At 32.9% G+C, this 257765-nt stretch overlaps 2 protein-coding genes across 5 annotated transcripts; one reads left to right on the forward strand and one right to left on the reverse strand.

Annotated features, from left to right (window-relative positions):
• The first annotated feature begins 12084 nt into the window (after positions 1-12084).
• Positions 12085-188705, forward strand: LOC114334936 (uncharacterized). The gene is made up of 6 exons (XM_028285072.2): positions 12085-12273; positions 127276-127382; positions 127445-127561; positions 164506-164756; positions 175511-175781; positions 181610-188705. Exons 2-6 carry the CDS (start codon positions 127278-127280, stop codon positions 181784-181786), a joined length of 921 nt encoding a protein of 306 aa, XP_028140873.1. The 5' UTR covers positions 12085-12273; positions 127276-127277; the 3' UTR covers positions 181787-188705.
• Positions 188706-216559: 27854 nt separating this feature from the next.
• On the reverse strand, positions 216560-249794 carry LOC114334935 (odorant receptor 7a-like). Of its 4 annotated transcripts, none has more exons than XM_050655240.1 (9): positions 246871-249794; positions 246558-246786; positions 245070-246293; positions 237966-238191; positions 229260-229473; positions 225482-225581; positions 221608-221712; positions 217573-217728; positions 216560-216729 (listed from the first exon to the last, which is right to left on the reverse strand). In XM_050655240.1, exons 3-9 carry the CDS (start codon positions 245487-245489, stop codon positions 216679-216681), a joined length of 1272 nt encoding a protein of 423 aa, XP_050511197.1. In that variant the 5' UTR covers positions 245490-246293; positions 246558-246786; positions 246871-249794; the 3' UTR covers positions 216560-216678. The 4 variants fall into 4 exon arrangements, with proteins under 4 accessions (XP_050511197.1, XP_050511198.1, XP_050511196.1 ...); XM_050655241.1 differs by having other exon boundaries at positions 245070-245347; positions 245945-246293; positions 246558-249638; XM_050655239.1 differs by having other exon boundaries at positions 246558-249794.
• Between the last annotated feature and the right edge of the window lie 7971 nt (positions 249795-257765).

A 257765-nucleotide genomic window follows, 5' to 3' on the forward strand; every position in this document is an offset into this window, starting at 1 on the left:
CCTATTTAAGATTTTAAAGTAACCCCCCACCCCACCTCCGTGGGAGGGGGGGTCGTGTTTGGTACCATTCGATAGATTTTAAAAAAAAATTGATTAAGTGTATTTTGCAGTTTTTCGATCTAATGTTTATTTTGCGAAATATCGCGGGGTTTGTATTTAAAATTTTAAATTTACCCCCCACCCCTCTCCGTGGAGGGTCATGTTTGGTATCATTCGATAGATTTTTGAAAAATATGGTATTTTTAGTTTTTCGATCTAACGTTCATTTCGGTTTTGTGAAACTTTTTAACTCGACCATTTCCTTACGCTCCGCTCAAACCGTCAGATTTTTTTGAAATATACACTCTCTTGCATGTACTTAACTTACCTTATCTTAATCTGATAATTTCGAGTATTTTTAAGGATAGATTTTTTTTTCGGGCCCCCCTTAACGAACTCCCCTCTGTTCAGAGCCAATATATGGTAGAGGTAGAGGTACATCTGCAGGGCACCAGGTTTCTCCCCATATGATAATCTGACGCGTTCGAGTAACTGCAAAAACCTCCGCTTGGGCTCCCCTATCATTGGACCTGACATATATTTTATATTCTATTGAACTACTAAAAATTATAGATGAGCAGCCTATTGATGTTTTATTGATACTTCTTGAACGAAATTTACAGCTTAGGAATATTACCCAAAGAATGGTTAATGTCAATCTTTATTTGTCTCACCAAAAAGGAAACCTACCGCACCATTAGCTTGATGTCCCATGTGCTACAGTTGCTTCTAAAATTCATCCATAACTGAATAAGTATAATCACAAAAAGGGCATAGACATTAATGATATACAATTTTGATTTCGCAAAGGCCTAGGAATGCGTGAAGCTCTTTTTAGCTTACCATTGGTAACAGTTAAAAATCTTGCAAATAAATATTTTATGACGATGAATAATTCTATTTACCAATATTTTTACCAATAGAAATATATTATTATATTATGTGGTAATAGTACCTAACTCAGTAAATAGCCAACCACTCGTAGACTCGAAAATATTGGCGAGTTTATGTGACTCAGTTGCACTTTATTATACTCTGTTACCAGACTCATTTCTGGTTACAATGGTTATATACCCACGCTGGCGCTCGGGACCGGCTAGTGACTGAAAATTTTGAAGAAGCGACGGCATAAGCCCGCTGTGTATCAGTAGCGCTGTTACCAGATTTAAAATTGGTGACAGTACCTATAAAAAGTGTGCGTGCAGTTAACCATGGATGAGTGTCGCTTCTTAATCGATCAACTACTTGCAAAGTAATTCTCTTTGTATAATTTTGAAAAAAAAAATGAGATTAAAAATGAAAGACCTGTTTTAAACAATTTAAAAAAGGAATCAACAAAAGTAGTTCGATATTTTAAATTTAGTTGGTACAGTGAAAATCCTTGGGTATATTATGGTTGCAAGAAAAATATACTGTATATTCTGGTTTCTATAGAAAAATGGGTAGACCAGGTTCACGATTTAAATAGTGTTAGATATTTAAAAAAGAGACATGAAATTTCTCCGTTACCTACATGTAAAGATGTATACCCAATTTGGTTCAGTTTGGCAAAACAAAAATCAAAAGTTCTCTTAACCAAGCTTTTAAAGCAAATATTGCTAAACATAATGAGTTTGTTAAAAAATAAATAGGTATATCCTTAGCACACTTATAATAGATACTGTATGTTTTTGGGCCAAACAAGAACTAGCGTTTCGTGGTAATTTTGAGTGCGATGACTCTGACAATCCAGGCAATTACAGGGAATTGTTAACATTAATTGCCAAAAAAGATCAACAATTTTGTCAACATCTAGAAACATCTGTTTTTTCGAGAGTTTCAAGTGATATACAAAATGATATTATTGAAGCTACACTCACCGGCACAAAATTCCGCCACCCAAAATTTTTGATCAAGTTTGACAATTTATAACTTTATTATTTGTGCTCCGATTTTCAAGATTCTTACACCAGTTTGTAGGTACATGTATTGTTTGGTATTATTCCGTAACAAAAAATTTTGCTTGCATGTCATTGTACAGGGGTGAAAGGAAGCGTTGTAGCTTCTCCTAATTATAAAAAATTCTGTGGAAAAATGGAATAGCTGATTTTGTTTCATAGTCCTGTCATATTTTCCCGGAGGCATCACCAACATTTTGTTTTTTGAATTATCCGAATATCTTTTTTTTGTAAGAGCTGTACCATTTTTTGTAAATCAAAACACTGATTGACTCATACAATTGAGATTGGATTGATAAGATTAGAATGGCCCGCATGCAGCCCAGATCTTAATCATATTGAGCATTTATGGGATGAATGAAAAAAGCTATTTGCCGTCATCCTAGGCCTCCAGAAAATTTGGTACAGTTATGGCCCTGGTAGAGGAATATCGGGCTATTCCCCAGGCAAGGAAAACACATCTTTATTAGATGCTAAACACATTGCGAGCAGTCGTTGCTGCAAGAGGTGGACATAACCGCTATTGAATTGTTTTGTTTTGTTGTTAAATTTGTTTTGTTTTGTTAATTTTAGTGCGTTTGATATTTTTAATTAAATAAACCTTCAAAGCAATGTTTTTAATTACAGCTCTTACAAGAAAAGAGATATTCAGATAATTCAAAAAACAAGACCTTAGTGATACCTCCAGCATAATGCAAAATGAGTATGAAACAAAATCAGCCCTCCAATTTTTCCACAGAATTTTTTAAAGTTAGGGGAAAAAAAAGATTACACTCACCCCCCGTATAATGCCATCTAAGCAAAAATTTTTTGTTACCGGAATAATAGCAATTGACATCAATACATGTACCTACAAACTCGTGCAAGAATCTTTAAAATCGAATTACAAATAATAAAGTTATAGATTGTCAAACTTATCAAAAATTTTGGGTTGCGGAATTTTGTGCCGGTGAGTGTATATATACATTTAGCCATATCTTCATTTTTTTAAATAAGATTTTTTGCATCTGGTTTTGGTAACACTTCAGAAAAAGTCACGCGTCGCCACTGTACTAATATAAAGGTGCCTGGACGTTAATCAACATATACGTATCAATATAGACTACAATGACCTCAGGATTGAATCGAATTTATACTTTGAGCAGCGAGCAAAAGTAGGTATGTGTTAAAGACATCTATCAGAGCAAATTGAAATTGTCGTATTGTCGCCAATTCTTTTTAAACACCTACTCCAAAGAGATCCTAAAAAGGGATCTTAAGGGTGAAACAGCTAGAATAAAGGTAAATGGAGTTAACATTAACAATATTAAATATGCAGATGGCTGTCTCATTTTAGCCTAACATATTGAAGATCCTCAGAGACTGGCGACCAGAATAGAGGAGTATGGACAAGAATAGAGTCTAATAATGAACGTAAAGAAGACAAAATTTACGAGAATATCGAAAACAAAGAAATAACAAGGATCTTCTCAAACGGAATTAATGTCGAATTAGTAGACCAATATGTATATCTTGGAACAATGATAAACGATAAAACTCCGCCTCCGGTAAGTGCTGGGTGGATTGAGTAGCTCAGTAAATGCCGGTGCCGGTCCCAAGCCCGGATAAAGGAGGAGGGTTGAGGCGATGGGCTAGCAACTCGTCCCTTGTCAAAAGAAATAAATGCTACACATTTCGACAAAACGCCTCGGAATGCGGACGGATCAAAACAAAGACGACTAATGCAACGGAAAAGGAAAATGATATTGGCTACATGGAATGTGCAAGGACTTAAAAAGAAACAAGCAGAAGTATTCAAAGAATTAGCGGAAAGAAAAATAGATGTATGTGTTCTTACCGAAACCAAGAAAAAGGGAAAAGGAAATGAAGAGATAGGAGAGTATATACATATCTTCAGTGGAGTGAGCAAAGATAACAGAGCTAAGAGAGGAGTCTCTATTGCTATTCGAAAAAATCTTAAAAATAATATTAAATCGTGGACTGAAGTAAATGAACAACTGCTGATGCTGGAAATGACAAAGAATGGGCACAATATCGTAATTGTCGGAGTGTATGCCCCAAATGAAGATGCAGATCCAGAAAGTAAAGACGATTTCTACGACAAGATGAATGAAATAATCTCTCAAGTTAAATATAACTGTGAAATCTATGTACTAGGAGATTTAAACGGCAGAGTAGGTAGAGAAGAAAATAATAGAGTCGTAGGAAGATATGGGGAACAAATAACCAATGACAACGGAATTCGTCTTAGAGATTTTTGTGAAACAATGTCTCTCAAGATTATGAATGGATTTTTTCAACATCGAGACATCCACAAATTTACATGGATACAACCTACTAGGAATCTGCGCTCGATAATCGACTATGTAATTCAACGTCAAACTTCCCAGCTGAAAACCACTGACGTAAGGGTATACCGTGGATCAGAATGTGGATCCGATCATCGTTTACTTATGGCCAACGTGATAGTTAACTATCGCAAAAACAATAATACTCAGGTACAGAATATAGAAAAGGGACAAGAAGTAAGATCTCATAAATATAACCTAGAAAGCTTGAAAGAAGACTCAACGAAATTTCTATATAAATTACGACTGGCCATAAAATTACAAAATGTGGGACGAGAAAATATAACAGCGGAAGAATTATACCAGCAAATTAAAAAATACATTCATGAGGCTGCAAGTGAAGCTTTGGGGTATAAATACAAACATGAAATAAAAAATACAGAATGGTGGTCGGAGAATATGCAAACGTTAGTAAACAAGAAGAAAACTGCTTATCAGAAATGGATGTCAACAAGAAAGGAGGAAGATTACAAGAGATATGCAGCATTAAATCGAGATGTAAAAAGAGAAGTAGTGAAAAGTAAAAATGAGATGTGGGACCGAAAATGCGCAGAAGTGGATAGGTATATGGGTGGAACAAGAGTTGGGCAAGCGTGGAAGGTAATAAAGTCTCTCCAGAGGGAAGGAAAGGAAAAATCTAACATAAAGTTAATAGATCTTAAACAGTGGAAACACCATTATGAGATTTTACTGACAGAAGATAGATGTAAATTCCAAGAGATCGAAATGGAAGAATTAGCCGAACATACACAAATAGTTGAGATAACAACCGGAGAGTTAAGCGAAGCCCTCAAAAGATCTAAAAACGGTAAAGCAGCAGGACATGGAGACATCCCAATTGAGTTGGTAAAGTACGGACCAAACATATTACATGAGATGTTGGTTCAACTATTTAATAAATGCTTAAAAGGACAAAATATCCCTGATGATTGGAATGTTGGATACATCAGCTCAGTATTCAAGAAAGGGGATAAACGCATATGCTCTAATTATAGAGGAATAACTGTTACCAGCTCAGTAGGGAGGTTGTACGGTCGAATAATAAAGAAAAGAATAGAATCAGAATACGAAGACATGGAAGAACAAAGTGGATTTCGTGCAGGAAGATCGTGCACTGATAATATATTCGTTCTGCAGCAGGTAATAGAAAAACGGAAGGCAAGGAATCTATCTACCCACCTATTGTTTGTAGATTTGGAGAAGGCATACGATACGGTACCTTTGAAAAAACTGTTTCAAACATTGACGAAGGTAGGTCTCAGTAGAGAGTATGTGGATGCTATCGCAAATATATACAAAAATGCAAGAAGTGTCGTTAAAGAAGGAAACTTTATATCTGAATCATTCCCTATATCAAAGGGGCTTAAACAAGAATGTTGTCTGTCTCCGACTTTATTTAAAATATATATTCAATCATCGCTAGAGCAGTGGAGGAAACAAGTATCCGGAATGGGAATAGACATAGGCAGTGGTAAATGTCTAACAACTTTGTTTTTTGCAGATGATCAGGTAGTCGTAGCGAATGATGAGGAAGACATGGACTACATGTTTAGAAAACTAAAGAAAGAATATGAAAAATGGGGCCTTAATATGAATATGTCAAAGACAGAGTATCTTAAAATAGGGGATGATGAAGAAGATCCAGAGTTAGAAATTAGAACCACGAAAAGATGTAATGAATATAAATATCTCGGATCTATAATATCTAAAGAAGGCACTACCAAAAGAGACATCGAAAAGAGAACGCAGCAGGGCAAAAAAGCGGTAAACATTCTGAGCTCTCTACTGTGGTCTAAAGATATAAGGCAAGAAACGAAATTGACAATCTATCGTACCTTGGTGGAGCCTATTATGACTTCTGGGGCAGAAGTTTGGCAGATGACAAAAAAAGATAGGAAAAGAATAGAAGTAGTAGAAATGGATTATCTAAGGAGAGCGTGTGGTATATCTAAAAAAGATCACATCAGGAATGAAGATATTAGAAGGAGGACACATACTGTATATTCCAGTGTAGATAAAATTGAAACTAGACAACTAGTGTGGTATGGTCACGTGAAACGAATGAATGAAGATAGATGGCCAAAGAAAGCTTTAAATTACATACCACACCAAAGAAGAAGAAGGGGAAGACCTTCAGTTGCCTGGGAAGAAAATGTATGGCACATCATGAAAGATAGAGCCATCAAAGAAGGCGAATGGATGGACAGAAAACGATGGCGGTCGAAATGCGAGAAGCGGCAGAGGCTGTAGGAACCTCGCTGATAGATAGATAGATAAACGATAAACTCCACAAATGATTAATTCCATGAAATCAAAATTAGAATAGAAAAGGCTAGAGCAAATTTTAACAAAATGAGAAGAATGATCTGCACAGGAGATTTGAAGTTTTCTTGCACATCAATGAAAAAACTATATAGAATAATTCTGAAAATATCGTGGACAAAACACGTCCCACAAATAGGTCCTGAGAAAAATGAATAAGCAGAGGGATATATAGAATAATATCATGTCTGCGCGACCTAAGAGAATGGTATGGATGTAGGTGTAAGTACATCAAATAAACTTTTCAGAGCAGGCGTCTCTGAAGTCCGAATAGCTATTATGATTGTCAACCTCCGTCGCGGAGATGGTCCTTGAAGAAGAAGATGTATTAGTACTCTATAGTTTTTATTTATTGTCATGATTCTTCTTTGTTCTCGTTTTTTTAAAGACAGTTTCATGTTCAAGGATAAAATAATAATAGTATGATACAATTGATCCAAATAATGGCATAACCCAGACATCCAAAGTGAAAGTTATCCTCCAACGCCAAATTGTTCTATATGGTCCACATAATGTTCAGAAAAAAGTCACACCATTTTGAGCGTCGGATTTGGGTGGGGGGGGGGGGAGAGGGGGAGAAATCGGTAAATTCGTAGTTTTTTAGGTTTTTTGTCAATATTTCTATGCGTTTAGCATGAACAACCTTCTATACAAAAATGTTCTACATTAAATTTGAAATAAAATAGGCTTTATGCATAATTCTTCTAAAATGAACTGTTTTAAAGTTACGGAGGTAGTGTAGTATAATTGGTCCAAAAAAGGCCTAACTCATATATCCAAAGTAAAAGTTTTCCTTCAACACCAAATTGTTCTATATGGTCCACATATCGTTTAGTAAAAGTTACACCATTTTGAGCGTCCGGTTTGGGGGGGAGATGGGGGAGAAGTCGGTAAATTAGTAGTTTTTTTACGTTTTTCGTCAATATTTCTAAAACTATGCCTAAGCGTAAACAATGTTCTATACAAAAATAATCTACATAAAATTTATAACAAAAAAGGTCCGATATATAATTGTTATAAAATCAACGGTTCCAGAGTTACGGAGGGTGAAAAGTGGAGGTTTTCGATACTTTTTATATTATTTGAGCCATTAATGATGATTTTGGGTGGTGAGGTTGACGTATCTTCAAGGGCTTATCACTAACATACCATCGGCCACTGAAATAGGAAATTTTATTTACAAAACTCAATTCTGTTAAAGAAAATTTCTATAAATTGCCCAAAGAATATAAAAAGTATCGAGAACCTCCACTTTTCACCCTTCGTAAGTCTGGAACCGTTGATTTTATAACAATTATATATACGATCTTTTTTGTTTTAAATTCTATGTAGAATATTTTTCTACAGAACATTGTTTACGCTTACGCTAAAGTATAGTTTTAGAAATATTGACGAAAAACGTAAAAAACTACTAATTTACCGACTTTTCCCCCATCTCCCCCCCAAACGGGACGCTCAAAATGGTCACAGTATAAAGAGGGACAGTAGAACCACTCTCCGAAAAATTGGAAGTAAAATCTGTAGTCGCCCATGGCGACCGCGCAATGTTCTTAGTCGCTTTTGCCCCACTCTCGCAATGCTAGTCGCATAGAAACGTACCCTGGGGCAACATTCTTCTTTTTGTGTCAATTATTTAATAAAAAAAATAATTTTTGCTCATCCTGTATAAATAATTAGGTTATTGTTTATATTACTGAATAGAGAATTGAATATCCTTTCAAATGAGCTATCACACAACCCCTATTCTCATTTTAAAAAAATCATCGATTACGTCATCACGCCCAGATGGAAGACGTCACTAGTATGATATACATATATGCCAAAAAGTCATAATTTAAAAATAAAAATCGACCTGTCTCAGGATTTCTCTCCAAATTCACCCATTCTCGAGATAATGAATTTATTCCAACTCAAACGTCCTCACTGTATAATAAGTATAGAGACAGTGTTTTTATTATATTTTAGTTGCAGGTAATTTCTGTATACAGTGATGAGCGCGCTAATCGGCAGAATAGAGCAAAAGATGCAAAACATAATACATTGCGAAACAAAAAGAGATGAAACTAGTGGAGATAGAAATGATCGATATAAACGTATAAAATAACATTAAATTACATAGTTTCCCACCTTTAGACGTCTGTGACAAGACAATTTTATAAAATTCTACTGTCCCAGTGACAGTTGTCATAGTCATACTCCTCTAATACGTCTAAAGGTGGGAAACTATGTAATTTAATGTTATTTTAGACGACTATAACGATCATTTCCATCTCCACTAGTTTCATCTCTTTTTGTTTTGCAATGTATTATGTTTTCCATCTTTTGAGCTATTTTGCCGGTTATTAGCGCGCTCATCACTGTATAATATTTTAGTATATGTTAATTACATTTTTTTATTGTTATTTATAATGTACCAGTAATGTACTATATACCTATTCAATTTTACTCATGTTAAATAATTTATATAAACAATTAAACAATGTGTAATTGTAAGTCCTAGTGCAACTATATTTCTCTATAAGAGAAAATTCTCTACTCTATAAGTTGGATAATATTAAAAAAAAGTTACCTGTTACCTGAAAAAGTTATTATTATTATTATTGTTATTAAATTATATTTAGGGGCCCCTAAAATTGTGTAGTGCCTCGGGCCTGATTTGAAGTAAAATAGGCTCTGCATGAGCATACACCAGAGGAACGGTATTTTTTTATAGACTCATATAAAGTTAGCCTTAAGGCTCTATTAAGGTTCTATTGCATACCGTTTATTGCACAATCAGACGTCGATACAACAACGAACTTTATCAACTTTATAAGGAAACACCCCTGTCAGACTTCATTAGAATACAAAGATTGCAATGGACCAGACATGTAATAAGAATGGGAGAGAATAGGCTACCAAAAAGAGCACTGAATGCTAGAATGCAGGGAAAGAGACCGGTTGGAAAGCCAAGAAAGCGCTCGGAAGACACAGTAAACAGCGACGCACAAGCCCTTTTATGAGTCCGTGTATGGAGAAGAGCAGCCACAGACAAGCAAGGGTGGAGGCAAAAAATAAAGGAGGCCAAGGCTCAATTTGGGCTGTAGTGGCGTAGAAAAAGAAGAAGTCAAAATGATTCATATAGATAAAACTTCTGTTGAGATCTTAAAGTAATTGCTATCTTATTTGACTTGCACACTGGGTATGCTGTTTACTCTGTGGATGGGACAGCCGAGATCGCAAAAGCCATTAAAAATACGCGTTTGGTTCATCCTAAAAAAGTATACTTGCCACCCCTGCATATCAACTCAGGATTGAGGGAAAACTTTGTCAAAGGTTAGGCAAGAGTTTCTCGTCTTCAGGATTCTGTAGAAAAGCTTGTGGTTACTGCTTGCTATCTTCTTCCAGTTTATCTCCGAATTCTTTCTAATTATCTCTCTTTGCTGTTTTTACTAATATTTTTACCTCTTTATTTCATTTTTATAGTTATTGTAATTCTCGATTGTTTCATCTTTCACATATTGTTTCCGTGCTTTTTCTTCACTGTTACCTGCTTTTTTATTTCTTCGGACCCCCACGCTGTCCGTTTCTTTGTTTTTTTGTCTTTTTTACTTGTTCCACATTTCCACATACTTCTTTAGCTGCCTTCAGCAGTAGATCCTTACAATTTCAGACTTTTTACAGAACACATTTAATAATAAAAAACAGACAACGTGATGGTCCTAAGAAATAGAAAAACAAGTAGCAGTGAAGAAAAAAGTATGGAAACAATATCTGAAAGAAAAACGAGAATTACAATAACTATAAAAATGAAAGAAAAAAGTCAAAAATATTAGTACCTAACAGCAGCGAAGAGAGATAATATGTAAATGGAAAAAATTCGGAGACAAAAAAGTTTGTATGGCATTTTATAGTTATTAATGTACCAAGGGTATTATAAGGATAATAACGCTTGAGGTCAATGGTGTATATACCGAGGGCCTTTGGCCCGAGGGATATACGTTGACCGAAAGCGTTATTATCTATAATACCCGTGGTGCCTTCAATGTATAATGTCCGACTAAATTATTCTTTATATGCTAAAAACTTAAAAACTTAAAAATTAAGCACCCATAGTTTTACTTAGGTTGTTATTTGTCAACTTGACAGTATTTAACTAGTTATTTAAATTTAATGCCCAAGAAGCGTTATTTTTCCCCAGGGCATTATGGTAGAGGAGCCCAAGCGGTGATTTTTGCAGTTATTCGAGCGCGTCAGATTATTATCTACATGGGGAGAAACCTTGTACCCTGAAAATGTACCTCTGCCTTATGTTGGCTCTTAATGCAGGGGAGTTAGTTAAGGGGGCCGAAAAAAAATATATCCTTAGAAAAACTCGAAATTGTCAGATTAAGATAAGGTAAGCTAAGTCACGCAAAACACAATATTTTAAAAGTCTGACGATTTGAGCGGCGTAAGGAAATGGGTGAGTCCCAAAGTTTCACAAGAAAAAAGCAAATATTACGCGAAATGAATGACATATCGAAAAACTAAAAAATACGTACTTAATATTTTTCAAAAATCTCTCGAATGATACCAAAAACGACTTCCCACGGAGAGGGGTGGGGGGTAATTTTAATATTTTAAATACGAATCCCGTGATATTTTGCGAAATGAACATCAGATCGAAAAACTAAAAAATACACTTATTCAATATTTTTGAAAAATCTATCGAATGGCACCAAACACACGACCCCCACGGAGGTGGTGTGGGGGGTTACATTAAAAACTCAAATGGGAGCTTCCATTTTTTATTGCAGATTTGAATTCCTTATGAAAAAATAATTAACTTTTATTCGAGACATTTTTTCGAATTATGGATAGATCGCGCTATAATCTAAAAAACGATTGTTGGAAATGGAAAATTAAATAAAAAACGGAAAGTCCCTACTAAAATGGAAAACTTTACTCAACTTTTTTGGTTTTAGGACCTACTCTTCACAACCCAATAGGTCCCCAAAGCGCTCGAGTGACTGCACATTTAGCATACATTGCTCCCCTACCAACATATAATATGGAAAAAATTCGGAGACCAAAATTTTGTATGGCATTTTAATTTAATAAGCCCACTAAAATTATCTTTCTGCTTAGGTAACGGTCAATTTATTTTAATAATATCCTTTTGAATTTTGGTTGTTGTGGTCGTAAGATAAGAGCGCCAAAGACTTCCTAACCACCCGGTAGGCACCTTTTATCTTTTATCCTAAAAAAGTATAATTTTATGTAATTTTACCGATGTTTGCCGGTTTATACCCCACTTTTTCAACCTCGCCTGTCGATCAGCACGTTTTGAGTTTTTTATACCTCGCTGCTGATTTCGCGACATTCACACCGGCACCGATGAGTCATGCGCGAGCAATTGGCTCGCCACCAAAATTGTAGTGGAGGCTTTCGAGGGTAGCTGCAGTACAAGGGGAGCACTCGGGGGCTGCAGACTTCTCCGCAACCCTTGCGATTCTTCGATCAATGTGCCTCTCCTCTCCTCACTCATTTCACATAATTTCACAACTACAGGCAGAAAATTAGTTACAACCCAGACGGGCCCGTTCGATTTAAATTATATACGAATCAGACACTTTGTTGTTAAATTCTTTGCTCGTTTTTACGAGGTAAGAGATCATTTTTTTAAGAACTATGCATGCCATTCCATTATGTGCCTATTTGTTCAATGCAGATAACCGAATTACAATCAAGATATTTGCTGAATTATTAATTTTTTATTGTATTGTCTATATTGCAAAATTCATTACAATTTTTAATTTAACATTACATTATATTCATAATATTATCAGCATTTTTTTGTTGAATTAATTTCCTAACCATGAATAATATTATTTGCAATTTTAACGTTTTTTTCTGAGATTTAAAGTAAACGTGCAAAAGTACCATTTTTCTTATAATTACATGCCTTAATATCATTTTAATTGTGTGTCTATTTCTTGACATTTATATTAATTAATTTCCCATATTTTTTGTCACCTCTATGCATAGAAGATAATATTTTTATTATTTTGCATCCAATAATTTTTGAATTCTTTTTTATTTAATCAAAATACATTTTTTTATTCCTTAGAAGCTTTATTACAAATTGTTTAACGATTTTTCATTAATATCTTTATTTGAAATTAATTTTTAGCAGATTTTGCAAATCTTGTTTAATTTCAATCGTGTATGTCGTATTATACAGGGTGTAACAAAAATAGAGGTCATAAATTAAAGTACATATTCTGGGACCAAAAATAGTTCGAATTAACCTAACTTACCTTAGTACAAATATGCACATAAAAAAAGTTACAGCCCTTTGAAATTACAAAATGAAAATCGATTTTCTCGAATATATCGAAAACTATTAGAGATTTTTGATTGAAAGTAGGCATGTGGCATTCTTATGGCAGAAACATCTTAAAGAAAAATTATAGTGAAATTTGTGCACCCCCTAAAAATTTTATGGGGTTTTCTTCCCTTAAACCCCCCCAAAATTTTGTGTACATGCCAATTAATTTATTATTGTGGTACCATTAGTTGAATTAAATATTTTCAAAACTTTTTTGTCTCTTATTATTTTTTCGATAAGGCAGTTTTTATCGAGATGCGGCTTCTTTTTTAATACGTTTACATACAAAATTTATGGGGGTTTTGTGCCTTTAAACCCCCCAAATGTTTGTGTATGTTCCAATTAAACTATTACTGCGGTACCATTAGTTAAACACAGTCTTTTTAAAACTTTTTTGTCTCTTTGTATTTTTTAGATAAGGCACCTTTTATCGAGATGTGGCTTCTTTTTTAATATGGTTCAAAATATACCTAAAAATGTAAATCATAAATAAACTTTCATATTATTACAAGTGTCCATAATCGTACTTAACCATATACAAATATGTGGTGGATTTGACAAATATTCAAAATATCTCGATAAAAACTGATTTTTCGAAAAAGTACTAAGAGGCAAAAAAGTTTTTGAAACATTGTGTTTAACTAATGGTACTATAATAATAATTAAATTGGAACGTATACAAAAGTTTGGGGGGGTTTAAAGGAACAAAACCCCCATACAATTTTTGAGGGGTTTCTAAATTCCACTATAATTTTTTCTTAAGATACTACTGCCATGATAATGCCACATGTCCATTTTCAATAAAAAAGCTCTAATAGTTTTCGATATATTGGGAAAAATCCATTTTCATTTTGTAACTTAAAAGGGCTGTAACTTTTTTTATGTGCACATTTGTACTAAGGTAAGTTAGGTTCAATCGAACTATTTTGGGTCCCAGAATATGTGAAATAATTTATGACCTGTATTTTTGTTACACCCTGTATATATAAAAATAAATCACATATTATGCGGTCTGTTATTTTGAAAGAAAACTCTTTGTCTTTATTGCTCAATATTTCGCTAACTTATTGTTATTATCCGCAGAAAAAAAGCTACAATATGATTATTATAATTTTGAATAAAAATAAAAAGACTATATATTACAAATACATGACTTACAGATTTAGTTAGAATAAAAAGTCTTCATATATTTGCATGTTCCTAGAAAACATTTATCGTACATAATTCATGAGTAAAAAGATTCATTCATTTTGTTGTTTAAACAGAAAAATTACTTAGTTTAAATTATTTAGAATAACAGGTACACTATAATCTGTATATTTATATATTTTTTATTTTTTACATATTGCTTAACTGTCCCGTATCTGCTTTGTAATTTATTGTATCGTTTTGTTTGTTAATGTGACACATTTCTAAAAAAAATGTTTTTATCATTAAGTACTTGCTTTGTTGAAAAATCCTAACATTTGAATACCTAGTTAAAATGTGTGAGTCTTTAACGATGATGGTCAACTGCCACATACGTATTTTTATTTTTTGTACAGCCACTTCTGTGCTGTGTTATTCTTTGTGTAAGCCATTGTGAAGTTTGACCGACATAACAACAATGTTTTGACCACACGGGTCTCCCCCATTCTGCTTATGTAATTATTCCATTCTTTGTTTTATTAGTTTTCTAATTAGTTAGAACCCAGACGGGCCCGTTCGATTTAAAATTTATACGAATCTGAAACTTTGTTGTTAAATTCTTTGCTCGTTTGTACGAGGTAAAAGATCATTTTTTAAGAACTATCAATGCCATTTCATTATATGCCTATTTGTTCAATGAAGATAACTGGATTACATTCAAAATATTTTCTGAATTATTAATTTTTTATTGTATTGTCTACATTACAAACTCCATTACAAATTTTAATTTAACATTACACTATACTCATAATACTATCAGCATTTTTTTTTTGTTGAATAGTCCTAACCATAAATAATATTATTTGCAATTTTAACGTTTTTTTCTGAGATTTAAAGTTATCATGCAAAAGTACCATTTTTCTTATAATTGCATGCCTTAATATCATTTTAATTGTGTGTCTATTGTCATATTTTTTGTCACCTCTAATCATAGATATGCATAGATATTCTTAGGTACATATTTTGCATTAAATAATTGCATAAAAAATGCATCTTTTTATTCCTTAGAAGCTTTACTACAAATTGTTTAACGATTTTTCACTAATATCTCTATTTGAAATTAAGTTTTAAGAGTTTTTGCAAATTTTGTTTAATTTCAATTGTGTGTGTCGTATTATATCACATTGCGGTCTGTTATTTTGAAAGAAAACTCTTTGTCTTTATTGCTCAATATTTCGCTAACTTATTGTTATTATCCGCAGCAAAAAAGCAACAATATGATTATTATAATTTTGATTAAAAATAAAAAGACTATAATATATTACAAATACATGACTTACAGATTTAGTTAGAATAAAAAGTCTTCAGATATTTGCATGTTCCTAGAAAACATTTATCGTACATAATTCATGAGTAAAAATATTCATTCATTTTGTTGTTTAAACAGAAAAATTACGTAGTTTAAATTATTTAGAATATTAGGTACACTATAAATTGTATATTTATATATTTTTTAAATATTGCTTAACTGTCCCGTATCTGCTTTGTCATTTATTGTATCTTTTTCTTTGTTAATGTGACACATTTCTAAAAAAATGTTTTTATCATTACTTGCTTTGTTGAAAAATCCTAACATTTGAATACCTAGTTAAAATGTGTGAGTCTTTAACGATAATGGTCAACTGCCACATACGTATTTTTATTTTTTGTACAGTCACTTTTGTGCTGTGTTATTCTTTGTGTAAGCCATTGTGAAGTTTGACCGACATAACAACAATGTTTTGACCACACGGGTCTCCCCCATTTTGCTTATGTAATTATTCCATTCTTTGTTTTATTAGTTTTCTAATTAGTTAGAACCCAGATGGGCCGTTCGATTCTTTGTTGTTAAATTCTTTGCTCGTTTTTACGAGGTAAGAGATCATTTTTTAAGAACTATGCATGCCATTTCGTTATGTGCCTATTTGTTCAATGCAGATAACCGGATTACATTCAAAATATTTTCTGAATTATTAATTTTTTATTGTATTGTCTACATTACATACTTCATTACAATTTTTAATTTAACCCTACACTAAACTCATAATATTATCAGCATTTTTTTGTTGAATTAAATTCCTAACCATGAATAATATGATTTACAATTTTAACGTTGTTTTTCTGAGATTTAAAGTAAACGTGCAAAGGTTCCATTTTTCTTATAATTGCATGCCTTAATATCATTTTAATTGTGTGTCTATCTCTTGACATTTATATTAATTAATTTCCCATATTTTTTGTCACCTCTATGCATAGAAGATAATATTTATATTATTTTGCATCCAATAATTTTTTGAATTAACACTCTTTTCAAATACAGTTTCCTTTTGTTTTTTTTTATTTAATCAAAATGCATCTTTTTATTCCTTAGAAGCATTACAAATTGTTTAACGTTTTTTCCTTAATATCTCTATTTGAAATTAATTTTTAGTAGTTTTTGCAAATTTTGTTTAATTTCAATTGTGTGTGTCGTATTATATCACATTGCGGTCTGTTATTTTGAAAGAAAACTCTTTGTCTTTATTGCTCAATATTTCGCTAACTTATTGTTATTATCCGCAGCAAAAAAGCTACAATATGATTATTATAATTTTGATTAAAAATAAAAAGACTATAATATATTACAAATACATGACTTACAGATTTAGTTAGAATAAAAAGTCTTCAGATATTTGCATGTTCCTAGAAAACATTTATCGTACATAATTCATGAGTAAAATTATTCATTCATTTTGTTGTTTAAACAGAAAAATTACGTAGTTTAAATTATTTACAATATTAGGTACACTATAAATTGTATATTTATATATTTTTTATTTTTTAAATATTGCTTAACTGTCCCGTATCTGCTTTGTCATTTATTGTATCTTTTTCTTTGTTAATGTGACACATTTCTAAAAAAATGTTTTTATCATTACTTGCTTTGTTGAAAAATCCTAACATTTGAATACCTAGTTAAAATGTGTGAGTCTTTAACGATGATGGTCAACTGCCACATACGTATTTTTATTTTTTGTACAGTCACTTTTGTGCTGTGTTATTCTTTGTGTAAGCCATTGTGAAGTTTGACCGACATAACAACAATGTTTTGACCACACGGGTCTCCCCCATTTTGCTTATGTAATTATTCCATTCTTTGTTTTATTAGTTTTCTAATTAGTTAGAACCCAGATGGGCCGTTCGATTCTTTGTTGTTAAATTCTTTGCTCGTTTTTACGAGGTAAGAGATCATTTTTTAAGAACTATGCATGCCATTTCGTTATGTGCCTATTTGTTCAATGCAGATAACCGGATTACATTCAAAATATTTTCTGAATTATTAATTTTTTATTGTATTGTCTACATTACATACTTCATTACAATTTTTAATTTAACCCTACACTAAACTCATAATATTATCAGCATTTTTTTGTTGAATTAAATTCCTAACCATGAATAATATGATTTACAATTTTAACGTTGTTTTTCTGAGATTTAAAGTAAACGTGCAAAGGTTCCATTTTTCTTATAATTGCATGCCTTAATATCATTTTAATTGTGTGTCTATCTCTTGACATTTATATTAATTAATTTCCCATATTTTTTGTCACCTCTATGCATAGAAGATAATATTTATATTATTTTGCATCCAATAATTTTTTGAATTAACACTCTTTTCAAATACAGTTTCCTTTTGTTTTTTTTTATTTAATCAAAATGCATCTTTTTATTCCTTAGAAGCTTTATTACAAATTGTTTAACGTTTTTTCCTTAATATCTCTATTTGAAATTAATTTTTAGTAGTTTTTGCAAATTTTGTTTAATTTCAATTGTGTGTGTCGTATTATATCACATTGCGGTCTGTTATTTTGAAAGAAAACTCTTTGTCTTTATTGCTCAATATTTCGCTAACTTATTGTTATTATCCGCAGCAAAAAAGCTACAATATGATTATTATAATTTTGATTAAAAATAAAAAGACTATAATATATTACAAATACATGACTTACAGATTTAGTTAGAATAAAAAGTCTTCAGATATTTGCATGTTCCTAGAAAACATTTATCGTACATAATTCATGAGTAAAATTATTCATTCATTTTGTTGTTTAAACAGAAAAATTACGTAGTTTAAATTATTTAGAATATTAGGTACACTATAAATTGTATATTTATATATTTTTTATTTTTTAAATATTGCTTAACTGTCCCGTATCTGCTTTGTCATTTATTGTATCTTTTTCTTTGTTAATGTGACACATTTCTAAAAAAATGTTTTTATCATTACTTGCTTTGTTGAAAAATCCTAACATTTGAATACCTAGTTAAAATGTGTGAGTCTTTAACGATGATGGTCAACTGCCACATACGTATTTTTATTTTTTGTACAGTCACTTTTGTGCTGTGTTATTCTTTGTGTAAGCCATTGTGAAGCTTGACCGACATAACAACAATGTTTTGACCACACGGATCTCCCCCATTCTGCTTATGTAATTATTCCATTCTTTGTTTTATTAGTTTTCTAATTAGTTAGAACCCAGATGGGCCGTTCGATTCTTTGTTGTTAAATTCTTTGCTCGTTTTTACGAGGTAAGAGATCATTTTTTTTAAGAACTATGCATGCCATTTCGTTATGTGCCTATTTGTTCAATGCAGATAACTGGATAACATTCAAAATATTTTCTGAATTATTAATTTTTTATTGTATTGTCTACATTACAAACTCCATTACAATTTTTAATTTAACATTACACTATACTCATAATATTATCACCATTTTTTTGGTGAATTAAAGTCCTAACCATAAATAATATTATTTGCAATTTTAACGTTTTTTTTTTCTGAGATTTAAAGTAAACGTGCAAAAGTACCATTTTTCTTATAATTGCATGCCTTAATATTTTAATTGTGTTTCTATCTCTTGACATTTATATTAATTAATTTCCCATATTTTTGTCACTTCTATAGAAGATAATATTTTTATTATTTTGCATCTAATAATTTATTGAATTAACACTCTTTTCAAATAATACAGTTTCCTTTTGTTTTTTTTTATTTTATCAAAATGCAACTTTTTATTCCTTAGAAGCTTTATTACAAATTGTTTAACGATTTTTCATTAATATCTCTATTTGAAATTAATTTTTAGCAGTTTTTGCAAATCTTGTTTAATTTCAATTGTGTATGTCGTATTATATCACATATGCGGTCTGTTATTTTGAAAGAAAACTCTTTGTCTTTATTGCTCAATATTTCGCTAACTTATTGTTATTATCCGCAGAAAAAAGCTACAATATGATTATTATAATTTTGAATAAAAATAAAAAGACTATATATTACAAATACATGACTTACAGATTTAGTTAGAATAAAAAGTCTTCATATATTTGCATGTTCCTAGAAAACATTTATCGTACATAATTCATGAGTAAAAATATTCATTCATTTTGTTGTTTAAACAGAAAAATTACTTAGTTTAAATTATTTAGAATAACAGGTACACTATAAATTGTATATTTATATATTTTTTATTTTTTAAATATTGCTTAACTGTCCCGTATCTGCTTTGTCATTTATTGTATCTTTTTCTTTGTTAATGTGACACATTTCTAAAAAAATGTTTTTATCATTACTTGCTTTGTTGAAAAATCCTAACATTTGAATACCTAGTTAAAATGTGTGAGTCTTTAACGATGATGGTCAACTGCCACATACGTATTTTTATTTTTTGTACAGTCACTTTTGTGCTGTGTTATTCTTTGTGTAAGCCATTGTGAAGCTTGACCGACATAACAACAATGTTTTGACCACACGGATCTCCCCCATTCTGCTTATGTAATTATTCCATTCTTTGTTTTATTAGTTTTCTAATTAGTTAGAACCCAGATGGGCCGTTCGATTCTTTGTTGTTAAATTCTTTGCTCGTTTTTACGAGGTAAGAGATCATTTTTTTTAAGAACTATGCATGCCATTTCGTTATGTGCCTATTTGTTCAATGCAGATAACTGGATAACATTCAAAATATTTTCTGAATTATTAATTTTTTATTGTATTGTCTACATTACAAACTCCATTACAATTTTTAATTTAACATTACACTATACTCATAATATTATCACCATTTTTTTGGTGAATTAAAGTCCTAACCATAAATAATATTATTTGCAATTTTAACGTTTTTCTTTCTGAGATTTAAAGTAAACGTGCAAAAGTACCATTTTTCTTATAATTGCATGCCTTAATATTTTAATTGTGTTTCTATCTCTTGACATTTATATTAATTAATTTCCCATATTTTTGTCACTTCTATAGAAGATAATATTTTTATTATTTTGCATCTAATAATTTTTTGAATTAACACTCTTTTCAAATAATACAGTTTCCTTTTGTTTTTTTTTATTTTATCAAAATGCAACTTTTTATTCCTTAGAAGCTTTATTACAAATTGTTTAACGATTTTTCATTAATATCTCTATTTGAAATTAATTTTTAACAGTTTTTGCAAATCTTGTTTAATTTCAATTGTGTATGTCGCATTATATCACATATGCGGTCTGTTATTTTGAAAGAAAACTCTTTGTCTTTATTGCTCAATATTTCGCTAACTTATTGTTATTATCCGCAGAAAAAAAGCTACAATATGATTATTATAATTTTGAATAAAAATAAAAAGACTATATATTACAAATTCGTGACTTACAGATTTAGTTAGAATAAATAGTCTTCAGATATTTGCATGTTCCTAGAAAACATTTAACGAACATAATTCATGAGTAAAAAGATTTATTCATTTTGTTGTTTAAACAGAAAAATTACTTAGTTTAAATTAAGTATTTAGAATATTAGGTACACTATAATTTGTATATTTATATATTTGTTATATTTTAAATATTGCTTAACTGTCCCGTATCTGCTTTGTAATTTATTGTATCTTTTTCTTTGTTAATGTGACACATTTCTAAAAAAAATGTTTTTATCATTACTTGCTTTGTTGAAAAATCCTAAAATTTGAATACCTAGTTAAAATGTGTGAGTCTTTAACGATGATGGTCAACTGCCACATACGTATTTTTATTTTTTGTACAGTCACTTTTGTGCTGTGTTCTTCTTTGTGTAAGCCATTGTGAAGTTTGACCGCCAGAACAACAATGTTTTGACCCCACGGGTCTCCCCCATTTTTCTTATGTAATTATTCCATTCTTTGTTTTATTAGTTTTCTAATTAGCTAGAACCCAGATGGCCGTTCGATTTTCGATTTAAATTATATACGAATCAGAAACTTTGTTGTTAAATTCTTTGCTCGTTTTTACGAGGTAAGAGATCATTTTTTAAGAACTATGCATACTATTTCATTATGTGCCTATTTGTTCAATGCAGATAACCGGATTACGTATAATATTTTCTAAATTATGAATTTTTTATTGTATTGTCTACATTACAAACTCCATTACAATTTTTAATTTAACATTACACTATACTCATAATATTATCAGCATTTTTTGTTGCATTAAAGTCCTAACCATAAATAATATTATTTGCAATTTTAACGTTTTTTTTCTGAGATTTAAAGTAAACGTGCAAATGTACCATTTTTCTTATAATTGGATGCCTTAATATCATTTTAATTGTGTGTCTATTTCTTGACATTTAGGTATATTAATTAATTTCCCATATTTTTTGTCACCTCTATAGAAGATAATATTTTGATTATTTTGCATCCAATAATTTTTTGAATTAACACTCTTTTCAAATAATACAGTTTCCTTTTGTTTTTTTTTTATTTCATCAAAATGCATCTTTTTATTCCTTAGAAGCTTTATTACAAATTGTTTAACGATTTTTCATTAATATCTCTATTTGAAATTAATTTTTAGCGGTTTTTGCAAATTTTGTTTAATTTCAATTGTGTATGTCGCATTATATCACATATGCGGTCTGTTATTTTGAAAGAAAACTCTTTGTCTTTATCCGCAGAAAAAAGCTACAATATGATTATTATAATTTTGATTAAAAATAAAAAGTCTATAATATATTACAAATTCGTGACATACAGATTTAGTTAGAATAAAAAGTCTTCAGATATTTGCATGTTCATAGAAAACATTTATCGTACATAATTCATGAGTAAAAAGATTCATTCATTTTGTTGTTTAAACAGAAAAATTACTTAGTCTAAATTATTTAGAATATTAGGTACACTATAATTTGTATATTTATATATTTTTTATTTTTTAGATATTGCTTAACTGCCCCGTATCTGCTTTGTAATTTATTGTATCGTTTTCTTTGTTAATGTGACACATTTCTAAAAAAATGTTTTTATCATTACCTGCTTTGATGAAAAATCCTAACATTTGAATACCTAGTTAAAATGTGTGCAGTCTTTAACGATGATGGTCAACTGCCACATACGTATTTTTCTTTTTTGTACAGTCACTTTTGTGCTGTGTTATTCTTTGTTTAAGCCATTGTGAAGTTTGACCGACACAACAACAATGTTTTGACCACACGGGTCTCCCCCATTCTGCTTATGTAATTATTCCATTCTTTGTTTTATTAGTTTTCTAATTAGTTAGAACCCAGACCGGACCGTTCGATTTAAATGATATACGAATCAGAAACTTTATTGTTAAATTCTTTGCTCGTTTTACCAAGCAAGAGATCATTTTTTTACGAATTATGCATGCCATTTTAATATGCCTATGAAACACGGTTTTCTTCAATGCGGACAACGGGATTATACCTTTATAAAATATCTGAATTATTAATTTGTTATTCTATTCTCTACATTGAAAATTCCATTACAATTTTTAATTTAACATTACATTATACTAATAATATTAGCAAGAATTTTTTTGACGAATTAAATTCCTAACCATCAGTAATATTAAATGTAATTCTAACGGTTTTTCTGAGATTTAAAATATGCAAAAGTACCATTTTTCTTATAATTGCATGTCGTATTAATTTTGTTTTTGTTTTGTATATTCCTTCACATTTATGTTACTTAAATTACCATTATAATATATTTTTCTATGGATGCTATACAATGTGTAACTTGTAAGTTCTCTCACTACCTACATACATTCAAAACGAACAATTCCTCTAGCAGTGAGAAAAGTCGGCCATTGCATTGAGAAATATTTTTTCTCACGGGTTCTCCTACGGTTTATGTTACATATGATCGCCGTTTCCATGGTAACATGCACAATACAAACACAATTAATCTTGTCAAACAAAATGTGTTGAATCAAAATTTACCAGGAATTACCTTTTAAAACTGTTCAAGAATAATTGTTAATTAGAATTTTAAATAAATAACGTATATAAATTTTAAGAATATTAAATACCTACATGTATATGTATTTTATTTTAATTTATGCATATAATATACCTAAAAGCACCTAAATTATTTAATTTTGAATTTTGACTCTTGACAAAACCGCATCCATAGAAAAAGTACATTGTACAACACATGATAAAATGGCATATTTCTCCCTCGCTTGATTTGTGGCCCTCGCCTCGTGTCTCGGCTCGTGCCAACAAACTTCTGCGCTCCTGAGAAATATGTCTTTTTTCTCACTTGTACAATATACTATTATCACCTCTATGCATACATAATTTTATATTTTTTTGCATAAAAATTTTTTTGAATTGACACTATTTTAAATAGGTATATTTTCAAAAAAAACCAATACAGAAGTAAAAACTTCGAGATGTATTCTGGTATAAAATCGTTTATTTAAAAACTATAAAATGTCATCGATTGCAGAACGTTTTCGTTCTAAACAGAACATCTTCAGTGCCTAGAATGAAGTATTTCCACGTTAGATTAAAGCAAAAGGTTAAAAATGTGACTGTTAAAATGAAAAAAGTGTGGGAATACTTACATCCTGCCGAGTATTTTGAAACTAGCACACCGTAAATAGTGTTAACATCATCATATATGGTTTACATAATGTAATATGTTAAAATGTTATGACTACAAGTCGATGTTAATGGATAAAGTGGAACACATGCTAAAAGGGTGCCATGGTTCCCTGCTCGAAGATACTAGGTACTTGCCAATTCAATGGGCACAGACCAACTGAGAAATTATGAAGTGGATTTACAATTTGACAAGGGTGACATGACATGACAAGATAAAGCCAATTTTTGGTTAAAGTTTCATTTGATTTTGGATTTTTTAATAAAATGCGGAGGTTTGTCTGCAAAAATAATTTAAATTATTTGAATAATAAAATCTACTGTAAAGTTTAAATTAGCAACTCTCTATTCCAGAATAACTTATAGATTCATTAAATTTAATGCAGATATATTACGTGGTTTAAGTTGTGACGTCATCGGATGTGAAATGACGAGTTGAAAGTTAAGTTTGTGGAAACAAGGAAATACACTACATAGTAAGATAATTAGACTTGCATGGAAAAACAAAGCTAAACAAGCCGAGAAAACCAGAATTTAAGAGTGTTTTTATGTGATGAAATGTTGGTTGCCTAACAAGGCAAGCAGACAACAGGTTGAAGGTAAATGGTAGAATATTGCGAGAAAACAGTATATATACAAAAGGTGGCTATATGTTGTGTTAAATTTATTATTATACTATTGTAATGAATAATTATGTCTGTTAAAAGTTGGAAAATAGTTGTTAACAAAATTAAATAACTAAAGATTACTGTTAGTGAGGTAGATATATGTGTGAAGGATATGATTGTATATAGTATTGTGAAATGAATGAGAGTATGTAATAAAATAATAAAATTAAACTATGTGACATAAAGTCTAATTCATCTTTATGTAGTTTTGAAAGGACTGAATGAATTGGAAGTAATGTATCTTGATAGTCTACCAACGTGGAATAGTGAATAAAATAATTAGAATGAGAGCTACCAATATAGGTCAAATTGTGGGTTGGTGTCAGTATGCAAAGAAGAATCTAAATTGAATGAGTATATGAAATAGAAAAGTATGAGATTGATTTCTATTGGTGATAGTGGAGTAAATAGACTGAACTAAATGATATATATTTAAGTGCACAAACTTTATGAACGTATGTGATTGTAACTGAAATCAAACAAATGCAAAATGTGAAAAAATTTTTATTTTAAATTGGGATAAATGGATATTGGAAGTTGCCTGATATGAATGGAAATGAAAAGATAGATGAAAAAAGAAGAATAGTGAATGCAATAAAACTTATGAAAGAAGTTTGACTGAATGGGTCGTAATGGATATAGGTGTGCAGTATCCTATTGTTAAGTAAAGTCTAAGAATCTAAAAAGAAAGCAGTGACAGAATGTTACTAAGTAAGGAAAGTGATATATATGACAGACCAGAGTGATTGGATGTATGGTGTTTTTTATTATTGTAAGCGGAGATGAGAGAAAATGAGTAAGTAACATAACAGGCAACAGGATAAGTGAGTGTGAAGAACATTCCAAAGAGACAATAAACCAGACCGATTTAAGGATTAATAATAATAAGAGGCATTTAAATAAATTATGAAAGAAATGGTGAGATGAGATATAGAGGACCTGAAAAAGAGACAGAGACACAAGGTCAAACCAGAAATGACTAGGAGTGGAGAAAAATATGAAGGATAGGAAAATAGAAGAATCAAAACTGTGTGAGGGATGGGATAGTGGGGGAGGCAGCAATGAAGTTGAAAAGAAATGCAAGTTGAGATATGTGTTAATGGGTGATTAGTATGGAAAGAGAAGACTGTTATAAACTAGTGGGGTAGTGGAAAAAGAGGGGGAGGGGGAAATGGAGAATAGGAGTATAGGGTTAGGGGGGTGAGAGGAAAAATGAGAGAAAACTAGGGTTGGATTAAGGGAATAGTTGTCGATGGATAGGAGTGAAAGGACGATTTAAAGTTGTTTGACGATTAACGCAATTGGGGCTGGTCCTCATGTCTCTGGAAATCTCAAGGTCCTCGTACAAATCCAGGCGTAGATTGTTTCTGTCTTGGATGTTATGAATTAATTTAACACCATCAGGGATGTCGAGATGATGATTATTAACTTTCAAATGATGGGAAAAGGCTGATGTAGTGTCTCTTTTAGAATGTTCAGCAGATCTGGTTGAGAGTGATCTGTAAGTCCTGCCGATGTAAGAGGCATCACAATCAGAACAAGTCAGTCTATAAACACCACTACGATTCATATAGTGTATTGTATCCTTAGTATTTGTCAAAAAGTGGCCAAGGGTATTTCCAACTTTGAAAGAAATATGTATATTCTCAGAAGAGTTAGATACAATACGTTTAATCTTTTCAGATAGATGTGGGTTATGATATGGTAGTGACCTGTAAATAGCAGAAGAGGAAGATGACTGATGGAAAGCAGAATTTTGAAGCAATTTAGATTCTCTTTTACGGATGAGTTTATCTATTATAGAGGGATCGTAACCATTGTTGACAGCTATTTGTTTTATAATGTTGAGTTCTTTGTTGAAAGAATCTGTTGACATAGGTATAGAGAAAAGTCTGTGTATGAAGCTTCTGAAAGCTGCTAGTTTGTGTGATAGAGGATGATTAGAAGAAAAATGAATTACATGGTCAGTTTGGGTGGGTTTACGAAAGATACCAAAGTTGAATTGGTTGTTAAGTCTGGTAATAGATAAATCAAGGAAATTAATGGCCTGAGAAGATTCTAGTTCCATGGTAAATTTGATATTAGGGTGAATTGAGTTAATTTTAAGAAGTAGTTGTTGAGCTGAGTCATGATGTCCAGCGATGAAGACCAAACAGTCATCTACGTAACGAAACCAATGTAAAATTTCTGGATTTTTCATAATGTGATTGGACTCTAAATGATCCATAAAGACATCAGCTAGGAATGGGGATAAGCAACTGCCCATTGCTAAACCATCTGGTTATCCCCATTCCTAGCTGATGTCTTTATGGATCATTTAGAGTCCAATCACATTATGAAAAATCCAGAAATTTTACATTGGTTTCGTTACGTAGATGACTGTTTGGTCTTCATCGCTGGACATCATGACTCAGCTCAACAACTACTTCTTAAAATTAACTCAATTCACCCTAATATCAAATTTACCATGGAACTAGAATCTTCTCAGGCCATTAATTTCCTTGATTTATCTATTACCAGACTTAACAACCAATTCAACTTTGGTATCTTTCGTAAACCCACCCAAACTGACCATGTAATTCATTTTTCTTCTAATCATCCTCTATCACACAAACTAGCAGCTTTCAGAAGCTTCATACACAGACTTTTCTCTATACCTATGTCAACAGATTCTTTCAACAAAGAACTCAACATTATAAAACAAATAGCTGTCAACAATGGTTACGATCCCTCTATAATAGATAAACTCATCCGTAAAAGAGAATCTAAATTGCTTCAAAATTCTGCTTTCCATCAGTCATCTTCCTCTTCTGCTATTTACAGGTCACTACCATATCATAACCCACATCTATCTGAAAAGATTAAACGTATTGTATCTAACTCTTCTGAGAATATACATATTTCTTTCAAAGTTGGAAATACCCTTGGCCACTTTTTGACAAATACTAAGGATACAATACACTATATGAATCGTAGTGGTGTTTATAGACTGACTTGTTCTGATTGTGATGCCTCTTACATCGGCAGGACTTACAGATCACTCTCAACCAGATCTGCTGAACATTCTAAAAGAGACACTACATCAGCCTTTTCCCATCATTTGAAAGTTAATAATCATCATCTCGACATCCCTGATGGTGTTAAATTAATTCATAACATCCAAGACAGAAACAATCTACGCCTGGATTTGTACGAGGACCTTGAGATTTCCAGAGACATGAGGACCAGCCCCAATTGCGTTAATCGTCAAACAACTTTAAATCGTCCTTTCACTCCTATCCATCGACAACTATTCCCTTAATCCAACCCTAGTTTTCTCTCATTTTTCCTCTCACCCCCCTAACCCTATACTCCTATTCTCCATTTCCCCCTCCCCCTCTTTTTCCACTACCCCACTAGTTTATAACAGTCTTCTCTTTCCATACTAATCACCCATTAACACATATCTCAACTTGCATTTCTTTTCAACTTCATTGCTGCCTCCCCCACTATCCCATCCCTCACACAGTTTTGATTCTTCTATTTTCCTATCCTTCATATTTTTCTCCACTCCTAGTCATTTCTGGTTTGACCTTGTGTCTCTGTCTCTTTTTCAGGTCCTCTATATCTCATCTCACCATTTCTTTCATAATTTATTTAAATGCCTCTTATTATTATTAATCCTTAAATCGGTCTGGTTTATTGTCTCTTTGGAATGTTCTTCACACTCACTTATCCTGTTGCCTGTTATGTTACTTACTCATTTTCTCTCATCTCCGCTTACAATAATAAAAAACACCATACATCCAATCACTCTGGTCTGTCATATATATCACTTTCCTTACTTAGTAACATTCTGTCACTGCTTTCTTTTTAGATTCTTAGACTTTACTTAACAATAGGATACTGCACACCTATATCCATTACGACCCATTCAGTCAAACTTCTTTCATAAGTTTTATTGCATTCACTATTCTTCTTTTTTCATCTATCTTTTCATTTCCATTCATATCAGGCAACTTCCAATATCCATTTATCCCAATTTAAAATAAAAATTTTTTCACATTTTGCATTTGTTTGATTTCAGTTACAATCACATACGTTCATAAAGTTTGTGCACTTAAATATATATCATTTAGTTCAGTCTATTTACTCCACTATCACCAATAGAAATCAATCTCATACTTTTCTATTTCATATACTCATTCAATTTAGATTCTTCTTTGCATACTGACACCAACCCACAATTTGACCTATATTGGTAGCTCTCATTCTAATTATTTTATTCACTATTCCACGTTGGTAGACTATCAAGATACATTACTTCCAATTCATTCAGTCCTTTCAAAACTACATAAAGATGAATTAGACTTTATGTCACATAGTTTAATTTTATTATTTTATTACATACTCTCATTCATTTCACAATACTATATACAATCATATCCTTCACACATATATCTACCTCACTAACAGTAATCTTTAGTTATTTAATTTTGTTAACAACTATTTTCCAACTTTTAACAGACATAATTATTCATTACAATAGTATAATAATAAATTTAACACAACATATAGCCACCTTTTGTATATATACTGTTTTCTCGCAATATTCTACCATTTACCTTCAACCTGTTGTCTGCTTGCCTTGTTAGGCAACCAACATTTCATCACATAAAAACACTCTTAAATTCTGGTTTTCTCGGCTTGTTTAGCTTTGTTTTTCCATGCAAGTCTAATTATCTTACTATGTAGTGTATTTCCTTGTTTCCACAAACTTAACTTTCAACTCGTCATTTCACATCCGATGACGTCACAACTTAAACCACGTAATATATCTGCATTAAATTTAATGAATCTATAAGTTATTCTGGAATAGAGAGTTGCTAATTTAAACTTTACAGTAGATTTTATTATTCAAATAATTTAAATTATTTTTGCAGACAAACCTCCGCATTTTATTAAAAAATCCAAAATCAAATGAAACTTTAACCAAAAATTGGCTTTATCTTGTCATGTCATGTCACCCTTGTCAAATTGTAAATCCACTTCATAATTTCTCAGTTGGTCTGTGCCCATTGAATTGGCAAGTACCTAGTATCTTCGAGCAGGGAACCATGGCACCCTTTTAGCATGTGTTCCACTTTATCCATTAACATCGACTTGTAGTCATAACATTTTAACATATTACATTATGTAAACCATATATGATGATGTTAACACTATTTACGGTGTGCTAGTTTCAAAATACTCGGCAGGATGTAAGTATTCCCACACTTTTTTCATTTTAACAGTCACATTTTTAACCTTTTGCTTTAATCTAACGTGGAAATACTTCATTCTAGGCACTGAAGATGTTCTGTTTAGAACGAAAACGTTCTGCAATCGATGACATTTTATAGTTTTTAAATAAACGATTTTATACCAGAATACATCTCGAAGTTTTTACTTCTGTATTGGTTTTTTAAACTATGGTAGGTATACAGCCAACTATTGGGATTTTCCCATTGATTTTTTTATTTTTTTTAGGTATATTTTCCTTTGTGATCTTTTTTTATTTAATCCAAATGAAATTTTTTTTATTCCGTAGAAGCTTTGTTGCAAATTTTTTAACGACTTTTCATTAATATTATCTGTATTTGAAGCTAATTTTTAGCAGTTTTTGCGAATCTAGTTCAATTTCAAATATGTACAGATAGTCCGTCCGCTAAAACTTTTCCCACGCAGTACGATTCATTTTCAATCAAATTAATAGTCCGTTCTTTAACGGTAAAATATTGCAAAACCTCTAAATGTTAAAGAACCGCTTGGATTGACATGAAATTTGGCATACACATAGCTAACAAGTCAAAGAAAAAAAGTGATATTGTGCCGATATGTGCTTTTGCCCCGGGGGTGGTTTTCACCCCCTATTGGGGGTGAAAAATTATTCGTCCAAAGTAAGTCCGGAAATGGATAAACTGACTAATTCTAAGTAACTTTTGTTTTATAGAGTTTTTTCACTAAGTCGATATTTTTCTAGTTATTTGCCAGTGAACATGCTCATTTTTTTAACAAAATAACCACGTTTTTAGACGGTTTCTTGCAAATAACTCAAATAGTAAGTATTTTGTCGAAAAAACATTCTTAGCAAAATTATAGCCTGTAAAAATTTAAAAAAATGGTGTATACTTCACGTCTGTATAACTAGTAGAAGCAGAATAATAGCTAATTAAAAATAGGTTCATATTCGAAAAATTCCAAATGGAATATTTTAACCTGAAATAACTAAAAATAAAGCTCATTTCGGGGAAAACTTATTAAAACTTTTTTAAAGTGTTTAAAAAAAGCTTCATTTTTGTTTTATAAAACAATTTCTAGCATCAAAAGTAAACAAGTTACGCTCCAAATAAAATTAGTCTCTTTTTTTTTGGTAAAAAAATTGGGAAAATCACCCCCTAATTAGTATCTCAAATAAATTTAATCGTTACGACTTAACAAGTTTTTTGACTCGTGTATGTATTGTTTATATGATCTGTAAGTTTCATCGGTTTAAAGTCCTTATTTTTGAAATGGCTGTAGTTAAAAAGGGTTGAACGAGTCACTGATCACGAATGTATGCAAATTTAGAAACACCGAATCTCAATCAATTTTTGTCTAACAGAGAAACAAAAAAATACATGATATTCAGAAAAGCAATGCTATTTTTTTTGTTTTTCGAGATTTTTGGTATCTCTAACAATTTTTAAGTTATTTTGAAAAAAATCGTATTTTTCAAAATTAAAATTTTTAAAAATTTCACTTTAAAACCAAATTTTTTCAAAAATAAGCACTTTGAATCGATGAAACTTACAGATCATATAAACACAACATAAGTAAAATAATTTGTGGAGCGGTAACGATTTATTTCATTTAAGTTGCTAATTAGGGAGCGGTCATCCCGATTTTTTTTTGCCAAAACAAAAGGGACCAACTTTATTTTGAGCGTAACTTGCTTATATTTATTGATAAAAACTTTTCATAAAAACAGAAATAAAGCTCTTTTTAAACACTTTAAAACAGTTAAAATGGATTTTCCCCAAAAAGTGCTTAATTTTTTGGATATTTCACTTCGAAGTATTCTATTTGAAATTTGGTCAATATGAACCTATTTTTCATTGGCTATAACTCTGGTTTTACGAGGTCCAGAGACCTATGGCGTACACCATTTTTTTACTTTTTTACAGGCCATATTTTTGCTAAAAACGTTTTTTTCGACAAAACACTTACTTTTTGAGTTATTTGCGAAAAACCGTCTAAAAATGTAGTTATTTTGTTGAAAAATGAACATATTCACTCGCAAATAACTCGAAAAGTGTTGACTTGGCGAAAAAACTCTATAGAACAAAAGTTACTTAAAATTAGTCAATTTATCCATTTCCGGACTTATTTTGGACTTATATTTTTTCACCCCCAAGAGGGGGTGAAAGTCACCCCTAGGTTCTTTAAAATTTAGAGCAAAAACCGTGAAAGAATGGACTATAAGTCAGAACAGAAAGCGAAACGTACGCCGATGTGTGTAGTATATAGTATACAGTATACAAAATGTATATACACATCGACGTTCGTTTCAATTTAGGTTTTGACTTAATTTGATTGAAAATGAATCGTACCGCATGGGAAAAGTTATAGCGGACGGACTATACAGGGTGTAACAAAAATACAGGTCATAAATTAAATCACATATTTTAGGAACAAAAATAGTTCGAATAAACCTAACTTACCTTAGTACAAATATGCGCATAAAAAAAGTTATAGTCCTTTGAAGTTACAAAATGAAAATCGATTTTTTCGAATATATCGAAAACTATTAGAGATTTTTTATTGAAAATGGTCATGTTGCATTCTTATGGTAGGAGCATCTTAAGAAAAAATTATAGTGAAATTTGGACACCCCATAAAAATTTTATGGGGATTTGGTTCCCTTAAACCCCCCCAAACTTGTGTGTACGTCCCAATTAAATTACTATTGTGGTACCATTAGTTAAATTCAATATTTTTAAAACTTGTTTGCCTCTTAGTATTTTTTCGATAAGTTAGTTTTTATTGAATTGGGGCTTAATTTTAAATATGTTTTCATAAAAATTTTATGAGGGTTTTGTCCCTTTAAACCCCCCAAATGTTTGTGTACTTTCTAATTAAACTATTACTGCAGTATCATTACTTAAACACAGTGTTTTTAAAACTTTTTTGCCTCTTTGTATTTTTTCGAGAAGGCACCTTTTATCCAGATGTGGCTTCTTTTTTAATATGGTTCAAAAAATACCTAAAAATGTAAATCATAAATAAATGTTCATATTATTACCAAGTCTCCATAATCTTACTTAACCATATACAAATTCTGGTGGATTTGACAAATATTCAAAATATCTCGATAAAAACTGACTTTTCAAAAAAGTACTAAAAGGCAAAAAAAAATTTAAAAACATTGTGTTTAACTAATGGTACTACAATCATAATTTAATTGGAACGTACACAAAACTTTGGGGGGTTTAAAAGAACTAAACCCCCATAAAGTTTTTATGGGGTGTCCAAATTTCACTATAATTTTTTCTTTAGATGCTACTGCCATAAAAATGCCACATGTTCATTTTAAATAAACAATCTGTAATAGTTTTCGATATATTTAAAAAAATCGATTTTAATTTTGTAATTTCAAAGGGCTGTAACTTTTTTTATGTGCACATTTGCACTAAGGTAAGTTAGGTTGAATCGAACTATTTTTGGTCCCTGTATATCAGGTATATATACGGTGATATAAACCCATTGTCTTTATTGCTAATATTTCGGCAATTTTTTTCCGTATTCTCACATTCTCAGGAAATATAATAATTATAATTTCGAATAAAAATAAAAACTATTTACAAATTCATATAATAAATACTTGAGTAAACAGTCTTCAATAAATATTTGTATGTTCTTTCAAAACATTAGATATAATATCGTATATAATTATTCATAAAAACACAAAAAGCAAACATAAAATAAATATGTATAGGTAACATATTTAACACACAATAAAATTAGTCAATTTTATATACAATGTACCTTCCATTATAGAAAAATTAATTTAAAATAAATGTAAAATAGTACAGTAGATATGGGTCATTCGAGTCATTCCACGAATATACGACTCTTGGACTATCGCGACGACGAATGTTTTAGTGTACAACATAGGAAGTACGAAAGTAAATGGCTCTAATAATTATTTCAATACACAGCAATGTAATTTTCAATTTACTTTCATTCTTCTTATTTTACACAGCAAAATATTCGTTGTCGAGATAATCCAAGAGGGTCGTATATTCGTGGAATAGGGTATATTAGGTACTTAACTGCTGCCCCGTGTCTGCTTTGTAATTTTTTTGCATCTTTTTCTTCGTTAATGTAAAACATTTCCAAAAACAATCTTTTTTATAATTACTTACTTATTGTAAAACCCGAACATTTGAATAGCCAAAAAGGTTTTTAAATGATAGTCAATTGCGACACACGTATTTTTTTGTACAGTCACTTTTGTGCTAAGATATTCTTTGTTAAACCATTGTGAAGTTTGATCGAAATAGTGACTCTGACAATCCAGTATTTTTTCTCTGTATTCGAAACATAATTTCCAATTGGGCATTATTAGGCACTCTTGCCTACGGATAATATTACCATTCTCTGTCTCCATCATCTGTTCTTGTTTATTGCCTTCTTTTTCCAGTTTGTAATGTTCAATTTAATTTGTATCAATTTAATTATAATCAATTTTCCACCTCATCTACGGTCGGTTCTTTGCTTTTCTAGCTAGAGAGCTAGTCAGATTTTCTTGGGTTTTCTTCTTCCTCTTTTTAAGCAATTCTGTTTTGTTCATTGGCGGATTGATACCTCTATGGAAGGTTGTCACTCCATCTTTTGCGCAGTCTTCCGATACTTCTTCTACCAATTGGTGATTTATCTCTTGCTATTTTGACCACACAGATCTCCCCCATTACCAATTCTGCTTATATATGTAGTTATTCCATTCTGTTTTTCTATTAGTTTTCTAATTAGTTAGAAGCCAGAGGGGCCGTTAGATTTAAATTATATTAGTCCAGGCTGTATCGTCGCCTCCGTTAGGTAAATTATTCCGATTCGATTTTTTTGCACAAACTTACTCAAAAAGAGGTCCTTATAACAAATCCACAGGGTGCCAGGCGGTACCGTGGACGAAAAATTGTTTAAACAATTTTTTTAAAACAAATTCACATAAGCAATTTTTCCACTTCGGACAAATTTTTTTAGAACATTTGGGTCATTCGGAGCAAAAAAGGTGATTTTTCTCTAAAATGAATAGTTGTCGAGTTATACGCGATTTAAAATTTGAAAAATACGAAAATGACCATTTTCAAGGCTTAATAACTCGGTTAAAAATTATTATTATGAAAGTCAGAAAGTCACTAAATCAAAGTTTAAAGCCCCCCTCCCTACAAGATTCTGAAGAAATGTTTGTCATTATTTTATTACTAAGCTGTTATTTTAAATTATTAACAATGGGCGCTAAGAGCGTATTGAGGTGGCCGTCAATTTGAGTGCGAGTGAGATGCACCATTCCGACTGTCCAATGATGCATCTTACCCGCACTCACATTGACTGCCTCCTCAATAAACTCTTAGCGCTCATTGTTAATAATTAAAAATGACAGCTTAGTAATAAAATACTGACAAAAACTTCTTCATGATCTTGTAGGGGGGAGCGGGGCTTTAAACTTTGATTTGATGCCTTTCTGACTTTCATAATAATAATTTTTAACCAAGTTATTAAGCATTTAAAATGGTCATTTTCGCATTTTTCAAATTTTTAATCGCGTATAACTTGACAACTATCAATTGTAGAGCAAAATCACAAGAGAACTGTTTTGCTCCAAATGACCTAAGTGATCTAAAAAAATGTGTACGAAGTGAAACAATTGTTTTTGTGAATTTGTTTAAAAAAAATGTATAAACAATTTTTCGACCACGGTACCGCCTGGCACCCTACGGATTTGTTATAAGGACCTCTTTTTGAGTAAGTTTTTGCAAACAAATCGAATCGGAATAATTTACCTAAATAGTTTTTACGAGGTAAGAGATCATTTTTTTAAGAACTATGCATGCCATTTCACTATGTGCCTATTTGTTCAATGCGGATGGCCGGATTACATTCAAAATATTTTCTGAATTATTAATTTTTTATTGTATTTTCTATACTGCAAAATCCATTACAATTTTTAATTTAACATTACATTATCATCATCATCATCATCATTGGCTCGACAGCCTTTTCTGGGTCTTGGCCTGTTCCAGGATTCTTCTCCACTCTGATCTGTTTCGTGCTTTTTTTCTCCAGTTTTTTATTTTTAAGGTTTTTATATCATTTTCTATTTGTTCTAAATATCTCAGCTTCGGTCTTCCTCTTGTTCTTTTTCCTACTGGCATCTGTTTGAATATTTTGTTTGGTATTTAGCCTTCTTCCATTCTTTCTACATGTCCCATCCAACGCAGCCGTCCTATTTTAATGAATGTTATGATATCTGGATCCTGGTATATTTCGTATAGTTCAAAGTTGTACCTTCTTCGCCAAATTCCATTTTCTTTTGTGCCCTTATATATGTGTCGCAAGATTTTTCTTTCAAAGGTGGCTAGCAATGTTTCCTCTCTTTTAGTGAGTGTCCAGGTTTCTGAGCCGTATGTGAGTACCGGTCTTATTAGGGTTTTGTATACAGTCGAACCCGGTTATTGGAATAGCCTTCGTGCCAAGCAAAATTATTCCTATAACCGAGATATTCTAATAACCGATCATTTGTGGCTAGTAAAAACGTTTCAGGACCTAAAATTTCTATTCCTTAAACCGGGATATTCCTATAACCGGTATTCTAATAAGCGGGTTCGACTGTATTTGGCACTTTGTTTTCCTTGCGACGTTGTCTGATCTTAGTTGCCGAATTAAGCCATGATAACTTTTATTGGCAATAAATATTCGCCTCTTCACTTCCTCTGCTACGTTATTATCAGATGTGACTAGGGATCCCAAGTATGTACATTACATTATACCTACTCAAAATATTAGAAGCAATTTTTTTGTAAATTAAATTTCTAACCATCAGTAATCATTTCTTGTAATTCTAACGGTTTTTCTGATATTTAAATGATACGTGCAAAAGTACTATTTACCATTTATTTTTTTTTATAATTGCACGTCTTCGTGCCGTTTTAATCGTGTGTATAATATACATATCTCTTCACATTTATATTAATTCAATTACTTACCATATTATTTTGTATTGGCCATGTGCATACGCAATAATTTTATTTTTTTTTGCGCCCAATAATTGTTTCAACGCTCTTTTTAAATATATTTTCCTTTGATTTCTTTTTTTTTATCAAAATGCCGCTCTTTATTTCTAGAAACTTTATTCCAAATTGTTAAACGATTTTTCATTACTATCTTTATTTGAAGTTAATTTTTGCGGATTTAATTTCAACTATACATTTTGAAATAAAACTCTTTGTCCTTATTGCCCAATATTTCGATAATTTTTGTTCGCATCCTCCGAAGAATACTACAATATAATAATAATCACAAAATTGAATACTAATAAAAAAAAATTACAAAGTCATATGGCTTACAGATTTAGAGAAAAAAGTATTTTGCATGTTCCTTCAAAACATTAGATGTACATAATTAGTGATATAAAACACGAAAAGCAAACAAAAAAACAAGTAATACATTTAACACACAATAAAATTAGTCATATTTGTATACCTACATTAAAAATATACATAATGGTGAAAATGTTTAAACAAAAAATTAATTTTTAAAATATTTAGAATATTTCAGTAGAGATTGCTTAAATATCCGGTGTCTGCTTTGTAATTTATTGCATTTTTCCTTTATTAATGTGTCACATTTCCAAAAACAATATTCTTTTTCTAATTACTTACGTGTTTTAAACCCCTAACATTTGAATAGTCAAACCGTACCCAGTTTTTAAATGGTCAAACAGCCGTACATGTATTTTTATTTTTTGTACAGACATTATTTTTTGTGCTGTCTTATTCTTTGCTCGAACTATTGTGAAGTTTGACCGACATAACAACTGACAATTAGAACGACGCAATTTGTAAATAATGGTTTTTACATAGAGTTGGGTCTTGTCGTTTACTTTTGAAAACGGTGGTCTTTTTTCTAAAACGTTATATGTCATATGTAACTATTTTGTGATCATTTTTTTACGAATTATGCATGCCACTTGATTAGTGCCTATGAAACACGATTTTGTTTAATACGGATAACGGATAACCGGATTAATTAAGGCGGATCCACATCAATAAAAATTTATGTTGTACGTTGTTTTTGATGCAAATTTGTTCGTGTGCGCTGAAATTTTTGTTGATAAGGACTCTGCGCCGCATATAAAAACGCAAAAATATTTTCGTGACGAACAACGCACGTTATCCATCGTGATGTCGGTTTTTCAGTCGACTTCAAAGAAATTTGCGCCGCACAGCAATGTTAGTGTGGACTTGATTACCCACTTGTCGCTAAGTGGATTCGGAGGTACAACAGACGAACTAAATATTTACGTCGTAAAAATACTTGATCAGATTTAAATTTGTGCCGCAAATGTTTTTTTCTGTATTTTAAAATCCAACACATTTTTATTGATGTGAATCCGCCTTTTAGACAAGGCGGAAACGGCGGGTTCTTTGAAGAAAATATTCCCATGAGATGTTTTGGCATAATCACATTCGTGAGACATTCCAGAATAAGATTCAAGAAGTCGCCCACGCGAAAAGTGGCCCAAATTTTTTTTAATAAGTTTTTTTAATCAAATTGTAAAAATCAATAATTTTGGCCGAAACAATTTTTTTTAGGTTTTTTGGACCAATCTGGATAAAAAAGGTCTCTTGTAATTTTTCTCTAAAGTTAACCGTTTTCGAGGTAAAAGCATTTTAAAATTGAAATAAACTAAAAATGACGATTTTGAAGACTTAATCACTCGGTTAAAGGTTATTAATACGAAAGTCATAAAATAACGAAATCAAAGTTTAAAGCCCCCCCTACAAGATCCTGAAGAAATTTTTGTCATTATTTGACTAAGCTGTTATTTTTAAGTAAAAATAATGAGCGACATGCACGTATTAGGCGGCCGTCCCTGATGAGTGCGAAAGAGATGCCGTTCAGGCAGTCCAATGGCGCATCTCACTCGCACTCACATTTACAGCCGCGTCCATACGATCTTACCACTCATTATTAATAATTAAAAATAACAGCTTAGTAATAAATTAATGACACAAATTTCTTCAGGATCATGAAGGGGAGGCTTTAAATTTGATTTAGTCACTTTCTGACTTTCATAATGATCATTTTTAACCGAGGTATTAAGTCTCAAAAATGGCCATTTTCGCGTTTTTCAAATTTTAAATTGCTTATAACTCGAACACGATCAACTTTAGAGAAAAATTATAAGAAACCTTTTCTGTTCGGAATGGTCCGAAAAATCTAAAAAAAATTTCTCCGGGACGAAAATACTGATTTTTGCAATTTGATTAAAAAAAATTGGACCACTTTTTGCGTGGGCGACTTCTTGAACCTTATTCTGTGGTGTCTCACGAATGTGATTATGCAAAAAAATCTCATGGGAATATTTTTTCCAACGAACCCGCCGTTTTCGCCTTGTCTATTTACACATAAAATATTTTCTGAATTATTAATTTGTTACTGTATTCTCTGCATTGAAATTAATATTTTTAATTTAACATCATATTATACTCATAATATTAGAATCAATTTTTTTGTAAATTAAATTTCTAACTATCAGTAATCATTTCTTGTAATTCTAACGGTTTTTCCTCAGATTTAAAGTATACGGTATACGTGCAAAATTACAATTTTTCTTATAATTGCGTGACTTAATATCATTTTAATTGTGTGGTTACATTCCTTCACATTTATATTAATTAAATGACCACACTTTTGTCGGCTCTGTGCATACACAATATTTTTATTGTTTTTGCATCCAATAATTCTTTCAATTAACAATTTTTTTAAATATCTATAATATTTTACCTTAGAGTTCTTTTTATTTAATAAAAATGCATTTTTTTCTATTCCTTATAAGGTTTATTACAATTTTTTTACGATTTGTCATCTCTGATTGAAGTTAATTTTTAGCATTTTAGCGAATCTAGTAGAATATAATTATGTATCAGATATGCGATCTGTAATTTTAAAATAAAAGTCTTTGTCTTTATTGCTCAATATTTCGCTAATTTTTGTTAGCATTCTCAGGAGAAAACTACAATATAATAATTATAATTTTGAATAAAAATGAAAAGCCGATGTTGAGTTCAGAGAAATAAGGAAAAAAATATCCTGTTGGTGACACAACCCCTCCAGGCCGAAACCAAATTTTTTGAGTAGTATATATCTATAATAATAACCTATACGTTTCCTGCAGCCGATTTTGATGATATACATAGTTATAAACAAATAAAGATCAAAAAACGGTAAATTTTCGCTTTTTCGTCTATTACCAAAAAGTTTGAGTGTAAGAAGCTCATAAATCGTATAAATACTTCAATATGGCGATCGCTGAATATGTCTATCCTTATTGGTTGCTTAGAAAATTGCAAAATAAATCATAAATGTTGAGTTTTTATAAATATTCATAACTTATGTAAAAATTAACTTAAAACCTTCTTATTACACGGAATTCTGAGACTTCTGGTGCTTAAATTATACCCTAAATTTAAAAGCAATTGGTCAAATAGTTTAAAAATTATTTAATTTGTTTTTCCCAAATTAATTTTTTTTGCAACACTATAAGTCAGAAAATGATGAAGTTACAGTAATACTTTGGATGGTTTATGGAAGAAGAAGATTAAGAAGATTTACACTATTAATTTAATTAAAAAATGACAAAAAGTAATTCTAAATATTGCAAAATTATTTTGCAAGAACATGTGAATTAAAAAGTAGTGGGGCTAACTTCGTCCCTGATTGTCCTAGGACAATTGTTTTTTTTTTCTAAATGTGTATAAAAATTCAGTATTTCTAAATATGAAAAAATAATTTTTCTACGAGTAACGGTTAAAAAGTTATTCTAATTGTTTATAAGTAAGCAAAAAATAGACATGTTTTTGCAAAATAAGGTTATACTGTTTAAAATTACTTTTTGTCATTTTTTTAATCAAGTTAATAGTATAAATATGTTCTTCTTTCATAAACTGTCCGAAGTAGGTATTACTGTAACCTCATAATTTTCTGACTTATAGGGTTTCAAAAAAATTGAATTTGGGATAAACAAATTAAATAACTTTTAAACTATTTGACCAATTGCTTTGAAATTTAAAATATAATTTAAGCACAAGAAGTCTCAGCATTCCGTGTAATAAGAAGGTTCTAACTTAATTATTACATAAGTTATGAAAATTTATAAAATTTCAAAATTTATGACTTATTTTGCAATTTTCTAAGCAACAAATAAGGATAGACATATTTAGCGAACGCCATATTGAAGTTTTTTATATGATTTATGAGTTTCCTATTCTTAAATTTGTTTAGAATGCTTCACATTTTAGTAATAGACGAAAAAAGCGAAAATTTACCGTTTTTTATCTTCATTTGTTTATAACTATGAAACTATGTATATCATCAAAATCGTCTGCAGGAAACATAAATATAGGTTATTAATATAGATGTCCATACTACTCAAAAAATTTGGTTTCGGCCTGGAGGGGGATGTGTCACGAGAAAAATCTTATTTCTGTGGACTAGTTACAAATTCATGTGACTTACAGATTTAGAGTAAAAAGTCTTCTCTTCAATAAATAATTGATTAACTATGATTTACTCAGCAGCAATGTTGTCTTTTCCAGCAGCTTTTCCTCTTTTTAATTGTTTAATTGCATCTTTAATCTCTTCATGGGTGAATTCTTCGGTGTTCATAATCATTGGGTATCTGTTAGGTTCCTCTTTTATTTCGTTTGTTACGTTCCGTTATTCTGTTCTTCATATATTTCTTTAAAATACTCCATCCATCTAGTAAGAATTTGTTGTTCTGTTTTCAGTACGACACCATCTTTATCTTTTATTATTGTGGTACCATTTCGGCTTGTTCTTGTCAAGGTTTTTGGGATGTCATACCATACAATTTTTTTTAGGTACCACTTGTACTTGGTGTAAACATTTTCTGTGTACTAAGAGGGCTGAACAGTCTTTTTGGAAAATCAGCTTATTCAAAGCATCTAAGTATAATGGCTCTCATTCCTTTATAATTTTCTTCACTGTTGTTAGGTTTTCATATTGTGACAGTTCCGGAAATATTTAAATCCTTCCCTTTCTTTGAACTTGTACATTTACTTTGAAGTATAACTTCGAAGTATCTATAAAACTTTTGAACTTTTTACTATTACAGTAGAATCTTACTGATCCGGCATTATTAAAAACCATAGGGTGCTGGATTATTGGAATGTTCGGATTAAGTGACTGTACAGATAAATTCATAAGAAATAAAATAAAGCATTTCATAAAGAAAATAGGTATTATTTATACCTGTACAACTTATAAGTATATTTTTTAGGTTCATGTTCTACACGCTTTTTCATGACTGTAACATATCTCACATTTAACTAATTACATAGCCATAGCAAAGTTTAAAATAATCCTTAATTGAAGTTTGTTTCTGTGCAACTTGTAGTTCTCGTTTAAAAACAATTCCTCGCATTTCTTAAAGAATAATAATATCTATCTTTAGCAGATACACCATTTTATTCAGCCAGCGATATGGATTAATTTCGTTTGGGATGCTAATTAGTGGGTGATTTTACGATATTTTTACCAAAAAAAAAGGTACCAACTTTATTTTGAGCGTTACATACTTAATATTGATGCTAGAGACTAAAAATAAAAACAAAAATAAAGCTTTTTTAAAAAATAGTCCATTCTTTGACGGTTTTTGCGGTAAATTTTAAAGAACCGCTTGGATAGACTTGAAATTTGGCATACATATAGATAATATATCAAAGAAAAAAAGTGATATTGTGCCGATGTGTGCTTTTGCTCTGGGGGTGGGTACCACCCCTTCTCGGTGGTGGAAATATTTAACCTCAAAATAACCTCGGAAATTGATAGATACTTCAATTCTGAGTAAAAAATCTTATATACGACTTTTTCGGTAAATTGATATTTAGCAAGTTATTCACGATCGAAATTGATGATTTCCTACATGAAAAATGCACGTTTTTGAGTGGATTTTCAAAAATATTTCTGAAATTATGAATTTCTACGAAAAAGTCATTATAATCAAAAAGAAACCTATTACATTAGTGAATGGAGTAGTGTTCTTTAAAATATTATAGCAATAACACAACCTAAGTTACAGCCTACTTAAAATCGGGGTTTTTTCGAATTAACCTTGAATCAAACATTTTATCATTAAATAACGCAATAAATAAAGATATTTAGAAAAAAATTATGGAGACATCTATTAAATATTTTACTGATACCTTTAAAAGGTGCTATGATAAAAGTGATTTGGATAAAAAATGGCTGAGTTATTACAAAAATAAAACGAATATGTCGTTGAAAAATCAAAAGAATAATTACTTAAATTGGTGAATTTTCCACAACAATAAAAATTAACATTATTCCACGCACCATTAGGTTTATTTATAGCCTGACTACGCGTTCTGAGATTTTAACCAGTTTAAAGTGCTTAGGTTTGAAAAAAATTTCAATTTAGTATTAAATTATTCTTTGATATTTTATAAATGTTTTCCATTTTTCCAAAATTACTTGAAAACTAAAAGAAATCTGAAAAATATATATCAATACTAAAATGTAGTATTTGTTATATTAAAACGTATTCAGTTTTTTCAATGTCTCTATGGTAAACACTGAGTGAGAGATTTATATTTTAAGTTTGTACGTAAGTGTGAGAATAGGAACTTCGGAATAGAAATCAATGACCGAAGGGAATGGAACAACATCAGTAGCAAAATCAGGGGAACGATCTGGTATACAGACGGATCAAAAACCGATGAAGGCACTGGAGCCGGTATTTTTAGTGAAACAGAGAATGTAAGACTCAGTTTCTCACTAGGAACATACACAACTGTGTTTCAAGCGGAAATGTACCTAATTCTGCAGTGTGTCGCAATGAACAACTTGAGGGCCTATGAAAATAGACGGATCAATATACTCACAGACAGCCAAGCATCACTGAAGGCACTAATGAGCCCGAAAGTGACGTCAAGGCTGGTATGGGAATGCCGGCAAGAACTGGAAGAACTGGCCGAAAGAAATAGTGTAACTCTATTCTGGGTGCCAGGACACACCGGGATAGACGGTAATGAGAAAGCAGATGAGCTGGCAAGGAACGGTTCATCAACTTTATATTTTGGCCAGAACCTGCTCTAGGAGTACCTAAAACAATAATTAGGGGACAAGTCAGGGAATGGTTCAAAAACAAACACAAAGAATACTGGGGGAACGTACCTGGTCAGCGACACGGGAGGCCCTTAATAAGGGAACCCTCAAAACGGAGAGATGAGGAACTAATAAAATTACATAGGAGTCAGCTCTGCATAATTACAGGTCTTCTCACGGGTCACTGTGCCCTGAAAAGACACCTGAATAGAATTGGGCTGTACGAAGGGAACCTTAACTGCAGACTGTGCAATAGGGGAACTGAAACAGCATATCATGTACTGTACGAGTGTGAGGCTTTGGATCACAAAAGGCAGGCTATTTATGGACAACCAAAATTAAGTCCAGCAGAATATGCCACCCAACCCATGCTAGGGATGTACAATTTGGTACGTGGAACCAAGCTTGTGGATTGGGTGACATAAAAGGTAGGATGGTTGGCACAATAAGCTCATGAGGCTGCAGTGCTATCGGAGACATATGTCAGACCACCTCCAAAAAAAAAAAAAAAAGTGTGAGAAGCAGTTTTCTAAGCCCTTTGAATCGCATGCTTTAAAAATCAAAGACCTCCAGAAAGTCCAGCTTCTGAATACTTTTAGCACTTACAATTCCCCACAAAATAAGCTTTGGAACAATGAAATATCTTGAAAATTACAGAAGTTATCGTTAAAAACCATATTGAAACTTATGTCGAATACTTTTTAAGCGTTGATATAAGTATTTTATTTTTTTTCATGAAAAAGGCGCATCGTATGAAAAAAAAGAGAAGATATATTTTCTGTCATAAATTAAATAAGTAACTCAAAAATGCTTTTTAATTTGAAATACCTCAGTGGCGTACTATTTTTTTTTATTCAGACTAGTACCCGGATGCGGCCAATGGTGAATATAAAATTCTTAATAGTAAGTCTGTCAATAAATGCGTAATAACTACCTCTTAAAACCCACCAAATTTCATTTGCATATCTCAACCGGTTTTAGAGCAATCAATAAATCTTAACTTTTTAAGAGAAATCTCAACACCCCGTATCTTGGAACTTCATTAGCTCCGACTCTGGTTCTACTAGGTCTCCAAACTTCACACATACACAGATTTTTTCAGTTTTTCATAATCTACATTTGTGTTCGGAATATTTTTTCGATAAAATACTTACTTTTTGAGTTATTTGCTAAAAACCGTCTAACAACGTGGTTCTTTTGTTGAAAAATGAACATATTCACTCACAAGTAACTCGAAAAGTATTGACTTGTGAAAAAACTCTATAGAACAAAAGTTGCTTAAAATTAGTCAGTTTATCCATTTCCGGACTTATTTTGGACCTATATTTTTTCACCCCCGAGAAGGGTTGAAACTCACCTCCTCTGCAAAACAACACATCGGTACTATATAACTTTTTTCTTTGACTTATTAGCTATGTGAATGCCAAGTTTCATGTCAACCCACGCGGTTGTTAAAATTGACAGGTTTTGCAATATTTTACAGCGAGTGAATGATCTAATAAATGTCTTTGTAGGGGTAGTTTATAAGGGTTGAAAATATTAAATGCTTAATAAACTAAATTGCAAACATAAAATAAAGTTTAAATTACTACAAAATACATTACCTAATTTAAAGTTACAAATATTTTTATACAAATTCTGATTTAGAGGGTAGTTTTAAAGGGTTTAAAAATATTTATAAACTATAAAATACATTTTAATATGAGAAAAAATCAAATTCCTGTATTTAACATACTATTTAATATACCTACACATAATTTAGATTTAAAGATTTAAATAACGAAAAGACTAAGTTTTCACTCTAATGGCATATAAAACAACATAATGTTATTCTACATCCCACCAGAATGAAAACAATGGGAACCTTCTCTGGTTACACCTCCGAGGCTTCTACAATTTGCAAGCCATACGGATGCTGAGACTAAGGAAGATGAGGGAATTCTACAATTTACAATTCACGTCCCATCTGCTCAGCGCGGTAAAGTTCCAACGAGAATGGTTCCCTTCATACTCCACACAGAGTAAACGTAAATAAAAAATGAATAACCATTTTCAATTTCGTTGCAAAACGAAAAAACACAGCCGAACCATATTCTAGTCCAATCAGAGAGTGCTGCAAGCACCCCTACCGGTTTCGAAACTTATTAGTCTCTCATCAGGAGGCACATATGCTGCTCTCCCCGATCCAACCAAAACAGACCCCAGCGTGCAGTCCCGGATTGCAACGAACGAAATGGCATGGATGCCCTAGCAGCAACTGCTAGCAAAAAGACTAAGTTTTCACTCTAATGGCATATAAAACAACATAATGTTATTCTAAATCCCACCAGAATGAAAACAATGGGAACCTTCTCTGGTTACACCTCCGAGGCTTCTACAATTTGCAAGCCATACGGATGCTGAGACTAAGGAAGATGAGGGAATTCTACAATTTACAATTCACGTCCCATCTGCTCAGCGCGGTAAAGTTCCAACGAGAATGGTTCCCTTCATACTCCACACAGAGTAAATGTAAATAAAAAATGAATAACCATTTTCAATTTCGTTGCAAAACGAAAAAACACAGCCGAACCATATTCATTTTTTATGACTACGAAAATGGTTATTCATTTTTTATTTTTTATTTAAATAACGCTTATATTCGCTGTTTTTAATTTTTGGTAAAAAGGGTAGTTTTCACCCCTTAAAAATGAAAAGCACACATTGTAGTCATATCACTTTTGAAGAGGAGGACTCGATAAGCTTATTTGCAAAATTTCTTCTAAATCGGAGCGGTTCTTTAGAATTTAGAGGTCTAATATTTTACCGTTAAAGAACGTACTAAAATTTAAAAAAGTTGTGATGATTTTTTGTCTAAAAGTGCTTAATTTTAGGTTATTTCACGTTTAAATATTCGATTTGGAATTTGAACGAATAAGAATCTACTTTTCATTACCTACAACTCTGCTCCTCCTGGGTCTACAGACTTCGTATATACACCATTTTTTCACTTTTTTCAAGAATATTTTTTTCGATAAAATACTTACTTTTAAGTTATTTGCGAAGAACCGACTCAAAACGTGTTTTTTTTTTGTTGAAAAATGAACATATTCACTTACAAATAACTCTAAAAGTATTGACTTAGTTAAAAAAAACTCTATAGAACTAAAGTTGCCTAGAATTAATCAGTTTATCCAATTCCGAACTTATATTGAACGTATGTTTTTCACCCCCGAGAAGGGATGAAACTCACCCCCTGGGCAAAAGCACACGTCGGCACAATAGGTATCACTTTTTTTGTTTGACGTGTTAGCTTCAGTCGGAAAAATGAAAGAATACTCATGAATAACGATCACATCAATCACTTATTTTGTATTTGCTATTTTTTTCTATAAATAACAAACGTTTGTTATAGAAAAAGACAGCAAATACAAAATAAGTGATTGATGTGATCGTTCATCATTTTTCCGACTGTATGTGTATGCCAAATTTCATCGTAATCCGAGCGGTTCTTTAAAATTTACAGCAAAAACCATGAGTAAATAGACTATAAATTAGCTTGAGTTTTTATAAATATTGATTTATATTTAATGTTTATTAAAAACTTTTGATATACAATAATATGTTGTAGTAAAGAAAAGAGAGACGTTCTCACAAACAATTTATTTTACAACTGACGACCGGTTTCGCTGTCTACAATATTCACAGCATCTTCAGGTCACGGTAAAAGTAAAATTAAATGCTACAAATAACAAAAAACCAGAGTTAGTTAAGTGGTCTGGTTGAAATCAAAAGGGTAATGATCAAGCCAATATTAAAGTATATATATTTATGCATACATATAAATACTAACATGTACGTAAATATGATTTACAACCCTCACACTCACATACATGCACGCATTCAAATGTAGTGGCAACAAAAGTATGTTAAGTATAAGTATAAAATATACACTTACTTTCCGGTATAAGGGAAGAATATAGTAGTATTCAATATCATACTTTTTCTCTATATTATGCTAAAGGGAGAGACGGTAGAGGGACAGATTTGAATGTAATGCATTAACAAAACCAAAATAATTGGCAGGATCTTGAGGGGATTAGTAAGGAAACACGACATTAAAACGTGAAACCAAAAAAATTGTTAGTTATACAGAGTGGGCCAAATAAAAGGAGCCACCCCGATATTTGGCAGTATTTATTAGATTTTAAGAAAATAAAAAAACAGGTCAATTTTTGATCTAAGGGGGACACATTTTTACGATACAAACATCTGTCATTTGTCAACTCCCTTCCTTCCACTTCCCCCACCCCTTTTTTTAAATAGGGAATAGGGGTCGTGTGCTAGCTCATTTGAAAGGTTATTCAATTCTCTATTCAGTAATATCAACATCGACTTAAAAATGTATACAGGGTGTCCAAGAAAAATTATTTTGAATTAAATTAATTGACACAAAAAGAAGAATGTATGTAATTTAATTTAACTCAGAACACATTCTACTGCTGACAGAAAGCAGAAAAAAATGTTTTTTGATAAATAGACACTGCTTTTTGCTTAATTTTAATATTCAACCTTCCACCCATCTGCCTCTTGGTAGGTTGAATATTGAATTTAAGCAACAAACAGTATTTATTTATCAAATAAACATTGTTTTCTGTTTTTTATCAGCAGTAGAATGTATTCTGAGTTAAATAAATTACATACATTCTTCTTTTTGTGTCAATTAATTTAATTTAAAATAATTTTTGTTGGGCACCCTGTATAAATTTTTATGTCAATGTTGATATTACTGAATAGAGAATTGAATAACCTTTCAAATGAGCTAGCACACGCCCCTTATTCCCTATTTAAAAATAAGGGGTGGGGGAAGTGGAAGGGAGAAAGTTGACAAATGACAGATGTTTGTACCGTAAAAATGTGTCTCCCTTAGATCAAAAATTGACCTGTTTTTTTATTTTCTTAAAATCCAATAAATACTGCCAAATATCGGGGTGGCTCCTTTTATTTGGCCCACTCAGTATATAAAGTGATGTTATTTTTATATTTTTAATTAATAGTGCATATTTTAATTTAGTTGGGATTATTAGATGTTGTTCTGGATATTCAAGAACTAATAGATGTAAGATTGGTTGTGCAATTTTCCTAAACCAGAATTGGTCAGTTGTGTATTAGTTGTGGTGTGATTGTGAAAATATTTCAATTTGTTTTGTTGGAGATATTGAAATTAAATTGAACAATAGTAATTAAATAAAATTTGCTAAAATTTTTTAATATTAAAAGTGTCAAACAATAAAATCATTAATAAATAATTCAGAATTAAAGTCAAGTGTAAAGGTAACTGTACATGAAATTAAATTTATAGTAATATAAAGTTATGATTATTTGTGCAGCAGTGAGATTGTATGAGATATTACTTACTAAAAAAGTTAGAAAAAGTTAGAAAAGGCAAATATGAAAAAATCATTCATTTATGTTAATATCTGTTGAATGTAATAAATAGTTGAGTAGATTGAAAGTTAAATCTCAAAAGATCTTTGAAAAAGTTACCTGGTTGAGCTGAACCAGGTAACTTTTTTAAAGATCTTTTGAGATTAACTTTCAATCTACTCAACTATTTATTACATTCAACAGATATTAATATAACCATGTGTCCATACCATCTCAATTGGGCCTCTTCAATTTTTTTAATAATTGGTTGGACCTTAAGATGTTCTCTGACTGCCTCATTTCTAATCCTGTCTAACCTGGTTATACCCATTATTCTTCTAAGAAATTTCATTTCTATGCTCTGTATTTTCGATTTTAACTTATCAGTAAGCGTCCAACTTTCACTACCAAAAGTTAAAATCGGCACAAACACCGTCTTGTATATGGACACTTTGGCTTTTTGGGATACTTCTTTTTTTGACAGAAACGTACTTTTGATTGCGTGGTACATCCGAGCAGCACTTTCTATTCTGGAACTTATTTCAGTTTCTTCAGTTCCTCTGCTCTCTATTTGTACTCCCAAGTATTTGTAAGTATCGACTTGTTCAAGTGTATTTCCGTTAATTGTTATCTTCGTTTGTTTTCTACTTTTTCCACATACCATTACTTTCGTCTTCTCATTATTGATTCTTAGATTTCGTTTAATTAGTGCAGCGTTCCATACTTGTAAATTTCGATTGAGTGCTTCTTCATTTTTCCCAAATATCACTAGATCGTCTGCGTATGCACACTCTGAGATCCACACTGCTTCTAAATTTCTATGTCCGGCATATAACTTTACTGTTTCTACTCTAGTTTCTTTAATTATGTCATCCAAGACAATGTTAAACAGTATGGGGCCTAGGACTTCTCCTTGACGTAGACCTTCATTTACTATGAACTCTTCGGATTCCATATTATCGGTTCTGATTCTGTTCCTTGTATGTCTATATATACTCATAATGGCTTGCCTGAGTTTGATTTTCACACCTTTCTTTTTTAAACATATATGTCAATCACCTTCCTTGGAGTACTATCAAATGCCTTTTATCAAAAGTCTATTCAAAAGTCTATAAAGGCTTGGTATAACTCGGTGCTTGAGTTCCGTGCATTTTGTATTAATGTATTGATAGTAAAAATGTGATCTTGGATGCTTCTGCCTTTTCTAAATCCACTCTGTGATTGTTCCATTTTAGAATCAACTTCTTGTAAAAGACGTTTTTCTAGTATTCTCTCATATACTTTGGATGGGATGCTCAGTAGTGTTATGCCTCTGTAGTTGCTACATTCGCGTCTGTCACCTTTTTTGAAAATGGGTAGAATAACTCCCACTTCCCAATCTTTTGGTATTTGGCTCTCACTCCATGCCCTATTACACACTTTTGTTAGCAGTTCAATGCCCTTGTCGCCCATGTTTTTAAGCATTTCCGCTGTGATTTTATCAAATCCGGCCGCTTTACCTTTCTTAAGCTTTTGTATGATTTCCTTTGTTTCCGCTATAGTTATTTCGTCTTGAATTTGGTCTTCCTGCTCTACCTCTTCTGGTTCTTCTGTGATAATGTTCACATCGTTTTGGATATTCAGTAGATCCTCGAAATATTGCTTCCATCTCTCTAGGATGTGGTCATTGTCATGAAGTAAGTTTCCTTCTTTGTCCCTTATTTGCTTTGGTGTTTGTGAAGCCTTTTCGATTCTTAAATTTTTCAGGGTTTTAAAGAATAACTTTTCGTTAGAGTGGTAGTCTTCTTCCATCTTGTTTCCGAATTCTTCCCAACTTTTCCGTTTCGCTGCTAGTACCATATCTTTGACTTTGATTCTTTGCAGTTTGTATATTTGGTAGTTGTCTGCGGTTTCGTTCCTTAAATAATTTTTCCAAGCTATCTTCTTAGACTTCACTTCTGCTTTTATTTCATTGTTCCACCAGTTTGTACACTTTTTGCTTCTGTTATTTCTTGCTATCCCGCATACTTGTTTACCACCGTTTAGGAGTGATTCTTTCAGTATTTGCCAAGTTTGGTCTAAGTCACCGTCATGTTCAGCGTGCTCTGTTAGGTAGTTATTAACGTTGTTTTTAAACTTGTTTGCTGTCTCCTTGTCTGCTAGCTTATGTGACCTGATTACTTCTATAGTAGGTGTATCATGAGCTTTACTTGTTTTCTTGGTCTCTTTCGTTATTAATTCTGGTCGCACTCCCAAGCTGGTCCTGGCTACAACTAGATAGTGGTCACTATATAATTCAGCTCCTCGTTTTACTCTTACGTCCTTAATACTTAATAATTCAGCTCAACCAGGTAACTTTTTCAAAGATCTTTTGAGATTAACTTTCAATCTACTCAACTATTTATTACATTTAACAGATATTAACATAAATGAATGATTTTTTCATATTTGCCTTTTCTAACTTTTTCTAACTTTTTTAGTAAGTAATATCTCATACAATCTCATTGCTGCACAAATAATCATAACTTTATATTACTATAAATTTAATTTCATGTACAGTTACCTTTACACTTGACTTTAATTCTGAATTATTTATTAATGATTTTATTGTTTGACACTTTTAATATTAAAAAATTTTAGCAAATTTTACCTAATTACTATTGTTCAATTTAATTTCAATATCTCCAACAAAACAAATTAAAATATTTTCACAATCACACCACAACTAATACACAACTGACCAATTCTGGTTTAGGAAAATTGCACAACCAATCTTACATCTATTAGTTCTTGAATATCCAGAACAACATCTAATAATCCCAACTAAATTAAAATATACACTATTAATTAAAAATATAAAAATAACATCACTTTATATATAACTAACAATTTTTTTGGTTTCACGGTTTAATGTCGTGTTTCCTTACTAATCCCCTCAAGATCCTGCCAATTATTTTGGTTTTGTTAATGCATTACATTCAAATCTGTGCCTCTACCGTCTCTCCCTTTAGCATAATATAGATAAAAAGTATGATATTGAATACTACTATATTCTTCCCTTATACCGGAAAGTAAGTGTATATTTTATACTTATACTTAACATACTTTTGTTGCCACTACATTTGAATGCGTGCATGTATGTGAGTGTGAGGGTTGTAAACCATATTTACGTACATGTTAGTATTTATATGTATGCATAAATATATATACTTTAATATTGGCTTGATCATTACCCTTTTGATTTCAACCAGACCACTTAACTAACTCTGGTTTTTTGTTATTTGTAGCATTTAATTTTACTTTTACCGTGACCTGAAGATGCTGTGAATATTGTAGACAGCGAAACCGGTCGTCAGTTGTAAAATAAATTGTTTGTGAGAACGTCTCTCTTTTCTTTACTACAATAGTATGGACTCACACATGCAACCCATTCATTTTTTACAATAATATGTGTTTTTATTGGGTGGGCGGGCCCGCATCCCAACTGGAATCAGGCCCCTCTGATCTGTCGGTACCCACTGATGGTTTGGGAACATAATTATATCGTTCAACAAGTTGGCTATAATAGTTCACTATAAGATCTTTTTCATCATTAAAATACGAGTAGTAATTCGCTATTTTCCATTAAAAACCGTCTTTATTCTAGAGATTTTTAAAAATACATAAAACAACTGTCAGCTTTAGTTATTAACACAATTATTATTTATTTTACAAACGTAGAATTCGTCAAGCTATTGTTTTTTTATGAACTAATGTCAAAATCACAGCATTCTATATTTACTGAATAAGGTACTTCAAAACTATTTGGCACTGAGAAGTTTTATTTATTTAAGACTTTCGTGGCTAGATAAAATACCAAGTATTGCATATGGTTGAATGTTGAACTCGTATTGAAATGAGGATTTTAATAATAATACAATATGCACAGTGTTGTGTTTAAAAACCAAAGAGACTATTGTTATTAGAAAAATGGTAACATTATATTAAGCATCAAGCTTGAAATTTCCATATTGCAGATTATAGTTATAGTCGATTCGCTATCTGAGACACAACTGTGTACACTACAACTACAATCACAATAAAGATGCAATAGAAATAAACAAGCACTAGGAGTACTCCCAAATCATGATTTGGGAGTGCTCCTCGAACATTCAACGTGTCTTGGTTTGTTTATTTCTATGTAGTGAATTTTTATTGTGATTGTAGTGTAGACTGTAGACAGTTGTGTGTCAGATTAGCGAATTGACTATATTCCGGTTTTTATATAATTCGGATCATCTTAAGGCGCGTACACATCTGGCAAACGCACGTGGCCGAAGCCTTGCGACCAAACGCCTTCGGTAAATGTGTATAATATGTTACAGTTCAAGTTGATTCTCAGTTAGGAGTCAACTCCAACTGAAACGAGCAGTAAAAGTTGATTTTAAAAATTTAAATCAACTTTTACTAGTTAGAGTTGACTCTTCCTGGATCGATTCAGTAAAGTTGATTATACGAGAATCTCAAGTGCATTTTTGATGAGTGTGCGTTTCTTTGTCTTGACCGTTTTAACTACTTATTAGTAGAGTCTGTAAGGTCGTCCCCGTTAGGTTAATTATTCTGATTCGATTTTTTGCACAAACTTACTCAAAGAAATACATCCGTATAACAATCCTTATAACAAATACACAGGGTGTCACGCGGTACCGCGATCGAAAAATTGTTTAACCAATTTTTGTTAACCAAATTCACAAAAATAATTTTTATCTACTCTATCTCATATTATGTAAAGCAGCGGTTCTCAATCTGTGTTACATGTACCACTGGTGGGACATATCATTATTTGCGGTCCTGCCAAAGACAAACCATTTTCATTTCCAATAATGACACGAGCCGTCTCACCGTGCCTCGGAGAGCACGTTAAGCCGTCGGTCCCCTTCGGCTAGTGTACATCGACACTAGTTATTACTTGAAACAGGGTTAAAGATGTAATTGGCGCCGGAACTGTCCGAAAGGCAAAAATGCCATACGAAGCCGTCGGTCCCCTTCGGCTAGTGTACATCGACACTAGTTATTACTTGAAACAGGGTTAAAGATGTAATTGGCGCCGGAACTGTCCGAAAGGCAAAAATGCCATACGATATTATATATTATGAAAGTCAGAAACTAAACAAAATCAAAAATTAAAGCTACCTCTATAAGATCCTGAAGAAATTTTTGTCATTGTTTCATTAATAAGAGATATTATTTTTAATGATCAACAATGAGCGCTATGCGTAGATTGAGGCGGCCGTCAATGTGAGTACGAGTGAGATTCACCATTGGACGGCCGGAATGGTGCATCTCTTTAGTACTTACCATTGACGGCCGCCTAATACGCACTTAGCGCTCATTGTTAATAATTAAAGATAAAGCTTAGTAATAAAATACAGTCATCTCTGTCTATAACGATATATCTCTCTATAATCATACTGTACTAAATAACTTAGGTTAATTTTCTCTATTGCCCGAGTTATCGATAACTTTACGCTTTTTCGAAAACATCTTGACTGTTCACAGACCGAGATAAAACCGAAATTGAAACTTAGAAGTCGTCAATGGAGGACAACATCTGTGTGAGACATAGGCGTAGCCAGGATGATCCTAAAGCGTCGTTTAAACACAACGATAAGTCACAGCAACTAGTTGTGATGACAAGTTGAAACGCTGTTTAGACGCTGCGATTCAATGCGATACCACCTTCAACCCAACTCCAACTTTGATAAGTTGTGCGATGCACCGTTTACACACAATGATAAGTTGCAACAACTCGATTGACCTTGATAAGTTGTTTGATTTATCGCTGTGTTTAAACGACCCTTAAGGGGGGGGTTACAACTACCTGAAAGGGGGGGGTTACAACTACTGGAAGGTCTCTGAGGGCTATGGTGTTAAGCGTATAGAGCTCAAAGTACATCCCAATGGGGGGGGGGTTACAACCCCCAAACCCCCCCCTGGTTACGCCTATGGTGTGAGAACAGTTAAGGCACACCGCCCGAACGATAAAAGCGTGTAATTACTCAACTTTCGGCATATTGGATTGAAATTTGAACCACCAAATTTTTGCTAAATTGGAGCCACAAAATGAATCACTCACTAATCACTTTTTATCAAGTTACACCTACGCAAGAGCTTTTTCAGTTATTCCCTGTGTTTCAATTAAGTGTTATCTTTAATTGGTAAAATTCTCACGGTTTAGTTATCTTAGTTATTGCCAAACGCAAATGGTTATCAGTTGTTTCTTGAAAAGTAATGTCATCGAATATTGAAAAGTTATCAGAGAACAATATCGGTATAGAGAAAGAATTAATACATTGTCCTTATGACGAACCAAACAATGTTTAGTATTTTGATCGTTATAGAGGAATTATCGTTATATAGGGAATCGTTATAAAGAGAGACTACTGTAGTGACAAAAATTTCTGCTGGATCTTGTAGAGGGGGCTATAAACTTTGATTTGGTCACTTTCTGACTTTCATAATAATGGATTTTAACCGAGTCTTGAAAATGGCTATTTTCGCATTTTTCAAATTTTAAATCGCGTATAACTCGACAACAATCAATTTTAGAGAAAAATCACAAAATACCTTTCTTTACTCAGACTAACCCAAATGATCTAAACAAAAATTGTTCGAAGTGAAAAAATTATTTTTGTGAATTTGTCTAAAAAAATTGTTTAAACAATTTATCGATCAAGGTACTGCCTGGCACCCAGTAGATTTGTTATAAGGACCTCTTTTTGAGTAAGTTCGTGCAAAAAATTCGAATCGGAGTAATTTACCTAACGGGGGCGACAATACAGCCTAAACTAATTTGAACATATTCAGTAACATTTAATTTCTAGAATCGGCTGTTTGTGTGAATCAGAATCAACTTTTACTAAATGGCATTGGGAAGAGTATACTTTTCCTAGTTGGAGTCTACTTTTACTAGTAAATGTTGAATATAAATCTTCATTTTATATTTATAATCAACTTTTACTGAAACCAGCCGTTAGAGTTGACTCCAACTAGTTGGAGTCAACTCCAACTGGATAATCAACTTGAACTGTAACATATACAATAATAGCAAACGCTTGTGTTTGCCTTCGCTAGAGTTCGCTCACTGGGCGGTACATCAAAAGAAAATTGAAGCACGAATTGTTTTGGCTGTGTTTAGTGTGTACGCTTGAAAGTGAAAGTGTCAAACGTCGTCGCGATTTTGTTTTGATTCTCTAATTTGCAATCATGGATTGGACTAATCCTTCTAGTTTAACACTTATTGGTTTATATCGAGAGCGGGAAATTTTATGGAGTCCAGTGCATAAATATTACAAAAATAAAATAAAGAAAATGGATGCCTGGACCGACATCAGCAAAATTATCGAGTCACCAGTAGATAAATATCGTAGGGTTAACATTAACTTTTCTGTTGGCGGCATCGCTTCTCTAAACTTTGTACATATCTTCTTTCGCGATTTTTGGACCAATTTCATTTAATAACCATTCAAAATTAGTAGACCTCATTCTAAAAAAATTTTGAAGTGGCCGTATTACATTTCAGCTTTTAGATCATTAAATAAGTCTATCCCTCTGCTCTATACCGACTTCTGCTTTTGAACAATGATGCCCTCCAGCGCCGTTTTCGGCGTTTCTTGGGGAGGTCTTTCACTGCCCCAGCCTCCGCCTCATAAATAATAATATACGACGCACTTGCAATAATTATATCCTCATCCGATGTAATTTTTATAATTTACATCAAATCCAATAAATAACTGCTGCGCCATAAATCGCCAAAAATACCCGCGAAACGGAACAAATGACTGCAAACGAATTCGTTCGCTGTAATGTGGACGAAAGACCAAATTTTTCATCGAACGCCGAAAACATCGAATGAATTCGGTCACAATTTTGATTGGGGGGGGGGGGCAAGCATTATATACAATAATATATTATATATAATTTAATGATGAACATTGATGTATTTCTTATAAATTTCAGTCATTTTCAGGGTCAGGGGGGGCAAATGCCCCCCTGTCCGCCAGATGTGTACGCGCCTTTAAATGCGACACAGTGTATACTATATTAAATTTTCTTTGATGTAGAAAACATAATCATCAAAATACTTCCTGAAGCATACATAATACGTTGAATGAATTATTCTAATCAATATTATTTTGATTACGATATTACTTTAGCGTATTGGACATATTTTTTTATAAAGTTTTTAGCGTATTTCCCTCAGGGTCAGTGCAGTCCCTTAGATCACATTTAGCACTTTTATAATTATTCAATAATTTGTTAAAGCATTAATTATTGATCTTCCGATTCTCGGTAATAACGTAATCTTTCATTCTGCGTTTAAACTTTTCAAAAATATTTATTAGTTTTCTCAGGATTCGAAAAAAAAAATGAATGCATTTAAAAAGCATTGGAGACGAAATTTTGCGCCTACCCCCTTAATTCATCTTCTTCTTGCAGTACCGTCTCCTATCGGAGGTTGGCTACCATCACAGCAATCTTAACTTTGTTGGCTGCAGCTCTGATCAACTGTATTGAACTGAACCCATACAACTCCCTTAAATTTCGCAACCAGGAAATTCTCATACGTCCCACATTTCTCTTCCCCGAGATTTTTCCTTGGATTATGAGTCTTAGCAGAGAGTACTTTTCTCCTCTCATTATGTGGCCTAGATATTCCAGTTTTTCGTTTGTATGGTTTTTATGATTTCGCATTCCTTCCCCATCTTCAGCAAAACATCTTGATTTGTTACTCTTTCTGTCCATGTTATTTTCCACATTCTCCTGTAGCACCACATCTCGAATGCCTCAATGTTTTTGATGTTTATCTTTTTCAGTATCCAAGCTTCCATGCCATACAGCAGAACGGAGAAAACATAGCACCTTAACATTCTCGTTCTTAAGTTTATATTTATGTCCCGGCTGCATAGGAACTTTTTCATTTTGACAAACGATTGTCTCGCTATCTCTATTCGCCTCTTGATTTCTCTTGTCTGGTCATTAGTATCAGTGAACCAAACCCCTAAATATTTGTAGGACGTAACTCTTTCAACTGGCTGATTATTTATGGTTAAATTAACATTGGTGTATAGCTTCTTGTTACAATCATGAATTTAGTCTTTTTGATGTTCAGTTTTAGACCATACTTATTGGTATGAGTGTTTATGTTTTCCACCAAATACTGTAAATTTGTTAGGTTATCTGTTACTATTAGCGTGTCATCAGCGTATCGAATATAGTTAATTAACTCTCCGTTAATGTTCATACCAATGGTTTGCTCTAGGAGCGCTTCTTGACATATTGTTTCGCTATATATATTGAATAGTAGTGGAGAAAGCACACAACCCTGACGCACACCTCGACAAATCTCAATTTCTTCGGTTAACTCATTATCAACCTTGATTTTTGCTGTTTGTCCCCAGTACAACCTGGATATGATGTTAATGTCGCGACTGTCGATGTTTTTGCTTCTTAGGATTTAATACAGCTTCTGGTGTCTGACTTTATCGAAGGCCTTCTCAAAATCTATGAAACCTACGTAGAGGTCTTGGTTTACATCCAAATATCTTTGCATTAACACACTCAAACCAAACAAAACTTCCCATGTTCCCAATCCACTTCTGAATCCAAACTGTGTGGCGCTTATGTCCTCTTCTAATTTATTAAATATTCTTTTGTGAATTATTAAAAAAAAATACTTTTAGTGTGTGGCTCATCAATGCTATAGTTCTGTGGTCTGAACACTCTCTGGCGTTATTCGTCTTCGGAATTGTGACAAAAGTAGAGGAGAGCCATTTCTTTGGTATGATGCCTGTTCTATAAATTGTGTTAAAGAGGTTCACCATTATTTCAAGTGTGTCGTCGTCTATAAGTTTCAACAATTCTATCTATGCATTCCCTTAATGCCTTAATGCATAGGTATAAGTTATTATTTTTATTTATGGCTTTTATTTTTTTTATGGCTTTTTGTTGGTTCAACAATTTCATTGGAAGTTCTCCCCTCCCCAGGTAATGTCAAGATCCGCCACTGATATAAACACGTCTAATAAGGTTAAAGGCTGATTTACCATAAAACGGGACGTGGCCGGCACGGGGCATAGTACAATAGACGGTGCACGTCCCCGTTGTCCCCCTGCTCCGTTGTACGATGAACTAGCCAATGCTTCTTCACGTGCCCTCGTAAGACAGCGTGTCGTTCACGTCCTATCGTAAGATAAATCAGCCTTAATGGTGTTTTATTTCCCGTCTTTTTAAGGTTTAATTCTTACATATATATTTTTTTCTGTACTTGATTTCTCCAACGGTTTTTAAAAAGATCCATCTAGGTTTAATTTACAATTTACTTCCATTTCGCTGGAAGAGCAAAAATAAATGTTGTGAATAACTTCATCATCTTTTTGATTTAATTATCGTATTGATTTTTTCGCTTTGAAAAAGGAATTTCGTATTCTGCTGGCAATATTCTACTAGATGGTTTCATGTAATCGAATGAGCTATATTTAAATAGAAGTACTCCTATGAACTCTCAACGCTATATCAAATTATGATAGATGAGAATAAAATTTTCCAGCTAAAAGGATATAAATATACCATATTACAAAATGGCAAACCTACAGAGCTACCACCCTATTTGATGTGAGTTACAACATTACGGTAAAACTTAATAAATAAAGAAAAGATTAGCAAATATTAATGATAAATAGAAAACAGAAAACAGAGCAAATATAAAATGTTTAAAGTTTAAAGAATATGCGTAATATACACTGCGAAGCATAAGTAGGGATATAGAAAATTCTGCTTATTTTAGTAGTTAATTTTGCCGTGAACAGATTAACATACTCTAAAACTTATTTTAGAATCTTCTTCTTCTTCTTCTTTTTGTATAGACATGGCTCTGTCTGTTTTTTCAATGTGCCTCTAGTAAGTTGTCGTTCCATCGTTTTCGTGGTCTTCCCACTGATCGCCTTCCTATTGGGGAACCGTCTCTCGCTGTCCTGACTACCCTGTTTGTTGTCATTCGGCTCATGTGGTCATTCCATTCTATTCTTCTGTTTCTTACCCAGTTATTAATGTTATAGACCTTGCATCTCCGTCGTATATTTGTACTTCTAGCTCTGTCCCATAGAGTCTTACCATCGATTTTTCGAAGGGTTTTCATCTCCGCTGTTTCGAGCAATCCTTTTGTCCTCTCATGTGTCGGGTCGTGTTTCTGCCGCGTATGTCATTATTGGTCTGATGACTGTTTTGTAAATTCTGCCTTTCATTTCTTTTCCGATATTTTTATTTCTCTATATTGTGTCATTCAGGCAACCTGCTGCTCTGTTTGCTCTATTCACTTAATCTTCCACTTCTGTTTCGAACCTTCCGTAGTTAGATAGTGTGATGCCTAGGTATTTAAACTCCATCACTTGTTCTACCGGGTGTCCACTTATATTTTCCCCATTTTAACTGCCTATAACTTCTAAACGGCTCAAGATAGAAATATGCGGTTTTCGCTGAAATATTTTATTTTAGTAAAAGTCTTGTCTGAATGGATTTAATTTTTTATATCGCTTTCAAATACGAAAAGAAAAATGGTGGATTTTTGAAAAAAACGTAGTTGACTTTTTTTTAATGGAACACCCAGTATATTTTTTTGTAAATTGAAAGAAAGGTCATTCACCTATCCGGCGATATAAAGTTTTTGTAAATTGGTTGTAAAATCACTGAGTAATTAATTTTTAAAATAAGAGGTGCAACTCTCTAACTAAGCAAATTGATATTATGTTATGTGATTTTCACACTGCATCTCTCATTTTAAAAATTAATTACTCAGTCATTTGACAATCGATTTTGAAAATTTTTATATCCTTAGATAGGTAAATGATCGTTTTTTCAAGTTTTTAGGTAAACGGCCATCTTTCATATCGCTTTTAAATAAAAAATGGCGGATTTTTGAAAAAAAACGTTGTTAACTTTTTTTATTAAAACACCCAGTATATTTTTTTTAACTTGAAAAAATGGTCATTTACCTATCCAGCGATATAATTTTTTTTAAAATCGGTTGTCAAATAACTGAGCAATTAATTTTTAAAATGAGAGATGCAATGTGGAAACACCTAACATAATATCAATTTGCTTAGCTATGTTATTTAGGTATGTGATATCCACGTTGCACCTCTCATTTTAAAAATTAATTACTCAGTGATTTGACAACCGATTTTAAAAAACTTTATATCGCTGGATAGGTGAATGATCGTTCTTTTAATTTACAAAAAAATATACTGGATGTTCCATTAAAAAAAAGTCAACAAAGTTTTCAAAAATCCGCCATTTTTATTTTCGTGATTGAAAGCGATATAAAAAACTCAATCGATTCATACAAAACTTTTACTAAAATAAAACATTTCAGCGAAAACCTCATGTTTCTATCTTGAGCCGTTTAGAAGTTATACGTAGTTAAAATGGGGGAAAATATAAGTGGACACCCGGTATTATCTGACCTTCTAGCTCCAATTTACATCTTATCGGATCTGCTGTTATAACCATGCATTTTGTCTTTTGTGAGGAAGTCAACATGTTAAATTTTCTGGCGATTATGTTGAATTGGTGCAGCATACGTTGTAAATCATCTTCACTTTGAGAGATTAGTATTGCATCGTCCGCATAGCAGATTATTTTAAGTTGCTTTTCTCCCATTTGGTAGCCTTTTTTAGTTCTTACCTTTTTTTTATTATTTCATCCATGATCAGGTTGAACAATAAAGGACTCAAGGAATCCCCCTGTCTTATCCCATTGCCGGCTTTAATTGGGTCAGTTAATTCATCGTCCACTTTTACTTTCATTGTGTTGTTCTGGTATAACAAATGGATAACGTCCTTTAATGTGACCCTGTCAAATGCTTTCTTAAGGTACACGAAACATAAATATGCCGGTTTGTTGTATTCCAACGATTTCTCTTGAACTTGCCTCATTATAAATATAGCGTCAGTGCATGACCTTCCCGACGTAAAACCTTTTAGAATCTAGTTTATATAAAAAGTCCATCAATGACACTTACAATTATTTTACTACCATATTTACAGTAAATATGTCCTCCATCAATGCACTGCTCAGAATAGGATGAAATCCATGTCCAAAATGTGTAGATTTAATGTTCTTAGAAATATTCTAAATCCAATACCAAAAAATAAATTAAAAATTATTATCAAACGAGTGGGCACAAATCGATCAATATCAAATAAATTACACCTTTATAATAAATTTGCTTGAACTACTTTATTGGATATTTAAAATAACATAAAAGACTAACCTCTTAGCTTAATGTAGTTTAGTCTTAGTCTATTGTATGAATAGGTACTAACAATGGGTTTTCTCATTTTGTATATTTATAAATAAAAATTCTTAATGGGCTTTTAACGGCAGTAACTTCCTGAAATTGTATTTCAACCGAAAAGGATTTAACTAGTTATATTTTATGTACTCAGGAACATCTTAAAAACATAAAAAAAGCCTAGAAACGCCTAATTGTCTCAATAAATTTTTTTATTCATACTAATTTATTGTCGTCGAAGCAATGGCGGTCGCGATGGCGGTCGCTAATTCAATACATTTTCCCCATCTACAAAGGGCACAACGTCCCTAAAGAAGTTTTCAGTCCAAAAATTATTTCGTCGAAGCAATGACGGTTGCGATGACGTTTGCTAATTCAATACTTTTTCCCCATCTAAAAAGAGCACAAAGTGCCTAAAGAGGTTTTCACTTCAAAAATTTATTTTTGTCGAAGCAATGACGGTCGGGTTGACGGTCGCTAATTAAATACTTTTTCCCAATCTAAAAAGGGCAAAACGTCCCTAAAGAAGTTTTCACTTCAAAACAATATTTCGTCGAAGCAATGACGGTCGCGATGACGGTCGCTAATTCAATACTTTTTCGCCAGTTAAAAAGGACACAACGTTTCTACAGAAGTTTTCACTTCAAAAATTTATTTCGTCGAAGCAACGTCGGTCGCTAATTCAACACTGTTTCCCCATCTAAAAAGTGCACAAGGTCCCTAAAGAAGTTTTCACTCCAAAAATTTATTTCGTCGAAGCAATGAAGGTCGCTAATTTAAAACTTATACTCCATCTAAAAAGTGCACAACGTCCCTAAAGAACTTTTCACTTTAAAAATGTATTTCCCCGAAGCAACGACGGTCGCTAATTCAATACTTTTCCCCATCTAAAAAGTGCAAAAAGTCCTTAAAGAAGTGTTCACTTCAAAAATTTATTTCGTCGAAGCAATGACGGTCGCTAATTCAATACTTTTTCGCCATTTAAAAAGGGCACAACGTTTCTACAAAAGTTTCGAAAGTCCTTAAAGAAGTGTTCACTTCAAAAATTTATTTCGTCGAAGCAATGACGATCGCTAATTGAATACTTTTTCCCCATCTAAAAAGTGCACAACGTCCCTAAAGAAGTTTTCACTACATTATAATACTATACGTATAAAATTTATTTCGTCGAAGCGATGACGGTCGCGAAATCAATCCTTTTTCCCCATTCCAAAATTTATTTTACATTTATTTTATATTTAAATACTCCCACACAATTTATATATACATACACATAATAAATATACGTACAAAATTTATTTCGTCGAAGAGATGACGGTCGCGATGACGGTAGCGAAATAAATCCTTTTTCCCCATCCAGAAATAGGTTTTACATTTATTTTAAATTTAAATACTTCCATACAATTTATGTATACATACACATAATATAGATACGTACAAAATTTATTTCGCCGAAGAGATGACGGTCGCGAAATAAATCCTTTTTCCCCGTCCTAAAATAGGTTTTAAACTTATTTTAAATTTAAATACTTCTATACAATTTATATATACATAAACACAATATACCTGTATGTACAAAATTTATTTCGCCGAAGGGATGACGGTCGCGATGATGGTCGCCAAATCAATCCTTTTTGCCCATCCTAAAATAAGTTTCACATTTATTTTAAATTTAAATGCCTCTACACAATTCATATAATACATAATATATAGCATAAGCGATGACGGTCGTAATGACGGTCGCGATGACGGTCGCAGTGACGGTTGCGATGACGGTCACGATAACGGTGCGATTTGATTGCTTTTCCCCTATCCAAAAATCGCACAACGTCCCGAAGGATGATGGTCGCGATGACGATCGCGAATTCAATGCTTTTCCCCTATCCAAAAATCGGACAACCAACGCCCCTAAAGAAGTTTTCACTTCAAAAATTAAAATATTTAAAAATTTCGAAAAACATCGATTCTTTTGTACTTTCTTTGCTTATAACTTTAAAACGATTCATTTTGGAACAAAGTCGTAGGGAAATAAAATGAAGATAATTGAATTTTGTATGATAAACGATTGGTTAAAAATGTCTTAAATTATTACCCTTTCTGCAAAATAGCAATAAATACAAAATAAGGGCGCAAAATAGGCCTGTTTTTATTCAATGTTTTTCAACCACTTTGGTTGCACTTAAAACTTTCGTAATTCGCTTAGAAAATACTTACAACATACTTAAATATTTCACCAAATTTCATTAAAATCGACATGATAGATTTTGCAGAATAATTTTGCAATATACAGGGTGGTTCATCATATTCGCCTCGGTCTCTGTACGGAAAACCACTTGATATTTTAAAAAAATTTCTTCACAGAAATATACACGGCCTTTAATACTACAATCTAAAAATTATGTGAATTATACAGGGTGCTCCAAAAAAGAGTGGTATATCAAAGTTATATTTTTTCTTATGGAATGCCCTATATCTGATAACATTATTGAATTGTCCTTAAAAAATAAGCTATACTTTCATAAGGGTTCCCTATACCTAAATACAGGGTGTTTTGATTTATTTCGATTTATATAAAAATGTAAGGTTTTAGAAAAAAATAAATATCTACGAATCTAAGAAGCAGTAACAAATTATTTCTTGGATCTTAATAACAGACTATTTAGCATATTTAAACAGATGCTTATTGCAAAGAAATTTCTTACAGGGTGGTCAAAATATGAGATTGTTGTATTAACAAATTCAAGCTGTAATAACTTACTTATTTGAAATGGAACACACTGTATCTTACTAGTCTATCGCGTAGAAAATTTACTTAGCCTTCAATTTGTATTTGGGTTTCCTATACCTATCTTTTTATAGGGTGGTCAAAATATTAGATTGTTTTATTAACAAATTCAAGCTGTAATAACTTACTTATTTTAAATGAAACACCCTGTATCTTACTAGTCTGTCGCGTAGAAAATTTACTTAGCTTTCAATTCTTATTAGGGTTTCCTATACCTATCTCCCTTCATTTTTTAAATATTTAAAGATTTCCTAATTTGTAAGCTTTAAAAATTATAATTAAGTACATACCTATGTCGTGGTTATGTACAACACATCACCAACACCGGCAATATACTTAAATATCTTAGTCAAGATAGTTTCATTCATAAAATTCACATTTTTATCATTTAACCACACAGAGTGTTCTTATTTTAAATGACATACTCGATATTCTATTCTTTATAATGGAAGATATTTAAAATCTCTTAATTCCATGTAAATATTCTCAATACACATGTTATTCTGTAAATACCCATTTTTACATATTTTTGTACAATAGGCTCGTTTTCGTCAAAGTAGCCATTGCATTTAATTGTTTGTAATTGCGATTCAAAGATTCAAACAAAAAGTGGTGTTCTTAAATTTACTCAATAACCGTTGGGATAAGATATGGAAAATACTTATACGGAATGAAATATAATTTAAATACCTTCCAGAATACGGCATCTAATATAGAGTATTCAGTTTAATATAAACATATTATTCAATGTCACATGTAGGCCAAAATCAACTAAAATAATACAACACTCTGTGTGATTACATGATAACAATGAAAATTGTATTAATGACAGTATCTTGTCTAAGTATATTGCCGGTGTTGGTGATGTGTTGTACATAAACACGACATAGGTACTTAATTCTAATTTTTAAAGCTTACTAAATTAGGAAATCTTTAAATATTTAAAAAATGAAGGGAGATAGGTATAGGAAACCCTAATTAGAATTGAAAGCTAAGTAAATTTTCTACACGATAGACTAGTAAGATACAGGGTGTTCCATTTAAAATAAGTAAGTTATTACAGCTGGATTTTGTTAATCGAACAATCTAATATTTTGACCACCCTGTAAAAAGATAGGTATAGGAAACCCTAATTAGAATTGAAAGCTAAGTAAATTTTCTACACGATAGACTAGTAAGATACAGGGTGTTACATTTAAAATAAGTAACTTATTACAGCTTGAATTTGTTAATAGAACAATCTAATATTTTGACCACCCTGTAAAAAGATAGGTATAGGAAACCCTAATACAAATTGAAAGCTAAGTAAATTTTCTACGCGATAAACTAGTAAGATACAGGGTGTTCCATTTAAAATAAGTAAGTTATTACAGCTTGAATTTGTTAATATAACAATCTCATATTTTGACCACCCTGTAAGAAATTTTGTTGCATTAAGCATCTGTTTAAGTATGCTAAATAGTATGTTATTAAGATCCAAGAAATAATTTGTTACTGCTTCTTAGATTCGTAGATATTTATTTTTTTCTAAAACCTTACATTTTTATAAAAACCGAAATAAATCAAAACACCCTGTAGTTAGGTATAGGGAACCCTTATGAAAGTATAGCTTATTTTTTAAGATCAATTCAATAATACTATCAGATATAGGGCATTCTATAAGAAAAAATATAACTTTGATATACCACTCTTTTTTGGAACACCCTGTATAATTCACATTATTTTTATGTTGTAGTACTAAAGGCCCTGTATATTTATGTGAAGAAATTTTTTTTAAATATCAAGTGGTTTTCCGTACAGAGACCGAGGCGAATAAGATGAACCACCCTGTATATATATTTTAAAAAAAGTTCAAATTTTTTAAAAACTTTCTGAAGAAAAAGTAGACAATTTAGTAGTTTGCTAATTTTTACATATAAAGAGGTTCTCTACCTATCTAATACACGTTACAGAATTAAAATCGGATTATTTAAACGGCCTCAGCACTGTTTTAAAGTTATAAACAATTTTTTTGGCTTATAAACATATACAGTGAGGACGTTTGAGTTGGCGAGAAAATTCATTTTCTCGAGAATAGACGTCTCTGGAGATAAATCCCGAAACAGGTCGATTTTTATTTTTAAATTTTAATTTTTTTGTATATATATATATCATACTAGTCCTGTCATCCATCTTGGCGTGATAACGTAATCGATGATTTTTTAAATGAGGATAGATGCCGTGTGATAGCTCAATCGAAAGGCTATTCAATTTTGTATTCACTAATATAAATATTAACATAATTATTTATACACGGTTTGAATTAAAAAAAATTAATCAAATTAATTGCAATATTTAGATTTAGTCATCACACTCAGATGGATGACGTCACTAGTATAATATTTATGATAAAAAATTATAATTTAAAAATAAAAACCAATCTGTTTCGGGATTTATCTCCATAGTCGCCCATTCTCAAGAAAATGAATTTATTCCAACTCAAACGTCCTCACTGTATTTGTTTATAAGCCAAAACATTGTTTATAACTTTAAAACAGTGCTGAGACCGCTTAAATAATCCGATTTTAATTCTGTAAAGTGTATTAGATAGGCAGAGAACCTCTTTACATGTAAAAAAATTAGCAAACTTTTAAATGGTTTACTTTTTGTTCAGAAAGTTTTTACAAAATTTGAACATTTTTAAAAAAATTTAGATTGGAAAATTATTATCCAAAATCTATTAGATCGATTTTAATGAAATTTGGTGGACAGTTTAAGTATGTTGTAAGAATTTTCTAAGCGAATTATGAAGGTTCTAAGTGCAACCAAAGTGCTTGAAAAACATTGAATAAAAACAGTATTTTTGCCCCCTTATTTTCTATTTATTTCCGTTTTGCAGAAAGGGTAATAATTTAATACATTTTAAACTAGTATATTATACAAAACTCAATTATCTTTATTTTCTTTCCCTACGACTTTGTTCCAAAATGAATCGTTTTAAAGTTATCAGCAATGAAAGTAGAAAAAATCGATATTTTTCGAAATTTTTAAACATTTATATTTTTAAATCAATTATAATTATTGAAGTTGTCACCTAACTTTATCTGCAAAAATTCGAATGTCACCTCTCACATCCACCTCAAAATAGTTCCGCCCTGTTCTATTTTTGTTGTTATTCTTTTTTGCAAACTTCTTGAATCTAAACCTAAATTTTCCAACAACAGGAACATGATCTGATGATACGTCAGCACCGAGGCAACCCTTAACTGATAGGCATCCATTACGAAGTCTCTTGTTCACCATTATGTATTTTAGCAAATTTTATTCCGTATTACGTTTAGTGGTTGTGCTTGCGGGGAGACCCAGATATACAAGCGTCTTGGTAGTTTGAAGAATGTATTTAGTATAGCAAATTATTCTTCCTCCACAAACAGTTTAAATCTGTCTCCCCTTTCATCTCTGTCCTAGACCAAAATCACCTATAAATTCACCGCTTCTCCCTTTACCAATTTTTGCATTGAAGTCACCCATAATAATAGTTATATCTTCTTTTTTAAGTCGTAGGAAAATCTTACTGAAACTATATCTCCTCATTAAAATTGGCTTCACTTGACTTCTTTTTTAGAGCAGGTATAATTTTATTTCTAAGTAACATTTCATAATTATGATCGCTTGTTACATTTCCTTCTATAAAAACGGCTCAATTAATTGAGTACCCATTATATCCGATATACATTTAGCTTTTGTGGTCTTCATGAGTACGGTTTTCACGTATTCATTGTGGATTTGCATAATTCCAATACCTTTAATTTTGGCGATTTTGATTCACACAGTGTAAATATTACTTTGTCGGAAAAACATTTAAAGAAATTCTCGCCAGTTGCAAGTTTGTTCATGATTACCTCACAAAACGGCAAGAGCGGATCCAGGACCGATTTTCTGGGACCGGGGAGGCATGAAATTTTTTTGGGGAATACCGAGGACTGGGGATTATTTTTAATTAAGGTTAAAATGGTGAGTATTAAGGCACCTTTCACACACTTTTGAGTGCCATAAAAACATTCAAAATTTATAGAAGTATTTTAATTTGTCTAGTAACGAAAAACTAGCAAATTTTAATCTAAAAGTCGGCTTAGTGGCAATGTTAACTTTAGTATGTCAATAAGTGACATCATTGACACTAAAAACTCAGATGTACATAAAGAATTACGCAAAGTTGACGCAAGTGTAGCAATCTTGCAATCTTGGAATCCTTTCACGTTGAGATAGATGTTAGTGCTTCTATAGTAGTATAGTATAGTATTTATAGTATAGTTGTATGTAATATGCCAGATCTGAACTGGATAACGCTTTCATGGTGCTCCACCCATCTTGTTCTGCATAAACTTGTTAAATTTTGTCCGAGTTTCAGCTTTAAAACTTCATTTCTGTTGGCTGACATGTTAAAAAATTATATTACTGACTTCATTGTACCCACTGTGTTTCTAATGAACGATACATTAATAGAAGTTGAGAGGGAGTTGTTTACAATATGATTCAGGCGGCAAGGACATCTAAATAACTGCATTTGTTGCGACCTTGTTTATTTCTGTTACTGCACCGACTGCATCAGAGCGGTGATCAGAGCTCAATACGCTACAACTGTCAGTACAGATTCTTACACATTTTTTCGGATCCAAATGCAGTGCTTTCAACAAGATAAATACTATTTTCCCAAGGCTTCTCCTGTCAGGCGCTGTTCTTCCTTTCTTTCTTGATTTTCACTAATTATTTTTATGTTCTCATAATAGTCCAGGCTAATAAGGATTTTTTCAGGACACTCAAAGATCCAGGTAGCTGACTACTTTTTTAGTTATTGTAGACCTATAGGAAGAAAACCTACGTGTTTCCTGAGTAGAGTTCGCGTCCGTTTTTTATTTATTAACAATTTAATGCAAAATCGCGATTTTTTCGATTTTTTGCATCCTATTCAAAAGCAAAACAATTGACATAAAACTACAAAATTCAATTTTGTATAACATTGAATAACCTTCAAAATACCGATTTTTGAAAGTTAAAAAGTTAATTTGTTGCTTCACAAATTGCAAAATAAATGAAAATCGATATTTGTTAATAACTTTTACTAAATTTAACTTAGAATTTTAGGGTTTCACCCAAAGTTGGCCATTTTGGTACTTAACAAACCCTCATAATTTGAGACCGATCCATTAATTAGTTTAAAAGTTATTCTATTTGTTTATCCCAGAGACATTTATTTTTTCCATAACATAAGACAGAAAATAATAAACATTGGGCTATTCTGAGTATGCCAAACGAAAATAGAAGACTAATAGTATCAAAATGTATTAAAAAAAGATGAAAAAATTAATCAATATAATCAAAAATCCTAATGCCAAATTTTTGAAATTTTGTAGTTTATAAACATTTAGAAAAACTTGGCAAATATTGTCCGTAGGAACAATATTTTTATATATTCGGAAAGTTAGTATTTTAACACGAATTTTCATATAAAAAAATGTAGCCTGGGTTCATTAGGGACACAGTTAACCATTTGTTTTTTTTAATTCACAGCTAATTTGTTTATAATAATTAAGGAATTTCATTGATGCCATTATAAATAATGGGATTTGTATTTTTTGTTAAAAAATTTGCATAAACATTGTATCTTCACAGCACCCTCTACGATTTTTCAAAATTGAAGTTCAAACGGTTATTAGGGGGAACTTACGAATTCACCGAGTTAAAATACCAAAAAAGCAATTTCAAACTAATACAATTTTCTGTATCTCCGGATCAACTCAATGGATTTTCATCTTTCTTTTTTTAATTTGTATGTAATTTCTACGTACATTATAATATGCACTTTGTTTATAAATTTATTAATTAATAATCAGTCTAATTTCTTTAAACAATTATTGAAAAAACATTTTTTTACAAAAATCTATTTTTTTAATCTTAGTATCATTAATGATCATACAAAACGTTAAAATTCAATTTAATAAATAAATTATTTTTATTAGATAATTATTTATTGAAGATAATTTATTTATTAAAGTATAACTGAACCTTTTCTATGATTAATAATGATAGTCTGATTAAAAACATGGATTTTTGGGGAAAACTTATTTATTCAAAAATTGTTTAAACAAATTAGATTGTTTATTAATTAATAAATGTCAAATTTCAAATAGACAAATTACATATTTATAATGTACAGAAAAATTACATACAAATTAAAAAAAGAAAGATAAAAATATATTCAGTAGATCCCGAGATATAGAAAATATAGTAGATTTAAGTTGCCTTTTTTAATTTTCTTTCACTTGCCTTTTTCACTTCACTTGCCACGACTAGTCAGCAACTGAACAACATTTTTAAAAATCCGTGTAGAATACCAACTTTTCGAATATGTAAAATGATTTTTTCTACGGACAATATTTTTAATGTTGTTCTAAATGTTTATAAACTACAAAATTTCAAAAATTTGGCATTAGAATTTTTGACTATATTAGATATTTTTTTGTCTTTTTTAGTACATTTTGATAGTATCACTTTTCTACTTTCATTTGGCATACGCAGAATTGCCTTATCTTCATTATTTTCTGTCTTATGTTATTGCAAAATAAAGGTCTCGGGGATAAACAAATAGAATAACTTTTAAACTAATTAATGGATCGGTCTCAAATTTAAAGGGTTTGTTAAGTACCCCAATACACAACTTTGGGTGAAACCCTAAAGCTAGTTATTAACAAATAACGATTTTCACTTATTTTGCAGTTTGCGTAGCAACAAATTAACTTTTTAACTTTCAAAAATCGGAATTTTGAAGGTTTTTAAATGTTCTAAAAAATTAAATTTTGTAGTTTTATGTCAACTGATTAGCTTTTGAATGGGTTGCAAAAAATCGAATAAATCGCGATTTTTGCACTAAATTGTTAATCATTAAGAAACGGACGCGAACTTTAGGCAGGAAACAGGTGGGTTTTGTTTCTATAGGTCTACAATAACTAAAAAAGTAGTCAGCTACCTGGATCTTTGAGTGTCCCGAACATGGTCTATTTCAAGCTTATTACCCTCTAACATGGTCTCTAAGCGTCAATGAACTTGACAAAGTCTTTACGAGTGTTATTATTTGTGTATGTAAATCAAATTAAGAGAAAGCTGTTCCATGTGGGATACCTAGGTCGTTTCGTCAAATATGATAGAGCAATAATTTGCACTTTGAACCTGATTCATTATTTGTTCAATTATTTCTTCATCACAACATATTATTAATTGATTTTGAGTGGTGCTCTACTAATGTATGTTGCTCGGGCAGATGCTTTGAATAGGTGTTGTTTAAGAGTCTAATCTCCTGATTCGACTATAAACCTTAACAATTCCCTGAAATTGCCCTCATTGCTAGGTCCAGCATCTTCTTCTAGAAGCAGAAGGCCATGATCACGATGGCCTCTTAGTTAGAGGAATATTTTGTCAACCAAGAACACTACATGCTCTACTATTGGTCGTAGTCTTTCTCTGCTTTCTTGTATCTGTTTAGACCTCTGAGAGTTAATGACTGATATCTGGCCAGGGCCTATTTTACCACTAGGTCCGTGAGCCACCTGCCTCGGGCCCGTATTTTAACGGGTCCCGGAAATATCACCAAAAAATTTTTAATTACAATATCAAAATAGATTTTCAAAATTATTTTATTTTCCGAATAGGAAATGATAAATGATAACAATAAGAATTATAATTAAAGAATGTTTGATTGTTTAAATAGGTATACATTTTATTTATTGTTCATAAAAATTTAAATTTCTGGTGCAGTATTATTATTATTATTGTTAAATTATATTTAGGGCCCTAAAAAGTGTGTAGTGCCTCGGGCCTGATTTGAAGTAAAATAGGCTCTGCATCTGGCTAATGACTGAATTTTGCGGTTTGCGGGATATGTGTTTGAAACTAAAAACATTTAATATTTAAATTTATATTTTTTAAATTCTCGGGAGGTCCTTGATATACGGTCATCTTCATTCAATCCTTGCAACGGAATTTTGTAGCGTTCAAATGAATACTTATGTAATATCTAATAAGAAAAACAAATGCTTGAAAGAATCACAAAAATATGCCAATCAAATAGAGTAACAATAGACATGGAAATTTTATACGAATTCGAATAGAAACCTTGAAACAAAATTGCGAAGGAATAACCTAAATTTCAGACCGATCGCAATCGAGCTGCCATAACTCTTTCTATTAGTTCAGTAAATTCATTAAGTAAACAGACTTTATGCCTCATTTTCAGCGACGCCATCTCCGTCAATATAAGATTAACGAGAAACCATTATTTTGTAACAGTATACGAGTATTCATGCCTTTATTACGAAAATGTCTTTCCATTTACATTTTACTTTTTAAAATTACCTTTGTGCTTAGGTAAACTGATTAATAGTACCCTGCCGAATACAATTTTAATTAGTAAAATAAAAATTCCCAAAAGTGTTTTTGCGATTTTTAGGAAAAAACCCATGCTAAAAGATCAATACATAATGCATAATATAATAGTAACTTCTTACTCCAAACCCTTCGTGGGTTTTAGACGACTTGAGAACATGCCTCTATTCCTCTCTGTCTTGATGGTAGGCGAGCCCAAGCGGAGATTTTTGCAGTTACTCGAACGAATCAGATTATCACATGGGGAGAAATGTAAATGTACCTACTCCTACCACATATTGGCTCTTAATACAGGGGAGTTCGTTAAGGGGGGTCCGAAAAAAAATCTATCCTTAGAGAAACTCGAAATCGTCAGATTAAGATAAGGTAAGTTAAGTACATGCAAAAGAGTGTATATTTAAAAAATCTGACGATTTGAGCGAGTAAGGAAAAGGACGAGTCACAAAGTTTCGCAAAAAAAACGAATATTTCGCAAAATGAACGTCAGATCGAAAAACTAAAAAATACGTTTCGATACGTTGCGATATTTCGCGAAATCAACATCAGATCGAAAACCTGCAAAATACACGTATTCAATATTTTTGAAAAATCTATCGAATGACATCAATCACTACCCCCCACGGAGGTGCGGTGGGGGTTACTTTAAAATCTTAAATAGGAGCCCCCAATTTTTATTGCAGATTTGGATTCTTTACGTAAAAATAAGTAACTTTTATTCAAGACATTTTTTTCGAATTATGGATAGATAGCGCTATAATCGGGAAAAACGATTGTTGGAAATAGAAAATTAAATTCAATAATGGAAAGTCCCCACTAAAATGGAAAAATTAACCTAATTTTTTTGGTTTTAGGACCTACTCTTCACAACCCAATCGGTCCCCAAAGCGCTGGAGTAACTGCAAATTTAGCATACTTTCCTCCCCTACTATCAGCAATATCCATCCAATGCTCCACACCCGTAGCTTTAAGGTCTCCTGCTATAGTATCGCGTCACCGGAATCTAGAGCGTCCACGTGGTCTTTTCCATTTGGGGCTTCTTACCATACCAGCCATACTGTTCTTTCGTTAGAATGTCTTCTGGACAACAGGACAAGTTGGAGTCTTAGACTTTATTTCTGATATTATGTTAGCGCCTGGATATAGTTCTTCTAGCTCTTTGTTAGTTTTTATCCTATATTGTAATGCTACTCCTTGAAGCACAGACCCAAAGTTCTTTCCTTTACCAAACACGTAGTTGCTCTTCGTTTGTCTTTGTTATCGTCCAAGTTTCGCTACCGTATATCACTACGGATCGTGTGATTATTTCATTAGTTGTATTTCTGTATGTCTTGTTAATTGTTTCGAGTTTTTAAGGTTTTGAAGGGCTATTTGTTCTTCTTCTTAACGTGCCCTATCAAGTCCCCTTGACGTTGGCGATTAACATGGCGAAACTGTCTCTGTCTCGAGCTATTCTAAATAGGTGTTTTGCTTTCTTTATTCCTGTCCACTCCCGGATATTCTTCAACCAAGAGGCTTGCTTTCTACCAATTCCTCTGCGTCCCTTGATTTTACCCATCATAATAAGTTGAAGAATATTATACCGGTCTCCCCTTACTACGTGTCCAAAATAGGCCATCTTTCTATATTTGATGTTATCAAGCAGCTCACGGGTAGCATTTGCTCTCTTAAGGACTGCCACATTTGTTAGCATAGCCGTCCATGGTATTTTCAGAATACGTCTGTGCAGCCACATTTCAAAGGTCTCCAAACGGTTAATGGTGGATATTTTTAATGTCCATGCTTCGACACCATACAAGAGGACTGACCAAATGTAGCATTTAATCATGCGCTCTCGAAGTTGAAGTTGCAAATCATTACAGAAGAATGACCTCATTTTTAAAAATGTCGTGCGGGCTATCTCGATTCTACATTTTATCTCTTCTATAAAGCTATTTGTTCTCCACTCTCCTATAAAGCTATTTGTTACCCGCTTTTATCCTATTGTTTATTTATTCTGATCGGTGTATGAAGACGGATCGCAATTGTTCTTATTGTCTTCAGTTATTGTTGTTCCAAGATACTTAAATTCTCTGACGTTCTCAAAGTTAAAGTTATCGATGGTGTTGATCTGTCCGAGTCTATCTCTGTTTCGGTGATTGCAGCTCATATACATATAACTAGTTTTGTTTTCATTGATTAGTAGTCCCATCTTCTTTGATTTCTTCTCGAACCTTACGAAAGTCTCCTTCATCCTTAATTTTCTTCTTCTTTACTGGCTTTGCAACTCGGGGTGAGTCTTGCACTTGCATCCAAATCTTGCTCCATCTTCTACAATCTTGCGCTTCCATTTCGCATTGTTTTACCCCAATCCTAGATAAATCGGCTTAATGATCACCATTCCATCTTTTTTTGGGACGGCATACTGATCTTCTACCGTCTGGTCTTTCAAAAATACTATCTTCAACACAATCTTCCTCCTTACCACATGACCTGTCCATCTTATACGGTTAGCTTTTATATGTCTAACGATGTTTTCATTACCATACAGAGTCACCAGTTCGGCATTACGGCGCGTTCTCCACTCTCCTGTCAATTGATCTCTTTGAGAGCCAAACATCATTCTTTTCAATCTGGTGTTTCCAATTAGATCGTCTGCAAATGCCAACAGTAAGTTTGGTCCTTCTCGATGTAGAACTATAGTGGTTTTTTGGTTAAAGAGTTGTGTGAGTCATTGTTTATTTCAATTATATTCGAGTATTGTCCGACACTCACCTCACATGGTAACCCTTCCATAAACATTCGTATCACATTGACCAGCTCATACAGTTTTTCTTCTTAAGGTGCCTATCCGTTCCGGACGTTGGCGATCTCCATGGCTATCCTCATTTTGCTTGCTGCTATTAGGAATACTTTGTGACGATAATATAATTTTATCGTCTAGAGTACGCCAATCAATTAAGTAAAACAGGTTTTTATACCGTCTCGCACGATATAAAAAACTGAACGCAAAGCCTAGTTGATTATTCTTGGAGCGTTGATCGAAGAATAATAAACAACAACGAAGTATAAGAGATGAGTTATCCCGACAATTTTCCCCCGTCGTTTTGGTGCGTTGAAATAATCCGACGGTTTTTCCTTTTACCTATCCTATACGAGCACTTTAAACAGGCTTACGACTCAGCAGACCGAGATATGCTATATGAAGCAATGAGATCCTTAGGTATTTCAGGAAAGCTGGTTAAATTAGTGAGAATGACGCTCAACAATACAAAAAACAGGATAACAATGGAAGGAAATTTTTCAAAACAATACACAGTGAATAAAGGAGTGAAACAGGGTGACCCTCTATCCACAGACTTATTTAACTTGGTACTAGAGCACATAGTAAGAAGGATAAAAATTAGTACAAGCGGTACCATATTTAACAACAGACAGCAGTTTATAGCTTACGCTGATGATCTAGTCATCCTAACAAGAACAAAGGAACATCTCCAAAAAATATTCCAAAAATTCGAAGCGGAAGCAAAAAGGTATGGATTAAGAATCAACCAAGGAAAAACACAATACATGGTAATGAAAGAAATATAAATAAAGAGGATAACTATATAAAATTGAAAGGAGAAGGAGATGAATATAAAAAGGAAGTATCAGAATTCGAATACCTGGGAGTGACTGTAACCAATACTGGAAGGGAAGAAAAAGAAATAGATAAAAGATTATTGAAGGGAAGTCGAGTTGTGGGTGCCTTAAACACGGTATTAAAAGCAAAAAATGTATCAATAAACGCGAAAATCAGAATGTACCAAACGATAATACGGCCCACAGTGTTGTATGCGAGCGAAACGTGGGTAATGAATCAACAAGAGGAGAAGAAGATACAGAATGGGAAAGGAAGGTAATGAGAAAGATTTTTGGAGGTATACAGATTGCAGAGAAAACCTGGAGGAGACGAACAAATGAAGAAGTAATGAGGATGTATGGTAGACCAAAAATAACGACAAAAATACGAGCAAAAAATAGATGGCTGGGACATATTACTCGAATGCCAGAAAGTAGAAACGTCAAACGAATATTGAATGACAGAGCACTGGGAAAAAGGAGACGAGGTCGCCCAAGGAAGAGATGGTTAGAGGCCGCAGAGAGGGATTTAGAAGAAATCGGGGTGAAGGACTGGAGAAAGAGAGCAGAGGACCAAAAAGAATGGAGAAATATTATTCAGAATTTAGAAGCCGGAGGCCTATAAGGCCTGTTAGCGCTGTTTATATATCCTATACGAGCGGTGATCGTATTTTCTTACATGTATTTCCCTCTGGCAAGTTGAGCGAGATGTCCTCTCCTTATACGCCCATTTCATATTAATAAAAGTAATTCCTAATCCACGCGATCGTCAATATCATTTATACATGTACAAAATATCGTCACATCGACCCGAACCGAAAGTTCAATGCGTAGATTATAAATATATTTTATTAACGAAATTAACGAGTAATTAAGACTAATTATCTTATGTTTTGTAGGTTTTGATTCTAAATAAAAATATCTTAAAAAGCGAATCTTTTTCTACGACTATATTTTGTTACCAGGAGCATCAAATAGAACGGCAACGTTAGTCCGCTTGTATTAAGCCACTTTCTCGGGTTCCTGGTCATCTCTTACCAAATACTCTGCCCTGCCCAAGCAAGCAATAAATTTGATTCAGCCCGACCTGTGGGAGATGTCCACCCTATCGAAAAAGAACATTCGGGTGTAACAATTCATTGGGGCGAGGTGTTTTGACCCGAGTTTAAAACAGGGATCACCTCACCTCGCTCCAATGCCTCAGGCCATCCCTTTCTCCCCCATAGCACGCTGATGCGCGATGGGGGCACAACTAACGTAGCCAAATGCTCTTCACAATGGAATCCTGGGTAATAAGATTCCAATGTTGTGCGTGTGCACCAATCGAATTTCAAAACTAGGCCAGCGTGAAGCACTCTATGCCTTTATCTTCTATTTACTTATCCGCGGTACTAAAATTGCTTGCTTGGGCCCCAAGTCATTGTACCAAGCCCCACTGAGCTCGGTCCAATGACTTGGTGCTCAAGAATTTTATGATTTTTTTGGTGGCTTACGCCTTTTTTGTTTTTTTTTTGTGTTTTTTTGTCTGGCTTGCGCCTTTTCCTCTATTTTCTTACCTGGTCGTGATGTTGGACCTACGTTTGGGTTGTGTGTTTCTTCGGCACTTGGTGTTTCGAGCTACGAACTGACTACTACTTTCACTTTTACTTTTTATTTTACTTTGTCACTCTTTGTTTGCTTTATTCGATTCACTTTAACCCACTATTTGCTGTTTAGGACGTTTGTGCTTCCATCGGTGGAACGCGTCATACCCTAGCATCTCTCGCAGTATGTGACTTGGGTGGTGCTCCAGCTCCGCGAATTTGACCCTTACCTTATCTGTCATCATTTCGGTGACTCTCACCTGTTGAAGTTCTCTAAATAGGAATCTTTCTGCGACGTATCTTGGGACTCTAGCTGCTTCTCTTAAGCTGCTGTTGTGGACCGCTTGTATCTTCTTTTTGTGGGTGTTGCATACTTGTCCCCATGCGAGAGATGCGTATGTTAATACCGGTAATATTATGCTATTTATTATTCTTAACCTCGTTTTTAGTCTTTGTTTACTTTTTCTTCCTGTGAGTCCTCTTAAAGCTTCTCTCGCCATGTTTGCCTTCTGGACTGTGGCTTTTACGTGTTTTTGGAAGGTTAATCCTTTGTCCATGATGACTCCCAGGTATTTAGCTTCATTTTTCCACTCGATGGGGTTATTCAACACCGTCAGCTGTTCTTCTGGCTGTTGTCTTCCTTTCTTATATAGTGCCGCTTGCGTCTTTTCGGAGTTTATGGCTATCTTCCATTTTATACACCATTCCTCGATGTCTTCTAACGCTGTTTGCAGGTTGGTCACTGCGATGTCTACGTTTCTGTGTTTGGCCGCTATCGCTGTATCGTCGGCGTAGAGGCTCATTAGGGTACCTGGTGTTCTAGGTACGTCAGTGGTGTATATTGTGTACAGCAGAGGTGACAGGACCGCTCCCTGTGGCACTCCAGCCTCTCCCGGTTTCCGAGCTCGGACAGGACTTGTCCTATCCGAACCCTGAAACACCGGCCGCCTAAGTACGAGGTCAGCCTCGTCATCGCTCCGCTGTACACATAACCTCGCATTTTGTATATGAGCCCCTTGTGCCATACTCTGTCGAAAGCTTTGCTTACGTCCAGGAATGCTGCTCCAGTGTACTGCTTGTCGTTGAATCCAGCTGCTATGTACTCAGTTAATCTGAGTAGTTGTAGCTCGCTGGAGTGCTCTGGTCTGAATCCGAATTGAGCTTCTGGGATTATCTCTAATCTGCTTGTTTCCGCTTGCAGTCTGCTGATGATAATTCTTTCCAGTATCTTGCTGATCGCTGTCAGTAAGCTGATTGACCTGTAGTTCTGCGGGAATGTGTGGTTCTTGCCAGGTTTTGGGATCATGATGACATGGTCCTCTTTCCATCTGCTCGGGAATATTTTGTATCTTAATATCGCGTTCACTATGTTTGTAAAGTACACTATAGCTCTTATAGGCAAATACTTTAGGGCTCTATTTGCTATTTCATCTAGACCAGGCGCTTTTCTCGGTGAACTATTTCTTATATGTTCGTTGATTTCTTCCGGTGATGTTGGGGGAATGATGTCTTCTGGGTCCTCTGGTCTTTCTTCTTGCTCTTCGACTTCTTCCATGAAGTCTACGTCCTCGTCTTGGTGGAAGTTTAACCTGTATTCTCTTTCGAGTGTAGACCTCATCACCTCTGCTTTCTCTTCTATGGCATACACCATGCCGTTTTCTCCATGTAATGGGGGGATGGGTTTTCTGTCGCTTCTCATCATTTTCTGGAGCTTCCAAACATTTTTCATGTTTGAGTCTAATTCTTCCATCTCTTGTACAAAGTTGTCCCATTTTTCGCTGCGGTGTAGTTGTAGAGCCGTTTTAACCTCTCTGTTTAGTGTATTTGCCCAGGTTTTGTCTACTCGGTTTCTTGTTCTTCTGGCTATTTGCTTCGCTCTATTTTTTTCCCTTATCAAGTCTTGTACTTCTTGTGGTATGTCTTTGAACCTTCCCGTGTGGATCTCGATTTCTTCCTCTGTTGTGCTGTTTCTAATTGCTTCTTTGATGATCTTTTTTAACTCTAGGACTTTTTCTTCTATTTGTTGAGGGTTAATTATAACTTTATATTTTAATTTATAATTTTATTCTTTTCGGCGGGTTTGTTTCTTCCCATGTTCCTATTTCTAGTAGAATGGGGTTGTGATCTGTTTTCCTTCGTTCAACGTGATTAGTTCAGCTTGTAGTCCTAGGTTTTTGGCTACAACGATGTCGATATGGGTGGGAAGTCCATTTCCTGGGAAGTGTGTTAGTTCTTCTGGGCCCATTGCCACTGCATCTTCGTTATTTTCTATATAGCTATTTAGTAGTCGTCCGTTTCTGTTGGTAGCTCTATCGTTCCAGTTGGGGGATCTTGCATTTAGGTCTCCTATTAATATGGATGTTTCAGCGATGTTTAGGAACGCATTTAGGTCATCGTCCATTAGTGGGTCTTGCGGTCTTACGTAGGCTGACTCTGCCCTGCCCTGAAGAATGAGTTGCAATAAGTAATATATCCGTTCATTCGTCATAACACGGTCAAGATATTCTAGTTTATTGATGGTGTTAATAATCTCGCATTTCTTGCCCATTCTACGTATACCTCAACATTAGTCACCCGATCCACCCACGAAATTCAAATGCGTCTGTAACACCACATCTCGAATGCCTGGAGTTTTCTTAGAGAAGCTTCGGAAATTGTCCTCTATTTAGTATAACGTAGAAAATACAGTTAGTTAATATTAACAGAATATTTCGAGGTATTTTTATTTTACATGTTTTATTTTTATTTTATAAAGATGTTCGAGTTTTTGTTCAGCAGTGTATTTGCCTATTTTGCAATCTCGTACCATTAAGAAATTTGGATTTAGTCGATACAACCTCATCACCCTATTATTAACTGTCCATCATAAATACTGTTATTTTTTTAAATAACAGGTAAGATTTGAATTTAATTTGCTTTCAGAAACTGTTAAAAGTAAAAAATAACTTCAGCAGAAGAATCTTCCGAAAAATAAATTATATCTTGTCCGAAGTCGTCATCTTAAATTTACAAATCGAGCAAAACAGTCCACCACATAGTGAGATGAGAAATGAGTGACAAAATGAAATATTAGAGGCATCCATAATAGAGGTATTATACAAGGTATTCGAAAAACGAAATACTTTTGGTCACCCAGCTTGTAGTATTCTTCGAAAGAATCGTTGTTTGACGAAACACTTGCTGCTGCCAGTAGTTTATTTACTGCACTAGTCCTGGAATTCAGATTTTGTAAGACCGCCAATTCCAATAATGCCTGTATTTTAAATCGTTTCTAATTCGCCGAAATGTTGCTCTTTAAGTGGCAGTTTCAGTTGTAGCACACAGAATAAGGAATACATAAGGGTATTCCCGTGGCTTTGAGCCGGCCAGGTATCTGACATTTTTTTTTTAGTTTTATGGACCTCCATTTGGGAAATGTACCGATAGAAAAGGTTGATAAATATAAATACCTTAGAACTCGGATTTCAGAAAATAATGATCAATCAACAGAACTAGTTCACGAAAAGGATGTCAAAAAGAGATGGAGAAAGTACTTTAACAGCTTATTAAATGAAGAATTTGACAGGCAGCCTGTGGATTCAACGGAGACAGTAGCAGCAATGGTCATCAAAATAAAAAATGAGGAAGTGGCTCAATCGCTTCAAAAAATAAAGAAAGGAAAAGCGGTAGGACCAGATGATATTCCTGGGGAAGTATGGAGAGCATTGGGAGAGACAGGAACAAGGTGGCTAGCAGGTTTATTTAATAGAATTATGGAAGTTGGACAAATGCCAGACGAATGGAGAAGCAGTATACTACTACCTGTCTACAAAAACAAGGGAGATATACAACAATGTACAAACTACAGGTCTATAAAACTGCTTAGCCACACTATGAAAATATGGGAAAGAGTAATTGATAGACGGATACGTGAAGAGACCGAAATATCCGAGAATCAATTTGGCTTTATGCAGGGCAGATCAACAACAGATGCAATTTTCATTCATCATCATAGTCATTAACATTTAGTAGATATGTTGTGGTTCATAATTGGGCTTCAGCAGCTCGGACAGTTTGATTGATAATATTTCTCCACTGGTCGCGGTCATCAGTTACATGTATTGCCTCAGTATACTGTTTGTTGAAAAGCTTTTTAGTAATGTCCGGCCATCGCTGTGGAGATCATCCGCGTTGGCGTTGAGTCTGAGGCCTTCCTTGGACCACCAACCGCTCCATTTTGTGATCACTTCGATGGATATGACCAAAGAACTTTAAAATTCTAGAGTAAACGGTACTGGAGAGACGCTGATCCGGTTTAAGTTCATCCAGAACCGAGATATTTGTACGGCGAGTCGTCCATGGAATTCGAAGCAGGCGTCTCCATGTCCACATTTCAAAGGCGTCTATACGTCGTCTAGATTCTTTGACTGTCCATGTCTCGCATACATAGTAAAATATGAAAAAGACCAGAGTTGAAACGAGTCTCTTTTTGTTTGTCATAGTAATGTGACGATCACGCCAGACCCCGTTTAGTTCGCTCATTGCTGCTCTTGCTAGTTGAATGCGTCTTCTAATTTCGGGTTCACAACTGCCTGTGTTGTTAACTAGAGCTCCAAGATATATCATAGATGAGACTACCTCGCATCCCGCAATAGTTTGGGTTTCAGGAAACTGTTGTTGGCGATAAATAACCATGATTTTGGTTTTGTTGTAGTTAACCATGAGTCCAAATTTAGCACTTTCTACCTCGAGTTTTTTTAATAATTCAGTAATTTCTTCTGGAGTAGAGGCTAGAAGTGTAGTGTCGTCTGCGAAACGCAAGTTAGATATCTTAACACCACCTAGGTTTACTCCTCCCTCCCAACCATCCAAGACTCTGCGCATTATGAACTCCGAATAGATGTTAAATAATAAGGGAGATAAAACGCATCCTTGGCGTACTCCCTTCTCTCCAAAGTGCATTTGTCAGACAGGTATCCGTCCATTCGAATATATGCCAGGTTATCTTGGTACAGTTTGCTTATAAGGTGAGTCAAGTGTTTAGGTACACCCATTGTCGTCAATATGTTCCATAGTTTGTCCCATCTAACATTATCAAAGGCCTTTGTATAATCGACGAAACATATAAATATCGGGATCTGGTATTCTCTGGCTTTTTCTATGATATTTCTTACATTAAGGATTTGTTCTCTAGTACCTCTGCCCTTTACAAATCCAGCCTGCTCAGGTGATATTTGCCAACTTATGAAGTTTTCTAGACGCCGTTGCAGTATGTAGAGGATCACCTTACTGGCGTGTGATATTAGAGCTAATAGCCTGTAGTTGTTACAATTATTTGTTGAACCTTTCTTATGAAGAGGTATGATTATGGTCTTTCTCCAATCCTCAGGCCAGACGCCTGTGTGCCATATTTCATTACACAATCGATGTAATATTTTCACTCCACATTCCGGAAGATGCTTCAAGACGTCTGCAGTAATGAGAGCATATCCTGCTGCTTTGTTTAACTTAAGTCTTTTTAAAGCGAATTCCACCTCGGAAAAAAGTATGTCAGGTTCAGATTCAAAACTAGTGTGGTGTGTCTCTGTTGAAGGAGAATGGAAAGTGGAGGTCTGGCAGTCAGGTAAAAACGGGGTGTCCGCTGGCATCTGGTCCGTATTGGCCTATAAAGACTTACAATACGCCCTCCAAGGCAATCCGCATTATAAGGCAGTTAATGGAAAAATACAGGAGTAAAGAAACAAACGCTCATATGGTATTCATTGATCTTGAGAAAGCATATGATAGAGTTCCTCGAGAGATTCTGTGGTGGGCACTCAATAAGAAGGGAGTCCCTGGTGAATATGTAAAGATTGTGAGGGATATGTATGAGGGAGTAACGACTAGTGTTAGGACAGGTGTGGGAGAGACTGATAAATTTCATGTGAAAGTAGGATTGCAGCAAGACTCGGTGCTTAGTCCGTATTTATTATCATTAGTTTTGGTCCAGATAACAGCGAAACTACAGGGTAACATTCCATGGTGCTTAATGTATGCTGATGATGTCGTGTTAGTAGGAAATAGTGAAAGAGACTTAGAACAAAAACTGGAACAGTGGAGACAAGGTCTCGAGGAAAAAGGTTTAAAACTTAGTAGGACAAAGACAGAGTATTTGGAATGTTCATTTAAAGATGGAGTACAAATAAAATGGTATCTTTGGATGGTGAACTGATTGTAAAAAGCAATAGTTTTAAGTACCTGGGATCGGTATTACAGAGTAATGGAGAAATAGATTGAGATGCATGCAGTAGAATTAGGGCTGGATGGATGAAGTGGAAGGAAGCGAGTGGTGTGCTGTGTGACAGGAAAATTCTCATGGAGTTGAAGGGAAAATTCTATAAAACAGCCATAAGGCCGGCTATGATCTACGGAACTGAATTTTGGGCAGTGAAAAAGACAGAGGAACAACGAATGCATGAGGCGGAAATGAGAATGCTTAGATGGATGAGTGGAGTTACAAAAAAGGATAAAATTAAAAATGAGTATATTAGGGGAAGTCTAGGTGTGGCCCCAACTGATGTCAAAATGAGAGAGCATAGGTTGAGATGGTTTGGTCATGTTCGACGTCGAGACGTTAATCAACCAATACGAAGAATTGCTGAAGTGCAAGGGCTAGGATAAAAATAGCAAGAAACGCGTTTGTAAAAATGAAAACAAAGAGCTCTGAGATGCTAGGTGTTTTCGATACTGCAATACGGACTTGAAAGGTGGACATTGAAGCAAGAACAGATAAATAAGCTACAGTCTCCTGAAATGTGGCGTTACAGAAGGATGCTTAGAATAGTATTGACACAGAAGTAAAAGGGACATGGAAGTATTGCGAGAAATGGGCAAACAATGCGAAATAATAAACACAATAAAAATAAGAAAGTTACAATATCAGACATGCAATGAGGGGACAGCGATATGAAATGCTAAGGTTGAAAATATAGGGAAAGATAAGAGGAGGAAGAAGTACAGGAAGAAGGAGAGTGTCATGGTTGAACAATTTAAGAGACTGTCAAGACTTGGCAGACGATAATAGACCAAGAAGGTTATTTAAGTTTTCGTGTAGGGCTTCTTCATGTTCTCGGAAGATATCCATGAACATCGGCTTGAACCCTTTTCAATTTTACAATTCAACAATGTAAATTGAATTTTATATTCAACCACTGTTTGGTTCTTGGGCTATTAAGCAAGTATTAGAGAATTAGAGTTCACTGATGATCGACTGATAGATCCGAAAACGTTTTGAACACGTTAATGTAATCCATTTGGATTTTAAGACTTTTAACTAAAACTATACCTACTACTAAGGAGTTTTTTACCTCGATGTTAGAGTTTATTATTTTTTTATTTTACTACTTCCTAAACATCACCACAAATTAATTGATATCTCTACAACGAAACTTAAGAAAATTTAGTCTTATACGCTACATTATGCCAGCTGGTTTATAGACAGAGTGATTAACATATTCTTCCAGGAACTGCATCGAGGCAAAAATGCGCGAAACTTATTTATATTTTTTTTGTGTTATAAATGTTGTGATGAATCATGCATTTCAAAGTATTTTTGGATATATTTCACAAATAATAATTACTGCAAAGGCTTAAAGCGGAGATCAGTGGCAGTCTGTGAGGTTTTATATAGGGTCTACTACTTGTATGTTTGAAAATTGAAGAGATTGTATGATTGTTTTTTATGATGTTTTTTTTTTCTGGAAGCCGTCCGTGCATGCACCCCGGTGGCACTGCAGCTTTTCAGCTTATTGTGCTTTCTTCCATTTGTTCTCATGACACCCAATCCAATATAGCAGTGCCCTTCACTAGACTATAAAGATCCATTGGGTTAGTGCCATACACTGTCGGACTTGGTTTGCAGTCTCCATATATTGCTTGTCTCTTACGATCCAGCGCCTCGCAATCGCACAATAAATGTCTGACCGTCTCGGTCTCTCTATTGCATAGTCTGCAGCTGAGATCTCCGTTATATAGTCCTATCGTGTGTAGGTGTTCTTTTACTGGAAAGTGTCCAGTTAAGAAACCTGTAGTGATTTTGAGCTGATTCCTGTACATTTTGAACAGTTTTTCTGCTCTTTTTGCGCATGTCTGAAGTATCAATCTCTTCGCATGCTTTTGCGTGGGAATTTCTTCCCAGAATTCTTTGTGCTGTCTTCGTATCCAGCCTCTTAATCGGTCTCTGATTGTGCTTTTGGGCACTCCCAGTGCCGGTTCTGGACCAAAGTATCTTGTTGCTGATCCTCGTCTAGCAAGTTCGTCAGCTTTTTCATTACCAGCGATCCCTTGATGTCCAGGCACCCAAATGAGTTTTACCTCATTATGTTCCGCCATGGTGTCAAGTTCTTCGCGGCATTCCCATACAAGCCTTGAGGTTATCCTTGGGTTCTTTAAAGCCCTCAAGGCCGCTTGGCTGTCTGAACAGATATTGATTCTCTTATTAGTGTAAGTCCTCAATCTGTTTATCCGTGCACAGTGCAGGATCGCATATACCTCCGCCTGAAATACAGAGGTATATTCTCCTAGTGGGATGAAACCGTTCCTATCCTCACTATATACTCCTGATCCCGAACATCTTCTGTCTTGAACTTATCTGTATACCAGGTGTGGCCCTCATACTTCAGATGTCTGCCAGGATCTTACCATACCTCTCTGGAGCGTATTTCCACCTGGAAAGGTATTTCCATTTTATATTTGGGGATATAATGGTCTGTTATCATCTCCCATATCGGATCCCCGCATATATCTTTGATGCTGCAGTGTCCTTTGCCCTTTTTATGATGTGATAATAGTTATACAAAGTGCTTGTTTAAAAAGGATCTGAATCTATTGTTTTGTGGCAAGTCTAACTTAAGTATTACATATATTTGGGATTAAGCCATAAATGTTTGACGTTTCGATTTCCACTCCGAAAATCGTTTTCTTCTTCTTCTTCTTCTACTTTTTCTTCTTTTTCTATTTATGTTTTTTTCAATGTGGCTTCAGTGCCGGATTAACCATTAGGCGGACTAGGCGGCCGCCTAGGGCCCGGGCACTTGATGGGGCCCGCAATGGTTAATTTATGATTTCGAATCAAATTCAGTTTTTTGCTTTGTCCTCGGTCAAATATCAGGAAAATACAGTCGACTTCAAGACAAATTAAGCAGTTATCTTCAAAGACATTTTTATATTCCATGTTCTAATCATTCCCTCAATTTGGTAATCAATTTTGCAAGCAAATTTTGCTTAAAAGCTGGTAATTATTTTGGTATGGTACGTTTTTTTTTTTAATTTCTACCCACCGATGGGCCTGATAGTCCATTCACTTATGGTAAAATATTGCAAAACCTCCGGATTTAAAAAAAACCTTTGGATTTGAAACAAGAGCTTGGATTGACATGAAATTTGGTATAAGCATAGCTAACATGTCAAAGAAAAAAGTGATATTGTGCCAATGTGTGTTTTTGTTCTACGATTGAATCCACCCCTTCTCGGGAGTGAAAAAATATACCGTCAAAATACGTCCGGAAGTGGATAAACTCACTAATTCTAAGCAACTTTTGTTCAATAGAGTTTTTTCATCAAGTCAATACATTTTGATTTATTTTCAATGAATATCTTCTTTTTTCAACAAAAAATAACACGTTTTTAGACGGTTTTTCGCAAATAACTCAGAAAGTATTTTATCGAAAAAATATTCTTAGCAAAAATATAGCTTTTAAAAAATTGAAAAAATGGTGTATGTGTGCAGTCTGTAAACCCAGTAGAAGTAGAGTTGTAGCTAATGAAAAGTAGGTTCTTATTCGTCAAGTTGCAAATCGAATATTTCAACGTGAAATAATCAAAAAATGAACCACTTTTCATGGAAAACTCATCATAACTTGTTTAAATGTTTAAAAAAGCATTATTCTTGTTCTTTTTTTTTAATTTATAGCATAAAAAGTAAGCAACATACGCTCAGAATAAACTTGATCCCATTTTTTGGGTAAAAAAACTGGTGAAAATAACCCCCTAATTAGCATCCCAAATGAAATTAATCCTTACCGCTTCACAAGCTACTTATGTATTGTTTATATGATATGTGAGTTTTATCGGTATAAAGTGGTTATTTATAAAAGGGCTGTAGTAGAAAGGGCTTGAACAAGTCACTAATCACGAGTGTGTGCTTAATTTGGCTTAATGTCTCGACCATTGGCATGGTACAGTGGATTGTTCAATCAGGTACCTAGTGTAATGGGTAGTGTGTGTATTGAGTAAATGTCTTGTTACTTGCAAAGTCGTCATTGTTTTTGCAAAGAGACGCTAATTGTATCTGAACGTCTGCGGTCCCTCCGGTGAGTACTGATCCCAACAAGGATAGAAACTACTTTCATTTATTAATTTTTAATAAATGAAAAATTCTCTACCCAGGGTATGCAAATTTTGAACAGTCATATCTTAACCAATTTTTATCTTCCAAAAAAGCAAAAATCTCAAATATTCAGAAAAGCAAAACTTACATTTTTTTACTCTTTAAGATTTTTGGTACCACTAATAATTTTTAATAAGTTATTTTGAAAAAAATGCATTTTTTTTCAAAATTTCAAAAAATTTGTTTTACTTTAAATATAAGCACTGTGAACCGGTGAAATTTACAGATCATATAAATAATATACTTATAAGTTTTTTCAAGATTTTAATAAAATTTTCAAGATTTTTTGCCAACAAAAAAGGAATCAACATTATTTTAAGCTTTACTTGCTTAATTTTGATACTTGAAACTTGTTAAAAAAAAACAAAATAAAACTTTTTTCACTTTAAAAAAGTTGTAATCATTTTTCACCGAAAACTGCTTCATTTTTTGGTTATTTACGTTGAAATATTTGATTTGGAATTTGTCGAATAAGAATCTACTTTTCATTAGCTCCAGTTCTGCTTATAATGGGTCTACATACTTCATACATACACCATTTTTTTAAAATTTTGTATATGCTATTTTTTCTAAGAATATGTTTTCGATAAAATACTTAATTTTTGAGTTATTTGCGAAAAACCGTCTAAAAACATGTTTTTTTTTGTTGAAAAATGAACATATTCACTCGCAAATAACTCAAAAAGTATTGATTTAGTGAAAAAACTCGATAGAACAAAAGTTACTTAGAATTAATCAGTTTATCCATTTCCGCACTTATTTTGAATGTATGTTTTTTCACCCCCGAAGGGGTGACACTCATATCCAGGGCAAAAGCACATATCGACACAATATCCCTTTTTTTCTTTGGCATGTTAGCTATGGACTATTAATGAGAAGTTGTTGCGAAATGTAAAAAAAAAGACAAATCATCTTTTTTACATTATCTTAATTTATTTTTATATGTAGTAGCTACTCCCCAAAAGAACATAAATATCTGTAAATTTGTTTTAAATAGTCGCTATAAAGGGGCCTACTTCTTATGGCCGCCTAGGGCCCCATGATGCCTTAAACCGTCACTGTGTGGCTTCAATAAGTTATCATTCCGTCGTTTTCGTGGTCTTCCCATGAAACCTTCTCTCGCTGTCCTGACTACCCTATTTGTTGTCATTCGGCTTATGTGGTCGTTCCATTCTACGCTTCTGTTTTTTTGCCCAGTTATTCATGTGGTTCATCTTGCTCTCCGTCGTATATTTGCACTTCTAGATCTATACCATAATACACTAGGCATCAAAATTAACGCAACACCTTAAAAATGGGACATTTTTGATGTCTTGTATTTCTTAAACCTGTTGTCCGATTTTAGTGACTTTTCTAATATGGTATAATTTTATTCTTCAAGAATATCGATGTAATAATATTGTTGCCAAACAGATAAGTATCATTGTATACCGGGTGTAACAAAGATAGTGTGTTTTTTCCTCAAAGTTTGGAACACCCTGTGGAATATTCTTATGTTCAGTGTTGCCAATCGCATTTCTCTAGATTATCCGATAATCGCTCGAAAAATATCCGATTTGTCACGAAAAGGTACGCTAGGTCAAAAATTATTGTGTTATTAAAATCAATGTTGCCAATGTGATTCTTTTAGTCCCCTTAACAACCATCAAATAACAAAATCCGTTGTTCGTACGCCAATCAGTTGATTGTAATCAATTATCATTATGATAATTAGCATAATTGATGGATTAATTAATTATTAATTATCAATTAACGTAACAGTTATTAAGATTAATTGATTAATTAATCAATTAATCTCATAATTGTAATCAATTATGTTTTCAGCAACCCAATCAATGGCCCAATCAAACCCCATTTCTGATTAGCGTTCGAACAACCGTAACCGGCTCTTTAATCTACTGGATTCTCTATTTCAAAGTTTAAAAATTTTCGTTTATAGGGCTTTTCATTCACAGTCATTTGTGTCGAGCTTCTGTCATATGTCGTATAATCCGTGTATAATAATGTTATACACAGATTATACAACATATGACAGAAGCTCGAAACAAATGACAATCGATGAAAAGCCCTATAGATGAAAATCTCGTATCCTAGCTGATTATTACCTAATTCATGTAATTATCGTAAGTGTTAAATTCTAAATAAATAAATAAATAAATCTAAATATTTCATTATTTGGATCGTTATATTAATTTATTATAATTATTTAAGTAAAAAAAAACACTTAAATATTATTTTATTAAAACGTAATAACTACCTAAAACTAGGTACTGGAAAAATAAATAATAAATAAATCAATACAAAATAAACTATAGCTACATTAATAGCATAGGCGCAAATTCTCTGGTCAATGCTTTTAAAATGCATTATTTTTTTCGAGTCCTGAGAAAGCTAATAAGTATTATTTAAAAATTTAAACGCAGAATGAAAGATTACATTATTACCGAGGGCCGAAAGTCCCTGAAGACTTCTATAATTTTTATTCTAATATGTTACAGGGGTAAAAGGAAAAGAGAATATTGAGTGTGATTTTTAATTTCAAATATCTCATTCAAAAGAAACATTTTGTTTATTCTAAGGACTTTCAGCCCTCGGTAATAATGTAATCTTTCATTCTGCTTTCAAATTTTTCACAAATATTGATTAGTTTTCTCAGGATTCGAAAAAAATAAATACGTTTAAAGATTATTGGTCCGAAATTTTGCGCCTACGCTCTTTTAACAACTAAAGATTTATTACAACTAAAACAATAGAAATGTATTTGGCAGTCTTGTAGTTATTAAGGTATCAAAGTTATTATCCATAATACCCGTGGTGCGTTCAACGTTAATGCCCGACTAAATAATTTTTATAGGCAAAAAATTTGAAGGATTTTTGAGTTAATTAGTAGATATCTAGATATTACTAGTTTCAAATAAGTAGATTTTTCTACAATCACTATTCCAAATGCATTTTTCTGCACAATTTTATGTTAACAAACTTAATATTTTCACACAGAATAACTGACAGTAGTGTGCAGAAAAGTGACGTTTCTGTGCCGGAAAGTTCTTTTCTGCATAGTACCATTACATTCCTCAAAAAAATCATAAATAGAATTAGGTATAACGTTAGCTTCTAATAACACAAAAATATACTGGGTGATTCATTAAAACTAAAGATCATGGACTATGCTAGACTTTCGTGACGAACCCTGTATATTTAAATCTATGTTTATAAAGCGCCCATTGGAATTTAAAAGTTAACGGGTCACAGCATTTTTTATTATATTTCCAGTATTATTGTATTATTGTTAATTATATTTCGTTAAAATTGGTTGTTAAGCAGCTTTTAAAAATATAAAAATATATAGGGTGTTCCAATAAAAATAAAACATATGGACTCTGCCAGGCTTGCGTCAATCATCCTGTAGATTTAAATTTATATTTAAAAAGTGCACGTTTATATATATTAAAATCGACGGGTCCCAGTGCTTTTTATAATACTTTAAAACAAGGACACAAATAATTTTATTTCATAAGTGCCTTTCACACAGTATAACGGTTTTTGAAATTTGAATTGGATTAGTATGCCTTAAGTGGATGCACTTGTGCATTTAAATTCTAAACAAAAGAATCGGCACATGTCCCTTTTGTCAAAAGATGGAAAGTATCGGATGTCACTAACATTCATCCAGTATAGGCTATTTATAAAAATTTGGGTGGAACCAAACAAAATTAATGTGTTGTTGGTGTTGGGAATATATGGATGAGAAAGTTTTAGTCGATGGTAGATACACTGAAAAATATCCGCAAATATCCGATTTATTTAAAGATACGACGAAGATACGACAACTCTCCAAAAGGTACGCAAATCGGATAATTATCCGCCGATTGGCAACACTGCTTATGTTGGATAATAAAAAATTTAGGTAGGTACTTTTACAACTAGCAACGTTCTTCATCAATACAGGGTGTTTCCAAATAAGTGCGACAAACTTTAAGGGGAATTCTGCATGAAAAAATAAAGACCGTTTGCTTTATAAACATATTTCCGCAAATGCTTCGTTTCCGAGATACGGGATGCTTATTTTTTTTACAAACTGACGATTTATTTATTGCTCTAAAACCGGTTAAGATATGCAAATGAAATTTGCTAGGTTTTAAAAGGTAGTTATTACGCATTTATTCGCATACAAGTATTAAGAATTTAATATTCACCATTGGCGTGCATACGGGTAATATGATCCGGTAATATGATCCATATGCACGCTAATGGTGAATATAAAATTGTTAGTTATATGTCAAAAAATGTACAATAACTACCTCTTAAAATCTACTAAATTTCATTTGCATATCTCAACCTGTTTTAGAGCAATAAATAATTCGGCAGTTTGTAAGAAAAAATTCAACATCCCATATCTCGGTAACGAAGCATTTGCGGACATATGTTTATTAAACAAACGATCATTTTTTTATGCCGAATTCCACCTTGAAGTTTTTCGCACTTGTTTAGAAACACCCTGTATTGATGAAAAATGTTGCTAGTTGTTAAAGCATCTAACTTTTGTATTATCCAACATAAGCGAATGAATCAAAAAGCAGAATGTTAAGGAAGCCCAAGGCTACAGTTTAGTATTAATTTTAATATTTTATATACGCTAGAATATTCCACAGGGTGTTCCAAACTTTGAGGAAAAATCACACTATCATTGTTACACCCGGTTTACAATGACACTTATCTGTTTGGCAACAGTATTATTACGTTGATATTCTTGAAAAATAAAGCTATAACATATTAAAACATCACTAAAATCGGACAACAGGTTTAGGAAATATAGACATTGAAAATGTCCCATTTTTAAGGTGGTGCGTTAATTTTGATGCTTATAATGGTAGGGGAGCAAAGTATGCTAAATGTGCAGTCACTCGAGCGTTATGGGGACCTATTGGGTTGTGAACAGTATGTCCTAGAACCAAAAAAAGTTAAGTAAAGTTTTCCATTTTAGTGGGCGCTTGCCATTTTTTAATTTAATTTTCCATTTCCAACAATTGTTTTTTCCGATTATAACGCCATCTATCCATAATTTGAAAAAATGTTTCGAATAAAAGTTACTTATTTTTACGTAAGAAATCTAAATCTGCAATAAAAAATGGGAGCTCCTATTTAAGATTTTAAAGTAACCCTCCACCCCTCTTCCGTGGAGGGTCGTGTTTGATGTCATTCGATAGATTTTTCAAAAATATTGAATAAGTGTATTTTACAGTTTTTCGATCTGATGTATATTTCGCGAAATATCGCGGGATTCGTATTTAAAATATTAAATTTACCCCCCACCCCTCTCCGTGGGAAGTCGTGTTTGGTATCGTTGGATAGATTTTTAAAAAATATTGAGTACATATTTTTTAGTTTTTTGATCTATCATTCATTTCGCGAAATATTCGCTTTTTTCTTGTGAAACTTTGGGACTCGCGTATTTCCTTACGCCCGGCTCCAATCGTCAGATTTTTGAAATATACACTCTTTTGCATGTACTTAACTTACCTTATCTTAATCTGACAATTTAGAGTTTTTTTAAGGATAGATTTTTTTTTTCGGGCCCCCCTTAACGAACTCCCCTGTGTTAAGAGCTAATATATGGTGTAGGTACATCCGCAGGGTACCAATTTTCTTCCCATATGATAATCTGACGCGCTCGAGTAACTGCAAAAATCCCCGCTTGGGCTCCCCTACCGTAATATAGTAATATAGTGTATCTTATCATCGATTCTTCGAAGGGTTTTCATCTCTGCTGTTTGCTATCATTATTTTTGCCCTCTTTGTATCAGGTTGTGGTTCTGTCGCTTATGTCCTTCGGGTCTGATCGTTTTCGAGAAAGATTATTTAACCCCTTGAGACCCGATTTATTTGTGTATTTTTTATTTATGTCACTGCCACTATCACTCATATTTGTTTCCTAAATCACTATAATCACTAATAATTTTACATCCAATGACTCAAGATCATTCTTCTTATCGCTTTCATAAACATGTGTTTTATATCCGCCATTTTAGTGTAATATACAAGAAATAACTATAAGAGCGTTCGCGGGTCTTGTCGGCGACTAGTAGTTGACAATTCCTAACCTCACCTAATATAAATAATACCGTAAAAGGTAAAAGATAAATAAACATGGTTTATTTCATCATCATCATTCCCTTTGCCTTATCCCTATGCGGGGTCGGCTTCCCTAATTGCATTTCTCCACACAATTCTATCTTGGGTCATATCAATGTTAATCTCCTTTACCAACATGTCCTGCCTTATCGTCTCCCCCCAGGTCTTCTTTGGTCTTCCTCTCCTACTCCTTCCAGCAATCTGCACTTCAGCTATTCTTCGTATTGGATGATTAACGTCTCGACGTTGAACATGACCAAACCATCTTAACCTATGCTCTCTCATTTTGGCATCAATTGGTGCCAGACCTAGACTTCCCCTAATATACTCATTTCTAATTTTATCCTTCTTTGTCACTCCACTCATCCATCTAAGCATTCTCATTTCCGCCACATGCATTCGTTGTTCCTCTTTCTTTTTCACTGCCCAACATTCAGTTCCGTGCATCATAGCCGGTCTTATGGCTGTTTTATAGAATTTTCCCTTCAGCTTCATTGGGATTTTTCTGTCACACAACACACCACTCGCTTCTTTCCACTTCAGCCATCCAGCCCTAATTCTACTGCATGATTCTCCATTTATTTCTCCATTACTCTGTAATACCGATCCTAGGTACTTAAAACTATTGCTTTTCACAATCATTTCACCATCCAAAGATACCATTTTATTTGTAGTAACTCCATCTTTAAATGAACATTCCAAATACTCTATTTTTGTCCTACTAAGTTTTAAACCTTTTTCCTCCAGGGCTTGTCTCCACTGTTCCAGTTTTTGTTCTAAGTCTCTTTCACTATTTCCTATTAACACTACATCATCAGCATACATTAGGCACCATGGAATACTACCCTGTAGTTTCGCTGTTATCTGGTCCAAAACTAATGAGAATAAATAAGGACTAAGCACCGAGCCTTGGTGCAATCCTACTTTCACCTGAAATTTATCAGTCTCTCCCACACCTGTTCTAACACTAGTCGTTACTCCCTCATACATATCTCTCACAATCTTTACATATTCGCCAGGGACTCCTTTCTTATTGAGTGCCCACCACAGAATCTCTCGAGGAACTCTATCATATGCTTTCTCAAGATCAATGAATACCATATGAGCGTTGGCCTCTTTATTCCTATATTTTTCCATCAGTTGCCTTACAATGAAAATTGCATCTGTTGTTGATCTGCCCTGCATAAAGCCAAATTGATTATCGGATATTTCGGTTTCTTCACGTATCCGTCTATCAATTACTCTCTCCCATATTTTCATGGTGTGGCTAAGTAGTTTTATAGCCCTGTAGTTTGTGCATTGTTGTATGTCTCCCTTGTTTTTGTAGACAGGTACTAATATACTGCTTCTCCATTCGTCTGGCATTTGTCCAACTTCCATAATTCTATTAAATAGACCTGCTAGCCAACTTATTCCTGTCTCTCCCAATGCTCTCCATACTTCCCCAGGAATATCATCTGGTCCGACTGCTTTTCCTTTCTTTATTTTTTGAAGCGCTTGAGCCACTTCCTCGTTTGTTATTCTGGTAACCATTGCTGTTACTGTCTCCGTTAACTCCACAGGCTGTCTGTCAAATTCTTCATTTAATAAACTGTCAAAATACTTTCTCCATCTCTTTTTGACATCCTTTTCGTGAATTAGTATTTTATTATTTTCATCTCGGATACATCTAATCTGATTAAAATCTCTTGCTTTCTTTGCTCTCTGTTTGGCTATTTTATATATATTTGCTTCGCCTTCTCTGGTATCAAGTTGATCGTATAGGTTTGAATACGCTTCTGCTTTAGCTTTTGCTACTGCTACTTTCGCCATATGTCCCATCTGGTTTCTTGCCACTTTTTATATAATTTTCTCTTCTCTTTTAGTTTTCCTTGTACTTCATTTGACCACCACCAAGTCTCTTTATCCTCAAACTTCTTTCCTGACGTTTTCCCAAGTATTTCAATAGCCGTCTCTCTAATAATATTGGCCATTTTTCTCCAAATTGTGTTAGGGCCTCCTTTCATGTTCCAACATATTTTTTCTACTATTCTTTCCCTGAATAGACCTTCCTTCTCATCTTTTAGCATCCACCACTTGATTTTTTGTGGTCCTCTCCGATATTTTTGTTTAGTTTCGCTTTTTACTTCGATGTCCAGAACAAGCAGCTTATGTTGTTGGCTTACTGTCTCACTAACTATTACCTTGCAGTCCTTGCATTCACGTATGTCTTCTTTCCTTATCATGAAGTAGTCTATTTGGGATTGATGTTGTCCACTTTTGTAGGTAATAAGTTGAGTTTCTCTCTTTTTAAAGAATGTGTTAACAATCGCCATATCCAATGCTGTTGCTAATTCTAGCATGTCATCTCCAGCTTCATTTCTAGTTCCAAAGCCTAATCCCCCATGCATTGTTTCATATCCTGTCTTGGCTTGGCCCACATGTGCATTGAAATCACCTCCTATTATAACTTTCTCCTCTGCTGGAATATCACTCATTACGTCTCCTAATTGGTCATAGAAAGCTCTTCTTTCATTCTCACCCAGACCTGTTTGAGGAGCATACACACACACAACATTCAATACCTCTTTATCAATTACAAATTTCACTGACATCATTCTATCACTCGTTCTTACAACTTCTACTACGTTATCTTTCATTTCACTATCAGCAATTATACCAACTCCATTTCTAGTGTTACTACTCCCTACATACCACAATTTATATCCATCACCTAGTTCTTTCGCCCTTTGTCCTTTCCACCTAGTTTCTTGAATAGAAGCAATTTGAACTCTTCTTCGTTTGAGCGTATCCACTAACTCCAGACTTTTACCTGTAAGGCTACCAAGATTCCAAGACCATATCCTGATTTTTCTAACCTGCAATGGTGTTCCCCCTGAGATAGTCCTCACCCGGAGATCCGAATGGAGGCTCATTTTACTTCCGGCACATTTTACCTCAGGAGATGCCATCATTTCAGTATAAGTTTTTATTGCGTTTGGAGAAGGTCTTTTCATTATTATGGCCTGAAAAGATTTTTGGATATTTGGTGCCTGAATGCCTTTTCTATCAGCACCATACCCTTCCCTGCACGTTTAGCCAATACACCACCAATGCAACCAAAGTGCAGTATTACCCCTCACCCGCCTGCATTTTTCTGTATAGGCCAGGATCCCTACTGTAAGGACTGCCCTATAAGCCAATGTATTGTTGCCCGTATCCCGCCACTAGGAGGCACGTACTTCATTCGGGATACAAATAAACATGGTTTATTTACTTTTAATTAATATTAATAACTACTTATTAAATTATACTAGGTAAATATACCTTGTATATTTATCTATTAACGATATTATTTATTTATTTATTTAACGATATTATTTTAAAATGCGCATGCGATTTGCTGACAATTTGTCGCCGACAGTCAAGGCGGGAATACGTCACCCGTACCACAATTTTAAAATTGTCAAGTTTTGCAATATATTTTGGATTTTCTTGGGTATAGATATATTAAGTGGTTCTTATATTGGTAGATAATTATATCCATTTTTCCCTTAAAATCAATAGTCTGCTGACAAAAAAATAGAACTGATTTAACACTTATTACATATTTGTGTTTTAAATGGTCAAAACGGTTTAATTCGCACAAAAATAAAAAAAAATAAAAGAAAAAGTTTAAAAGCAAAAATACTAATAAGTAGGTTTAGTGGAGTCAATGAAGGTGGATATGAGTTATTACCTCAGATTTCGTTGAACCTCCATCGATTTTCATAAAAATTGGTGAGTCGTTAAAGCATACCTCAAGGAACAAAGGTGACATAGTGCCAACTTGCGCTTTTTGCATTTTAGGGGTGAAATACACCCCTTTTTTAAAAATTATTTTTTAGATTTCTGAAAGTGCAGTCACTGTAAGTTTTCACTTCCTATTTCGTTGAACCTTCATCAATTTTCATGAAAATCGGTAAGTAGTTAGAGGATACCTCAACAAATAAAAATTATATCGCATCAACTTGCGCTTTTGCCTTTTAGGGGTGCAATACACCCCTACTTTTTAAATTGTAAAAAATGCAGATTTCGGCATTATAACGCAAGTAATCTCGTTTAATTAAGAAAAATAAATATTTTTTTTATATTTATGTGCATGAATTACATTTTTTTTTATTTGCAAACCTTATAGCAACCAAAAATCCGAAAATTAACAAGTCGAAAATCACGAAAACCTTATTCATCTATATTTCTGAAAGTGTAGTCACTGAATGTTTTCACCCACGATTTCTTTTAACCTCCATCGATTTTCATGAAAATTGTTAAGTAGTTAGAGGATACCTCAAAAAACAAAAGTGATATGGCACCAAGTTGCGCTTTCTGCATTTTAGGGGTGAAATCCACCTTTAATGATAAAAATGCAGATTTCAGCATTCTGGCTCAAGCAATCTCGTTTAATTAAGTAAAATAAATATTTTTTTCCATTTATGTGCATGATTTATAATTTTTGTTAATTTTTCAAACCTTATAGCAACCAAAAATCAGAAAATTAGCAAATTGACAATCACGAAAAAAATTATTCTTTTATATTTCCAAAAAGGCAGTCACTGAAGGTTTTCACCCCTGATTTCGTTGAACCCCCATCAATTTTCATGAAAATTGGTAAGTAGTTAGAGCATACCTCAAGAAACAAAAGTGATGCGGTACCAACTTGCGCTTTTATCCTGGGGGTGGATGTTACCCCTTCTCATGGGTGAACACTATTTTATTAAAAATAACCCCATAATTAGATAGAGGAGTAAATTCTAAGCAAACTTTCTTTTATCAAGTTTATAAATTTTTTATTTAAATAATGTTTCATAATTTAATAAAATATTATTGGTACAGTAAAACCTGTCAATAACGGCCACTAAAAATAGAAAACAATTGGCCATTATAGAAATGTGGCCACTAATGCTAGGTTCCCTTTTCCACAAATACATAAAATATAATTGAAAATTTATTTATTTTAGTAATTAAAGCAAATCTAATTAAATATAATTCTACAAACAAACGGAACATACCTTTCATTAGATATCGCAAATCACTTTGGCTGATTTTGTCTGCATATATATTATGTTTGAGGAATCCGTTTTTTTGTGAGACTGGATATAGGACATTTCTTAAGTATGAATTCACATTCATGGTATATCGTTGCTATACAGGGATAATAATCTGTGCAATGTTATGGTACAGGCTACGTTAAATATGAAGTAAATGTGGAAAATATACACTGGTTATTCATTTCAATTTAATTTGATTGTTTTTTAATCGTTTACAATATATAAAGTAATTAAAGATATAAAGTTAGGAATTTCAAAAATAAATTCAGTTCTCACTGGCAGGGTGGGAAAAAATAAAGTGCCATACAAGAGCATTTCATTACAATGCTCATTACAGGCATTACAGGCTGCTCCGTTTGACAAAACTCATACTCTCAAACTTTGAGAAAACACTCATTCAGTTTCGACCAACCCTGTATTACCTAAAATTAAACGTTTTGCTAGATTAATAATTTTTAACAATAATAGACTATATTAAAAATCACTTGAACATAAATTGATTTTCTGATGTCAAATCACTACAACTATACAGGGGGTGAATATTGCTATGAAATTTGAAAAAAAAACGTAATTATCTTTTAAACTACTTCATATAACATCACAAAACCTGATATTTTAAGAAATAAAACATAGAGGAGAATCCAAAAATGTAAAAATATACAGGCTGTTCCATTAAACAAAAGATAATTTTGTTTCACCCTGTCAATATGGGTGGCCCTGTATATTTGGAAATGTATTTAAATTCTGATATTATCTATGCCCCAATCTCACCTAAATAAACTTTTTTCATATCTCCTACAACAAACGACTAATTGGACTTCCCACAACCTGTATACATACAAAATCTCCGCTATAAAATTTTTTCAAAGAAAATGTTATTGGATTTTTTTTAAATAACTCCGTTAATTTTTGAAATATGAGAATTGTCCAAAAACCATTACAAATCTAAGTAAAAGGTCTATAACACTGTATTAAACATAATTTTGTAAATCCTTTATTTTTTTTTAAATACAAGGTGAAAGGGCCCCGGTTACATGGTTCTCGCAGTAAAATTTACGATTTAAATGTTTCTATCTCGGTTATTTTTTGTCGTAAAAAAATATTAAAAAAATAAAAAGCTTAAATAAAGTTAAAACTAAAATTTTGTTCTCTACCATTTTTTAAGTATATCGAGTATTTTTGGAGTTATTATCAAAAGAAAATGAAATTCACGAAAATTTGAAAAATTCTAATTTTTTTTAATCGTATTTTTTTTTTTCAAAAATATGGATTCTAAACCGGTCAAAATTGTTGAAGTTATTACTCATGTTAAAATAAATAAAGTTTTAAATGGGTTACTATAAATTTTAATTTATGTGGAAATGACGTAGGTTTCATTTTCCATTCTTCCCTAAAAAATCTGAAAGGGTCCTCTTATTTCCATCATAACTTGCTTAATTTTGATGCTATCGACTTCTTATATAGCTTTTTGATAGTTACCTTTAAGTGCTTTATTAAAATGTTTAATATCTCTATTTAACAAAGTGCATCGTTTTCCTGTTATTTAAGCTTGAATACTAAGATTTGAGTACTCAAGGAAAAAAAATATACATTCAATTGCATATAACTCACTTTGTGTATGTAATAAAGGATTTTTCGAATAAGGAGCTTATTTATTTTTATATTATCTTCGATTTTGGTAACAACAACTTTTTTGTGGAAACTTATGGTTTTTGAGTTATTTATGAAAAACTGCTTTAAAACATGGATTTTTTTCAGGAAAACTCAAAACTTTTGATCTTTAATAACTCAAAAACTATTGATTTATTGGAATAACTTTATACAACAAATTTTACTTATAATTTATCCCTCTATGGATTGGTATTATTTTTAATAAAATAATTTCCACCCCCAGAAGGGGTGGCATCCACCCCCAGGGTAAAAGCGCAAGTTGGCACCATGTCACCTTTGTTTCTTGAGGTATCCTCTACATACGTACCAATTTTCATGAAAATCGATGGAGGTTCAACGAAATCGGAGGTGAAAACCTTCATTGACTCCACTAGTTACTTACTTATTATGTTTTTCGTGGAATGTGCAGCATTTTTATCATTTTTAGTGGTATGCAACAACAAAACAACGAATAATATAAATACTTTATTTATTATTAGATTGAAATACAAAAATCACAACATAATATTGTCATATTCAGACACAAGGAAGTATTTGCTACATAATATTTTCTAGATGCCCATTCATCTTTATGGCAACATTTTATTATCCATTGTTTGATTCACATTTTATGATTCACCTAGCTGTATCGGATGAAATTTAGTGGATATGTAATTTAGCATGTTGAAAACTCAAACGTCCTCACTGTATAGTACCAAAGCTACAAAAATTTTATATATAAATATATAACTTGGGGTGTAGGCCTGTTCAATTAGACCTTTAAAAATATATTGCAAAAAATTTAAAAACCAGTCTTGGAACAAGGAGGCGAAAAAACGGAAACGACGTAGCAAACGAACAAGAACTTTGACTATACACATCGAATATCGAAGGGTAGAGAACCAAATCATACGAAGTCATAGCAGAAGTAAAACAAATCAAATCAGATATCCCAGTATTTACCGTTACATAGAAAAAAAGGCCAAAGTAGCGAAGACATGAATGGGTTTACCTATACATATTTATAGTGGGGTAGTTTATTACGGATGGTGGACAAGACAAATAATTATGAAATGGAGTCCCAGACACAATAAAGAAAGACGAGAATGACGAACGACAAGAACCTACGACGTGAAGAGACTAGCAGGAAACTGGCTACAAGCGGTCTAGTATAGAGTACTATGAAAGAAACTAACGGAGGCCTATGTCCTGCCGTGGACGCGATTGGCTGAATGAAGATAATAGTGGAGTAGCGAAAGACAAGAGAGCACAAGCAGGAGTATTAATATTGATTAAAAGGCTTAATAGAAAACCTGAAAAGCTGGGAGCAAATCAATCAGAAAATTATTAGAGGCAATTAGAGATTCAGATTAGAGGTTCTCTTTTACCTGGAAATGACACCTCAAGTACTGCACCACATTTCACCCTCCGCCATCATTAACCCTTATCCGGGCAACACATTTTACTTACGTAGCCGGGCAACTCGGGTCCGTTGGGCCCACCACTGTTCTTTAATGTACTATTCATATTTACCCATATATTATGTCTAATATTCATTTTTAATTTTTTATTAAAGTTAAATTTAAATTCTCTAGATTAACAAAAAAAGTGCTACTATAGTACCTATGCGGTCTGCCTCGAGGGTGCGATCTACCTGAAGGATTTGCACAAAATAATGAAATGCAAAAAAAACTTTTGTAGAAAAAATATTTATTTACAAGTAATAAAGATTTGGAGCCAAAGAAGACTTAATTAATAAATAAATAAAATCTTTTGTAAATCTAATAGGCCATTTTATTTGAAAAGAGGGATTGGTATTTAAGCATACCCTGGAAAAAGATTACGGTGTTGTTGCCTTTCATTATTGTGTGAAAACCCTTCTGAGAAAAGAGTATAAAAGAGAAAATATAGTAGGGCCATAAAACTTCAAACTCCAAAATATATCTACATTATGATTGTTGACACTCAGGTGCCCTGCAGTTAGTAGGAGTCCAATAAAAGCATATATCTCTGTAGAGTCGCAATATGTCCAGTTCTCAATCCCCAGGACTTTTTCGGCTTCTTTATTTGTACACTTCACTATTTCGTTCACAATTTTTTCGTCCACAAAGAAACAAAAGGAATCAACAGGATCATCCACACTTTGACCAGGGGCTATCATTACTTTGTGCACTTTACTTTTTATTAGGTCGCAGGATTGCATACGTCCTGTCGGTTGTGGTTGACTCTTCCAGTTAGTTCCATCCTTAGTTTTAAAAATTACACACTCTGAAATCTGGGAACTGGTAGCTACACATTCTTCTTCATTATCACTCAATACTACTTGCTGATCATCCTCTTCACTTGCTTCCGAAAGATGATCTTCAATTTCAGAGTCACTTTCAATGCCAACTACTTCAGGAGATTCTTCATCATCGGAATCCCATAAATTATTAGCAATATCTTGCAGTTCTGCAGCTGATAATGGTTTTCGGGACATTTTATTCGCACTATCTACTTTCACTGTAATTCGGTATAATTTTACTGGCTTAGTAGTTGTCGACACTAACATCGGTATCAAACGACTGATAGCAGATGCATTATTTATTTCAAAATATGTATAGGTACCTACCTAAAAATACTATTACATTCCAACAATCATTATCAGTATTTACAATTCATTTAGAATAGATGTAACACCTATTGTAAGCATCTCTTTGATGTTCACATCAAAGAGATGTTTAAATTGTTTGTTGCACGTTTAGACTTTATTATTGGATTTCCGGAATCATAAAAGTCTTTTACATAATCCACAAAAACATTACCTGATTGCCAGATTAACTTCTGTAACAAAGATTTAGACTTTAGGTATAAATATAAGTAGGGCCCGACAGGTCCGTATTGCCCCTTTACGTGACAAAATTCTTTCGACGCAATAATTTCAAAAATGATAATGAATATTTTGAATTGCTCATGACTATGTTGAAGGAAACACACTTCTAAACAAATTCAGTGATGCATAAAATTCAATAAAATTTTTTTTATCAGTTTATGATAAAAGAATTGGCGTCTCGGACCCGCTGGGCCTACCTTGCCCGGATAAGGGTTAAGACGCACTATGATAGTCCAGGATTACTAGGGCTATCTTCTCCCGGTAAGGGTGGTTAACCCTTATCCGAGGGGTGGAATGATTAATAGTCGTTTCACTGTTGAAGTTGTTTTATTATACTCGCATGAGTACAAGCTGGTAGCAACCTACGTAACGTCGTCTCGCGGAGTGTAGATGACACTATCTTTTGATGTGAATAATCTTACATCTAATAAAATAGAATGACGAATGTGGAATGTGTAATGAGGATTCCCTTATTATGTTTTGGTTGTATAAATATATTTAAAAGTGCAAAGTCAGCGTCGACCCTGAAAAGTGTTTATGGTGGCTGTATGTATAATTACACCTCACGATCTAGGTCAACAATGTTTATGTAACGAAAGAAGGTTGGAATTGTTTATGATGACATTTAAATAACCGAAAGAAATTAGCGTAGATAATTAAAGGGTGTTTTTAAAAGATATCTAATGAGTACAGATGAATTCTTGTACAGCACGGTCAGACTGCTGTCGTTCTTATTTTAAAGGATAAGTACCTAGGTAAGATAGACAAATGCCCTCACTCCCAGAATTCATTTTTTTTAAATTTATTTATAGTCTATGTGATTAAAAAATAGAATTAATCACAATTTTAAGCCTCTATCGCCCTACTCCTTCAACACACCTACGTAAAAAATCATTTTTTCGTTTTTATGTTTTTATGTGGAATGCGATCACTTTAAGAATTGAAAAAAAGTATAACTTTTCTTGGAGAAAGCTACATGTCTAATTTTTTTTATTTTGTGGATTTTATCAAAATCTGTGTTTCACTTTTTTTTCATATTTATCCGTGCGCCACCTTAAAAAATCCGAAAAACTAATGTTTTAGTGAATTTTTAGAAAATTTCCCCATTTTATGGACTTCAAAGTACATCAAATTCATTTTTTTACGTTCTATGTGATTCATAAGACTTAGCACAATTTTAACACTCCACAAAAATGTGAAGAAGTAAAATTTTTTGTCATAGGTATTTTAACTGAACCAAACCTTACTAATTCTTTCTCCTTCCTATTGGTTGGTTGGTTGGTTGTTCCTGTAGTTGCTGATGATGGCTTGAATTGAGTCGAAACGCATCCAAGTATTTTAATCTTATAATTGTTATTTTTAATAAATTTTGTGGTTCATCTTGGAGAGAGTACATACATTATTATTTCTAGAATTTTTGCCATTAGGGTACGAATATTTCATGTTTATTTTTTTAATTAATATTCATATTCCTGTTATCCCGGTGTCTTATTTCCAAAATATTTGCGAGATTCTATTAATACGCCCCCACAGACAATAACACCTACATATTATAAGTAGTATTATATCAAATTCATAAATTCACAATCGAATGTAGTTTATTTGCAGTTAACAAGAAACTAAATATAGTAGCTTTTACTGCTTTCCGGTGATAAATTTTGAATTTTTACGTAGCAGATTAAATTTTGTTAAATTCATGGAATGGTTTTATTCTTAGAATATTGGTATATGCTATTTAAATAGTTTTCGGGGGTAAGCGCAAAATTTTGGTCCAATGCTACTTAAATTCATTCGTTTTTTCCGAATCGTGAGAAAATCAATAAATATTTTTGAAAAATTTAAACGCAGAATGAAAGATTACATTATTACGGAGGGACGAAAGTCCCTTAGACTTAAACAAAATTTTTTTTTTAATGAAATATTTGAAATTAAAAATCACACTACATTTTCCCTTTTTTCACCCCTGTCACTTATTAAAATAAACAGTACAGAAGTTTTCACAAACTTTCAGCCCTCGGCAATAATATAATCTTTCATTCTTTTACATTTTCCAAAAATAGTTATTAGCTTTCTCTGGATTTAAAATAAAATGAATGCATTTAAATAATATTGGATCAAGATTTTGCACCTACCTTCTTAATTTTCAATCTTCCATTATTAATTCCTGTATTCAAATTATTCCATTATTAATTCCTGTATTATAATACGAACATTAGAACTTAGTAAAAATTTCTAATTCGGATTCTTTGATAATTTTTGTTAAAAAATCTCCCTCTTAAACAAATCAGAAATTGGACAGAAATTCTTTAAACAATTTTTTTAAATAAATTCAAAAGATCATCTTTTTGGCTCCGGAAAATATCTTCTTATATTTTTTGGGCCATTTTAAATAAAAATGTAATTTTTCTTAAATGTTGAGAGTTCTTGAGTTATAAGCGATTTAAAATCTAAAAAATGCAAAAATACGCACTTTTGAGGCTTGAAAACTAATATGCAAATTATTATTTTTGAGATTGCTAAGTTCCTAAATTGAGGGTTAAGCATTTAGTTTCAAGATTATCAAGAGTAATCAGGGCCTATTTCAATTATTTAGATCGCTGTTTTTTAATTGTTAATTATGGTGGATTAAACTCCTAAGTGGAGCATATAGCTTCAGTAAAAACGCGCCATCGAGTTCTATTTTGCGCTAAGGCAAAAATTGCGAAAATGCGAAAAATACCTAACAAATACTTTTCGTTTTTATTAAAATTATATAATTTATTAGTAACATAGTTTTTTTAAATAATTTATATATTTATTCCCTTAATTATTGCCAATGTGCTATTTAAATACGCCAATCATATGCGACAGAGACGCACCATATAGGTCTAGTGAACGCCCATAATTATTAACAACTAAAAAGCAACGATCTACATTGAAATAATCCCCGATTACTCGTCAGAATCTTAAAATTTATTATTTAAACTTCAGTAATTTAGGCAACCTCAAAAATAATAATTAACATACTTAGTTTTCAAGTCTCATTTTTCAGTTTTTAAATCGCTTATAACTCGAAAAATATCAACTTTTGAGGAAAGTGAAAATATACCTTTTTGTTTAAAATGATAGCTTAGTTTAGCTCAGTTAGCAATAATATAGCTTATAAAACAGTGGAAAAAATGGTTTATGTATGATGTCTCTAGACCCAGTAGAAACAGAGTTGTAGCTAATGAGAAATAAGTTCATATTCGTCAAATTCCAACTCGAATATTTCAACGATATACAACCAAAAAATAAAGCATTTTGGGGAAACTCAAAAAAGTTTTATCTTTGTTTTTTTACAAAAGTTTCTAGAGTCAAAAATAAGCAAGTTACTATTAAAATAAAGTTTTTTTTTGGTAAAAAAAATCGGGAAAATCACCCCCTAATTATTAGCATCTCAAATGAAATTAATCGTTACTGCTTCACAAGATCCTTTACTTACGTCTTAATTATACGATCTGTAAGTTTTATCAGTTCAAAGTGCTTATTTAAAAAAAATTGGTTTTATAGTAATTTTTTTTAATGTTTAATTTTGAAAAAAATGCTTTTTTTTAAATAACTTAAAATTATTAGTGATACCAAAAATCTCCAAGAGTAAAAAGATGTAGATTTTGCTCTTCTGAATATTTTGGATTTTTGTTTAACTGTAAGACAAAAAATTGGTTAAGATGTGGCTGTTCAAAAGTTGCATACAACTCCTGAACGTTCAAGCGTTTTCAACTACAGCCCTACTAGCCCGGTCAAAGAACAATCTGACCCCCCCCCCCAAAAAAAATAAAGGAAGGATGAAAATTTGGGAATAGCTAGTTTAACAAGAAAAAGTTTACAATTCTACATCCCCTCCATTTTACAAAAATGGAGGGGAATACTCCCTCTCGAAGGTGAAAAATATACATTCAAAATAGGATCGGAATTGGATAAAATGACTAATTCTAAACAACTTTTGTTCTATAGAGTTTTTTCGCTAAGTCAATACTTTTCGAGTTATTTGCGAGTGAATATGTTCATTTTTAACAAAAAAAAAAAACATGTTTTTGGACGGTTTTTCGGAGATACCTCAAAAAGTAAGAATTTTATCGAAATAAATATTCTTAGCAAAAATATAGCTTATAAAAAATAAAAAAAAATGGTGTATGCATGAGGTCTGTAGACCCAGTAGAAGCAGAGTTGTAGCTAATGAAAAATAGGTTCTTCTTCGTCAAATTCCAATCGAATATTTCAATGTGAAATAACCCAAAAACGGAGCACTTTTCGGGGAAAATTCATTTTAACTTTTTTAAAGTGTTTAAAAAAAGGTTTATTTTTTTTTAAATCTTCTAACATTAAAAGTAAGTGAGTTATGCTCAAAATATTGTTGGTCCCTTTTATTTTTTGGTAAAAAAAATCGCGAAAATCACCCCCTAATTAGCATCACAAATTAATTTATTAATTTATTACCACTTAACAAGTTACTTTGCTTATGTATTATTTATATGATTTGTAAGTTTCATCCGTTCAAAGTGCTTCTTTTTGAAAAAGCTGTACTTAGTTAAAATTTCTTGAATGAATAACTAATCACGAGTTTAGGCAAATTTTGAACAGTCACCAATTTTTGTCTAACAAATAAACAAAAAATCAAAAATATTCAGAAAAGCAAAACAAACATTTTATTACTCTTTGAGATTTTTGGTATTGCTAATAATTTTTAAGTTAATTCCATAAAAAAATTTATTTAAAATAAAAAGTTTTATTTTATTTTAAACCCAATTTTTTTTTCAAAAATGAGTACTTTGAACCGATAAATCTTATAGAAAATATAAACAATGCATAAGTAAAGTAACTTGTGAAGCGGTAACGATTAATTTTATTTGGGAAGCTCATTAGGGTGTGATTTTCGCGATTTTTTTAGCAAAAAATAAAAAAGACCAGCAATATTTTGGGGGTAACTCACTTACTTTTAATGTCAGAAGTTTTTTTAAAAACAAAAATAAACCTTTTTTTAAACACTCTAAAAAAGTTAAAATGAATTTTCCCCGAAAAGTGCTCTGTTCTTGGGTTATTTCACATTGAAATATTCGATTTGGAACTTGACGAAGAAGAACCTACTTTTCATTAGCTACAACTCTGCTTCTACTGGGTCTACAGACCTCATGCATACACCATTTTTTTAATTTTATAAGCTATATTTTTGCTAAGAATATTTTTTTAACTAAGAATATATATTTTGCTAAGAATATAAAATAATTACTTTTTGAGTTATCTCCGAAAAACCGTTCAGCATGTTTTTTTTTTGTTAAAAATGAACAAATTCACTGGCAAATAACTCGAAAAGTATTAACCTAGTGAAAAAACTCTATAGAACAAAAGTTACTTAGAATTAGTCATTTTATACAATTTCGGACTTATTTTGAACGTATATTTTTTCACCCCGAGAAAATATTTTTCACCCCGTATTTCTCAATTTTTGTAAAATGGAGGGGATGTAGAATTGTAAACTTTTGCTTGTATAATAATAGACAATTTCGACTACCTATTCCCAAATTTTCATCCTTCCTTTATAGTCTAGTAAAATAAAATTACACTACATGTAAATCAAAATGTAAATTCGTACAGGTTGAAACAAGTTTTATATGAAAGTTTAGGTGGGTACAAAATATATTTTCAAGAAAGTATCCAAATCATACAAGGGGATCATTGTTTAAATAATTAAAAAGGGGTCATTTTTGCAAAAAAATTACTTTTTTAACTGCTGAGGTCATTCAATTACTAATCAAGGTATATAGAATTGTTTTCTGCAAAGTTGAAGGGTAAATCTTTCACATAAGACTTACTAAATTAAATTTGACCCCCTATTTATTTAAATAATTATACATAAAACTTTAAAAACAAATTTGCAAAAAAATATTTTTAGCGTTTTAAATAAGCACTACAAAATATCTTATTTTACAGAAGAAGTTGCACTATGATATCAGTATTAATAATAAAAAAATTGGTCCAAAAATATTTAATATTTAATATTTTTTGAGATATTGAATTTGTTTATTAAATGTTACTCTATTTTCAATTGCAAAAACGCGGTTGTTGCCAAAGAAATATTTACCTGTATTTAATCTTATTATTTTTATTTTTATGTATGTTTTCGATAAATGTATTGATAAATTCAAATTTCAATTAAACTTCCTCCTAAAATGGCATTTGAAAATTATTCAAAGCTGATAATTTGTTTTTTTTTTAGTAACATCGCGGGGATTAAATATTTTGAAATACCGTTTCGATAATTGGGTTCCTGAGAATTTTTCATTAATTAACACATTTTTTGTCTTTTTTTCCTTTTCTTTTTTTTTCTTGGAGTTATATTACTACGGGCTCTTTTAGGGTTAAGTTTCTTTAAGAATGTAGAATCTCTAAGTTGTAGATTCTAGACCTAAAAATATTAAGATTGGTCTAAAATCACTTAAATAAAATGTAGCTACTTACTGAGTTACAGGGTGTTTTATTTAAACATTTAAAAATTATTTTTACCAAGTACTTTCAAACTGTTTGACGTATCCTTATTATACTTATCAGAAAGTGTGGGTACTATACAGTCTACTAAATTGTGTTGTTCTGAAGCTATTTCCTTGTGGCATTTTTATGATTAATTATTTATATGGGAAATAAGCCACAATTAAAATGAAAAAATAATTTTATTAACGTTTCGACGCCCAAATCGGGTGCCGTTGTCAAAATACAAAATATTACTAAAATAAACTAAAGTGTTGTTGCTAAGCAAAAAAATTCTTCTAATAATTTATTTAATCTCACTCATTTATATTGGCAATTCAGACATATATTATACATTTTAAAGTAGAAGACTTTAAAATGATATTGCCAATATTTATGAGTTGCGTTCCTGGGACGACTTACTGAAAGATAGTTCATTCGATTACATGAAATTAACCCCAACTCAAGAATATCCGTCATAAAAAATTATAGCATGTGATATGTCTTTAAAAAGACAACCAAATGCAACGACAGTAAAATTCTCGCGTTAGAGACTTCATAGTAAATCACAAGGGAAAACCAGGAAAAACCCTGTGATACTATCCCGACATCGTAAGTATTTGGTCTTACATTAATTTACTCTCAAAAAATAATACCAAATTCTGACTTGTAACATGTTTAAATTATAAATAATATTAATAATACTAGATATATAAGTAATACTAAAATATAAAATATGTACTAGCTCGATATTATTGACTTACAATTCATTTACTATGAAGTCTCTAACGCGAGAATTTTACTGTCGTTGCATTTGGTTGTCTTTTTAAAGACATATCACATGCTATAATTTTTTATGACGGATATTCTTGAGTTGGGGTTAATTTCATGTAATCGAATGAACTATCTTTCAGTAAGTCGTCCCAGGAACGCAACTCATAAATGTTGGCAATATCATTTTAAAGTCTTCTACTTTAAAATGTATAATATATGTCTGAATTGCCAATATAAATGAGTGAGATTAAATAAATTATTAGAAGAATTTTTTTGCTTAGCAACAACACTTTAGTTTATTTTAGTAATATTTTGTATTTTGACAACGGCACCCGATTTGGGCGTCGAAACGTTAATAAAATTATTTTTTCATTTTAATTGTGGCTTATTTCCCATATAAATAATTAATCATACTAAATTGTGATAAATAAAAGTTTCTAGCTACTACCAGAGGCGTACGACAGGGGATAGTTAATGGTTGACCCTTCCCAAATTCTACGCCACTGAGGGAATTACTATTTTAGCGAAATTTTTCGATTCTCCAATACTTTCTGTGTAAATAATATACTCTTTACTGGTAACTATTAAGTCATTAGTTTTCGAGATATTGGACGTTAAAACTGAAACGGCATAGTTACTTTGATTCATTCATTCATTAATTTTAAACTTCCAATATCTCCCAAACTGATGACTTTATCGATACCAATAAAGTTACATACAAAGTATTGGAGAATCGAAAAATTTCGCTAAAATAGTAATTCACTCAGTGGCGTAGAATTTGGGAAGGGTCAATCATTCACTATCCCCTGTCGTACGCCTTTGGCACTAGCTAGAAACGATTATTAATCACAATTTAGTAGAGTGTATAATCGCCACACTTTCTGTCAAGTATGATAAGGATACGTCAAATAGTTTTAATGTACTTGGTAACAAAATTTTTTAAATTTTTAAATAAAACACCCTGTAACTTAGTAAGCAGCCACATTTTATTTAAGAGATTTTAGTTAAATCTTAATATTTTTAGGTCTAGAATCTACAACTTAGAGATTCGACAATCTTAATAAAATTTAACCCTAAAAGGGCCCGTAGTAATATAACTCCAAGAAAAAAAAAGAAGAAGAAAAAACGACAAAAAAATTTTGTTAATTAGTAAAAAATTCGTTATATAGATAGTTTTTTTTTCGACCAATTTTTTTTTGCTTATTACTGGCAACATAGTGCAACTTAGTCTGTAAAATAAGATATTTTATAGTGCTTACTTAAAACGCTAAAAATAATTTTTTGCAAATTTGTTTTTAAAGTTTTATATACAATTATTTAAATAAATAGGGGGTCAAATTTAATTTAGTAAGTCTTATCTGAAAAATTTACCCTCAAACTTTGCAGAAAAAAATCCCATAGACCTTCACTAATAAGTGAATTACCTCAGCAGTTAAAGAAGTATTTTTTTTGCAAAAATGACCCCTTTTTAATTATTTAAACAATGATCCCCTTGTATGATTTGGATACTTTCTTGAAAATATCTTTTGTACCCACCTACACTTTGATATAAAATTTGTTTTAACCTGTATGAATTTACATTTTGACTTTTTTTTATTTTATTAGGCTATTATTTTTTTTGGAGGTTTTCGTAAACTTTTGTGTTCCCTGATCGGGCTATACAGCCCTTTCAAAAATAAGCACTTTGAACCGATGAAACTTACAAGTCATATAAACAACACATCAGTAAAGTAATTTGTGAAGAAGTAACGATTAATTTCATTTGAGATGCTAATTAAGGGTTGATTTTCACGATTTTTTTACGAAAAAAAAAGGACTCACTTTATTTTGAGCGAACTTATTTACTTTTGATGCTAGAAACTTAATAATATAAACAAAAATAAACCTTTTTTAAACAGTTTAAAACATTTGTAATGAGTTTTTCACAAAAAGTGTTTCATTTTTTGGTTATTTCACGTTGAAATATTCGATTTGGAAGTTGACGAGTATACTGAATTCGCTCAGCCGAGATTCACTTTGGCACATTCGGAATAGAAAACTTACAGCAAAAATATTCCTACCTCATTAATTAATTGCTACCTATTAATTGCTCAAATCAACTTAATCTTTCACTAAAAAAAGAATTATTGGAAATAGTGGGAGTGTGTATACATAACCCATAAAATTTTGTGGAATTTATTTCTACAGAATATTTTGGTTTTGAACAATAAATAATTTTCTCATTTATTATGAATACATTATAATAGTGTAAATAAATAATTATGTAATGAGCAGGAATGTTTGGTTGTGTGGTAATTTCTAATCACGTCAGCAAAGTTCCCAAAAAAGTAACTACCAACGTCACTAGATAGTTGTGTCTCGGCTGAGCGAATTCAGTATATAAACCAATTTTTCATTAGCTACAACTCTACTTCTACTGTATATAATAGGTTATAGTCAAAGCCCGAATTTCAGGCACTCCTAGGTTTGTCTAGGCAATCCTCAGGTCTGACTGACGGTCTTAGTCAAAGCCCGAAATAAATTATAGTTTCGGCCTTTGACTACTCAAACCTAGGAGAGACTAAGGCCGATGCCACATTATGCGTTTTGACCGGATGCGTTTCCGCCGCATCCGGTGAAAACGCATAGTGTGACAATGGTGTGACAGATCGGTCCGGTTGCGTTGGAAACGGATGCGTTTTGAGTCATCGGTACGCGCTTACAAACTTCACCAGACTAAACGCATAGTGTGACAGGTCGGTCCGGTTGGGTTGGAAACGGATGCGTTTTCACCGCATCCGGTCAAAACGCATCATGTGGCATCGGCCTAAGTTGGTCAGGCAAAGGTCGAAATTTAATTTTATGAAATCGGGGTTTGACTAGTCAAACCCCGATCAGCTATTAAAATGTCGTAATTTGTTAGATTAGGTTTAATAAAACGTCATTTTTTAATTTTAATGTTTATTATTTTTATATTGTCGTAATTAAAATTTAAAAAAATAGTGCTTATTCTCACATGTTGAGGCATTATGGCAATTAAATTTGCACAATACGTTAGACCTTTTACACTTACGTAATTTGAAAGAGCATTTCTTATTGCAGTAGCATTTTATAAATTTTTGTCCTCCAAATTTAGAATCTTTTGTAGGTACTAATTTCTCTTAGAGACAGAGACAGCTTAACGTCTGGAACATCTTCGAAATTAGAAAATTTCTCATTGCATTCTCTTATTTGATTTCTTGAAAAAAGTCTGTTTATTGTTCCGTATTTCGCACCAACTCTATATAAACCGTCAATTATTGTTTTATGTTGTATGATACCCAACCCAAAATATTTCACAGAAAAGATTAAAATAAATAAAGGAAATGCGATTGAAGGTCTTTAGGCCCAGGCTAATGCTATGAAACAATTAAGTGAAAAAAAATGTCCTCCAATTTCGATCGGAAAAACTGTAACAATACCTATCCCCAGCTTGGATAAAGCCAAAGAGGATGCTCGAAATATTTTGAGTAGCATACAAGATAAAACAATTCATAGTTTAAATAGAGTTGGTACGAAATACGGAACAATAAACAGACTTTTTTCAAGAAATCAAATAAGAGAAAAGAGAAATTTCCTAATTTCGAAGATGTTCCAGACGTTAAGCTGTCTCTGTCTCTAAGAGAAATTCGTACAAAAGATTCTAAATTTGGAGGACAAAGATTTATAAAATGCTACTGCAATAAGAAATGCTCTTTCAAATTACGTAAGTGTAAAAGGTCTAACGTATTGTGCAACTCTAAATGTCATAATGCCTCAGCATGTGAGAATAAACACTAATTTTTTTATTTTAATTACGACAATATAAAAATAATAAACATTAAAATTAAAAAATGACGTTTTATTAAACCTAATCTAACACATTACGACATTTTAATAGCTGATCGGGGTTTGACTAGTCAAACCCCGATTTCATAAAATTAAATTTCGACTTTTGCCTGACCAACTTAGTCTTTCCTAGGTTTGACTAGTCAAAGGCCGAACCTGTAATTTATTTCGGGCTTTGACTAAGACCGTCAGTCAGACCTGAGGATTGCCTAGTCAAACCTAGGAGTGCCTGAAATTCGGGATTTGACTATGACATATACACGATTTTTTAACTTTTTTATAATCTATATTTTTGCTAAGAATGTTTTTCCATATTATACTTACTTTTTGAGTTATTTGCGAAAAACCGTTTAAAACGTGTTTTTTTGTTGAAAAATGAACATATATTCATTCGCAAATAACTCAAAAGTATCAAATTAGTGACAAAACGCTATAGAAGCAAAGTTACTTAGATTAATCAGTTTATCCATTTCCGGAGTTATTTTGAACGTATATTTTTTCACCCCCGAGAAGGGGTGAAACTCACCCGCAGGACATCGACACACATCGGCACAATATCACTTTTTTCCTTTCACATGTTAGCTATGTGTATGCCAAATTTTATGTCAATCCAAGCGGTTCTTTAGAATTTAGAGGTTTTGCAATATTTTACAGTTGTGAATGGATTAATGTACTAGCTTTTATTGCTTTCCAGTGATAAATTTTGATCTTCCTTTTGAGAAGCAGATTAGAATTTTATGAAATTCATAGAATAGTTTTATTCGTAGAAGTTAGGGTATATATTATAAGAATAAAAAACCGCTAAACGCCTTAAAAATGAGTGGCGCATATAATATTCTAGCTACAAAAGATCTGATATGAATATTACGTGGCGCGAAAATGTATTTTCATTTTGATGTAAAACTAAATTCTAGTTTTATTTTAAAAGATTTTTCCATAATATTTGCTAAATTTGAAGAAAACGCGCCACAACAGAGTAACTTTGATATAGTTTGAATTTTGAAACTCTTTTGTGGAATTTTGTTTTACATCAAAATGAAAATACATTTTCGCGCCACGTAATATTCATATCAGATCTTTTGTAGCTGGAATATTGTATGCGCCACTCATTTTTAAGGCGTTTAGCGGTTTTTTATTCTTGTATCAGGAGTTTTTCAAAGTTATTTATAAATTAAATGTAGGAAGTTGAATGTAATGTTCCTCTATTACTCGTTAAGCTTTATAAATGGTCACCTTTGTTGCATTATCTCCCAAATGATCTAGTGTCCATCGAATGTACACTAATTTTTTTTCTATTCGAAATAGATCGAAAAAAATATTGAAATGACCGGTAAATGAAGTCGGATTGCCCGTTGCCAGATCAAATTTAGCGTCGTAATCACTACAACTACATAAACCATTTCGGGAATAATCGTTAATTGGATTATACTTTGTAGCTTAATAACTTCTAAAAGGCTTAACCGATTTTGATCAGTAAACATGAGTTTGAAACGTATTTACCAGTAGTATCTGATGGATCTAAGGTCAAGTGTGGTAACTGAAACTATTACAATAATTATTGAGCTTCAGAAACCGTTTCTCCCGTAGGAAATAGATTTGATCATACTTATGAAGCCTATAACTTAAAAATTCGAATTTTCCCGGATATGACGTGTAGATATCATGGACGCAGTTTGGATTCCGCGATGCCTTAGGCACCCGAGAGGCTCTATTCGCTGTCCAAGTGCTTATGCAAAGATGCAGGGATGTTGACTGTGAAGTGTATATTTGTTTTATCGACTACAAAAAGGCGTTTGATAGAGTAAAACATGATAAACTCATAAACATCTTGAAAGAAGCGGGAGTAGATGATAGAGACTTGAGAATCATATATAATTTGTATTACAACCAAACTGCCAATATTAAAGTGGAAGACCAATTAACAGAGGCAGTCTCCATAGATAGAGGAGTGAGGCAAGGATGCATCCTGTCCCCGGTGCTGTTTAATATATACTCTGAATGTATCTTCGAGCAAGCGCTGGGAGAACTACAGAAAGGCGTATTAGTCAACGGAGTGCGTCTGAACAACATTAGATATGCCGACGACGCTGTAGTTTTTGCAGACAGTCTAGATGGTTTGCAAAGAATAATGTCGCGCATATCAGATATAAGTAGAGAATACGGACTTGATCTCAATACGAAAAAAACAAAGTATATGGTAGTCAGTAAGCGCGAAATATTAAATACACAGCTTTTGGTTAACCAACAACTAATTGACAGGGTCGACAGCTACGCATACCTTGGTACCAACATAAACAGCCAGTGGGACCACTCAAGTGAAATAAAACAACGCATAGGAAAAGCGAGATCAGCGTTCATAATGATGAAGTCTCTTTTCAGAAGCCACGATTTACCTCTTGCTACCAAAATCTCTATCATCAGATGCTATGTATTTTCTACGTTATTATACGGAGTAGAGGCCTGGACACTTTCCGAGGCTTCTTTGAGAAAACTCGAGGCATTTGAGATGTGGTGTTACAGGCGCATTTTGAGAATTTCGTGGGTGGATCGTGTGACTAATATTGAGGTTCTACGTAGAATAGGCAAGGAATGCGAGATTATTAACATAATCAAAGAGCGCAAACTAGAATATCTTGGCCATGTTATGAGGAATGAACAGAGATATGGCTTGTTGCAACTCATTCTTCAAGGCAAGGTATTTGGAAAGAGAGGACCAGGGAGAAGAAGAATATCTTGGCTTCAAAACCTGAGAAAGTGGTTTAATACATCGACAACCGGACTATTCAGAATAGCAGCAAGCAAAGTTAGGATAGCCATGCTGGTCGCCAACATCCGGAACGGATAGGCACCTTAAGAAGAAGAAGAAGAATGACGTGTACACCGTTAGATTCGTCTAGAACACTTCTACAAACGCTTAGTTATTGGCGCAATTCGTAGGTTGAAATTTTGAGTAATTGTCGAAAAACCAAAATTTTCAAAGTATAGTTTTTCAGTTTTTCGGCTATATTGAGCCGTGTGTATATCTGATCCTGACAGCTTAGACACCATTTGAAAGCTTAACTCAACACTATTGATTTGGTGTATTTGCGGTTCTCCTGTCTCTTCTTGATCCGAAGATATATACCCCCAAAAAATATGTCGTTTTGTACCTACCAAATCCTCTAGCTGGCTTATGCGTGGTCAAAAGTCACAAACTACACCGGTTCTGAATCGGCCCAGACCCCCTCTTCAAACACAGAAAAAAATTCAAATCGGTTTAACTTTTATACACACATACATTCATATCCACAAACATTTTCTCTTTTTTAAATAAAAATTGAGTCATACTTCTGACCTCGGTAAATTTTGAATGGTATAACCGATTTTCAAAATTAGACATGTGTTGGAATAGCTATTTGTATAACAAGGGAGGAAAGTGCTAGTTTTCCTCCCGAGAATGAAGTTTACTGCCCGACGCGTAGCGGAGGGCAGTAATCATTCAAGGGAGGAAAAGGCACTTTACTCCCATGTTATACATATGGTTTTTCCACCTTCCTCAAATAACAAGTCATTTTTTTCATTTTTACTTAATTTATTTATGTAACTAACCAACAAAATTTATTAGAACTAAAACAAACAAGTAGGTGTCAACTGTCAAATATAAGTCAAATTATTAATGTAAACATTGTTAAATCAGAATAACAATTTACTGTTTTTTACCATTCTGCAAAATACAGAGTGTTTTTAAATAAACGTTAAAATGTATAGATACTTACGTAATAAAAAATAGATATTGTACAGGGCGTCAATAAGTTATATTTCATGAATGAAATACCATGACGTCACTTTTACTTTTCCTCCCTAGGGAGGAAAAATATTTTCCTCCCTAGGGAGGAAAAGTACAACTTTGCTCCCTACAATCAGGTCCGGAAAAGTATACTTTCGGTAGAGGTAGGTGGAAATAGTATATTGTGCAACAAGTGCAGAAAGATACTAATTTCTCACGAGTTTGAAAAGTTGCGGTACGAGCGCAAGCGAGTGCCGCAATTCAAACGAGTGAGAAATTATCTTTCTGCACGTGTTTCACACTATACTTTTTCTACAAGCACAGTTTTTCATAAAAATAAAAATCACAATTTCCAAACGACGATTAATTATAATAGGTACCTATGTGATAAATTTTAAACTGTATTTAATTAATACCTAATAATCAAATTGCACAGAAATCAGTTAAAAAATTAATGCACTGCCTTAATTTGTTTAAATTTAAACAATTATTACACATTATTGACATTATATTTATGCAGTCACGGATTTACACAAAACCTACTTCATTCGACGTCTCTTGCACAGATTGCTAAATCCTTATTGGTTATTTGATAATTATAAAATGTTTAATAAGAATAAAATTGTAAAATAAAACAGTTGTAACATCCATAATTTAGTTTCTATGCTATAGTTAAATATAATAATTGTCTTATAGGTTATATATTTGTCTAAAGTTTAACCACGGATATAAACAGAATATAACGTTACTCAGAATGCGGTAGTCCACGGATGTAAACAGAATATAACGTTACTCAGAATGAGGTAGTCAACTGTGCAGAAAAGAACTTTGCGGCACAGAAACGTCACTTTGCGGCACAGAAACGTCACTTTTCTGCACACTAATGTCAAATATCTTATACTGTGAGAAAATATCAAGTTTGCTAACATAAAACCGTGCAGAAAAGTGCACTTTGAATAGTGGTTGTAGAAAAAGGTAATGATCAGTACTATTGGAAGCCGCAAAGATCGGACTTAAATTTTTGAAGTTTTTGGGAGTTTTGGGGACGAGAACGAAAAACAGACCCTAAATAGAAAGGGCCGTAAAATCCACACCCTTGGACCAAAATGGATGGTTGACATATGAATGGGTGAGTCTTTTCCTGAATTTTAAGGGCCCATCTTTCAAATCAGTCAGATTTAGAAAATCGAAACTTTCGTGTATATATAGTGTCGCGTGTAGGGGGGTGTTGGTGTGCGCCACTGGCGAGAACTGCCGTTCTCTGGTAATACCATTATATCATATGCCATTTACATAGTTTTCTTAAGGCTCAATCTTTCATTATTAATTCTTGTATTGTTTGTACGACTAATACGAGCATTATTTTGGACTCTTTCGTCCTCAGGCGTTGAAGGTTATTAATGTTTTTTAATCAGTCACGAAATAAATTCTGGATAGGCAAAAGAATCTTTTGGCAAAATTAAATGGTCTGGCGGTCTTCATTAAAAACGCAATTTATACTACTGCGGCAACAATATAATATAACATCTTTGGATTATTGTTGTAGTTTTTTAAATATTAAAAAATGGGGTTTTAAATAGGTACGTAATAAAACTCACTATTAATATAGACAAGGGCATTTAGGAAAAATATCGTTTTAAATACAGAGACTTGCCGGGATATTACAATTTTTTTAAAGATAATAGTCGAGGAAACCAAACTGAAAAAATGGCAAAACCTCGCAATTTTTTCGTCCAGCATCGATTTGTACATAAATTTGGGATTAGGCTCATTTTACCCTCTACATAGTTCTTTCTCTATATTGAGCCGTTGTACGCTTTTGATTTTTTAAGGGTGAAAACTACCCCTAATTGTAAACAATTATAAAATAACATTTTAAACTTAATTATTGTCAACATTTGGTTCTAATTTGATACATAATGATTTTTTTATGTTTTAAGATATAATATCATAATATTTCAACCCTTACAACCATCCTTGTTGGAGCTATATACATATAAAAGATTGACTTATCCTAAAAGAATAATTTCGGCTTGCATCGATTTACATACTTAATAGTTTGGGATTAGGATCATCTCACCCTGTACTTTTTTTGTAAATTGTTGGGGTGCATTTTTTTGTAAATTATTCGTCCCTTTCACCTTACATTCATCTTCCTCCAAATGTTTATTAGGTACTTGTAAATAAAAAAAATTTCTACAAGAGTTTCCTTGCATTTTATTGCAAGAAAATAGTCTACATTGCACACTATAAACTATAATACAGCTATATGCACAGGTAGACCGCATTCTCGGGGTAGACCTCATACTATAGTAGACAGTAAATTGGAATATTAGCATAACCTTATATTATTTATATTTCAATACAATACATTGACAAAAGATACGAAAATATTGACAATCAACAGTAAATATTTAGGTATATAATGCAATTACAGCACCTTCATATGTTAAAACTGGTTCATATTCAAGGTGAAAAGCAATCCACTGCAACCGTTATGTCTTTCTTGATTATCCCTATACGAAATTCTATTGACAATGCCCATTCACTAAAGAATATCGTAAAAGAAGCGTGAAAGAAAACGACCCTACTATAATACATTTTCATGTCCATTGTTCATCATTCGATTCTGTAAAAATTTTACCTGATCAGTTCGCTGTTTAAAGCCCTTGAACACAGTGTCGGTACACGTACGAAAACTGCGAATTTGCCATTTAAACTTCGATATTAACTATATGCAGAAATGCCAAAAAAGTATGAACATACAATTTTTTGAGATATGAAAAGCTAAAGTATGGAGAGAATGCTACGAAAATAAATTTAGAAATGAAATGATAGACGTTAAAAATGAAACATATCAAGATAAGGAGAACAAAGAAATAGAGCAAATAAGTAGAGAAGTAATACACTCACAAACATAAACAAAGTAAGAATATTGCTATGCTACGTCTTCTCTGCCAGTTTTGTTGAATCGTGAATGACTCTGTGAACAAAGATTAGAGTTATTATTATTATAATACTGGCAAGAATGGACGCAAATAATAAACGCGGCCAAGACTCCCTTGTTGTAGAGCCAAAAGAAAACCATACCCAGATAACAATATAAACTTGTTTCAAACTTGCAATAAGTTTGATACATCAAACATGAATACTTGCTGCAGGTTTGCCATGGCAACTTTGTAAACTTGCTAGTTACAGTGTGACAAACTTGCATGAAGTTTGTTTTTTCAAACTTGATATAACAAACTTGCTGGAGGTTTGTTTTTGTTTTGTTACATGAAGTTTGTTTTTTCAAACTTGATACAAACTTGCTTAAGGTTTGTTTTGACATACTAGCCACAATTTGAATAAAACAATGTGAATAAAAAATACAATACCATTGTATATAACTATTTATTCAGTAATCACTCAACTAAAATACAATCTATTGTCTAAAATTATTTATTGGAACTTACATTAAACCCGCTAGCTTCAGATTCCGATGCTCAGTTTTGTCTATCAGCTCTGAAACAAATAAAAGAAATAATTGTTATAAATTCTTGGTGTGTGAACAGAATTAATATTTGCTATTAAAAGAGATAAGAAGATGGTAAAATACCAATTTTACAATAAAACCTAAAACTTATTTATATATAATAATATTATACAGTATGTCCCTGTAAATTGTATCCATATGGAAAACTTTTTTATTATTAATTTTACGAAAAAAGGTATTCTTCATAAAAAGCTCTGCATGGTTCAAAACCTAAGATTCAATCATCAGATATTAAATTTTATGAATATTATACGAGATATGTCAAAAAGTTTGAATTTCATTCAGTAGCTTTATTTATCAGATAACGTCGCAAGGAAAACAAAATGCCAAATATACAAAACCTTAATAAGACCGGTACTCACATACGGCTCAGAAACCTGGACACTCACTAAAAGAGAGGAAACATTGCTAGCCACCTTTGAAAGAAAAATCTTGCGACACATATATAAGGGCACAAAAAAAAAACGGAATTTGGCGAAGAAGGTACAACTGATCTTAGTTGCTGAATTAAGCCATGGTAACTTTTATTGGCAATAAATATTCGCCTCTTCACTTCCTCTGCTACGTTATTATCAGACGTGACTAGGGATCCCAAGTATGTAAAGTTTTTTACCCCCTCAATGTTGTATTCTCCTATTGTTATATTTTGTGGCTGCCTTATTTCTGTGTTTTTACTTACCTGCATATATTTTGTGTTGTTCTGGTTGATTTCAAGGGCACTATTTTGTGCAGCTCGTTCTATTTGATTGAATTCCTCGTTCTATTTGATTGAGGTTTTAGACAATGCAGAACTTTTTATTAAGAATCACTTTTTATCGTTAAATTAATAATAAAAGAGTTATCAGAATTGAAAATAATGTTAGTTATCCATAACTTTTCAAAAAAAAAATTTCAATTAGAAGGATGTAATTGCATATTAAAATATAGTTTTTAATTCCAAACAACTTTTCATCATAGCAATTTTCAATATTGTGAACAATAAAGCTACTTTACTCTTGAGTGAAATTCAAACTTTTTGACACACCTCGTATAATATTCATAAAATTTGATATTTGATGGTTGAATCTTAGGTTTTGGACCATGCAGAGCTTTTTATAAAGAATAAGTTTTTTTCATAAAATTAATAATAAAAAAGTTTTCCATATGGATACAACTTACAGGGACATACTGTATATAAATAAGTTTTAGGTTTTATAGTAAAATTGTTACTTTAACATATTTTTATCTCTATTAATAGCAAATATTAATTCTGTTCACACAGCAAGAGTTTATATTATAAATATAATATAATATAATTTATTACCCTCGTTCCTCGACACCGTAAGGTACAAGAGGACGGCTTAAGTAAGTAAGTAGGTATAATTTATTATATAATTTATTATAATATATTATAAATATAATTTATTTTAGATAGTATGTGTGAAAATACAGCCAGAAGCTAGGAAAAACATAAAAAAAACTTACCTCAATTTCACCAAAGCAAAAAGAATACCAATCTGTACATAATCCCCACAAGCAGGTGAATCTATGAAAAACTGAAAAAAAGAAGCTTTAGCTTAGTAATTAAAGTCTCGGAGAATTGTACGGCAAACGTTGTAAAAAACTCAAAGAAAAATATCAACATAGGATTGGACATAACCATAAATTATCACCGCATGGCAGGTTACTTTTCCCGTGTTGCCAGCTGTCGAGTAGGCTTCTTCCCTCAACGTACCTTAAAAATTCCCACTTTTATGATAAAATTCCCTCCTATGCTCCTATTTAAAAAATCTGTGAAAATATGTTGAATTATTTTCAAATATTTTGATGTTTTTTAAATATTATATAATTTGGACTGGAGCAAAGATTTCCTTATAAGTTAACTTTTTCCCTTTAATGTTGAAAATTCTCACAGAAAGGGAAATTTACCTCCGGTGGCAACACTTTCGTTTTCGTGGGCGTGACATCAGTCAGGGTAACGAACGAAACCGAACCGACCGTAACGTGTAAGTCAACCAAATAGATGGCACGCGTGACGTGGCTTTGCAACTGTAAGCTTGCAGCAAAGTTGCTACAAACTTGAATCATCTCATCTTTGTCATAACAATATTACAGCAAACTTGACACAAACTTGTCTCGTCATATTTGACGCAGCAATTTAAAATCAAAGAAGAATCAAACTTGCCACAAGTTTACATGCTATCTGGGTAGTGATGTATATCTTCAATCTATTCAAATCGTTTAAAATTTAATTTATAGTTTTATCCAATCCTTGTTCGTTCAAAGTTCCAAAAGTCGTGATTTCGTTTTAACATTTTATTCCCTTTGACTTTGCAGTTTCCCTTCTCCTGATTAATTATTAACTTTCACTACACATCGACAGCGATATATCTTTTGTCAGTCGGTTTATTATGTCAAAATTTAATTTTCAATTTTACGATTCACCTCCCAACAGCATCCACAATTGCCGTAAATTAATTCGTCATATATCTACTTAATGACTGGAACAAGAGGGAATGTCTAAATTCGACACCTACATTCACGTTACACCCTTTAACTAAATACAGCCAATTATCGAACAGAGTGCAGGTGTTTAATTTCAATGTGAGGTAGAAAACCACCATTCAGTATACCACCACCAATAAATCCAGAAACAAATTTAGAATCACGTACATATTATGAATTCGATTGTGAATTCGATTTATGCCTGATGTTGTTCGTCATATACCGCTCTTATTGTATGCTTCACAGAAGAAGGAACTATTGATGCGGTCTTATTATAGTAATATTTGGAGGACAGTTCGTGAGAAAATGATAATCTTATCGACTAACCACTAATTTTGAGTCATTTTTACCAAACTTCCGTTCATAACTTTTTAACCGGAAATAAGATCAAAACCATATTCACATTCACATGTAGATACTGTTTCAAGTGATATAAAAACTCCTCATTTGTCATTTTATCAGTCCTGATAACGTAGAAGTTATATTCGCGGATAGAGAGACGGACGGACAGACAGGCATGAAACCGGAAGTATATATTTATTTTTGTTTTGCTAAGGCGCGTCGAATAATGGCTTGGACTATTTCGGCGACTTTAAAACAGTACTTCCAGTTGCAACTATAAAACCAGAACGTAAAACTATAAAACTTAAAACTGAAACATTTCTTTTCTTCCAACCGATATAAGGACAAAAAAGAAGTTTGGGTAAACCTTTGCACAACTGGATAAAGACTAAATAAAAATCTAAAGTAATAAAAAAAATAGCGGAATCTGTTAATCTGTTCACGAAAAAATCAAGTTTGAAAATGAGCATAATTTTCTATATCCCTAACTTAGCCTCGCAGTATTATAGTATATTGGTTTAGTTGCAAACGATTTGCTTACTTGCTTTTAATTTCATTTTTATGGTACATCTGTATCTGTGTCTCTGTGTGTGTTGAATATTGAACTTCTTATTTTCTTATATATTTCACCTAATTTTATAATTTTTTACAGCTATGGAAGAAGTCCTATCAGAGGGAAAAAATTTCAAGTTGGTAGACGAATCAGAGCTTCCAGATATAATTGACTTCCTGGCTAAATATTTACCGGATTCTATTAAGGTAAGCAGATAATACTGTTCCATTAACGAATAAAAAAATAAAAGCGTTAATGATAATTTCAGTTTCATCAGACGCTGAAGACTTATCTTAAAGATCGGGTTTGGGATTTTCATTTTTACGTCACGAAAACGTGGCCGGAACAGGCTGTGATTTTACATTTTCCAGGAATGACCCTAACGGTGAGTGATTGTATTTAAAATTAGAATAGTAGGTATAGTTCCTCTTTATTACAAACGGACGATTGTGATATACGAACACCAGTAATTCTAATAATATTTGAAATTACATAGCAGCACAAAAAGTACACCCCTATTGAGCTGCCCCCCCGCAGCTTGCAACATTAAAAAATAAGTAGGGATAAATTACGAACCACTTATGAGCTTTCATTTTCCGAAGATTAAAAATTTTGAGCTTGTAATGGAGAATTCTCACGACGAGGTCGAGGCGCGTGTTGAAGCGAGCTTCAAGTGGGTCCTAATTTAAACGTCGGCAAAGAGAGATATAATATATATAATAGTGGAAAAGAAAGAGAACGCAGATACCCTACAAGACGGTAAAATTAGTAATATTTACTTTGTGATAAAATGTCCCGAATATGTCCCGAAGAATACAGGCAACCAAAAAGTTGACCGTCCTCAGTGGTGGAGATAAAAATATTAGTTGGTTTTTTTAATTCTCACAATGATAAAAATTAGAACAAAACGTAGTTTGACCATAAAATTACCACGCCACTGATCGTACCCTCGGCTGACGAGACATCCACACTATCCACAGGCTAATAAATTTTAGCAATTGGTGTTATTTTAAGGGTCATAAATACCAAATTTTGACAGAAATTTCTCCATCTCTTCTTGGGTTTAATCTTTTTCACGTTGGGTTGAATCGCGTCTTCAGTTTGTATCTTTTTCTGTTACATTTTTTTATTTCACTCATAATGTCGCAACACGCTCTGTCAGTTTTCCTCTTTACACTGGACAGGAATGTAATATTCTTTGTGGGGGGCGGACTTAGCCCACACCCCACTACTTAAAAATAGAGATATTAAATCCATCTTTGCGGCATAATTATAAGCTGTTTATGAGCCTTCGAAGTGATATAATTTCCATTTTTGAGCTCATCCCTTAACCCTCAAACAACCCTTTAATTGATTCAACTCAAGAGAAAAATGTTGAGATAAATTCAAATACATCGTATTGTGAATATAATAATTATCAATATAGCGTATAAATTCTTAAAATACACGCATTTAGATTATTGAGCTACAACCCCTATCTTCCCGGCTTAAAAGAGAATTATACTTAATATGAATAAAAAATTAATTAAATTAAAATATTATATAATATTATATAATTAATATAATTAATATTATATAATTAAAAATTGATTAAATTAAAAATATTTTTTAAATTAATTAACCAATTTTAATAATTAATTAAATAATAAATATGTATTCATTAAAATATAAATAAAACAATTATTTATATTTTTAATATAAATAATTTATTTGTAAAGTGACATGGTGCCAACTTGCGCCTGGGGGTAATGCGCTTTTATCCTGGGGGGTGAATGCCACCTGCCACCCCTCCACGGGGTGAAAATTGTTTTATTAACAACTAACAACAACAACCTGCGTTCTAAATACACTGAAAAGATCGCCAAGTACAGAGATCTGTACTCAGGCGCGGATCTAAAAATTTATAATAGGGGGGGGGGGGGGGCAGACTTACCTCAAATAATTATATTTTCCAGATTTAGCCATACGACTCCCACTTACTCTAAGGATAAAATTCACTATATAATCCCAGACACCTACGGTATCAAAAGGATTGATAAACAATTCACGACTATTAATCTCACTGGTCGTTCTTTACCATAAAGATTAACCTTTCTACCATCAATGGGCAGGTACGCATGGATTATCTAGTAAAATACAAATTTTTATATCTTTATTGTATCGCAAATTTGAAACGTGACTTTTCATTAGATAAGTTTTATACCCAGTATTTGCATTTTAAAATATCATTTTTGTTATTCTTTGAATTGGGAAAAATATTTCCGTTGTTTATGGTTCCACCGGTACCCAAACAAATGCAGATTATTTTTTAGAGAAGATTGTTTTATTAGATTTTATGGCTTCTTTCAACTCTTTTGAAGCGGTTGACGTGTAATTTAGTGTTGTACTGATGGCTTAAAGTTTAGAGTTAACAGAAAAAAATAATAAATAATAAAAAAATACTTATAGACTAAATACAATAGGGGGTCCATGGACCCGCTGACCCCCACTGTATCCGCGCCTGGGAATGTAGAATGGATAATGCAAAGGTACCCAGACAATACTTATATTGGAAGAACTGGGAAAAAAAAAGTTTTTGAAAAAAAGTCTCTCATTCCGAAGAACCTCCTGGAAAACAAAAAAACTAGGTTTAATACCAAAATTAAACAAAAAACTTATTGAAACTTAAAAATACATTAACTGTCATGAAACTTAAACCACAGACAGACAAATTCAACCCAATGAAATCGCTAGTTTAGGAAAATGAAGGAAACTTAATGCATGTAAGCTTATTTATGCATTATTTAGCATTATTGATGTCTTTTATATAGTTTGGGCTTATCTTTTTTGTGTTTTTTGGTTGGGGTTTCAATGGAAGTTTCTCTCCTGTGACGTAAATGTTCCCTCCCAAGGCAAATGTCAAATCTTTGGGAGATAGTCCTACATACCAAATCACATAGAGCTCGATAACAAGGAAAGAATCCCACCAGAGCTCAATCCTTTTGATACCTACGGCATCAATATTATTTGGTTTAGTGAATTTCTTCTTTGAGGGAGTGAGGGCCGTATGGCTAAATCTGGATAACCCTGGTGTATTATGTGCTTGGGTCTTCACATCTTAAATAAATTATTTATCAAACACAATTATTATTATATTATTTAATCAACAACTCAAAATATTCCTGAAGCCTTGTCAAATATTTAGTAGCCTTGCCAATGTGAACACATTCTATTCAACTGAGTGCGTTGTATATATGTCGGCGAACATAGTGGAAGCGGTTTCCGCTTACGGTCAAACCGTGAGGACCCGCCTTTAAACGTTTTGAAAATGAATGCACGTCTTTAAATGTACACGAACATAGTCAAAGCAGGTTCGCGCGGGCCAACCGCTTTAACCCGCCTGACCGCTTTTACTCGAATGAGAATTTGGTTTTTTTCCGAGCGGTTTAAATGTTTTTATGTTTGTACAATGAATAAGGAGGCATTCATTGCTGCCGTTTTTGAAAGATCCCCTATTTGGGACACGAGGGAGAACGATATTTCACTTTCTTTCATTATCTTATTTTAAGTTTTGAAATAGATGATGATATTCTCCATAAATTATTTTTTCGCGATTAAGAAAATGTATACCAACTTTTTTTCTTTTCAGTTGAGTCAAAACAAAATCGAAAGCAATCATTTTGTCATCAGAAGACGAAATTTTGCTATAAGTTATAAACGCAACTGACAAATTTGAACGATTTCTCTCGCTTTTACCCGTCTTCTCTGTGTTACCATTTCCGCGCGCGACAACCGCTCAGATTCGCGCGGTTTGCCCGTAAGCGGAAACCGCTTCCACTATGTGTGCCGAATGATAAAGATAGCGAATATTCGATTTGGAAAATATCACCACGGACATGGTGTTCATTTTTTTAGAATCCTGAAAAAACTAATAAATATTTTTTAAATAATTGATGGATTCGACCGTTACTTGATGGAAGTTCATTTTATCTAACAATAAAAAACTGAAAACGTTTGTTTTCTATACTTCCACAAAATTTATTATATCTAAGTGACTACAGCTGTTTCGGCGGAGTGCCTTTCTCAAGTAATATAGTTTACAATGTGTTTGCCTTTTTAATCTTCAACTGAAGAGGTTGAGGAGTGGGGAGCTGTTTGTCTCGAGTTGGTCATTCAGAATTATATCTGTATTTTTCAGTTTATTAATTTCCATAGATTCTAAAAAAGATAGCTTAAGGCCTTTATTTTGAATATGTAGAATTTTAAACTCTTCATTGAAAGAATGATTATGATCTAGAAGGTGAAGTGCGTATGTAGAAGTGTCTGTTTTTCTATTGTTGAATGCCCTTTTGTGTTCTGCTATCCGTTTGTCAAAAGTTCTGCCAGTTTGACCGATGTACGTTTTCGGACAGTCACCACAAGTTAGTTTGTACACACCACTCTGTAGTTGCTTTCTTTTTCGGCTTTTATTGTTCTTAATATATTTGCTTAAGTTGTTGTTAGTTCTGAAAGCTGGTGTTATTCCTTTCTTTTTTATGTATCTGGCTATTGTTGTTGTTATCTGTAAACAACGGCTATAACGAACAAACAGTTAACAAAATTTTAAACCAAAAACTCCATAAGAAAGCCCTGAAATTAGTGTATCCACCACCACAGAAAGAACCCAGTACCTTCTGCTCTCTCACATATACTGGCAAGATAACAACAACAATAGCCAGATACATAAAAAAGAAAGGAATAACACCAGCTTTCAGAACTAACAACAACTTAAGCAAATATATTAAGAACAATAAAAGCCGAAAGAGAAAGCAACTACAGAGTGGTGTGTACAAACTAACTTGTGGTGACTGTCCGAAAACGTACATCGGTCAAACTGGCAGAACTTTTGACAAACGAATAGCAGAACACAAAAGGGCATTCAACAATAGAAAAACAGACACTTCTACATACGCACTTCACCTTCTAGATCATAATCATTCTTTCAATGAAGAGTTTAAAATTCTACATATTCAAAATAAAGGCCTTAAGCTATCTTTTTTAGAATCTATGGAAATTAATAAACTGAAAAATACAGATATAATTCTGAATGACCAACTCGAGACAAACAGCTCCCCACTCCTCAACCTCTTCAGTTGAAGATTAAAAAGGCAAACACATTGTAAACTATATTACTTGAGAAAGGCACTCCGCCGAAACAGCTGTAGTCACTTAGATATAATAAATTTTGTGGAAGTATAGAAAACAAACGTTTTCAGTTTTTTATTGTTAAATATTTTTTAAAAATTTAAACGCAAAATGAAAGATTACAACATTACCGAGTGCCGAAAGTCCCTTACAATAACCAAAAAGTTTCTTTTCAATGAGATATTAGAAATTAAAACTTACATTAAATTTTTTTCTTTTATTTTCACCCCTGTAACTCATTAAAATAAGCATTATAGAAGTTTTCAGAGACTCGCGACCCTCGGTACTAACGCAATCTTTCATTCTGCGTTTAAATTTTTTAAAAATACTTATTAGTTTTCTCAGTATTCGAAAAACATGAATGCATTTAAAACACATTGGCGCAAAATTTAGCGCCCATGCCCTTAAGATAATTAGCTAGCATCTCGTCTCTTTCGTTTCTATTGTTTATAGTGTCCAAAACAGATTACCCCATTACCCGATATATTTTCTCGAGTAACATTTAATCCGAATAAAGTGAGAACATGAAAACTAAGTTATAAAAGACAGCGAGTTAAGACCGAATATTTATTACTTGCAATATCTTTGTGTTAATGCCCAGTTTCGAGTTCCACTCTCATTCATCGGGTTAAAGCCACTGGAAAATATTGGTTAGAAAATTCTTCAAAAAATATCATAGAACTATGATAACGAATAATGATCTATTTCCCTATTGACAGAAACTACTATTTTATACTTTAATTATTTACAGATTTAATAGGAAACTTGTTTATTTCACAATGCTGAATATTTGAATACCTACAAGCTTTATAGAAATTAATCAATAATTTTTATATTGGATACGGTTTGCTTACTTACTTACACAGCATATTCTGTTTGCCGTTCACCACTTCTCAATCGTCATTTCTTCTTGTCATACATGCATACTTACTTCTTGCCGCCCATACTCATGGACAGTGTCCCCGTAGATTTTCGGGCAAGGCGTAAGGAAAGGTATATTGGTGATACAAGTAATTTGGTGATAATTTTTAATCAGATTACCACCCAGTTCCCTAAGCAAGCATATTCATGACACAGCGCTAGTAAGTTGTTACGAGTGTAAACAGGACAAACATATATTACGATTTCGCAATGCGCGCACCCGCTTTTAGTAAACATACTGTTTTGACCGGTTGCGTTGTGCGACAGTCGACAATGGAGCCATTTTCTTATTGAATGTGAGAGGGGGTTACATATTTATTAGAATAATTGCGGTTTTCTTGATAATACTTTATAAAACCATTCAATAAACTAACTATCAATAAAAAAGCTGCATTGAATTCGTGATTTAGTCAAGGTAAGTTAAATTCCTTAAATTGCGGTTGTTTTACCAAATTTTCTAACCACTATCACCAATATACCTTACCGTGTCACCAACTTACCTAACATAAGTTTGTATGTCAATTTGACATTTACTATCATTATTATTAATTTTCTGTTAAATTAACTCTTCTAAACATTTACTTCAAATAATAAGTAACTTAATAAAGCAACACTTATTTCTCGCTTAGTTGTCAAAGTCCTATATTATTAGTATTTTTCCTTTTTATCACCAACATACCTTTCCTTGCCCTACAAAATGTAATGTGCAACATTTTCACGTCTGCCCCCCCCCCTTCTAAGCATTTTTATATGGACGCTCATGCATACATATATATTCTTGGACAAGGCCTCTTTTTTCCATTGCTGTTTATATTTGATCGTTCCACTGTAACCTAAGGCGTCCTCTTTTACTCCTTGTAGTTGGTTTCCATTTCCAATAATTATTTCTTAGCGGTATTTTTGTCTCGTCTATTATGTCATTTTTTTTGTCTCGTCCATTGTTTCTGTAATTTTCATTATTTAGTGTCTCCTTTATATTCATTAATTCTCTAATTCGTTCATTTTTCACTTTTCCAATTTCTGTATTTCGTCAGATTTGCCTCTCAGATTGAGGGCTCTAAGATGCTACATATTTTCTATATTGCTATACGGAATGGAAGCTTGGACGAAGAGACAACACATAAGAAGAATAGAAGCGTTCGAAATGTGGTGTTACAGAAGAATATTGAAAATTCAGTGGGTTCAAAGGATTACCAATGTTGAAGTGCTACGACGTTTAAATAAGGAGTTAGAAATTATGAAGAGTATAAAAAATAAAAAACTGGAATATTTGGGTCACATTACCAGAGGAAAAAAATACGAGTTGCTGAGAATTATTATGCAAGGAAGGATCAAGAAGAAGCATACGAGAAGACGCATCTCCTGGCTGAGGAACCTTAGAGAATGGTTTAACTGTAGTTCATTACAACTGTTCAGAGCAGCAGCCAACAAAGTGACCATAGCCAGTGGTGTCATGGCAAAATTAGCAGTGCCGGAACGCACACTAACTTTTTGAAAGGTAAAATATTACTTGATGTTTTTTTAATACAAGTTACGTCTGCATATTTTAAAATGTATATGCATTAGCTTAATTCAAAAATATTTAAATTCTGGAATTGTCGCTTTTTATTTTATTTTAATTGTTGCTTTTTTCTTAACCAGTGCCGGAACGGCGTTCCGGCACCATGACACCACTGACCATAGTCATTATGATATCCAACCTCCGATAGGAGAGGGAACTTTAAGAAGAAGTATTTCGTCATTTTACGTTCATTAGTTATTTGGGGTGTATACTAGTTCGCTCCGGCGGTCAGATTTTAATACCCCACAGAAAAGGGGCATAGGTAAGTTCGCTCCGGCCATATATTTCTTAGAAAAGATAGTTGAATAATGTCTTAACTGGGTACACAATGAATAATAATGAATAGCCAGGATAATATTGCCTTCATAAAGCAGGTACTTTGATACATTTTATTAATAAAATTTTTAATAAATATTTCTCAAACTTTGTATTTTTCTAATACGACAATACTATCATTGTTTAAAAGAATTAGTCTTTTTAACCAATGCTACTATATAACACTACTTCTTACTTAAAAATATATTAAACTTATAACGATAAGATATAACTTATAAGATATTCAAATTGACACTTACGTAAAAGTACGAAGTTCGGTGAAAACAAAAAAAGTGTACCGAAAACTACTTCTAGAGCGCCAAAAATTTGTTGATCACAAAATAGCGGAATTAAAGCAAAATAAAATTAGTAGATTTGATTTTGTCAAATGTATTTCACTTAGATTTCTAGCAAAATAAATGCCTCGTTTTAATTTATATTTGTTTAATTTTGTAATGGTAGAGGATACCTATTATGTTAGTTTTTACACTGGTATTGCTTTCTTATTATATCTATATTTTAGAATAAGCACAAAAATTATTTCAGTAATTTTTAAAAACAATTCAAAATTTTTAATCTAATTTCTAATTCAATCATTAACATTTTTCAAAATATAGTAATGAGCGCGCTAATAACCGGCAAAATAACGCAAAAGATTGAAATATTAAGTTGTGAGATAAATAGAAAGAAACTAGTGGAGATGGGAAATTTAGCGATAGAACCTATAAATTTACATTACATTCATTATTTCCCACCTTTAGACGTATCAGACGAGTTTGGCAACTACCGCTGTGACAGTGACAGTTTTAGTTGACATCCTCCTCTAATACGTCTAAAGGTGGGAAACAGTGAATCGAATGTAAATTTATAGGTTTTTATCGCTAAATTTCCCAACTCTATTGGTTTCGCTTCTTTTTATCTCACAACTTAATATGTTTTCCATCTTTTGCATTATTTTGCCGGTTATTAGCGCGCTCATCACTGTATAGAAAAAATTTAGTGTAAATAAAATAATTATTATTAGCCCAGTAAAGGAACGTGAAATCCGGCGATAGGTACCGTATAATTTTTAGTGTCACCACTGAATTGCATGAACATTTGAATTTACGTTCTACTTACCACCGCGAAGTTGGACTTATGCCGTTGGTTGCTTTTACGTGGGAGGTGAAAGTCACCCCTTCTCGGGGGTGAAAAAACATACATTTAAAATATGGCCGGAAATAGATAAATTGACTAATTCTAAGCAACTGTTGTTCTATAGAGTTTTTTAAAGTCAATATTTTTCGAGTTATCTGCGAGTGAAAATGTTTATTTTATTATTGTTCAACAAAAAACACATTTTTTGACGATATTTCGCAAATAACCAGAAAGTAAATATTTTATCGAAAAAAATATTCTCAGCAAAAATGTATTTTTGGAACACATTTTTCATAGGAACATATTTTTCATAAGCTACCTGCAACTCTTCTTTTGCTGGGTCTGTACCTACACTTCATGAATATACTGTTTTTCATTTTATTATAGGCTATATTTTCGCTAAGAATTTTTTTTTCGATAAAAGACTTATTTTTTTAGTTATTTGAGAAAAACCGTTTGAAAACGTGGTATTTTTTGTTGTTTTAAAATAAACATTTTTGATGTTATTCAAATCAAACAAGAAGTCAAACAATTATTGACTTCTTTAAAAAACTACATAGAACAAAAGTTACTTAGAAGTAGTCAACTTCTGGACAAAGTCCATTTCTGGACTTATTTGAAACGTATGATTTTTCGCCCTCGAGAAGGGGTGATTTATACCCTCAATTAAATGCAACCAATGGCACAAGTCCAACTTTGAAGTGGAGGATAGGTAGAACCTAAAACCAAATTTTCAACCAAATCCATAGTAACGCCGAAAATTACACTCCAAAATAGTCATTTATTGGGCTAAATCTAAATTATCTAATTTCACTGTCTCGTTATACAGTTATGAGCTCGCTAATAACCGGCATAATAACGCAAAACGATGAAAAACATATTAAGTTGTGAAATAAAAAGGCATGAAACTAGTAGAGGTTGGAAATTTTAGCGGTACGAACCTATAAATTCAGATTATATTGGTTGTTTCCCACCTTTAGCCGTATCACATGAGTATGTCAACAAAAACTGTCACTGTCACAGTGGTAGTTGCCAAACGTCTAAAGATGAGAAACAATCATTATAATGTAAATTTATAGGTTTCTACCTCTAAATTTCTAATCTCTACTAGTTTCATCTCTTTTATTTTACAAGTTGATATGTTTTCCATCGTTTGCGTTATTAGCGCGCTTATCACTGTATTTATATATAGGTAACCTGATATTAATTTTCCTAGAATATAATAGATAAATACTTAATCCGCTTAACCACGGGAGCGAACTAGGTTATGGTTTTCGGAGCGAACTAGTATGTAATTAAGAAGGTTTTTTGACCATGGGAGCGAACTAGTGTGCTCCGGTTATTTGTCCATTAGTATTAATCTGAAGCTTCTTCTCCATCACATCATTTGCATTGCATTTATTCTGGTCTCTTCTGGTATACTGTCTCTTCTGGTCAAACCACAGCATCTTCTCCAGTATTCCATTTCGGTCGTCAGAATGCTCCTTTGGTTTTTTTTGTTTAACAAAGAGTTGTCTTATACAAGATCTTGTTTGTTCCAATGTATTTTTTCTCTCTTCTTCTATTGTTGCGTTTTTCGACAAGATAAAACTCCAAAATCGACAAAACTTCGACAAAATTTATATCCAAATAACGTCAAATCTTTTTAGGTAAAAATGTAATTGTCATTACCATTACAAACAACTTAGTGACTATTTATAATTCGATATAAAGACAATATTTAACTTAGACATGCGACAAGAAAACGGAGAACAAAAATCGTGCTTTAAAAAAAATGCCAAGAGACAAGAAGTGTTTATTTTTTCCAAGTTTACCTTGAAAAGTAGGTATTTGCAATAAATATTTTATATATTTTTTATTTTGCAATAAATTTTTAATAACAAATAATTATCTTCCATTCCTATAAACAAATTTAGGTTTTTTGTTTCAAATGCTACAAAGAATCGACTACACTTAGTTTGCATTAGGGATGGCGGTTGTTGACAAAACACCGATTTACGGTTATATCGGATTTTCTTATTTACGGTTTAACCTGGCGGTTATAACCGGTCAAAAAACGGGTTATTACAAAAACCGGTGTTCGGTGTTTTCATCAATAGTAAATACAAAATTGGTTATAATGTTACATTTACATTGCACTTTCGTTTGGGATGCTTCATTCGAATCGATATCAATATTATCGATATCTATACTATCGAAAGAATATATCGATACCAAGATAATCGATCGATGTATTGATATATAATAAACGGCGTCGGAGTGATTGCGTACTGCGTATGCGTACTGTGTAGTGGGATGGGAAAGAGGGAACTGGAAGTGGGAACTAGGAACTAGCCATTTGGGATCGACCATAGAAATAGAAATCAGTCACCAGTGTTGTCAAATCAGTTTCGGATTAAGTCAGCTTAAAATTCCTAATTCGCGTGCGCGATGGCAAACAAGTTCTCCATTTTTTCTCTGAATTGATTACTTTTTCTAGAGGTAACATCAGTGACGGTTTAAGGCATCATGGGTCCCTAGGCGGCCATAAGAAGTAGGCCCCTTTATAGCGACCATTTACTTAAAACAAATTTACAGATATTTATGTTGTTTTGGGAAGTAGTTACTCCAAAAATAAATTACGACAATGTAAAAAAGATCATTTTTCTTTTTTTTACATTTCGCAACAACTTCTTATTAATAGTCCATAGCTAATATGCCAAAGAAAAAAAGGGATGTTGTGTCGATATGTGATTTTGCCCTGGGTATGAGTGCCACCTCTTCGGGGGTGAAAAAACATACATTCAAAATAAGTGCGGAAATGGATAAACTGATTAATTATAAGTATGTAACTTTTGTCCAATCGAGTTTTTTTTCACTAAATGAATACTTTTTTTTGAGTTATTTGCGAGTGAATATGTTCATTTTTCATAATAACTCCAAAATTAAATATCTTATTGAAAAAATATTCTTAGAAAAAATATAGCGTAGACAAAATTTAAAAAAATGGTGTATGTATGAAGTATAATATAGTATAGACCCAGTATAAGCAGAACTGAAGCTAATGAAAAGTAGATTTTTATTCGACAAATTCCAATTCAACTATTTCAACGTAAATAACCAAAAAATGAAGCACTTTTCGGTGAAAAATCATCACAATTTTTAAAGTGTTAAAAAAGTTTATTTTTGTTTTTTTTTAACAAGTTTAAAGCAAGTTTTTTAAGTAAAGCTGAAAATAATGTTGATTCCTTTTTTCGGCAAAAAAATCATGAAAATTTTTGAAAATCTTGAAAAATCTTTCACCGGTTCACAGTGCTTATTTCAAAACATTGGGATTTAAAGTAAAACAAATTTTTTGAAATTTAAAAAAAAAATGTTTTTTTTTCAAAATAGCTTAAAAATTATTAGTGGTACCAAAAATCTTAAAGAGTAAAAAATGTCGTTTTTGCGTTTCTGAATATGTATTTTAGATTTTTGCTTTTTTGGAAGATAAAAATTGGTTAAGATATGACTGTTCAAAATTTGCATATCCTGGGTAGAGAATTTTTCATTTATTAAAAATTAATAAATGAAAATAGTTTCTATCCTTGTGAGATCGGTACTCACCGGAGGGACCGCAGACGTTCGGATACAATTAGCGTCTCTTTGCAAAAACAATGACGACTTTGCTAAGCAACAAGACATTTACTCAACACACACACTACCCATTACACTAGGTACCTGATTAAAAAAATCCACTGTACCATACCAATGGCCATTAGTTGTCGAGGCATTAAGCCAAATAAAAAAAATTGCATACACTCGTTATTAGTGACTTGTTCAAGCCCATTCTACTACAGCCCTTTTACAAATAAGTACTTTATACCGATAAAACTCACAGAGCATATAAACAATACGTACGTACAGTAGCTAGTGAAGCGGTAAGGATTCATTTCATTTGGGATGCTAATTAGGTGGTTATTTTCACCAGTTTTTTTTACCCAAAAATGGGATTAACTGAGCGGTCATTCTAAGCGTATCTTGCTTACTTTTTCTGTTAGAATTTTTTTTTTAAAACAAGAATAATGCTTTTTTTTTAACATTTAAACAAGTTATGACGAGTTTTCCATGAAAAGTGCTTCATTTTTTGATTATTTGACGTTGAAATATTCAATTTGGAATTTAACGAATAAGAACCTACTTTTCATTAGCTACAACTCTGCTTCTACTTCTACTGGGTCTACAGACTGCACACATACACCATTTTTTCAATTTTTTAAAAGCTATATTTTTGCTAAGAATATTTTTTCGATAAAATACTTACTTTTTAAGGTATTTGCGAAAAACCGTCTAAAAACGTGTTATTTTTTATTAAAAAATGAAGATATTCACTTGCAAATAACTCGAAATTTATTGACTTGATGAAAAAACTCTATTGAACAAAAGTTGCTTAGAATTAGTCAGTTTATCCACTTCCGGACGTATTTTGACTTTATATTTTTTCACCCCTGAGAAGGGGTGGACTCAACCATAGAGCAAAAACACACATTGGCACAATATCACTTTTTCTTTGACATGTTAACTACGTATGCTTATACCAAATTTCAAGTCAATCCAAGCTCTTGTTTCAAATCCAAAGGTTCTTTAAAATCCGGAGGTTTTGCAATATTTTACCGGGAGTGAATGGACTATAAGGCCCATCGGTGGGTAGAAATTAAAAAAAAACGTACCATACCAAAATAATTACTAGCTTCTAAGCAAAATTTGCTTGCAAAATTTATTACCAAATTGAGGGAATGATGAGAACATAGAATATAAAAATGCCTTTGAAGATAACTGCTTAATTTGTTTTGAAGTCGGTTGTATTTTCCTGATATTTGACAGAAAACAAAGCAAAAAACTGAGTTTGATTGGAAATCATAAATTAACCATTCTCTTTTTTTTTGTCTCAATTAACCCTATTTGATTTTTTTAACATCTTAATTTTTTTTAAATTACTGCTTAAATAATTTGTGTGGGATGCGGGCCCCCATCAAGTGCCCGGGCCCTAGGCGGCCGCCTAGTCAGCCTAATGGTTAATCCGGCACTGGGTAACATCCGATTTTTCTCCGGTTATAACTTTAAAAAGAAAAAAGAATGTGTGTGTACTTTGTACGCACGTAAGAAGTTATACTTCTATTATATGATTATATGATTATAAACGAAATTAATATACTTTTTATTTATATTTTATTTAAATATTAAATTAATTTATACTTACTACTTCTCAAACATTTTTATTAAAACAGTGCCAAAAATTAAAATAATAAAAAAATAAAACACACACAAGTACATTAAAAATGCCACAAATGATTTCTGAACATTAATTGTCGGAAAAATTTTTAACTAAATACGTATTTTCTGAAAATAAAATTATATAATAAATATACTTACAATCATAAAATGTATAAAAAAAATAAAAAAATAAAAGTCTCTATTGGGATTCGAACCAACTTACCAAGCGGCTGGTATTTGCGTTGTATTGGGAGTCACCCGCATTAAAACTTCGCCACAGAGACAGCTTGTCATTATGTGCGAAGATCGTCTAACTAAACAGATTAACCTTTTGACATTTTTAACTTATGTAAATCAAATTATTTTGATTTTGAATAGAAATGATTTAGAATTGAAAAAATACAACAAAACATAGAGTAAGAAAACAATATATTAGGTGAATATTATTTAAATAAAAGTATTACATACTACTTATGTATTTTGGTACGTTCAAGGTAGGTATCGGAGCCCGTATAACGACTAATAAATTTCGCAATCACTTGCGTCGTGCAAAGTGGCTATGTTCAAATATCATAACAAAATTTGATCAACTATTTATAAAACACTTACCAGTGAAAGATTCTTTAGCTTTGAATAAGCGAGATCTGCGGCACTCATACTAGTCACAGTTTGATGAGCTTTCACATTGGCATGCAACAATCATCTCTTCTATGTAAATAAGTCCAAAAATATAATATGAAAACTATTTAAAAAGGCAGTATAACCATTAACTATCTTTTTGTTTGTTTGTTTCTCTTCCAACAAATTTTAAAACGCAACAAGCATACATTATAACCAAACCATACAGTCCCACAGCTGTGCCACAGCTGCCATATTGGATATAATTTTTGTCATGTCATTTGAACATCCAATCAGAACAAAGTTATAATGCGCATGCGCCCGGTCGCTAGGTTTTCCCATATAAAATTTCACCGTCATTACGCCCGTAAAGAAGTATAACTTCAAAAACCGGTTATAACCGGCACAAAATAAACAACCGGGAAAACCGATTATTACTGAGTAAAAAAAGGTTTTAGGTTATAACCGGTAAATTTCCCCATTCCTAGTTTTTGGATCAGTAGTCTTTTATTGGGGGTTATTTGGTTTATTAGGCACTTTTCCGGGGGTGCTCTACTCATGTAATAGTTAATAATTATACTTGATTTATTTGTAATTATTTTATCCACTTGCCATTGATTTATTTCTAATAAAAACTTGATCAGACCCGATAGATTTTTTTAATCAGAAAAAATCGTGTCTTATGATTTGGATTTGTTTGTCTTGGAAAATACATTGCTCGGAAAATATATCACACAATAATTAGTTGTTCTATTTTAACCATCTTTGCGGTTTTCACAAAATTACTTTGCAATGACTTCGTTTAATAAGGTTTCACCAGTTTTCATGGGCTAATATGGATTTTAAAGGCCTTGACTTACAAACATCGCCATATTATGATACACGTATATAAATCGGTGGTTCGTGCAGGGTTTCACAACAAGGCGGTGACACGCCATTTTCCGTTCTGAAATTTCTTTCTTTCTCACACTCGCAGCGAATGCAGATTTAATAGTGCAGGAAACGCGAGAATTATGTTCAGTTATTGGCATAAAAACGTCTCGAAGTTCTTTGTAAATTGTTGTCCTCAGTTGGCAACAATCTGTTGGCAATCCAGTACGGTTATAAAATCTTTAATGAACAACCTTTGTACTCCTTGCCAATGTTTGTCGTCTACTGCAGCATGACGTAATTAAAGAAGCCTATGTACCTACAGCTGGTTCCTAAAAAAACTGATACGACTCTTAGTAAGATTTGATCATTTTGAGCAGTGTAATAAATACCGACCAATCAAATTTTGACTGGTCTGACATTATATTTATTATGACAGACAAATAATAAAATAAACAAACAAACAACAAACAGCTGATTACATGTTAATTCATAAATTGTAATAATTATTAAGGTCTAAATTTTGATATTATTTTGAATTCCTGCATTTTATAAAGAGTATATAAATGATAGTTTTTACATAAAATAGGGTTGTTGTTATTATTTTTAATATTATTAAGGAATAAAACAAACGACTTACCTCAACAATATATAAAAGTAAGAATTGTTTTCAAACTGTTGTTCTGCTTACGTTAAAATGGTTCGCCATGGCAGATAGTGACCAAACACCTTCTAATTTCGTTACAATTTTTGCTTTTAGTTCTTTTGCTAGCATGTGAAGCCATTTTTTGAGATTGACTGGAATAAGTTATCTGACAAATTTTAAGATTTGGCAGTGACAGTGACAGTATGTAAATAACAAATTTTATCCTTCAAAATACATTGCTCAATTTTCTACAAAATACGCTTTAAGAGTCGTATCAGTTTTTTTAGGAACCAGCTGTACGTGTAAAGTATCTATATTTCTCGAATTTGAGACTGTTTTGTATTATCGCTACACACTTGACAGAAAATTGCCACCGAATGGAAGTAGTCCAAGGCACAGCAAAGTAGCATAATAAGGTGGCTGTGTACACTCTCGTACTTGTTGAACTTCGATCGACTTCGCCGAAAGTGTAGACGGCGTTTTCAAGTTTGTATTTTTTAATAGTTGTTACACAATCATGGGGCAACCGGCTTCGAGGCTTACAATTTCTGCCTCATCAGTACATAAAGGCTTCACAATTAGAAACTACAAGATATCAGTGACGAAACTGTTCTACGGCTAAAGATATTCATGAAAATCACCAGCCCCATCAAAACACCAGACTAGTGTATTAGCTCTTAATAGATGGATTATTTGTTATATTGTGAAAGATAGATTTGTTTTTTATTCGTGTGTTCTCAGATGATGTTTTTTTTACAGTTACAGTTATTTTTTGTTCTGGTTTTTTGTGCAGTTGTTTTTATTTTCAGACATTTGAAATATAAACATTTTCATAAACATTGGAAAAGAAAACAACTGCACAAAAAACCAGAACAAAAAACAACTGTAACTGTAAAAAACAAACATCATCTGAAAACACACGAATAAAAAACAAATCTATATTTCACAATATAACAAAAATAATCCAGCTATAGAACAGTTTCGTCACTGATATCTTGTAGTTTGTAATTGTGAAGACTTTATGTACTGGGCCTGATGATGAGGCAGAAATTGTAAGCCTCGAAACCGGTTGCCCCATGATTGTGTAACAGCTATTAAAAAATACAAACTTTAAGATTGCGAATATTGACTCAATTTCTATATCCAACAGTATAATGGACTCGCATTGGCAATCCTTGCATCATTCAAATAATATTTAATTTGAACGCTTATTTTACTGCTGAAAAAGTCAACGGAGGCTCTTTGCGATCAGTTGATCCATAATGTGTGTGATGCATTGTCTATTAGTGAGACAAAACTCAAGTTAGTTTTGAAAAACAGATAAAGTGTAAATAGTGAAATAAAGATAACACAATATAAACCTAGACCTGACCCTAAGACTAAAGACTTGCTGAGGGTTGTAAGTTTGAAAGTAGAGACATTCTATTTTATAAAAAGCCTGAAAAGAAACAACATGTTTCTGTAGAGACGGTGTTAAAAAATTAAAAGACAGGCACATTTGAAATTTCCAGAGTAAGTCTCTGGAGAGTTTTCAACCAGATTGGGTTTTGGTTCAACATGGAAAACAACAGAAAAGCCTTGTGTGAAAGAGCTAGTGTCGTTCATAAACGAATCGAGTTTTTAGGAAACTATAATAATTTTAAAAAGCAACACGCTTCATTTGTTTATTTAGACGAAACGTGGATTTTTTCGAAAAGTGGGAATAAAATGGATTTGACAGGACGAATTATAAAATCCATAAAACAGACCGGACTGGGGAAAGGGGTATATTATATTGCATGCACGTCGAGAACATGGATGAAGTGAATTTTGTGTTTTATATATATTAGTCAAAATCAAAATCGGCTGATTATCACAATATCATGAATACGGAGATGTTTGATGACTTAGAGAAAAACTGCTTCTAAGTTTACATTAACCATCTCTTATATTTTTTGATAATGCTGCATACAACAAGGCGGTGACACGCCATTTTCTGTTCTGAAATTTTTTTCTTTCTCACACTCGCAGCGAATGCAGATTTAATAGTGCAGGAAACGCGAGAATTATGTTCAGTTATTGGCATAAAAACGTCTCGAAGTTCTTCGTAAATTGTTGTCCTCAGTTGGCAACAATCTGTTGGCAATCCAGTACGCTTATAAAATCTTTAATGAACAAACTTTGTGTTAGTTGCCAATTTTTGTCGTCAATTGCAGTGGTTCATGACGTAATTAAAGAAGCTTATTGTACGTTTAAAGGATATTTCACGAATTTTGCTTGTCTTCGACAGTGCTTCAAATATTGGGAGAAATCCTATGTTCTGCTCTGTGTTTTTGTGTTTTTAATATAGGTACTAGATTAATCACAATACAAATAGATAATTTCTCATAGAAAATGTTCAGATTTATAAATATCTAATTAAGTATACCATTTTAGACAAGCTTCACAAAAAACTAATGGTGTCAAGGATATTGAACTTAATCCCTTTAATTTAAACGCCAGAAACCTTAAAACTACAACAGTCTGCGAAATGGATTACATGACTTCGTCAATTTTAAACTTGTAGCTTGTTCGTTTGTATATCTTGTTTGTATTATAGTTACTAAATACATCCAGTTAAGTAATATATTAGATTTGTTGAGTATATAATAGTTAGAAATAAAGTTAAATATTATGTAACAAACATAAAAACAAACAATCCTCAAGGAAAACAAAAGATTTTACCCACCGGTTGGTGGAGAACATGTAGTACACTAGGAAGAATACACATACTCGTAAAATATCAGTAAACATTTGGAGTAAAAAAATATTACCTTGTGGTAAACCTTATCACAACACAAGCCTTTTATAAAATATTTTTGCATTCTAGCGTTTCGTATATTTCAGGAGTCATATGCAGTTCCGGATTAAGAATCCTGAGGCCCCTAGGCAACCCAAGCTATGAGGCCCCTTAAAAAACCTAGGTTTCTCCGTTTTTAATAATTTTTATTTTTGAAAATGTCCGTTCTCCTGTTGCGAAATAACGCAAAATGACTGTGAAGCAGGAATAAATTGTTTTCCCTGCAAGTTTGAAGCTGGGCTATAAAATATTTGAACTGTTCTAGTTCAGTTTCAAGTTCAGTTTCAATATCATCATGATAGTTTTTATGTAGTTTTGAAGCACACTCCTTTATCTGAGTATAACTCAATTTTGGAAAAACACAAAAGATCAAATACTGAGTTCGTTGACCCGTACACTGTCAACCGACGACTCAGCTCAGTAATTTGAGTATAGTAGAGAATATTCAGAGTACTGTAGGTTGCAGGCCCTCTGCTCGTAATAAGCAAAATTATCTATTTGGAATTTTAAGAATTCCAAAAGTGAATTTAGAAGCTGAACTGCAGTTTGAAGTTCAGTCTCTTCTCTCTGCAATGATTTACTGACAGCGTTGATGCATTCTAAAATTGTTACCCAAAACTCATTCATTATGAATGTTTCTTCTTTTTTTGACATTTCTTTCAACAAAAACTTAGCCTCGTGAACTCTTTCAACTTGCTGATAAGTGTCTTCAGCAAGGGTATGAAGAGCAGATTTGAAGGCGTTTTAACCTTTAGGCAAAGGTCTTATGGCATGTGCTGCTTGTTCTTATAAGGACCAGATCGTGGCGAATGAGATCGCTTAAGCATTTGATCATAACTTCACAACGGTGGGTAGAGGATGAAAAAAAGTTGTACACAGACTGAACAAACCAAAAATACAATATTCTATTTGAGGGAAAATACGTCAGTCAATCTCTTTTAATTTTTGTTCCACTGATTTGTTTTCGAAAAACCATAGATTGTAAAAAATCTTGTAATACCTTCAAAATTTCTTTTTGACGATGAAACACTTCCATCAAGGTTTTTACATTCTGAAGACCTTTCCCAATCCAAAATGTCCATACTTCTTTAGTTACTGTATTCCGTAATCCTATGCCGTTTTCCGAATTTAGGACACAACTTATCTTTAACGTCAATTTTTAACATAGTTTCGGTTTCTGGTTCTTTAACTTCTTGAACTGTAATAGAACTGTCGTTACATGTATTTTCATCTTCTTCAGTTAGGGAAGCTATGCTTCCCTCAGTTATTTCTATTCCATCACGTGCATTTTCATTGGCTGCTGCTTCACTAGCTATGGATTTGTGAAACTGAGTTTAAATAAGTTTTGCTTCTGTTTTGGATTTTGATTAAGGATCTTTTCATTCTCCTGATTTTTCTTGCGTTTTTTTTGCTCACTTTCAATTCTTGTTTCCATCTGTAGTATTGCTCCTTCTACTAAAGGGCATTCATTAGCGATGTATTCCCACAGCAAATACTTTCTATGTGAACAAAAATATGCATTGTAATGTAGCTTTATACGTCCACCATAACTTTTATGGTATTGCGCGATATTTGAATCTTTTAATATTTTTTCGTTTTGGTCCCCGCGAGGCCCCCTTTGGGGCCGAGGCCCCCAGGCAACTGCCTACTTTGCCTAATGGTTAATCCGGCACTGGTCATGTGTGAGTTCTGAGAATCCCAAATGTGGCAATTTGGGCGATTAAAAAACCATCAAAGTCAACATCCACTTGTTGATATTCAATAATTAATAATCCATTCAACGAACTCTTCGCTATGTCTGGTCATTAGCCTTCAGTTCTTGTATCAGTTAAACTTGTACAGCTTTTTGAAATTTGCAATTCTTGTCCACGACGCCGAATTGATGTTCCCGAGTCTTCACCAAAACTCTCATGCACTATTTCAATATTATTTGATCGTAGGGCTGTTTCACATTATAGGAATTTTGAACGTGCGAGGGTTTTCTAGTGCGGTAGTTTTGACGCACCTATCCTTTTCACACAATAAGAATTGAGTCGCACGAAGATATTTTGCTGTGGTGTTTGGTATATTATTTTTATTTACATTTTGTGGCTAAGGTAAGTACATGATACGATGTCTGATATGTATCATTACGATGTATCATTACAAATGGGCATTTTTTGTCCATACTTTTGTCCTAATGTACTGTAATGCGTATTTAATTCATTTGCAATTTCTATTTTGTCAGTTATTATTTCTTATGTTTTTATTTAAAAGTCTTAATTTGTTTTTATAATCGTTGTACTACTAAGTTATTTGTGGGATCTTGGATTAGCTCATCTAATTAGCTCATACAATCTATGTAATAAACTATTCTAAATGGGAAATAAGCCACAATTGAACCAAAAAATGACTTTATTAACGTTTCGACATACGATTTGGGCGTCGAAACGTTAATAAAATTATTTTTTTAGTTAAATTGTGGCTTATTTTCCATTTAGAATAGTTTATTACAAAAACTTCCACAAAAAAACAGCTTTAGAACAACATTACAATCTATGTTTTCCATATACAGAATTTAAAAGACCCTCTGTCATCCATTCATTTTTAAATGTTGTTCCCCTCGTTTTAAATGGCGTTTTTAGATAATTTCACACAAGACATGACCGCCGCCCTACTCCAGTCTTCACCGAGTCGTTTACCCTACAAAACTAAATATAATTTCGTAGAATAAAAGGTATATATTATATGGGTATAGGTATATAATTCATTGGGTCCATCCTATTAACGCAAAAAGATACGATTTATATAATTTTATATTCACACATATTGATGGAACACCCTCTATACTCAACGTTAATTGCAACTATGTAAAACAAAGTTTATTATAATATACTTAGCAGTTTTAATTACTGTTGTTATCAGTAACATATAATTCATTTTGTTGTACTTATAAAATGTGTTTTTTTTCTTTATCACCTAATTCGTCAAATTCACTGTAAAGTGCACGGCATACACCATTCCAAGCAATTCTCGTCAAGTTTCTATCTTTATATATTTCTATTGTTTTGTCCTAAAGAACAGGTCTCGCTTCAATTAATGTTATTAATATTTCACTATCAATCTGAGACATCATAATATAAAATATATGCACCTACTTCAAACAGCCCCAAAGTGCAAATGAAAATAATGTACCAAAAAACCAAAGAAACTACCTTCGTGCGACTGAACGACAGTATCATATGAAAGGATGCATTAAGTCCCCTATGCTACTGGGTGCGTAAAGACGGCATGGCTGTCGTCTGTTGTTGTAAGCGAGGGACGGCATAAACACGGCGACTTCGCCGAACGTTCCAACCACCGTCTAGTGAGAAAGGCTCCATATAGTATATTCTTTCACGGTTTTTGCTCTAAATTTTAAAGAACCGCTTGGATTGACATGAAATTTGGCATACGTATAGCTTACATGTCAAAGAAAAAAAGTGATATTGTGCCGATGTGTGCTTTTGCCCTGAGGGTGACTTTCACCCCCTCTCGGAGGTGAAAAAATATATGCCCAAAATAAGTCCGGAAATGGGTAAACTGACTAATTGTAAGTAACTTTTGTTCTATAGAGCTTTTTCGCCAAGTCAACACTTTTCGAGTTATTTGCGAGTGAATATGTTCATTTTTCAACAAAAAAACCACATTTTTAGACGGTTTTTCGCAAATAACTCAAAAAGTAAGTATTTTGTCGAAAAAACCGTTCTTAGCAAAAATATATCCCATAAAAAAGTAAAAAAAAATGGTGTACGCATTAGGTCTCTGGATCTCGTAGAACCAGAGTTATAGCCAATGAAAAATAGATTCATATTCATAAAATTTCAAATAGAATATTTCGACGTGAAATATCCAAAAAATTAAGCACTTTTTGGGGAAAACTCGTTATAACTTTTTTAAAGTGTTATTTCTGTTTTTACAAAAAGTTTCTAGCATTAAATTTAAGCAAGTTACGCTCAAAATAAAGTTGGTCCCTTTTGTTTTGGCAAAAAAAATCGGGAAAACCACCCCCTAATTAGCAACTTAAATGAATTTAATCGTTACCGCTCCACAAATTATTTTACTTATGTTCTGTTTATATGATCTGTAAGTTTCATCGATTCAAAGTGCTTATTTTTGAAAAAATTTGGCTTCAAAGTAAAATTTTTAAAAATATGCTTTAAAAAAAAAACTTAAAAATTGTTAGAGTTACCAAAAATCTCGAAAAACAAAAAAAGTCAGCATTGCTTTTCTGAATATCATGTATTTTTTTGTTTTTCTGTTAGACAAAAATTGATTAAGATTTGGTGTTTCTAAATTTGCATACATTCGTCATCAGTGACTCGTTCAACCCCTTTTAACTACAGCCCTTTCAATAATAAGTACTTTGAACAGATGAAACTCACAGATCATAATATAAACAATACATACACGAGTCAAGAAACTTGTGAAGTCGTAACGATTAAGTTCATTTGAGATACTAATTAGGGGGTAATTTTCTCGATTTTTTTACCAAAACAAAAACGGACTAACTTTATTTTGAGCGTAACTTGTTTACTTTTGATGCTAGAAATTTTTTTATAAAACAAAAATGAACACTTTAAATAAGTTGTAATGGGTTTTCCCCGAAATGGGCTTCATTTTTGGTCATTTCACGTTAAAATATTTCATTTGAAATTTGACGAAAATAAACCTATTTTTCATTAGCTATAACTCTGCTTCTACTAGGTATAGAGACGTCATATATACACCATTTTTTTTTTTAATTTTACAGGCTATATTTTTGCTTAGAATGTTTTTTCGGCAAAATACTTACTATTTGAGTAATTTGCGAAAAACCGTCTAAAAGCGTGGTTATTTTGTTGAAAAAATGAACATATTCACTGCCAAATAACTCGAAAAAGTATTGACTTAGTGAAAAAACTCTATAGAACAAAAGTTACTTAAAATTAGCCAGTTTATCCATTTCCTGACTTACTTTGGACGAATATTTTTTCACCCCCAAGAGGGGGTGAAAACCACCCCCAGGGCAAAAGCACATATCGGCACAATATCACTTTTTTTCTTCGACTTGTTAGCTATGCGTATGCCAAATTTCATATCAATCCAAGCGGTTCTTTAAAATTTAGAGGTTTTGCAATATTTTACCGTTAAAGAACGGACTAATATTATATGATTACATGCGCCACCATTGGAATGTCGTCGTGCGTTCTAACCCTCGCACGTTTAAATTCTTATAATGTTATTAAGCCGGACTCAAACGACTCGTGTACTTGGCGAATAATCGTCACTTGCGTATACTGGCAATGCTGTGTGAGTGGGTTACTAGTACAATTATTGTACTATTTGTCAAACACTAATAATAATAATGTTAATACTACTATTAATTGTCAAAGAATTGTTCTAGTAACCCTCCCAAAAGACATAGTAAGTAACGCAAGTAACGATTATTCGCCAAGTATACGAGTCGTTTGAGTCCGGCTTGAAACAGCGCGATTGTTTTTTGTCAACCGTAGTATTTAGTTAGCATCACCAAAATTGATCCGGTCTCCTTGAATTTTTCAACTACTCTCTTAACAGTTGACGAAGTTAAATTAATATTCCGACCATATTGTGTACGAAATTTTTGAACTGTGACAGCGAAACTTTCATAATTTTTTAACAATGAAAACGCGCTTTTCTGTCGCGTAGAGTTCAATTTTTACTATCCCTAAATTGTCAGCTTCAAAACTGTTGTTTTGTTGCCAACAATTTATTGCAAAAATGGTGCCAAATCGGCCAAATCCAATTATTTACTCTTTTTACAGTTAGCGACATTTAAATCAATATTCCAACGGTAGTCATTATTTTTAAAATATTGTTCAACAATAATAACACGTTGTACACAAATTTAGTTGTACAGGGTTTCTCATTATATTTTGACTCCCACTTATTTTCCTTAATTTCGGGAATACAAAAAAAGTTTCAAATAAAAGTTGTATTATTTTATCTGTACCGACCAACATTGTAGCAACAGACCAAATTTTGTATACAGGGAGTGCCCAATAAAATGCATCTTCAATATTTTAAATGGGACACCCTGTATTTTTTATAGTTTTGAGTAGCCCTGCATTTCCTGATTACAAATATATAACATAGTGTAGCATTAGTTTTGTTCTATAATGGCGTATGGTACTACTATACTATACCAAGATAAGAAAAAAATATATTTAGAAAAAATATATTTAGAAAGTCAACAAAATTAATGACTTACAATACTAAATTTACGATACAATACTACATTTAAGATACAATACTACATTTAAGATTACAATAGATGCTTAAAGTGCCCTCCATTGTTATCAACGCACAAGTAGTATCTTCGTCTTAAATTTTCTAATGCGTCAAATATTGTGTTATTATGACCATTTAAATTTTCAATTTCCGCGCGAACTTTTGCCGTGATAATGTTAATATTTGTATTTGAATCAAAATACACTTTTTCTTTTCAAAACCCCTATAAAAAGCTATCACATGGTGTTAAGTCGGGACTATTTGGTGGCCATGTAATGGTACCCTTATTGCCGATCCACACATTAAATTGATTATTTCAAATGTTCTTGAACGGCTACGACATTATTTGGCGGTGCTCCATCTTGTTGCCATATCATACTATTTAATTGATTTTGTGTATAATTTTGATTTAATAACTCATCCACTTCTGTAATGACTGTGTCCAAATATGATTCCCCAGTTAATTTATAATCATAAAACAATGGTCCAACTATTTTGTTTTAAAATATTCCGCACCACACATTTATTGATTTTCTTCCTGACTTTTTTATTTGCTTAATTTTTCTTTTCTATTATTTTTCTGTTCCCACAAATACCTATTTCTTCTATTAAAAATGCCTGAAGTTGAAAAATTTGATTCATCTGTCCATAAAATGTTATAAAAATAATTAGGATCATTGTTCAAATTTGTAAGCATGTCTTGACAGAACTGTAAACGCTTTCTTATGAACATCGGTAAGTTCTTGTACCGGTAATATTTTGCACGGTTTATACGAGTAGTTGTGCTTTTTTGAAACTCTATGTATCGTCGCACGGCTTTTCTCTAATGCATTAGTAGCATTGTTTAGACTAGTTTCGGAATTTTCTAAAATAAAAATGTTATTATGGATTTAATCTATTATTATTTAAGTGTTTAATTTTTACCTTCAAAGTAAAGCAATGTATTAAGAGGATCGGTACGTATTTTCGGCTGCAATGCTATTCAAATGGGGATTCATTTTTTTCGAATCCTGAGAAAACTAGTAAGTATTTTTGAAAAATTTAAACGCAGACTGAAAGATCACGTTATTAGCGAGGGCCGAAAGTCCCTGAGAACTTCTATAATGTTTATTTTAATAAGTTACAGGGGTGAAAAACTAAGAGAAAATTTAGTGTGATTTTTAATTTCAAATATATTATTCAAAATAAACTTTTTATTTATTCTAAGGGACTTTCGGCCCTCGGTAATAATTTAGTCTTTCATTCTGCGTTTAAATTTTTCAAAAATATTTATTGGTTTTTTCAGGATTCGAAAAAAATAAACACAATGCCGTGGTAATATTTTCCAAATCTATCTTTGTCTTACAACGCACTCAGCCGAATATAATATTGTCAGCATATATTGTCAGTCAGACACTGACAATCAGTGACAATTTTAAATATTTGACATTGCATCGGGAATATGTTGAGTTATTGATTAAATATTATTGAAATATAGTGTATTTGATAAATAATTGATTTAAGACGTGAACTTAATAAAAAGTTATTTATTGTGTATTATTTGTGGAAGATTCAAGCAGAGAATACATCAGGATAATATATTCTGTGATCCAAGTATTTTGTTGTTAAAGATGTTCAAAATTGTAAGCGTTCCATAACAATATATTATTAAAAAATCACTTTAACACTTTTCTTCTTTTCTCGATTGAGTATTAGTCTTTGTTGTACAAATAAATTATTACAATCACTGAATACATAGTTAGTGAAAAAATTATCACTAGTAATACCACTAGAGGTCAAATTATTTCCGGAAATTTTTTTGAGATCATGAATATTTTTAGAAAATTTCCCGAGTCTGAATATTTTGAAAATTTCCCGAGTCGCAGACGAGGGAAATTTTCTAAAAATATTCATGATCAAAAAAAAATTTCCGGATATTAATTTGACTTCGCGTGGTATTCGGTAAGATAATTCCACACCAAATTTGCATTTGAAAATCCAAAGCTGCATGAACAGATTAATAGCGCGCCATAGCTTTGTCAGCAATTATTTAGGCTTTCAAATTCGTAATTTCTACTCATTGTAGTTGCATGGGAATACCATTTCAAGATAGAAAATAGTATATTCTTCAATTTTACATAAGTTTTGAGTAACTACAAGTGATAGAAAATGAATCAAAACTAAATTATGTAAACGAATAAAAACCAGTCTGTCAAAAATGTTCTGTTATTGTAAACGTCAAAAAATTTCCACTATAATTCGCTGTTGGGTACTCCACGAGCAAAAAATTTCCGATAAAATACCTCCGTTGCCATGGTGATCTGTCAAAATAACGTATTTTGATTGGTTCAAAATTACAGGTGTGGAATTTTCACATTTTTATTAACTGAATTAAGAGGATCGGTACGTTTTTTCGGCTACAATGCTATTCTAATGGGGATTCATTTTTTTCGAATCCTGAGAAAACTAATAAGTATTTTAAAAAAATTTAAACGCCGAATGAAAGATTATGTTATTAGCGAGGGCCGAAAGTCCCTGAGAACTTCTATAATGTTTATTTTAATAAGTTACAGGGGTGAAAAACTAAGAGAAAATTTAGTGTTATTTTTAATTTCAAATATCTCATTCAAAATAAACTTTTTATTTATTCTAAGGGACTTTCGGCCCTCGGTAATAATTTAGTCGTTCATTCTGCGTTTAGATTTTTCAAAAAGATTTATTGGTTTTTTCAGGATTTGAAAAAAATGAACACAATGTCCGTTGTAATATTTTCCAAATCTATCTTTGTCATACAACCAAAGATCTTATACTCATAGATTTGGCCAACTCGGAAAAATAGCGTAACGCGGAGCAGTTCTGGTCGGTGGTCTATCCATCTCTCTCTACCGGCGCTTAACTTTCTCTCTCTAGCATATGATGGCCGCCGCCTGTGTGCCACTGTCGTTCCGTTACTCCCACCTCTTGGTAGATACGCTCACACTCTCACGACAGACAAAGATAGCTAAACCACCGTACTTGATATCGGCGTTACACCCAGATGCATTGAGTAGCATATGACTAGCCAGATCTATTTTCTTTACATATCTCTGCATACAACGCACTTAGTCGAATAGAATATTGTCAGTCAGACACTGACAATCAGTGACAATTTTAAATAATTATTTGACATGAATCGAGAATATTTTTAGTTGTTGATAAAATAATATTGATATAAGTGTATTTTTGATAAATAATTGATTTAAGAGGTGAACTTTATAAAAAGTTATTTATTGTGTATTATTTATGGAAGATAGAAGCAGAGAATACATTAAGATATATTCTGTGATCCAAGTATTTTGTTGTTAAAGATGTTCAAAATTGAAAGCGTTCCATAGTAACAATATATTATTAAAAAATCACTTAAACACTTTTCCTCTTTTCTCGATTGAGTATTAGTTTTTGTTGTAGGTACATATAAATTATTACAATCACTGAATACATAGCTAGTGAAAAAATTATCACATTTATTAACTGAATTAATAATTTGCAATTATACAAAAAATAACAGTTATCCAAGAACATTCAAAAGCCATCCGTTTAAGCTAGTTATGACATTGTCAAGTAGAATGACATTCTAGTAATATGTACTGTTGTGATCTTGATTATTGATATGAGATAATATTTTTATATGTCATTTAATTTAATCAATGCATTAATAATAATCTAATTAACTTACCAGATCACATATCAATATGTTTTCAATCTCAGGGCTTTTTATAAAATTAATTACTTACATACGTGGCTTCTAAGTATTTCTTAATGGTTCCTAATCGGGATAGGAAAGAAAAGAGTAAAATAATAACACATATGGGTTACAATTGTAATCAAAATATTGTTTATTTTATTTAAATGGCAATCACTGCTTAATATTTGCTATATCTTATTATTCTTAAACATAACATTTACACATGGGAATCTTATTTCCTTTTGATTTCCAATTGCAAGTTTTTATTAACATTTAACTATTATGATTTATTAGCAACAATTCTATTTAAGTTTGATGAAGCTTTTCTGATATTATTGATTATGTTTCTTCAATTTTAAATGTGGTATTTAATACGAAAAACCCATACATTCATGTCCAAACAAATGAGACTGACCTTTTTCTGGTGAACTGAGAATGTCTTCACACAAAGCCCGTTTCCTGCTATCCTTGGCTGCAATCAAAACCTCGTCCTGGCTTCCAGTAATGTTCTCCTCTGAAACTAGCTCGTATAGCTCTCGTTTCCTGCTTCTGTCGTGATGCTGTGTTCTACCTTTTTCGAAACTGCAATCAGCTACCGGGAACTCTTGGCTCAAGGAGGTTCTTTTACTCTCAACCTGGCCTACCTCTCCTTCTACGATAGATACTCCACACTCACGGAACTACACCGGCTTTCTCACTCTCCGTACACTACCGTCTACCTATTCGACTTCACTTCTCGACAGCTCAAAACATTCTGATCTCCATTTGTCATTCATTCCCCTACTTTCTAAATATCCCTTCCAGATTCACAAATCAAACTTCCACCACCAACTCTCATTCGCAGTATTCCTCAAAACCAATTTTTAAACTTTCTAAATATGCTTAATGGATTTCAAAGAAAATAGTTAATTCCCATTCTAAAATTACTTTCTACTATATACAAATTTTAATGACCTATTCTCTATTTCCACTTAGTCGTATTTAGCATCGGCTAATGACCGATCCTTCCGCGAACAAACGATAATGACCTATTTACGATTTCACTTGAGTCTTATTTAATCACTTCTTAAAATTAAATATAACAATTTGTTGTATACAGGTTGTTCTAAATTTATATGCCCGTGGTTGAGAAAATTGAAAATATTTTATATTAAATTGAATTTGTCTATAATTATCAAATTTTAATTTTCATATCAAATAGAAATATAACAAATCCCCGCCTTGTATTCGATAAAATTTATCTGCATTTTTAAATAAATTTTCTCGAGGCAAAACCAACTCCCTGTATATTTCCTTACTTTAATCTACGTCTTATACCCCTTCTTCTTGTATTACTCTAATTAGTCCCACCTGTAGAGTAATTGTTTCCTTATTTTCAGTGTCCTCATCCTGTGTTAGAGTGTCGGCTATTATGTTGTCTTTCCCTTTTTCCCATATCAATCTTCTGTCTTTTTCCTCAGATTTTTCACATACTTTTACCGTGCATTCTGCATCCTCGTTTTCATATGCCTCCTCTTCAAATGCCACTGTTTCGATCATATCTTTTTCGCTTTCATTTGTTAGCTTTATTTCTTCTTCTCCTGAGCTCATCTCTTCTTTTGAGGAATCCCAGTTTTCTTTTGCTTTTGATACTCTTAATTTTTCTTCTTCTGGGCTCAACTCTTCTTTTGAGGAGCCACAGGTTTCATTTTCTTTTGTCTTTTTCTGACTTTTTCTCCCTTTTCTTCTTTGTCCTTGCTTCGTTGCCAAATTCATTTCCACTGTTTGTTCTTTACCTGATTCGTCCGTATTTTGTTTCTCCTGTTCCTTGTTCTGTTCTTCTTCTTTTTCTTCTGTTAGATTCATCGTATTATTTTTAAAATCTATCACTCCATGTTTTTCTGCCAATTCGTCAACTCCTACTATCATGTCATGTGACATGTTTGGCATTATTACACATTGTAGTGCATACATCTTCTTACCCAGTCGTACCATTACTCGTATGCCTTCATTTATAGTTGCCAATGTCCGTTTGTTTGCGCCCACTAAATTTACCCTAGGTATTTTGTAAATTAAATTTGTTAAGTTAACTTCTTCTATTAGTTTTCTGTTGACCAATGTTATTTCAGATCCAGTGTCTATCATAATTTTAATTGGTTTCTCGTTGATAAATCCATCCACAAATTTTAAATTAACTCCATTTTTCTTTTCGTTGTTTCTTGCCAATTTAATAAACTCCTTGGGGTTACAAAAGATTCCTGTTTGATTTTTGGTTATTAGTGAGCGCCGTCGTGAAAAGACGCCGGTTGCTCATCGTTGTTTATATTTTCGTCATAATGTCTCTCTCCGTCATATTCATCTGTCTGGGTATTATTTACTTCTCTTCTATTTTCTCTTGGTCTGTCGGATCTGTTTCGGTTTTCTCGATATCCCTGTTCATTTTGTCTACCATTATTTCTGTTTTCTTGATTTGCGAGTGTGGTGTTTCTATTCTGGTATTCTCGATTTCTGTCCTCATTCCATTGCCTATTTCTTTGTTCATAATTTCCTCTTCCGTTGTCTCTATTTTCGTTTTCCCTTCTGGGATTAATATCTCGTCTTGTATAGTCCCTCCTATTTTGATTTCTATCTCTGTAATCTTGTGTTTCTCGGGGCCTGTAATCTTCTCGCGACCTTCTTGATTTTCTTTCTCTTATACGTGATTCTCTTATTTGTAGGAATTGGCATAAACTATCTATGTCTTTGTAGTTATGCAATGTGATATGGTCTTCCAGCGTTTCTTCGAAATGTCTTGCAATCAGTTCGACTAATTGTTCCGATGAGTAATTATATTGTAGATGTTTTGCGTTATAGTAAATTTGTAATGCATATGTCCTTTCTGATATACCCATCCTATCATTGTATTTCCCATTTTGCAATTCCTTGTTAATTTCCAATTGTTGGACTTTTCCCCAGAAATAATTCAAAAATTTTTGTTCAAATTGTTGCCAATTGCCGAATTCTTCTTCTTTACTATCGAACCATAGGCTTGCTTCATATTTGAGATGGTTTCTGATAGTTTCTTTTGCTGTTTCGAAATTTCCGATGTGCTGTATTTTCTTTTTCAGGCTATTTATGAACGGCACTGGGTGTAATCTTCTTACGTCCCCGCCAAACCTTATCTTCACGTCATCTGTGCTATGTATAACCATTTCTCTTCTTTCTCCGACATTCTGTTGCGTCCTGTTTTCGGTGACTTGTTTTTCTATTTCTGTGATTCTTTTTTCCACTTCTTCTCTGTCTACTTGAATAGCATTTTCTAACTTATTTTCCAAATTTTCTAGTTCCTTTTTCTGGCCATTCGTTAACTCCTCCATTTTGTTTTGAATTATCATTTCTTGTTCTTTCATGTGGTCCTTCATTCTAATTTCTTGTTCTTGCATGTGATCTTTAATTTTCATTTCTTGCTGTTCTATCTCGTTTTTCATTGTTGTCAAACATCCTTTTATTTCCTTTTCATACTTTTCTATGCGTTCCTCTATTTTCTTATTGTTCTCTTCTATTGCTTGTTTTGTTTCCTTTTGATTGTCATCCATTTTTTGCTCCACTTTATCCATTTTCTTTGATGTTTCTTCCTGATTTTTATCCATTTTTTGTTGTGTTTCATCCATTTTCTTTGATGTTTCTCTTTGATTGTCATCCAGTTTTTGTGACTGGAGTTGCATCAGTTGTAATAGTTTATCTATTCCTGATAATTCTTGCTGTTCTGATGCCATGATTGTCGTGTCTAAAATATCTTCTTGGTCTGAATGTTCTTTTTGTTTTTTGTTGTCTTTGCTTTGGCTTCTTGTCACAGACATTTGTTTTCAAGAAGTACTGTCCCCGCCAAATATGAAATTTTACTAGTATGTTACCAAGACGACTTTTTCTCACCCAAATATTATAAATTGTCAATAAATATATCAAATGTAAATATCGTAAAAATAAAATATTAAATCAGTTATGTAAAATTTGTACCTAAAGAGATCTAAAATTTTATGTTATCAAATGTAAGTATCTCACTTTTTACCACAGGCATATAAATTTTCAAATACCGGCTTTACTCTTTCTATCCTTCAAATTTGCCACTAGAAATACTTTACAATGCCCTCCACGTTGGACGACAGTTGTTGTGATCTTGATTATTGATATGAGATAATATTTTTATATGTCATTTAATTTAATCAATGCATTAATAATAATCTAATTAATTTACCAGATCACATATCAATATGTTTTCAATCTCAGGGCTTTTTATAAAATTAATTACTTACATACGTGGCTTCTAAGTATTTCTTAATGGTTCCTAATCGGGATAGGAAAGAAAAGAGTAAAATAATAACACATATGGGTTACAATTGTAATCAAAATATTGTTTATTTTATTTAAATGGCAATCACTGCTTAATATTTGCTATATCTTATTATTCTTAAACATAACATTTACACATGGGAATCTTATTTCCTTTTGATTTCCAATTGCAAGTTTTTATTAACATTTAACTATTATGATTTATTAGCAACAATTCTATTTAAGTTTGATGAAGCTTTTCTGATATTATTGATTATGTTTCTTCAATTTTAAATGTGGTATTTAATACGAAAAACCCATACATTCATGTCCAAACAAATGAGACTGACCTTTTTCTGGTGAACTGAGAATGTCTTCACACAAAGCCCGTTTCCTGCTATCCTTGGCTGCAATCAAAACCTCGTCCTGGCTTCCAGTAATGTTCTCCTCTGAAACTAGCTCGTATAGCTCTCGTTTCCTGCTTCTGTCGTGATGCTGTGTTCTACCTTTTTCGAAACTGCAATCAGCTACCGGGAACTCTTGGCTCAAGGAGGTTCTTTTACTCTCAACCTGGCCTACCTCTCCTTCTACGATAGATACTCCACACTCACGGAACTACACCGGCTTTCTCACTCTCCGTACACTACCGTCTACCTACTCGACTTCACTTCTCGACAGCTCAAAACATTCTGATCTCCATTTGTCATTCATTCCCCTACTTTCTAAATATCCCTTCCAGATTCACAAATCAAACTTCCACCACCAACTCTCATTCGCAGTATTCCTCAAAACCAATTTTTAAACTTTCTAAATATGCTTAATGGATTTCAAAGAAAATAGTTAATTCCCATTCTAAAATTACTTTCTACTATATACAAATTTTAATGACCTATTCTCTATTTCCACTTAGTCGTATTTAGCATCGGCTAATGACCGATCCTTCCGCGAACAAACGATAATGACCTATTTACGATTTCACTTGAGTCTTATTTAATCACTTCTTAAAATTAAATATAACAATTTGTTGTATACAGGTTGTTCTAAATTTATATGCCCGTGGTTGAGAAAATTGAAAATATTTTATATTAAATTGAATTCTGTTTATAATTATCAAAATTTAATTTTCATATCAAATAGAAATATAACAGTACATATCCATACCAGTGTGAATTTTACTACACGTAATTTGCCATGTAAAGACAGAAAAGGTAGGGATAGCCGTAAAATATTTGCGAATTATGTACCCATAGCCTTAATAATTTCCAATTATAAAAATAACAGTTATCCAAGAACATTCAAAACCCATCTCTTTAAATTAATGATGACATTTTCAAGTAGAATGACATTCTAATAATGTTTACATATCAATACCAGTGTGAATTTTACTACACGTAATTTGCCGTGTAACGACAGGAAAAGTAGGGATACACGTAAAATATTTGCGAATTATGTACCCATAGCCTTAAGATCTTCATCATCATTTCCTACGATAGTACGTTTTTTCCGTTCAAACATTTTTTCATTAATGACATGACGATAATTATATAAAAATGTATTTGCAGAAGGAGTCTGTCGATCTGAATAAATCAGCCTATATTCTCTTCTTGCCGCTTGCTTGTTTTTATTAATTTTTACATAAATTGAAAATATATCTACTTTTTAATCTGCAGTATAACCCATTTCGGTATGAGGACTGACAGTTTATAATAAATTAATAATTGTTTCATTTTGAAATGTCAGTTGCATAGCCTATGGTTACCCTTTTGTAGTACCATACGTCATTATAGAACTAAACTAATGTATACACTTTGTTATATATTTGTAATCAGGAAATGCAGGGCTACTCAAAACTATAAAAAATACAGGGTGTCCCATTTGAAATATTGAAAATGCATTTTATTGAGCACTCCCTGTATACAAAAATTTGGTCTGTTGCTACACTGTTGGTCGGTACAGATAAAATAATACAACTTTTATTTTAAACTTTTTTTTGTATTCCCGAAATTAAGGAAAATAAGTGGGGGTCAAAATATAATGAGAACCCCTGTACATAGTAAGAATCTAAAAATTTATTTAGATGAGCATTTTTAGTGTTTTATTGTGTCTTTTTAAGGTGTTTTTGGCTACATAAAACCACAAGTAATGAATACAGTTGAATAGTAGAATTTTCAATAAAGGTACAATATACAGGGTGTTATATGTAAAAAACCAAAGTGACTAATGATATCAGAAAGATGGTAAATCTGGCACCCTTTCAAGCATCACATTTGAAATTTCCATATTGCAAAATAGTCATATCCCGGTTTTTGAACAATTCAGACCATTCTTTTAAGAGATAATTAGGCGCTTCCAGACTTTTGGTCTACTCTGTATAATAATAACAATAACTTATAGACAAGGCGAAAACGGCGAGTTCGTTGGGAAAAATATTCCCATGAGATTTTTTTATAATCACATTCGTGAGACATCCCAGAATAAGGTTCAAGAAGTCGCCCACGTGAAAAGTGGTCCAAATTTCTTTTAACAATTTTTTAAATCAAATTGCAAAAATCAATATTTTTGTTCCGGACAAATTTTTTTTAGATTTTTTGGATCATTATGGGCAAAAAAGGTCTCTCATAATTTTTCTCAATGGCCATTTTTAAGGCCATTTTAATATTCCCATGAGATTTTTTTGCATAATCACATTCGTGAGACATCCCAGAATAAGGTTCAAGAAGTCGCCCACGTGAAAAGTGGTCCAAATTTTTTTTAACAATTTTTTTTTAATAAAATTGCAAAAATCAATATTTTTGTTCCGGACAAATTTTTTTTAGATTTTTTGGATCATTATGGACAAAAAAGGTCTCTCATTTTTCTCAATGGCCATTTTTAAGACTTAATAACTCAGTTAAAAATTATTATTATGAAAGTCAGAAAGTGACTAAATCAAAGCCTAAAGCCCCCCTACATGATCCTGAAGAAATTTGTGTCAATAATTTATTACTAAGCTGTTATTTTTAATTAATAACAATGAGCGGTAAGATCGTATTGACGCGGCTGTAAAAATGTGAGTGCGAGTAAGATGCACAATTGGACTGCCGGAATGGCATCTCTCTCGCACCATTTACGACCTCGTAACACGTGCATGGCGCTCATTATTATTACTTAAAAATAACAGCTCAGTAATAAAATAATGACAAAAATTTCTTCAGGATCTTGTAGGGGAGACTTTAAACTTTGATCTAGTCACTTTCTGTCTTTTATAATAATAACTTTTAGCCGAGTTATTTAGCTTGGCAAATCGCCATTTTTCGTTTTTTTTTTCAATTTTAAATTGCTTATAACTCGAAAACAATTAACTTTACAGAAAAATTATAAGATACCTTTTTGTCCAGAATGGTCCAAAAACCTAAAAAAAAATTGTCTGGGCCAAAAATAATGATTTTGCAATTTGATTAAAAAAAATTGTTAAAAAAAATTGGACCACTTTTCACGTGGGCGACTTGTTGAACCTTATTGTGGGATGTCTCACGGATGTGATTATGCAAAAAAATCTCATGGGAATATTTTTTCCAGCGAACGCGCCGTTTTCGCCTTGTCTATTAAGGAACACTATCAATTGGTATTATTGTTAATAGCTAAATTGTAAAAAATTGCTTGTTAAAATATTTTCAAAAATTGAGAATCAATTGAGAAGAATTAAGAAGACAAATAAAAAAAATAAACAAAGTCAAACCTTGTTTCAATTCAAATAAAAAAAAATATTTGGTTACATGGAAACATTTTTATTTGTCTGTTTGTTTTAGCCGAATAGTAAATTATACGAAAGCTTCAGTGTGTTTTGCCCCTGTGATCAATTAGAAAACATAAAACTATTGACAGACGAAGACATATTAATCGACTGGACTCAACCTATTTATCTGAACTTTACTCACGCCAAGATAATGGAAAAAATAGAGGAAATTTATAGCGAACAAGGCACGATGGAAAAGATGTATGGAGAAGTTTATGGGACAAACAATGACGACACTTACAATGAGGAGGATGGTGTAAAGGCGTAAGTTCTTTTATACATTAGAATATTACTTATACAGTATGATACAAAAGTATGGAATAAATTCATCATTTTACAAACAGACGACTTAAGAAAAGCACGTCAATTTTAGCTTTTAAATGGCCATTCTTAAATTCAAACCGAGGTCACGGGATATCTCATTTAAAAGGTTTCAAAATTATGTAGGTATAACCTAACTAAATACCTAACTATTTTAGTATAGTATTTTTACTACAAAAGCGATATTACGTAGGTCAAAATTTTTGACGTAAGAGAACTGTCAAAACATTAGAATGTGACTTTTCATTATTCCCATGTTTATAATAAACATGACAATAAGAAAAGTCACATTCTAATGTTTTGACAGTTCTCTTACGTCAAAAATTTTGACCTACGTAATATCGCTTTTGTAGTAAAAATACTATACAATAGTACTACAATAGAAACTAAATTACGTTAGGAAAAAATTTATTGCTCGTCTCTCTCGTTGCATCAATACTGAACGTCGTCAATTTCAATACTTTTTATAATTTTATTGTATATTACAGGGGTGGCCAAGCTCCTTGATAGTCCGAGTCATTCTTCAAAATCTGAAATTTTTCGGGAGCCGCAACGAAACAATTAATTAAAAAGTGCAAAAAGGTATCAAATTTGTCTCTCACTGTTTGGATTTCACGAATTTTAAAGTGAAATAAAATGGTTCACATCGTTGTTTCAAATAATGCTATAAGCCGCCTTTACTAATTCAGGGTACTTCGATTCTTCATCATCCTTCCATCTTTTGGGACGGCCTACTGATCTACCGAAATCAAAAAACACTGATTTTCAAAAAACTGTATTTAACACTCTGTCTTCCTCTGATCTTATTACATGACCTGTCTATCTTATCTAAGCTTTTATATGTCTGACGATTTATTCAGTACCATACAGAGTCACCAATTCAGTTGTATTTCGTCTTCTCTTCATTTATTCGAAGGCCCAGACTACCTGTTTCTTCCTCTAGTTGTGAAAACACCTCTCTCACATCTATGGTACAATGGGGGACTGCATCTAGATCATCATCAAATTCCAGCAATTTGATCCTCGATTCGTAAGTCCCCCTGTCAGTGACGAATGTTGGCGATCATCATGACAATCTTTATTTTATCTGCAGCAACGTGAAAAAGCTGCACAGATGTTGTGTTGAACCAGATTCTGAGGTTCTTTAACCAGGATGTTCTTTTTCTTTTTAATTCTGGACCCCGCTTTCCAACTATTTTTCCTTGCAGGATGGCTTGTAGGAGGGCATATCTGGATTCATTTCGCATAATATGTCCAAAGTATTCCAACTCTCGAGCTTTGATGGTGATTTTTCTAAAGATCTCCTCATTTGTGACCGGGTAAGTCCACGGGATAGATGATATTTTATTTTTACAAATTGAATAGCAACGGTGAAGTGGTCTCCTTGCAAGTCTTAATGTTACACTTAGTTATTTAAATTTGTTGTTAGTAATTTAAGACATTTTGAAACACAAAAATTGAAAGTAATTCACGACATTATTTATTGAAAGCCACAAATAATCCTTCAAAGAGCCACATGTGGCTCGCGAGCCACAGTTTGGCCACCCCTGGTATATTACTAAACATTTATTATAAGTCTTCGTCGGCTTTTTCCATTACAGTCCAGGGCGGATTTGTTTTGAGATGGACGTTGAGAGGTGACTCTAAAACTTTATTGCATAAATTGCTTGGAATTAACCTCCCACTCAAAAAGGTCCGGAACATTGTTTAAATAATCAAAATGTCAAAACATGAAAGAAAAATTCGATTTTTTTCTTCGTTTTTTGATTATAACTTTAAAAGTATTCACTTCCAAGAACAGTTGCACAAAAATAAAAGTTGCGTAACTAAATTTCCTATAATATAAGGTTCGTCAAAATTTTTTTAAAATTGTTACCCTTGTTGCAAAATAGCAATAATTGCGAAAAAAACATAAAAAAACAAGTATTCGCATTTTACGTTTTTCAACCATCTCTGCTACACTTAGGACCTTCATGTTTCACCCAGAAAAACTTTATGATATAATAAAAAAATACTGTAAATTTAGCTAACATCGGTGTAATAGATTTTGCAAAATAAATTTTGCAATCCAGCTTTCGCAAGAAAAATTCATTTTTTCAAAATGTCGCAGGACTGAAAATAAAGCAGATAGCAAGTTAATTTTTTTTACAAATAGAAGAATACTGCACCTTTCATTTGAAATTTGCAAAATTAAAATCGGTTAACCACCACGGCGTCAGGAATTTTTTTAAATAAACATTAATTTTTGGTGCTACACTCAGGACAGCGTTGTTCGATTCACACAAGTTGATTTCCACCAAAATTTCTTCCAATCTTTATCTAATATATTATTTTCTTACTCTATATTTTGTTGTATGGGCCATTCCACGAACATACGCCTGTTTTGGATTACTTCGACAACGAATATTTTACTGTGCAACATAAGAAGTACGAAAGTAAATGGCGCTAATAATTATTCCAATAAACAACAATGTAATTTGCAATTTACTTTCGTTCTTCTTATTTTGCACAGTAAAATATTCGTTGTCGAAGTAATCCAAAACATGCGTATGTTCGTGGAATAGGGTATATGTTCATATTTTAATTCCACAAAAATCAAACTTATTTGATTATTGTTTGTGAAATATTGTTTAAACAATTGCATATGTTTAAAAATAATACACTTTTATTTTCTAAATTAAAATATATGAACAAAGAAAGTTTTTGCTAAAAAAGTGTTATTTCAAAGGACAGAGTATGTGTTTTTATTTTGCAATAAACAAATTTATTTATTTGGAAATGTACTAAAAATTAAAATTTATCAATCATTATCAAAGGTCATTGGAATATCCAATCTGAGCAAACGTATCCGTTGTCCTGCGCGTAGCACCAAAAATTAATGTTTATTTAAAAAAATTCCTGACGCCGTGATAGTTAACAGATTTTAATTTTGCAAATTTAAAATTAAAGGTACAGTATTCTTTTATATTATGTACAAAAAATTCAACTTGCTTTATTTTCAGTGCTGCAACATTTTGAAAAAATGATTTTTTTTTGCGAAAGCTGGTTTGCAAAATTTACTTTGCAAAATCTATTAAACTGATCTTAATAAAATTTACAGTATTGTTTTAACATGTCATAAAGTTTTACTGGGTGAAATATAAAGGTCCTAAGTGTAGCATCAATACACTGCGCGTCATAGAACGGGCACCCTAAAAAATGAGTAATTTTTGAGGTCGCGTATCTCCTAAACCTGTTGTCCGATTTAAGTGATTTTCTGAATATATTATAGCCTTATTCTTTGTCAATATCCCTGTAATAATATTTTTGCTAAACAGTTAAATTTTCATTGTATACCGGGTGTACGAATCAAACTGTGTTTTTTCTCAAAGTTCGCAACACCCTGTGGAATATCCTAGCATTTATAAAATACTGAAATTAAAACCCAACTATAGCCTCAGATTTTCTTAACATTCTGTTTTTTTTTATTCATTCGCTTACGTTGGATAATACAAAAATTAGGTACTTTAACAACTAGCCATGTTCTTTTTCAGTACAGGGTGTTTCTAAACAAGTGCGACAAACTTTAAGGGGTAGTTCTGCATTAAAAAATAATGACAGTTTGCTTTATAATCGTATGTCCGCAAATGCTTCGTTTCCGAGATACGGAATGTTGAATTTATTCTTACAAACTGACCATTTATTTATTGCTTTAACACCGGTTGAGATATGCAAATGAAATTTGGTGGGTTTTAAGACGTAGTTATTGCACATTTTTTGACATACAATTAAAAATTTTATTCACCATTGGCATGCATACGGTTAATATGATCGGTCATATTACCCGTATGCACGCCAATAGTGAATATAAAATTCTAAGTTGCAAGTCAAAAAATTTGCAGTAACTATCTCTTAAAACCTACCAAATTTCATTTGCATATCTCAACCGGTTTTAGGGAATAAAATAAATCGTCAGTTTGTAAAAAAAATTCAACATCCCGTATCTCGTAAACGAAGCATTTGCGGACATAAGTTTATAAAGCAAACGGCCATCATGTTTTCATGCAGAATTGCCCCTTAAAGTTTGTCGGACTTACTTACAAACAACCTATACTGATGAAAAACATGACTAGTTGTTAAAGTACATAACTTTTGTATTATCCAACATAAGCGAATGAATAAAAAAGCAGAATGTTAAGATAACCTGCGACTATAGTTGGGTTTTAATTTCAGTATTTTATAAATGCTAGAATATTCCACAGGGTGTTGCGAACTTTGAGAAAAAACACAGTTTGATTCGTACACCCGGTATACAATGAAAATTTACCTGTTTAGCAAAAATATTACTACAGGGATATTGACAAAGAATAAGGCTATAACATATTCAAAAAATCACTTAAATCGGATAACAGGTTTAGGAGACACGCGACATCAAAAATGACCTATTTTTTAGGATGCCCGTTTTCCATGACGCGCAGTGTAGTTGAAAAACGTAAAATGCGAATGGTTTAGGAGACACACGACATCAAAAATGACCTATTTTTTAGGATGCCCGTTTTCCATGACGCGCAGTGTAGTTGAAAAACGTAAAATGCGAATAATTGTTTTTTTATGTTTTTTTTTTCGAAATTATTGCTATTTTGTAACAAGGATGACAATTTTTAAAATCTTTAGTTAATCCTATATTGTAGGAAATTTAATTACGCAACTTTTATGTTGGTCTAACTTTTCTTGAAAATGAACACTTAAAGTTATAATCAAAAAACCAAGGAAAAAATCGAATTTTTCCTTCATTTTTTGACATTTTGATTATTTAAACAATGTTCCGGATCTTTTTGAGTGGAAGTACAACTAAAATATTATTATATGAGCAATTTCTGCAAAAAAATATGAGTCACCTCTCAACATCCAAATGTACTAATATTTTTACAGATGCGCCCTGGTCTATTATGAGTTCGCCGTTTTCGTCCTCCATAGTACTCATTTCCCCCAGTCACCTTCTCTGAGGTCTCTATCTCATCATCATCATAAGTGGCTCGACAATCCGTTGTGGATCTTGGCCTGCTTGCAAAAAAGTCGCCACTCCTGTCGATTCCTGGCAACTTCATCTCTTCTGACCCCTAGAATCTTTAGGTCTTCTTCCACATCATCAATCCATCCTCTTCGTGGTCGTCCTCTACTTCTTGTACCGTCTGGTTTTCGAAACGTCAATCTCTCCGTGTACTCGTTATCTGACATCCTAGCAATGTGTCCAGCCCATTTAAGTCTCTGCACTTTAACGAATTTCACAATATTTGATTCGGTATTATAACCGATATAGTTCAAAGTTGTATCTTCGACGCCATAGCCCATTTTCATTTACAGCCCCAAAAATCTTTCTAAGAATTTTTCTCTCAAAAATACCAAAAAGCAGAAGATCTCTATCTATAATACCCCAGGCTGTGGGTGAAAAAACGTGATATAATTCAGGAATTTTTGAAACCTATCAGGTGTTGTAAAGGACGATGCCAGGAATAACTTCTACTAAAATGTAACCAAGAATATTATGCGCTTTTTTTTATTGCGATTTTCATTTGTTAAATTTGCAATTTTTAATGATTTTTAATTTTGCAGCTTAGGATATTGATTTTAGAGAAAAACTTTTTAATAGAAAATTGTAGTAAATTAAAAAATCTACAATTTGAGGTATGGTAGGTTTAATTTAGTTAATTGGTTATTGCAAAACAGCCTGCGAAAGGTCCAAAATGGCCGTTTTTTACAATTGCATTATTTATTGTACAAATAATTTTTTTTTTATTTTTTGAAGCTTTAAAATGAAGATCTTTCAATTCCAAACATAAACAAAAATTGTAAAGCCAGATTAACGAATTTGTTGCTTAGATATTATAAATTGTTTATCCCAAGAGGTCAAACGTCGAAGGCTATAACTTTTTGAAAAAAAAAAAATCGTAGAGAGTTGGTGAAACATCCAATCTCCTTCTAAAGAGGTATGTTTTCATATTCTGATGTAAATAAATGCGTAAAACATTTTTAAACCTCTAATTTTTGGGTTTGAAAATAAGGGGGCAAATTTCGTTATAAACATTTAGAGCTGAAGCGGCCCTGTACATCCTATGAGTTTTTAACTTACAGATTATTGTTGCTAAAGATGAAACGAAGATTTATAAAAAAAATAAAAAATTTCTACGACCAAGTGAAGCCGAGATAATTTTTGGGTTTGAAAATAAGGGGGCAAATTTCGTTATAAACATTTAAAGCTGAAGCGGCCCTGTACATCCTATGAGTTTCTAACTTACAGATTATTGTTGCTGAATACAAAACGAAGATTTATAAAAAATAAAAATTTTCTACAACCAACTGAAGCCGAGATAATTGTTTTTTTTTTCTTAAATCGTAGTGCCTTTATAACAATTAAGAAATTATTTTACAGTCATTGACTAAAGAAAGACTTATATTATTTTAAAACAAAAATTATCATAAAATATAATTATATTTAATTATTAAAAATTATTTTTAAAATCGGTGCTCTTACAAGCGGCCGAATTTTGCAAATCGCCGGCTCGCTTCAAATCCGCGCGCTCGGAAAATTTTTACGTAACTTGTATTAAATTTTGATAGAAAACCATTTAATAATATTACCATTATAATATACAGTCTATTTACCACTGTATTTGTTTTTCTTGATAAACTTTTATATGTGAAATCCAAAACGAATAGTCACTACAAGAAGAACAAGTTTAATATTGTATATTATAGTAAGAAGTAACATTATTATTATTATAATTATACAGGGTGTCCCGAAAAGAATGGTCATAAATTATACCACACATTCTGGGGTCAAAAATAGTTCGATTGAACCTAACTTACCTTAGTACAAATGTGCTCACAAAAAAAGTTACAGCCCTTTGAAGTTACAAAATGAAAATCGATTTTTTTCAATATATCGAAAACTATTAGAGATTTTTTATTGAAGATGGACATGTATAATTCTTATGTCAGGAACATCTTAAAACAAAATTATAGTGAAATTTGTCCACCCCATAAAAAATTTATGGGGATTTTGTTCCCTTAAACCCCCCCAAACTTTTGTGTACGTTCCAATTAATTCATTATTGTGGTACCATTAGTTAAACACAACGTTTTTAAAACTTTTTTGCCTCTTAGTATTTTTTCGATAAGCCAGTTTTTATTGAGATGCGGCTTCTTTTTCAATATATTTACGTAAAAATTTTATGGGGGTTTTGTTCCTTTAAACCCCCCTAATGTTTGTGTACGTTCCAATTAAACTATTATTGTGGTACCACTAGTTAAACACAGTGTTTTTAAAACTTTTGTCTCTTAGTCTTTTGTTCATAAGTCACCTTTTATCGAGATGTAGCTTCTTTTTCAAAATATACCTAAAAATGTAAATTATAAATAAATTTTCCGATTATTAACAGGTCTCAATAACCGTACTTAACCATATACAAATATGTGGTGGATTCGACAAATATTCAAAATATCTCGATAAACACTGGCTTATCGAAAAAGTACTAAGAGGCAAAAAGTTTTAAAAATAATGTGTTTAACTAATAGTGCCACAATAATAATTTAATTGGAACGTACACAAAAGTTTGGGGGGGTTTAAGGGAACAAAACCCCCATAAAATTTGTATGGGGTGCACACATTTTACTTAATTTTTTTTTAAGATATTGCTGTCGTAAAAATGCCACATGTCAATTTTCAATAAAAAATCTCTGAGAGTTTTCGATATATGAAAAAAAATCGATTTTCATTTTGTAACTTCAAAGGGCTGTAACTTTTTTTGTGTGCACTATTGTATATAGGTAAGTGAGGTTCAATCAACCTATTTTTGACCCCAGAATCTGTGGTATAATGTATGACCAATTTTTTCGGGACACCCTGTATAACAATGAAAAAATTAAAAATATAGGTATATATTTCATATATATGTATCATTTTTTAATATTATTTCTTCAGAAATTAAATTTCACATATAAAAGTTTATCAAGAAAAACAAATACAGTGGTAAATAGACTGTATATTATAATGGTAATATTATTAAATTGTTTTCTGTCAAAATTTAATACAAGTTACGTAAAAATTTTCCGAGCGCGCGGATTTGAAGCGAGCCGGGCTATTTGCAAAATTCGGCCGCTCGCAAAAGCACCGACTTTAAAAATAATTTTTAATAATTAAATGTAATTATATTTTATAATAATTTTTATTTTAAGATAATATAAGTCTCTCTTTAGTCAATGACTGTAAAATAATTTGTTAATTGTTATAAATAAAGGCACGATTATATTATTATACCACGATTTAAGAAAAAAAAAAACAATTATTTCGGCTTCAGTTGGTTGTAGAAAATTTTTATCTTTTTATAAATCTTCGTTTTGTCTTCAGCAACAATAATCTGTAAGTTAGAAATTCATAGGATGTACAGGGCCGCTTCAGCTCTAAATGTTTATAACGAAATTTGCCCCCTTATTTTCAAACCCAAAAATTATCTCGGCTTCAGTTGGTCGTAGAAATTTTTTATTTTTTTATAAACCTTCGTTTCATCTTCAGCAACAATAATCTGTAAGTTAAAAACTCATAGGATGTACAGAGCCGCTTCAGCTCTAAAGGTTTATAACGAAATTGCCCCCTTATTTTCAAACCCAAAAATTAGAGGTTTAAAAATGTTTTACGCATTTATTTACATCAGAATATGAAAACATACCTCTTTAGAAGGAGATTGGATATTTCACCAACTCTCTACGATTTTTTTTCAAAAAGTTATAGCCTTCGACATTTGACCTCTTGGGATAAACAATTTATAATATCTAAGCAATAAATTCGTTAATCTGGCTTTACAATTTTTTTTTATGTTTGGAATTGAAAGATCTTCATTTTAAAGCTTCAAAAAATAAAAAAAAAATATTTGTACAATAAATAATCCAATTGTAAAAAACGGCCATTTTGGACCTTTCGCAGGCTGTTTTGCAATAACCAATTAACTAAATTAAACCTACCATACCTCAAATTGTAGGTTTTTTAATTTACTACAACTTTTTATTAAACAGTTTTTCTCTAAAATCAATATCCTAAGCTGCAAAATTAAAAATCATTAAAAATGGCAAATTTAACAAATGAAAATCGCAATTAAAAACAAAGCGCACAATATTTTTGGTTACATTTAAGTAGAAGTTATTCCTGGCATCGTCCTTTACAACACCTGATGGGTTTCAAAAATTCCTGAATTATATCCTGAAATCGACCTATTTTTCACCCACAGCCTGGGGTATAATAGCATTTACTCTGTTTTTCATCTCTTAGCAGTTCTCCCTCTCCGTCTTCTTCCTTCCAATATTCTTTTCGGAAACCTGTGATCTGGTATTCCATTCTGTTCCATATTTCCTCTGTTCTGATTCTATACTCTCTGGAGGAGATTTTTTTAAAAGTTGTCGTTTATTTAAAATAATGAATTTATTCCATACATTTGCATTACACTGTATTGGTTTCATTAGGAAATAAATACTTTTTGATTATTTTCTTTTATTATTTATTATTTTTTTACTATTTTTGTATTTATTTTGATTGTAGGTTGTATCAAAATTTACTAATATTGATAACCATCTTTGTATATACAGTTCGGCGCCCACAGTTTCTTGTCAGAATTGTCTCAGAGTGGGTTAGCTTTCGTAAGAGAAAGAAATACGTCAGTTAGTAAAACCACCACAATGTTAGACAGGGTACCAATCTATCAGCAAATAAAATAAAAAGAGGGTATATGAGACTATAGTGAAAAGTATCACTCTATACAGCTGTGAGGTATGACCACTGAAAGAAATAACACTGGTAACGCTGAGAGCAACGAACATGGATTTTGGGAAAAGAACAGCAGGAAGATCTAGAAGAGAAATGATTACCAACGAATGCATTAGAGAAATAATGGGAATCAAACGAACAATTACTGATGACTTATCAACAAAACAACCTATCGGGTTCGGACATATACAAAAAATGGATGAACAACGAATACCAAAGAAAATACTAAAGTGGCACCCAGAAAGAAAGAGAAAACGAGGGAAACCAAGAAAAAGGGGAGCGAAGGAACAGACCAAGAGCTCAGAGAAAGAAACATAGAAGAGGACCTTTGTTGGAACAACCGGACGACGTGGCGATTGAAAGCCGGAAAATGGCGGATAACATTATAAACCGACATGTAGGAGAAGAGGATTAGGTTTTTTTTGTTGAAGGTCTAAAAGCTTCTAAAGACATGTGTTGGATTCAAAGTAAAAGGATACTCCCGAGTGTATTTGCCCTCTTAGAAGTCGTGACCTCCGGTGTGTCTATGATGCTCTACCACAAACGCACAGTAGTCGAATGCATTCCTTCTCTTCTGATTTTCCCTTTAGCTTTTATGTCTTTCATCGTTCCATTTTTACTGACAGTGGAAACCAACGGTCTTTCAACTATGGTCTGATAGTTCCACCAATAGTCTTTCTCAGGTGATTTACGCGACTGCGGCTTGGTTATAGTCACCTTACGCATGGACGTCCGATGACACGAGATCCCCAACTGGAGTGGTATACTTGCGAGATCCCGCTAACAATACAACACCTTCTAGTGGAGTGCCCGTTATACAGTCCGGAAAGAGGTGATTTTTTTCTTCAATTTCAAACTCTTTACTTGACATAACTTCATACTTATAATTGATTTTTGTATGTAGGGTTTTCGCAGAGGACGCGGAGATGATGCAGCTATCGCCCGAGCATGCTCAAATGATTCACGACTTGTACCCGGCCAACCACATGGAATGTGTTGAAGTATTCGAAAAACTTATCAAAAAGCTACCTTGTTACGGGGTATTTTCAGCTAATGGAGATTTGGCCGCTTGGATGGTACAGTCTTACTACGGCGCCATGTTTTCAATGCAAACGCGACCTGAGTATAGGAGAAAGGGATATGGACTGATTCTTGCTAAGTACCTGACCAAACTGGTAAGCAATATTCGATTATATTTATTACTAAATATATTCGAAAAATCCAAAAATTCTTTTACGGTAACTATAATTGATTCGTCATCTTCCCGCTCTTTTCTTTATCATCTGCTGTATACAATAGAAGAAGTAAATTTATTGGTTTCTAAAGAAAGCATTAACCAGTGTCATGGTGAAGGGGGTGCGAAATTTTCAATTAGTATACTTTTACTAAAAGTATAGTGGAGTACCTGTTTTATGAAATGATCCCTTATTTATCTAATTTCACACCTCCAACAGTAGCACCCCGATGAGCTGAATATTAATGAGTTTTTTAAACAAAACGAATTTTAAACAAAATAATAGAATTTATAGAATAATATCAGAAATTGATGAAGTGTTACTTCTGTCTGTAGTTTGGTCATCCCATGTTGAACATCCGGGTTGAGGCAAATCTGAATCGGCTTGTGGTGGTGTCATATTAGGGAGTATTATTTTGTACATCCAGTGTATTTAAAACCTGATATTTCTTTGTCTATTGAGGCCACACTAATGGTAGGATTTCGTTTCGAGAAGCTAGCTGCTTCTGGGAATTAAAACGATACTTTATCTTAAAAATATTCCGTGCATCTATAGACAAGTCCACAAAATTGCCAGCTCGAAAAACCATAAAACATGTTAAAAAGCTTAAATAGATGGGCAGCCATTATTTTTCTTGTTCGATTGTAAAACAGGACCGTCTGCCTAATTGTACCGAACATTGTAAGTTGTCCTTCTTTAATCTTTTCTGGAATGTTTGGTAGCGAATATTACTTTAAGGGTTGCTTTTCTTATCTTTATTCCATTAGTGCGTTGCGTTGTTGCGAACAACGCATTGTATGCCACACCTGCCTTGCGATGACACTGCCATCGAAGAACACCCTTGTCCGTCGATCCGTTGAAACATTGCAACTAATCGACGTGACGTAGCACAACGCACTGATGGGGCTTCGTCCCGATGCATTGTTCCGTTGCGACGTCACAAAGCAACGCAGCGCATCACACTAATGGGGCCACGTCCCGATGCGTTGTTCCGTTGTGACGTCGCAAAGCGACGCAGCGCATCGCACTAATGGGGCCACGTCCCGATGCATCGCACTAATGGCGCCAAGTCCCGATGCGTTGTTCCGTTGCGACATTGCAACGCAACGCAGCGTAACGGACTAGTGGGGCCTCGCTCTTAGCCACCAACGTTGAACCCCTTTGGAGGTGTTCTGATGTCCACGGAACCTTATCGGTTTTTCTGTTCCATGTGCTGGGCGTCTGAAATAAATTTAAAAAGGGTTCACTGGGTAATGAGAGCCAGAGTGGCCCCTATTACTGTAAAGTACACTTTTTATTTAAGATGTTTAAAATAAAAACAGCATAATTTGATAGGAAAATCAGATGTGATGAATTTGACTTCGGAAATTGGAAGCCGGAATTAAACTCTGGTCAACGGAAAAACCAACAGATTTAAATAACCGCCATATTTATGGCCCAGCACAGCATAAGATCAAGCGTAGAATACGTTCAGCAGATATTAAGGCATTCCAATGCGTAATGTTGTAGAACAAATAATGAAATTCAGTTACCTAGGAGTAGAGATTACTTAGTGACAAGAATATAAGAACAGAGATCACAAGACAAGCAGCAAAAGCAACAAGAGTAAGTGGTTGCCTTCGAGAAACCATATGGAGAAACAAATATCTTACCACGGAAAGCAAAATAAAAGTGTACAAGACAACAGTAGTCCAATCCTAACATATGCAGAGGAGACAAGGAACCGATACAAGAAAGACGAAACAACAAATCAACAATATCAAAATGAAAGTAATAAGATCAGTAGCTGGCATATCATTAACCCATTAATGGCCAAAGTATCGAAAACGAAACATTTCTTTAATTATTTTTTTACTACGATTTTCATATGATGATTATTATATTTTATGTATCGGTCTTTTATATAGATAGTTTATTGACGTGTTTCTTATCTTAATGGTCTCAATTACCTGCTGCATAATTTTTGAAATAATAAACAAAACACTCCAAATTTACTAGTATCTGTCGGTGCCGTTTGAGCTCTCATAATAAATCACAAGGTATTTAAAATTCGACCAAACCAGCATTCCTTGTTCAATTAGATATTGTAGAATAATATTATCCAAACATAATTTCAAATATGACTACTCATAAAATTTTATAACGCTTTAAAGATAATGTTTCGTTTATGAAACTTTGGCAGGATCCGTGAATTTATGATCCATATCGGATAGTCTACTAATAGTCCAAGAGCTGGAAGCGGATTTTGCTCGTGATAAGTAATATGGACAAACTATACGGGGATATGTTGAATTAGTCACTTCTCCACACGGGCGGAAAGCAGAGCGGGGGGCGAGGGTAGTTTTAAGGGGTCAAAGTCGCCGTTTTTATTATTTTTTTTGTGACGTTCATGATCGAGATAGTGCATCAAACTTTGGGAATAAGTAAGTCATTACGTAAATAAATAAAATCTCCAGGGGCGGAACGCTGCGTGGGGGACAAATGGATGGGGCAGGGATAAATATAAAAATTATAAGAGTTTTTTTGTGACGTTCATGATAGAGATAGTGCACCAAAATTTGGGAATAAGTAGGTCATGACGTAACTAAGAAAAATCTCCAAGGGTGGAATGCTGCGTGGGGGGTGAAGGGTTGGGGGCAGGGGTGAATATAAAAATTAGCACCAAAATTTGGGAATAGGTAGATCGTGACCAACCTAAGTAAAATCTTCAGGGGCGGAATGGTGCGGGGGGACGAAGGTATTTATAAGGGGTCAAAGTCTCCTAGATAATTTGGTATCAAACTACAGTCCTTGTTTATGAACCTTGTAGATTGCACAGTTGTAAATTCATGGAGAAGTTACAACATTGCGAATAACTCTCGAGTCTCCCAATTGCAGTTCCGTTCTTCGTTAGTTTTGTCACTGATACTGAACGAAAAAAGATTTACAGTAAAAACAGCTTCTGAAGAAGGTGACTTCAAATCAGACCCAGAGCCAACGCCATCCACACCAGCAGCAGATCGTTCTTCTAAAGGAAGTTTGCCTTCTGATATTCAATATGACCAGATTGGTCATAATATCGTTCGCGAAGAGGAGGGACGTAGACGGCGTTGCAAACTTTGCAAAACTAACTCTGTTTATATGTGCGGAAAATACAAGGTTCACTTGAACGCTGACTGTTTTAGTGCTTTCCATAAAAAATGAGATGCCATAATGACGCTACTGCCATACTACCATACTGCCAAGTGATCATTTTATTTTATATAATTAACTATTGTAGCAATATCTTTAGTTTTTAATTGATAAAACTAAGAAATTTCATTTACCCACTATAAAATGTATCAATTTCAATTTACTACCTATATTATGCCAAAGTTTCGTTAACGAAACATTATTTTTTTGTATATTGCAATTATTATTGTTTATAATTTTAAGTAAAATATTGTTCTTACACCTTTATTTATAAAGTATATAAACTTGAATTGTGAAAAATCTAATTATTTCAATGCTTCGCCATTAATGGGTTAAGAGAGGGACAAAGCAACATAAATATACGCAAACAATACAAAATTCAAAACATTTACAGGTGGATAAAAACAAGCAAAAAAAACTGGAACGAACATGTAAACCGAATGGGGCCAGATAGATTATTAAAGCTAACATCTGTAAAAAAACAACAAGCCGTATAGCAGAAGACCCGTTGGAATGCCGCCGAAAAGGTGGAAAGACAATGTACAGTCAAAAACAACTGAAACAGAATAAGAGGCAGAAAAACAGGAGTAATCCTAGTCGCACGAAGAAGAAGAAGAAGAAGACAATGCGTAATAATAAAGTGGCTCCCATTACCCACTGGGTCTCATTCTCCCCATTCCCCTAGAGCTTTGACACTAGTAATTATTGTGTTCATGATATATTTATGCTATTCATTTTTAAAACGAGGTGCTCTGACGAGATTTATGAAATCGAAATGCGCATAAGCACATCGTGGAAGCCCTATTCTGAAACCAAGTCTTAATTATCTTTTACTTTTAGTTTATTTTTATTCACTTTTGTGGGTACAAAGGAACTAGTTCGCTAAAGATTATTATAACGGTGAACGACAAGTCGTGAATGCAATTATAAATTTCCTTGTCGATTAATTCATCACTTTGTTCCGCCTGATATTTACATACACACACCGGCAAAATTAGCCGAACACGTTAAAAATGGGACATGTTTGATGTCTCGTATTTCATAAACCAGTGGTCCGATTTGAGTGATTCTTTCAGTATGTTATAGCCTTATTATTTAAGAATATCGTTGTAATAATATTGTTACTAGACAGGTAAATACCATTTTATACTGGGTGTACCAATCATACTGTGTTTTTTTCGTAAAGTTTGGAACACCCTGTGGAATATTCTAGCATATGTAAAATATTAGAATTAATACTCGATTGTAGACTTAGGCTTGCTTATCATTTTCCTTTTCGATTCATTTACTTATGTGAGATAATAAAAAAGTTATGTACGTTAACAGCTATCCATGTTTTTCATCAATAAATCCTCATAGTAGGGGAGGAAAGTATACTAAATTTTCAGTTACTCGAGCGTTATGGGGACCTATTGGATTTTGAAGAGGTTGTGCTAAAATCAGAAAAAGGTTAAGTTAAGTTTTCCATAAAGTGGGGGACTTTTCATTTTTTAATTTAATGTTCCATTTGAAACAATCATTTTTCTCCGATTATAGCGCTGTCTATCCATAATTCGAAAAAATATGTCGAATAAAAGTTGCTTATTTTTACGTAAAGAATCTAAATCTGCAATAAAAATTGGGGGCTCCTATTTAATATTTTAAATTAAATCCCCCACCCCACCTCCGTGGGGGCTCGTGACACCCCACGGAGAGGGGTAAATTAAAAATTATAAATACGACCCCGCGATATTTTTCGAAATGAACATCAGATCGTAAAACTGCAAAATATACCTATTCAATATTTTTCAAAAATCTACCGAATGGCACCAAACACAACCCCCCACGGAGGTGGGGTGGGGGGTTACATTAAAATATTAAATAGGAGCCCCCAATTTTTATTGCAGATTTGGATCCTTGACCTAAAAATAAGCAAGTTTTATTCGCAACGTTTTTTCCTATTATGGATAAATGGCGCTATAATCGGAAAAAACGATTGGTGGAAATGGAAAATTAAATTGAAAAATGAAGAGTCCCACACTTTATGGAAAACTTAACTTAACTTTTTTGGTTGTAGCACCCACTCTTCACAATCCACTCCAGGTCCCAAGAACGCTCGAGTAATTGCAAATTTACCATACTTTTCTCCCCTACTATGAGGATTTATTGATAAAAAACATGGTTAGTTGTTAAAGCACATAACTTTTTTATTTTCCAACATAAGCAAATGAATCAAAAAAGAAAATGTTGAGAAAGCACAATTCTACAATCGAGTTTTAATTTTAATATTTTATATACGCTGGATTATTCCACAGGGTGTTCCGAACTTTAAGAAAAAAACAGTATGCTTGTTACACCCGGTATAAAATGACATTTACCTGTCTAGCAACAATATTATTACACCGATATTCTTAAATAATAAGGCTATAACACACTAAAAGAATCACTCAAATCGGACCACTGGTTTATGAAATACGAGACATCAAACATGTCCCATTTTTAACGTGTTCGGCTAATTTTGCCGGTGTGTGTATATTAAAATGCGCAGATGATAGAAAGCCGAATTTTTAGTTTCCGACTTTTTTGACTAATGATTATTAATTTTTGTTTGTTTTTAGGTAAAAGAGCGTGGTTACATGCCATTCGTAGTGATCCGTCCTGAAAACGACGCCTCTAAGGGCCTCTACACGAAGTTAGGTTTCAAAAAGTACTTCGAGACGGTAAGAGCCATCTTACGGCCCCACGAGATGTCAAGCGATGCTCAGGGTGGAGGGACGACAAACGGTCACCATTAAATATTAAAAACAAATACCTAGAGATTCTAATTCGAAAAAGTAAAAAATAAAATGAAACATTAGATTGCGACGCACATGTTTTGAGCTGAAGGCTTCTAACCACCGTTTTACATTTCCGATTCCAAGTTTTGAAAATAATTGGAGATTGTAACTACACCGATTTTCATTCAGTAAATATTTATCAACAGGCATAAACATTCTCTTTATAGAGCGTTTTACGTCAAGAACGGAACGTTGCACAGATAGAGCTATGTATTTCTTATGGTGGAAAGAAGCGCGCCGATGCCACGCCGTCTGATTAGAATGAATCGTATATCGACAGTCTAGTAGCAAAATGTGCCTGAGAGTTTTGGCAACACTGACCTGCATAAGCCAAACGTTCCGTTCTTAACGTGAAATACAGTATATTAGGTTTCTAATAAAGTATAACCTAATATCAACTATATTAGATTTCTAAGGCTTTGGTAAATTCTAGAAATTAACAAACAAAAGAGTATACTAAATCAATTGTTATGCGATTTATAATTTGATATCAAATAAAAAAAAAACTGAGAACAAATAGAAAATAAAGAACCTCTAAATGTTTGTAGATTGTTTAGACCAGCAATGAGGGTTAGCGTTTATCTGTTTCATTGAGTATGTTCAATTTTCACATGCAAAAAATATTCTAATATTTTTAACCACATTAAATCTCTTATTACAACCCTTAATTTAAATAAATCTCAAGCCAGCCCTGTTCAATAGTACCATTTCATCCCTCCTATTTCTTACCCTCTCTCCTCACCCTTACAGACAGACAATATTTGGACAATTTGCGATTGGGAATCTCTCTTCTCCGACACCCGCCGTAGGGTGAGCTTCTCTCTCGTACCTCTTGCAACACGTGAGGGTGCAATCTCTCTACTCCTCTCTCTCATCAGCCGTTCGACGGTCAACAAGTACCACTCACACGTGAGGGTGCAATCTCTTCGCCACGATCTTTTGACGTATTAAGTCGGTACCGCTCATCTCTTGACGGTCCAGCCTTTCTTTTGGGGTGAAACGAACAATAGCAATACGTGCACGAACATTAATTCGGGAGTGACGCCATACACGATTTCGCAACAGTCAAAACGCGAGGCACGTCATACGGAAACAGTCATCTCGTATGTGACCGGCTTCAGTGTTCCGGACAAGATTTCATGACTTGGTAAGACTTTATGATACATATGAATATTGTCTGTATAAAACCTTTATACTCCCACTTGAACCAGTAAACTAGCAATCCCTAACTACAGTCCACACCATCTGAAAGTATATTCATACTCTCACATATGTACAAGTTATCGTACAGAGTAGTAAAACATTGTATGGCCGTTTTATTTGCTTTTACTCAATTTTATTGTGTTGTGCGTCAATCGCTACAAGAAGTTAACGACGTTAAATAGATACTTTATTTCTTTCTTCTTCTGTAGGTGCCGTCTCCGCTTCAAAGGAAGGCAATCATTAGAGCGATTTTTACTTTTGAGACCGCGGTTCTAAATGTTTCGCTGTTACTACATCCAAACCATTACCTAAGGTTCTTCGGCCATGAGTTACGTCTCCTTTCTATGGATTTTTTCCCTGGATTTCTCCTTGCATAATGACCTGGAGAATTAGATATTACGTACTGCATACAGTATGTATACATACCGCATATTATGCTTTACTGCATACGTCTCATTACCTCTACGTTGGTTATTCAATATACCCACGAGATCTTCAGTAGTCTTCTGTACATCCACCTGTTCTTCTGGCCTGTTCAATTGTGATTTGTGTTTCTTGAAAGGTGTCATTGCTTTCATTAATGGTTGTACTTAGGTATTTAAATTCTCTTACTCTTTCAATAGGCTGATTCTGTATATATATCTCACGAATGTCCTGAGTTTTCTTTGTTATCATATATTTCGTCTACTTATGTTGAGCGATAGTCTATATTCTTCACTTACTGCGGTCACTTTATTAAGCAGTATCTGTAGGTCTTCATGTGATTCGGCTAAAAAAACTGTATCATCAGCGTATCTCAGGTTATTTATGATCACGCCATTAATTGTACTGCCTGCGTTTTGTTCATCCATTGCCTTACTTAATATGTCTTCCGAGTATATGTTAAATAATGTTGGTGAAAGTATACTCCCTTGTCGGACATCTCTTTGTATTTCTATTTCTTCTGATGTTTTATTTCCTAACTTAAAAAAATAATAACAAGAAAACAATATGGATCAAAATTTATTTATTCTTTAAAAAATGTTAACAAAAAGAGAGAAACAAATAAATGTATGTTGGTAAATATAAAAAATAAACGTTAATGAAACATTTGTTGAATAGGCTGTTACAATTTCCATCAAGCTTCAAGTTCATCAACTTTAACATCAAGTTTTAGCTCAAATTCATTTACACTGCGATTTACTCTCATGTATGAAATACAAGAGATGTTTATTTTCTATATTTGAAAATAGACTGCCACCGTTAAACTAGAATATTAAACTTCAATTATTCACGTAACAATGCATGCACTAGGAAGCGATGAAAACGTTAAGACATACCTACTATTTGCAGTTTGACCGGAATTTTTACCAGCTGTTTTGGTAATTTGACTTAAATAATCAACTTAATAATTAATAGGTTATTGTTCTTCATAAGTTGGAAACTTATTAAGAGCAAAAATTTTTTTTAACACGACAGTAAATATGACGTTAGATACTTTTTCTTATTTTTATACCATTCTCGTTTTCAAGCGTTGGTTATATATTACTCACGAACGTGAGTCACGATTTACTAAAGCTACGCTCCATGTAAACTATGAAACGCTATGACATTCATGAAATACGAACGGTAAATTCTTTTTACAAATCGATATAATCAGAATCGTGAGAGGATCAAATTTGGTTTATTTTTGGATCGCGTAGTAAATCGTGAGCCGTGCAAGGTGGAGCTCAATGAGCTCATGCCATATGATGCGTTTCTAAGTATTGAGTTTCTTTTCCTGTCTTTTTTCAGTTGATTATTAGGTACTTGGGCACAATGTGAATATTGTTTTGTAGCTAATAAACCTAGACAGAAAAATTTCACCGCCCAAAAGCAATGTTTGGACGTCGTTTAAGAAACTTTTGCTGCAATTTTTGCTGCAAACTTTTAAAAACATCAGGAAATATGTACCTCCAATTTATACGCCGACTTAAAACAAAACATGGTGTATCTTTTAATTCAGTAAATAACAGGAAAGACAGCGAGAATACGAATATGTGTGAAAACCATACATCGAAAAGCAATGCAGTGACTGATAGAAGATAAAACTGAGAATGTAAAAATATATAGTACCGCAAAGTTATAAAAAAACTACTTAATGACTATAACTAAATATTCTGAACAATGATACATTCAATGATTTTCTATTGATTTCGGTAATTTTAATGATTCTCAATAACTTCCGATCATTTTCAATGATTATCTACCATTGATGCTCAATGATTCTTAATTACGCTCAATGATTCTCAATTATTCTACATGATTCTCAACGATCTTCAATGATTCCCAATAACTTTTAATGACTCTCAGTTGTTTAATGGATCTCAATAAGAATAATGAATTTTTCAGATATATCGAACTCATATCGATTTTTATTTAAAATGTTTAGAATATACCTACATAGTGTTTAAAACTTTGCCCAAAAAATGAAATTAAGAGACATCTTATATTTCAATTCGTTCAGAGAGGACCATAAACGCCCTTAAGTACGTTTCACCCTTATTAGGGATCATCGAAGGGGTATTATATGGTTACCTCTGAATGAAATGAAAAATAATCATTAACCCAATGTCGAATTACAATAAATAACTCGATGTGGATGCTATAGCGACATCTGCTTAAAGAAATTCAAAGTTTTATTTCTGGAGAAATAAACACTTCTCTTGGGACCAGTTTTTGCATGGTTACGCCTGGTAAGTTTCTATTACTTGCAAACTAAACCACGATGAATGAAATAAGACACTAATAGTAAGTATTTTCTGTCTATTCATCAAGGCAAAAATTACAACGAAATCTCGGTCCCTATACTCAGATGGAATTAAGAGGTATCTCATATTTGAAATATAGACTTCCTCGTGTTTTCTTTCATTCATTTTTCGTGTGGTTTGCAAGTGATAGAAACTACATATACAGGCGTAACTAAAAATTGGTCACAAGAGAAGTGTTTATTTCTATGGAAATAAAACTTTGAATTGTTTTTTAAAAAAAATCTTATACTACAGATTTTAACAATTTTAATACACATCTCAATGGCACTTGATTAGTTTAAATCACATATTAAAAAAGGAAACATTGACTCATGTATTTCATTCCATGGGAGTAGTGAATCGCGAGTGTATCCTTTCTAGATGTAGAAACTTAATTCTTTATCAAGAGGTTTAACGGAGACGTAAGTTGTAGTTAGACAGTAAAATTTCTTACTTTATTTATATGCTATTTTTTTTTAATATCTGCAAGGAACAAAACTGTTTGATAAATACGTATGAAGTTCATGCGTTCTTCCTAAAACTAGGCTCATATAATTAGTTTACTTTAAATCCGGTGACGGCTCGTGATTTTTACAATAGGGGAGGCTATAACTATATATCTATATATCTATTAAAAAAAAGTAATTTAAGGCCCTATTTGTTTTTGACCATTTTTTATCAGTGGCTATCAAAATAAATACAGATTTGAAGTTTTGCACTATCATACAGGTTGAAGGTTCACATTTTTTAAGATACTCAACTGAAATGATTTTTTTAAACGCGAATCCGCAAACAACATACATTTTTGATATTTTGCTTCGCGTTAGAGATATGGAAAAAAGTTATTTGAACAAGTTACTCCAAATATTATTCTAACCACACATACCACAAAATTTGATGACAAAATTCGCACTTTAGTTTTTTCATTATTTGTAGTCAGGCCCCTTAAATTGGTGGCCCAGAGAACGGAGGCTGCAAGCCGGCCAGCCTCCCTTGCTAAATCTCCGGGCAGCGTGTGCTTAAACGCAGACCGGGTCTCCTTAAAGGCTGCCGAAGTGAGGCTGACCAGCCGGCAGCTTTCGTTCTCGGACCACTAATTTTAGGGTCCTAACTACAAATAACGAAAAAACTAAAAGTGCGAATTTTGTCATGATATTTGGTATGTGGGGTTAGAATAATATTTGGAACAACTTGTTCAAATAATTTTTTCGATATCTCCAACGTAAAGGTAAATAGCAAAGTAAACAAAACACGTCTAGCGTGTGTAAAAAATTTATGGGGAGGCTAAGCCTCCCTTGCCTCCTTTGATCAGCCGCCACTGTTTAAATCATGTCAATATCTTAGTTTATCATCACAATAATAAACAGGTCCTGAATCGATTATCCTTGTACGGCCTTATCCTTGTAATAGGCACAATCAAATTAGGTAAAATCTTTTGATATATGATTAGTATAATTTCAAAATTGGAGACAAAGTTCTTAGACATCTGAATACGTTATAACGAACACCTTGTCGCTAAGGTTGCTAGGATGTTGTCGATATTTTGTCATCTACATCTATTTAATAATTTATATCTGTAGAGGATAATAGACCACCCTTTCTGTATCTAATTGAGTTGAAGAAAGCATTTGACAGAGAAAGTCTGAAAGATGTAGGTAATTCATATTTTGTATAATAGAGAAGTTCCTCTAAATATCATAAAAACTATTAAATTAAACCATTTACTAAACAACAAAATGGAAGTCAGAGTAGATGGACATCTTAGAGAACCTAATGACATATGCAGCGGAATCAAAACAGAGGGACTCATTAAGCTTTATGCTCTTTGATTTTATCATGGATGAAATCATCAAAAGTGTCAACAAAGTAGGGGTAGGAGTAGGGAAATAAAGAAGAAAAGAGACTCTGTTACGCAGACGACACAATATTGACAGCCCAAGATGAAGATACTCTGCAAAGACTAGTCCACAGATTTAATATATGTAGGAGTAAAAGGATTTAATATGAAAATCTCAACTTAGAAAACTAAAACAATAGTAATTAGTAAAGAACCAATCAAATGCAAAGCAGAGATCAAGTACAAAAATAAATGGCATGCAAACAGACTGGCAGATACCTTAGTCACACTATAGGTATGGACAACCGACATATTAACACTGAGATAAAGTCAAGAATTTGTAAATCCAGTGAAAAACCAATAATGACGTACATACCTACGCATTTTTTGCGATAAAATACTTAGATATTCAAATATTTTGGGTTTCGAATTATTTGTCTTTTATAAGGCTGGAATTTCATTTCAAAAAAAGAAAGCATGGTATTTCCTCCATGGAATAGCATATTTGGTGTCATCTTAAATATGTTATAATGTTTTTAAGGGATATTTTATTCGATTTACTTTCACTTTAAATTTTTTTAAATGCTTGAACACTTCTCGACAAGACTTCAAATCACCACCAAAAGTGACATATTACATGTAAACAAAATACTTTTTAGTTCTTCAGTGCCTACAATTAGCTGTGCTTCAACCCTATAAAGAAATTTCTAGTACGCCATTGTAAGATGCAAAATAACAAGTCTTCATCTTTTCTGAGAATTTAGTGTCTACAGTTCTGAAAAAATTATACTTGATATACATACTTTGCTTCTCGAGGCGATTCTTTGAATTCAATATTATTTTACCTGATCAGAGATCTCAGAGAATTGGGAATTGGCATATTTCAGTTTGGCCTTGTATTAAACGAAACGATAAAAGAAACCAAAAGGCAGGTATACACATATTTCAGACTGAAAAAAAGAGAATCAAAATATTTCTGTATACGTATACAGTATGTCGCAAAAGTGTGGAGTAAATTCATTATTTCTAAAACGCTGTGTCTAGGTACACGCTAACGTGTACGCAAATAAAAAAGTTAGGTACACGCTTAAACGTCATCAAGTCAGTGACGTCATTATTTAGCGTGTACTATGACTGGGTTTTTTGGTACACGCTAATTTGAGCCGCGTGTATGCTGTGGTATTAAGTATCTGTAAGTATGGCGAGTGTCAGAGTGTGGTTAGAATTTGTCTAATCGCCTTATGTTTACACTTTAATATTGATTTGTAAAGAGTTTCCTTATTTCTTACTTGTTTAGTGTTTTTTTTTTAAATTAACTATGGAGTGTGGACAATTACTGAGTTCTTTTAATAAGTTTAACAACATTCTAAAACAGTATGAAAAAGATAAGAGACAAAAATTCGTGATTAAGGGCAGCAGAAGTAATAAGATAAAATATACGGGGCGATTGATTAGTGTGATAAAGCTCAGTAGATCCGCTATAGTAATAGCAATAAAAGTTAGTAACAAAAAATTTAGCAAACTTTGAGGTTCATGTTACAAAATTACTAAAATTAGTTAGAATGTTACAGGGCGTTCGATAATGTATTGGCAGACCAAACTTATGTTTTTTAAATGGAACACCCTATATTTTATTTTATGTTCGAAATCTTCTTAACTTCCATATCCCAAAAATATAAAGGTTTATTATGTTATACAGGGTATTTACAAAGTTATAACCAATTTTCTATGAAAATCGTAACAAGTTCAACTCGCTGTATAAATAAAAATAAACACCACAGCAAAAATAAACACCAATATAAACTGGTATAATTAACTTATAAAAATTATTTTAGTAGTATTTTGTATATATCATGTTAACTAATATTTATTTTGCTAACCTGAATATATACTTTTATATACATATTGTTTTATTACAATTAAGTTTGAAACATCTGAATAGCTTTGCTTCCCCTTCCCCTTCCCTTAATAAAAATATTTTCTATCAAAGAAACAACAAACACTAAACATATCAAAATAGCGTGTACCAAAATATAAAGTCACTGAGCACGCTAAATAATGACGTCACTGGCTTGATGAAGTTTAATTCGCGTGTACCTAACTTTTTTATTTGCGTACACGTTAGCGTGTACCTAGACACAGCGTTTCTAAAACGCACAACTTAAAAAATCTTAAAATACGTTAATGTTAATTGTTGCATGGTCACTAATTAATATGTATTATGTGTTGGTCATTACGTCGTTAGTTTTGGCGTAATGACGTAATCTTCAGCAAATGATGCGATGAGATAGATGGGCAGTAAATTCTTTCCTAACGTGATTTAGTTAAGTGAATGAGTATTTATTCTAATTCCATTTTACTTAACTAAGTACATAATTTTGGTTAACCCTGTAGAAATAAATAATCCAATAGGTAATACATGGTGGCAAAACTGATTAGGAGATTTTTAAATAATGTGTCCTGTGACCTCGGTTGTCTTTAAACAAATCGTCGATTAGGTACATCATTACGCTAACACTGATGACGTAATGTCCAACACATAATAATATATAACAAGTTATTGGTGGCAATATAAAAAGTTAAATTGACATGAAGAGCTACATGAAGACAAAAATGAACAATGAAGGGCGATAACAAAAACTATGAAATTACCTATACCACAAAAACAGAAACGTAGTAGTTGTTATTAAAATGTTTTTCTTTTACGTCTATTTGGGACTTATTTATAACTTGGTTATACATTTTAAGACTTCTTTGACGTTGGCTCATCTGATTTATATATAATTAAAGGTTACTATCAAAAATAAATAATTTGCCGGCTAAGATTACAAATATATGTTCAGTTTTTTTTGTTAACGATGCGATTGTGTGAACTATTTAGATCCAAAAGTGTTTACTCTAAATTCTAAGTCTTTATATTGTATTTCTAGTCCGAAAAAATCCGAACATTAGCTGACTAGGAGTAGGTATACGAGGTTCACAATTAGGGTCGATTTCTCATACCTGCGGTAATCTATGGTTCAGTTGAACCAGGTTCACCGGTGAACTTCGGTTTTGTTTGGAATGCATTTCTCATTGCACGTTCATGTCAGTGCACGTTCTACAGCTTTCGAGAAATGCCAATAAATGGCAAAAGGTAAAAAACTGTCGCCATTTTGAACTACCTTTTTTATGCTGTTTTTGAATAAAGTTAAATTTAAGTATTTATAGTCAAATAGTCATTTTAATAATTATAAATAAATGTTATAAAATCAAAAATAATGTTATCTTTTATCGTTAGGCTTAATATAATAAAATAGGTTATATTTATATCAGCGGCGGCTCGTGGGTCAATCTTCAGGGGGGTCATTTTGGTTTGAAAACTTCAAACTGTTGATTTTTTAAAGTATTTAAAAGATCTTTTAGCATTTATATTTTAGATAAAAAATACAGACTTAGATAAAACTCAATACTATTTACCCTAGTTTTCCGAAAATTAAATTTGTCTTTTTTTAGAGTAAATCTTTTAAAAAATATAGGAAAAATGGTATGAACAGGTTATTGACTGATATATAGATAGGAATATTTATAGTATAATAAATTGTAAATTTATTAAAACGAAACTTACTTTAAATATTTTTATATTTTAAGTCAATTCTTCTATCCTTTAGTTCTGCAAAATAGTCTATGACCTTCTCATTGAAATTTGGAATGCTCTTGACAAGCGTTTTCTCGATGCTCAGCATAGACAAGGCACTAAGTCTAGGTTGTCCCATCGTATTACGCAGGAATGTTTTTACTCTTTTTAAAGTAGAAAAACATCTCTCACTTTCCACGGTTGTCATAGGGAGTGTGCACAAAATATTTAATAACTTCACTGCTTCAGAAAATGTTTCAGACAAATTCATGTTAATAAAAAGCTGAAGTATGGCTACTGCACCAGCACTATTGCGAAAATCCTCACGACAATATAAGACTTCAAGTTCCGATTTTAGTTTGGAAATATTCACTGTGGGATAATTAGCCGTCACCATTTTTAAAATATTTTGCGGAAAGTTGGTAGTGTATGCTTCAAATTTCTCTATGTAGAATAACTGTGAAATCATGAGATGATCATTGAAACTAAACCTGTGATTTATTTCAGATATAATAATATCACAAATTTCAAGTGCAGTTCGTCGCTTTGGATCCTCTGCAGTAGTTTTTCTTTTTTTTGCTGTTGATGTGCTTGGTACTTCTGATTCCAAAATAGTATTTCTAATTATTTGGATATTGTTGTTAAAAGACAGGATACAATTTTTGACAGATATAACATCAATGTCTCGCATTTGCAATTGTTTAAACAATATATCAACATGGGGCATTATTTTATGGAAAAAATTTAACCAAAATAAAAAATGCTCATATTCCAAATGTCTTTTTAAACCAGTTGCTTGATTTATATTGTTATCATCTTGCTCCTCATCAATAATTTCCTCTAAGCAAGATTTTAAATCATCTTTATAAGTGTATACAATTTCAACACATTTTGTATTGAAAGCCCATCGAGTAGGCGCAGCTTTAGGTAGCCTTACTTTAACCACTCTATCCAGAACCATCGTACGTTTTGGAGATCGGCCGAAAAAGGACGAAAATCCGTGTAAATTTGCAAAAAATATTTTTATCGGTTTGTGTTGACTCGCCGCTTTTTGGAGGATAAGATTAAATTGATGGGCATAGCAGTGAATGAAGTGTGCATTTGGGTATATTTCTTTAATTTTTGTTTGTACTCCTCCCAGTTTACCGCTCATGACTGATGCACCATCGTAACTTTGGGCAATCAATTTTTCAGGTGCTTCATTAATTTTTAATAATTGAAGTTCTTCCAATATTACATTAGTTAAATGTTGTGCTGTAGTACCTAGGGGGTTAACAAATTTCCAAAATCTTTCATGTACAATACCAGTTAATACATATCGCAATATGATAATCATCTGCGTTTTATTGGAGCTGTCTGTGGTCTCATCTACTTGAATGGCCACAAAATTTGTCTGGCCAATCTCCTTCATGATATGAGTATGCACAATGGCTAACATTGATTCTAAAATATCGTTCTGAATTGTTTTCGATGTTCCTTTAAATACTGTACTTTTTTCAATGTGTTCTTTAAACATTAAATCCAGTTCAGAAACAAAATCGATAAGGCCCAGAAAAATTCCACGATTATTGGAGCTGTCACTTTCGTCATGACCGCGCAATGCAATTTCGAAAACTCCACAAAATTTTACACAGTCGATTAGTTTGTTTAAAATATACCTATTTTTAGATACCAATTCATTAAAGTCATGCACAGATTTACGATATACACTATCAAGTTGCTGTCTTATGTTAACACGTCCTAAACTTGCGTAACTCATTGATGAATTTATATGAGTAGTTGAAGAGGCATGTTTTGTAATTTTCACTTTTAAATGCTTAATGTCAGTTACTCCATTTTTCGCCCATACAGCGTCATTCGAAAACAGTAAACACGGATAGCAAAAAAATGCATTTCTCACACTGCAGCCACAAATCCAATCACACAAATTGTACATTGATTCTTTAAAATATCTTTGAATGTCCTTACCCCTATCCTTTGTTGTTTGTTTTAAATTCATGTTTGGTTTTGGTCGACCACTTTCTTTTTTCTCAAGCCGCCGTTCATAATTTAGTGTTCCAGCAGATTTTAAGGCAATTATTTCGTCAACAACACTCATCTTGTTTTTGTTACAATCACAAAAAAATCCAACAAAACAAAATAAATTACGCAAATACGCCGCGATCGATATAGACCTGCCGTGAAGTGCGGTCAGCAGACGGTAACTAACTAAACGTGAGGCCGTCGACTCTACTAGAGGTATACGACGGAAAGGTCACTCCCACTCTCGCCCACGAAATTGCTATCTGCCGTCTCTTTTCTATTTTACATGCATTTGTCCATAAGCCATAAGAACTGTATATAGACAATTTAAAATACGGCCCAGCCACGGGCTTGTGTATAGCGCGAGGCGCGACGTTATTATATCTATTATATTTGTTTTGCCAATGCAGACTGCTGAGAGAGAATTTTATATTTCAGAGTGAAGTTTTAGATAAAAGATATTTTTAATAAAATTGGTATTTTTATGAGATTATTTTAGGGGGGTCATTGACCAATTGACCCTAAGGAGGAGCCGCGCTTGATTTATATTGTGACAACGTTTCGTGTTAAAACAACGCATGCGTAATCCATGAAATCATCTGAACTGGATTCAGAAATCTTTGAACGGGCCGAATTCCAGTGTTCAAGTATCGTTCAAGTTTAAACTGCCATCGGTTTAACGTGAATTGAGAAAGACGATTTTGACTTTAAACTGACGTTCACTAAAAGTTCAGGTTAAACTGGAGTTGAACTCGATATGAGAAATTGGCCCTTATAGTGCCTAGATTTATGCATGATTATTGTGGTAAGCGGCAAACCAAGAAATAAACAGAAGGGATTTAAGAAGCTTTGAACTTTTTCCTGTTTTGAAGTCCAAGGTCTGTACGAATTTTGTACGAAATATCCCGTTCTTAATTAGGATTTAAAACAGTCGTAATAACTTATAAATTTTCAACAATAGAAGTTTTATAGGGGATTATTTTTGTTACTTTACCATAATTTTTAAGATGCCATTAGGCTAATAAAGGTACTATTTTTGTGAATCTTCTATACAGCTGGGGATATTATATTGCAGCTATCCTCCACTTTGTATTCTATATCCTAAATATTTTTAAAAATGATCACACACTAGCAAACATATAGGTGAATTTTTCTCTTTGGTGTCTATAGATTCACAATTCTCCCTTTTGTAGCGATAGAAAATGACTTCGGAATTATCGAACATCGTTGTGTCGATATGGTGCTCGCCTTAGGCGAAATTTGGAATGTGATATGGGATTGAATCTATAGAACTTACTTTTAAACGTTTATTTTACCTTTAGACTACATTAGTCTGCTTTAAAACTGGTTTTCAACTACCTACCTACAACTTACGTTGCCTAAGAAGTAGATAACTAAAAATCGATGCTGTGAGAAAAACCGTATTTTTATGGTAGAAGTATTTTTGGAATAAAATTATTTTTCACATTTCACAGATCATTTTCACAATTATAAATAGGTAATTGCAAGGAAAAACTTACATACTTTATCGCGTATATTATTTTTAATTTATTTCGTGGGATATTACCATGAATGATATCCCTGCTACCATGGATATCATTACCAATATGATACATTGATATTTCCAAATATTACCATGTCTTCAGTCAGCCATCTTCTATGGTGAAACCAAAAATGAATGAAATTTTCAAATAGTTTTGACGACAAATAAATGTTTTGTCGTCAAAATGTAAAAAATATACAAAAATTTAATTCTAGCTTTTGGTCCAGATATAGATCGGACCTTTTTGATTATATAAAACACACAAATCTCCTGAACCAGTCTTTAAAAGACTTTAGAATATTCATTTTATAAAAGTCTATAAAGATATTTAACATACACCAATTATCATGAATCTTACATACGGATTTTAAAAGGAACTTCTTGGTGTCATTTTGTTGCCTAACTAACACTCAGCCTTAGAATACGTCATTGCCAATACTGAGCTGAACATCGATCTTAGGATCAAAGATTCACTCATTGGAGATAACCGATAATTCGAGATGAAAAAATATTTCGCGCACTTTATAGTTACATCTAAAAAATTTATAGATTAATATCGAACATTATTGAAAATTTTTAAATACGTATAACTCCTCTTAACTGGTCACTTTGGGACTGCACACCTGGCCAGTTAATCCGACATGTACTTGGATGGACAGGTAGATAAACTATGGACAATTTTATTCTGCATTACACAGATTATTGACAAGAAAGTTACCGATAATCAGGAAGTACATTTATTGTATGTTGACTTTAGAAAGACATATGACAGTATCCAAATACTATAAACATGAGTTTAATACGAGCAACGAAACAAATGCACGTTAATTCTAAGACATGGTTAAAAAATTGGAAACAGCCTATCCAAAAGATTCCAAACCTGCAAGGATCTTGAACAAGGCTGTTGTCTCTCACCGACATTATTTAAGATTTACCTCAAACAAACTCTAAAAGTTTGGAAACGCAAATGCAAAAATATGGAATTGCTGTTACATAACAATACTATATACACATTTGTTATTTAGAGATGATCAACTAGTAATAGCACCAGAGTATGAAGATATTGAATATATGAGAAGGAAGAATATATGTAATAAATGGGACATGAAATAAACATAAAAAAGAAAAAATATATGTGTGTCGATCGGATACAACAGAACCTCTCATTGGAAGCTGAAGAAATTATCAAATATTGCGACACATGTAAGTACCTGAGTGTGATTATCACAAAAGAAGACAATGTAGACGGCAGGATAGAAGAAAGAAACAACCAGGGAAGAAAAGCAATATCCTTTCTAAATAATATACTTTGCGACCAATCAATAACACATAGTAGATAAGAACCGTAGGATATATTATAACACAATAATTATTAAAAGTGTAATCACCTACGGCAGTGAAGTATGGCAGATAAGGAACGATAGAAGAGAAAACTTGAGGCAATTAATTTATGGAGACGTTCGATACGGAAATAGAGATTGGAGAGAGTTACTACCACTAGAAAAAAAAAATCATGAAAGTAAATCCTACAATATTAGAGGATATTGGTACCCAAGTACTAAGATGGTATAGTCATGTCCAAAGAATGCCCAAAGATTGACTTCCAAAACAAATTATAACAAGGCAAGCTCACGGTAGAAGGAAAAAAAGGAAGAGCTCGCCTTATTTAAAGAAAGCTTTTTAAAAAGCTACTCAGATTTTTAGCAGATTCCATTTTCGAGCAAAACTCCTTAATGGAACGCCTATCTTTTTGCCAGTCATTGACAGTGCTTTTTACAACATTCTTACATTTTTTACGACATATCATTATCAATTAGCACTTTTAAATGCGTGTCCATTGAAATGCCAATTTGTTTGCGCTTTCCACTCATTATTAACGCAATAATTAGTGTACTTCCACAGTAGAAACAAACTAAATTGATCCAGACGACAGAGTAAGTCTGTCTATCAACGCTAACATGGTTTATAGTTAGGTTCTCTGGGATCTCCTCGTAACACCGAGGAATTCCAGCCGAATAGCGACACCGGTGAATTTTATTGCATTAAGGTAAGCGCTCACTTATTCTCCGGACCGGAAAGCAACGGAAGGCACCAGGACGATCGGCAATTGAAGGGGTGGCTGCAATAACCAGGTAGCTCCAAATTTTAAAGTTTGTGGGAAATCGAAAAAAACCTCCTAAAAATTATTCAAAGGAGGATTCTCCAGGAGCTGCCCGGTTCTTGCTACAAACCGAAAGCAAGGTAGCTCCAAATATCGTTGCCAGTTATGTGTCGTTATTAAGAGATACCCGTTTGTTGCAGGGAACGATCGGCCGATTTTTGTTGAAGAGTAAGTGGAGCTGCCTGGTTATTGCAGCCACCCCTTCAATTTAAAATCTTTGCGTATCCAAATGAATTGGCGCACATTTTATGGAGAGAAACAGATCGATTCACATCGAAACTTCGTTGTCGAAACGTTCCTGAAACCTCGGAATTGAATATTTTCGCGGAGAATAGTTTCGATGAAATATATTTTTTAAATGTTGTAGTTTGTTTTGTGAATTTTTTTTACAATAGATAATAGTTCATGCCATTTTTCGTATTTGATTTTAAAGTATTGATACATTTTGCCTTCATGATCGATTAAATCAGTAAATAAAGTAACACATTCACTTGCCGTGTTTAGCTTTTTACAATTTTCATGCTTTCATTTGTTACTCTTCCTTCTTGTAAGTTTAATTTTGTTGTTTCTCACACATTAAACTAATAATAATTTTTGGGTCCACCTTCCACAAAATATATAAATCTACTGTCTGAGCTGACGTAATTTTACCGATAAATGCGCGTTACAGCATTTTATTACTGGCTCTAGTGGAGCGTTCCATTACTGGACGATTCGGTCAAATGCGCGCTTACCTTTACCTTTCAAATGTACCGGACGGTTATTCCGTCGGCCGGTAAACGAGACACCGGTTAAGAGAAATTATACTGAACCTATGTTTAAGTAAAGCGTAAAAAACAAAGTGAATATTACGATACGTTTTGTAGAGCTTAGCTTGAAACGCAAATGACCCAATAACCAAATATTCCAAGATGAAGATACTAAAGAACAAAATGAGGTAGAGCTGTATAGCGATCGTATGCAGTACCCAATTTTTTCAGTATAATATACACTATTTGCTTCTTTTGTGTATCATCTTGGTGCCAAGTTAACATTTTCGCTGCGCTTCTATTTGAACGTCGTTAGTGCTGTGCGCAACACTCACTGAAGCAGAATTAAATGTAGCTGCACAAAGTTCATATCCACATCGAGCGCATCCTACCCAAAGCCGATTGAACTCGGATCCGCATCTTGCGCAGCGAAAGTGTTAAACCGATTAATTAATACTTCTTGTATTAGAGACTCATAATGCGTATTCTTTAACCCAGGTTTTGTGATACTGAGCACCGTCTCTATCATCTTAAATAATTTATATCGCATAAAAGGATGTAAGTTTTTCCTGTAATAAGTTATAATCATTAATAAAATTACTAGACATTCGTAGATACCCAAAGATCTGTCACCAGTGCATATTAAAGAATCTATGCTTAAATTGCTTCAACTTATCTACTAAATGAGGAATTTATCGAAATTGACAAAAGTTTTACAAAGTAGAAGATATTACTATAGCTTTTTGGAACTTTTTATATATAAGTAGAAAGTAGGATAGCTTACCAGTAATGTATTGACTGTGATAGACTAATATTTTTCTTGTACGACATCGGAAAGAAAATGTTTGGATAAAAAATTGCAGGTAAATATTAACCAAAGGCAAAACAAGATGTTTTTATTGTTTTGAAAGTTTTTACTGTTTCAGAAAAACGTGAAAATTAGTGATGTTCATTACAAATTTACTGTCAATATTTTCAGCTGGATTCTTTTTTTTTAGCATTTACAATAAGAACACAATATATCTATATTGTATGTATACATTATATATAATTTAATGTATCTATCAATATAATCTAAGAATATGTTCTAATCATCATAACTTATGCCCTCTCATTTTAGCATAAATTGGTCACCCCTAGATTTGCTTGCCTAATGTGTATATCCATTACCAATTTTATTCTTTTTTATCGTTCTCCTTAACTATAGCGATACTTTTAATTTATATAGGAGAGTAAGATAAGTAACAGAAAAAACAAAATCTAAAGAAATCATTTATTTATTAGACGAGAATAATTCAATCGTGATATTATCGAAGGAAAGATAAAACTATGGAAAAACTATATTGAAAAATTTTTGAAGACCACCGAGACGAAAATGAAAGGGTACTCAAACAAAATGAAACAGAACCATATATAACAACAGCGCAAATTTTAATATACCTTGGTAAATATGACAAACTAGGTGGTGTCCACACTTGATAATCTCCCAATGGACATTATAAAATTTGTAGTTGAGAACTATATCTTCGTTTATCTTTTCTCCTTCGTAAGGATATGGTGGCACTATGTAATTTGATTAATTAGTTCTGTTCAATTATGTCTCTCCCGTGTGTGTTGTTTTGCTTCAGAGAATGAGTAACCAATCATGTCCTTTATTTGGTGCCACCATCGTACTGGAGATCTTCCTCTGGATCTTTTGCTTGCTGCGTTGCCTTCAGATATCATTTGTTCCATGCCTTCTCTTCTTCCAAAAGTTATATGTCCACAATATCTCGGTATATTTTGGTTGATGGTTGTGGTGTTACAAGCTTCAAATCGGATTTTTTGATGGTCCGTGCTTCTATAGCGTAGGTGGCGATCATCATCATCATCAATGTCGCTACAACTCTTCGTGATTCTTTGCCGGGTTTACTATTGCCTTCCATGTTTGTCGGTCCTGTGCCACTAATTCCCATTGTCGCACTCCCATTTTCTCTAGATCTTCTTTGACTGCATCTTTCCACCTTTTTCTAGGCCCTACAGACCTTCTTCCATCTGGCCTTTCCCAGAACACATTGTTTATAAGGCGATTGTCGTTACTGCGTATCACATGCCCTGCCCATCTAAGTCTATTGGCCTTTATATATCTGACTAGATTTTCTTTTCCAAATGGAGACTCTAGCTCGTTATTGTATCTGCGCCTCCATTCGTTTGTCACGCTGTCTCTGCAAGGGCCATATATCATTCGAAGGATTTTACGTTCCCACACCAGCAATTTATTTACTAGTTCTCTTTTTGTTAGCATCCATGTTTCGCTTCCATACGCGATGCTGGTCGTATTATGGTCTTATATATCTGGATTTCTGCACCTCGTGAAAGAAGTTTTGTTGGGAAGACGAAGTCGATGAGGATGCCAGGAACTTTCTGGGAACGCGTTCATGGAAAAGAACAGCGGTAAATCGAAATGATTGGAGAAGCTTATTGAAGGAGACCAAGGCTCGATTTGGGCTGTAGTGCCATTGGATGGATGGATGGAAAGAAGTTTTGACTTCATTAGATATTGCATTGCAAAGAAAGATCTGTTTCCTGCCATTATTCTCGTTTCAACTTCTTGCTTTAATTTGTTGTCATTTTTGATTGTTGCTCCATGTATTTTAACCATGTATTTTGTTTTGTCTTCATTTATTTTTAGAGCGGTGTTTAATGCAGCTTCTTTCTCAGCAACATTTACTATAATCAAAGAGGTATAGTACAAATTGAAAAAGATCAACAGAAGCAGTAAAAATAAAAAGAGAAGTCAGTCAAGGTTATATTCTATCACAAACTATATTTATTTCAAAATTTTATTATCTTTTTGATTACAACGACTATCTATATATAGGTAACCAGATGAAAATATGCAATGTTGCTTAACAGTTAATTTGAAATGAACAATAAATTTTCATGTTTTTAAGCATAGTTTATGAGCACTTGAATAATACAACGTATATTATTAAAGTACTTTTCTAATTATTGTTTTCGTCCATTTTCCGTCCTTTGATGCTATAAGGTATGCTGTAAAGTACGATTTCATATTTTAGTGTCAAAACACATCTGTAAATTCTTGGAATGTGTCTTTATATTGTCCACTAAATACGAGTAGATCTATTTCTATTTTATTTACACTTACTATTAATTTAGTTCCATTTTTACTAACCCTAAAATTTCATCTGTCAAACAGTTTTTGTCGTTTTTATTGCCAATATTGACTGCTCAAACGGCGACAAAAAAGGTAATGGAGGACATCCATTACTTTTTATCAAAAGTTCTATTCCAAAAATTCTAGAGTTCCTACGAAAACACGAAAATTCATTATTACTTCCACATTACCATTTTTTTTTAATTTTGTTGGACTATATCGTAGCTGTTCATTGTCTTCTATTTAATTTAACCAGGATAATACTTTGTTCGGATTGTTAATTTTTCGTAACCATTTTTTATACTCTTATACTGCTATCTAAAAAAAGCTTTCAGCAAGTATCAAGTAAATATATGTATACATTTTCTATATTTTCTTACAAGTAAGAACTAAGTTTAATTTGCTTTATTAAAAACATCTTGATTTGCATTAAGCCTGTAAAATATACAGGGTGGGCGCACATATAAATTAATAGCACTCTTTTGTTTTGTACCTATTGGAAAAAAGTTAACACTTTTTTTTTATTTTTACGTTAGTCTTAAGCTAAGTTATTAAACGTCTTCCAAATTTTAGCGCTTTTGTTTCAAAAATTGTATAATGTAATGTATCTATAAGTTTATTTCTATTTTTGCGTATTATTGGTAAAATTTCATGCCATATTGGTAAAAAAATCAAAAGATATAAATTTAATTTAATTACAGGCACCTTTATAATTCACTCCAGTAAATAATGATACCGAGATATGGTTTCCTTTGACAGATTTTTCCATTTCATCTAGTTACATTGTTTCTTTAGTTTATTCCACTATATTCTTGCATCCTCTTCCTTCTCAAAATCTTCAGCGTTAATCTTATTACATACATTCATCTCTATGACTTCTATCTCTCTTCGATTTTTTCAGGGTGTTTTTCACTGGACTAACTGTCCTCCTCGATTATAGAGCTCAGTGTACCCTTAAATTTTTGAATATGTCCTTCAGCTCCTCCCTTCTACTTATTCTTCTTTTTCAGCTTTTCAGGTGTTCCTGTTTCTAACTCTTCTTCCCCACTCATTTCTGTCCATCGTGTGTTTTTCATCTAAACCTTTCTCTCTTACTCTGCCACACAGTCCATGCATCTTCTCGATTTTCCTGTACCTCTCCATTTATCAACTTATATCAGCTATATCCTCCGTCCCGCTGTCCCGCATAGTTTTCATCTCTATATCTAACGTGACCAAGCCATTGGAGCCTTTATCCTTCAATCTTTTTTGAGACTGTAGTCACCTTAGCTCTTTACCTAATCAAGTTCGTCCTGATCCTGCCTCTTCTATCCATCTACCGTAACATATTTATTTCAGCTAACTCCATCTTCTGAATCTTCTTTACAGGCCATACTTTACTGTAATAGTAGTTACTGGGTGGTTTGTGTAGCTCAGTAACTATCAGTGGTTCCAAGACCAGATGAAGGAGAAGAGTTTGCGTCAGGAAGAGCATCCGGCAGTAAAAACCTCGCTAAAACCATGGAAGGAAGGAATATGGAAAACAGCTCCTCCAACCATTGTACTTAATTTGTGGTCGTCTGCTTTTTGGACCTTTCACACACTCCATCTGTAACCTAAGGCAGGGGCCTTTACAGGGCTCTACTATCTGGAATCAACAGCGTTGTTTTTTACGAGGTTGATACTTCTCCCCTCCTTCTTTATCAGGGTTTTGATCCAGTAACATAACATCTAAACTACTTAATTCACTTAGTAGTCATGCAGGTTGCACATGAGTTGTACTTGCCCCAGGTGTTTTCTTGGGATTGATATCTTCCTTAATTTCATTATCTATGTTAATATTAGTTTATGATAATCTCTAATATTCTATGTTATAATATGTCCAGATTTTTTATGTTATTACCTTTTGATACACATGCAGCAAAATATACGTAAACCGAAAAATTAAGTATAAAAACACGCAATAACATAACTATACAATTTTTTTTGTGGATAATCAATATACTTAAAACATTCCATATCAAGGGCCGGTTGTTCGAACGCTAATCAACAATGATCACTATCAAATATTTAATTGCTGTCACAACTGTAAATGTCAACTTTGGCTAGGGTTGCTGAAAACAAAATTGATTATAAATATGAGATTAGTTAATCAATTAACACAACAATTATTAACATAATTAATTAACTAATTTCTAACTAATTATGTTTTCAGCAACCCAAACAAAGTTGACATTGACAGTTGGTGATAGTAATTAAATATTTGATAATGATCATTTTTGATTAGCGTTCGAACAACCGGCCCCTCTACTATTTATTTGTTATTGGTGTAATAGTTCAATAGTATAAACAACTCATTATTTATGAGTTGTATTTACAAGTTGTTTTTTTATATTTTTTGTTATGAGTTTATTCTAATGCTCAATTAAAACATTAGGCCCACCCTGTATAAAGTGTAATTTCTATTTTGTAAAAACTGATCTCGAACTAGGGAGAAAGTATACTTTTCATTACTGGTTCTATTTTGTGTACCGTACGCTAGCCAATCGTAGGACAGAACTTATTTCTCCCGAATATGAAACTATGATGAGAATGAATAGAGACGTTGATAAATTGTCGACAAGAAAATGAGTGATAATACCAGAAAGGGCGGATTTCGTTCTAAGGTATAGTGCTAAACTTTTATACTCGATTGACTAATTTTTGTTGCAGGTTTTAGGAAGATTTTTCAAACCGTGCTTTGCAAAATCGCCGTAAATCATTGTTTCCACATTTACAAATATATTTGTTAAACGCAGAAATACAGGGTGTCCCGAAAAGATTGGTCATAAATTATACCACAGATTCTGGGGTCAAAAATAGGTTGATTGAACCTCACTTTCCTATATTATACAATAGTGCACACAAAAAAGTTACAGCCCTTTGAAGTTATTAAATGAAAATCAATTTTTTTTCATATATCGAATACTCTTAAAGATTTTGAATTGAAAATGGACATGTGGCATCTTTATTGCAGCAGCATCTTAAATAAAAATTAAAGTGAAGTTGTTCCCTTAAACCCCCCAAACTTTTGTGTACGTTCCAATTTAATTATTAGTGTGGCACCATTAGTTAAACACACTGTTTTTAAAATATTTTTGCCTCTTATGACTTTTTTGACAAGCCAGTGTTTATCGAGATATTTTGAATATTTATCGAATCCACCACATATTTGTATATGGTTAAGTACGATTATAGAGACCTGTTAATAATCTGGAAAATGTATTTATAATTTACATTTTTAGGTATATTTTGAAAAAGAAGAAACATCTCGATAAAAGGTGACTTATCAAAAAAAGACTAAGAGGAAAAAAAGTTTTAAAAACACTGTGTTTAACTAACGGTATCACAATAATAGTTTAATTTGAACGTACACAAACATTTGGGGGGTTTAAAGGAACAAAGCTTTAATAAATTTTTTATGTAAATGTATTAAAAAAAGAAGAGGCAAAAAAGTTTTAAAAACGTTATTTTTAACTAATGGTACCACAATAATGAATTATTTGGAACGTACACAAAAGTCTGGGGGGGGGGGGGTTTAAGGGATCAAAACCCTTATAAAATTATTATGGGGTGGACATGTCCATTTTCATTACAAAATCTTTAATAGTTTTCGATATATTGAAAAAAATTGATTTTCATTTTGTAACTTCAAAGGGCTGTAACTTTTTTTATGAGCACATTTGTACTAAGGTAAGTTAGGTTCAATCGAACTATTTTTGACTCCAAAATGTGTGGTATAATTTATGACCAATCTTTTCGGGACACCCTGTATATTAGAATTTGACATCTTTGTAACTTTAGTATATGATCTCAGTTTTTTAACTAGCCTTCAAATTTTGTGTTATGGGCGTTAACCTAAAATTAATAAACTTTAACATTGAAGTAATAAACTGTATGTGTAATTGGTATAAGTATTTAATTAAAAATTAAACTAAAAATGTAAATGTATTACAAGAGTTACAAACGTTTTCGGACTTGTCAGTCTCTTTTTTTTTAAACTTTGAGGTACTTGCACTAATAACCGCAAAACCAAGCAGCGGTTAGTTTTAGATTAGGTACATACTTAAAAGTATTAAATTATTGACATGAAGTCAATGAAATTGAATAAACCAATCTATCAATCAATCAATTTAATTTTTAATTAAATACTTATACCAAAGCTTTTTACCTCAATGTTACAGTGGGAAATATCCCTATTTAGTTAAAAATTAATACTTCTTCTTCTTCATGTACCATGTCCTTTCAGAACGTTGGTTACCATCATAGCTATCTTAATTTTATTTACTGCCAACCTAAATAGCATGCTTGTATCAACACAATACCAATCTCGCAAGTTCTTCAACCATGAGGTTCTTCTTCGTCCTGGACTGCGTTTGCCTGCTATTTTTCCTTGCATGATATTTTGTAGCAACCTATATTTGGGACCTCTCATTACATGTCCGAAATACTCCAGCTTTCTCTGCTTGATGCTTTTTATGATCTCAGTAGTCTTGCTGAGACGTTCTAGTATTGTGGACCCAGGAAACTTTTAAAATTCTTTTATAACACCACATTCGGAAAGCCTCAAGGAGATTTAGGTAAACGATTTTGTCAACTCGCTCAAGTTTGGTATTATTTACATATATAGACGGTTTTATATGCTGTTGTTTACTTATTACGTGTATTTTGGTTTTCCGTATGTTCAGATCCAGACCTGCCTCCCTACAACTCTCAACGACACTATCAAGTAGTGTTTGCAGATCTTCTTGACTAGAAGCTGGGAGTACTGTATCCTCCGCATATCGCAAATTATTGATGACTTCACCGTTCACAAGTATTCCTTCTTGTTTTTCAGAAAGTGCTTTTCTGAAAATTCTTTAAGGGTAAACGTTGAAAACCAGGGGTGATAAAAGAGGCATCCCTGCCGTACTCCTCTTTTAATATTAAGACCCTGTGATTTCACACCATCTACTAAAACTGATGTTGTTTCATTCCAATATAAATTTGCAATTATTCGCACATCTCTGCCATCCAAGCCAATGTCTTTTAGAGCATCGATCAATATAGAGTGCTTAACACGATCAAATGCCTTTTGGAAGTCAATAAAACAACAGTATACGTCTACAGATATATCTCGACATCTTTGAGAAAGTACGTTCATTCCAATCAGTGCCTCTCTCGTTCCAAACCCGTTACGGAAATCAAACTGTGTGTCATTCAGGTATTCCTCGCATTTATTGTAGATACGACCATGTATTACCTTCAGAAAAATTTTCAATAAGTGGTTTAACAAACTGATGGTTCTATAATCAGCACAGGTTTTTGCTGTTGTCTTCTTAGGTAGAGCTATAAACAGTGAATTAGACCAACCATTAGGTAGTTATCTGCTGGTATAAATGGTATTGAAAAACGAAGTTATAGCCTCTAAAACATTGCTATCATTTGTAAGCTTGTATATTTCGGTTGTAATTTCATCAGGACCAGTCGCTCTGCCATCTTTTGATGATTGTATGGCTTTTATAACCTCAGAGCGTGTTATTAGGGGTCCGTCGCAGTTAGTAATATCGGGAGGTGAACTACTCCTATCGTATTCGAATAGGTTCGTGACGTAATTTTCCCATTCTTTAAGTTTGTCCGCTACTTCAAATATTACTTTACCATGTTCATCCTGTAGCAATGCAGTTTGTTTTTTTTTTGAAGATACCAGCCGCTTGTTTCACTTTTTTATACATGTTAAACGTGTCGTATCTGTTTTCATGTTCTTTAATGTCATGACACTGTTTGGCTAGATGTTGACTCTTTGCTTCTCGTATTTTACGTCGAATTTCTTTTTGTATGCTGTTATAAAGTGTTTCGTTGTTTTTCGCTAGTCGCCGTTGTTACATCAAATCCAATATGTCATCTGTCATCCAAGCCTGCTTTTTTAGCTTTGACCTGGAAAATTAATACACTATGAATTAATACAGAATCGATACTTGCGGGAGCAACGACAAACTGTAGGCAAATATGAACTATAAAAAGTAAGTTTTTTGAGCGTAGGGATCAACAAAAACCCAGATTTCAATAGGTGGAATCGCAAATTATAATTCAATACGGTTGATGTCACTATAATGTCTTGTCTTCTCCTCTTGAACCAAGAGAGTAATTTTTTCTCTGGCACTTCGTCTCTTCTTAATGTGCCCTATCCTATTTTGAACGTAGGCAACTCGTCTGTATGTATCTGTGTTGTATATAATTACATTACATCACATACATCATTCAATCTTCGTTTGTCCACTGCTGCACATAGATCTCCCTCACAATTTTCCATCTGTTTTGATCTTGTGCCTCTGAAATTTCCCCACAGCACGTACATAGAGTTTAAATACACATCCGAACGACTAAGTGCAGAGAAGATGTATCAGATCTATCAGATAGATTACGAGTTAATGATTGCCAGGCCACAGCATAATAAACGAAACCAGCAAGGGCACTCCCCGATGCCGCCTTTGTTGAGTACAAAGCCGCCTAAGTTGAAAAGTACAGGGTCGCCATTTTTCGCGTAGTACATCTCAGTGGTGATGTGATGTGTTCGTTCATCGGTGTTGCCGATATCACTATATGAAATTATATTAAGCCACTGCTAAAATGATCAGATTTTGCCAAAAATTATGTTAAAATTTTTGATCTTGGTAATTTCTAAGGGTAATAAAAATACATTAAGAAAAAAGTTATTTTATTCAACTTGTTAATTCAAAAATACTTGTAACAAAATTATATGTAATATATTATACCTACTATATTAAACTACATCTGGAATACATACACTCCTTCACTTTTGCTAACACTAATTTAATATTTGCTCACAGATCGCATTTAAATGTCGACAGACAACGATATCTAAGAAAACGTGATTTTTTTTATATCTGCATTGCTGCAGTATCAGTTATTGCACTAACTTTATTACCCGTAAGAGATTCTTTTTAAATATTTTCTGAAATTTCTGCAAAAGATTAACAATACAATCGCCATTCATCGTCAATATTTTGTGTTATGTCCCAATTATTGACATAATTCCCACAGGCATACGTATAAAATTATGTTAAAAAATATTTATTATCAGAATATCATAAAAGTTAAGTAAACCTGATAATTATGTACAAATCGGCAACACTGTCTATTTTCTACACTGTCTGGTACTACGCGAAAAATTGCCGACGATCTGCGCAGTAATAGTGCGCGAACTTTTCCCGCCTTCTAGTGTGTCACTGTTGTTGCGTTTTCTATGCTGTGGCCAGGCTCTTTGAGCTGGCATGGCAGCCTAAGCAATACTCTTAGATTTTTGTAGTGGGGACCCTATCATCATCAATCAATTCTTAGTTTCTATTGTTGAACATCCTCTACTTTTTTTCATCAAATTGGTCGCAATTCTTTTGAGGTCGTAGGTCCATCGTGTTGGGGTCTTTTTTGGCTTGGCCTTTCTGCCCGTGGTCTCCACTTTGCCACTTTACCGCCAGCAGTTTTAAAATATTTAGCAGAACATTTGTTTTAAATATGTACCCATTTTACGGATGCAACTCAACCTAAACTTACTTTTGTGAGTAGCTTATATGCAGAGGCGGCTCTAGCCCATGTAGCGCCCGTGTGCAGTCGATGCCCTGGCGCCCTTTGGTAGACTCGCAGTCAAAATGGAATAGTTGAATAGGTACCTACCTAGTGCTTGTACGTATGGTATTAGGTACTCTTATAATGCAAACAAAAATCCAGATGCAAATAGTGCAATATTAAATGATGTCGGGAGTCAATAGATATCCACAGCGTCAGAACAACCTACCCAAATTTGTTAAAAATATTTAATTAAAAATGAACTTTTTATCTATTAGGCAAGATTGAAAATTGGTTGAGGTTGATAAAATGATGAACTACACACTACTTATTTTCAGTAGTACTTAAAAAACTAACAACAAATTGTTAATATGGATACTTTTTGAGGAGCTCCGACTCCGCTGAGAGTCGCAATAATATTGTGGTAGTCTTCTTCTTAGGGTGCCTGTCCATTCCGAACGTTGGCGATCATTCTGGCTATGATGACTTTGTTGGTTGCTATACGGAATAGTTGTGTTGAGATCTTTCTATACCATGCTCTCAGGTTAGCAAGCCAGGATATTCTTCTTCGTCCTGGGGCCCTTTTTCCTTCAATTTTACCTTGTAAAATGCATTGGAGTAGCTCGTATCTGCCTCGATTTTTCATTATATGTCCCAAGTATTGCAGCTTACGGGCCTTCACGATGTTGACTAAATCTGCGGTTGTGTTCATCCTCCGTAGTACTTCTTCATTGGTGAATTTGTCTGTCCATGGTATCTTCAGGATCCTTCTGTACAACCATAGCTCGCAAGCCTAAAGTTTCGATAGAGTTTCTGCCTTCAATGTCCACGTTTATACTCCATATAGACACACTGAGTACACGTAACATTTAAGGAACCTTATTTTTGTTTTTAGGGTGAGGTCATGGCTCTTGAACACAGAGCTCATAGTCAAGAATGCACTTTTTTTCCTTTCCGATGCGACATCTAATCTCTTGAGTATTTTCCCATGACTCATTGATTATAGTTCCCAAGTAGTTGTATTGTGAGACACGTTCAATTCTCATTTGGTTCACATACAGATTTGCTCCAGTTATTTCCACTTCCAGATTTGCTTGCTGATGATCATTAGTTTGGATTTGCTGGTGTTTCTATCTAGTCCATATGCTCTACTTGTTTCCGTTATTTTGTTCATTAAGTTTTGCAGCCCTTTTATGGTATTGGAAAACACTATTGTATCATCTGTATACCGCAGGTTACTGAGCTTGATTCCATTTTTATTGAGATGCCTTCATCAGTATCTTTTAGAGTTTAGAGCATCTTCAAAAATATGCTTTGAGTACAGATTGAACATCAGCGGTGAAATTATGTATCCCTGTCTCACTCCCCTTTTTTGACCTGATATGTATATTCTCCATCTATTCGGAGCACTGCTGATTGATTCCAATATATTATTTTCAGGTCTCTTCCGTCAATCCCTGTCCTCTTCAGCTCTTCCATCATTTGTTGATATCTGACTCTATCGAAAGCCTTCTTGTAGTCAATCAGGCATGCAAAAATATCACAGCTGACATCTCTACATTTCTGAAACAACACCTGCACGCTAAATAAAGCCTCCCTCGTACCAACAGCGTTCACAAATCCAAACTTATTGGGCGCAATTTGTTCTTAGTATTTTCAGTAAAGTGTGGTAGTAATAAAAGAAAATCTTCCTTTTAAATAATTTTAATCAAATGAAAAGCCGGTTTACTTTATATTTACATGTTAACTTAAATACAATACTTAATCCATTCCGTCAAAGCTTATTTCGCAAAATTATCCCGCGACACCTGTACAAACTCTTTTGAAAATGCCCGACAAGTCCCAAGCAATTTGACCTTTATAGGTTCCACAACAGATTTCGGAACCATTGTCCATATGTCTTCAAACGAATCAAAAGTTCGCCGTCCGTCTGTTGGACGGACAGCCGGGCGGGCGGCAATCTATAAATCGCGCTTAAGTGCCAATGTAATTTTTCATTAATCGTTTTAAAGCATATTTTATGTTGAAACAAAGTAAAGAACTCGCTCTTTGACGATCAGCGCCCCCAACATCCCGGCGCCCGTGTGCACCGCACACCCTGCACAATAGGTAAAGCCGCCTCTGCTTATATGTCTGGTTGTATGGCGTTAATCTTATTTCGTACCCATAAATACTTTCATATAATGCCTTTCATATAATTTGTAGTCTTTCCACAACTATTTATGGGCGTAATCTCATTTTGTATTACCTAGCTTATTTTTAGAATGTCTAAAGCTTTGTAGAAAAGCTCCAGACATCTATTATACTCGATAGACTCTTCAAATAGAGTTTTAAGGCATTGCAGATGGTCATTTGTTCTGTGGTTTGATCGAAATCTTACTTGTTCCTTTGACTGGTAAAAACCAAGTTTTACTTCCAATCTGTTTGCCAGTATTCGAGTAAAGAGCTTGTATAAATGGTTGAGCAAGCTAATGGGCCAGTTTTTAAGATCTAATTTATCTCCGTTTTAACAAAGAAGGCTTGTATCAGAATTTTGCCATTTATTGCAGATATTTTCATTATGCCGAGACACTACATTAGAAAGTCAAGTTAAAAGAGGTGGATAAAAGTGCTCCCTCAGAAGTGCTCTGAAGAGATTGATTTAAAATCGAAATACGTATAAGCATATAATGGAGGCCCTGTGCTGTAATCGAATCTGAATAGTCTTTACTTTCACATTAGAAAGTGCTTGAATTCTTGACATCAGAAATGGGCTTCCGAGTTTAATTGCTGCAACGACTACATCATCTTCCTCTATTAATTTTCATATTTTTGAGACCATGTTAAATTTCCTCCCATGATATACCTATCTGGTATATCGTGGGACACTCGGACTAATACATCCGGACATCCGGACTAATAAATAAGACACTAGGAATAATATACCAAATTCTGTTAAAGTCTATCTATCTATCTAAATTCTATCTTAATAAAAGCCATTAACTTTATTACAGATAGTTTTCTCCTCTTCCAAATATAGTAGGAATTTCTCCTAGCTCTATATTTATTTACCAGTATATATCATGTCAATAAGCTATTCACATCTCCAGAGAACTTGTATGGTTGTTCCCTATGTTATTTTGCATTTTTCGCAAAATTGATAATTCACCCTTGTGTTCAACCAATATGTGTCAATGTTTTTAACGTTCGTCTTTTCAGCTCTATTATAGACACTAGACGAACACTTACTGTCCTTTACCTGTGTATTATACACTTGGCATTACCTATCACTTCTTTCCTACTACCTATTTCTAGCTACTTCTAAATATCATTTCCTACGATTTTGTGAAACCGTTATATAGTTCGTTATTTGGAGTTTTTATGTCCTCAGTACCCAGGTTAGGGACACTATATTACCTTTTGCTAGTTTTTTAACAGTTTTTAACAGTTTTTTGCAGTACGTTTTTTAACCATAAGCTCCAGACCACTCCTATCGAAGTGATACTTTTAAATATACATACAACAACATCCCCAGAAATCAATACACGATTTCTGCCAAAAGCAAAACCTAAATTAGATAATGGTATATAAACATCAAAACTGATAAAAAAGGCAGAAAAAAGCAACGGTTACACGAACTATACATGAAGTAAGATAAAAAAGAGACAGTAACTAAAGGCTTCTGGGTTGTAAAGGTAGAAGCGTGTTAACTAAAAATAGTCTACATAGAGATCAAACGGCTTTGCAGAAAAAAAAACAAAAACTCCCATCTAATCCAAATATTCAGAGAACTAGAGGAATATAGGAACAAAACTGATACTACACACCCCTTTGCGCCCAGGTTTATAAAAAATGAGAGAGGAACACTACTCAAGGATAAATATGACCAATTAAATGGATGACACTACTCGGGACCGTTTGAATAAGAATCTGCTTCCGAAGTGAAGTCAAAACTGCATTTAAAAGGCAGACTTTCTGGTCCAGATAATATACCCATTCAAACTATTTGGGCTTTAGATGTCATTGGAGCGAATCTCTACCAAACCTGTCAAAGAGTATGGGAGTTTGGACGTGACCTGAGAGTTAGACAAAATTAATATAAATTATTACACAGAATAATTATTAGACAACATACAGTGTTCTAAAGACTGAACGATGACTCCCTTGCACATTGTTGGTCTCACTTCGATATGATTTAGGTTAGTTTAGTAGGTTCATGGTTTATTCGGAAGTCTTGTTGTTCATCCTCAAGTATATCCTCTTAGTATTCAGTCTGGTGTTTTTCACAGTTTCATAGCTTTACTTGTATACAATCCAAAATGAATCTGAAACTTCAATTTCAACTAAAATTCGCCAATATACATAATAAAATACCAAATCTACATTTAAGTTATTTCTTTTCTATCTTTGGCTTCCTGTTTTTTACTTTTCGACAGCAAAATACTTCTTCCTCTGCTTTCACATGTTTATTACATCTCATTTAGACCTTTCTAATATTTTTTATTTTAGTTGCTATAACTTTAGTTTTATAGATCAAAGTATTTACTATCTTGAGGATAGGTTATTAATTTATTAAGGACCTAAATGTGATCTCAAATCTGTATAGTCTGTAATATGATATCTATACAAAACAAAAAAACTATTAAAATAATATAAATTATGTCTATTTTTATATTATAGTTGATATTTAATTTAATATTCATTATTAGCAAGTACTTACTAGAAGAATAACTTTAGATTTAAGTCAGTTTTTTCATTATAAGAGTATATTATGGTTTAGCACTATATCACTAGAGGACAACCAATACTTTATGTAACTTGTATGTAGAACTATTGGTTTTTTATGAATTATTTTTAACATATGTGTTCTATCTTTTAAAAATTTGTATTAAAATTATATTTTAAAAGAAATCTTGTTTTACTATATCCTTTGTAACAAATTAACCGAAGTACATGTGTCATATAATACAGTGCGTCCATAAAGTAACGCATAAATTCATTATTAGCTAAATAAACAACATTCTTAATAATTCCCCGAAACAGGTCAATTTTTATTTTTATATTACGATGTTTTAATTCGATGATTTTTTTAAAGATAGGGGTCATGTAATAGCCAATTTGAAAGGGTATTCAATTCTCTATTCAGTAATATAAACATTAGCATACTTATTTATACAAGATACCCAAAATTTTAAATTAAAATAATGGAAAAATGGGAAATGTATGTAATTTATTTAATTCAAAATATTTTTACTGTTGTCAAAAACCATAGTAGGGGACGAAAATATGCTAAATTTGCAGTTACTCGAGCGTTATGGGGACCTATTGGGTTGTGAAGATTAGGTCCTATAACCAAAAAAAGTTAAGTAAAGTTTTCCATTTAAATGGGGACTTGTCATTTTTAATTTAATTTTTCACTTCCAACATTCGTTATTTCCTATTATAGCGCCATCTATCCATAACTCGAAAAAAAGTCTCGAATAAAAGTTGCTTATTGTTACGTGAAGAATCCAAATCTGCAATAAAAAATGGGGGCTCCTATTTCAGATTTTAAAGTAGCCCATACCCCACCTCCTTGGGTTTATTTAATAACATGTTTATTTGAAATAAATATTATTTTTCGATTAAATTCACTGTTAAATGTGCCACCCAGCTGCCTCACGGCAGTCTGAACATTTCATTTAAGCGAAAATCAATCTTTATTTTTCTAATAAAAATTGTTTCTGTTTTCTGACAGTAGTAAAATGTATTTACATTGAATTTAATAAATTACATAGCTACATTCTTGGACACTCTGTACACCCTGTATAAATAATTATGTTAATGTTTATATTACTGAAGAGAGAATTGAATACCCTTTCAAATGAGCTATACCATGACCAGGGCCATAAGTACGATGTTGGGGGCCCCGGGACAAACGTGATCTGGGGACAACTACCGGGGGGTCTGGGGGAGTTAACGTCCAGCAGAAGGGGGGTTCGGAAAAATGTTTGATATGTAACCCCTTGAAAACGCATTTTAATGCATTCCATGAGTGAAGTAGCTTGGAGAGGGGGTTCCCTACTCCGATTGCATTTTAGTTGCATTTCGCCAAAATAACTAATTTCCACAGTAAAAATTTAAATCTTTACGAAAGGTCTTGGGAGCCCCAGCTTAGTCCGGGCCAATGGCATTTTAGGTTTTATTACGCCGAAATATCTAACTTTCTAAGTAATAATTTAAATTTTTTATATTCAGGTCTCGGAGGCCCCAGCTTAGCTCAGGCCTCAGGGGCCCCTGTTCTGTTCCAATTGCATTTAAGTCGAAAAGACTAATTGTCCAAGTGAAAAATTAAAACTTTATGTTGAAGTCTAGGGTGCCCTTGTAAGGTCTTTTTAAAATTGTGTCATTTGAAAATATTTCATTGGGTCATTTGAAAATATTTCGTTGGAATCGGCTTGTAAAATTGTACATATTTTTATTTTCCTCGTTAAAATCTATGCACGCCTAAACAAAAGGTGGCCCCACCTAGGCGGGGGGCCCCGGGGCAATGCCCCGGTTGCCCCAATGGTAGTTACGGCCCTGCACATGACCCCTATTCTCATTTAAAATCATAATCGATTACACCATCACTCCCAGATGGATGACGTCACTAGTATGATATATAAAGCAAAAATCGTAATTTAAAAACAAAAATCAACCTGTTTCGGAATTTTTTTATAATATTGTTTATTTAGCTAATAATGAATTTATGCGTGACTTTATGGACGCACTGTATATAGGCGGATCCACATCAATAAAAATTTATGTCGTACGTTGTATTTAACGCAAATTTTCTCGTGTGTGCTGAACTTTTTGTTGATGTCGACTGTGCGCCGCATAGAATAACGCACAAATATTTTCGTGGCGAACAACGCACGCTATCCGTTGTGCTGTCGGTTTTTCAGTCGACTTCAAAGAAATTTGCGCCGCACAGCAATGTTAGTGTGGACTTGATTATCCACTTGTCGCTAAGTGGATTCAGCGGTACAGCATACCACCTAAATATTTACGTCGTAAAAGTACTTGGCTAGATTTAAATTTGGCCGCAATTTTTTTTTCTGTATTTTAAAATAAAACGCATACACAAATTTTTATTGATGTGGATCCGCCTTAAGAGTTAGAAGTTTATGGAAGGATAGGTAGAGGGAATATGGCCGGTTTGCGCTCGACCGTTTTGCGCTTTTACCTGAAATCGACCGGTTTGCGCTTTGCAATTTTCATAATAGAAATATCTAACTACTATAGTTTCCTTAATCGGCCGATTTGCGCTCTCTTGCAATATAATTTTAATTTCATTCTACAATAATAGTCTGGTGAACCTACCTACTCAAAATAAGTCCCCTTCCTTGCCGATAAAGTAAAGCCACAACATTTCCTAGTATTTTTTAATACCCCGTGTGATTATAAAAAGGAGAGAATTTTCTCCCTATCTGCTGCCATAACAATACCATCCAAGAACGTTATATTTCACACGCGGTACACGACGCCATTTTCTTGGCATCACTTGGAATCACTAAGACACACACTGAGACAACTGCACCCCGTTAAAGTTGAGTCAGAAAGAACATAGAAAGCCCTTCTAAGAAGGGAAGGAGGAAGACCCAACCCTTCGGTCCTAACTTAACTTTCGGGTATTTCCGGCATTTTTTTGTGTTTCCACCCGTGAAAGTTGAGTCAGAATAAAGAACTTAGAAAGCCCTTCTAACAAGGGAAGGAGGAAGACCCAACCCTTCGGTCCTAACTTAACTTTCGGGTAAATCCATCTTTTATTTTGTGTTTCCACCTTCCAATTGCTGTGCGCATCATCTAGACTATATCCATTTTTTTTATAGTTTTATGATTTTTTAAAACTAATTTTACTAGCCTAACCGTTACCTGATCGTTATGGTAGAATAAAATTAAACGTCGATTACAAGAGAGCGCAAAACGGTCGACATAAGAAAATAATTAGCTTCACATATCCATTAAGAAAGTGTTAGAGCGCAAACCGGCCGATTTCAGGTAAGGGCGCAAAACGGTCGAGCGCATACCGGCCGACACCGGTAGAGGAAAGCCGAGGAGAAGATGAATAAAAGAATAAAAAAATAATCATCAAGTTTGAATTCAATTTAATTGCTCATTTACTATACGTTATTTTACCTACAATTCCTAACTAGACGACTAGATATCTTGACTACTATCATTATTATCATGTGCTATTATAATAGTACCTATTGTATACTCTGAAATAAGGCGAAGTAGGAAAGTGATCCTCTAAAAACCTAAAAAATACTCATAATAAATAGAATATAATACAAATGATTTCATTGATATTGAATGTATGGTCTTCTTAATGACTATAACAGATTTTATAATTTACGAAATTTTGTCAAAAGTTTAATTTTCTCAAAGTTTATTTTTAATCCTGGTCTCTTAAGGCAAGAATCTGCACATAGACTCTCGAGCTCCGTCTCAGCGCTCCAATTGGTGGCGGTATATATGTAGGGGAGCGCATGCCGTATCCATTGGAGCAGTTGCAGGGAACCGTAGACAACTAAGTTGTCTACGGTCGATGCAACGTCATCTGCAGAACCAGAGTGGCCTAACTGATTTTAACATTACTTTACATAATCAAAGAAAATGATCAGAAACTATCAATGTCGATTATTGTTTTAGTAATTGTATGTTGATCAATAATGATCCTCGGTCAACATAAAACTACTAAAACAATCCGACATTGTTTGCTTCTGATCATTTTCTTTGATTATGTAAAGTACCTAATGCTAAAAGCAGTTAGGCCACTCTGGCTCTCACGGCCTCATTTAATCTTTCTCCATCTATATTGATGCCCATATCTTGCCATTCAAGTAAATTAAACAAATTTCACAAAATTTGTTTTATTTACTTTTTAATGTTTTGTATTTTGAGAACGGTTTCCGAAGTGAAAATCGAAGCTTCAAATGACCTTAATAATTTTACAGTAAAATTGTGGCTTATTCCCAATAAAAATAGTAAATTTACAAATAAAACAGTGTTATCAAGTAATTTACTTATGAAGTTGTTAGCAGATAATCGGAAGAAGAAGTAAAACAATAAATTTCGGCTATATAAAAATATTTACTTACCGCAACAAGAGTAGCCAACGTAAGGCGAGAAAATTTTCCAATGGTCAAATAAATTGGTCGCTGCATTCTTGTCATAGTTAGTATCAAAGACTTTTTGAAACGTGTGCTAGTACTTAACCAATCGCTTTCATATAAAGATAACCTTATTAGTTCACTCTAAAATGTAAACAGATTTCATTAAAAAGAAGTATAATAAAAAATATAAAACAAAACAAACGATTACAGATAGGGCACAGTGCATGCAGGATGCAGGATCATGATTAGAATAAGCTGTGTGGACAGAGTTACAAACGACGTAGTATAGAAGAGGATGAGCAAAATAAAAGGAAGTCCTAAACTCTATCAAAATTAGAAAGATGCAATATTTGGGTCATGTTATGAAATGAGCGCTATGAATTACTGCAGGTGTTTCTAGTCCATTCTTTCACGGTTTTTGCTCTAAATCTTAAAGAACCGCTTGGATTGACATGAAATTTGGCATGCGTATAGCTTACATGTCAAAGAAAAAAAGTGATATTGTGCCGATGTGTGCTTTTGCCCTGGGGGTGACTTTCACCCCCTCTTGGGGGTGAAAAAATATATATCCAAAATAAGTCCGGAAATGGGTAAACTAACTAATTTTAAGTAACTTTTGTTCTATAGAGCATTTTCGCCAAGTCAACACTTTTCGAGTTATTTGCGAGTGAATATGTTCATTTTTCAACAAAATAACCACATTTTTAGACGGTCTTTCGCAACTAACTCAAAAAGTAAGTATTTTGTCGAAAAAAACGTTCTTAGCAAAAATATAGCCTATAAAAAGGTAAAAAAAATGGTGTACGCGTTAGGTCTCTGGATCTCGTAGAACTAGAGTTATAGCCAATGAAAAATAGATTCATATTTACCAAATTTCAAATAGAATATTTCGACGTGAAATATCGAAAAATTAAGCACTTTTTGGGGAAAACTCATTATAAATTTTTTAAAGTGTTTAAAAAAAGCTTTATATTTCTGTTTTTACAAAAAGTTTCTAGCATTAAATTTATGCAAGTTACGCTCAAAATAAAGTTGGTCCCTTTTGTTTTTACAAAAAAAAAAATCGGGAAGACCAACCCCTAATTAGCAACTTAAATGAAATTAATCGTTACCGCTCCACAAATTATTTTATTTATGTTGTGTTTATATGATCTGTAAGTTTCATCGATTCAAATTGCTTATTTTTGAAAAAATTTGGTTTCAAAATAACATTTTTAAAAATTTAAATTTTGAAAATTATGCTTTTTTTCAAAATAACTTAAAAATTCTTCGATACCAAAAATCTCGAAAAACAAATCAGATTTGCTTTTCTGAATATCATGTATTTTTTTGTTTTTCTGTTAGACAAAAATTGATTAAGATTTGGTGTTTCTAAACTTGCATACATTCGTGATCAGTGACTCGTTCAACCCCTTTTAACTACAGCCCTTTCAATAGTAAGGACTTTGAACCGATGAAACTTACAGATCATATAAACAATATATACACGAGTCAAGAAACTTGTGAAGTCGTAACGATTAAGTTCATTTAAGATACTAATTAGGGGGTGGGTTTCTCGATTTTTTTACCAAAACCAAAAGGGACTAACTTTATTTTGAGCGTAACTGGTTTAATTTTGATGCTAGAAATTTTTTTTAAAACAAAAATGAAGCTTTTTTTAAACACTTTAAATAAGTTGTAATGAGTTTTCCCCGAAATGTGCTTCATTTTTGGTTATTTCACGTTAAAGTATTCCATTTGGAATTTGACGAATATGAACCTATTTTTCATTAGCTATAACTCTGTTTCTACTAGGTGTAGAGACGTGATGTATACACCATTTTTTTTAAATTTTTTACAGGCTATATTTTTGCTAAAAATTTTTTTTCGACAAAATACTTACTATTTGAGTTATTTGCGAAAAACCGTCCAAAAGCCTGGCTATTTTGTTGAAAAAATGAACATATTCACTGCCAAATAACTCGAAAAGTATTGACTTAGTGAAAAAACTCTATGGATTAAAAGTTACTTAAAATTAGCCAGTTTATCCATTTCCTGACTTTCTTTGGACGAATATTTTTTCACCCCCAAGAGGGGGTGAAAACCACCCCCAGGGCAAAAGCACATATCGGCACAATATCACTTTTTTTCTTTGACTTGTTAGCTATGTGTATGCCAAATTTCATGTCAATCCAAGCGGTCCTTTAAAATTTAGAGGTTTTGCAATATTTTACCGTTAAAGAACGGACTATTCATGCAGGTGAAAATACAAGGACGGAGAAGCTGAGATAGAAGAGCTGGCTAAAAAATATGAGAACGTTATTCAACTTTAGTTTTACAGGAAGTCTCGTATTACAGTTCTGAACCTTCGGTTAAATGGTGAGATTCGACATTAGAGCACTAACTGGTTTATTCAAACCGATTTTTTCAAATCGAAGAGATAAGTGGTTAATATATATATATATATATCGGGTGTTCTACAGCATTCGCCGTTTCCCGCATCCTATTCGCCATGCTTTTCGGTCACGAATATCTTCCTCGTTGAGTTGTCTACTGTTCATTGCTTTCTCTACATCTTGTATCCATGTTCTCTTCGGTCTGCCTCTTTTTCTTCTCTCGGGTGGTACATACTGGATCATTTTCTTGGGCCATCTTGTTGGTCCCATTCTCTGGACATGCCCGTACCATATTAATCTTTTTTGTTCTATTCTGTCTATAATATCCTTTTCTACTTCCATTCTTTCTTTTATTTCTTCGTTTGGGATATGCTGCAGTTTAGATATTCTGCAGCTTCTTCTAAGCGCGTCCATTTCTAAAGCTTGAAGTCTTTTATTTTGTCGGTCTTTTACTTCCCACACTTCCGAGTTGTACAGGACAATTCCTTCCACGATAGTTTGGTAGATTTTTTTCTTTGTCTGATTCTGCAGTCCTGTACTCCACCAAATGCCATTTAGCTGTTTTATAGCTTTTCTTCCTTGGCTAGGAAGAGGCTATAGGTTAGGTTAGATAAGTGGTTAAAACTTTGATAATAGTGACATAGCGACAATAGACCTCGATTTGAACACAGGAGAGTAAAGACTTATAATGAGGCCATTTCCCGAGATACGAGTGTATTTGTTACGATAAGCAGGGTTAACAGATACAAAAGAGCATCTCAGCAAGGACTCTTTGAGCTCACGGAGACACAGCGAAGTATACAATTTTGGTGACCGAAAAGTTCATTGATGTTTGTTTTTTTTTTAATTCAAATACTGATAAATTACAAGTTCAGATAACTTAAACTTGATTTTAAACCTAAATTGGGATAAAATTCAAGTTGAAAATATCGATTTAAAGGTAGATAATCCATGAAAGATCTAGAACGAATTCAGGGAAAGATCGGATCCGTTCAGTAGCATTAGAACTGTATGTAACCTCTCAGTAAGTGAAATTTTTTATAATAACTTTATGCCTGATTCTGGTGAAAGTGATACGGAAAGTGAAAGTGTAAAAGCTAGCGATAGCGAAGAAAACAAGGACTCACACAAAAAAAAAACGAAAAAAACATCTCAGACATCAGTTAGGATGAGGAAAATGAAATTCAAAATACCAGAGAAAGCACTATCGGCGGAAAAAGTAAAATGACTACCGAAATCTAAAAGCTAAATCGAGTCACGCAAAAAATGCACGATGACTAGGAAAGACGCATCCAAACACAAAAAAAGAACCTTGGTAATATTAAAATGGAAAAGGACATTGTGAACAGAAGATTAAATGACAAAATTTTTGAATTAATGGAAAATTTGTCGCCGAAACAGCCAAAACAGCCAAAAACAGCAAGCCAAAACCAGTTGCAGAGACTGGTTTTGGAGACTTCTGAAAGGAGACGGTACTTAAAGAAGAAGTATTTTTTCCCAAGCATTAAAACAAAAAAATAATTTATAGTTAGGATTCTCTAATACAATTCCTACTGGCCTGCATATGTCTTTCAAGCAAAAACTTAGTAATATTGTAGCAGTATTGATTGTCACCATACTATTATGTTTTAGTCAAAATACTTACCGCAATAGTGATTTCATTTCCAAACCAACATATCGCAGACAGTTCAAGTAAAATACAAATAAAATATTCAAGTTGGACAAAAAACTCTGTAGAACCAATTGGTGTCTGTAAATAAACAATAACAACTTTAAAAATGAACCGAGTTAAATTAACATTTTTTTTTCTTTTCGGAATCAAATTTAGCAGGTATACCTAATTAGTTTATTATATTTTTTACCTTTTCAGATATTGTTCTAAAATAAAGGAAATAAAAAATCTTTTGTAAAAAAATATTTCTATGTTTCTTTTAGAATTCTTTTAAATTTTGAATAATAAAATTGTAATGATTTTCACCAAGGATATCATTTAATCCAATTCTGTTAAGCGCATTTTTCTTTAAGTGCCATCGCCTATCGAAGGTTTTAAATCATCATGGCTATGCGGATCCTGTTGAGTGCAGCTCTCAATAGTTCTACGCAACTTTATTTAAACCATTACCTCAAGTTCATAAGCCAAGATATCCTTCATCTTCCCATTCTAAGTTAGTGGTAAAAAGGAGTATTTTTGCCGACTCATCATATGTCCTAATTGCTGAAGATTGCATCTTCTGATCTTCTTCTTGATGTGCCTATCCATGACGAATGTTGGCGATCATCATGGCAATCTTCACCTTATCTGCAGCAACGCGGAAAAGCTGCACAGATGTTATGCTGAACCAGGTTCTGAGGTTCTTTAACCAGGATGTTCTTCTTCTTCCTGGACCTCGCTTTCCAAATATTTTTCCTTGCAGGATGGCTTGTAGGAGGACATATCTGGATTCATTTCGCATAATGTGTCCAAAGTATTCCAACTTTCGAGATTTGATGGTGGTCAGTACCTCTCGGTTCTTCCCCATTCTTCTAAGGACCTCCTCATTTGTGACCCGATCAGTCCATGAGATTTTAAGAATTCTCCGATATAGCCACATCTCAAATGCTTTCAACTTTCGGCACATATCCTCGTTCAAGGTCCATGATTCAACACCATAAAAAGGACAGAGAAGACGTAACATCTCAACATTCTTACTTTTATACCAAGAGAAAGGTTGTGGCTCTTGAAAAACGCGCCCATACGGTTGAAGATTGATCTAGCTTTTCCGATGCGCGCTCTTATCTCTTGGTTGTTGGTCCATTCTTCATTTATTATGGTGCCGAGGTAGTTGTAGTGCCTCACTCTTTCTACAGGGGTTTGGTTGATATAGAGTTGACCTTCTGTTATCTTTTTCTTGCTGATGATCATAAGCTTTGTTCTATCTTCTGATCTTCTTCTAAAAGTGCCTATCTTCTGGAGATGTTGGCGACCACATTTACCAATCTTATTCTATTTACGGCAACTCGAAATAGATCAGTTGACGTTAGACCAGTCCACTTCCTAAGATTGGCCAGCCAGGATATACGTCTACGTCCAGGGCCTCTCCTGCCCTCAATCTTGCCTTGTAGAATCAACTGCAGCAGTCGGTATTTTTCATTACGCATAATGTGGCCGAAGTAAGCCAATTTTCTGTTCTTTACGGTGTTAATTATTTCTTTGTCTTTTCCTAGCCTCTAGAGAATAGTTATATTAGTTGTGTGGTGTATATATGAGACCCTCAACATACGTCGGTAGCACCACATTTCAAACGCCTCTAACCGTTTTATGGCATCTTTTGTCAGGCTCCACCTTTCAACTCCCTATAGGAGGACACTAAAGACGTAACATCTAAGAATTCTTATGCGTATATTGATACTTAAAGACAAGTTGCAGAGAATTTTCTTAAGACTGTTAAAAGAGCTTCTGGCTTTCAATACGAGTTTTTATTTCGTAGCTATGATCCCAAGTATCCTTAATGTTGCAGCCCAGGTAGCATATTTTCTGTACTCTCTCTAGAGGTGTATTGTTTACTGTAATTTGGGCGTTTATGTTGGTGTTTTTACTAATGATCATTATTTTTGTCTTCTTACAGTTTAGTTTTAGGCCGTATTTGTTACATGCTTCTACAACATTATCCATGATCCTTTGGAGCCCCTGCGCACTATTCGCCAGCAATACTGTATCGTCTGCATATCTAACATTATTTATAAGTTGTCCATTTACTGCAATACCATCTTCTGATTCGTCCAAGGCCTGTCTAAAGATGTTTTCAGAGTATATGTTAAATAATGTTGGTGACAGTATGCAACCCTGTCTGAGTCCTTTTTCAACCGTGAAGATTTTGGACAGTTCATTTTCGAATCGGACTGTTGCTTTTTGTTGGAGATATAAGTTTGAAACGAGTCTTATATCCTTACCATCGAGTCCTGATGTTTTTAGGATATCGATTAGTTTTCCATGTGGGACTTTATCAAATGCCTTCTCGAAATCTATGAAACATGCATACACATCGCAATTGACATCCTTGGCTCTCTGTATTAGAACCTGCAAGCTGAAAAGTGCTTCCCTCGTTCCGAGTCCTGATCTGAATCCAAATTGAACTTTACTCAGCTGTTCTTCTAATTTGGTGTATATGCGCGAGTGAATGATAGTAAGGAGTACTTTAAGTACATGGCTCATCAAACTAATTAATCTATGTTCTTCACATTTTCTAGCGTTGGCTTTTTTGGGAAGTGGAATGAATATTGATAGTAGCCAGTCGTTTGGTAAGTAACCAGTCTCGTATATGTTGTTGAATAACTTCGTAAGAGCTGTAATTTGTTGTGCCTCTAATAGCTTTAAAATTTCACCATGCACCGCATCAGGTCCTGGTGATTTCCCATCTTTAATCCGCTTAATGGCCATAGTTACTTCTTCGTTTGTTATTTCTGGGCCATAGGGATTGTCTATTCCATACGGACTTCGTGCAGCATCTTCGAATAATTCTTGCATATATTCTTTCCATCTTCTTAATTTATCTTCAATTGTAGTCAAAATTTGACCTCCGACGTCTATGCCTATGACTATATTGCGTTGTTTTCTGATGTTCTGTACTTATTTAATCTTTTTGTGCATATGGAAATCGTCATGTTTGCGTTGTAGTGTTTCAATTTCTGTACATTTCTCCATCAGCCATGCTTCTTTTGCCCCTTTTATTTCTCTTAGTATACTCTTATGCAACTTTTTGTATTCATTGTCATTTCTACCTTTTAATTTCCTTCGCTCTTCCATCATCTGCAATATTTTATCTGTCATCCATTCTTGCTTCTTTTCTCTTTTTGATTTAAGATATTCATGCGAAAGTGTGTTGATAGATGTCTTCATTTCGTTCCATTGTTCTTCTACGCCACTAGGAGCGTCTTCAACTATTTTCGCAAAATTCTTATTAATCTCTGATTTTACTTTTTCCTGGATGCTATTTTCTTTCAGTAGTTTTATATCTATCTTGGGTATCTTCTGATAGTTAATTTTATTTCCGCTTCATTTCCTATTCTTTTAGTTACTTCTCCGTCTGACATTCTTTGAAGATAATCGTAGGATTCCATTATATTAGTAGGATTCTCCTGTAACACCAAAATTCAAAGGCGGTTAACTTATTCAGAGATGTACTTCTTTTAGTGTCCACAATTCCAAGCCTTAACGAGGAGTAAAGAACACGTAACAACGAAGCATCCTTATTTCTAACCTTATATCCCGACAACAAAGAAACTTCTTAAGTTTAATGATGATGCAAGTGCTATTGTAATACGTGTCTTAATTTCTTTGGGTTGGTCTACATTTGATGTTATGTTGTACACGTTTCTAAGTATTTAAAAGTATTTATACTCTCAATTAGGTACAGTATATATTTTCAATTATTCAATTGAATGTTTACATCTGCTGATTTAGTCATGTTTATTATTATTATAGTTGGGGCTATTATGTGCCACGAAATTGTAAGTTGAATTATTAGTGAATGAAAACTTACCATTGATATATTATAAAGTGCAGAAGAATATATAAACAAACAGGCAAGTGTCTGACATAATGTGACAAACGAAAACATATCTTCAATTTTATCTCTAGCTCTGCAAAATAATTAAACGATAAATATTATTAATTATTTTTTGATTTGAGATGGTAAAAAATAAAACCCTCATAATTTCAATTTTATAAATTTTAAGTGCAGTCTACTAGGAGTAAAGTTTGTATGTGAAATACTGGTAAAGCCTCTAACCATGAGAAAACTAATACGTATTTTTGAAAAATTTAAACGCAGAATGAAACATTACATTATTACCGAGAGCCAAAAGTCCCATACAGTAAAAAAATGAAAGATTTCCCATGAACGATCATATTAAACACATCTTTTCTATGTTCCAGAAAATAACAAACTAGTACCAGTGCTATAAGCACAGCTTATATAAGTATTACATGTACTTGTGTTGGCCAATTTTTTTTTGTGACACAGTGACAGAAAAATACAGCATGTGTTATATGTTCGTCCATGGGTAATCTTTCATTTGTCCTACTATGGAAAAACTAAAAAGTTTCTTTTAGAAACATAAACCTCATTCATTGTATTGCATACTGGATATTCTTTTCTATAGCGATTTTATGCAGAATATTTTATACAGAAGATCTAAATCCGAAATTCAATCAAGAATAGAGCAATCAAGAGCAGCGCCTTTGAAGATGAGGATATTTCTGAGTAATCAAAGACTCAATCTGCAAATCCGATATTAATAATTAAGCTTGGACTATTAACGTTGACTTAATGAGAAAGCTGGAAGTTTTTGAGGTATGACTTTTTAGGAGAATTTTGAAAATACCGTGGACGGATCATATTGCGAACGATGTTGCACAGAATGGGAAGAAACGGATAACTTGTGACCACCATTAAAAAGAGAAAACAGCATATTTGGTGCACATATTTAGAAATAATAAGTACGAGTTATTACAGCTGATTACGAAGGGTAAAATCGAAGAAAAAAGGGTCCTGGTAGACAACAAATATCCTGGCTGAAAAAATTGGCGAGTGGTCCGGGTTAAACACCAGTGGCGGCTCGTGGCTTTAGGGAGAGGGTCGGCAAGGTTTTTGTCTCCTCAGATAGGTATACCATCTAATTAAAAGGCTTCAATCATCATAGAAGATTTTTGGTTTTTTTCATTGTTTTTTGTTTTTTTTTTGTTTTTTCACATAGATTTAGAACCTAAACATGTTTATAATCTAACTTTAGTCTATGTTGTTTGGACGTAGCAAAATGGGTTATAACATCATCGTAAAATTTATTAATGTGTTGGAGAGATTTTAGTAGTTTTTTTTTCCTATTGGCATTTGAGAAAAGCTTTACATTCTCTTTTGTTTCATTGTGTTTCGACAATACGTATTGACACTTTTGAGACAAGAGAAATCCCGTTCATTTAAGCTAAAAGTTGGTAGCAATCAGAAAATTCATGATATTAATTTATTAATTTCGGGAACAGTTTGTTGCAATTAATTGCACTATATAAAATTATACATATTTTGTAACTTACCCCATCTTCCGAAAATATTTGGATCAGCATATAAAACTTTTAATTAATTTCCTTAGTTGTTTTTATTTGATTAAAGAATGATGCATAGTTTTAATACACTTGTCTAATAGATATTTTAAAAATTCTTTGGCGTAACTTTTAAATTTTTGAAAATCTTCAAAAATTTGCAAATCTTCAAAATTTGAAAAATGAGTATCTATTTGCACAAGTAGTAATAGTATCAAAAATTTTTCGAGATCTGTGTCATACTTTTGTATTTTTGGGGGGTGTTCGGAAATATCAAGCGAATCCAAAACGTCACTGCGTATATATTGAAAATTACTATCTCTGAGATTTTTTACCAGCTTTGTTATTCCTTTTTTGGAATAAATAATGTCAGTTGACTGATTTTGAACAACATTGAATATCACATCAGTTTGGGTAAACACTTTCTTAAAAATATGTAAAAAAATATTAAAAGAATAATCATTTAGTAAAGTTTTCAAACCGATTGCTTCACGGATCGAGATATCATCACTTGCAAAATTGTCGCCTTTATTAATAAAATAAAATTAAAAACTTCCGAAAGCTGTTTACGAAAATCTGCTACAGTGAAAACTAACCGAGATTTAAAATTCTAAAAACTACTTTATTTCATAATTAATTTCATCCCGAGCGCACTATTAGCAGGGTACGTGCCTCGGTACGTGGCTTGCCTGCTGCTGGTGTCTGCCCATCACCGATCGGCAGATTGGTATCTGCCGAACTCTGCCATTTAAATACGGGTGAAATTATGGTGAAATGTATAATTGGTTGCCTATCGGCTAATATTCCACAGCGTTTCTTACAAGTAAATCGTAAATCTAGGGATGGCTTGCCGTCCCTGTCGAAGCAGATCTTATAAATAAGAATTCACACAATCGCAATCGGATGCATGGCTAGGATTATTAATTTGAAAAGTTTCTTACGCGTAGGGATCACTTAACGTATCGGATTGATCGAATTCTTTTAAAAACAATGAATAAAATTTAGTCTGTCTTATCTCACAGATTTTTTTTATTTTACAGAAACAAATAGCATCAACTCTGATTAAATTAAATATTTAGAAAATCTACAATGTGTCCATAAATGTGTGGGTCGGCACTGCCGACCCTGCCGACCCTGACCGGCCGCCACTGTTAAACACACAGACACTTTTCAAGGAAGCAGAAGATAGAGACGAATTTGCAATGGTTATAACTAAAGTCCGGATTTTAAGCATGACAGAAAGGTCAAAATAAGCACTTATATAAGCAAAAAATGTCTCAAGAATAAGCAAAGTTTTTATGAAATAAGCATAAGGTCCAAGAAAAAAAAAACGTGTAAGCAATAAACATGAATATAATGATATAAATATGAATAAAGGACATTAACATTAAATTACATAATGTATTTTTAATTATCGTATTATTAACAATAAATAAATAAATAAATAAATAAATAAATACAATAAAAAAATCGATAAATAATTAACATATTAATATGTTTTTTATTCATGGCCATTAGTATAAAAACAATTAACAATAATATGTTTTTCAAAATTTTCTTGTAAAAAGCTATGTGTCTTCTATTTGTATACATATATTTACACGTAGAAAAAGTTCTTTCAATATATGCAGATGTGATTTGTGCTTATTTAAATTTAGACAAATGTACCTGGTACTATTTTACAACAATATAATAAATTTGGGCTGTCTGCAGACAAATAGTAGTTTATTACATGACAGGTATAAATCGTTTTTCCCGTTTATCTCCTAAGCCCAAGGGACTAAAATTCTTATGGTTTATTGAATTATTAGAGTTTTATAGCTCTGTATACTTCATGAAATTTTGCTTAAGACAGGAAGTAACATGAAATTTCACTAGAGTTTATCATAAGAAGTAAAATAAACAAAGGTAAACAACATAATATCTTAAAAACAAGCATTTAATTAATTATAAGCAAAAAAAAAACAAAAAAAAGCAAAATGCTTATAATTCGGAATTTAGTTATAACCAACCTTCATTAGTGGAGTCGGGACTAGAAGAAGAAAAAAAAGCATTGTATTCATGTTAATGGCGCTATCGTTATCGAGCAATTAAACAACTGAAAACTTTTTGAGTGATTTGAAAAAGTTTTTCTTTGAATTCTTTGCCATGATTATAATTTTATTTCTGTCTGTTTAATATCAATATTTACAATATAAATTATTGTTGTTTTATTTACTTACTTTAATAACACTTTTAAATGAGCTGTGTAGTGAGTGAGTTGTTTGTACATTTCGGCTTCAATCTCTGGATGGTCTCTATCATAAATCACACTAAAATTTTTTGGCAAATTCAGAGCAAGTAAACTTCTTCGTCGAATTGAGCGAAAAACTTGCCCCAGAATGACAAGCTGACAGCGTAAAAAGATCAGTAAGGTAACATATAACCCATCATGACCTAAAATATTCACATATGCGTGTCAATAAAAAATATAAAAAGTCTAGCCGGTTAAGACAGTAGCCCGATCAAAGAACACACAATTTTCCGAAAACCTCCAAAAAATTTGGGATTAGGTAGTTGAAATTATCTATTATTATATAAGAAAAAGTTTACAATTCTACATCCCCTCCATTTTCCAAAAATTGGGAAATACGGGGTGAAAAATATTTTCTCGGGGGTGAAAAAATATACATTGAAAATAAGTCCGGAATTGGAAAAATGACTTATTCTAAGCAACTTTTGTTCTATAGAGTTTTTTCACTAATAGACCAGGGCGCATCTGTAAAAATATTAGTACATTTGGACGTTGAGAGGTGACTCAAATTTTTTTTGCAGAAATTGCTTGAAAATAAATCAAATAATAATATTTGAGTTATCCTCCCTCTCAAAAAGGTCCGGAACATTGTTTAAATAATCAAAATGTCAAAAAATTAAGGAAAAATTCGATTTTTTTCTTCGTTTTTTGATTATAACTTTAAAAGTATTCATTTTCGAGAAAAGTTGTACTAACATAAAAGTTGCGTATGTAAATTTCCTATAATATAGAATTTGTTAAAAATTAAAAAAATAGTCACTCTTGTTACAAAATAGCAATGATTGCGAAAAAACCATACAAAAACAAGTATTCGCATTTTACGTTTTTAAACCATTTATGCTACACTTAGGACCTTCATATTTCACTCAAAATAACTATATGATACAGTAAAATAATACTGTAAATTTCATTAAGATCGGTTTAATAGATTTTGCAAAATAAATTTCGCAATCCAGCTTTTGCAAAAAAAAATTCATTTTTCAAAATGTTACAGGACTGAAAATAAAGCAGATAGAAAGTTGAATTTTTTTTTGCTTATAGAAATGTACTGTACCTTTCATTTGCAATTTTGCTGAATTAAAATCGATTAACACCACCGCGTCAGGAATTTTTTTAAATAAACATTAATTATTGGTGCTACGCGCAGGACAGCGGATAGTTTGCTCTGATTGGTCGTTCCAATGACCTTTGATAATGATTGATACATTTTAATTTTTATTACATTTCGATGTAAATAAATAAATTTGTTTATTGCAAAATAAAAACACATACTCTATCCTTTGAAATAACACTTTTATTAGCAAAAACTTTCTTTGTTCATATATTTTAACTTAGAGAATAAAAGTTTATTATTTTTAAATATATGCAATAATTGTTTAAACAATATTTCACAAACAATAATAAAATTAGTTTGATTTTTGTGGAATTAAAATATTAAAATACAACAAAATATAGAGTAAGAAAATAATATATTAGATAAAGATTGGAAGAAATTTTGGTGGAAATCAACTTGTGTGAATCAAACACCGCTGTCCTGCGCGTAGCACCAAAAATTAATGTTTATTTCAAAAATTTCCTGGCGCCGTGGTAATTAATCGATTTTAATTTTGCAAATTGCAAATGAAAAGTACAGTACACTTTTATAAGCAAAAAAAATTTCAACTTGCTATCTGCTTTATTTTCGGTCCTGTAACATTTTAAAAAAATGAATTTTTTTTGCGAAAGCTGGATTGCGAAATTTATTTTGCAAAATCTATTAAACCGATCTCAATGAAATTTACAGTTTTGTTTTACTGTATCATAAAGTTTTTCTGGGTGAAATATGAAGGTCCTAAGTGTAGCACAAATTGTTGAAAAACGTAAAATGCCAATACTTGATTTTGTATGTTTTTTCGCAATTATTGCTATTTTGCAACTAGGGTGACAATTCTTTAAATTTTTAACCAATTCTATATTATAGGAAATTTAATTACGCAACTTTTATGTTAGTACAACTTTTCTCGGAAATGAATACTTTTAAAGTTATAATCAAAAAACGAAGAATAAAATCGAATTTTTCCTTCATTTTTTGCCATTTTGATTTATTTAAACAATGTTCCGGACCTTTTTGAGAGGGAGGATAACTCAAATATTATTATTTGATTTATTTGCAAGCAATTTCTGCAAAAAAATTTGAGTCACCTCTCAACGTCCATCTCAAAACAGATGCGCCCTGGACTATAAGTCAATACTTTTCGAGTTACTTTCGAGTGCGTATATTCATTTTTAACAAAAAAAAAAACATGTTTTGGACGGTTTTTCGCAAATAATTCAAAAAGTAAGTATCTTATCGAAAAAAAAAAAAATTCTTAGCAAAAATATAGCTTACACCAAAGTGAAAAAAAATGGTGTATGCATGAAGTCTGTAAACAGAACAGAAGCAGAGTTGTAGTTATTCGTCAAATTCCAAATCGAATATTTCAACGTGAAATAATCAAAGAACGGAGGACTTTTCGGGAAAAAATCATTATAATTTCTTTAAAGTATTTAAAAAAGGTTTAATTTTGTTTTTCAAAAAAACTTCTAACATTAAAAGTAAGTGAGTTACACTCAAAACATTGTTGGTCTCTTTTATTTTTTGGTAAAAAAATCGTGAAAATCACCCCTTAATTCGCATCCCAAATAAAATTAATCATTACTGCTTCACAAGTTACCTCACTTATGTATTTTTTATATGATGTATAAGTTTCATTGGTTCAATGTGCACATTTTTGTGAAAAAAATTGGTTTTAATATTAACACTTTTTTTTAATTTTGAAAAAAATCATTTTTTTTTCAACTGCAGCAACCTATAATTGGGGCCTCTCATTACATGTTCGAAATACTCCAGATTTCTCTGCTTGATGCTTTTTATAATCTCAGTAGTCTTTTTGAGACGTTCTGGTGTTGTGATCGATTTTATGATGTTTAGATCGATTTTATTCACAGTCCAGGACTCGAAACCATAAAGTAAGACCGAGAACACGTAGCGGCGAAGTAGGCGGATCCTCAATCTCAATTTTAGGTCTCTGTTACATAACACATTCAATTATACATTTTTGTAGTAGAAAAACAAGGTAAATTTGTTCTCAAATTGTGCCGTGTGTATATATCCCTTAAGTTGAACAATCAGCGTGAAAGAAAAGTTTTTCATGATTAACTACAATTTTTTTTTTTTTTTTATTTAAATTAACGTGCATGTGACATCTATGGCCATTAGCACGAGTTACAGTTTACCTGGTAATATTATAAATTACAAATTATAAATATATAGTTAACATTAGTAGTAGTTAACATAAGTAAAAAAAGATCAGTTAACAATAATTAAATTTTGTTTAACAGTTGATTCTTCTCGAGGAATTTGATAACCTTGTTGATTTGGTCTGTACTGTTGAGGACATCTTTGAAGTTAGGACTAGTACCAAGCTGTTGGTGTTACGGGTATGTCCTATACGCAGTCTTCGTAAGATTGCCATGTTTTTCCGAGATAAACTAGGGCAGGTAAATAGGTTCACTGAGGGCTTAATTTTATGCAGCACTGAAGTAATTTTATTCCAGTGAATTTGCCAGGTGGATAGAGTGTGCTTCTTCAGTCTGGCTTTTAGATCATTACAGATTTGTACCGGGTGTCCCAATAAGAATGGCTCTCGGCCATATCTCAGGAACCGTTTATAGTAGAGCTTTGAAATAAAAAATTTTATAACAAAAGTTGCCTCAGGAAAAGCCTGGAAATTATTTTCATAATTGTGGGACCACCGCTAGAGGGCGTAATTGAATATCAAAAATTAAAAAATCTAAATTTTACAAAATTTTCCTAATGAAGGGGCACTGGAAATCCGATCGTCGTATTCTTCATAAAATTCTACGCATATTTGATTTGACAAGTTTAGGTCTACCTTTGGAAATAAGAGGTGGGGGTGAGTGGGAACCTTGTTATGAGAAACTGGCTGTGAGTCCGGTTCTGCTTAATCAAATTTTGCAAACTTGGTCTTGTTGAAGACAGATCTTTTTCGTCAATGTAAAAGTTATGATTTCGAACCAACTTACTGAGTAATATGCCAGCTAGAAGGCGTTATTTAATTTTTTCAGAAATCTAGTGTTCCTTGGAAAATATTAAATACAAACATGCATTTTTAATACCATATTACAAAATTAGCAACAGAATAGCGAAAACCGCATGTTAATATCTTTTTTCTATCTCGAGATATCTTACAAAACGTGTAAATTTAAAAACATAACTGTTACTGTCACCGGTAAACGAAATTCATTAAAAGTAGTGTGCTATGGAAACAACAAAGAAACATTTTCCAGCTGTCAACGTATATTAGGTCTTTTCAACGCTTCTCATTTGTTTCGAGCCTCGTTCATATCTCGTATATTAATATTATACACGGATTATACGGCATATGACAGAGGCTCGAAACAAATGAGAAGCGTTGAAAAGCCCTATTACAAAGAAATAAAAACAACTATTTAGTGATGACATAAACGTTCAAATTTTTGCCCATCATTTTCGTTGCAAACATTTACTCTTTCAAGAGTAGATTGAACAGCAGTCTCAATTTCTGCTCTCGATATGCTTTGAATAGCGTTTAGTATTCTCTGGATAATGTATTCTAGAGTAGTGTATGATGGGCAACAATTTGAATATTTAGGTCGTCACTAAGTAGTTCTTTTTGTTCTGTGTTATATTTAATTTTAATAGTATTGTTTCTCTTTATATTGTTGTTTTAATTAATTATATTTTTATACGTTGACATCAGGAAAATGTTATTTTGTTTTTTTCCACAGCACACTACTTTTCATTAACTTAGTTTACCGGTGATAGTAACAGTTATGTATAAAATTTACACGTTTCTCGAGATATCTTGAGATAGAAAAAAGGTATCGACATGCGGTTTTCGCTATTCTATTGCTAATTTAATCTTATTTTATAAAATATGATTAAAAATGCATACTTGTATTTAATATTTTCCAAAGAAAACTAGATTTCTGAAAAAAATTAAATAACGCCTCCCAGCTGGCTTATTACTTATTAGGATGGTTCAAAATTATCACGCTTACATTGAAGAAAGAGATCTGTCTTCAACAAGACCCAGTTTTCAAAATTTGATTTAGCAGAACCGGACTTACAGCCATTTTTTCATAACAAGGTTCCCACTCACTCCACCTCTTATTTGCAAAGGTAGAGTTAAACTTGTTAAATCAAATATGCGCAGAATTTGATGAAGAATACAATAATCGGATTTCCAGTGCCCCTTCATTAGGAAAATTTTGTAAAATTTAGATTTTTTTTATTTTTGATATTCAATTACGCCCTCTAGCGGTGGACCCACAATTATGAAAATAATTTCCAGGCTTTTCCTGAGGCAACTTTTGTTATAAAAATTTTTATTTCAAAGCTCTACTATAAACGGTTCCTGAGATATGGCCGAGAGCCATTCTTATTGGGACACCCGGTACATTAAGTATGGTATCCATCGATGATGCAGCTTTTTTGGCAAGGCAATCGGCTTTTTCGTTACCACTAATGCCAACATGGGATGGTACCCATAAAAAAGTGACTTTTGTATTATTTTTAGAAAAGATCGGTATCATTGGTGTTGGAGGTACATGAATTATTGGATGAAAGGCTTGCAACTTCGTCAGCGTCTACGGGATTTAATGTGATCTTAAGCTTTTTAGATAATCTTGTAATTCGATTTTTAAGCGATCTATCAGATACAGCTTAATGTTGGTGGTAAAGTTATGAGCTTCTTTGAGAGGATCACTGCTACCAAAGGAATTTTCCAGGAAAGCAATAAGCTCTAATGCTGTCAAAGAAAATCTCTCTGGGTTAGCACTAATTAATTGTTCAATAGTTGATTGAGCAGAGGGAGTAATTTTACCAAGTTCTTTGTCATCAGTTTTTAATTTCTTTTTAGGAGCTGTTTTAGGAGTTGCAAAGGCTGTGGGAGATTTATCATTTATAGGGTTTAAGTCTGGGGGGTTATCAGTAACCGATAAAGTGGGTGATTCGAGACTTGTGTCGATAGAATAAGTTCTTTTGATGCAAGGGTTTGAAGGTAAGGACACTGACATTAGAGACTGTTCATTTGGAATTATTAAGTCGTTATTAGTTGGATTGATTTCTTCTTTTGAGGAGGAGGAAGGACGAGACATAGTAGAAGGAGTTTCAAATGGGATTAGGCTAGAAGTTGTATTTTGAGAAAGATTGGTAGATATTTCTTGAGGGTTAGAACAGGAGTCTGCAGTGTGTCCAGATTGTTTACATAAGAAACATTCAAGTTTATCCGAAGTGATAAAGATTCTATTATTGTTATTTTCATGCGATATTAAAATTGAGGTATTTAATTCAAAGTTTTCTTTATCCGCTATAATATAGGTAGAGCGTCGAAAACTGAAAATGTGAGCGTATTCGTCCTCAGGTGAGCCGCATCGGATAAAAGAGATAGGAGAAGCAAGTTGTAATCGAAGTTCTTCTTTAAGTGCTTGCTCTATGAGTGAATTCGGGATCGAAGGGCTCACGTTGGACAGTAGTAGCCTCTTTGCAGGTGTAATAAGTCTGCGAATAGATACTGTTTGATTTCTAACAGTAATGGTCGGATAATTTTGCAGAAGATTATCCACTACGGATAAGGAAGAAAGATATATGCATATACGCTGGTTAGAAATTCGTGAAGCAAAGGTTATTTCTTTAGGGGTAACAATTTCGCCGATTGCCTTGATGTATTCAAATAGCACGACGTCAGGAAGAGCGTTCATAACGATGGCGAAACTTCTACTGGGACATGATATTGCTGTTGTAGGTTTTTTTGGTGTGATTTTTGTTACTGCGGCGAAGCTGGGTTGTACTGTTTGTGATGATGTTTGAGATGATGTTGATGCCATAATTTGATTTTAATATTCTGGATGCCAAAATATTAAATATGTATGGCCAGTAAGAACTGGCCTAATTTTTTGGTTGTCGATATTTGCTGTTAATTAAAAATCGCCTTACCAGTATTTTTGTTGGTAAACACAGCACATTAACTAACTAGTTTTTATATGATACACTATTAGCAGAGACGATAAGCGAGGACTACTTTACTCGTTGGCTTCTGAAATGGGAATGGAATTTTTTTAATATAAACTAAAACTACCATTTTAAAGGTAATATCACTTAAAACTAAACTTACGTGCATAGAAATCGGCGTACTTAAAAATTTTGTCATTTTTGAAGTCTCGTATTTCCTAAACCTGTTGGCCGATTTAATTGATTTTTTCGCATGTTATAGCCTTATTCTTTAACAATAACCATGTAATAATATTATTGCTAAACAAGTAAGTGTTCTTGTATAACGGGTGTAACAATGATAGTGTGTTTTTTCCTCAAAGTTCCGAACGCCCTGTGGAATATTCTAGCTTATATAAAATATTGAAATTAAAACTTAACTTTAGCCTTAGGCTTTCTTATCATTTTGCTTTTTGATTCATTCGCTTATGTTGGATAATAAAAAAGTTAGCTATTTTAACAAATAGCAACGTTCTTCAATACAGGGTGTTTCTAAATAACTGCTACAAACTTTAAGGCGAAATTCTGCATGAAAAATAATGACCGTTTCATTTATAAACATATGTTCGCAAATGCTTCGTTTTCGAGATACGGGATGTTGAATTTTTTCTTACCAACTGACGATTTATTTACTGCTCTAAAACCGGTTGAGATATGCAAATGAAATTTGGTAGGTTTTAAGAGGTAGTTATTGCGCATTTTTTGGAATACAACTAAGTATTTTATATTCACCATTGGCGTGCATACGGTTAATATGACCGGGTAATATGACCTGTATGCACGCCAATGGTAAATATAAAATTCTTAGTTGTATGCCAAAAATGCACAAAAACTACTTCTTAAAACCTACCAAATTTCATTTGCATATCTCAACCGGTTTTAGAGCAGTAAATAAATCGTCAGTTTGTAAAAAAAATTCAACATCCCGTATCCCGAAAACGAAGCATTTGCGGACATATGATTATCAACCTAACGGTCATTATTTTTTCATGCAGAATTACCCCTGTTAAGTTTGTCGCACTTATTTAGAAACACCCTGTATTGATGAAGAACGTTGCTAGTTGTTAAAATACCTAACTTGTTTATTATCCAACATAAGCGAATGAATAAAAAAAAATGTTAAGAAAACTTAAGGCTACAGTAGAGTTTTAATTTCAATATTTTATTTACGCTAGAATATTCCACAGGGTGTTCCGAACTTTGAGGAAAAATCACTCTATCATTGTTACACCCGGTATAAAATAACACTTACCTGTTTAGCAATAATATTATTACAGCGATATTGTTGAAGAATAAGGCTATAACACATTAAAAAAATCACTTAAATCGGCCAACAGGTTTAGGAAATACGAGACTTCAAAAATGACTAAATTTTTAGGTGGGCCGATTTCTATGCACGTAAGTTTATGTATAATTTTACCTCAGATGCATGTTATACATGTAAACAAATTATACCTATTTATGTAAAATTTGCTTTTCAATTAAAACCCTTTAAAATATACCATACAAATATTTCCATACAAAACACATACAAATAAAAAAATCATTATTATTTACACTTACAGGCTATTAACCAAGCAAAAATTCCAAAACTTATGTCCATAAACCAGAAAGCTAGCTCACATTCCCATTTCTCATCCGTATTAAAGGGAATTTTAAAAAAGAATGGCATAAAATCTTGACATGTTTTGTTCGTTTCTAAAAAGTTGTCTCCTTTGATTTCAGTGTTAATAACCATCAAAGACGAAGTATGCGAAAGAATTCCAGAAAAACTATACATCATGAACAGCTAAAAAAATTCAATCAATCAAAAATGTTTGTGTAAATGTAAATCACTGATAAATATTTAATATATTGTGAATGCCAGTTTATGTTTCCTTTCGATTCAGATGATCACCATCCCCAGATAGCTGTTTCTGTCTCTAGACGTCTTCAGTGGGGCTACATGAATACCTTTGAATCGAAAAGAAACCAAACTGCGTATTTAGACAGAATTATAAAAATAATTTTATAATCACCTTTTAGGACGCTGAAGCGATATTTCTTAAAGAAAAGATGAAAAGTCCAGATGCAAAATTTATTAAAAATAATCAATAATAATTTAAACCTGAAAACTTTTCCTGGAACTACTTTCTGGTAACATCCTGAATCTCTGACTTTTACAATTTATAAGACAAGAGACGAAGAATAAAGAAGGCGAAAAGAACTCTACAATATGCAGGCACATTCTACTGTGAATGAGGAGGAATGTGACTGCATATTGTAGAGTATCTTTCGCCTTCTTTATTCGTTATCTCTTGTCTTATAAATTGTAAAAGTCAGAGATTAAGGATGTTACCAGAAAGTAGTTCCACGAAAACTTTTTAGATTTAAATTATTATTTAATATTTTTAATAAATTTTGCATCTGGACTTTTCATCTTTTCTTTGTGAGCGGCCGTAGTGTAACGGCATAATCGCTGGTCTCATACGCCAGTGCACGTGGGTTCGAGACCTGCCAAAGACAAACAATTTTTCATTTCTAACAATGATACGAGCCGTCTCACCGTGCCTCGGAGAGCACAGAGTGTACATCGACATTAGTTACTTGAAACAGGGTTAAAGATGTAAATGGCGCCGGAACAATCGGAAAGGATCTCCCCGGTAAAAATGCCATAAGATATTATTAATATTATCTTTTCTTTACAACGGAACTATGTCTAGGAAAAGTACAAGCAGAGAAACGAAGAGACTGGTTTGACGAGGATTGTAAAATAGCATTGATACGTAGAAATAAAGCAAAAATAGAAAAAGACAAAAATAATACACAGGATACTACAGGAAAATATAAAATGGCAAGAAGAGAAGTAAAACAAATCTGCAGAAAAAAGAAAAGAGAACATCTTGACAAACAGTTGAAAATAATAGAAGAATCATACATAAACAAGGAAATAAGAAATTTCTACCAAGAAGTAAAAAAATCTCGAGGAACTGCAAAGAGTAAAACAAGTTATTGTAGAGGTAAAGACGGTGTGCTTTTAGGAGAAACAACAGAAAAATTGAACAGATGGGCGGAGTATTTTGAAGAACTATTAAATGAAAATAAACAAGCAGAACCCCAGGAAATAAAACAACATGAACAGGATAACACAGAACAACAACGTGAAGAAGAACCTACACTACAAGAAGTAAAAGAAGCAATATTGAAGCAAAAAAATAACAAAAGCGCAGGAGAAAGCGGAATTCCGGCAGAGATTTTTAAAGTAGGAGGAGAAAAGCTGCAAGAAAAAATTTTCCGACTAATATTAACAGTCTGGCAAAAAGAGGAAATGCCGCAACAATGGAACAATGCACTCATCTGTCCAATCTACAAAAAAGGTGATGAAACAAGTTGCGAAAATTATAGAGGAATATCGCTATTAGAAGTGGCCTATAAAATACTTGCAAAAATCATCCGAAATAGATTGCAAAAGGAGGTAAATAAGATCATTGGAGAATACCAAGGAGGTTTTAGACCAGGAAGATCAACAACAGATCAAATATGTTTATTAAAACTAATACAGAACAACAGCTACGAACAAAATTTGGGACTACACATGTTGTTCATTGACTTTAAACAGGCTTACGACTCAGTAGACCGAGATATGCTATATGAAGCAATGAGATCCTTGGGTATTTCAGGAAAGCTGGTTAAATTAGTGAGAATGACGCTCAACAATACAAAAAACAGGATAACACTGGAAGGAAATTTTTCAAAACAATTCACAGTGAATAAAGGACTGAAACAGGGTGACCCTCTATCTACAGACTTATTTAACTTGGTACTAGAACACATAGTAAGAAGGATAAAAATTAATACAAGCGGTACCATATTTAACAACAGACAGCAGTTTATAGCTTACGCTGATGATCTAGTCATCCTAACAAGAACAAAGGAACATCTCCAAAAAATATTCCAAAAGTTCGAAGCGGAAGCAAAAAGGTATGGATTAAGAATCAACCAAGGAAAAACACAATACATGGTAATGAAAGGAGATATAAATAAAGAGGATAACTATATAAAAATGAAAGGAGAAGGAGATGAATATAAATTTAAGGAAGTAGCAGAATTCGAATACCTGGGAGTGACTGTAACCAGTACTGGAAGGGAAGAAAAAGAAATAGATAAAAGATTATTGAAGGGAAGTCGAGTTGTGGGTGCCTTAAACACGATATTAAAAGCAAAAAATGTATCAATAAACGCGAAAATCAGAATGTATGAAACGATAATACGGCCCACAGTGTTGTATGCGAGCGAAACGTGGGTAATGAATCAACAAGAGGAGAAGAAGATACAGATATGGGAAAGGAAGATCCTGAGAAAAATTTTTGGAGGTATACAGATAGCGGAGAAAACCTGGAGGAGACGAACAAATGAAGAAGTAATGAAGATGTATGGGAGACCAAAAATAACGACAAAAATACGAGCCCAAAGAGTTAGATGGCTGGGACATATTACTCGAATGCCAGAAACTAGAAACGTCAAACGAATATTGAATGACAGAGCATTGGGAAAAAGGAGACGAGGTCGACCAAGGAAGAGATGGTTAGAGGCTGCAGAGAGGGATTTGGAAGAAATCGGGGTGAAGGACTGGAGAAAGAGTGCAGAGGACCGAAAAGAATGGAGAAATATTATCCAGAATTTAGAAGCCGTAGGCCTATAAGGCCTGTTAGCGCTGTTATATATATATATCTTTTCTTTAAGAGAAAAAGACAGTGTCCTAACAGTGGATAATAAAATTTTATAATTCTGCTTAAATACGCATTTGGTTTCTTTTAGATTCAGAGGTGTTCAATGTAGCCCCACTGAATACGTCTAGAGACAGAAACAGCTGTCTGGGGATGGTGAACCACTTCTGAATCGAAAGGAGACATAAACTGTCTTTCACTTTTATCTTTACTCAGATTTTGAGTACTCGGAATTATATTTATCGTCTCTTGTCTTATAACTTGTAAAACTCAGAAATTAAGGATATTACCAGAAAGTAGTTCCACGAAAAATTTTCACATTTAAATTATTATTTATTAGTTTTCATAAATTTAGCATCTGGACTTTTCATCTTTTATTAAATATATTATATTTAAAAAAATGGAAGGAATACTGCAAGAATATACTAACTGAGGCAGATGTAGAGGAGTCACCAACACAAGAGATAGCTAGTTTTGGAATAAAACCTGATATTTTCAGATCAGAGGTTAAAATGGCAATAAGAAGACTAAAGTCGTGATGCTAGTGGTATAGATAATATACCTATCAAAACCAAAAACCTAATGTACCAAATTTGCAAAGACTATGAAAAACTTGCATGTGGCCAGAGGACTAGATTTCTCTTCATACACAAGGATCTAGAGATTCATGCAACAACTATCATACACTAGTCCTGAAAACAGACTGCAGCAAAATAATGCTACATATCTACTAACCAGGATAAAACTGTTTGTACTACCAGAAATTTTTAAAGAAAATGTAGGCTGGACGCGGTACTGGATTACAAATCTAAACGTACGATAGATCATTGAAAAACTAGGGGAATTAACAACAAAATATAAACACTGAGAGATCGAAAGAGGAGTGCAGATATGAGAAGACAATGTAACGTACAGTGTATAAACGAATGGACACTAAATAGAAAAAAAAAAGAATGGAGCAACCACATAACCAGAGTGGGGGAGACACGTGTGATCAAAATAGCACGAGATAAATCACCAATCGTCACTCAATTGTCACTCCGAAAGGTGGAGTGACAATTTTCCATAGAGGTATCAATCCGGCAATAAACAAGCAGAATTGCTTATAAAGGGGAAGAAGAAGAAGACGAAGAACAACAAAATATATATATATATATATATATATATATATATATATATATATATATATATATATATATATATATATATGTGTTTCATTTTACAGCATATATGTGTTTCATTATTATAGCAATACCTTAGACTTGATGCGTTAGAAGATGTTACGTCAGATTTTCATTGAAATCAGTCCAATTCTAATTAACATACATGGGAAATAGACTATGCTGATGGATGGCATGGAGGCGCCACCATAGGCACAGGCCCTATTTTACCATATTTACTCTATTTTCCCCTATTTTATCACCCGTGAGGCACCTGCCTCGGGCCCGCATTTTAATGGAGCCCGAAAAGGTCACCAACATTTTTTTTATTGAATTAACAAAATAAATTTTCAAAATTCTTTCATTTTACGAACAGTAAATGGTAACTGATGAATGACTCCAGTGTTGATTTTCCAGCGACGTCACCTATCACAAGTACATCTCCGTCATCTCCTGTCTCGTATATAAAACGACAATGTCAATAACTTTTTTTCCTAGCGATATAGGGAACTGGCCAAAACATTTAAATCTGAAATTTCAACAATATTTTATAAATAATCGACCGAATCAATATATTGATAAAATGAGTGAATGTGTTACACAACTGGATAATAATAAAACCAGACATTTGTGATTTTTTATAAAAAATCTAAGGGGGAAAATTCTTCGCGAGTGGTTACTGTAGTCCTAAATGTAGCCGTATTTATTGTTACGTTTGTAAACTGATTTCCACTAAAATTAATGTTCTTCTAATTTTCGAACATGATAATGTTCAGCATGAGCGATCTTATGAACATATTCCATCAATTGGTACGTTAGTCAAAAGAAGTAGTGCAGCAGGACAAATAATAACATTAATGGAAAAAAGTTATTTAGAAGAAAAAGAACATTGGAGAAATGTACTTCAACGAATAATAGCAACCATTAAATTTTTGTCCAAGAACAGTCTATCCTTTAATGGTTTAACAACCAAATTATTTACAAAAGGAAATGACATAAATATACCGTGTGTCGAATTTAAGACGAAGACAGCCCTACATTTTGCCTATCAAAATAAATACAGGTTTGAAGTTTTGCACAGTCATACAGGTTGAATGTTCACATTTTTTAAGATACTCAGCTAAAATTTAAATTTTAAACGCAGCCTACTGTGACTCTACAAACAGGGTAAATATTTAATATTTTGCTTCGCGTTAGAGATATTTGTAAAAGTTATTTGAAATAGTTGTTTCAAATATTATTCTAAGCCTACATACTAAGTTATTTGTAGTCAGGAACCTAAAACTTAAAATTGACATCTCGGGACAGCTGAGATGAATTTTAGGGTCCTCACTACCATAGGCGTAACCAAGATGATCCTAAGGGAGGTTACAACTACTGGAAAGGGGGGGTTACAACTACTGGAAGGTCTCTGAGGGGTATGGTGTTAAGCGTATAGAGCTCAAAGTCCATCCCAATGGGGGGTGTTATAACCCCCAAAACCCCCGTGGTTACGCCTATGCTCCCTACTGATATGTACTGAAAAAAGTAAAAGTGTGAATTTTGTCATGCAATTTGGTGTGTGGAGTTAAAATAAAATTTGGAAGTACTTTTTCAAATATCTAACTTTTTACTATATCTCTAACGCGAAGAAAAATATAGAAAATTTACCCTGTTTGGGATTCGCAGTAGGCCGTGATTAAAATTTAAATTTCAGTTAAGTATCTTAAAAATGTGAATCTTCAACCTGTATGGCTGTGCGAAACTTGAAATCTGTATTTATTTTGATAGCGTAAACATAGAGCTGTCTTCATCTTAAATGCGACACACTGTATCTAAACAATGTTTAATTGTTAAAATATAAATTTAATTTACTGTTAATAAAAATTCAAATTTCCGATGCATCTATATTTCTACTAAATAATTAATGCGTTTAAAAAAGTTATTATTATTATTATTAAATCATATTTAGGGCCGAAAAATTGTGTAGTGCATCGGGCCTGGTTTGAAGTAAAATAGGCTCTGCATAAGCAGAACAAAAATCTTTAATTTAGGATATACAAATGACACAATCATACACATAACAAAACGCAGATATAAAAACATTTGAAAGAAAAAAAATGACAACGTAGAATGAAGTAAACACTTCTGTTGTATGTAGGTATATAATTTATTAAAAAATTCTTAAAATTTATCCACAAGGGAGTGGAAGTACAACAAAACGTTTTCGGTCAAACTGACCATCCTCAGTGTAAACGTCCAGTGTACAAGTAATTGAAACTAGCCACTTGAATAGGTGTAAAACCTCAAAATAACATTATTGATACATTATGAGCTGTGTAGTAATCGACAATAAGTCGATGTCTTAAGATTAAAAATATATCACATGTGGATGTATGTCAACCTTGCTCGGAATTTACACAAGGTTGTGATCAGGTGAGAGGTTAACAACCAATGTCGATTACTACACAGCTCATAATGTAGCAATAATGTTATTTTGAGGTTTTACACCTATTCAAGTGGCTAGTTTCAATTACTTGTACACTGGACGTTTACACTGAGGATGGTCAGTTTGACCGAAAACGTTTTGTTGTACTTCCACTCCCTTGTGGATATATTTTAAGAATTTTTTAATAAATTATATACCTACATACAACAGAAGTGTTTACTTCATTCTACGTTGTCTTAACAAAGGTATACAGCCAACTACAGGGTTTACCCTTTTAAAGTTTAAAAAAAAAAATGAAGATTATAGGGAACTGAATAAACTGGGAATAAGAAGTCTACTATTTAAAACTATTTGCTGAAGTATGGTTACTTACCAAAACCGACAATTTAGTACTCAATTTTTTTCCATTATTTAAAAATTGAGCTGGACAAAAATTATCTACAGCGTCGTAATAATATTCATCATCTTTCAGCATGTCCATTATATTTTGAATTTTCTTGCGACCAAAAACTAGGATATAAAATTTCAGTATTCCAACTGTGTGTGTCAAGAGCATACCAATATGACCCACAAAGGTGTTGATATTTTTGACGGTTTCGTTTAGAATCATATACTCGCATATAAGAAAGTACACTCCAGTTCCATAAAATACTGTAACGTAAAAGAAGTATATGATTCTGATGAAGATACTGTAACTGTTGTCCGGAATCCATACACCTGCTAGCTTGTAGATGAACTCATTGGTTTCGAATAGGTTACTTGGATAATTAAACTTATTTTTGATTTTTGCCATTTTTCTCACGATTTTAACTTGTTTTAAAATAAATTTACCTGTCTAACCGTATTTATCCCTTTGTCTTCTACTGGTTTCACTGTGAAACCACATACAAATAATTTTTTTGCTAGGTTCTCAGTGGTGTTAGCCTGAAACCAGTCCCGTTATAATGACGTATAAGACTCCTCCTACTATAAAACAAATCGCGCACCTCCATTTACGTTCTCGTTATTCAGTTATTAGTTACTAGTAACACGTGTTTTGAAGCAAGACGGTGTTGTAAGCAATTTTGGTGGTTTTTGGATTATTTCGCTATGGCAGGTAAATTTATTTTTTATTTACTATGTTAGAAACATTTGTATCTATGATTAACACTTCTTATTACTAAAAGTTTTCAATTTATAGTAAGTATATTGATGAAATAAAATGCCGGTTTCACCCTGAAACCACTAGGAAACTGGACATGTACCTACCTACTTATTTTTTTATTTCAGGAAAAAGAGTGTATTCCTTCAGAGAGCTAAACAATATGTCGTCGGGTGGTCTATTCACCTTATTAGAGAGCATTCCTTCAGATTTTTTAAGTTATCTGTAGCTTCAGGATTAATCGGCGCCAGTGGTAGTATATCATCAAAAAAGAGGGTTGCTTCTCCTTCAGTCACAGGGACACATTTTAAAAAAATTGTGCCTTTTGAGAAACGCTTTGACCAATGTTTGCATATGCCACAACATGGGACATCTAGACGATGTGCTTTTTGTAGCACTAGTAAGGATCCTCACAGAACCAGGTGGGAGTGTGCGACATGTAAGGTTGGATTGTGCCTTTCCGAAAAAAAAAGAACTGTTTTTCATTGTATCATAAAAAGTAACCTACGTTTTATATTATTATTTAGTTATCAGTTTATTTAGTTTTCAGTTTATGTGTATTACTTATTTAGTTATCAGTTTTTGCTTGAAAAAAAAATCTCCACTTTCCTAGTGGTATCATGTCGAAATCATAGCCTATTAAAAAAAATACGTAAAAAAAATATTTTTTACTTTTTTGTCTTTTAGGAACCCAATAGAATAAGATTATTTAATTTTTACCTCAATTTTTGATTGTAAAAGTTTTCCGGAAACAAAGGGTTAAACCATATTTTGCCAATAAATAGGTCATATTTTAATTACAAGTTGTAATAATTGGCACTTGAGGGGTCTGAAACCCACTTATTAGGTAAGTATTGAGGTAAATATTCACACCTTTTCGTACTATTATAATTGGTAGTTGCAATACAATTCTTGAATCTTTAAATTTGCTTCCTCACATTTGAAATCACTAGAAAAAGATATAATTTATATCAAAAAATTCATTTAATTGAATAAAAAATTTTGAAATAAAACCCAGAAAATATGTACTTACCAAAGTCATCTTCTTCTATGTTTCCTCCTCTTCTTCTTCTTCTTCTTCTTCTTCTTCTTCTTCTTCTTCTTCTTCTTCTTCTTCTTCTTTTTCTTTTTATATAGACATTACTCTTTCTGTTTTTCAATGTGCCTCCAGTAAGTTGTCATTCCATCTTTTTCGTGGTCTTCCCACTGATCGTCTTCCTATTGGGGAACCGTCTCTCGCCGTCCTTACTAATCCTTTTGCTGTCATTCGGCTTATGTGGTCGTTCCCTTCCAAGGGCGGATCCAGGACCGATTTTCGGGAGGGGCCATAAACTTTTTTTGGGGAGGAGTACCAGAAGTACGGGGGTAATTTTTAAAAATTAGGGTTACAATGGTGAGTTTTAAGTCACTTTGAGAAGTGCCTTAAAACTCACCATTCCTGCCATAGTACCGATTCCTACACATTTCTTCGGATGCAAGTGCAGTTCTTTCAACAAGTTTAATACTATTTTTCCAATGCTTCTCCTGCCAGGCCTTGTTCTTTCCCTCTTTCTTGATTTTCACTAATTATTTTTAGGTTCTCATAAGCGTCAATGAATTTGACAAAGTCTTCACGAATGTTGTTATTGTGCATATATCCCAAATTTAGAGAAAGCTGTTCCACGTGGGACACGTCAGTCGTTTCGTCAAATCTTATTTGTTCAATTATTTCTTCACCACATGTTATTAATTGATTTTGACTGCTGCTACTAATGCATGTTGTTCAGGAAGATGCTATGGATAGGTGTTATTTAAGAGTCTTATCTCCTGATGCGATTTTAAACCTTAACACTGTGGTGCTTAAGGCAAAACCCGATATGTCAAAAAAACGTGATTTTGCAGCAGATGAGTTTAAAAGTTCGCGGTGTTGTTGTAATAGTGGACATATCGGAAACAATTTTATTATCTACTGGTTACATGGATGCGTTTATCCGTGTAGGGTTTTGTCATCACATTCTTCATCGCTCAATGTACATATTGGAATTAAAAACGAAAAATCGATAATTTTTGACATATCGGGTTTTGCCGTAGTACCACAGCAATTCCCCTCATTCCTAGGTCCAGCATCTTCGTCCAGAAGCATAAGGCCATCATCACGATGGTCTCTTAGAGGAATATTTTGTCGATTTAAGAACACTATAGACCCTACTATTGGTCGTAGTCTTTCTTTATTTTTTGTTTCTGTTTAGACCTCTGAGAGTCTATCTGGTTAATGACTGACTTTTGAGGGTTGCTATAACTCTTTAGAAAATCCAGCTCAACCTGAACGCACTCCTTGTGGTATGACGTTTTTTCATGGGTTTATATGACTCCGTCTTTGCTCATGAATCTGGCGAAAGATGTTAAAGGTTTCGTGACAAGGCTTTGGGCTATCATCCCGTTATTGTGACCATATTTTTCATTAGAAAAATGAAACGCAATATTTGTAAAACAAGTCCTTTTGACTGTGCGAAAATACCAACCAACTCCTTTGTTCTAAGTGCTAGTGACCCAAGTAACGCTTCACTTCTTTTTTATTCTTTGTGTGTATAGAATATGGAAATTTATACGATTTTGATGACTGTCAAGATCGGTCTAACAATTGGCACTCTGTAAAATTATCAACATTTTGATTTATAAAAAACCCAAAAATCATTCTTGAAGCTTCTCCGTTACTTCTTTTTTTTCAATTCTAGTCCAGAAAACGTATTTATCCCCTGTTTTGTACATATATATGTGTTTGAAATTAAAAACATTTGAACTGCAAATATTTAAATTTATATTATTCTAAATTCTCGGAGGGGGCCATGGCCCCCATGGCCCCCTCCCTGGATCCGCCCTTGTTCCCTTCTATGTTTATGTAAACAAATTGCTTGTTTGTCTTCGATGGGGAATATTATTAATCCATATTTTAAGTGTTTTCCCTGTGATTCATTTTCCAATTGCCCTTCAACTAATATGCCGGCTTATACAGGGTGCAACAAAAATACAGGTCATAAATTAAATGACATATTCTGGGACCAAAAATAGTTCTATTGAACCTAAGTTACCTTAGTACAAATATTCACACAAAGAAAGTTACAGCCATTTGAAGTTACAAAATTAAAATTGATTTTTTCCGATATATCGAAAACTATTACAGATTTTTTAATGAAAATGGACATGTGGGACATTCTTATTGCAGGAACATCCTAAAAATAAATTATGGTGAAATTTGTACAGCTAATAAAAAATTTATGGGGGTTTTGTTCCCTTAAACCCCCCCAAACTTTTATGTACGTTCCAATTAAATTATTATTGTGGTACCATTAGGTAAATACAATGTTTTTAACATTTTTTTGTCTCTTAATATTTTCTGGATAAACCAGTTTTAATCGAGATGCGGTTTCTTTTTTAATATGTTTACATAAAAATTTTATGGCGGGTTTGTGCCTTTAAACCCCCCAAATGTTTGTGTACGTTTTAATTAAACCATTATTGATGTACCATTAGTTAAACACATTGTTTTAAAACTTTTTTGCCTCCTAGTATTTTTCAGATAAGGCACCTTTTATTGAGATGTGGCTTCTTTTTTAATATGGTTCAAAATATACCTCAAACTGTAATTTATAAATAAATTTTCATATTTATTATTACTAGGTCTCTATAACACAAATAATATGTGGTGGATTTGACAAAATATTCAAAATATCTCAAAAAAAAACTAACGTTTAGAAAAAGTACTAAGAGGCAAAAAAGTTTTAAAAACATTGTGTTTAACTAATTGTGCCACAATGATAATATAATTGGAACGTACACAAAAGTTTGGGGGGGTTAAAGGGAACAAAACTCCCATAAAATTTTTATGGGGTGCACAAATTTCACTATAATTTTTTTTAAGATGTTCCTATCATAAGAATGTCACATGTCCGTTTTCAATAATGAACCTCAAACAGTTTTCGATATATTGGAAAAAATCGATTTTTATTTTGTAACTTCAAAGGACTGTAACTTTTTTATGTGCACATTTTTACTAAGGTAAGTTATGTTCAATCGACCTATTTTTGGTCCCAGAATATGTGATTTAATTTATGACCTGTATTTTTGCTCCACCGTGTATAAAAAAAATAGTTTTGTATATTCTGACTTTGCTCTTTTCTGTATTTTTTGTAAGTTTTATATTCATGTATTTATATTCATTTGTTGGTTTTATGGAGTTTCTATTTCTATCCACATCTTTTGCAGTATTTCCAATGACCATATACATATTGTGTTCTACCAAATTAATTTCCAAGCCCAAGCCCCAATTCTCAAATTCATGCTCTATATAGTTTATTCCAAATTCATATTCATGTTTGTGTCATGTAGATGCTATTGTCTTTATATTCTGCTAATATTATTTGATCATTGGCAAATAAAAACCATGGATATTAGACCTGGATCCCGCGTACCAAAAAAATTGATTATTAGCAAGCTGAAAATTTGTTAAGAGCTTAACGGTGTCTAGTAGGACAAACTTTGATGTACGGGAACACTGAAACAGGGGAAGTTTTAATTGTGGAAAAGGTTTAAAATTTGGAACGTCAGACTACGCAAACGTTCCATGTATTTTGTCGGACAGAACTTCCAATTGATTTGTTACCATTTCGTTAAACTCTCATGCAAAAATCGGACTGGTGTTTATCACCAACTGGGTATTTTAATGAGTGGAACACGAAGAACATGTCAAATGATAAGAATCATGTTGGTTAGTAATAGCAGTCTGATTTTTGCATGAGAGTTTAATGAAAGAGTAACAAATCAATTGGATGTGCTGTCCGACAAAATACATGGGACGTTTTCGTAATCTGACGTTCCAAATTTTTAAACAGTTCCACACAGGTACGTAGCCAAAAAGGGGGTCCATGGGGTCCGGACCCCTCCCAAAACTGTCTGGGCTTTGGTACCAAAGCAGCAAGTTTATCCCCAAGTTATTATTAGTATTTTTGAAAAAGTAAACGAAATTATTATTATTTTTACTAGGATTATTTGTTTTTATTCAGTGTACGTTTCAACATATACCTAGTTTAAAAATCAGATTTACCACGAGGAAAAGTATTCTATCAACATTTTAAATTCTCTTACCTGGATTTGCCTCTACAGAAAAAGCAAAATTGCTAGAAAATTTGTCTGCCTATTACTCCCACGACTCTTCTCTTACAGCAATAAAAGCTGAATATGTTATGGTATAACTGTAACACAATATCATATTTGGAACCAAATACCGAAAGTCTCCGCGTAATGAACATTATAATAAAGATTTTTTTTCCAAAAATTTACAAATTCCTTTCAACTTTGGCAACTATCCCTGTCACAACGGCCAGTGTAAAACGTATGTTCTCAACAATGAATCGAGTAAAAACTTCACCCGGAAACAAGATGGGAAACAAAAGCGAAAGAGTCATTTTATTGGCTCTTTGGTCCATTCATTGGAATGTTGAGTTAAAGCCAAGTACATTTTTTATCAAATAACCAAAAATTATTGGGTCGACAACTGAATAGAAGACCAGATGTACTCTTTTCTAAGGAATCCTATATTTCGTTATACATAGTAGTATCTAACATCATCATCTTCTTCTTCTTCTTCTTTAGCTCATTTCTATCCAGCTTTGGACATAGGCCTTCCCCAAATCTTTCCATATAATCTGTCCTTGGCTGCGATTTTCCAGTGAGTTCCTGTAGCTTATACAATATTGTCCTTTCATCGCATCTGAGGTCTTCCTCTTCCTCTTTTTCCTATTACGGCCTCCAGTTTTGTATTTCAGCATTCCATCTTTTATCTTCCTGTCTCGCATTGTGACCCGCAAATCTCCACTTTAACCCTATTATATGTGATGACTAACATCATCAAAGACGCTAAAATGATATTAAAGATACAATGGTGAAATTAACCCTGTTATATGTGATGACTAACCAGTGGCGGCTGGTCAGAGGAGGCAAGGGAGGCTTAGCCTCCCCATAAATTTTTTACACACGCTACACTGTTTTGTTTACCTTGCTATTTTGCTTCGCGTTAGAGATATCGCAAAAAGTTATTTGAACAAGTTGTTCCAAATAATATTCTAACCCCACATACCAAATTTCAGCACAAAATTCGCACTTTCAGTTTTTTCATTATTTGTAGTCGGGATCCTAAAATCGCAGAGGAGGCTGCTGGCCGGAAAATCTCACTTGCTAATGCTCCGCGTAGCCCAGCAGCGTTTAAGGCAGGTTTAAGGAGACCCGGTCTCCTTAGAGCTGCAACGCTTAATGCACGCGCTGCCCGGAGATCGGGCAAGTGAGATTTTCCGGCCAGCAGCCTCCTCTGCGATTTTAGGATCCCGACTACAAATAATGAAAAAACTAAAAGTGCGAATTTTGTGATGAAATTTGGTATGTGGGATTAGAATAATATTTGGAACAACTTGTTTAAATAACTTTTTCCGATATCTGTAATGCAAAGCAAAATATCGGTAATTTACCGTGTTTTTGGACTCGCAGAGTAAACCGCTTTTCGAATTAAAAAAAATCAGTTGAGTATCTTAAAAAATGTGAACCTTAAACCTGTATGGACTGCAAAAGTTCAAATCTGTATTTATTTTGATATGCATATCTACTTACAGAGACATAATTGTTAACAAATAAACGACACAAACTTTGGTAATACACTTTTACAATTATACTATGTATGTATGTATACACCGTTTTTAGGCGTCAACGCCCTTCGGTAGGGATCTATGGGGGAATTTCACCGAGCCACAAGCCCTTATCCCTTGCCGTACTGCTCCCTCATAGGTCGATCAGATCCCCGCATATTCCAGTCTAAGCGCCAGATTCGTATTTAGAATTTTATACTGACGCTTTAGCCTTTTTGTTTTTCCGATGGCCTGGGATGGGCTAGAACGCACATACCTCACAGCGAAGTGAAGTGTGTGTCAGCCGCTAGTCGCATTGAGCTATCCGATCGACACAATTATACTAACTATTTTTAAAATGATATGATATTATGAAGTTATGAATTATGATGATATTATAAAATGTAAATAAAAAATGGTCAAAAAAATGGGGCCTTAATTTGTCTAGATATTTTACAGTTAGGTATAGCCTCCCCTATTGTAAAAATCACGAGCCGCCACTGTGACTAACATCATCAGAGACGCTAAAATGATATTAAAGATACAATGGTGAAATTAGGTGAAATTTGAAAAATTTTACCGTCTAATCTAACAAAAAATTTGAGTTGTAATAAATAATCATTTCGTTGTGAATAGAAACAAGAGCAGTCTTATTTTAGTTAGTTCAGAGAGCGCCAAAAGTGCTCTAACTAGTTTCGACTCTCGTTAGAGTCTCTTCAGAGAACACATATTTGATTCTCTCTGAATTATGATGATATGGATGCCGTGGTGGCATCTGCTAAAGACGAACGAAAGTTTTACTTCTAATAATAACAATATTAAAAATAAAACTTTATCAGAACTAATCTTCTGGTTACACTATTTGTGGCTTCTAAAATTTCCGTGGTCGTGGCCGGAGTAAAGAGGGAGATCTATCAAGTTGCATCTCACTACTACCCGCCTGTCCAGCACGGCAAAATTCAAATAAAGATTAGTTCCCAATACTCAAAATAGGAGTAGAACTAATAAAAATAATAAATAATCATTTCGTTGCGAATCGAAACAAGAGCCGTCTTATTTTAGTTAGTTCAGAGAGCGCCAAAATTTGAGTTGTGTTTGGACCCCCCTCAAGCACATTTCCTGGCTACGTGCCTGGTTCCACAATTAAAACTTCCCCTGTTCCAGTGTTCCCACACATTAAAGTTTGTCCGACTAGACACCGTTAAGCTATTAACAAATTTTCAGCTTGCTATTAATCAGCGTTTTTTTGGTACGCGGGATCCAGGCCTATATAGTTGTCGTCAATTATTACTCCCACCTGTCTACATTTCTTGTTCGTTTTTAGTGTTTTAACAAAGTAAATTTTAAATAAGTTTGGTGATTCGCAGCATCCTTGTCGAAGTCCTTTATCTACTTTAAACGGTTCTGAGTAGTTTTGTCAACCTTTAATTCTGCATACATTGTCTTTGTAAAGTGATTTCTTCTTCTTCTTTAGGTGCCGTCTTCTTAGCGAAGGTTGGCGATGACTTCTCTATTTTGGGCTTTTATTATTAAACTTTGAAAGTCTAATCCTGTTTATTCTTTGATGTTGCGATGCCAGGTCATTTGTCGTCTACCCAGGCCGCGTCTGCCTTCTAGTTTTCCTTCTATAATAAGCTGAAGGAAGTTATACCTGTCGTGTCTAAATATGTGTCCAAGATAAGATGTTTTACGCTTCTTGATAATTTCGGTGAAATTAAAAATCCACGAGGAAAATAAACTTCCTGTAGCTGGCTGTATACCATAAATCACAAGAATAGTAGATTTGTTGTAAAAGGTATATTTTAAAATACCCTAAATAAGGGTCACATTAAAACAAAACGTTTTCGGATTAAGAACTCCTTCATCAGTGTTTCTAAAAGTCAAAAAATAGCATGTCTGAGCCACCAAAATGTTTTGGGTAAAAACCCTTTAAATGTGAACAATTGTGTTATGTTATAGCCAGGGAGGTAGTGTCAAATTTGACCGGAGCATTTTAGCATGGCTGCTTTCTTTTTATTTAGTTAGATATTCCAAAGCTTATTATATTAACAAATGATGTGTCAGCTGGCCCAAAACCGGGGATTTTAGACAAGAAAAGGTAAAATATGAAACTTGATGGAAAAACGCTACAACTTATGTCAAATATTTATCTACGTGACTTACAACTCTTAATAGCCTTGCTGACTTCTCTCCTAGCTTTAACTCAGGCAATCCGGGTTCAAATCCTGGCGTTGAAATTTTGTTTTGTTTTTAAAATTGACATTTTATTTTGAAAAATAATTATTTTTATAATACCACGTTTGTATTATTTATACGAGACAATATAAAAAAATCTGTATGTCTTTTATAGAATTATGCATAGAACTTATGAAATAGAACTATGCATTTGATCATAAATATTATGATTGACTTTAATAAGCAAAGTTGTTGTAAATGAACCCCTGACGCTTCCTGAGTTAGTACGACCAATCTAAATGAAAAAGGGGGTTGCCCTCCCCACCCCCTCCCGACATTGTTCTTATTTTTTGGACAAACTTTTTTTTCTTAATGTAATATGATGTAGAACCAAAAGATACATACAACCCTAATTTTTCACTTTTCTGTCACCAACCCCCATTTTTTAATAGGGATCTAAATATTTCCCTGTTCTCTATAATAGGTAGGTATATAAAAATGGATGTTTGTCTGTATGAGGAGCCAGTTAAATTAATACTAAATAGCTTTGTCATGTGTCATGAAATATATCCAGTGGTTACAGCCAATTCCTTTCAAACGCTATATCCAATAGAAAATAGCTATCGAAAGTGTGCAAATCAATCAAAACACAATAAATCCAGTATTCCGCTGAATAACGCCCCTATTATAAAAATAATTATTTTTCAAAATAAAATGTCAATTTTAAAAACAAAAAAAAATTTCAACGCCAGGATTTGAACCCGGATTGCCTGAGTGAAAGCTAGGAGAGGAGTCAGCAAGGCTATTAGGAATTGTAAGTCACGTAGATAAATATTTGACATAAGTTGTAGCGTTTTTCAATCAAGTTTCATATTTTACCATTTCTTGTCTAAAATCCCCGGTTTTGGGCCAGCTGACACATCATTTGTTAATAAGCTTTGGAATACCTAACTAAATAAAAAGAAAGCAGCCATGCTAAAATGCTCCGGTCAAATTTGACACTACCTCCCTGGTTATTACATGTTAATATAATGGTTTAAGGATGTTGCAGATATGCCTGGATATTACTCAGGGCAACACAGGACTCTTCCCACGTGGTTGGATTTTTTTTGGAGAATTAAAACCTCACATATTGAATTTCAATGGCCAACTGACCATTGAAATCAGTCAGTTGGCCATTGAAATCCAATATGTGAGGTTTTAATTCTCCAAAAAAATTCCAACCACATAGGAAGAGTCCTGTGTTGCCCTGGGTAATATCCAGGCATATCTGCAACATCCTTAAACTATTATATTAACATGTAACATAACACAATTTTTCACATTTAAAGGGTTTTTACCCAAAACTGCCTCTTAGAAACACTGATGATGGATTTATTAATCCGAAAACGTTTTGTTTTAATGTAACCCTTATTTAGGGTATTTTAAAATATAGCTTTTACAACAAATCTAGTATTTTTTAATTTCTGTGAGTTCCCGTTCTCTATTTATACGCCTTAAAACTTCTTCATTTCTAACACGGTCGGTCCATGGAATTTTTAGCATACGAAGAAATACCCACCTCTCAAAGCTCTCTTAACGTCGTAACGAGCTGACTGTTAACGTCCAAGCTTCAATGCCGTGTAATAGTATACTACATACATAACACTTTAACATGCGGTATCGTAGTGACAGATCAACATTACGGGTAGTGAGTAGTGAGTAACCGTCACATCATAAGAAGGTGTTTCTTGTCTGTTCTATTCTACATTTAACCTCTTGTTCTTAGTCTAAGGTCTCATGTATTCAACATCCTAGGTACTTAAACTTTTCACTTGTTCAATGAGATTGTTTTTGACTAGTATGTTTATAAATGGTGTGTGCTTTGTTTAGTTTTTTTATATTCACCTTAAGGCCATAATATGGTTCTACTTCTCGCACTACTGTGGTTAACAGAATTTGTAGTTCTTCTTCACAGCCAGCAATCAGTACTGCATCATCGGCGTACCTGATGTTGTTCACGATTTTTCCGTTGACTTTTATTTCTTCTTGTGCTTCGTCTAGAGGTCATGTAAAGATCTCCTCTTAGTACAAGTTGAATATTAATGGTCATAGTATACAACCTTGTCCAACGCCTCTTTGGATGTTTATGATTTCAGTATCACCCATTTCGGTTCTGACAGAGGCGTTTTGGTTCCATTAGAGTTCACGTACTTTATTAATATCGTTTGGATCCAGGTATTTTTGCAAGCATTCTATTAGCTGATCGTATTCGACTTTGTTAAAAGCCTTTTCATAATCTATAAAGCACAATTAGACATCTTTTTGTTGATCCCGACACTTTTGCATGAGAACAATGAAACTGAACAAAGCTTCTCGAGTTCCCATACTCTTTAGAAAGTAAAATTGTCCGGACCCATATCTTCTTCGCATTTTTTGTAAATTCTGTTACGGATAATTTTTAGAAATAGTTTCAGAATATGGGGCATGAGACTTATCGAAAGTCGTTACATTTTTTGCGTAGTTTGATTTATGTAGAGGCAATTGTACCAGTCTTGTATATTCTGTTGCTGAGTCTTGATAATAGTTCTAAATTGTCTTCTTCTAAAAGTTGCATAATTTCACTATGAAAGTAGTCAGGTCTCGAGGCTTTTCCGGTTTTCATATTTTTTAAAACGAATTTTATTTCTGATGTTAAAATGGGCTTGTCGTTATTTTCGATGCTTGTTTGGCTATGAACATTTATTGTTCTAAAATGATATAACTGCATTAATGCAGGTGTTATCTACTACATGGTTTTCTATTGCTTTTCAATGGTTGTTAACTAGGATACTATCATAGGCCTTTCGGAGGTCCACGAATACAATGCCCCTATAATTATTGTGTTATTTTTGTTTTCCTTTTTATTTATGGAGCGTAAGTAGGCCATTTTCCATTCCATCGGTATTTTTCCATGAAATAAGCATTTATTAAATATTTGTTTTCATTCTCGTATTAACCCTTAAACGCCCAACCTTTTTTAGGTTCCATGTTCGCCCAAGGGTGGGTAAAAAATGTCCACCTCGAAAATAGCTAATATATTTATTGAGAGTTGTTGAAAATGGATTAAACGTAAGAATCTTAT

Source organism: Diabrotica virgifera, chromosome 7 (assembly GCF_917563875.1).
Source record: "Diabrotica virgifera virgifera chromosome 7, PGI_DIABVI_V3a".
NCBI classification, from domain to species: domain Eukaryota; kingdom Metazoa; phylum Arthropoda; class Insecta; order Coleoptera; family Chrysomelidae; genus Diabrotica; species Diabrotica virgifera.

What these genes read in the sequence shown, in the direction of transcription:
- LOC114334936 (XM_028285072.2), top strand. Translation starts at nt 127,278, where the DNA reads ATGGAAGAAGTCCTATCAGAGGGAAAAAATTTCAAGTTGGTAGACGAA. An exon ending in ATTTACCGGATTCTATTAAG is followed by an intron (nt 127,383 to 127,444) that starts GTAAGCAGATAA and finishes TGATAATTTCAG; the next exon opens with TTTCATCAGACGCTGAAGAC. An exon ending in GAGGAGGATGGTGTAAAGGC is followed by an intron (nt 164,757 to 175,510) that starts GTAAGTTCTTTT and finishes TTTTGTATGTAG; the next exon opens with GGTTTTCGCAGAGGACGCGG.
- LOC114334935 (XM_050655240.1), bottom strand. Translation starts at nt 245,489, where the DNA reads ATGGCAAAAATCAAAAATAAGTTTAATTATCCAAGTAACCTATTCGAA. An exon ending in TTTTGCTTGGTTAATAGCCT is followed by an intron (nt 229,474 to 237,965) that starts GTAAGTGTAAAT and finishes TGAATATTTTAG; the next exon opens with GTCATGATGGGTTATATGTT. An exon ending in CGTTGGCTACTCTTGTTGCG is followed by an intron (nt 216,730 to 217,572) that starts GTAAGTAAATAT and finishes AGTATTTTTTAG; the next exon opens with GTTTTTAGAGGATCACTTTC.